At 42.2% G+C, this 230,414-nt stretch overlaps 3 protein-coding genes across 11 annotated transcripts; 1 reads left to right on the top strand and 2 right to left on the bottom strand.

Annotated features, from left to right (window-relative positions):
• Positions 1 to 12,252: 12,252 nt before the first annotated feature.
• Positions 12,253 to 134,670, bottom strand: POLR3B (RNA polymerase III subunit B). Of its 3 annotated transcripts, none has more exons than XM_073324277.1 (28): positions 134,463 to 134,669; positions 131,112 to 131,144; positions 122,972 to 123,028; positions 122,511 to 122,575; positions 121,844 to 121,919; positions 119,643 to 119,743; positions 115,980 to 116,071; positions 113,635 to 113,752; positions 111,858 to 111,966; positions 104,629 to 104,751; positions 102,906 to 103,022; positions 99,464 to 99,598; positions 88,554 to 88,715; positions 82,388 to 82,588; positions 79,622 to 79,784; positions 76,974 to 77,127; positions 73,150 to 73,224; positions 72,243 to 72,341; positions 62,497 to 62,624; positions 55,379 to 55,588; positions 53,481 to 53,639; positions 51,787 to 51,904; positions 48,572 to 48,714; positions 31,116 to 31,219; positions 29,166 to 29,332; positions 27,990 to 28,103; positions 21,157 to 21,330; positions 12,253 to 12,815 (listed from the first exon to the last, which is right to left on the bottom strand). In XM_073324277.1, the coding sequence occupies exons 1-28, from the start codon at positions 134,532 to 134,534 to the stop codon at positions 12,686 to 12,688; spliced, it is 3,399 nt and encodes a 1,132-aa protein (XP_073180378.1). In that variant the 5' UTR covers positions 134,535 to 134,669; the 3' UTR covers positions 12,253 to 12,685. The 3 variants fall into 3 exon arrangements, with proteins under 3 accessions (XP_073180378.1, XP_073180386.1, XP_073180395.1); XM_073324285.1 differs by lacking the exon at positions 12,253 to 12,815 and adding an exon at positions 27,192 to 27,261 and having other exon boundaries at positions 21,220 to 21,330; positions 134,463 to 134,670; XM_073324294.1 differs by lacking the exons at positions 12,253 to 12,815; positions 21,157 to 21,330; positions 27,990 to 28,103; positions 29,166 to 29,332; positions 31,116 to 31,219 and adding an exon at positions 44,088 to 44,505 and having other exon boundaries at positions 134,463 to 134,670.
• Positions 134,671 to 146,409: 11,739 nt separating this feature from the next.
• TCP11L2 (t-complex 11 like 2) lies at positions 146,410 to 172,725 on the bottom strand. 7 transcript variants are annotated; one of them, XM_073324366.1, is made up of 11 exons: positions 171,591 to 171,689; positions 163,787 to 163,956; positions 162,359 to 162,494; positions 161,280 to 161,403; positions 160,512 to 160,732; positions 159,354 to 159,490; positions 158,209 to 158,399; positions 155,318 to 155,499; positions 153,310 to 153,482; positions 152,522 to 152,616; positions 146,410 to 149,468 (listed from the first exon to the last, which is right to left on the bottom strand). In XM_073324366.1, exons 2-11 carry the CDS (start codon positions 163,920 to 163,922, stop codon positions 149,418 to 149,420), a joined length of 1,446 nt encoding a protein of 481 aa, XP_073180467.1. In that variant the 5' UTR covers positions 163,923 to 163,956; positions 171,591 to 171,689; the 3' UTR covers positions 146,410 to 149,417. The 7 variants fall into 7 exon arrangements, with proteins under 7 accessions (XP_073180467.1, XP_073180457.1, XP_073180429.1 ...); XM_073324328.1 differs by adding an exon at positions 165,567 to 165,714 and having other exon boundaries at positions 147,995 to 152,616; positions 171,591 to 171,671; XM_073324356.1 differs by having other exon boundaries at positions 147,994 to 152,616; positions 161,280 to 161,400.
• A 7,330-nt stretch (positions 172,726 to 180,055) lies between these two features.
• Positions 180,056 to 192,614, top strand: CKAP4 (cytoskeleton associated protein 4). Its single transcript, XM_073324265.1, has 2 exons — positions 180,056 to 180,600; positions 189,017 to 192,614. Exons 1-2 carry the CDS (start codon positions 180,268 to 180,270, stop codon positions 190,349 to 190,351), a joined length of 1,668 nt encoding a protein of 555 aa, XP_073180366.1. The 5' UTR covers positions 180,056 to 180,267; the 3' UTR covers positions 190,352 to 192,614.
• The last annotated feature ends 37,800 nt before the right edge of the window (positions 192,615 to 230,414 follow it).

Genomic DNA, 230,414 nt, shown 5'->3' with positions numbered 1-230,414 from the left:
TGCCTATATAAGACACAGACCCCAAATATCGGGACTATTCCCATAAAATCAAGACATCTGGTCACCCTAAGTGGGGATGTGCACGCGGGTGTATGAATAAATATTTGGAGCAGTGGTAACTGGAAGCCTGTGGTACTTCTGCAGGCTGGGGTGGGCGGTTAGTCAGCTTTAACTTAAAAATAGGAAGAGCTAAATGTAATGGAGCTTCCAGATCTGGGTGTCATGGAGGAGCTCCCAGAAACTGCTCCGTCAGAAATTACTCAGAGGCACAGGCCGCAGGAAGGCCAGATGTGTTGTCAAAGCATCAGGCAGTGGGGCTGAGTGAGGGCCAGTGAGCCTGTCTGGCCAGAGGTAGGCCTCCTAGTGTTGTAGCCTGGCACCCTGAGGGGAGAGACGCCTCCTGCTCATATCAAATCACAGGACAGGCAGAGGAGCCAATATACTATGGGGGCCTGATTTTCAGAAGTGCTGAACATCCAGAATGCCCGCTGAAGTCAGTGGGACCTACCTGGGCATAGCACCTCTGCACATCAGGCCCATGTGTTCTAACGCTTCACAGAACCATCCCTGTGATGTCCCAGCATTAAATCATTTGTTAGAGAGCAATACAGCAACTACTATGACCACGTTCCCTCTGTGCTGGTGAGATGGATGCAGTTCACAAGTGATTATGTGCAGGATGGGGTGGCCAAGAGACAACCCCCACAGAGCTGAATGCAGCCCAGGGCAGCCCTCTTCTTTAATTTAAACTAGAGGTTTGCCTCTGCAGAGATGACAAATCCCAGCAAGTGATGCTCCATGTGAACACTGTATACTTCCTCCTGCGGGCAGAACTTCCAGCTCAAAGACGAAGGTGACTGCTAAAAGGGAGCTGAACAGGTATTTGTTTTGGTTCAGTTCAGGTTTGCCTTCAGTTGCATTCAGTGTCTTTGGGTTCAGTTCCAGATCAAGCCACCCATAAACCCCCCAAACACAGTTCGGTTACCAGTGTGAACTGGTTCAAATCAAATTTCAGTCTTAGTGGAAGTAAATTCAAAAGAGAGAGTTGAAAAAAAATGAAACTTTTTTGATTTTTGACCATTTTTTAATTTTACATGAGTTTTCCTAATGTTTTAGTGTTATCAAACACAATTTTTTTTATGAACAATTTGTTTGAGTGAACTAAAAAAGCATCTAATATTTGGTCTGTCATATTGGACCTCTGTGACGAAAGGATACATTTGAAGCCTGAAAGTGTTCTTTCAAAAACTCACTTGTGTTCCTGCAACTGCCCATACAATTTTTGCCCGTTGATACAGCTCAAGCATGACATTTTTATGATGGATCCCCATCAGTTAATATGTTTTCTGTCTTACTGAGACCTGGCTCATCTTCAAATTAATCAAGAATTGGCCCAATCTTTTTTGGGCTTTCCTTCATCCCGATCTCACTATCTTTTCAGAGGTTTAATGAGTTTTATAAGACGTTCCGATTCATCATCTGATCTTTCAGTTTCAGACATTCATTCTGTGACATCATTATTTTAGACTGCTGCCTGAAGCATTTCCATTTGCATCCACGTTCGGGTTAAATGAGATTTTGCCTGGACTTCTGACATAAGGGGTTGATATCTAGGATCAAGGCATATACGCGAGAGAAAGATATTTTCAGAACAGACTTTTTTTCTCATTTATTCATTTAAGTCAGAAAAGCTTCTGTAAAAGGAGAAGAGAGTTTTGGTGTTTCCAGGTAGCATTTTAAGCAAACACCATAAAAAAGTCACCTGGGGTCAGTTTTTCATACTGAAGAATCTTTGTCGTCACTTTAGTAGGCTTCAGTGCAATTGCGATTCTTTCAATGGAGGTGGGTATCGGGCAGTGCCCCAGAGGGTGGGGTGCAGGGTAGGCCCTGGGGCTTGCTTCGGTGGGGAAGTGAGCTTGGGACATGGACCCTGCCTCAAGTGGGGCAATTGGAGGGAGGAGGTGCTCCAGGATTGCATATGGGTGGGAGGCATCCTGTCTAAGGGGGAGGAGGGCTGGGGAGCAGGGGGGAAATTCATCTATCTCCTATGTCCCCTTTGCACAGGTTACAGGGCTGTAAACTCCCTTTAGAGAATGATCCTGATGTAGGAGACCTCTCTGGAAGGTATAAAGCCAGCTCTGTCCCATCCCCCCCAGTGGAGGGGCTCCCTGCAGTGGAGCCAGAGTGTGCCTACATTCCAGCTATTCTGCGTTAGTACACTGGCTCCTAGAGGGCATTGCGTTAGGGATACAGGTCAGCGCCAGCCTCAGGGCTACTCTAACCTGTGAGGAAGGCCAAGCAAGCCCTCACCAGCCACAAGCTAGGGGAAGCATTCTCCTTGGGGTGGGGGGGAAGGGGCAGGGTGTCTCTGCACCAGTACAACAGCAATTTGGGCCTGGTTGATTTAGTTTCCCAGATGTAAAATCGGGATCATTCTTACACAACTGACTTACCAGGCGTGGTATGAGAGTGACTTGTGAAGCACTTTGAAGGTGCAAAGCACTGCTTATTAGTTTCTCATTTCTTCCCATCACTAACAAATGAAAAAACTGTTACTAACCTTCCATAAGTCTTGTTCTTCAAGATGTGTTGCTCACGTCCATTCCATGCCAGGTGTGTGCATGGCGCATGCACAGTTGCTGGAGATTTTTACCTCAGTGGTATCCATTGGGCCAGCTCGAGCACCCTCTGGCCATATGCGCCAGTGTAAAGGGCCCTGCCGACCCAGCACCCTCTTAGTTCCTTCTTGCCAGTAACTCTGACAGAGGGGTAGGAGAATGAGTCATGGAATGGACCAGAGCAACACATCTTGAAGAACTGCTACAGAAGGTTAGTAACTAAAGTTTTCTTCCTTGAGTGCTTGCTCATGTCTATTCCACGCTAGGTGACTCTCAGACAGGACCTTTGGAGGTGGGCGCAGAGTTCATGGACATGCTGACTGTAATACTGCTCTTCTGAAACCAGCGTCATCTCAAGCCTGTTGGGTGATGGCATAGCGGGACGTGAAGGTATGCACCGATGACCAGGTTGCGGCCCTGCAGATGTCCTGGATTGATACCTGCACAAGGAACGCTGCTGATGAACCCTGGGCTCTTGTGAAATGAGCAGTCACAGTGGCAGGACGTGGAACCTTTGCCTGCTTGTAACAAGTTTGAATACAGGCCGTTATCCAGGATGAGATTCTTTGGGATGACAAAAGGTAGCCCTCTCATCCTTTCCGCTACTGCTACAAAGAGCTGCGTGGACTTCTTGAAGGACTTCATTCCCTCAATATAAAAGGGAGGGCCCATCTAACATCCAACGTATGAAACAGATGTTCCTCAGTGGACTCGTGAGGTTTTGGGAAGAAGACAGGTAGAAAAATGTCCTGGTTGTTGTGGAATTGCGACACCACCTTTGGCAGGAAGCCCGGGTCAGGGCGCAGCTGGACCTTGTCCTTGAAGAACACCTTATAAGGGGGTTCCGACATCATGGCTTTGACCTCAGAGCCTCTTCTGGCCAAGGCGATTGCCACCAGGAAGGTAACCTTCCAAGAGAGAAGCAGCAGGCAGCATGACGCTAATGTCTCAAAGGGGGGGGGGGGGGCACGAGCCTCACCAGGACCAGGTTTAAGTCCCATGGGGGGATTGGATCATGAACCTGAGGATAGAGTCTTTCCAGCCTCTTCAGAAACCTTACTGTCATCTCACAGGAGAACACTGATCTGTCATTCAGTGGAGGGTGGAAGGCGGAGATGGCTGCCAAGTGAACCTTAATAGATGAGAGAGCCAGACCCTGATGCTTTAGATGGAGCAGATAGTCCAAGATAGACTGAAGAGAAGATCAGGATGGAGAGAGATTTCGTTTAGAGGCCCAACAAGTCAAGTGTTTCCACTTGGCCAGGTAGGTAGCCCTGGTAGAAGGCTTTCTACTATCTAGCAAGACCCGTCAAACCTGATCCAAGCAGGCCTGCTCTTCAGGGTTCAGCCACTCAGCAACCATGCAGTCAGGTGCAGGGAGGTGAGGTTAGGGTGAAGCAACTGGCTGTGGTCTTGTGAAATCAAGTCTGGGAGGAGTGGGAATGTGAGTCAAAGAGGTCTAGAAGCTTGCTGAACCAATGCTGGCATGGCCTTGCCAGTGCTATTGGGATAAACTTCACTTTGTCCCATTTGATTTTTAGAAGGACCTTGTGAACCAAGGGGGTCGGTGGGAAGGCAGACAGCAGGCTGTCTGCCCGTAAGAGCAGGAAGGCATCGGAGAGGGAGCCTATGTTGTGACTGTGCAGTGAACAGAACTTATGGCATTTCCTGGTCTGTCTGGTGGTGAACAGGTCCACCTGTGGAGGCCCCCACCTCTGGAAGATGACATGGATGACCTGTGGGTGAAGAGAACACTCGTGGAGAGAGGAAAAAGATCTGCTGAGATGATCTACCAATGTGTATTGGGCTCTGGGGAGATTTGATGCCTTGAGGTGAATGGCGTGTTTCACACAGAAATCCCACAGCTGAAGGGCCTCCTGGCCCAGGGCTGAAGATCGAGCCCCCCTGCTTGTTGATGTAAAACACTGATGCAAAATTTTGGTACAGTGTTGTCCGTCAGGACCTGCACCACTTTGTCTGAGATCTGGGGAAGAAACAACTGGCAAGCCAAGTGTACTGCCCTGAGCTCGCTGACATTTATATGCAGGGAGAGTTCTTCCTGGGACCAAAGGCCCTGGGTCCTGAGACTACTGAGGTGGGCTCTCCACCCCAGGTCTGACATGTCTGAGACTAGGGTTGTCAATAGCTGAAGGGTAGCAAAGGGTACCCCTTCCATTATGGATCCTGGGTCTCTCCAACAGGCCAGCAAAGTGAGAACTAGAGGTGGAATCATGAATATTGAGTCCAGGTGGTGTTTGCTTGGGGAGTAGACTGATGTCAGCCATATCTGGAGGGGTCTGAGGCATAGCCTTGTGTACTGCATCATGTAGGTACATGCTGCCATGTATCCCAGTAGTCTGAGGTAGACCCGAGCAGACCCGTGAATTGGGTGAATCGTGACCTTGGAAATCAGGTCCAATATAGCTTGGAATCAAGCTTCTGGCAGGGAGGCTTTGGCTGGGTCAAGTCGAGCACTGCCCTGATCAACTTTATTCTCTTAATGGGGACCAGGGTTGACTTCTGCTTGTTTATTAACAGACCCAGTGCCTGGAAGGTGGCCTGGATTGTACTGATGATGCACTGCACCTGAGCCTGCAACTGCCCTTTGATCTGCCAGTCGTAGAAGTATGGGTAGACTTCTACACCTCAACACCTGAGGAAGGCTGCTACCATGGCCATACACTTTGTGAAGACCTGTGGGGATGCCAATAGGCTGAAAGAAAGAGCAGTGAATTGTTAGTGGCATTGACCTACTACAAACTTGAGAAATCTTCTGTGTCTGTGGAAGACAGATGTAGAAATGAGCATCCTTTAAGTCGAAGGCAGCGTATCAGTCTCCTGGATCCAGGGAGGGAATGATGGAGTCCAGGGAGACCATACAGAATGTCAATTTCTTGAGATATTTGTTGAGGTGACACAGGTTCATGATGGGCCATTAGACCCCCCTCCCACTCCGCTTGGCCTTCTGGATTATGAAATATCAGGAGTAAAACCCTTTCCTTCTCAAGTCTTGAGGAATCTCCTCTACAGTCCCCACACGTAGGAGGGCTTGCACCTCCTGGACGAGAAGCTGCTCGTGAGAAGAGTCCCTGAAGAGGGATGGGGACGAGGGGTGGGATGGAGGCGTGGATGAAAATCGGAGGCTGTAACTGTTACCGTACTCAGTACCGAACAATCTGATGTTATATATGATCATATTCAGCTGAAGGGCAACAGGTGGTCCAATAACAAAAGGGAAGATGGATATGGAGTTAAGACTGGTATATTGCCCTCAGGCATACCTCCAAAAGGTCTGCCTCACCCAGCCGGGTTATCTGTGAGAACCCAACTGGAAGGCTGAGGTAGGAGGAAGGGGTTGGCGTAGCTTATAACCCTTCCCTTTTCTTTTGTAGGGCTCCTGCCCTGGGAGGCTGCTGGGACCTAAAGTACTTCCTGGAATCTGGGGGCACATAAAGGCCCAGGGAACAAAGCTTGGCCCTTGAATCCTTGAGGCTGTGAAGCTTCGAGTCAGTCTGTTCCGAGAGGGAGGTGCCCTCAAAGGGGAGGTCCTGGGTGGACTGCTGCACTTCATGAGGGAGGCCAGAGGATTGGAGCCATGAACAGCGCCTCATGGTGACTGCCAATGCCATAGTCCTGGCTGCTGAGTCGGCTGCATCCAGAGCCACCTGGAGGGAGGTCCTCGCCACAGTTTTGCCCTCCTCTAGGATAGCTGTGAACTTCTGCCTTGACTCCTGCAGAAAGGAGTCCTTAAATTTGGACAATGAGTCCCACAGATTAAAATTGTAGCTCCCCAGCAGTGCCTGCTGGTTGGAGATACGTAACTAGAGACTATCTGTCAAATAAACCTTACGTTCAAAAATGGGTCCAGTCTCTTGGCCTCTTTATATTTGGGGTTAGCACTCGACTGCCTCTGTCTGTCCTGCTCATTTGCCGCCGACACTACTAGGGACCCCAGGGTGTGGGTGCGAATAAAGGTACTCAAACCCATTGGCTGGGACATAGTATTTCTTCTCTGCCCTTTTTGAGGTGTGGGGGGGGGGGCAGAGAAGGAGTCTGCCACAGTGTTCTGACAGGGCCCATCACCACTTCGTTAACAGGCAAGGCCACTCTGGAGGGAGCAGCTGCAACTAGCATGTAGATTAGGCTGTCTTCTGACCCCTTAAGCTCCTCAACCTCCAGACTCAAGTTCACAGCAACCCTTTTCAGGAGCTCCTGGGGAGCGGGTTACTAGGGCCTGCGACTGCCTCGTCTGGGGATGAGGAGGAGGCCTGCGCCAGAGGCAGGGCTCCCTGCTCCTCATCTCCTTCCACCACGTCCATTGGGGCCACTTCCTGAACATCGGCACCGGGGTTGGTATCGGAGTCAGGTCTGTTGCCAGATAGGAAGAGACGGGAGCTCACCTTTCTGACACCACCGAGTATGAGAGGTGGGAAGGAGTGACCAGTACCGGGGGAAAACCCCAAGAATTCCAGTACTGCCACTGCATTGGCCAGGGACCAGAGGGCTGGCACCGAAGTCTGGTGTGTAGGCTGGGTACTGATAAGTTTTGGGTGGAGCGAAGGATTCCCCACCAGAGTCTGAAGTGGATTCTTCCTCTGGAGACCATAGTGGTGCAGTACCAGCTTCTGCCTCTGGGCAGTGCCGGGGAACTGCTGCCTCGGGATCATGGAGGGCTTGCCCCGGATGGTGCCGTGGTGTTCGGTGCCATGGTGGAGCTCGCTGCACCTTGCTCCTTTCTGTCCTCAGTCGCCTTGGCTGACGAGGGGCCTTGAGGATATGGAGAATATAGGATATTGGAGGATATTGCGGAATTGGGAGGGGCAGCGGGGCCTTTGCGGCTTGGAAAGCCTCCGGGATCGAAGGGGCCAGCAGACGCCTGACCCCATGGCTGCTCCCGAGAGACGGTGGCAGGTCCTGTACTGGACTCAGCATCTAGGCAGAGTCAATGGCGTCATCAGAGGCTCTGGGGAGGATGAGTGGCCTGATGCAGGTCTCACTATGCTAGTCGCTCCCCTCTTGTTCCTCCTCTGCATGGGAGAATGCCCTCTCTCAGTATGTTGTTTCTTATGCCTCTTCCTCAGCACCAGGGATGGGGAGCAGTGCTGGGAAGAGCACGGTGCCAGGGGAGCACTCTGCATGGTTGTCAACGTTGATTCTCAGCGTTGATTCGGAGGGGCTCAGCTCCGAGGCCAATCTGAGGGCCACCTCCATAAGAAAGGCCTTCAGCTGAATGTCACTATCCTTTCTCGTGCGGGATTTGATGTCTCTGCAGATCTGGCACTTCTCTTTAATGTGAGACTCCTCCAGCCACTTTAGGCAGCTAGCATGCAGGTCACTCACTGACATCAGCTTGCCGCATGAGGCACACAGCTTGAAGCCCAGGGACCAGGGCATACCCAGCCCTTGGGCGAAAAGTCTCTCGACGACAGGGACAATTACTAACAGTACCATATACACTAACTAACTCTATACACTGACTGCAATAACTATATAAAATATGAACAGAGAAAGTCCAAAACCATTGGGAAAGCAGCCTTGGTACAGCAAAAAGGGTCATTCCAGCAACCATCATGTGCGGTAAGAAGAAACTGAGAGGGCACAGGGCCAGCGGCACCCTTTATGCTGGTGCATTTGCCAAAGAAGAAAGTAAAACACGAGCCTTTTCCTTAGTCCTTAAAATAAGCATTACACTTTTAAACAGCTTTTTTTCTGTGAAAAGTGTCAAATTTTATCATTTCATTTTAAAATTAAGAAATGCAAGTAATTATTGAGGGCAGTTTTCAATTTCTCATCAGGCCAAGTGTGTGCGTGTGTGTGTGTGTGGTTCTCCTGGGCTTTTAAGCAGAAAAGAGTAACACCTATTCTGTGAGCACTGCTGCTATCGATTTGTATATCCCAACTATATGTTTAAAGGGGACTCTGGCATTGCCAAGGGTCTGTGGTGAATTCTCCATCATTGGACATTATAAAGTCAAAATTAAAGGTTTTTCTAATATATATTCTCTAGTTCAAAGAGGAATTAATTCAGAAGTTTTATGCCGGAGGTCAGACTAGATGATCACAATGGTTCCTTCTGGCCTTAAAATCTCTGAAGACAAATACATTGAAAACAAACCAGTTTTACCTAATATTATTACATTTAGATTATTTTAAAAGATGTTGAAAAAAATCTTTTCACTATGTATTTGCACAACATCCTGCATGAATGATGAAACAAGACTAGCCAGTTTCACTTTTGTTCATAGTTAATTTCACTTTCTGGTTACAAGGCACAAGCACAATGCTGGAGCGTTTGGGAAGGTTTACATGAAAACGTCACTGAAATTTTTTATAAAGGTGCTTTTAATGATCTGAATGGCTCAAAAATGAGGCTGTTTTTTTAAAGCCTGAACAAGTGATTAGCTAAACCCAGCTTCAATTACAGCTACAAGTTCTGGATTTTATGAATAAACTGCACCTAAACATCTTTCAGCACCCTTTTTAATTTTATTTCTCATAATTACACAGCATGATTAGACATTTATGGTATTTTTAAGGGACAGTTTCAAATTCATCCCTGTAGACCCAAACTTCATTTTGCAGTGGAATAATAGACTTAGTTTCCAGCCCAGACTTCTGTAATCAAGTTTAACAATTCTACATTTTTAATACCGTCAAATCCCTTGTATCCTCAAAATAAATGGGATGATTTAAAATGATTTATAGGGTAGGTATCCCAGCTAGCAGCAAAATACATGTTTGCTTGTGCTAGAAAGTGGACTGTGTTCAGCATTTCAGCTTGGAGTCATATTAGTGACCTTCATGTTGAATAGTACTTCTGGTAAAAAGCTTCTCCTGGACACCAAGTAGGAAGAAATAAAGAAGCTGGAATAGAATGAAAACTTTATGGCGCAGTTTCCTAACCACAGTACCCTGTATGAAAGCCCTGAGAGCAAGTATTTGTTTGGAACATTACATCTCCTTCAGTGATTAGACAAAAAGTCATTACATGGCTGTTTTGAGGAAGCCCAGTCATGGCATGGGAGTCATCAGCTGACATTAGAACGGTGTGTGACGGCATTTCACTTTACAAAGGGAAGATCAACTTGCAGAATGCGGCCAGATACAGCATTTCAAATGCCTTTCTGAAGACTGTGTGCGAGTTCCACAGAGCTGCAGGGAGGAGATTCTCAGTTAAAAGTAGGGTAGCAACTTGAGGGGCTTATTTCAAAGCAGAGTTCTTCTGAGGGCCATGGACGGGGATCCTCTGCCCCTGCACCTCTACCCTGAGAAGCATGTCCTAGGAGTTTGTCTATAAATGGTTCTTGAGTTATTTCCTATATTTGCTCTGCAGTGCTGATATCATACATAACACCATCTATCATTCCAAAGTGTCTTCCTAGATCAGTAAATGTAGGTGATCATTCTTAAAACACACGGTGTAAACATAGGTAGTAAAATATTGGATTCAACTGAATTCTACAATCTTATTACTCTCCCACTGTATGAGAGGCAGCTCTGGATGAAAGAAACCTGGATTTGACTTTACCTGGATCAGACGGTGGTAGGTGTTTATTGCTGGGGCACGGTTTTAGTTGAATTGGTGGAGGCAGCATCTATTCTATCTATTGAGATACACCTGCCTATTGCCACAGACTCTTTATAGTCTCTGCATTCTACTGGTTTCAGAGTAACAGCCATGTTAGTCTGTATTCACAAAAAGAAAAGGAGGACTTGTGCCACCTTAGAGACTAACCAATTTATTTGAGCATAAGCTTTCGTGCAATGCTAGCAATTCTCTGATAGCTACTGGGGTCTGTGCTGCCTTTTCTCCCTCATCTTTGGCTACCCATCTTTCCTACCTCTCTTTCCTCTCTAGCACAGGCCTCACAATCATTATCCCATGACTTTGCCGTCTCTAAGCTCAACTGCTGTACCATACTCTTAGGACTACCCTTCAATGTCACCAGAAGCCTGCTTTCTGAATGGGGTAAGCTATTATGAACACATTCCTTTGCTCCTGCTGGTCTCTGCTCTGGCTACCTGTTGATTTGCAGATACAATTTTAGATGTTGCTTACAACTTTCAGAGCCCTGAATGGCCTGTAATTCACCCCAGACCATCACAGCAATTAAGACAGGACTAGGCAGCATGAACACCTCAGTCAGACTATATTTTCCAGGACCCAGGCCAGAGCTCTCTGAGGGGAAGGCCCTAGCATTTGAAGCTCACTCCCTCTGGTGGTCCACCAGAGCCTCAATTTGGCAGTCTCTGGGAACAAGGTAGGTGCACTTATTTGGCCAGGGCTTTTCATTCATTTCCCACCCCCTTCTCACAGCCTGGCAGCAGAAAGGTAATTTGGGTAGAGCAGTGGCTCATAAGTTACCCTTTTTGGGGGGCATGTACAATTCTGTACATTCCTTAACTTTTTGTTAATAGCATCTTGTTGTTCAGGTCACAGGTGACTAAAAAACCCCCAACCTTTCCAGGTCCAAATGTTCTTCTCTGAATTATCCAGACTGTTATTACTCTGACTGCAAAGAAAAGAAGAGATCCACCCCCTCATTTGTGAGTCTGATTGCTCAGACTTGGTTCATTAATCAGGACACAAAGCTACTTCTCTAAATGTTTGGGATGCAGCTAAAAATAGCAAGCCAGTTCAGTAGCACCTCATCAGAAAATGTTCAGGACTTATCACTTGTCCCATTCCCCCCCAGAGGCAGAGCCATTTATGCAAGAAAATAAGGAAGACAAGTTTACTGAAATTTCTTGGCTATTTAGGAGGCTGATGGGTCTCTCAAGATCTCCACTATGCAGCTAATGTTACTTTCTTGCTTGTGATCCAGACTGCTCAGCTATTTCTCTCTGATGCACCTTGAAACCCTGATCCAACAATGGCATGCTTAATTTTGACTTCAGTGGGACTATTCGTGTGCTTAAAATTAAGATGTACTTATGTCTTTTGCTGAACCAGGGCCCAAGTGTCTTCAGAGTGTTAATTCCACCCACAGCTTTAGCTCTAGGCCCTGTATCTCATTAACAGAAACATAGCTCTTTTTCCTTCTCTAAATCTTCTTAGGTCACTCATGTCTATCTCTCTGCCAGCGGATGATTGTCCTTTACAGCATATTTTCTAAAGCTTGGTCACGTTTAATTTTAAAATCCCAATTTTTCTTTTAAACAAATCCTGGGAGACTCTCCATTATTAGCTATAGCACTTATATCCTGTTTTTTCAGGCCTTCAACCCTTGGAAGGCAAGCTATTATGTACTAAAATATTACACTCAATAAGAATCAAAATATTAATCTGTCTCTATAAACCAAATTCTGCCCTCGGATGCATGCAGGCAATCCACTCTCAAACTTCACTGGAAGTCGTGTATGCCTAGCTGAAGGCAGCATTTGACCTTATATTTGTATTACACCCCACACACATGCATCTTTTCTTTACTTGCTTTCGGAAAATATTGTTCAAAAAGGTTGTATGGAAGTTTTTCAGAAAATGTGTTTAGTCTCGCCAAACTGTTTAAAGATTGTAAATAAATGCTTCAGCGCAATAAATTTAGCAATTTTGACCCTTCAAAGTACTTACCATACCATCTTTTACAACATTAACACTGGGTCATGAAAGCAAAACACAGGCAATATACTTGAAAATGTTTTTATTAGTCTTTCATACACTGTCAGTCTGGAAAAATTAAACTAATACTTAAGCAATATGGATAAACTGCTGTAGTCAATAACCCCTAGGCCCTGATCCAGAGAAGCACTTGCATCCTGAATGCATGATTATCACATACTTAAAAGTTACATGCGTACAGTGCTTTGCTGGATCAGGGCCTTATTTCATAATTGCTATATATCTCATTCATCCAGGCTGCCTGAGTCCCCACCATTTGCTCTTGATGTTCTCTACAGCACAGTCTCCCAGTCAACTTAAAATAGCAAGGGGGGAAATAATAAGGAATTCATCAGCACTCCTCCCTCCCTCCCCCACTCAGTTTTAACAGTCACTCCTTTTCCCAGAAATTCCTTCCAGTTCTGCATACTTTATTTAAAATTTCTTCTTAAATCTTTGTTTTGCAGGCTCATTCATTGTACTTAGCCAATTTTAGCCTGGGTATAATGTTCATAGACTGAAGTTCTTGGAATAATAGTTTACAGGCATATGGAATCCGCAGGGATGAGACATGGCAAGACGACTTGCAGTAATGGCACCTAGGGAAACAACAAAAACAAATTCATTGCAGGTTTATACATAAAGCTCTGCTACAATTATCAAATGGTTCTTGTATCCCACTGCATGTAAAGAATACATTTTCTATGGCCTCCATCTCAGAATGTGCTGAGCACTCTGGCCCTGTTGCAATATGTAAGGATGTGCATATCTGTAAGTCCCTAAATAATCTCATTGAAGCCAACAGGATTACTCATGTGTTTAAAATTAAGCCTGTGCTTTACTGGATTGGGACTGGAGTGCTCAGCATCTTGCAGGACTGAGTGCTATATCCCCCTCACACGCAGGGAATAGGGCCACTCAAGAGACAGCATTACATAGACAGTGGTCAAGCGGATTCAAAATCTAAACATTTGGCTAGTTGTTCAGTTTCCATTCTACTCACTTTCAAAACGGATAGAGCACGGAGAAGGGGCCTTCAACCTTTGTTTTCTCACCTGAGATTTCTCCCATTACCAAAAAGTGTCCCAAATCCATTTATGCTCATTCTTACTAGGCTGAATATTTCTCTCTCCTCCAGCCTCCACAAACAAATAAGCAACCAAAGCAGCGCAGGTTGCAATTAAAATGGGAAATTAGTGAAGCAGCCTTTAAATGTTCCCGCTACTGGTCACTCAGGGTAATAGAATCTTATGATAATTTAGGGAGTTGGTTTTTTTGTTTGGTGTATAATTCTTTTCAGTACATGTGTGCAACTGGGCACTTCAAATAAATTAGAATGAAAATGCCCTGTGTTCAATAGCCTAATATCAGACTACCAAACATTCTACAGATTATCTTTATCTTACATGGAGATAAGAACCAGCAACATAAAATTTAGTATTTACTCCCTCTCCCTCTAACCTTACACATCATATGGAGAATTGGAAACTCTTCCGCAAATATCACATTGCTACTTTCCCATTTCTCATTCTTTGATTCATTTATTATCCATAATATTTTATAAAGTTTAGAAAACAAGCCACTGAGGAAATTCAATCATTCAGGAGTCTGGAATGGGCTATCAATCTTTTCAATCTCTAGATTGAGGTTCAAATCCTGTCTCAGATCATTAGGTCCTAAACTTCCTATTTGATGGCTGTTTGCTTGAAGCTCATTCCGGAAGTCAGTGGGAGTTTTGCCAATGTCCACAATGGTGAGAATCAATGTTTACTCAGTCACTTGATTCTGCTGTCCATGGGCCTGATCCAAAACCCACTGATGTCAATAGCATCAGGCCCAGTGAAGTCAACTGACACTTCATAAACAAACTCAATAGGAGATGGATATAGTCAAGAGGCAGATCGCGGGCCAAATCTGGACTGCCAGACACTTTTGAATGGACCCCAAAATCTCTATTTACTACTTATCACAATTATTGTTATTGTTTTTATTATTATTTTCTCTGGAGTCTGGACCTTGACTATACCTTAACCAAGAAATCTGGACCTTGACAAAAAAATAATTGGCTACCCGTAGACTTGATTTAAATTAAATTTAGTGATTTTGTATAAAACTACCAGGGTTCCACTCTTGTTGCTATTCAGCATACATTGATTATATATGAAAAAGCATATGAGTTGACCATAACACTAAACAACACAATGATAAATGGATGATAAAATGAACTAATTTGCTACAAGGCCCTCGATTCTGAGAGCCAACACCAAAGTCTGCTGTAGTTATTCCATCAGATCATGCCACTTCTTTCCTGTCCTGATCTATAATAAATAAGGCTACGTTTATGTCATGGAAGTCACAGAAGGTGCGACTTCCAGAGACCTGCTGTGACATTTTCTGCTTCAGCGCCAGGGACTGCAGGACTCTGGAGCTGACAGCCAGTGGGGCCTTGGCAGGATTCCGGGGACAGCAGTGACAAGCAACAGGGGGCCCTCCTCAGGGTTCCAGCGACAGGCGACAGCCACGCAATGTGGGGGGAAGGGGAACACCTCGGGCAAGCGGTTGGGGTGTCCCGTTTTCTCTTTGGGAAATATGGTCACCCTGCAGCTCCCACACTGTGGGCAGAGGGGGGACCCCACAGCTCCCAGCCACCATGGGTGGAGGGTGGACTCCCCTGCAGCTTCCGGCTGTCCTGGACAGAGGGGGAACCCCACAGCTCCCAGCCACCATGGTGCTGGGGGAAACCATGGAGCCGTAGCAGCGAAAGTCACAGACAGGTCACGGCTTCCATGAATTTTTGTTTATTGACCGTGACCTGTCCATGACTTTTAGTAAAAATAACCATGGCAAAATCTTAGCCTTAATAATAAATAATGCTGTTCAGGAGCTACTGGTTTTTCAAGAAATTCAGGGCTGCTCTGCCTCTACACGGTCCATATTTTGGAGTCCTTCATTACCAACTGATCTCTCAGCTAACGGTACAGCAGCATTGACTACAGTACTCCAGTTCAGAGTGAAGAATGGATTCCACTCCACATGATTTGTGAGTTGAACAAAAAGCAGGATTGGTACTTTCTTGACCTGACTGAAGGCAATAATAAGTTAGTTAAAGAGAACCAACTGTTTCCAGAGAATACCTGTTCCACGTGGGCATTATTGTTGCCCGAACCAATAGGCACCGTTATACAATTGGATTGTTGATGATATTTTAAAGAAAACAGAGCTCAATTTTTTTTGCAATAAATCTTTTCCTCATTGTCTGTTTATATTTGTGTGAGAGAAAGTTATGAGAAAAGTGACCATCTTCTGCGGTGGACATAGCAACAATTACAGAAAATGAAGGCAGTTACATGTGCAGCCCCGGAGCTCTCTATAGGGCATGACGTTTCTGCTTCTGGTCATACCCTTGTCCAGTCTGGGATCAGTGCGAGAGGCGGTACAGTGATTTAACAGGATCTTTCTTGGAACTACATGGAAAATGCACCTCATAGCTCAGTGGTGGGCGGGGCAAGTTGAGACTGGCAGACAGACATGATATTGTGGGGAGGAGTGTGGGGTATGTTCTGGCTGGTCACATGTCCTTATCTACCCCAGCATTGGTACAGTACAATCCCATACTGTCAGAGGTCTGCCTACAAAATCTAGATGGAGGGCGTGCATGTTTAGAGATGTGCAGTGCATAACTCAAGATATGTGCACTTAGAGGGCCAAATTCAGCCCTTGTGTAAACAGACAGCTATTCAGTGCAGTGTAAATTACACTCACACAAAGGCTGAATTTAAACCAGATTTAAATTTAAACATTTTCTGTATCCATAAATTTTCAAATACCCAAAATATTGCACCTGCACAATCTCCCAAAATATTTATGGTCTCCTATGTGTCATGAACATCTTCAGCATAAGAATCAAACCCCGTTTGCTGTATTCATCAGAGCACGGTCATTGAACTCATTGGGACTATGCACAAGAGTAAGGTGAGGAGGACCTGTATTAAATTGGTAACCCACAGTGAATTTTTTTAAAACCTTCACTGGGACACTCTCAGCTGCAGGGGTCCCTCCTCACCCACAGAGGAACCAATCCTGCCACTGAGGGCAGTATGTTGTTACTTCCCTCAGGAAAGTATAACCCAGATGTACCACCCTATATTGGATATACATGTTAGGGGGACATCTTATATGTAACCATTTTTTCCTGGCGACTAGTGCCCTTCCAGTCATCTACAGAACAATGCGTTGCTACAAGCTTTCCCAGAGCAGTGTCTCACTGATGCTTGAGTCTCTGACAAAGGCCAGTTGAGAGGTTCTGAGCTGCTCTAATTACCTAGTTTTTACTGTGTTGCTCATTAGAGGTCACTGACTGCAACTACGAATGGATACAGCTTATTTAGTAGCTGAAACCACCCATTATTGATTATGCTTCCCCACCAGGGAGCTTTTTACAGAATTAGATTGCTTTGAATGTCTGTTCCTCTCTCTGGGAGAAACTCCACCTACAGTTTACAAACTTTAAACTTTGCAACAAAGTTGAACAAAAAGGGTTTGATTAACAAACCCCTAATTTAAAGGGTTAAAAACTCATTTTTTCACCCTCACTGGTCGAAGGATCCATGAGTTATTTTATGGAGCCTTTCTGATTCCCTTCAGCTCTTCCAACACCTTCAAGGACCCATGTTGCAGACATTATCTTTGTTAAGACTGGCCACATCTGCATTGAAGCTGTACAAAGCAGGGCCTTACACAGGTGGAAGGAGTTGCTGTTGAGAAACATAAGGCATTCTCCTTCCACTCAGAAGCAGATTACACTCTCGTCCCATCCTTGCCGGTGGAGCGAGAGCCTGGCTTTGGAAAAAGAGCACTTATCACATGTTCATTAGTCTGGCCCAAATATATATTTTTGGTATCATGACAGAAGTTCAAAGAGTACGCTTGGCACTCACATGCAGAGTAATGCCTGTCTACACAGTTGCTTAACAGGAGAGATTTGAGTCACAAACAATGATTTAGTCTTCTCTCACAGGACTCGACATCAAACTAGAATTTAAACAATTATAAAGTACTAAACAATCCAAATACTGTCTTCTCCTAAGGCCTGACATCTTCAGTAGCCATTGGCTGAGTCATATGACAAAAGCACAACCAGGAATCCAAACAGTTTAAATAACATTAACGGTAAGAAAAGCAACAGGTGGTGTCCTGCTGCTGGGTAGTTCTGCTGTTATTTATAACACTTATATGTTACACGTTTTTTCCCCCACACACATGAATGGGTGCACACTCACGCACACTCGCTCTCTTTAAAAAAAAAAAAAAAAATCACTGATCATTGAGGGATGTTCAGAGCAGGCTTTATGCTCCTTTCAGGGAATATGGGTGTTTAACAACCTCAATCCTCCGACTATCCACCTAGACTTCAGTTATATGAGCACAAGAGTTGAGGAAAATTAAGAGGTACCCTCTTTTTGGGCATAACACATGTACATCAAATGATAAAAAGAAAGATATTCTGACACTGAGACCGAAAACAGCATCCCATCTCTTTCACATACAAAAGAGCAAGACTTACTTTCAGTCTACTTTCTTGCCCATAACATACGATGAAAAATAGGCAGACAAACTTCCATAGCTTCTAATAACAAAGATGTATTCCTGGCAACCTACTGTATAGCCTTATACCCAGTACACCAAAATCATAGTAGAAAATTAAGGCAACTGGGATCCAAATCCACAACATTAAAAGGTGTTGCATTCCAAACAGTTTTGGCCTCTAATTCCATGTTTTCAGTACTTGAGGAAAATGCAATTAGTCTGCACAGGATAAAGCTTGCACTAGGCTAGAATCCAGGACAACAGTGACAATATAATCTTACCTGCAGAGAAATTTTTTTTTTCCTAAGAAGGTGGCATTCGGTTAGAGGGAGACTGACAGAGGGTCACATTCCAATAAGGAAGCTCCATCCTTACTGGCTAGTCGCGCTCTGCCTTTCCCCAGCAATCAGTGCATCTTTCTAACATCACCAACAGGTGTACCTTGTCTTGTATTCCCACAGTGAAAGGAAGTACCTATCAGGTTGCTCTGTATAGGAGCCAGCGTGGGAAGGCAAAGCATAAATGGTGGCGATGTGGGAAATTCAGTAATCTGGGGGCGAATCCACAGCCAGAGAAGTACAACAAACAGAAGATGCAGATCATCACTCATCTCCCTATCCCTCTCTTCTGCACTGCAAGACTCACATGAAATTATGAAGGTTTGAGTCTGTGGCAAACCTGACCTCAACTATTCAGTAATTTATGGCTGGGATTCAGGGGTTGGGGGGTTCAAGGACATTGATACCGCTGATTCTCCCGTTTCGAAAAGGTAAATCACTCATTTATAATATAGATGATATGTGCAATCAGGTCTTTGTCTCTATTCCTGTATCCAGTGGAAGAGCTTTTTCTGTTTCTCTAAAGTTTAGACTTGGAGGGTGATTTTCTAGTAGGGGCTGGAAGTTCTCCAAAGAAAGTAATTTTCCTGTGCCAAGCATAGGGGAGAGTCCAATTCCCTTGTAAATGATTTCTGACCTGCAAAGAGGTAATCCATCAGCTTTACAGGCACCACAAAGACTCAAGGAAAAACCTGAGCCAGCAGGACTCATTAGATAGTCTGAGAACATTTGCTTTTTTAAAAAACAAAAAACAAACAAAACCATACATACAGATCTCTCTATTGTATTGAGATAAATCTCTGTAGTATTAGAACAGTAACGGACATGGTGCCTGATTTTTCCAATGCAGGATGCAAGTAACTCCCACTGTTTTAAATAAAAGAGTCGCTTTTATCCTAGGGCAGGAGAATAGAGCCCCTTGAATTTTACTACTAATGCATTCCTGTGTGCTCTTCATTGTTATTTCCTGTCCACCACTGCCCCTGGAATGGCCACAGGGGCAATCATTAAAACACCTGTACCCCTGGAGCTTACTCTGGTTCCAGAAGAAAATTTGGCCCAGAAACACCAGGAGAGTGGTAAACTTTGTTCTCTAGCAAGGACAAGCACATGGCAATGGGAGATTAAAGCAATACTAACATCTCCAAAAGATCTATGCTGTACTGAATTGCAACAGCATAGATCAGAGATTCAGAGTTGAGCTCAGGCTCTTCCTGGTCCTCCAACCCAAAAGAAAACATTCTCCACTTAGAACAAAACAAATATGCACCCATCTACCCCCGGTTGGTGTGTTAGGTGGAGAAATGGCTTTAGAGGAGAGAATCCTGCTGACTTTGCTCCTGTAAAAGGAAATCAGAAAGTCTATTGCTCATGAGAACAAACAGAAAGTATTAAGGGCTAAAGGGAACTGGAGTAGGTCAGAGAACATAAGTAGAATTACAGTACACACAAAAAACCCCCCCACAGTCTCAGCAACTAAGAACACCATCTACTAACGGTGCCCTTTGTGTGTAGTGTAACTTGCAGAAAAAAATCGTATGGTATTAAAGATTTTTTTTTCTATTCTGTAGTAAAATTAAGTATGAAAGGACACTACACGCTTCTGAAAATCTTACTGAAAAAGAATAGCAGTCCTTCAAAAATATTTATGACTGCATTAGAAATATGTGGTCCTATGTGTCTTTTTTGTAAAAATCTCATCACTCTCCCTTAATAAAGATAAAAGTTAATTGAAGCATGAAACGTGCTAGACTGATCACTTGGAGGACTGACGGCGGCCATTAATTTTCAAAGCTAGCTACAGAACAGGTGCAGTGAGCGGCAGTGCAAGCTTCCCGACAGGACTTAGAGCTTGTCCACTCAGTGAAGCAAAGTGCACCAGAGGGGTGTGATCTGTAGAGCGCTGACATGTTGTGGGTTTAACTGCCCCACGTAGACCCAGCTGGTGTGCTCTAAAAAGGTACCTAGTTCACACTCCTGTAGCTCCATTTCAAGCAGGATGACATTAATCTGAATTGGGTACCATTTAAAGAACTCCAGCTGGGTCTGCACAGGTTGGCTAGAGCACAACATGTTAGAGCGCTACAGATCACACCCTCCAGTTCACTTTGCCCTGCAGGGCAGACAAGCTCTCAGAGACCATTAATTAAGCCCTGGTCTACACTCAAAATTGCACCATTTTAACTAAAGGTGTGATTTTAAACCAATTTGGTTAAATCCATGCAACTGTGTGTGTGGACACTTAAATTAGTTTTAAGTGTCTTCAATTAATTTATCTTAAGCTGGTTTGTACATGACCTAAGCTAATGTGATTTAAGACACAAACCCATCGAAGAGCTTGTCCCCAGTAGGAGAGTTGCAACAACTGAATTAAGTTAGTTGAGTTAAATTGGCACACAAACTCTATGTAGACAAGCCCCTAGAGAATGAGTGAGAGGGCAGTACAGATTCCATGTTAATTCCAACCTTGTCCTGTCCCTCAGACTGCCAAAAGGTACCAACTGTAACTGAGTTTTGGGACATGGATATTTATTCCCACTTTGGGAGATGGACCACAAAGGCCAGATTTTGTTTTGACTTAAACCCTCTGAAACCTCAACTTCAGTTAGGACAGAATTTGGCCCAGAGACTACTTTGTGTGACAGCTGCACTACCAAGTCAGAAGGAACCAGTGCCTTAATAGTGAAAAGCTCTATATCCTGTTACCAATCCCATGACCATTCAGAGTGCATCCCCTTTACACTTACCTGGTCATTGATGTAGATTAATTAAAATGTATGGAAATGTTAACGAAGATTTGCAAAGCACTTTCAAGATAGAAAGCACTACACAAGTGTGAAGTATTATTCTGTAGATGTATTTACTGTGTTAATCAGTTTGCTTCACATAACTTAAAGATTCAATAGCTTTCTTTAAAGTGGACATACAGAACATAAGACTGCATGTGTAAAATAAAAGGAGAAGAGATCAGGATGTAAACCCACTAACAAGAAAACATTAAAATGAGTCAATTTACCAGCCAGAATATCCCAGCAAGCCACACTGTCCACAGACATCCACTTCAAAGGCATCACTTGAAATCATCAGTCTCTCCAGCAAAAGCATGCTGGCTCCATAACCTATTAAACAATCTCGTTCCATTTCTCCAAGACGTAAACCACCATCACGCGATCGACCTTCAGTGGGTTGCCTTTGAAATAAACAATTTAAAGAATATAATAAATATTTCTGGAACATATGTCCTCAAATTTTAGGAATGTATTCCCTAAGGAATAGTACCAATAGGCTTACATTAAAGGTCTACAACCACAGGGCAAATCCTGCAAGCCTTTATTCATGCAAGTAGTCCTTACTCATGCGCGAGTAATATGTAGTAGTTACATGAGTAAGGATTGCAAAATCTAGACCGTAATTCTTTATTTCACAGATTTAGTTGAATAAATGCAAAACACATGAATTTTCATTAGCCAAGAATCCAGTTATAACTACATACATGAATACAAAATTAGTAAACATTATATTTACAGAGCATTCAAAGTACTAAAGTTTTATTATCCAGCTAAATAAAACAGGAGCCAAAACAGATATTGTGTTTTCAATTGGACATATATTCTAGCTAATGGGATCTAGGAAAAAAAACAAAAACTTCACACCTCTGATAAAATTTTAAACAAGTCATTTGATACATGTAGAAATGAAAAAAAACCCTACTGGAAAAATGAGATGTTTGTTTTAATTTGACTTTTTTTTTTTTAAAAGTAAATGTCCTTTTACAAGGTTTTTTTTTTTTTTTTTTTAAATTTACTTTCACTTTAAAACGTACATTAAAAGGGAGCACCTATCCTTCAGGTGCCCCTTGACATATTTTAAAAACTGTGTTATACAAACAGCTGTTCCAGGAATCCCTTTTTGCCCAATCTTTAAAATAAGTCATAATACAACAGTTAGAAATATTATGATCTCCCACCAGTGTCCTCTTGGTCTCTGTCAGCTAGGTAAAATACAGGAGGCTTTGCAACAGGCCCAACAGTGTTTGCAAACAAACATCAATAAACTAGGACAATTTGGATCCAGGACAGCAAGTTCCAAAGCTGAAGGGCCCTGGAAGAACATCCAGCCTGCTGCTTCCTCTCTTTTTGTGTGTTCGTAAAAGATTATTAAACTGGAAATAATTTTAAAAAAGCCTTTTCTTAACGTTTATGCAGTTTGTCTAAGCAGAAATGCAAAACATACATAGATTTGTCAGGTCAGTGTTGCCAACTCATGATTTCATCACAAATTTCATGATATTTGGCATTTTACTTATACCCAGCTCCTGAAGACAAGTGATTATTGGAAAATCTCAGCCTTTGTTTGCAAAAATAGGAAGTTTCTGCCCCTTGTGGTTGTGGAGAAATGCTTGAAATGTGATTCCAGTGCACTCTAAAAGGCTCTGAAACCAGAATGCAAATCAAAATGCAAAACTGGCTTTAAAAAAAAAAAGTTGTTTTTTACATGAATCTCATGATTCTGGAATGTTTTAGGTTGGCAATACTGCAGACTTTGATTCTCACATACTAGCACACTGCACAGCAATACTTGGGTTGCAAACAGCAGTTGAATGACAAAAAAGCAACTTTTAAAAAAACATAATGGAGACATTTAAAAATATCACAATGTATTAAACAAAAGAATGTACATGCATTGCCTAAATTATTACAGTATACCTTTAAGTAATTAAAATATTGTCTATTTTGTCCTGGATAATTTGATAATCAGAAAGTGGTTGCCAGAATATGCCACATGAAATATTTAAAAGAAGATAAAAGGATTTTAAAGGTTTAGGGATGGATACAAAATGACCACTGAAGTCAATAGAAGTTTCTACTTCAATGAGCTATGGATCAAGCCCTTAAACACCAAGGGATAAGAAGAATTGTTTATGGTGGTCCTAAAGTACAGGTTTACCTGGGTGGTGGAGCTGGATATCTGGATCCTTTGCATCACTGGAGTGGCATAAAGCAGCCAGTGTGTACTAGCGAATCAGGCCTGCAACTTTTGTAATATACGTATTTTGTGTATAATAATTCAAATTATTTTATTTCCAGAGTAAAGTTGTAATTTTACAGTGAAAAATGGTTCCAAAAATAAATGGCCTCAATATCTAATTAACCTGCTTAATAACTACAAAAAGTTATCTTAGTTACTAGATTCAATGGATCTTGTCAAGGTTTAAATTGTATTTACTTTTCGAAGAAGTCTTTCCTTTTTTGTGTCACCACCTTGGGAACATAAAGCTAATCTGTTTGCAATTCAAATTTGTCCTTCCATTCATGTAACTGGTTTCATTTTCTTCCTTGTTGTGACAATAGGAGGAATCTGTTTACAGTTTAACATCCTAGTTCTCACACACACACACACACACACACACGGATGGTGGCATGTTCATTGCTCAGACACTGCTTTAATGACTGATCCTGGAGCTTATCCAGCAAGGCTGTGAGGGCCAGATTTTGAAAGGTATCTGAATAAAGATGCACCTCAAGATGCACATAGGCACCTAAGCGCTTTTGAAAATCTCACTAGGCACTTATCTGCATCTTTTATGTGCCTACCTACCTTTGAAAATCTGTCTCGGAGAACCTACGACTCCCCTTCCAGTCAATGAAATAATGAGATTCTGGAAAAGCTATGTGCACTCTTTCCTTTCTAGTCCTTAAAAAGCTGTAGTCTTTAAAGATACAGAGCAAAGCACCGAAGTCCCCCATTTTCAAAACTTGCACAGATGCCTACGTTTCACTGAAAGTCAATGGGACTTCGGTGCTTTAGAAAATTTTACCCAGAGAGTGGGGTTTTCAAAACCTCCTAAGTAAGCTAGCAGCACAAGGCGTACATGACGTCAATGGGACTTGTTCTCCTCACTCACTGAGGTGCTTTGAAATTTCCCCTCCCCTTTAAGCGTTATTTAATATTATAAAATATAATATTTATAAAGGGTTTGCGTGTTCTCTCTCTTTCACCCATCCAGCCACCCCGGCTGTTGTCCCTCCTTTCTGCATTCTAAACAGAGGTTCAAGAGACCCAAACATGGAAGCTTTAAAAACAGAAAACATTTCAAATGTCAAAAAACAAAAAGAGAAACACAAATAAAACCAGAAAGTACCAGGAGCACTGAAAGTAAAAGAACCACATCCTTAAACGAAAAAAGAAAAGGAGGACTTGTGGCTACAGCCATAGCTCATGAAAGCTTATGCTCAAATAAATGTGTTGGTCTCTAAGGTGCCACAAGTCCTCCTTTTCTTTTTGCGGATACAGACTAACACGGCTGCTACTCTGAAACCTATTCTTAAATGAAAAACTGGGGCCAGTTGATCCTGATATTGTTTATTTAACTATTACCGTTAGAACCAGAATAATCAAGCAGTTAACTCCAATGTTTATTTACTTAAAAAACTCAACCCAAATCAGCAATTTAATGGCACTATTCGGCATTATCCAGAAGACTGAGTTCAATTTCTTGCCCTGTTTCTTGCTTCCTAGGCCAGCAGAGGAAAAGGTACTTAACCCCTGGGGATGAAAGTATGTCTCACTCTGCTCAACAGTGATCCCCCTCATTCCTGTTAAACAACAGTGCTAGCTGGCTGAATCACTGGACCTCAAGGGTGGGTATGTTATCCAAAGGACCTTCATATCTCTGACAGGAAGAGAGGGGACACTGCTCCAAGGCCTTGGGGATTGGAGGGCAACATTGACCAGTATTACCAAATTATTTTCTTACAATGCACTATGAAACCGGCGTGTCTGATTATTTCAAAATGCAAGCAGGCAACAAGCCAGGACTGAGTTATACATTCTGATAATTGTGTGTGTGCGCGTGCGTACGCACAAGAGGAGAAAATAACCCACAGAGGAGCCAACACCGATTTCCTACATAGAACAGTAAATGTAGTTACGTATATACAGAGCTGACTGGGCAATAGAATTCTAGCTTCCTCTTTTATGCTGCCTGTGAGCTTTATTTGGGGCCTTTGGCACCCGTTTATGTCTCAGGGGTGGAGACCCAGGAACCCCAAACATTTGCCATAGAGCAGAGAGGACAGGATGAGGTTAAAATTAGGTACACTGCCTAACCCGCAAAGCCTTTATATTCATACACCAGCTGCTGTCAGGTCTCTCTCTTTGCAGTGACATTTTGCTGCCACAGACACAGCTTTCTGAAACGGACCAATTTAGTCTAACAGCGGAGAAAGGGTCTGATTCCGAGTCAACTTCGCTCCTCTGGCACAATGGAGCTTTCTATGATCAGGGTGAAGCTGACTTGTGCAGGAGACAGGGCTTTCTCAGGGGCCACTCAGACCGTCAAAAGAACTCCCTCAAGAACTAAGGGCCTCCCCACCTGCTGTTCTATCGGCAAGGTGCACTTCTGTAACCTTGCCTTCTCTATCAGAAACACATAGCTCTTTTGGTCTCTCTCGCTCTCTCTTTTTTTTTTAACCAAACAAACACTAAAACAAGACACTCCCCTGCACACACACCTCTCCCTGGGGAAAGGGCAAGAGGACAGATATCTGACAGATGTTAGTCATGTTGCTTAATGCTATACTGGAAGTCCCTCAGATACTACAATGATGGTGTAAAAACCTATACAGAACAGAATAGCAGATTAAATTCAGATGCAAGATGATACACATTAGAAGAAATAAATATTAGACTACCCATATATATATTGACAGGTTCTACCTTAACTGAATGCTCATGGAAAAAAATTCTAGATATCAAGGAGATAAATGAACACATCTGCTCAACGCATAGCAATAGTAAAAAAGCAAAAACTGATGTTTAAGGCAATGAGGCTGGACAGATGTCTGTGGACATCACTTAATCTGCTGAATCTTTAGTACTAGTGATGCTCAAGAACGAAAGAAGCCAGCTTTGAATCTCAGATCCCAGGTGGAGTTTTCCACAGTTGTAAAGAGATAGTTTTACAAAGCAAAACTAAGCACATTTGATATGGAAATGATTGAGACAATAACCAGTGAACCCCACAATGAAATGTCATCTTTATAAGAGTACTATTCAAAAGAGTCACATTTTAAGATACAGTTAGTCCACTTTGTCCTCTGTAAAATGCAATGGATGAAGAAACGAACACGAAAGTCTGGAACTTATTCTCTTAGTGGAGGTGATGGTAATAAGAAAGGATGAATTAGTGGAGAAAAACAGTTTTAAGACCGGTGGTCATGAGGCAGCTTAAATAGAACAATCCACTAGCTTCCTCAAAGGCAAGGGGAAAGCCAGATAAAAGCAGACAGGGACTATTATGCAGGTATGTGAGGGTAGGTTATAAAAGGGGACAGTGATCAATTGCTGTCATTCGTTAACAAGAACGGATCATAGGTAATGGTGCTAAGATTTAGATGGGGCATATAAGTACCAAGATAACACTAGTTAGGTAAATAGGGTTCCAGAAGAGATTTTGGAATCATCTGCACTAGTGATATTCAAGACTAGATTGGACAACCAACTGTCTCATGGGATTTAGGGATCATGCAAGCAATCCTGCTATGATGCAGAGGAATGGACAAAGTAATCCACCAGAGGTCACTTCCAAGCAAAGTGATTCAGTGATATAAGGTTTGATAAGCCAAAAGGATCCATCAACTTGAAGGCAGCATGAGCAGCCATATCGACTACAGCTGAAGGGGATGAGTCTTTGTTTGGCCTCAAGGGCAAGAAGCCAGATAAATCCAATGAAAGCAGAAGATTTCAGAGTCCTTGAGTGTGTAGATGGAGGTATTAAATCTCTGGAAGCATATCACATTACATACATGCTTTTTCAAGCACACCCTCTGACTCCTAAACTTGAAACTAAAGACACCAATATTGATCCTTTTTGCTCCTGATGTAGCGGGGTAGTGTAGGCTTGGCCATGTTTATTCAAGGGGAAAGCCAGATGAAAGCAAACATGACTGCAGACAAGAGAATTCATATTTAGTGCAATGATAACCACATCACGGGAACTGAGGAAGCTTTATCAGATCTTTAATGAAACAGCTGAAAATGGAGACTTACCATAGGTTTCTTTGTAAGTTCTGACACTGATGAATTGCAGGGTGTGCTGAAATTGCCAACAAGCACCATGCTGAATAAGAACAGAAAGGTCACTGATTGGTAAATGCCATCTTGGAGTGTATCTCTTTCTTGACCATACCACAGGGATTGAGGTTGGGTGGGAGGGGGAAGGAGACAGCATTGCAGATGCTGTATTTTGGGGATGTGTGTATACCATTTCAATGGGTGTTTTACATTCAATTGTAGCCAATCCATTCATTTCATATTAAAGGGCAAAAGTTAGTGTCACAATATTAATTGTACTATGTAAAAATCCCAGTGACTGCTGCAAGATCAAAGGAAGTTTTTTCTTCCATTCACACACTGTGTTGTGAGAACACTGCAGTTAAATCAAAAACAGAAGAAGAAAAAAGCTCTTTAAATGCCAGTGAGGACAAACAAAAAGGGACAGCAATGCTTTTAAATAACCCCATAGGTCTACGTATCTGTTATGTTAAAAACATCACCCAGTGATTCACAATGTCTACATTTCCCCAGATGCAACAGAATGAGTTAAGAACAGAGTAGAAGCCTCAACTTGAATTGTATGAAGCACTCTTTGGATCTGCAAACTAACTTCCTCCTATCACGGTTTCACAAGAGTTTTGTTATTTTCCCCAATTAATATTAAACAAGGAACATCAAATACGTTAAACACTAAGAGACAAAACACTTTAATCTTTTATCTGCTTAGGTTTAGTGAACCTAGCACATTTCTGATTACGCAGCAAGTACTCTGCACACATTCTTCAACAATACCTGGTAAGGACAGCTCTAGGGCCTCGAGCTCTGGCATGCATCTTATCCAACACCATATGCTTTAGTTTCTGGTAATACACAGGACCAAAATAGATATATGCTTCCAAGGGTTCTCTAAAGGAATAAAAACAATAAACATAATCTTCTTGGTCAGCTCATTTTTACCCTAAGATATGAAACAGTTTACTAGACAGGAAAAGCGGCAAAGCCATTTGAAATAACCCAGGAGCCATGAATTATTTAAAAAAAATGCATTTGGACTTTTAGGACAATCTGCAATGGAGTCATGAATAAAGTTCTAGAGAATAGTTTGGGAGTGCTTCCTCATAACAGTACAGTGTATTACTGTACATTCATGTGGAGAACAAGGCTCTGAATCTGCAACTGATAGCAGAGGGGCAGACTGCTGTGCCTGTGCAGAGCCCATCTGACTTCAGTGAGGCTGTATGGGTGCATTTCACCCAGGTGCTACCAGTTGCAAGCTAAGACTCACTGTCTGAGAGAAGTTGAACTGTGATTTAAGATATTATTTACATCACTTAATTTGTATCATTCATATAGCTTATGTTATCAACAGAAAGAAATGCATGCAGAATGTATACCTAATTTAGGGATCAAGGAGTAAACAGGGCACTTATATCTAGGTATCTCTTGCATGCATTTATATTCTAATTGCCTTGCCAACTACCTTATTCCATATGTTGATTATCCTTTCCATTGAATACATTTGATTTGTTTCTGGAGGAGTGGAGGGAGGTGGGGGAGACTTGGAGGAACAGTGAAAAAGCAAGAAAGTGGGATTAAGACACCTTTTTAAAAGGGCAAGCATGTTGGACCATATGGGTTTTTCCTGTTCCTAAACTATCTCATGTACTTTGAGCTCCTTGTCCCGGAAGACAGTCTTATCAACACAGCAGGAAGTTACAGAACAGACAACTATGTAAGATTGAATCACTGTATAATCAGCAAAAAAAGCACACAGATACAGCCCAAGGAACAGACACCTGCCTCCAATTCCATATTTTACAGTACTATTATAGTAAACGTGACATTGCAAATAAATACTCAAACAGCACATAAAATTGCTGTCCATTTTTTAAAAAAGAAAATTACTTAAAAATTGCTCTTTCCTCACTCCTACTCTGAAATGCCTAAAATTTTGCAGCAGATTCTTACCCAGTGATGCCAGATGTTACGTAGTCCTTCCCTAAGTAGTTATACCCATGGCGAATGAGATCTTCACACACATCCTTAACTTTACTACCTCCAAAAGCTGTTCCATAGTGAAATCTGCCATCTAGGACACCAGCTTTCCCTGCCAAGAGCTCAATTAATTTTCCCACCTGTGCAATGGAAAACATGAGAAGTTATAAAAGGAAGAGTACTTCCTTGATATACATGTTACACCTCTGAAACACCTCCTCAAGTTTTAAAATTTGGCATCTTAATGCAGGACTGACAATTCACTGGCATACGGAGGGCAAGACTTGCAAATTCACTGTCACCTGGCTCATCCTCCTCATCACATTTGGAAGGTGAACAGGACCGCTGATCTAGTCCCCACTACCAGAGAACCAAGGACGTTAAAGTGTCGGAGATCAGTAGCAGGAGTAGAGGAGAGAAAGACAGTGGTGAGAAAAAAAAGAAAACATAGAAGGTAAAAACCAACAAGGGAGAAAGGCTGAATAAAGGGCCAGATGATAGCCTGACTAGCATGGCAGTGCAAGGGCATAACAGGGTGCAAAGCACTCTCATATGTCTATGTACCAGCTACTTTCATCATGGACAGTACCACATATGGGGAAGTAGGCTCTGGAGAGCTTATACTTCCCCCACCCAGCTGGATGGAGTCTTGGCTCTGCCCCCAGTATGTTCAGTGACACAGCTATGCTGGCATGTTAGGGAAAATATGCTGTGCCTGGCATAGACTCAAAGGTTACATCCTGCCTGGAGCAGTAGGGAGACCGGACGTGAGATTGTGATTGGGAGCTCTCATGAGTCACAATCTCCCCCTCAGCTGTTCCTTATGCTGGGCAGATTGGAATGTCACAGTCTCGCTGAAAAGGATGAATGTCCTGAAGAAAAAGTATGTATTAGAGAAACAAACACTGAAAGTCAATGAAAAATATTTTGAAGATTAACAAGAGATGAAAAGGCACATGAGCTAGAAGAGATGCATCATGGTACTGAAGGGAAAGTGAACTGAATAGGAAGAGCGATAGAATAAAACAAGGGAGCAGTAAGATTATATTTTATAGGAAGCTGGCTTCCAATTCAGGATCTATTATTTCATGGTGGTTTAAGCAGTTTCTTGCCGAAAACAAATTTGGAATCTGAAGTTTTCCTTGGTTTCTTTTTCAAAAGTTGACCAATGCACCAATTTTTCTCCCATGCATTAACAGACACAAAATCTGAGCTTTAAAAAATGGGTATCTTATTTTCATTCCTTTTTGTTAAATAGTTCAATGAAAACCATTTATTTTACAGTTAGTCAAATACTTTATTAGGCCTCAATCCTATAAACACTTTAGCACCCAGTTAAACTTTACTGTGTGAACAGTCCCCAGTACATAAGTGTTTAGACTGGATTACAATGATTTGAATAAATCCAAGTTTACCAACCCATTAGTGACAGAGTCAGAACTATTAATGTTAACCTTGTGTTTCTCTCTCTCTCGATCTCTTTTGAAGCACACTGATGAAGGCCAGAAGAATAGATAGGTAAACTTCCCTTGGAATGAAGAAAGATGATGCATAGCTTGGACAGCACACGTTAAAACGGTGTTAAGGGAAGGATAGTATCCTCTCTCTCTCAAATGACTGAATCACTTGTATGGTGTTTTGCTTTCCTACAAATCTTAGGCACAGCACCTCATGTGTGGGATGTCCAGAAACTATATCACCGTTTATTTTATATATCATATTTAGATATCTTATGACATATACAAAGCAGCCCACTGAAGAATCCCTGGACAGACACCATGGGACATAATGAAGACTGGAAGAACATCTTAAATGCAATGCTGCATCTTGTTGTCCAACTGTCACACCTTGTTCACTGTGGTTAATCTACTTCACTCTCCTTTTCTGGGACAGTGTCTTTTTAATCAAAACATAATTACTAACCGTCATACGCGATGGGAAGCCATGAGGATTCATAATGATATCTGGACAGATTCCTGTATCACAAAATGGCATGTCCTCCTGAGGTACTATCAGCCCACACACCCCTAGAGAAGAGAAAATATTTCAATTCACAAAAAGTGAGACAACATCAGGACTGATATTACCAAGCTTTCTTACTATTCAGCCCCTCCGCTCTCTTTTTCTCACGGGTCAGTTTTTAGCAAGAATAAATTCCAAAACAACGACAGTCCACACCATCCAAAACAGTGAACTTAACATGCATACATAATAACTTCAGTGGTAATAATTTGCTCATTCACTCAAATAAGGCACTCAGATAAGAAAATATTGGTTACATTTTTCAAAAGTGACTAAAGATGTTGGGCACTTAACTTGTGACACCTTAAAAAGGACCTAATTTTCAGAGTGGCTGCTGCATGCTTTCTGAAAATCAGACCGCTTTAAGATGTCTTGCTGGGCTCCAAAAATCACTAGTCTTTTTTTTCTAAATCTTGGCCAACATGCATGAATAAACCTTTTGACTGAAGTCATGCCTTTGAGAAAACTGACCCAAAATAATGTGTTTTCTGTTGGTACTTATTTATTGAGCAAAAGACTGTGTACTTGGAACCTTCTGAAACCAAGGAAAACACGATCAAGTTCCAGACACCTAACAGTTTGTTAGACAGATATGGACCCCTCTGTGCATTAAAAAAAAAAGTTTCCAAAAATGTCAGTCATGATAGTTTAAAGATCATAGGTGGGGGTAAGCAGGTACAAATTCTAAAAGCTAGTCAGAAGTGTGAACCCCATTCAAATTGGTTTAAAATACTTTATAAACCTTTCCTCCCCAACTCTGAACGTTGTTCCCATACCTAATTTGACAGATTAAAAGACCACCACTTTACACGGCATACAGACTGATGTTGCATCTCAAATCAGGTGCTAAAATGCAAGCACTAAAAACCCTATTCCTTTGAAACAAGTCTAGTGTTTCAGTCAATCTTTTCCAGAAGCCCTCAGAGTGGAAAGAATCTGCAATCTATTTGAGATCAGCCTGGTGCAACTGCCAGAGCACACTTTGGTCGGAAAAGTCCTAGGCTGGAGGGGGCTGAGCAAAGACTGAGGGTGCTGGTTACATCCCTAAAAAGGCATCCCCCAACCAGCCAGTTCACAGAGGGATATTGGCGTCTGCTCAGGAGGGAGCTCCTCATCCACTGTCCAAACAAGACAGGGATAGGTGCATGGGACAGTAGTTAATAGAATGAGAATGGTAAGTAGGGGGGAGGGGGAAAAGGGGAAGACAACTGGAGCTTTTGTATTTTTATGTTTAGTTTGTAATCTAGTACAGACTAATTTTCACTATCTCTTTGCAACAAATCGTTAACAATCCTTTCCCCAGAAAGACGTGATCATTTGGTGAAAGCAGATTAGAACATAAGAGTTTTTATTAAATCTTCTGCATACTGCACATTCCCCCCCTCCCAAATATTTATGGATATATAAAATTGTGAGTTTTGCCAATTCCCTTTAACTTCTAATGTTTTCATAGATTGCATGTGGACTAAGGGCACCTGTAAGCCAAAAATTCAATTTTAGCTAACTTAAAATTACTTGAGGCTCTGAAAACCCTTTAATATGCCAAGACGGTTCCCATAGCAGACAGCCTCTGTGTTGTTTGTTTTGTGTGAAAGTAAATGATAAAAGATCCATGAAATCGACACAGAAAGGCAGAACAGCAGAAAGAACTGAGGGCTCTCCATCATAGCGGCTTCTACCCTCTGCTGACTTGTATAACAATAGAATCTACACATCCAACTGCAGATCTAACACAGCTGTGCATTTCATTAGATGAAGAGCACTAGTGACACAAGTAAATAATTAACTTATTCTGGTCCGCTGACTGTGCTTATGAGACCAGTCATAGCTGACAGATTTTAATACAAGTTAACACAAAGAGAGCATAATGAGCTTAGAAGTTAAAACAAAATATTTAGACAGAATCTGATGATCTGAAACTGAGTAGGCCATTTTTAAAGTCCCTATTTCAAAAAGAAGTTCTAAATCTTAATTCTAAATCCAGATTTTAATTTTTTTTTTAAAAAGTTACAACATTATAGATCGTGTACATCTATATTTGCCGAACACGACTGAAGATATTTTCCTACCCCAAATTTTAAGACCATCTCACACAAGATATTTTCATCTCTGGGAAATAATCCCTAGAAACTTTATCGATTTTTAAAAAATCTTGATGGTCTGTATATTGCATTAATTTAACAATGTTAATGATGTATTTAATTTCAAAAACAATATTCTCAGGACCTTGGAAAAGCACAGAACACAAAATTCATCATACAGAAAATATGTTGACATTAAACACACTATTTACAGGTTCATATTTTAAGCCCCAGATTCCATGCCCCAACTCAAACAGAATTCTTGACCCATTGTTTACAGCACAACATCTACTGGTGAAAAGCAAACACACATTGCAGGGTTAAAATCCGGGGGGGGGGGAGAGGGAAGAGGGGGACGGGACAGACAACAACCACACACCCAAACAGGCAAATTAGCTTTACCCAGTGTAGCCTTTCAGCAATGAAAAATAAAATGAAATCATCCTTCACAATAGCAACATCACTTTGAAATTGGATAATAGAGCATTGCCCCCAAAATGTAGAATATAAAACAACCTCAGGATTTGAAGAGCTTTCCCTGTCCAAGTATGAACTGAAATTCACTTTAACTACTGATTTTTTACCATGCCCATCTACAGAAGAAGAACACACACTCAAAACTAGGGTATAAACTTCCTCTGTGGCATTAAAAAAAGAAATAAAATAGTTTTTCCTGAATTCCCTATTCAACATACTTAGGGAGCTAATAGTTTTGCTCATCACCTCAAAACGTTTTTCTCCATCACATATATATTTTAATGTATACCTCAGAGTCTCATGTAATGTTACCTTCCCCCCCTTTAAATGCCCCATCTCTTGTGAGAGATGTAGTCAGACTGATTACTTAAAAATGCCATACTGTTATGGGCCACATTCTGCCCTCACCGACACATGTTTCAGTTCTCATATTGGGGACAGAGCTGAACATCTATAAATAGTTCAGGAAATAATTCTACATGTGTTCTTCTACATGGGGTGAAAGTTGTTTTTTGATTTAAAAAATGCGTGGACTTACGTTAGGCTCATATTCGTAAGCAGGCAGATTGCCAGATGCTTTCTAGGGCTCTGCCTATTCATTCAACTTAAAAAAACAAAAACAAAACCCCCTTTTAATTCTAGAACACACTTTTGCAAGGAATTTATTGTCAAGCTGACACATACTATAATTAATTTCTTTTAAAAAAAGATTACTGAAACCGTCTTTTTTCCAAATATTTCAATATAGATTTTATAAACTGAACCAATAGCATTTTAAAAAAATCCAGTTAATGAGAAGTACTCTAGTGCTTTGCAAAACAGCAGCCAAATCAATCAAATCTTTTCAAGCAACTTTTCTTCCGAACAGAAGATAACTAGGAGCTGTTCTTCAACTGGTGCCATACTGTGTTCAGATATGGGACAATTTCCTGACTACACATTGGCACCACCCTGCAAAGGGATCCATGTGGGCATAAATGTCAATCTGTATGGAATCCCACACTGTTCATGGAGTAGGGTCTGACAATGGGGATCTCTTTGCAAGATCTGGGTCTTGAAGACACCTTGATCTCTTCACTTTTTTTATTGAGAGATTTTACTTTTCCACCTGCAGAGACTCAAAACTCTAGAGTTTGTGTCCCTTACATGTTGCTGTCCTTGCTTGCTAGCAGGTGTGAATTTATCACTCTAAAACACACTGTTTAACAATCAAAAATATCCAGCAGTAGGCGTTAAGTCTCGTTCACAAGCCACCATACGGATACTTTCCATAACTAAAACACACACTCACAAATGAAAAAAGTCAAAACAACCTACTATGTAAAAGCCTAATTACTATCAACAGGTGGCACATTGGAGAGCAAAGGGGACTAACTTAAATGAACAGAAGTGGCAGCAGCATTACTACTAATTTCTGCTGGAGAGGTGAGAAGAAGCCCACTACTGGATGAACTTGTTTAGCTCCTTTACTCTTATGTGGTTAGAAAAATAACCTTAATTCCTTAATAGGTGCACTCCGGAGTTTTCAGTACTAGATGTGTCCAGTGACAGAGTACATACTGGAATTGAAGGGATTGGCTAAACTTCCAATAAGAAGGCTATTTTCAAATACAATTGCCGTTTTATAGTTACAAAGTATTTTGGGGGAGAACAGATTTATAGACAAATCTGCAAACCAATATATGTTTGGTATATTAGCAGGTATGTTTGCTTCAAATTTATCTAATTAGCCATCATGTTTATTACACAACTATATATACACACACAACTTCGGGGGGGCTGGGGGGAAGAGCGCTAAATCATATTAGCTTTCTTCAACAGCTGAATCGTTTACAGATCGATCATATCACTTGCTACATCCCATTTGACATAGGATAGAAAGAAGAACAGAATTAAAATTAACAGATAAATAATGCATAAGTAAACTTGATTAGCTCGCTTATTAAAAACATCACTCTAAATGAGAGGAGGCGCTAGAAGACAATACAGTTTGTACACGGCTTTCCCATGAGCTGCTGAATGGCTTGATGCGATAAATTTGCATAGTCTGAAGCACACAAAGAGCTGATTAATTGAAACCCTTACAATGCTTCTGGAAGCAGCTATTGTAAAACAATAACCATAGGAACTTTACAAAATACACATGGCTGAATGAGTCAAGAGCTTAATAAAATGTGTGTTCAGGATACACTATAGCGGAATAAGAGATTTTTATTTTGTGCCATAAAATGCGAAACCAGCCTAATTTCAAAGGTTCAGTTGGGGATTTACTGAAAAAGGTCAGAAGGTTACCTGTTTGCTGTAATTTAGTTCTTAAAACAGCAAGTTACGCTTAAACAATCAGGAGCTCTAACGGAAGTTCTATGGGATTTCATTTTCTTACACTTAACTTTTGAACATAAAAATATGGCAAAAAAAAAAAAATCCTCCCATTCCTAATTCCAAGCAAGTGATATCCATCTCAAATCTCTGGAGATGCATCTAACATTACATATCAGTAGCTATCAAGCCTGTTTTTAAAATAAAATTCTGTTTAATACCACTCCAAACACTGAATATGTATTAGAACAATAGATATGTTTATTAGATATAATGCCTAATGTTATGAAACGATGAACTATCAAATTAAGAGTTACATATGGGAAAATGCTACAAATTGCCACTTAAAGCTATAATATTTTATTTCACATGCTCCTCTTACACATACAGAACAAGTATTCTTTAACAGAACAGATAAGCAGCATATTTCTTTATTTTGTCCACATCAAAATATTTTGATAATTATCAGTTTACATGTGGACAAATATTGTGTCCACAGCAGCTGCTCAAATCAAGTCAGAATTCAATAAAGTAAACCCAAAACAAGACCACACTAACAGATATGTGGTATTGCAATAAAGTTTATATAGTTCACAATGCAGTGAATAGATTCTATTTTGACACTAAAGAACATTGTTCATTTAGGAAAACAAAGATGGTCTTTCATGAATTTAAACTCGTTTCCTTGTCTTTAGAGTAGTTTAAGTGTAGATACTTCAGAAAGGTTTAATCCTTTATCTTAGATCTTCAGCTCTTAAAAAGCTTCTGTTTGCCAGTTCAAAATCTCTTGCTTAAATACAGTTTTTCCACTCCTCAGGAAAACTGTTCAGTACTGCTGCTTAGTTCTGTGATCTAGAGGACCTTTGTTGGAGGTGTTAATCCTTTTTCACATGAGAGACTGAGAAATGTTCTTTCAGAGAAGTGATATATTGCTTTTTTTCACATCAAAGGAGTCTAACTTTTTTTCCTTATTGTGACTTGTAGAGAAGCAAGGGTAAATCTGGAAATATAATAATTTAGTTTTGTATGGAACGCAGATGAAGCTTGTTTAGTCGAGCGCTCTCTCACCCTTCTTTGCATCTAGAGATGATTGCACTTGAAGATTTTAAGATAAAAAGAGCAAGGTAGGAAGTTCTCTTACCCTTCTTGGAAATACACGAACAATCCTTCAGTTAAACCAAATGTCTCCTATAAATTTGACAGTAAACTCTCTCTGATGGCTATATATATACACAATTTGTTTACTAGCATTTGAAGTGTGCCAAGTACTTGGTAGGCAACCAAGGTATGTCCCAAACAACATACAGATGAAGGCTGGAGGTGGGATACAGCTGGTGCTATGTTAGTTTCCCATTTTGTTTTCATTTCTCTTTCCTCCTCGCTTTTATTTTGTTGATGTGTCTTGAAGAGAGGGCTGGGATTTACAGGCAGTTTAGGAGAAGCATGCTTAAAGGAAGGACTTGAAGGATGAAAGGACATGAGCAGACTGAGCAGATAGCGGTATCCCAGGCCAAATGGGCCTTGAAATGCGTGTGGGAGGACATGAAAAAGGCAGCAAAACAAAACTTGGTAGCATATATCTATGCTACCCAGAAAGCCTTCCATTAAGCTTGCCTAGTAGCCTCTTCTTGGAGCATACCTTTCGGAAGATGATTTGAGAGATTTTACTCCGCTTTTTCCTAGCTACAGTCCAATTTTCTTAAGCCTTTATTTTCTTGCATTTAAACTACAGATCTCATTCCACAAGAATATAGAAAATATGTGAAGTCACTTGAAAATGTGGCACTCCTGATCTCATTCTACTTATTTAGAGTTTAAAAGCTATCATTACACATGAGTTGCCTCGACTTATCTCCACCTACACTTCTTCAAAAGGTGAGAAGACTTCAGAGGAGAAATTGACAATGCAGAGCTTTAAACAACATCCTTCTCACTGAATCAAGAAAAACTGTTAATGTAAACAAAACAAAAAGTTAATTCACTTGCTGCATGTGATTTGGAAGATGGTCTGATTTTTGGAGGATCTTGGCAAAGCCTGCCTGTTGTCTTGTAGCAAGCTGAGTGTATGCTAATTTGTGAGGTAGGTAACTAGCTGTATTCAAAAAGGAAGTGGAGAGAACTGCAGTTAATTGTTATAAGCTAGTGACAAATTCACAGATGTCCAACTAGAGGTCTCTTATCTAAAAGCTTTACTATGGAAAATTTACTGGATTTTTGGTAACCTTAATTTCCATTGTAATGATTTTCTTCCACTCTGACTGCCCCACCCCTATTTTTGATGTCAGAGAATCATGATGCCAGCACTCTCCTCAGCATGCCCTTCTCCAATTACTGCTCAATCATTGTTTATGGCTTAACATTAATGTTGATGGCCAGTTATGCCTTTGCCTGCTTCAGCACACCAGCTTGCTGTGATGTCTTCCAATTTTTTCTTAGCTTTTATGTACCTAAAAATACATGTTCTCTCTCCTCCTCATACTCAAGTCTTCTCTTTTCCATCCTTTTACATTCTCTCTCCTTATTAATGATAATTTCTTATAGGTAGATGGAGTGAAGTTCAATGAATAACAGTAACTATATGTTTCCTAAAAGTTATCTTGATTCCTTCAAAACTGTGTTGAGACAACACCATGACAAAACACTGGTAAGAGATTTAGGGGGCACACAGAATGAGCACATTCTATAGAGACTCTGAATATTTGGAACAGACCAACAGAAATTGTTTCTAACAATTGTAATAATGTGTGTTGAAAGCTTCCAATACGATTTAAACAATCTGGGTGAAGGGGCAATTAGCATAAGTAAGTTTTAAACTTACCTTCTGTTTTATTACAAGCCCTGAAGTGCAGACATTCTGCGAATCACTGATTCCAATTGTGTGTGATGCCACAGCTATCAGTGGACAATTCTGGATGCTGCCTATAAAATGCAGGATAGCTTCTCCACTACTATGAGGTTTCCAAAAGGTTTTTAATTATTTTTTAACAGGAGAGATAAATGAATTACAAGTATTAAACACTTTAGAAAATTGCATAATACTTGAGGACACACAGTCAAACTCCTGTACTTAAGCATCATTCCCTAGTGATTTTCAAGAATGAGTGCAAAGTCACTAACAGCATATGAGCATGAGAGTCAATAAGAGGTCTGCACTTGGGACCTTAAAAAAAAGTGCTACAAACTAATGCATAACTTACTAAGCATTTAGCTTCCCTGCAAAGCAACTTGCTCTCTGAAGTCAGAGAATATAAGGCTTCTGGAGGCTGCAGCATGTAGAGGTAGAAGTGGTACAGGTTCTCTCTGCTTCTGTAGAATACCTTTATTTTTGATCTCTGGAGAGCAATGAAATCAGGTCCATTTAAATCAGATTAAAATAATGTTTTATTTCAGAATATGCACATCAATGGCTCATGTCAAAGTGTTACGATTTGCCAGAAGATAAATATTTTTACCTGTTGTAATCTTTTATGTAAGGTGCCCCAGGAGCATCTATGAAGGTTAGGCACCTAATGACGTTACTATTAGAATGTGCAGACTATATTTTTTATACGAACTAGGACATTTATCACACCAAATATTAATATTGTTATTTAATATTTATGTAGCTACAGCTCTCAGAGGTCTTGGATTGTGCTAAGTGCTGTACAAACAAAACACAACACTCAAAAACTGCACACACGAAGACATGGCCTCTGCCCTGAAAAGCTACCTTTTCTTTTTTTTTTTTTAATTAAAGTCTTGCACAACATCCTTAAATTTTGTGATACATCTGAACATAATTTGAAAGACTACACAGGAAGCTTCTTTGAAGGAGGCTCTATAGAAGGCATCTCAACTACTGAACTGCAGCTGTTTTTACACTAAATGGTGACACACTGAGTGCCCTGAAGTTTACCTTTGAAGCGAATGACCTCCCCTTCCATCATTAAAACTGTATTAATATGGCAACGGTCAAAAATAAAGTTGGAGACTAACCTGGAGTTTGCCCAAAGGAAAACCAAGGTTTATACTTGGCAGTACAATACAAATCTTCCTTGCTGGCTCTTCCGACTTTACTTTTCTAATGCTTGGAATGACTGTTTTTTTCCCAATAGTGCGAATGGAGTCATCATGGAAAGCTAACAAGGGAATCCAGAAGATTAAGATGCTTTCCACTTTGGGATTAAAAGCCATCTTGAAAATTAAGTCTACCAGGGCAAACTTCTCACTGCTAAGTAAAAGGTCATTAGAGCCATGCTAATAGGAATCCTTCTAGTCGGTTTAATTTAGGACATCTGCCTATACCACAAACTTTTGCCATCAAAAGTTACATCAGCATAAAGCTGCTGCAGTTAGGATATTGTTTGTACATGTGCACACTTGGCTCCTTGCGTGGGCACTGCCCGTATTTACCAGAAGTGCTTGTTTCAATGCACAGTGCTATGCACCATAGGTAGGTATCCTAGTGTGCAACCCGCTACCATCCAGTGCGCTGTCTTTTGGGAAGTTACTGGAATGCATGGTGGGGCAGAAATGAATTGCACAGGGGTGACTGGCAGCAAGGGGTCAACTTCTCAGCATGCAACTTTCTCCGCCCTAGAGCGTCACCCCATCCCAAAATTTTCAAGCTTATTTTGAAAATCCCATACGGGACCTGGCACTGTCCACCATTGCTGACAGAAGCACGGTGCTTGCACAGCCCTACCCTACTGTCATAAGCGTTGCAAGCACAGCATTCATGATCCTCCTGTATTTGCTGAGCCACAAGAAGAGCTGCAGAGAACATGACGATTTCCTGGAGGTCAGACTGCTTGGGACATAGCGAGAAGCAACTCGAGATTGTTGGTGTCCTTCATGGAGCAGCTGCAAGTCCATGGCTCCATGTCTAGTTGGCAGCCGGTATCAAGTGGAGTGCCCCAAGGGTCGGTCCTGGGGCCGGTTTTATTCAATATCTTCATAAATGATCTGGAGGATGGTGTGGATTGCACTCTCAGCAAATTTGCGGATGATACTAAACTGGGAGTAGTGGTAGATACCCTGGAGGGGAGGGATAGGATACAGAAGGACCTAGACCAATTGGGAGATTGGGCCAAAAGGAATCTGATGAGGTTCAATAAGGATAAGTGCAGGGTCCTGCACTTAGGACGGAAGAACCCAATGCACAGCTACAGACTAGGGACCGAATGGCTAGGCAGCAGTTCTGCGGAAAAGGACCTAGGGGTGACAGTGGACGAGAAGCTGGATATGAGTCAGCAGTGTGCCCTTGTTGCCAAGAAGGCCAATGGCATTTTGGGATGTATAAGTAGGGGCATAGCGAGCAGATCGAGGGACGTGATCGTTCCCCTCTATTCGACATTGGTGAGGCCTCATCTGGAGTACTGTGTCCAGTTTTGGGCCCCACACTTCAAGAAGGATGTGGATAAATTGGAGAGAGTCCAGCGAAGGGCAACAAAAATGATTAGGGGACTGGAACACATGAGTTATGAGGAGAGGCTGAGGGAGCTGGGATTGTTTAGCCTGCAGAAGAGAAGAATGAGGGGGGATTTGATAGTTGCTTTCAACTACCTGAAAGGGGGTTCCAAAGAGGATGGCTCTAGACTGTTCTCAATGGTAGCAGATGACAGAACGAGGAGTAATGGTCTCAAGTTGCAGTGGGGGAGGTTTAGATTGGATATTAGGAAAAACTTTTTCACTAAGAGGGTGGTGAAACACTGGAATGCGTTACCTAGGGAGGTGGTAGAATCTCCTTCCTTAGAGGTTTTTAAGGTCAGGCTTGACAAAGCCCTGGCTGGGATGATTTAACTGGGAATTGGTCCTGCTTTGAGCAGGGGGTTGGACTAGATGACCTTCTGGGGTCTCTTCCAACCCTGATATTCTATGATTCTATGATTCTTCTGGGCCTGAGAAACCATCACTGACTGTGAGATTGCACCCTAATGTCACCTTGGGCTGATGACCAGTGGTTACAGAACTTTTGGATGCGCAAGGCCACGTTCATGGATCTGTGTGCTGAGCCCACCCCAGCCCGCAGTGCAGGGACACTAGAATGAGACCTACACTCACACTGGGGAAGCACGTGGTGACTGCACTGTGGAAACTGGCAACACCGGATTGCTACCAGTCAGTGGAAAATAATTTTGGAGTTGGAAAATCCACCATGGGGGTTGATGGCATGCAACTGTGTAGGGCTATTAATCATCTTCTGTGTGATGGTGTCCACTCGCCACAGCGGTTCCTCCTGCTGGCCGTCACGGGGTTTAGCTCTGCCAGCCGGGCACCCTTTCTTGGTGGTGCCTTTCCCATTATCTTCTCCTCCCGCACACCCACCTAAGTCCAAGTACTGGGGAGTCCTCTTTGTAACTTGGCCCTCCAGCCATGTCACCATCTGCGTTTCCCCCTTCTGGGGGTAGGTATCACTGTCCACCAGTGGCGAACTGCGGGGACCCGGGCCCACCCACTATTCTGGGTTCCAACCCAGGGACCCTGTAGATAGCAGCCTCCTGCTGCGTCTCTAACTTCATTCAATGCTGCTTCAATTCCCTGGGCCACTTCCGTACAGCCCCAGCATCTCCTTTGCCCTTTCCTCAGGTCATTCACCCAGCAAGTCCCAGCAGCCAGCCAGGAGCTCTCTCTTGCTTCCCCAGTCCCTACCAGCAACTGCTCTGTCTAAGGTGCTACCCTTGCTGCAGCTTGCTAGGAACACAGTCCTCACTCCTTGAGCTCCCTACAGCAACTGACCCTGGTCTTCCCTGCAGCTCCTTTTGCACTAGTCCACTGGGCCCTGATTGGCTGCTTCTTATGCAGCCTCTCTAAGCTGCTGGGAAGACTCACCTCCTCTGCTCCTTTCAGGGATCGGGTATGGCAGGCCCATCAGACCTCCGTTAACCCCTTCAACTCCAGTGTGGGGTGAACACCTCATCACATACAGGACTGAGGCTCTCGGCAATGTGCAGGACATAATGGATGGAGTTGCAACAATGGGGTTCCCAAACTGTGGTGGGAACACACATCCCTATTTTGGTACCAGACCACCTTGTCACAGAGTACATCAACAGAAAGGGGTCCTTTTCTAGGGTTATGCAAGCATTGGTGGATCCCTAGGGACATTTCATCAACCTCAACGTTGGTTTGTCAGGGAAGGTGCCTGATGCTTGTATCTTTAAGAACACATGACTGTTCAGAAAGCTGCAAGCTGGGACCTTCTTTCCCAACCAGTGGATTACTACTGGCGATGTTGAAATGCCAGAAGTGATTCTGGGGGGATCCAGTCTATCCCTTACTCCCATGGCTCATAAAGTACACTGGCCCCATTGATGGCACCAAAGAAAGATTCAACTACGGATCAGCAGGTGCACAATGACCGTTGAATGTGTTTTGGTAGATTGAAGGGATGCTGGTGTTTACTCAAAATTGGATCTCACTGAGAAAAACATCTCAATGGTTATAGCTGCCTGTTGTGTCCTGTATAGGATCTGTGAAGCAAATGGGGGAAAGTTGCTGCTGGGGTGAAGGTGGATCAGCTGTCTGCTGAGTTTGAAGACCCAGTTACAAAACCATGAGAAGAACTCAGTGTGGAGCTATCCGGCTCAGGGAGGTTTTGAAAGAGCACTTTAACAGCGAGCCACAGTAATGTGTTGTGGTGTATTGTGCTCTAACTGGCCCTGCTTTTTGGCAGCTTGTTGGGACTGTGTAGTGTTTGGTGCACATCATTTTCCACCTGCTGAATCACTAGTTGAATCTTTCTTTGGTTCTTGGTGAACGAAACACTGACAATGCACCTATTAATTTTGTGGTGGTTGCTGTACATACGAGTTGTATCAAAGTGTATAATATCAAGTAAGTGGGTGCTTTCAACACCACCAGTCATTTTACAGCATATGTTGGGAACGAATAAAAGTGAATTATTTTCCAAACAATGGAGTTTTATTGAGTGACAAAAACTCTTCAAAAAAAAGTTCTATGCAACTTAAAAGCAAACACATTAAAACCTTAACAAATTTATGGAGCAGAGCTTAAAAAAAGGGAAGGAACATTCATATTTGTAACTCTGAACAAAACGTTATGTTTGTTCTTTCAAAAGTTTACAGCTGAACACTGACTTTATACATCTTTGAAACTATACTGTGCAGAAGAAAAATGCTGCTTTTAACCATCTGCTACTGCCTGATTCTGTACTTCCAGTTCCAAACGAGGCGTGTGGTTGACTGGTCAGTTCATAACTCTGGTATTCATAACTCTGAGATTCTACTGTACTTCCCGTCTACTCCAAGCCCAAGTGTGGCTGGAGTGCGTAGCCGGCACGGTCAGCTGGACAGTTGCACACAACAACGGAGAGCTGCTAGATGTGCTCACCAAGCTGGACAACCAGGAAAAGGCATTTCAAAAATGTGCAGGACTTTAAAGGAGGGTTGGGGGGCATGCCTTCTGTAAGACCCCTGAGCAGTGGAGTACACAATTGTGACCAGAGTGTCAGGCATTGTAGGATAGCTGCCAAAAGACTGTTCAGGTCAACATAGGTATTACAGTGTCTACACAGGCACTTTGTCGACCTCAATATATCGCTTATGTTAGTGTAAAAGATAGCTTACGTCACTGGGAGACAAATTTAAGTGTAGACACATGCACAATTAGGTTGATGAAAGGGGACTTCTGCTGACCTAACTGTAGCGTAAACCAGGCCTTAGAGATAGAAATAAATAAAACAGGATTTCTTCAGAATGTAACAGGTTTCATGCAAGTCAGTAACCAATGGTCTTTCAAAGCTTCTTACATCTTTACATGCAGCCAAAATTGCTAACCCACACAGAAACGTCACTGAGTTTCAGTTAAGTTTGTTAAGTTTCTCCACTTCATAAAAACAAGTGGAAAAGAAATTTGCAGTTTAAGATTTACTTGTACAGGAATTAGGGAATCCTCAGCTTATGAGCATTACTGATCATTTATTGACGAGGGATAAACAATTTTTAATTGTAAAATCATAGGACCAGGATTAAAACTGAGAAAAGTTAGTTGGTGTTGAAGGAATTCTGCACTGGTTTATTTATGTACTGATGTAACCCCTACCACCATAGAGTCTAGAAACTCCCATTTACTGCTACAGTATCTCTATTTTTAAATCCCTCTCTTGCTTCCTTCCCAGCCTATCAGAGAAAAAGATGAATTAATTTTGTGTCTGTGCAGGTCAGTGGGTAGGTATCTGAGGATATGGTGTAGACATATTATTGAGGGAAAGACAACTCAAAAGGACTGGAGTTCTGCCTTTACTCCTGTACTTAATGAGTCCCATGGTCATTCATCTCTTGTGAGAGGGAGTGTCAAAGCTTACATCCAGCTTCTGTGAAAACTCCATCTCCTGTGCTTTATAAGCCTAAGTGTGAGGGTTCTGATGGAATGCACCTGTCGAGAGGGGTCAGAGACACGGAGGAAGAGGTGATCTCTCAGGTAGCTATGCCTAATCCCACAAAGGGCTTTGAATAGGAAGAGAGCTTGTATTGGACTGTATTCAATGGAGAGCTAGTGCAGAGAGTGGAAGGACTAGGGTGATGTGATCATGGCAGCCTGCACTGCTAAGCAGACAGGCTGCTGCATTTCCAGTAGTCAAACCTGGAGGTCATAAGTGCGTGGATGACTGTGGCCAGATCCATGTCTGGTAGGATGGGGAGAAGTGTTCCATTTGGCCATAGATAGAAATGTGCATTTTTTTGCTGCCATGACTGGTTAGGTAATCCAGTATCACTGACTGTAGGGGCTCTGAGGAAAGAAGTCATCAGTAGTGTGAAATTTATACAGGAGACAAGTTCTTTGAAGTGTTTTCCTTTCTACTAACATCACCTCACTCTTGTCTGGGTTTAGCTTTAGCCAGCTACTCTTCATCCACTTGTTGATTCAGGTAGACACCGAGAAAGTGATACAACTGGATGTTGTGCTCATATTGCTGGCATTCAGCCCATCTCACTAGCTCTCCCAAGGCCTTTATACAGATGTAGAATAATGGGAGAGAGCGAGAGGACTCATACTGATGGGACTGCATACACGAGGGCATTAGAGCTAAGGAGAAACTCTTGTCCCTAACAGCCCTTTGGGTTCAGTCTGAGGACAAAGGTATGAGCCATTATAGTGAGTTTTGATTCACCTGAAGCCTCTTGAAGGTGGCAGAGGGTGATTTGATAATAATCAATAATATCAAATGCTGCAGAGGGGTCGGGCAGGAGGAGTATTAACATACTTCCCTTGTCTAAGGACAGCAGGAAGTCATCCATTGGAGCAAAAAGTGCTCTCTCTCTACCATATCGTGGCCTGAAGCCTGACTAAGAGGAGTCCAGAGTACAGGCAAAGATAGGGCTCAGATTGTGAGACACTGATCCTTAGTTCATGCAATAATTAGAACTGGTCACGTAACATTCACTGAAACTTGGACAAATGTATTTGAATGTGTCAGATTCAACAGTTTCCTCCATTATTCACCTAGCTGTAGCGATCACTATATTCCTCCCCACTCCATTTTGCTCTAGATGTGATTTTAGCAGACATGGACTCAAGTGCTGCTGGAGTGGAGAGATTAACGTTTTACATCATTTGAATGCTGGGGTTTCAATTTCTCAGATGTCAAGCAGCACTGAATTTTAGTTCTGGTGGTTCTTGAAATAGTAGCAGCTAAATTCACATAAAAAGTGAAAGGGGGTCTACATGATCAGTGATCAGAGTGTGATTTTAAGGTAAAATATCTTTAAAATTTGAAGCAAACTGGTCTGGTCAATTTGCTTCAAACTTTATAAAACACACACAGCCCCTCCTCTGGCATGAAATTGAGTAGGAATGTTCTCAGCCAAAATAAGATTAAAAAAATTAAACAAAGTTACAGGATGTCAGGACTCACAATACAGTAGTATTTGCAACCCTAACTACAGTAATACCCATGGCTATTTGAATAATCAATACAATTCTATTTTTGCAGCAGAATAGATTATATCTCAGTGTAAACATTTATTCCAAGCACACATTATCTCATTGGGGGGTCAAATGGGTTGAAATAGATTTTAAAAGTAGTTTACAGTTGATCATTCCCTCTTCCTTGAAACTCTGCTCCCCGAGCTTCAGAAACTGTACTCTCCTGAGGCCTGATTCAGCGCCAATAAGGGAACTTTTGCCATTGCTTTCAATGCACACAGGATCAAGCCCCTGGTTCTCATCCTATCCCTGACTACTCCTTTAAATGTCCAGTCCTGCATGTGGCTGAGCATCCCCCCTGAAGGTGTTGACTATCCTTAACAAAACATTAATTTTAAAAGGAGTTGAGGACACCCAGTGCTCTCCAGAGGTGCTCAGTCCCTTTCAGGATTAGGTCCTTAGTACATCCTGTGGGGGTACTTCTCCTCCCCCTTTCTGGTCTCTGTTGGTGCACCTCAGAACTCTATTCTTGGTCAACTTCTCCCTCTACATCCTGGCTTGGAGTGACCTCATCTGGTCACCTACATCCATGCTGATGATTCTCAGGCCTGGTCTACACTGCGGGGGAGGGAATCGATCTAAGATACGCAACTTCAGCTACAAAAATAGTGTAGCTGAAGTCAACGTATCTTAGATCGACTTAGAATCACTTACTTCGCGTCCTCATGGCACGGGATCGACAGCCGCCGCTCCCCCGTCGACTCTGCTTTCGCCTCTCGCCATGGAGGAATTCCAGAGTCGATGGCAGTATACTAGACGCGATAAATTGATCCCCGATAGATTGATCACTACCCGCCGGATCGGCAAGTAATGTAGATGTGGCCTTAGATATACCTCTCCATCTCTGACCCCATCTGTCCTTTCAGAATTTAATTTTTGATTTCCTCTCCAATATCTTTCTGGATAACCCATGACAAACTTAAAACATGACTAAAACCACAGGTCCTTAAAAGAGAACTCCCCATCCTCTTTTTCTTGGTCACGAATGGTGACTCCAATGTCCTTCAGGCTCATAACGTTGGTATGCTTACTTCCATCTACTTCCTTCCTCCCTCCTTTCCTCCCACACAGTTACTAAATTAGGCAAATTCAACAGACTATGTGATAATATATGTTTTTCTAGTAGTAACACCTGTACAACAGGCCTCACAAACTGACCTCATGAGAGCAGGAAACAGGAAACGTGCTGTAGGCTGAAAGCAAGCTCTTTTTTGATTAAGGGCAGGCCAACACTTAAAACACTGCAGCAATTGCACTGCTGTAGCGCTGCAGTGAAGACGCTACTGTGCTGATGGGAAATCATCTCCCCAAGTTAATTCACCTCCACGAGAGGTGGTCGCTATGTTGATGGGAGACAGTGCTGTCTGCACCGAGGATTAGGTCGGTATAACTGAGTAAGTATGTAAGTTTGTAGCGTAGACCTGACCTAAGTCAGTCTCAGTCCATAAAAATTCAACCCACAATTTATTGCACACTCATATCATTTGAGGAGAAATATAAAAGCGTCCATTACATCTAATTACCAATATACATTTTAATAAAAAAGACACTTACCTTTTTGTCCATGACGACTGCTAAATTTATCTCCAATTTCTGGACGTCTAGTTTGTCTCAACAACATTTTGATCAAAAAAGCATCCTCTGCATTTGAAGAGATCATTACTTTTTCAATATATGAATCAGTTGCACCTTTGTATCTAATAGAGAGACAAAAACGCTATTTAAATTTATATACACATAGAACCAAGTGGAAGTTATGAAGAGAAATTTATAGATCAGCAGGTTTCTGACTGTAAATGTAAATTTTGTGGGTGGTATGTATATGGAAGGCCACTGAAGCAGAATTGTAATACAGAGTTCAAGAGATGGATGTATTCCTGGAGAACAGAGGGATTAAAAAGGCATAGCAAAAGAGCAAGGTGGTGGGATTAAGGTCAATACAAAACAGCAAACATAGTCTGATGGCCTCTTCCTGATAAAGTCTCTTTATATATTGCTGGACTTTCCATAAGAATCAACAACTGCCCAAACCAAATTACAGGTTTACATTTATAATAAAGAAGTCAGGGAATAAACAGAGCAGAGAACAAAAATTATGTCACCAATATCTCTCACTCAAATGTCAACTATTTCAAATTGTGTTTGTTAAATAAATAATGAAGAACAATAGAATATTTCCATTATTCCCACACTATGCATAAGGACAGCTGTAGCAAATAATAGGTGCCAGTCGCAGTGGATACCAGTATGTGGTCAGAAATACTTCATGATATATACTCCTGAGAGCATTCTGCGCCAAAAAAATTAAAAATTCTGTGTCACAAAAATTAAAATTCTGTGCACAATATTTTAAAGTACTGCGAAATTCTGCAAGTTTTATTTATCATTAAATAAATGCAGAGGCTCCAGCATGGCAGTGGGGAGCACAGGCCACTGGCTGCATGAAGGTGGGAGATCACTCTGCAATCCCACTGCCCCTGGGACATGGACTCAGCGGTGAGGCCTGGGCCTGCCCCAGAAACATGCTAGGGCCCTGACCCTCTGCACCAGGCGTGGGGCAGGCATGCTCAACCAGGCAGGAGCCAAGTGTGGAGGGGCTCAGTGTTGGGAGGATTCAGGCGTGGGCTGAGAGGGTTCTGTATAGGACAATCCGGGTGCAGGCAGCTCAGTGGGGGGTCTCAGTGTGGGGAGATCTGGATGCACGGAGGCCCTTGTGGGGGGAAGTTCCAGGTGTAGGGGCAATGGGATTCTGCAGGGGCTTCCAGGTGAAGGTGGTTGGGGCTCAGTGGAAGGGTCTGGATGTGGGGGTCTCAGCAGGGGAGTCTGGGTGCTGGGGGAGTGGGACTTGGTGGGGTGGGGGTCTGGGTGCCTGCGTACAGCTAGTTAGGGGACAGTGGCATGGGGGTCCGGATGTGGGGGCTCAGGGTAGTACAGGGAGGTGGGTCTCGTCAGGGTGGGGGTTTGAGTGCAGGAAGCTCAGTGGGGGGTGGTCTGGGTGCAGGGGTGGGGGTCCAGAGGCAGGGGTTGAGGTTCAGTGGGGTGGGGTTTGGGTATGGAGGGCTGGGGGGGTACTGGGTGTACAGGTTGAGGTTTGGAGGGGGTGTCTGGGTATGGGAGGTCCGGATATACGAGAGTTGGGTGGATGGGGGAGCAGCTCCCCATACAGTGACCCCTCCCCCAACAACCGAGGAGCGATGAGGGCAGGAAGCAGGGGAGGATGCTCAGCTTCCTGCAGCTGGGGGAGGTTTCTGGGGGTGGGTTTGACACAGCCCCTGCTACTCCTTGCAGAGGAAGAGGAAGTCCCATCCTCTCCTTCCTCCAGCCCAGCCGGGACTAGCAGCTGATTCCAGCTCAGGGTAGGAGCCCTGGCTGGTGTTTCCCCAGCCCCACAGTGATTTACCTCTCCACTGGCTGCTCTGGGTGCCTGAAACGATGTACCTGGGCTGCTAGGGAATGGTGCATGACTGCTCTTGCAGCTTCCCTTTGCTTCCCTGTCAGAAAGTTATTTTTCTGCAGGGAAGCAAAGAAATCTGCAGAGGACACGAATTCTGCGCATGCGCAGTATTCCCCCAGGAGTAGATATATTTGTAAAATATGAGAGGTAGGGCATTATCATTGAAATGAATCAAGGAACAAACTGGTTTTGAGTTTGACTTTTTTTTTTTAAATAAAGAAACAAGAGTGAGGGTCCTTTGCATATAGTAACAGGGAAGCTGCTCCAGACATAAGGGGTAGTGGGGAAGAAAGAATCAAGGATATAGAGAGAATGGCAGGGAGTGTAGAAGAAGATGAATCAAAGATTTTACCAGGACATGAACTATCGATTGCTTTGATGGTGCAACTTAAAGTTTATGTGTAAGGAGAACGCAGAAAGCTATGAGAAAAGTAGTTTGACATGGTAGAGCAGAGAGAAAAGGAAAATTACTTTGGTGAAATACCAAATACCATCTGAATCATATAAGCTAACCTAAAAGGTCAACAGGACGTCTCAGCCATCTTGGGTATGAGGCTCTTCTCTTATGGTATACAGACATTCCAGCTGTGCCTATTTGACTGTAGACTACAGGTTTTCAGACCCTTCTATGGGGAAACTGGCTGTCCTTCCCCAGTCACTCACCTCCTGGGGGAGGACGACTAATTAAAGCTGCTACACAGGCTGCCTGACAGCTCACAATCAGTCTGTATAGCAGGCAGAGCACCGTCCCACACCGCCAACCTGGGTGAACAGAGGACTGAACACTAGTGAAGCACTCACTCCTTTGCTCTCAGAAGTGGCTGGAGAGCAGCTGCTTCCTGCTCACTCTGCAGCTACCCATGTGTGCCCTGCCCCTGCATGCACCTCTAACCTCCCACGCCAGTATCCTCATATTCCTCTGTCACCCCCATATCCACAACCTGTGACTCTGCCCACCCCCAAACACTGAACCCTTGGGGGCCCAACTCCTCCTCTTACGGTGTCATCTGGGAGAGGCCCTGATGACCTACCCACCTTCTGTCTGCAGGGAGTTTCTAGCTGCCACCCTAATTCCAATCTTCAGGGGGACAAAAATCAATAGGGGTTAAGTGTTTAGGTGCTTTTGAAAAATCCCACTGGGTGCCTATGTGCACCTTTAGGTACCTAAAAATCTATGAAAAGTCTGGCCCATGGTACTGAATCTAACTTCTAAGGAAAATTTATGCCTTTTACTTTTCCAGTACTGAGCATCTGCTACCTGTCCTTCCTTTCCTCACTTGTAGATTTTAAACTATGAGATTATAGTGTGACATACGTTACTGGTACATCTTTATACTGTGGCTGTTGAGGAACATTACTTCCTTCCAGAGGAGTCTGGGTCACAGTTGGCATGGACTTGTTCACAAGCACTTGTTTGTTTTCTACTTTTTCACCTAACAGAAAATAAATAAATATATAAATAAATACAAAAAACAAAAAATCCACAAGCATCATGCAAGTATTTTTGGCCCTCTACATACAGTCAGAAATAGATTTTATAACAATTAAAATGACAAGGACTCTGGGAAAGGATGAATTGACCAAGGTGCATGGGAAATGAGGTCTGTTATATTTGTAATGCATTGGCTTAAGAGACATATCATAAAAGAGGAATCAAACTAGGATCTACCAAAACAAACAAACTAATAAAAAAAACAAACCCTCAAGTTGATTTTAAGGTTGATATCCACTTAACTTGTCAGGGTACTAGAGACACAAGAAAATATCTCAGATGATCTAGGGGGAATTCTGCCATTAAAATACTGCAACTCCTCTACACCTGTATTTCTTTTTTATATTAGCAGGAGTAAAACTGATATGTTTTGGTAGCTGACCGCCATACTTTGGACACTTGCATAATTCTCTAAAGAAAATTACATAAGATACCACGGTTACCTTCTCCCCTCCCCCTCTGCCTTTACCTTGTTCCTCCTGTTCCTCCCACTCTTTCACTCACTTCATTTAAAAAGAACAACCAAGTTTGCAGCATGCCCATTGGCAGGCATCAATGTTTTAGCCCTCATATGCACAGAAGCTCAATTTATGTTTGTTGATCAGGCTAAATTAGTTTAAACTGGGTTTGGCTAGCCATTATAGACAAGGCTTTACATTTGGAGCCAGCTACAATCCTCTCTATCCCAATACTTTTAAGTTACTGGGGAAAGCAGGAACATTTTGAGAGCTTAAAAATATTCCAATGCCCTTAAAGAGCATAACTGGTACTTTATCAGAAAAAATTTTCTTCAGGGCTTCAGCGCTGAAATTAAATGTAGAGGCTTTTACAATTGTTCTACCACTGGATCCCGACAGACTAACTTTTAGACCACTTCCTAAGTAACATATTGGCAGGACCATTCTTATATAGGTATACGTATCTCCATATTAATTATAATGGTATATTTAAACTTTTCCCACTATGTCCTGCCAAAACATACTTTTAGGGAGTTAAAAAGTGTCTCTTTTCTCTTCCCAAGTATCCTTATTAATTGCTTGCAAATGTTGGTAGCTGTAGAGATGATACACACAAAAATTATAAAGGGATGCATTTTAAAGATGTAGATCTGATGACAGAAGAGAGACTTGAATAGGAAAAGTTCAATAATATTACAGATGTGAAGACTAGGAAAGTTAAGAGGAAGAAAACAAGTAGTGAGAGATGATTGTTTTAACAATATAGTTTCATCATTTGCTGAAGTGTTAAAATATAGACAGACATTTTTATTTAAATTTAGAGCTTCATTTTCATCCTGCATATTAAAAAAAAAAAAAAAATAGAGTCACAGGTACCAGATTATTTTCTTAACTGTAACTGTTTCTGCTTTCCAATGTCCACTAAAAAGATGCAGTGCTCTAAAAAATATAAAACAATAAAAGGTGCAAACATTTTAAAGCAACTCATGAGAACTGAATGCTAATTTCTCCTACCAAAGACAATTCAAATATCATTATTGATAGAAATGTTTTACATACCTGGAGAGCAAATACCATCAGCATCTAAAATTTCATGACGCCAAATTGGTTTACGTGTAGCTGCATCCAACATTGGACCCATCACTTTGTCGAATGTCTGATTTGTGTAGCGCTTCAGTGTACACTTGGCATTCTTATACACAAGACACCTTCCAAATCCTAAAATAGAACACAGAACCTCTTTCAAATTAATAATGTACAGAAGTTATTTTATAATCAAGCAGTTATCAAGAGAAAATTAAAAATGGTTAATTTAGCTAAAATACAGGAAAACAAATGCATAATAGCTAAAACCCAAAAAAGAATTATTTTTAGAGCACTTTCAGTATCTACAGCATTGTACAAAAATCTTTGGCCAGAAGAAGCTGAAAATTTAAAATCAGATCACACGCTATATTTTCAGATATATCAAAGGCATTTGACGATGATGGCCCAATTTTAAAGCTGTGCAGATTTAAAAGGAGAAGTTAGAAGAAGTTTGGCACATCTTTTCCTTTTCATGGTTCTCTGATAGCTAAAGATTTTACTGAAAAATTTCAGTGGTAACTGTTTGCTCAACAGGAAAGTGCCTATTTAGTGTTGTTTCATGTACTCCCCATGTTCCTTTTTGTTTGTTTGTTTTTACTTAAAAAAGAAGTTTGAATTATACATGTCTCCACAAAAATGTTTTTTAGATGAAGAACTGTGTGCTCTTTAGAAAACTTTTCCCAGGAGCAATAGCTGGCTTACAAATCTTGCCTGTCATTCTCATATTCAGAAATAGAGTCAGCTAGGAGCAATACCTTCCAGTAAACTTATATTTTATCTGAAGGATAGCTGTAGCCATTTACAGTACGTCTAGATCATTAGATTATGTCAAGTAACTTCTGACAAGCATCACATGGTCTTTAGATTTCCCTGTAAACGTTACCAGTCTACCAGAAAGGAAAACATTCAGTTTTAAATCATGCCTGTTGTTGTTTCAGAAAGAAAGGCATAAATTAAGTGCGGCAGACATTAATGCCAAAGATACATGTCTAAGAATACTATTATTGCTGCCTGGCAACAAGCAGGAGGCGTGTTAAGGAAGGGGTAAAAGGGAGACAGAATGAACTAATGGAAGAGTCTGGTTTTGGCCACCCGATACTGAAACTAACTCAATCAAAGTGAGAATTATTCTTGATTCTAAACAGTGCTGAAGAATATGTGCAGAACGAATGAAGTTTAAAAGCAGGCAGCAGTACAAATTTTACTTACGCACTAATTGAAAGGTAACTATGTTTTTCCACTTAAAATAGACTGAATTATGTAGATTTTAAAGAGGAAGTAGATATTTGTTTTTCCTCTATTTTGTTTGCTGGCATTATTTTCCTCTAGCATTAAGTTCATAATGACACAAACTACATACGGTCTCTTTCTTCTGCTGAATACATTCAAAAGTCTAATTTCATCTATCGCTTTCAATACAGGGGAAAATAATGAGACTTTTTTTCTCTCTCTATTAGGCTCAAACAAAGGCCCAGGTCACCATCTAAAAAGCAAGTCCCACACCAACAGATTATCTAACACATTAAACTTTATGCAAAACAAATATTTTTGAAAAAGGATAGCTTATCCTTTGTTATTCAAGGTCAAAAGTCAGTCATTTGTTTTCATCATATCTATACTCATAGTTAACACGCAACTTGTGTAATTTCACCACAGACACACCACGTTCAAGCACATATATATGTACGCACAGACACCCCCTCCATGGTTATAGAAAAAAAGCATTTTACGAAGTTGATTTCCTAATTTTAAAAGTTTTAATCTTCATAATTTAGGCAATATTAATTCTATAAGCATGCAATGCAATAAAACCATAGGTTACTGTGCTTGCTTTACACAGGTGACAAAGAATAGGCCCAGTTGCTTCTTACCTCTGTCCAAGGAGGCCTTGTTTAACACAAGAGCATCTTCAATATCATAACCACTGTAGCTCATCACAGCAACTGTGGCATTCTGTCCAGCTGGCAGTTTCTCAAACTCTATCAGTTCAATGGTTTTTGTTTTAACCATTGGCTTTTGTGGATATGCTAACAGATACATAAGAGTATCAATTCTGTTTCGTTGATTGTATCCAATGGTACCTGTATTTAAAAACAAAAGCAATACCATGAAAACTTCTATTTTACTACTTGAAATATTTTAGACGTAAATTACCAACATGTAAAATAACCAATGCGACATTTCACAAATGTAGATAACATATCTGGTAATGTTAGGTCTTCAGAAGAAACAGGAAAAAAACCAAAAACCTTACAATTCATATTAGAGATTGTGCTGAAATAACTTCAAATTTTTTTCAAAAAAGATTTAAAATGGCTTTAAGATTCTAACGTAAAGATCCTCAAGAAAATCCTGATAAATTAAAAACAAAAACAAAGCCCCAAAACCAAACCCCAAGGTAAGTGCCTGTGTCACTCTGAACTAGAGCAGGTTGGTAAACTTCTAGCCCCGAATAAGTCAACAAAAGCCAAGTTCATTTTCACTGTTTTCTGTTGATACTTAATAATTGCAGTTGTTGAAAGAGGCTGTGGGCTTGACTTAAAGCCCATCAAAATAAATGGAAAGACTCCCATTGACTTTGAAGGGGTTTTGGATCAGTCTCTGTGTCCTCCACATCATATTTACTTCCTTTTCTGGGTAATAATTAGTTCAACAGTCTGTGTTAGAATGTCGGAAAGCATGAATAAGGCATGCAGTTATCAGCAGCCAAGACAGATTTACTTTCTGAAGTTATCAGAGGAGTCACTGCTGGTAGGACTACAGTAGAAGTTCACCCTCCATCTATTTGTCTTTTTACATGAAATTACTTTTAAATTTACGGTTCAGAATTCAACACTTTGTATAGACCTCCCAGCTTGATACTGAGATTCTGGCCATTTCCCACCAAACTGCCAAAGTGTCTTCTGAAATCTGTGAAGAAAAAATAATTAATACCCAGCAGGGGAACATAAACTGTTGTGTAGCAGAACAATAGTGAAAGCACTCATATGTTACTACTGTTTGCTGTGTGAGGCCCTGTGCTATGTCTCTAGGTCATTAATAAATTATGATTTTAAAGAACTAAATACAAAGTATGTTTAAAAACATTTAGCAGTTATGCCCCATTTTCAAAATGTTTGCATTGCCTGCAGTTATTCCAAGAGGACTGGTTGCTACAGTTAAAAGAAATGCAACACGAAGATTTTGGGCTGCTAAACACCACACCAAAACACAGTTCTGCTATTAAGGTTATGACAAAAACATGCTTTATATACAAATACTTGCACTTTCCAGGCATTTGTATTTGAGAAAATACTAAAAAAAGCACCCATAAAACAAAGTATCTAAAACAGCAACTGTCATAGTCAACTCCTGAGATTTGCCCTCCCCTCGATGCTATATTGGCGGTCACAAAACACTTCCAACATAGTCCCCTTCCCAAGGCGGAGGGAGGGAGACAAATACTATAGCAGAAGATGGCAGCCTTCTCTGCTGGGTCCCACAAACTCTCCTCATTTCTTGCACTTTCCTGGAGTCTGCAAAGTGGCTATGAAGCTCTAGGGTGTCAGTACTGAAGAGCGTCCCAGAGTGCATGTGGGGCTTTGGCACAGGTGATAAATGGCTTCACTGGCATCTTACTGGTGACCAATTTACTTTCTTCTTCGGGAGAAGAGTGATTCACCATCTGTTGGGGGAAGTTTGGCAGAGGCTGTTCCTCCCTCCCTCAGTTTGCAATGGGAGGGGAGGGGAAGAACTGGATACTTCAGCCTCACTTGCATCTTGGGTACAGAATCAGGCCTGTCAGTTACCACCATGGAACAGTCCACCCACTGAAGTGCCTACCCACGGAGACAACTTTTCAGCCAACTGGGACAACTTCATCCTACTTTCCTACGCTTTGAAAAACTGAAGTTTCTCCTACTGCAGAGCGTGGGGATCATTTCCCCCAGTGAAAAACTCAAAACCCCCATATTAATTTCTACCACTATCTGAATAATCCCTTTTTTCTTGGGTGGGCTGAATCTGTGGAGCTTACTACTCAAACGAACTAAATTTTCAGGTGATCCTAAATGCAGTTCCCGATTCTTCAGTGGAAGTTGCTCCTGAATGAGAAATACACTTTTATCATGGCTGTGAAACACATACAGATCGTTCCTCAAGTCTACTTCTGAAGGGTTTTATGCTCTCTTGTTATGTTATGGGCTATATCTGCTACGTTCCAGTGGCCACCCAGGGAAAGCAAGAAAGAGGCCAAGGTTTATGGTGTTCAACCACAGCCCAACCACATAATTAACCTTATTAATGTTCAGAGAGAAAATGCCTTGTTTTCTAAAGTTGCGAGTGACACCTTTACAAAACTTCGGAAATTCTAGTGGAAATTTACTGGGCATGAATATTATGGCTTTCTTTCTGAATGGATATCCTTTATCTTTAAAGTTGGTATTTCATCACACCACAAGGTAGTTCTAACTAGATTATTTTTTTGTTTACATCACATTTGAATGGGCATGAATGACCAATGAAATGGCAGAATTTTTGAGCACCAATACATACTGTTAGCTTTCCCAGCCATGGATGCAATAGTACACACAATAAAAACAAAGAAACAGGAAAAAAGCACTAGGGGTGAGATGCGCAAGTAGGAATGTAATTGATTAGAGGAAGACTCACTCAAGCATAAAAGTGAAATGTAAGTATGCAATATATCAGCAGTAACCACCCTTAAAGGGTGCATCCTATACAAAAGGTAGCTGTCATTGAACTAGTGCAAATATTATTATATATATTACTGTAGCTGCAATAGCACAGGGAGTGACAGCATAGCTTACCTGTGTTGCATACAAACCTACCCGAACCCTATGGATACGTACTCACTGCAACTGTCTGTGCTACCGTGGCTACAGTACTATTTATTCTTGTGCTCTCTCTCACTGACCTAGTGCAATCATGTGTATGCAAGCTAGGAATCACACCCCTGGCTCACAGTCACAGAATGCCTTCTCTCCCCTGGCTGCCAAACCACTCGCATCCTCTGTTTATTTAAACCCCATCCCAAACTCACAGAGATAGGAGCTCTTTTTCCTCCCTGAGGTCTGCTGTGTTGCCACAAGGCCTTCATGCAGGTGTTGGAAAGAAGGGAGCCACTAACATTTATGTCTACTTTCTAAAGGAACAGAGGTTTTGTTTACTTCCCTCAAAAAGCCAAGCAAACTAAAGCACAATGAACTTCAACAACTGTACAAAAAATAAAACTATGTTTAAATATGAACCAAAGGGAGCATTTGTGTGGGTACCAAAAAAGGGATTGCTGGTACTTCTGTATTTCCGTTCACTTGACAGCAAACATTCCACTCCTTCCTTTCTGCAGGGGCATGGAGCTGATAGAATGGATAGAACACCTTTATGTAAAGGCTGCACTGAATCCTCGGGGCGGGGCAGATGACTGAGGTCATTGGGAATTTTACATGATAGGTGCTCCCTGGCTAGGATATTTACTATTTGAACCACAATCTGTTTGAGATTATGGGTATATTGGAACAGAGCATGAAAGCCTAGCTCAATTTAGGCACTTCTGTACCTCCATCCACAGAGCGAAGAGCTGGTAGAAGAGAACACACGGTATGCAGCACAAATGCTGTCCCTGGATGACTGGTGGCAGAACCCAAGAATAGGTTGTACAGACCAGTAATAGCCCACACTGGTTTTGCTTTTGTTTATATTTATATTCTTCCCACTTTGTCCCCCGCCAATAAACTGTCTGTACAAAATTTTGAGACACTTTACTTCTCAATACATTGAGAAATACATCACAGATGTTACCTAAAAACAAAACAACAACAAAAACAGCTCTATTCCCATAGTTGCAATCTCCTTCCTCAGCCCATTTGTGAGAATTGGTACTAAATTTGCCCTGTAATATACCAGTCATCAGGGACCTCTACAGTTCTCCAGGAGCAACTGACAATATATAGATAGCAACGGTTCTTAGTACTAGAAGACTTATCTCCAGACATCTAATTTGAAGTAATCTTTATCCACGTTTTTTTATTATAGCATTCATAGGGCAGACGGCAATAACCAGGGCTGTAAAATTGTTTCCATTACAACCCTCTATATTCTGACAAAACATTACATATCTTCAATGTGAGTAATAGCAGAATTATTAATATGCAGATCTTGCTTTCTATATCCAGAGACACAGAGAGAGAGAGAGAGACACACTAATTTTATATATTATATAAAAACGCAGTTGAATTAGTAGTAGAAAAAAGTGTTACATTTCCTAAGTTCTGTGTTTGTACAGCACCTAGCACAACAGGGTCCTAGTTCATGACTGGGACTCCTAGGTGCTACTGCACAATAAATAAATAATAATAGGTCTTATTCATCTCTATTTTCAGAGTCTCTGATCCTTTATAGCATTATCCTAGCCACATATGGAACATTAATAATGCAGGGTATTGAATTATAATCTTACATAGCACACCATTATCTTAAATTTGAAATTATTTCTGTACTGCAGTGTGCACATGCAATCAGAAGACCTTGCAACCACAACTGCACTTGCAAGCTAAGTACAGGTAACACCCCCATCCCTGCATTATGCTACATGCATCATACTCTATGTTCTCTGGACAAAGTGCGTCCCCACCACTTGATCGACGTCCGTCTTACCTACTATTGAATGCACCAGCACATTAACAAGAACACTCATTCCGGCCATAAAACATATTTTTCTGTACAGTACATTTAATAAGCATTATCCTGTAGAAATGTTGTCTGAGATTTTAATAATCTATACATTGCCGGTTATATTGCATTATTAATTTCATTCGTAAATTGAGGGGATCCTGTCAATTTATCCCTGCTTCACATCCCTTCTCACCCATGACATTACTGTGTTTCTGATTGAGGAGACTGAGGACTTCCTTCAAAGCCTGTCAGTACAGCTTCCTCAAATCAGCAGAGTGGTCCGTGTTGAGCAATCTAAGTCCCACCCTCCCTCTAGGAAGGTAACATGGTCTCTCAATACTCCCAGTACTTGACACCACAGGGAGTGAGTGGACATGGGCATGGGTCCTTCCATTTGGCTATGCAAAGCCAGTAGGGGAGAGAGAGAACTTTTTAAAGCACAAAACAAGCAACAGAAGTTTGAAGTAGTAGTCAGCATTTGTGTAAATACAAAAATATATGCAAACAAATGAAATAAATTACATGAATATCCTGTAGGTTTAATTTTATACAGCTAATCTACAAGCATATGTAACAATATTTTCTACAGCTAGATATCACCTCCACTTTAAAAAAAAACAAGTGTACACAAACTTTTCATAAAGACTCAGGGTGTTTGCTGATATTTCAGTGTACAAAGTAACATACAGCCAGGTCATGTGCCAACTTTTAAAATGTACTTTTATCTCACTGCTTATTCTTTGGAGTCAGGTGTTTTGTAATAACAAACCGAAACAAAGGCTTTTTTTTATTGCTAAAGATATTCAATGGCTTTTGTGTTCCTAGCGTCAGCAGTAACGTCAGAGGATTGTATCCAAGGAGCTAAATGTGCAAGACCTAGGGTCAAAGCAGCTGAATACACCAACCTCAGAAAACACAGACAATGAATTGCAAATGACACTCAAAACAAAACGAGAAAAAAAACCTTCACACAGAAAACTACAAAAGAACTCCACAGATACTGAATTGGCTTTCTGTACACACTGATCCTGCTTAACTGTGTGTGGTAACTAACCAAACGTTCTGAGACTAATAGTCATAAAATAGAGACTGTTGGGGGGGAGGGGGAACGGACTTGTAAAGGAAAAATATTACCTCTACCTTTTCTTTTTTAAGGTGGTAACACATCTCTTTCTAATTTAATTTACTAGTATTTTGACATATTAAAGTTGACCATTAGGTACAAGGCAGCTATTCTTCCATTAATTCTGCTAGAAGATTTTCACAAAAGGTGTACGGTTTCAATTTCGGAGTCACATTACAAAACAAATGATTTTGTAAACCTAATATAAGAGATAATTTTTTCATGACACATGGGGTTCTTTTACTGTAATCTCAACTTGTCACAAACACAAGACATAAAACTGACACGTATAGCTGAAGTCTGAACAGGGCAGACTGAACTGATGTGCTGCTGTTTTCATTGGGACTTGCTGTGGCTTGACAAAACAGTACATTAGTTAGGCACACAAGTTAACAAGAAAATGTTAATATGGTTTGGCTGCTTATCAAATGGCAAAACTAGAACTGTGATCTTAACTACCTAACATGACAAATTCATAAGATGACCGTTAAAGAAAACCATACCAACTATTAAATTAAAATTAGTTAAAAACTCATGCTTAGAAAATTAACTTCTTTTCTTGTTTCATTGAGATGACACCATAACTGCCCACTAGTGCTTCCTCTCCCAAAATAAAGCCAAAATATAAAATACTGTGAAGTGAGAGGTCACTGAGGAAGTACTGTCTTTTCTGGTAAGGGAGAGAAATTCTTAGTGCCATGGTATTGAGTGTTAATGAATATATATTAAAAAACGGCAGTACTCTTAACTATTCAGAGAAAATCACTTCTCCATGCTTTCACTCTCTTTGTGCAAACACTTTTTTTCTCTTTTTTGTTTGGAAACCCACAGCACACTGAAGTATAAAAAGAAAGAAAAAACACTCCCTGCCAATCTTCCAGCTATACTGAAAACTTGAAAGTAATGACTGTTACAAAAATAGGAATAATAGTGCTATGGTTTCTTCAAATTTTCTTTTAAAGTATGAAAACCCCAGAACATTGGACTCCATTTTGCTAAGCTATTTCTTAAATAAAAAAACAAACAAAAAACCAAAAGTCAATTTCTCCTGGCATCTACGCCATTGCTCATAAGAAATGTTAATTTCCTCTGAAACATTTTTAAATGATCTAGTAGACAAGAATATTTGTAGTATTTTACGCTGTCTGATGTTTAACATGACAACATTCCAATCTTGAAGCAGAAAAACCTTACCCATTGCTTGCTTCCCCATAGCACACTGGTAAGTGTTTCTTGGGGACTGGTTATGGTGAGGATATGGAATAAGCCCAGCACAGACGCCAAGAAGCGTGAAAGGTTCAATCTCCAAGTGTGTTGTAGCTCTTAAAAAGAAAAAAAACACATTCTGGTTATAATATACCTATAGACAGCAGAATGGCACGATTTCATTGAATTCATTTTAGTAAAGTCTGATAAATTATTTCAATTTAATTTGTTACCATTCAGAAAAATTTAAGTGAGTAAAACTAAAAGCCTCAACGACAAATTCCAATATATTTTTATTCAAAGTTTTAATTTGGGATTTCATTGGGTCCAAACACAGAGAGGTAGAAAGGACAGGAAGGGTACAAATTTACATGGACAAATAGAAGACAAAAACCGTAAGAGTAAACACACTGACCATAGTATCTAACAAGATATAAATAGATGTTATTTTATATACCTGTGGTGCTTAATATAAGCTACAAAATAAAAAGGGAGGTCACATACGAACGTCTGGAAAGAGAGCGTTTAAAAAATTCCAGAGAAATATATTTCTCACTTCTGATTACATGTCCCAACATGACAGCAATCTATTTCTGTTTTAGTTTACATGAAACCCATCCTTCCTGTATAGCAGGGGTTCTCAAACTGGGGGTCAGGACCCCTCAGGGGGTCGTGAGGTTATTACATGGGGGGTCGTGAGCGATCAGCCTCCACACCAAACTCTGCTTTTCCTCCAGCATTTAAAATGGTGTTAAATATATAAAAATGTGTTTTTAAATGATAAGGGGGGGGGGGTCGCACTCAGAGGCGTGCTATGTGAAAGGGATCACCAGTACAAAAGCTTGAGAACACTGCTGAATACGCTCCTCTTTACCTAAAAGGTTCCCCAGTTCCTAATAAACCTAAATTCCTCCTCCCAACACCATCATCTCATCCACACATTGAGACCTTGCAGGTGTTTATCTGTCTAATTGGCCCTGCATGTGGAACTGGAAGCATTTCAGAGAATGGAGGTCCTGGACTTTAATCTCTTACCTAGCAGGGCCATATTTGGCCTCCAGGACCCTCTTTCTTACCTTTCCCCATGTCATTGGTACCTACACGTACCACAACCAGCTCCTCCCCAGCACTGCACATAAATCTATCCCGGTGTCTCGAGAGGTCCACAACCTTCACTCCCGGCAGGCAATTCATCATGTGATTCTCCTGGTCATCTACATTTTTAACACTCAAATCCCAGTTACTGTTACCGGTCTCTTCCTAGTAGCTGGGGTCCCTTCCCCTGGTGGGGATCCTCAGTGCAAGAGGATACCATGACATCATCTGGGAGGAGGGTCACAGCTATGTCTAAACAAGACTATATGCCACAGCTGATAAAACACTGTACCACATTTTATAAAACTATATACGTTGTGCACCAAAACCCCTTAGAAAGCTGAATAGTGGGGGAAGAAATTAAGTAATATAGGCAAGGGATAAAAGGTACACTTTCAAAAGATTTTATAAGAGTTGGTGCATCAGAGAAAATTTGTTCTACATGGAAGGAGCTGCAGAGGAGAAAGCTCATGCACAATAGATAAATAGGCCATTTTATGTGGAGGGACAGAAGTGTCCAGCCCTAGATGAAGATTAGATACAAAGTCTGTAAGGCTGGAGCAAGTCTATGGTTTTTAAATCAAAGTGGGCAATTACGAAGCAGGGAATTCTGAAATAGGGCCAAACACTTTAAAAATAAATGTGTCCAAAGCACACATCTGTGGCAGTGCTCCAGAGTCATTAAATAAATAGTGTGTGGATTTCAGGTATACGCCATATGGTGGCTTCCCAATAAGAGCTGGGCACCCAATTTGAAAATCCCCCAATGCTCAGCCCTCTTTTCTTACCATGTGGGACATCTCATATGTTGGCTAAAATTGGTAACCTGAATTATGTGTTTTAAAATAGAAATTATGGCAATATCTTTTTAGTTGCAATATATTGCAAGGGATGGCAAAGCAGCACAACTGTGAGGTGGATGAAGAATCCCCAATATATACTAGCAGGGAATGCCTGAAGAGGAGGACTACCTGGAACATTACATCATAGCATTGTATGCTTTGCTGGGAAAATTAAAACCCTGATAAGTAGTTTAAGAAAACAAGCTCTTAGCCTCAGTCGTAGAATCATAGAAATAGAGGACTGGAAGGGACCTCAATAGGTCATCTGGGCCGGTCTCCTGCACTCCAGGCAGGACTAAGTAATAACTAGATCATTTCTGACAGGTTTTTGTCTAACCTGTTCTTAAAAACCTGCAAGGGTGGTGTCAGGGTTCCCTCCCCACTCTGAACTCTAGGGTACAGATGTGGGGACCTGCATAAAAGACCCCCTAAGCTTATTTCTACCAGCTTAGGTTAAAACTTCCCCAAGGCACAAAATTCTTTGCCCTTGGACGGTACGCTGCCACCACCAAGTGATTTAACAAAGAATCAGGGAAAGGACCATTTGGCGTTCCTATTCCCCCAAAATATCCCCCTAAGCCCTTACACCCCCTTTCCTGGGGAGGCGTGAGCATAATATCCTAACCAACTGGTTACAAAGTGATCACAGACACGAACCCCTGGGTCTTAGGACAATAGAGAAATCAGTCAGGTTCTTAAAAGAAGGATTTTATTATTTTTTTTAAAAGATAAAGATCATCTTTGTAAAATCAGGATGGAAATTAACTTTACAGGGTAACAAAAGATTCAAAAACACAGCAGAACTTCCTCTAGGCTTAGTTTCAAAGTTACAAATAACAGGAATAAACCTCCCTCCAGCAAAGGAAAAATTCACAAGCAAAACAAAAGATAATCTAACACGCCTTGCCTGGCTTTTACTTACAATTTTTGTAATATGATAGACTTTTAGGATGGTTTATAGGAGGAGGAGTTTTCTGACTTCATGCTTCTCTGCTTCCCAAGACAACACACAAAAACAAAGCCTCCCCCACCCCAGATTTGAAAGCATCTTCTTTCCCCATTGGTCCTTTTGGTCAGGTGCCAACCAGGTTATTTGAGCTTCTTAACCCCTTACAGGTAAGGAGGAATTCTAGGCTACCCTTAGCTATATGGTTATGACAGGTGGAGAGTCAACAACCTCTCTAGGCATTTTGTTCCAGTGCTTAACTACCCTGACAGAAGGTTTTCCTAATGTCCAACCAAAACCTCCCTTGCTGCAATTTAAGCCCATTGCTTCCTTGTCCTACCCTCAAGAGGTTAACCAGAGGTTACCCTTCTCCTTGTAACCATCTTTTATGTACCTGAAAACTGTTATAATTTCTCCCTCAGTCTTCTTTCCTCCAGACTAAACAAACCCAATTTTTTCAAACTTTCCTCATAGGTCATGTTTTCTAGACATTTGCACACTCTCACCAGTTTGTACTAACAGTAATAGTTCTGCTTATATTAATTTGAGTATCTTGAAAATTACTCACTGGCATATCAACAGATGCTACTGCTCTGCATCTGACGAAACAAACCATGTTCAGTGGAAAAAAGAAAAGGAGTACTTGTGGCACCTTAGAGACTAACCAATTTATTTGAGCATAAGCTTTCGTGAGCTACAGCTCACTTCATCGGATGCATCGATGCTCAAATAAATTGATTAGTCTCTAAGGTGCCACAAGTCCTCCTTTTCTTTTTGTGAATACAGACTAATACGGCTGCTACTCTGAAACCTATGTTCAATGGAGATCTGTCTTAGGAAATACGAGTATTAATGCATCACCTGCAGATGAGCAAATCCAGAAGGGCAGATGCCTGGTCATCAGAGCTATTAATAAATTTGAAGTACGGACACATGCAGCGTTACAGCAAGCATAGAACTGAAACGCTAAATGCCATGTAGGACAGTGAGATTCAGTCAGACTTGATGTGGTAGATTGCTACTTCTTGACTGCACACACAAAATCAGTTATTGCTATGATGAGCAAAGCTTTGAAAGATTACAAAGGGCTCAAAACACATGTAAACAGAGGCAGGACTAAGCAGAAGGTAGGCAGATTAGAGTGGTTACCTCAACACACTTCTCACTCCTTTAATTCTTTCAATTTTTCTTGTTACAATTCAGCAGAGCACCGTGTTACCAAGTGTGTGCAAGACACTTGGTTAAGAACATGATGTTGGTGATGAAACTCAGGTCCTTGTGTGTGTGCTCACATACAACGAGAGGGCCAAATCATCAGCTGGATGTAAATCAGCACAGCACTGACTCCACTGGAGCTACACTGATTATACCTGCTAAGGATCTGGTCCACAGTGTTTGTAACAGGAAGCCAACATTTTCAAACAAATCTAACTTCTACAAGTCAAAACGTCATGGCCAGAACTGGACCCGACACATGTAGGTTTTACAAAGAGATTATGAAGCGAAGAGACACCTTGACAGACACTTGAAGCTCAAAAGAAATAAATCCCCAATTGGAACGCAAAAGGTAAATAGCACAGATCACTATAGCTAAAAAGAGGTGACTGTGACATCAGACAGGAGGAATGGCGATGGGATACCTCATGGCTCTTGATCGGGTACTTTGATTATTCATCACACATTAAATTGTATTGGTTGTACCAATATAAAGGACATTCTTAGCTATGCAAAGAGATTTAGGGATAATTGCAAATAAATTGCATACTAGTTCCCAGTGTGATGCTAAAATTGACAGATTTACTTCATCATTTATATTCAGAAACAACTATTGTATGGCCAGGGTATTATAGCAAAATTACCAGATATATTTAGATCAAGTTTAGATGTGTTCATGGATAATGTAATAACCTTCCACACTTATAACAGGTAATTTGAACTAGATGACCAACTAGGGTCTCTTCCCATTATTATGCAAGAGTTATCTGTAATTCCATATAGATTGCCAGGGATGTTCCAGGCTGCAGTCTATTCAGGTGCCTTGCAGTTACTCTTGTCAGCTGCAGTATGATTTGAAGGCAATTAACTTTGCCATAAGTGGCAATTTGTTCCTTTTGTCCTGATCTTTGCTGATGCACTCAGGAAACCAGCCAAGAGCCCCCCAGATCAGCTTGTTAAAGTGAAAGGGCACAAGCAATATCAATGCAATTAATTGATGGAATGACTGTTTCATTTGGCAAAGGTGGACAACAACAGGGGTTTGGTCCAGCTCCACTGAAATCAATGTGAGTCTTTCCACTAACTTTAGTGGAGGTTGAATTGGGTCATAGGACTTTTGAGGTATGTCTACACTGCAATGAAAGCCCAGGCTCAAGGCTAACCCCCCTTGTGTCTACACTGCAGTTGCACTAACCCAGGGCTCAGACCGAGGGTCTCAGGGTCTGCAGGGCCAGAGGGTCCGAGCTCAAGTCAAGCCAGGACCCAGGGTCTGAGCCCTATTGCTATGCAGTGTAGACGCAGCCTTGCTTGACTCAGGTCCTGGGAGTCATCTGAAAGAATCCTACAATTCCTTGTGACAGCTTCCTTAGTTCTCTCTAACCCAACAATCTGCAATGCACTCTATTGAAAACAGAAGCCCCACCCCCAGCAAACGGCAGATGCTCAGGTCAGCATTAGCCCATTCTGTTCTGATCACTGCTCTGTAGGCACACTATCACAGAACCTCTTGGGTTTGCAACAAAGAGCAAACCACTCAAGCCTTTTGCAAAGCGAGCTGCTTCCTGGCAATGGGCAGGGCAAGCAGTAAAGTTTTCCCACAGTGCACCATGTTCCTAGGAGTAGAGCGGCCACATTTTGGGGGGATGTGTGTGTGATGATGTATAACTGAAGATGACCATTTATACCATTGTTGCTACCATGGTTATACAATTGCAAGAAATCTTATACAAAGTATGTCATGTAAGGTACAGCTGTTCTGTTGATAATCTGCTAAGTATGATAATCTTGTTTATATGCAGGTACCATCTTTGTATCTGACTTTATGAATATTTGCTATATATTTGTATCTCAAACATGTGTTTTGTTCTTGGTTGACACCCACAAGGTAGTTTTACATCCAGTCTAGCCAGCCCAGTGTTGATGAACCATTCAATTGTGGATGGACCATTCAGGTGGTGACAGGCCATTAAAGGAGATCAGCTTTTCAATGAGTCTTCCTGCAAATGCCTAAAACAGCAAGGAGCCAATGGTCACCCCTGTGATTTATCAAAACATGTAGGACATGTGATGTGGATATGTGATCTAGGACTCTAGGGAACTGGGGATGTTTAGTCTTCAGAAGAGAAGAATGAGGGGGGATTTGATAGCTGCTTTCAACTATCTGAAAGGGAGTTCCAAAGAGGATGGCTCTAGACTGTTCTCAGTGGTAGCAGATGACAGAACAAAGAGTAATGGTCTCAAGTTGCAGTGGGGAAGATTTAGGTTGGATATTAGGAAAAACTTTTTCACTATGAGGGTGGTGAAACGCTGGAATGCGTTACCTAGGGAGGTGGTGGAATCTCCTTCCCTAGAAGATTTTTAAGGTCAAGCTTGACAAAGACCTGGCTGGGATGATTTAGTTGGGGATCGGTCCTGCTTTGAGCAGGGGGTTGGACTAGATGACCTCCTGAGGTCCCTTCCAACCCTGATATTCTATGATTCTATGACTCCATCTTTGTCAGTAATTTTCCATACACAGGGGCTGTGGGCTTTGTTTGGAATAGTACATGTCTAAGCACATGGCAGAGGATATAAAAGACACCTGAGACATCTCCATTTCGGCTTTTTCCTGCTCCAAATCTCTGGACTGTGGTTTTACAAATAGAAGGAGTATTTTGAACTAAGAACTGAGGATCTCCCTTATCTCTCCTTTATCTTAGATAAAGAGGATCTAATCTTTTGGAAGTTACCAGAGCAACTTTTGAAAACTAGCAGTTTATTCCACCACTGCTACAAACCTGATATAAGGACTTTGCAATCACTTGTATGTATATATGATCTATTAACCATTTATAAACTATTCTTTTCTTTTATTAATAAATCTTTAGTTAGTTTACTATGGATTGGCTGACAGCGTGATATTTGGGTAAGATCTGAGATACATATTGACCTGATGGTAGGTGTCTGACTGATCCTTTGGGATGAGTAGAACCTCACATGTAGTGAATTGGATTTTCAATAACCTCTTTCTATATTAGACCTGATTGTTGGGATGGAAGCCAAGGGCTGGAATGCCTAGAGGGGACGGTGTTTGGTTAACCAGTGTGGTGCTGCAGAAGCTCTTTTGTTACTGGCATGGTGAATCTAATTGAAGAATAAACCACCAGTTATTGGGTACTGTCTGCCCTGTTTCTTGCAGTCTGTCGTGAGTGTGGCATTCTCAGTGTGATCCATTACAGGCCCCCCCGGTCACACTAGGGACTCTGCGACATGGTTACTTTGACTCAGGTCTGTGCAGTGCAGTGTGAATGCCAGAGCCCAAGGTTCAAGCATGTGTCAGAAAATTCTTAACCTCAGGTTAAAATACAACATAGATGCTCAAGCCCAAGGATCCCTAACAGGGGTCTGCTGACTAGAGTCCCACTAACCCTGGGCTTACATTGCAGTGTAGACATACCTTTGAAGAACTGTAAAAATCATGCAGCGTATATGACAAAGAGATGTGTCAGAGAAGTCACTTGGGATACATTAGACATGGCTTTTGAGTCAATAGGATATTCTCAGCTCAATAAAAGCCTCCGAAAGTGTGAATTAGTAGTCTGGAAAGAAGCTTTGTTTTAATTTTAGTGCTCTTTGATCACAAATAGGTAGTGACAGTCTAGAAACTTTGAAGTACAGAAACAAGATATCTGGCTTTAGATTCATAGATTCATAGATATTTAGGTCAGAAGGGACCATTATGATCATCTAGTCTGACCTCCTGCACAATGTAGGCCACAGAATTTCACCCACCACTCCTAAAAAAGACCTCACACCTATATCTGTGCTATTGAAGTCCTCAAATTGTAGTTTGAAGACCTCAAGGAGCAGAGAATCCTCCAGCAAGTGACCCGTGCCCCATGCTACAGAGGAAGGCGAAAAACCTCCAGGGCCTTCCAATCTGCCCTGGAGGAAAATTCCTTCCCGACCCCAAATATGGCGATCAGCTAAACCCTGAGCATATGGGCAAGATTCATCAGCCAGATACTACAGAAAATTCTTTCCCGGGTAACTTGGATCTTACCCCATCTAAAAACCCATCACAGTCCATTGGGCCTATTTACCATGAATATTTAATTACCAAAACCATGTTATCCCATCATACCATCTCCTCCATAAACTTATCGAGTTTAATCTTAAAGCAAGATAGATCTTTTGCCCCCACTACTTCCCTCGGAAGGCTATTCCAAAACTTCACTCCTCTGATGGTTAGAAACCTTCGTCTAATTTCTAATCTAAATTTCCTAGTGGCCAGTTTATATCCATTTGTTCTTGTGTCCACATTGGTACTGAGTTTAAATAATTCCTCTCCCTCTCTGGTATTTATCCCTCTGATATACTTATAGAGAGTAATCTATAAGAGTTTAGATGTGGATAGATTTAAAAAAAAAAAAAAAACTCTTAAAAGCTCTCTAAAGACATTCTAGAGTAGACTAGCATAACAGGATACATAATGGTGTGGTATAAAAGTTTTATAAGGAGCTGTTTGGCTGACCTGCATAACTCTCTAATGGTTTGGCCAATTATGAGTACAAGAGATCATGAAAAACTCACACTGATAAAAGTCACATATTCCATGTTTTTGTGGGTTAGAGTTTATAACCTCAATTCCTCACAAAAAAAAATCAAACACTAAATTCACTTATTTGTGACTATCCCATAGATGATTTAAGATTGGTGTAATCACAGATTGCTTCCTAAACTTCTATCATCTCCTTCTTGTACATTGTTATAAACATAAGCAAGAGCTTGGTGTGGAAACAGAAATGTTACAACACAGTTAGGGCCCTACCAAATTCATGGTTCATTGTGGTCAATTTCATGGTCATAGAATTTAAAAATAGTAAATTTCATGATTTCAGCTGTATCAATCTGAAATTTCACAGGGTTGTAATTGTAGAGGTCCTGGCCCAAAAAGGAGTTAGGTTATTGTGCAGTACTGCTATCCTTATATCTGCGCTGCTGCCTTCAGAGCTGAGGAGCCGCAGAGCAGCAGCTGCTGGCTGGGAGCCCAGCTCTGAAGGCAGAGCCACCGCCAGCAGCAGCATAGAAGTAAGGATGGCATGGTGTGGTACTGGCAACCTTACTTATGCACTGCTGCCTGCAGACCTGGGCCCTCAGTCAGTAGCTGCCACTCTCCAGCCTCTCAGCTCTGAAGGGAGCAGCGCAGAAGGAAGGGTGACATGGTATGGCATTGCCACGCTTACTTCTGTGCTGCTGCTGGTGGGGTGCTGCTTTTAGAGCTGGGTACCCTGCCAACAGTCGCTGCTCTCCGGTCACCGAGCTCTGAAAGCAGCGCAAAAGTAAGGGTGGCAATATCACAACCCTCCTAAAATAACCTTGTGACCCCCCTGCAATTCCCTTTTGGGCAGGACCCCCAATTTGAGAAACGCTGGTCTCCCCCGTGAAATCAGCATAGTATAGGGTAAAAGCACACAAGAGACCAGATTTCACGGGGGGAGACCAGATTTCACAGTCTGTGACGCGTTTTTCATGGCCGTGAATTTGGTAGGGCCCTAAACGTAGTTAATGAACTTACATTTCAGAGAACAGAAAGGAAGAAGGCTGTAATATGCATATTTTTACTGTGCCAGTATTTAGTCTGAATGTACACTTACTTAGTAATTGTATGTTCATACAGTGCAATGTTGCAGTCATTTTCCTCGTTCACGTCCAAATATTCAACTAGGCCTTCATGCAAAAAATCTTCAAAATTCCTGTAATTGCCAAAAAAGGTACACACTGAGAAACATTTTATTCATATGCAAAAATAAAGTTAAAGTTATTAAAAGGAACTGACTTTTGTAAGGAAAGCAAACTAAACAAGTGGTCCTCATCTGCACGGAGTTACACAGATCTGAGAGAATTCTCTCTAAATATTTGAAGCAGAAAAAACAATCTTACTTACCTGTTTGCTTCAGGGGGGATTTTTTTTTAAATAGCCTTAATATTTTCATCATATCATAAAGGTAAGTATATTTTGTGGATGGATGAACAAATTTCCATGATGATTTTGCAAGACTGATTAGAAACTGAACTGGAACGCTTATATATGTAAATATTATACATTCTCTCTCTCTCTCTCTCCTTCAAGAGTTACTAGTGATTCTTAATGCCTCAATTTCTGAGAGCTCAAGCCGTCACTCCTGATTAAAGGTGCCTGATTTTCAGAGGGCAGGTGCACAGCCTTTATCAAGAGGCTCTCTAAGGCATCTCAAATCAGGCATCAGAAGTCAGTAGCTGCTTTTAAAAATTTAGGTTATACATTTATTTTATATAACCACATATCACAATCTCAAATCAATAGCAGAATGAGAGTCATGACTTTTTTGTATTTGATTTAAAAAACAGAAAATATCTGCTATTCTGATTCTTCATTTACATGTGAGAGCAGACTTCTCCCGTAAACATTTAACCGACACTGCAATACCATAACAGAACTCTTAATTCAGTCAGGGCGTATTGTTATTACATTTACAGCTGGAGAGGAGTGGGGGACAGACATAGTCCTGTCGAGTAATTTACCTGTATCCCTGAGCAAGTTCTTCCATATGCTTGTCCGTAACTGCAGGTTTTTGCTTCTTTACAATTATGTAGGGTCTAAATTGGAAAAAGGAATGTTGCAGTAGATATACACGGAGTTAACATAAATATAAATTAAAGTAAGGTAACATCAATGCATAGGGTAGCTGGTTTGTAAATCCACTTTTGGAAACCAAGTGCAGCCGTAGAAGTACACATCTTCTTAAACAAGGTACTCATTTAAAATAAGTAGAAGCATAACTAGATTTATCTGCTATTTAGTTGATGTATTTATGCAGATATAATTAGCCAAGCCATTAACTTGGATTGTTTCAAATCTGAGTTTTATTTTACCAGTTCAAGAAATGTATGTATCACATACAATTTCACCCCAAAGTATAAACAAGTTATTTTTAAAAGATACATATGACATATTAAAATAAAGTTCAGAACTACATTTTAAGTGGATAAATGTAACCTACAAAATTATTAAGTTGGTTGCTTTGAAATATTTAAATTTTCTCAACAGTACGAGGCTACAAACTCCTTGAGACGGGGTGTTTACATGTCAGTATTTTGTTCAGTGCTGAGCACAGTCAAAGCTCAACAAATATATATTTAAGTTTGAATAGGACACATTTTGCTACTAATTGTTACCTAAAAGGATATAAAATATAAATAGAACTCACTACGTGCTGCAGTAGATTAATCTATCACTTTTAGCAGCACATGAATCTCTGGAAGCTTCACCACCACGAGGAAACACTGACACAAAGAATGGCATGCAAGATCAAAACGTCAAGGGCTGTTGCTATTTGGACAAGTTGCTCTTACAGAGTGCAGCAAATAAGTACAAGATACTTGTGTAGTCTGCTCTGAAGTCCAAATAACTGTTTGAGGGCTAATGAGCACTTTTAAATGGTTAAGAGGAGGAACTGAACAATTGCAAAGGAAAAAAACCTCACAGGAAAGTGAACTGGGTAAGTTTTCTTGGAAATCCACATTATTTCACTGATGTTGCCTTTTTTTAGTTGGAACACAGTTCAGATGTTTTGCCGGACCGCCAGATCTGAAGTTTGATTTGTACTAGCAGTGTTTGAATTGGAGAGTTAATTTCTCTGCCTTTGAGTTCATTCCTGTCTGTGGATTCTACTCAGCTATCCCTGCCAGGTCTGACTTATTGCTGGTTCACAAATATGCTGATGATAGAATGATTTTTAAGCCTTTGGAAAGCCTCAAATTGCATCAAACACCACGTTTGGCTTTTAAAAGAAAGTTAACACTACTAGACAAGGTAATTGCCACTTTTAGCCATGAGTACTACTGCTGATTGACTTACCTATGAACTGTGCACACAGTTAGCCTAAGCTAAACCATGCTTGTATTATTACCCCATCCTCTCTCCGCCCTCCCTTCTTATTTGTTCACCCCTCTGTTGTGCTTTGTCTTTTAGACCCTAAACTCTTTGGGGCTGGGAATATCTTTTATTATGTATGGAAGTACCTAGCACAAAGGGGCTCTGACGTGACTGGGGTCTCTAGGCACCAACGTTACATGAATAATATAGTAATTTTAGTTCAAATACATAGCTATTTACAGTCTCAAAACATAGTTACATTTTTGTAAGACGTTCTTGTCTGTGTCTTTCTGCCCCAGCTTCCTTTGGCAACCCACCTCATTCCCTTCCCTAGCATATTGTTGCGTTGAATTCAAGTGCTCTCTTTCAAATGTAAATTGTAAGCTTCTTGGGGCAGAAACGTTATTATTTTATGTTTGTCAAATGGGAACTACAGAAATAAGTCAAAATTGTGTGACATGTTTTCTTCTAATGAAAGCAAACAGCTACATCCCTTTGACACCTTTAGCTAGCTCAAAGGAGATTGATTTATTTCAAAAGAACTAGTTACAATTAGAGTAAAGCCCTGATCCTGCAATGTGATGCTGAAGACAACAGGGTGTCTTGTGGGTACTTATGCACATCTTGCTGCAGGACTGTAACCTATGTGTTTCTTATAAAAACACAAAATAAAAGAAAAAAAGAAAAGTAACAGTATTTCAAATATACTCATACCAAAGTTGCTAATGTTGTATTTCCTTGGGTGGTAGGAGGGACATTTTTACTTTGTTTTCACTTCTGTTCAGAGTCATCTATTCGAGCAGCAGCTTATTTTTTAAACTTCGTTTACTCAATTGCACATTTATCCTACAGTAAGGCGGAGATTTTGAGGACCTCTTGGCTCCATTGAAAGTCCACTGAAATGGAATGGGGATTGTTGCCTAAGGGGTTTTAGGCACCCTTTGAAAACCTGAGCCTAAAAGACGCACAATGTGTAATGGATAATTAAGTTAAGTTCTTTAGAAGGATTTTTGGTGAGAAGTTGTGAGAGTCAGGGTCCAAACACCTCAAGAGGAGAACAGAAGGTTTAAACCCCAAAAATCCCAGGGAGGAGGGGAGGGGGTATCAGCTCCTCTTATTGAGACAGCCCTCCAAATCAGCCAAAGGCAAGCAGTCTTTTTTAAAGAACAGGACACAGACCATTCCCTAGAGAGCATCAGGGAAGCAATTCATAGCAACGCCCCTACAGACAACTATATTGCTACTATTACTCATGTAATGGGGGAGGATTTTTATGGACGCGAGTACAATATACAGGGAAGCCCCAACAGGACAGAATAAGGGTTTGTGACAATCAGGGTCCAGATACCCCAAGGGGAGAACAAAAGGTTTAAACCCCCAAAATGAGCTGGTGAACCAAATGATTGCATACTGTATTATTGTAGTATAAAAGTATATGAGTAAGGTCTTGTGAAAGCTTGTAATGTTCTGAACTTGACAGTCATCGACAGATATGCATACAGAATGTGGTTATGAATTGATGTATTTATGAATATAGAAAACTGTGCTCATAATCTGTACTAAAACTGTCCTGCTGTAGTTGGAAGAAGCAGTGAATCAGGGAGGGGCTCTCCCCAAGCCAGGTGTTTACATGAAACTGGCTTCAAGTAATCATCCATTGTGCAATACAGTAAGAGACAATGATGGACCACCACAGTTAATGATAGCCAGGATGTCTCCATGTCGTCTCAAGACAAGAAAGAATTTTCCCACACTGAATAATCATGAGTCATCATGGGGGTGGGGGTGGGGAGGGTGTCTTTTTTAAACAAGCTGGGGACTGAAGTTTTTAATTCAGAATTTGGGGGGCAGTCTTGAGGCGGGAAGCTGTCCATGAAAACTGGATCCTTCCTATAGCTAGGGGGTATGCTGAGAAACAGTTAAGGCAATAGGCAATTTATATTAGAAAAGAGATTTTTGTCTAATATGGAAGCATAAAGCCTGACGTTGCATCTTTATGTTTATTTTCTGTGTTACTTGTACATGTTTGCTCTCCCTTATTAGTTGATCTTTGAATCTGGTTTTTCTATTAAATATTTTGTTGATTTTCACCCCAAGCAGGTCTCAGGTGTCCAAACGGTGTGGAATTTGTATGCCAAAGTAAGCTGGTATCCGGGGGGAGGGGCTCGTTTCACACCTTTGGGATTAACAAATTCGAGAGTAACAATTCAAGTGTCTGGTAATTAAGAACTATGGGAGGACGAATTTGGGGAGTCTTGTGACTGGAAGGACTGTTGGTGTCATCCTGCAAGGAGTAACTAGGCTGCTAAGGACCTAGGGGGTGAGACCTTATGCTGTGGGTAGGCTACTAGTTCAGAGACCTGAGCCATTGCTGCACAGCACAGAGACCCCCAAGATTACAGGGGCAGGGCAGGCAGTGACAGAATCCCTTATCAGTCTGGCTGGTCCCCCAATCATCACAGAAGTTTACCTGCACAATCTTCCTCCATCAGAGGAAATGTAGACACATCTGTCAGCAAGATTCGTGGAGATTGAAACAAATTCATTGATATAACCTGCTCGCCGCATTAGCCGAAACGTGTGAACTAGTTTTGGATGGTCGCGAATGACACCAAGGATGTTACCTGTTCAAGAAAACGATCATTTTATGATCTATGTTTTGCATGCTTCAAAATTCTCTTCAGTTCAGAGTCGAGCTCCTTCCCTTGTTAAAGGTGACAGGAAATACCTGTAAGGTGAGTCTACGCTGCAGCTGAGAATGAGCCTCCCAGGCTGGATAGAGAGAGACTCGAGTTAGCCTTGCTTGAGCTAGCGCACTAAAGATAGCAATATGGGCATTGCAGTAAGGGCAGTAGCTCTGGCTAGCTATTTAAACTTGGCTCTAAGAGGGAGGGGGGTTTGGACTCAGGCAGCTAGCCTGAACCACCACCCGGGCTGCAATGTCCACCCTGCTATCTTTAGTGTGCTACCTTGAGCAGAGCTAGTGAGAGTCTATCTAACTGGGCTTGGAGGCTCACTCCCCACTGCTCGGTAGACATGATGAAAAGCTTAAATTTTTCATCAAGAAGCCAAAACATTTTCAAAGTCAAAACCCCCAAAATATTTTGGTTTTGTCTGAAAGTTTTAGGTTTTTCCTCCAACCCCACGACCCGCCAATAAAAAAAGAAAACAGCAATTTTTTTCAAGGAACACAGACACCTTCCACAAAAATTTTTGTTTGTTCAAAAATCCACTTTTCCATTGAAAAAGTTTCATTCGAAAATTGTCCACCAACCCTACTAATAGCCTACATTTCTATCAATTTCTCCACAGCATCTTGAACAAAAATGATGTGCTCATTACAGTTTCATTTTAATGAATTGCTATTCAATATGCCTACAAAATTCACCATTGCATGTACAGGTAGGTAAAGCTTCTGAAGACGAACTCAAGAACTCTTTGGCAAGTGTATGGGGGAGGAACTAACCCAGAAATAGTTATGATGACTTATAAGAAAGTAACACCCCTCCACCCCCCTGATATTTACATTAAGGTAACTGCACACAATAGCACTAGAACGTCCTTTTTAAGACCCAATTCAGCAAATCATTCATATTTAGCAAAGCATTTTAGCATGCAAGTTAACTGCTTTGCTGAATAAGGATGGACTTAAGCATTTTATGTCATCTCTGCAGACAATAGAGTAAAAATTTACTTTTAAAGACCTAGCAGAACTGCGATCATCATAGAACATAAAAAGAAATGGTGCAGGTACTTGGAATTCAGAGTAGTTTATTTTTTTTTTAAATGAACAAACAATAGCTAGAGATTAGTAATGGGATAGGGACCCCTTTTTCTTTGTAGGTCACTGGTTCAAATCGAACACGTGTCAGTGGTCTGCAAGACAAATTTTTAAGTACTGAAAAGATCAAAATTGTAGATTTAATAGTGAAAGTCTTTTGCTTTCACTTAATGTTGTATTTTCTATTTTTAGGAATGTTACTCATCTCTGCAAAAGACATTGCAAACATATTCCACAGAACCAGTGAACTAGGAAAAGTAAAGGTTGAGTCAGCATTTCTATTATAAAACCCCATTTATAATCTGGGTGAAGTGTAACACATGCATGGTTCATTAGCCTTTAAAAAACAAACAAACAAAAAACCCTACTACTACAGAAAAGCAAAGGAAGTCATTTTACTTCTTGAGGAATCTTTTCTGGAGAGAGGGACAGGGTACGAAAAAGAAAAAAACCTTTTGTTTATCTCCATCTTCTAAACCCTGAATCCAAAATGTAAATGAGGCCTTTTTGCTACCAAAAGAGACCAAATACTGGATGTCTAAAAAGTGGTTACTGATGACAAAGAGCAATTTTATCTCATAACTTTTAATCTGTTAGTATCACAAACAGTGAGACTGATATGATATTAAATGAGGATTTAGACAACAGATTTCAAGTCAATAATGTTTATGTGCATAATATACACATTTTTTTGAAACATGTCTATCCAATAAGCAAAAAAGTAAGAAGCTGGCCTGTTCTCCGAGGTGAATTTTTGTAACTATCCATGATGGTGTGGGGAGTGGTGAGGGTGGTTGACTAGATGACCTCTTTAGGTCCCCCTTCCAGCCCTACATTTCTATGATTCTAGGATGGGAGTTCTCCCCAACAAAGATAAAAATATTTTTCAAGAGGATAGTAATGTTAACTCTACAAAAAAAATAAGAATTAGGAATTCAAACCCTGCATAGCATTACATTCCAGACAATATCACAATCTGTACGGAATTGAAAGTGTGTCCGTGTGCATGTTTCATACAGTACTGTTATGTACCATCTAAGAGCCCATACTTAAGGATGCCCTAACACAGCCTCCAATTTTGTACAAGAAATTCTGCAGCCACAATTAACTGTGGTCATAATTTTTGGGGCATAAACAACAACTATAGATGAGTAAATGTCATCATTTGGACTGTCAACTCTTTCTGTAGGAGCAGTCAAGATGTCAAAACATCTGCACCTGAAATAAAAAAGTGCATCTGCACTTGATTATGATGAAAAAAGATGCTGGACAGTTTTTAAAATTTGGCCCCCTCTATCTGTGTCAAGATGGAGCAAGATTGATGGAAAGTTGCATACCATTAAGGAAGACAAGGAACACATTTGGATATGAAAGTTCTTCTCCACATAGTAAGTTTACATCTTCTACTCCAAGGTTACTGGCTAATTTAATAATTGGGCCATCTTCCATATCAGTAGTAATGTGAGTCATCAGAGCTAGGTTTTTAACCAAACCACAAGCCTAAAAAACCAAATATGAACAAGTTATTCCAAAGTACATATTCTGATGTTACAAACTGCACTGTTTTTAATAAAAAGAAAAGGAGGACTTGTGGCACCTTAGAGACTAAAATTTATTTGAGCATAAGCTTTCGTGAGCTACAGCTCACTTCATTGGATGCATTCAGCCACTGAACGCATCCGATGAAGTGAGCTGTAGCTCACGAAAGCTTATGCTCAAATAAATTTGTTAGTCTCTAAGGTGCCACAAGTCCTCCTCTTTTTTTTTGCGAATACAGACTAACACGGCTGCTACTCTGAAACCTGTTTTAATATAATTCTGTAAGTATGTACAACGTGTATTACAGCATCAGTGATAGAAATGAGGTTGGATACAAAATAAGTCCCTCTAGGAAAAAATATCTTTCTTCTCAGATTCTTTTATAAGCCAGGAAGTACCTTCTAATCATCACACTGAAATTCCATGTTTTAGAATTCAAAATTGAAGATTTTAAATTTAAAAAATGTGACTGCAAAGCTGCAGCTATTTTTCAAACTATTATTATAGTGTAGTAGTGTTAAATTATGTAGAATACAAGATATGTGCAACTATTTTAATTCCTATTGAGATCAAATTTTATTTTTTAAAAAGGTTCTAAACTTGTAAGGTATAAAATAGATCTCATTTATCTCTCCATGTAAAAGTTACTCTGAAATAGAATAATGCATCATTTAAAGAAATACAATAGAAAAATGACTCCACATCATTAAAGAATTTGAAAATATGTAATATGTGCCTTTAGTAGGCTAGTCTCCAAGCTGAAAATCCATCCATTCTTTTATCTATATGTATGTAAGGCTATTTTTATGACTTAAGATTAGAGTTTCACTGGTAAAATTAGAATTAACCCATGTGACAATAACTTGTTAGGATGCCAAATGTATGTTTATATTATTCATTCTAATCAATACAAAAAAAAGTATGGCACTAAAATGGCAGCTTTTAAAGGAATCATAACAAAAGCGGTTTTGTCCATATGAAGGAATCAGCCATCCCATATGCCGTAAAGTAAGCTTTAAGAAAATAAACATATTGAATTATGTAACACTTGGACATTTCAGCAAATCACTTCACCCATTTAATGCAAATGGTTCATCTTGCTTATCTCCTAGTGCTGGAAAGTCCAGTGCTCCCATCAAGCATTGTATCAGAACAAATTCACTCCCAGTGTCAATTGTTCGGTGAGACAGTTTTATGATTTTGTTGCATTAAGAATTTGAAGAAAATTTTCTTCATTAACTACAGCAGTTTCTGTAATATTCACAAATTATTTACAATAACCTCTTCTCTGAAAGTCTAAGGCTCAGGCTGACATGGCAATCTCACAGTAGTAAGACACATTCATTTACAGTATAAAGGAATAAGAGTTTAAGACTCTTTGGACCCTTCAGCCCTGGCTGGTAGAGGGAGCAAGATGAGCTTCCAGAGAGAAGGCGGTGCCTTCCAGATGCAGATGAAGAGCAAATCCAGATGAAGAGCTCCATACAGAGTCCCATCCAGCTCACCTCAGCCAAAACGACGTCTGTCATAACAAGGAATGGGGAGTGCAATTAGAGAAGACTGGGTTGGGAATCAGACGGCAAATCCCCATGTACCTTAGCTCTTCACTTGAACTGGAGGGATAGACAATAGTGTCTCTGAACATGCCCCCTTCCACCATTTTTTTTTTTTTTAAATTATGACAGTGGTACTTAGAGGCAGCAGCCAAGATCCAGAGCTCCATTGTGCAATGTGCTATACACACATAGAAAGAAACAGTCCCTGCTCCACAGAGCTTAACATCTAAAGAGGTAAAACAAATAATTATTCCCATTTTACAGACTGGGAACCAACGCACAGAAACAGTCAATGACTTGCTCCAGGTCTCACAGAAAGTCCGCGGCATAGGTGAGGATTGGTGCTTACTTGCAGCTCCAACTTGTGTATTTTAAAAGGGAAAAAGTTACCAATCTCCCAGGGGTAGCCTGCCAAATCTAGGCTGTTAGGTAAGCAGGAAGCTGAGGCTTTGCAAGCTGGGAACTCAGTGTTCCCTTGCCCCCTGCAGCAGGAGCTGGGAGAGGGGCTCAGCTAAGCATGGAAAGCACTGGGAAAGGGGAAACTCAGCTATCTGTCCCCCACTCCAGAAGCAAAAGCACCAGCCCCTCCTCCACTGTGGGAAAGAAAGGGGATAGACCTTGGGGAACAGAAAGGGTGACAGTATTGGGAAGAAGGAAAGAATGGAGATGACTTTGTGGATGGGGAAGGAGCAGTATAGCAAGAATCTGAACGTCAAGCATCAGCCAAAGACTGCAAAAGATCCTAGAATAGGGCAAAGTAGATAAAACAATGAATTAAGTGCTGATCTCACAGGAGGGTTAAGAGAACTTGTGGTGCTATTGGGAGCTTCACGTGAGTTGTGGAGTCAGCCCTTCAGGGTAATGAAGGACAATTTCTCTTCCCTATAACATTGTTAGCAAAGCTGATCCTCTGATAAAGGACTGTCTGGTTCAAAAGAAACTATGCCTGCCACCCTAGGTTTTGGGGGTGAGTGGAAAAGTGAGGGAAATAAAACGCAAGTTCCTTACCTCTCCTTCAGGAGTGTCTGATGGGCAAAGCATACCCCACTGAGATGGCTGAAGAGATCGGGGGCCACTCACTTTTCTTGTCTTTTCAAACTGAGAAGAGATTCTTGTCATCATTCCCAGAGCCGATATATAAGACAAGCGGGACAATACCTGTGTCACACCTTGGCGGTCCATTTTGAACCTTTTCAGTGACCAATTTCCCTATAGAGCAAAGAAAACATGTACGCTGTCAAAATGCTACCATCATTTACCCCTTATCCTGACCACTCATATTTCTTTTAGGGTAGTGATACTCAGACCTCAGTGGTTCAGGAGCAAAATTAGCGATCAACATTATTCAAAAGAGCCACAGGAGTGGGAATTCATTGTTTTATTTACTATTTTTATGTATATATATTATTCTCACAGCAAAATAACTGACCCAGTATTATTATTTTATCAACTATAATTGGTTAATAACAGAGTAGAAGCACCCTGATTGGTTAATAATTAAAATCACACAGTGTTTTACCATCATGTGCTGCAAAGAGCCACTTGCAGCTCTTGAGCCTCCCTCTCAGTATCACTGTTTTAGAGTATTTCTGACAAACCAGTTGAGAATCTCTGCATTGAAGATGCTGTGCATTTTATAAACAACCTTCTACTTCCTTATTTGCATCTAAAAATATTCCCCAGGTTGGGTTCTAAATTGCATAGTATATCCCCACAGCTCCCATTGGCCGGGAACAGCGAACTGTGGCCACTGGGAGCTGCGGATGGACAATGTAAACAAACCGTCTCGCGGCCCGCCACCGGATTACCCTGATGGGTTGTGTGTGGTCTGCAGGGCACAGGTTGTTCACCAATGTCCTAGAGACTGTTCCAAAACTGGGGGCGTAGCACTGATCCTGTGGAACTGTGACATTGTACGAAACAGAATTTGTTCTGTGTTTACCAGGAACATTCCAGGAGAATGAACATTCAGTGTGATTGAGTGCTTGGATTGAAGAGGAAAGTCAAATGGGCGTAGACACCATCAAAGCTGTTCTTTTGTTCGACTGAATATTAAACCCTTGTTCCATGTCATATGATAAACTCATTCAGAACACTAAGATACTGGGAGGGGAGCGGGGGGCAGGAAAGAAATCCTCCACCTTGGCAAATATGCACATGTTGCTGTCAAGTCGGAAGCTGACAACAACATCAGGACATTTTTTTTTTTTTTAAAAAAGAAGCGTACTTTTTTCCTTTATAGGAGTCTTTTAAACACTTAAAAAAAGAAGGAAAAAAAAAAAAGAAACCCCAACCCAACACCACGGAAGCGTCTCAGTTTTTAATTTTGAGAATATGGTGACCTTTGCTAGAACTATGTAGAAAAAACACTGTACCACTAATTCAACTATGTGCAAGTTACTTTTGTCTGAAGAGACCAATGATCTAAATTTACAGCCTGAGCTAGCTCTGCCAAAAATTACCCCAGAATTAGGATAGGTCAGGACTACAAAACATGCAATCTCTCTCAGGTAAAACAGACCAATTTCTTAATCTCTGGCAAGAGTACCACTCGTAATACCTCAGAGAGGGATGTCGCTGGAAGCAAACATCAAATAGAGTTTGAGCTAGCCGATACACTTCCCTCTGGTTGTGACTACCACACTTAGATTGAACAGCTTGGGTCAGGTTGGCATCAGTGGCAACTGCTGTCCTGCATTGGGCTAACTGCTCTTTCCTGAATCACCACATACTTGTTGCATTTCCACTTCTTTTCAGTCTGTTAGGGTATGTCTACACAACAGCTGGGAGGTGAGAGTCTCAGCTTGGGTAGAGCTAGCACACTAAAAATAGTGTGTCCACAACAGCATGGACAGTGGCTTGGACTCACTGCCAGGGTACTATCCTGCCCAACCCCTGCCACACTGCTATTTATAGGCACTAGCTCGAGCTGAGCTAGCGTATGTATGTCTACCTGAGCTGGGAATTACATCTCCCAGTTGATGTGTAGTCATACCCTCAAGTAGGGAGAAATTCTTGTTCATGTTTGAGTGGGAAGGGACCCAGTGATCCAGCATGAATTTTTGCAATGGTGTCAAACAGGACTTGGAAAGATCTATGGGGACAAGACACCCACACTTCATAGTCTGAGCAGATTATGTACAGTTGATTCCTTTGTCATCTGTTTTTGACTCACTAGATCTCTTGGCCTCCAAGAATTCTTCCTAGGGAAGAAATGTGTTGTCTTTGTTGATGTATAACAGTACTTGCTGGTGAATTTTAACTGTGACCACATTTTCCTTGCAGCTGACTAAGAATCGGTGAATTAACAGAAGTTTTATCTTGGTCTCCATAATCAGCTCCAAGTCCCTCCTGCATTTGGCTTGATGAGAATGTTATCCCAGATAGGTCAAAATAGATACCAACGGCATAGAGGTCTACGCTTTCTTAAACCCTCTGCAGGCAGAAAAGAGTCCAATCAGACATGCCTTGTGTTGATATGTTCTGTCATAATAGAAGCAGAGGAATCTCAACTGTGATTTTCATATAGGCTTTGTCAAGTCTATCAACATCATGATATCCTCGGGATTACTGCAGCTATGGAATGGAATGTCTTTATGGAACTTCAAATACTTAATATTTTGCTAAGGAACTTCAAGCCCAATATTGCTCTGATTTCTTGGGGACAACAAAGATAGATTACCAAGAGCCTGCTTTGTTCCCCTGTTGGACAGACTCCAACATCTCTACTGACATTAGATATTCTGTGGCACAGAACAGATTGCAGCATTTCTGCAAGTTTATGGATTTGGGAGACTATATGAAACTGTTGTTAAATTCAACATAAGTTCCGGGACATAATCTCTGCGGGGAGTTTCCAGAATCCACTTGTTGGATATAGCATGTTCCATTCCATTTTGAAAAGAAAGATTCCGCCACTAATTAGGTAGGTCTGTTTACCCTGGCTGTCATCACGCAGTCTGCTATAGGACTAGCTGGTTGGAAATATGGCATACATATCCTTCTCTGCTGTATCTTCCTCAGGATTGCCCTCTGTTGAAACATGTGTCCTTTCTGGGGAACTCTTTCAGTAGATGCTAGCAAAAGAAATTCTTTACTTAGTTTAGGACCTAGTTCCCTGAAATCATTTCAGTGTGTGGTTTGTTGGGCTTCTTAAAGTTAGAGTTGTTACTATGTTATTCATTTTCTCACTGTCCAGCAGATTGAGCCAAACCTTGTGGCTACTTTGCCTACATATCTCCGAAGTGCAAAGCTATTGTCCTGGCTGTGATGAAGGACATGGTCAGGACACTTGGTGATCAGACAGTAGATTATTTTGTCTTTTGGGACCTTAGTTCAGTTCCTTAATTTAGGCAATGGCTGCCCTGGAGAAGCATGTGGAAACTGATGAAGCTTGAAGTGGGGCACAATCTTAAATCCATAAGGTCTTGTGGAGGAAATCCTCCTTCATCAGGAGTGAAGTTTTGGATGTGGGCCACCACTCCTACGTCTACTTTGAGTAGAAAAAAGGAGCAACATTTTCCTTCCGACGTGCACGGAACTTGCCGTATTGCTACTAGGCAATCCTTTTCTAGATGCTCCTAGTCTCTGAATGAGGTTTTCCAGAGAGACATGAATGGCATGGCATGGTACTTTGGGCAATACAGAAGCCACATTGTGGCTACAGGATTCAACTCCTCAATCTCAGTTTACCCTGTGTGTCACAGACTTGAACATCTCAGGCAGGAAGAAATACTCCTGTGTATCTTTAGCAGACTCTTATTCAGAAAACACCCTCTCCTCACCAAATGAGCTGTTTGAGGAGCAAAACCTTACTGAGGAAAGGGTGACTGCATATGTTCCACCTTTTGGCTTCCTTAAGCCTTTGGCCATTTAGAATGCATGCATTTCTTCCTCACTCTTTCTATGACAGAGAGGAAGAAGAGTCCCATTGACTCAACCTCAGATTCTGGTCACTCTGACTAATCCAGTCACTACTTCTTCTTCTCCAGGATCTCATCTTGATAGCCCACTCTGTGTATTCTTGCTCTTCATCCTCACCTGAGCTGGAGAAGAATAATTCTCTCGGCAGACACTTAGATGAAGGAGAAGCAGCCTAGTTTGAGGAGTCGCATGGACCTTTAGAAACTATGCAAACCTAACACTGTCCAGAAAAATGAGTGGCAGGTGAAAGTGTGTAAATGTAGATGAAACAGTACAGCAATAACATTCTTGTATCAAATAGGAAAAGTATGGTCTTTCAGAGTAAAGAGACTCCTGGTTAAGACATATTTTTTAATTGTCCCAACAGCTTGCAAACACAGACATAGAAATATGTTAAGCCTGTAAAATTATTGCATGTTCCACTTACTCCCCCACTCCCTCTTTTACTTTTGAGAAACAAAATATAAAGTCTGTAGTAAGCATCATTGAACACCACGTAGATGGCCTGAGCAGGAATGCTATGGCTTCTTCTACATGCTGTGGGTGTGATTACGAATCTGCTGAGCTATTCCATGTTCTCAGGGACTATCCTTAAAAACTTTCTGGTGAGATTTGTTATAGTAGAACACCAGTCTTGGAAACAGAACTTGTTTAGTTTCCTGAAGAGTATACATTGAGCATTATTCCTGGGAAATTATTTTCAATGGTTCAGAGCAGATGGCTTTTAATTGCTTGTGTGGTAGTGGAAAAAAAAAAGTCTTAAGACAATGGAAGGAGGAAGAATTTATAGTATATACTGAATAGTTGGCAGATTTATCTCTGTCAGCCCAAATGCAAAAACTGGCATCTGCTAGAAGAAGCCACTAGGATTTAGAAGACAGATCTGTGAGTCTTTTTTAGTTATTTGCATTATAAGATTTAACTATATTTGGTACACTCAAAATTAAATACAAGATGAGCTTTATAATTGGAATCTGCTAGTTACAGACTAAGATGTTTTTGCATGTGATTTGTAGTGCCAATTTTGTTTTTAAAACTGAAGAAAAACTCAACCTGATTCTAAGCAGAAAAAAAAGATCAAGACTTCCAAAGATTGTGCAATAGGTATTGAAATTTATTTTTTAATTGTTAACTGTGGACTACTTTGAGTTAATCTATTTTAAAAAACAGAATTAGTTAGTTCGAGAATTTCAAATGCTTCACTACAGTTAGCTAAACCTCAGTGTGTCTCATAGCAACCTCATTTTACAGTTGAGTAAACTGAGGTTCAGATCTGGAGTTGCATCATTATGCTTTGGCAAAAATAAAAAGTACCCACTTGGATTTTGTTGAGATGGAAAACAGCACGAAACTAGAGATCAAAACACCCTAAGAAGTTTATAAAATTGATCCTGTTACCAGCTTTCATCAGTTCTCCTATGCAACTCTAAACTGTTCAGAACTTCTGAGTTGTACATCTGAATAAGGTTCACCTCTGACCCCAGGTCCTTTTAGCCAACAGGAAACAGATACATGGGCTCCAGAGTAACCCACATGTACACACTGAAAATTAATTCTTTAGTTGTTGGACAAATAGTATTTTAAAAGCACCTAGTAGTTTGCCCAGTGTTACATGATAAGTCAATGTCAGACTGAAAGAGAACACAGAAGTCCTAGTCCCCTGGTACAACCAGTACACTGCATCATTACTCTTAATTGCAAACACCTGTGAACAAAAAGAAGCATGGTCCCTTTAAAAGATCCAGATCTATAGCTGATCCTCTGTTTTACTCAATTTACAAACTAGAGCTGGTTGAAAAGTTGAGTTTTTGAAACCGACTGACATTTTTTTGCAAAACAATGTCAAAGTTTTTTCTGCGTTTTTCAACCAGCTCCATCACAAATATTGCAGTTTGACATCAGATAAATCTAGGTGCCAAGTACTCACCATGAATCACTGATGTAAACAAAATATTTTTTGACAATTTAAAATGTCTTAGTTCTCACTGTTATTTCAGTAGGACTTCAAAGTAGTATACATTGATATAAATGTATTATGTTGATCATTATCTCCCTCTTAGTGAGTTCTTCGAGCTTTATTCATGAGAGTTTTATCACTTGAATCTATAAAGAATATTAATAGCTTTGTTTTCATGATCAAAGATACTGGCACCACCAGGACAAAAATAACTCACCCCATTCATCTCAGCCACCACCCCCCTTTCAGGCTGATGAGAAACCCCACCAAGCAGCAATAAAACATAGCACTTACAGTAGAGATGGCATTTACCATGCCATTGGTGATCTGATCTTGACGCATATGCTTCACTACATCAAACTGGGCTGCTCTCTGCTTTGGAATGACCTGATCAGCAATCTTCTTCATTTCAGAGTTAAATTTTTTGAACAAATCTTCAAAGAGAAGGGAAAGAAGCTGCAAACACAAAACAACTGGATTTAGAGTGAATAGTGGGTGACATTTCTTCTTTTGACAGACCAAAAGTGATGCATTTTAGGTCACCAATGCTTACTAATGTCATCTTACTAAAAGAAATAAAAACTGTATATTCAGTACCTAACTTTTTGGTGAGAATGCAAACAGAAGACCAGATTAGAAAGAATTTCAAATCTACAAATGGCCCAGAACACCTACTCTTTTTTTTATTTGTCTGAGGCTCTCTCCTTCACCATACTTCTCTTTTCAAAATTCTGAGGCTGCACTAGCCATTTATTAAAATCCTTTTTCAACCTGGTGACATTGTATCTCATTTGATCAACCACATTGTGTAGAGAGTTGTCACTTTGGATGGGCTATTACCAGCAGGAGAGTGAATTTGTGTGTAGGGGGGTGGAGGGTGAGAAAACCTGGATTTGTGCTGGAAATGGCCCAACTTGATGATCACTTTAGATAAGCTATTACCAGCAGGACAGTGGGGTGGGAGGAGGTATTGTTTCATATTCTGTGTGTGTATATAAAGTCTGCTGCAGTTTCCACGGTATGCATCCGATGAAGTGAGCTGTAGCTCACGAAAGCTCATGCTCAAATAAATTGGTTAGTCTCTAAGGTGCCACAAGTACTCCTTTTCTTTTCACCACTAAGGTGTGATTCTCCTGATCACCTGACAACTACTTTTCAAGATTTAAAACTATGGCTATACAGAAATTTGACTGCCTTAACATTCAGCCCCAGACTCCGCTGCACAAGCAGGCATCCTCAGAGAGGGTGGGGAAGAAAAAAAAAAGACCCTCTTAGGGATTCTACTTGTACAAACAGCAGGGCCTTTTTCCTCCCCTCTCCCTCCCTCCGAAGGATGCCTCGGGAGCAGGGAAGAACGATGCTGTTGCGTGGAGCACTTTTAGAAAGAACCCTAACAATATAGATTTTGGGGGTGGTGCATGGCTGGCATGGTCAGACTGAGGCAGGGAGGGGCAGCAGACAGTTACCACAACTATTGCAGAAAAGAGTTGGGACAAGCTCTTTCCTTTCAGTGACTCCAGGCCAGCTGCCAGGAACTGCCTGCTTCCCCTCCGGCTGCAGCTGAAACTCCTTTCCCCCATTTCTGACAGGGTAGATCTGAGATGATCAAGATTGGTACTCCGATGTACATCTAACCTCCTGTTATTCTGTAAGCTACCTAGCCTTGCAGCCATGGTCAACTGATCCGCAATTTATGCAAGTCTCCGTCTAATTTCATATTTATTGTCTATATTCAAGTAGCTCCTGCAATGTGCCAAACCCTGTCCACCCACAGAAAGATATAATCACTAAAATGAAGAGCCTACAGGTGGGTACACGAGTTACCTACAAAGGGGATTGGGATAAAATGCCATGGTATAAAAGTAACTATTCAACACTGCTGCTATTTATTGGTTCCAAAACCCCTCCTCTTCTTCATATATGCTCTCCACGTATTTTAACATTATACAGTGATTTCTTTTGCCTTTTGTCTGTTATGGAGATGCTCTAAAGGGTTTTTTTTTTTTTTTTTTGCTCTGCTATTTGATTGTTTTCACCGCTTTCCCAACCTCCTCCAGTAAACACTAGTGCTTTCCCAAAATACTTAAATTTGCATTAAATGATGCACTGTCAATGTTTACAATGATTAGTTTTTCAAACAAGCAGTATAAATTCTAAAACTTGACAATCCTATTCTGAGATTCTGTTTTACAGCAACTCGAATGTCAGAAAGACTAAAAATGCACTAGCTACTGAATGCCAAAAATGGTAGTTCCCAGCATACAAAGCATTGTAGTGTTGAATAAACTGGGTAATCAGCAAGCACAGCTAAGACATTCTGGAGTCTACTGCATAATTTAATTTCTGTGTGTGAAGAATGAAACTGAACTATAACGGTCACCTCTGAACTGCACATAATGTCACTGTCTCCTCCCTTGCAAGCACAGAGCCAGTCACTCACTTCTCTCCCAACAAGAAGGGCCACCCATTCTCATCTGCCATCTTTCCACCAACATGCTCCAGCTAGGCTGCCCAAAGCAAATGATCTCTGCACAGTCAAAAGCCTCTGGAAATCATAACATCTGAAATCAACATTGTCAGACCTCCATTTTGCTGACATCTTAGATGAATCACACACAAAAATAGAAGCATGAAAACTTCAGAAAGTCATTTGAATTCACAACTATGAGGTGGTCTAACTTACAGGTTATCATTTCAACGAGGAGTCCAAAGACTAGTAGCTTTCACAACAGCAGCCTGAGTGATTTGAATACGGCTGTGCTTCAGGAGTACCAGGACATTTAATAAAATCTCTCTCTCTTTGGAATCAATGTGAATTTTATTTATTTTTTTGTTTCCAATTAAAAGTGATTTTCTTGAAACAGCTGAGTTCTCCCAAAGCACAACTCAAGCAGCTGAGGACAAGCTTGTTACAAGTTTTAGGATCCTGTGAGATCCTAATGCTTAACCCTATGCCTTCTCCCATTGAAATACAGGGCAAGACTCCCACCAGGCTTTAAAGACAGCAGGATTGGGCACCCTAAACTAAACTCTTCAGGGCAGGGAGAACATTTTCTTATATCTATAAAGCATTATGTAAGCCAATACTACTAAATAAATAATTCTATATGTTAAATGCAAAATCACTTAGATTTAAACTTAGCACCTAAGGTCGAAAATTTAAACAACATGAAGTAGTAAATAAAGTTAAGGTTTCTACATCACCGTACAACTACATCTCTTAGCAGTCACTCTTTCCCCTTTACTACTGAGTTTCAATATACACATGTGAAGTATTTATTTAAACCTTCCTTTTGAATATCCAATTTCTCTATTTGATTGTGTGTTTCAGGGAAGAAGTCTTCCTCCCATCTTGGTCACCATATACAAAAGGTCTCAGAGGGTATGTCTACAACAGCAGTTCTCCAACTGTGGGTCGGGACCCTGTTTTAATGGGGTCGCCAAAGGCTGGTATTAGCCTTGCTGGGGCCCAGGGCCAAAGCCCGAGCCCTACCGTCCAAGGCTGAAGCCCAAGGGCTTCAGCACTGAGTGTGTGTGTGGGAGGGAGGGGCCCTCAGGTTACAGGACTGAAGCCCTTGGTTCCCCCACCCCCAAGAATGGTTGGGGCTCTGGCCCCCCTGCCTGGGGCGGCAGGGCTCAGACAGGCTCAGGATTCAGTCCTCCCTCTTGGGGCCATGTAGCAATATTGGTTGTCAGAAGGGGGTTGCGATGTAACGAAGTTTGAGAACCCCTGGTCTACACTGCAATCAAAGACCTGAGGCATGGCCACAGCTGGCTTGGGTCAGCTGACTCAGGCTTGCGGGGCTCAGGCAGCTGGGCTATACAACTAGTGCAGATTAGCAGGCTCAGGCTAGAGCCCGTGCTCTGAGATCCCACACGGTGAGGAGTCTTGAGCCTAGGTTCCAGCACGAGCATCTACACTGTAGTTTTACAGCCCTATAGCCAGAGGTCTGTGAGTCCAAGTCAGCTGACCTGGGCTTTGAGACTCGGTGCCATGGGTTTTTTACTGCAGTGCAGACTTACGCCTAGGGAGATAAATTCTGAACACCATAGGCTAAAGAAACATCTCTATGTCTTGCCCTGTAGACCCGGCAAGTGTGTTCTCTGCAGTGGAGGAATGCTTATGATATTACCTTCTGAAATCATCCAAACTACTTCATCTGCAGTCCTGAGAAAAACAGGGGTCTTGCTGGGATTTGTATCTCTTTTCTGTGTACTTGCTTACAGAGGGTCAGACATAGTCTGGAAAGGGTGTGGCTGAAAATTCTTATCCATGGAAAGGCGTGTTAACTTTTCCCAGTAATGCAATTTGTATAGGCACTACTCTTGTTTATGACATGATACCCTCTTACCAACAACATGCCTTTGTTACCATATGGCCCTATCAGGCCCTCCTAGCGGCACCCTGAGACGGGCCATCATCACTTGCAGCTTGTTCAAGCAACCCTGAGTACTACTTATTTATTTATACATTTAGAGAGGCTGGCAATGTGTACTCCCCGAGGGAAGCGCCGAACCTACCAGCAGTAGAGTCAGTTCTTCGCCATTGCCTTCCCCAGCCAGAAAGGGATACGGACAGGGCTGCTGACAGTTATTTGTCAAAACTGTTTTGATGCAAAATTGGGTCTTTCACTAAATGAAATTTTGTATGAGATGTGTCTTTCGGCTGGGAAAACATTCGGTTTTTCAATGAAAAGTCAAAATTTCCCACAGAAAACAAAAAGTGTTTTCTGATGAGCTTTAGAGAGGGATACAAAAAGGACCCCAACACCCCCAATATCTCAGCAAACATTTCTGGCCTAAACTCAAATCAGAGAAGACTGTTTTTGTTCACTCCACATCTTATCCTGCATCCAGAGAAGCAAACAACTCAGCTCAGATCCATCTGATGCATAAAAGTAATAAAAATTTCCTCACAATGGAAGGGGCATTATTCCACCTGAGCAAAGGCAGCTTGGATTAACTAAACTGGTGACGACTGCAAGCAAATTTGCTGACTGAGATTTTGTGGATGCTAGGGCCGAGACCAAAATTTGTGTATCCTGCACAGCCACCATATCACAGGTTTTAAAAAAAAAAAAAACAGAGTCATCGTGAGATTCTTGCCAAGAGTGCTTTAGCCACCTTCCCTCACACTTCATTCATTATGGGTCATCCGTAAATCAACATGACTTGTATGAAGACAAAGCCAGTAGACAGGGCATGGCCAACATGGAGCAGCTGTGCAGCATTCATAAAATTATGACATATGACCTAGCTATTGAGACAGAGAGTGGCACTACATTGGTTTAGCGTGGGGGTTCTCAAACTTCATTGCACCGCGACCCCTTCTGACAGCAAAAATTACTACACGACCCCAGGAGAGAGACAAATGCCCAAGCACGCCCGAGCCCCACCCCTGGGGTGGGCAGGCCAAAGCCCAAGCCCCACGGACCTGGGCGGGGTGGACCAAAGCTGAAGCCCAAGGGCTTCAGTTCCAGGCATGGGGCCTGTAACATGAGTCTTGATGCCCCGGGCTGAACCTGTCAGGCTTCAGCTTTAGCCCCGGGTGGTGGGGCTTGGGTTTCAACTTCAGCCCCAGCAAGTCTAAGCCAGCCCTGGTGACCCCATTAAAATGGGGTCCTGACCCACCGTTTGAGAACCACTGGTTTAGTGGAATGTTTATTATATACTTATATTGCTTTAACTGCATGAGGGCTGACACCAGGAAGAAGACAGTAGCTCCCAGATTAAAACATCCCAGCACACACTTGAAAGACAACAGGAAAGCTCTTAGTTAAAGGATCCTACCTCCTATATCCAATGAAGTTGCAAGACTTGTTCTGCCAGTGCTGGGAGTTAACAGATCAAAGGGCTATAAACAGGTAAAAATGACTTGGTCCCTGTAGGGACAAGGTGGGTGGCAATTAAAAACCTGAGCAGGATTTAGAGAGACACTTCCTGAAGCAAAGATGCTGAACTGGGTTATGAGATTAGGGAACAAACTGCCATCCAGACCCTAAAGGTCTTGGGATGTCTGTAACAAGTTTAGACCTACCAGTTTCCCCTTGTGGAAGGGGAAGAGACTTCTGGTAGGCTAGAGATGCATATAGCATGTTTATCGTTTTAAGATCTTTTTTCTCTGAAATGCTTTGGTTCTAAACAGACAATACCTTGTTTTAAGATGGCTGTCTGGTCACTGGACACCACTGGTCATAGCTCCCGGAAAGAAGAAAATTGCAGGTACTGAATCTAAATTGGACCTGCTGAGGTAATCACGGTTAGCACCAGGGGACTATAGCCCAACACCATCTGACAGTGTGAGAATCCTGTGATTCTACCTCGAGAAAGCAGACAGCTCAAGGCCTGAGATCAGGGGTGGGGGAGGTGGGCAGGGGCAGAAGGGATGCATTCAAAGAGACCAGGACAGGCCAGAGGTGCAATTAGCTTGGTAATTTACAGAAGGCAGCTAGATGTTATCCTATCAACAGCAGAGGATATATATATTAAAAAAAAAAGTAAAACCATACTAAACTCTTGACAAAGTGGTCTGCTGGATAAATATCTCTTAAACCCCTCTGGAGGCTTCTAAACAACCTTAACTCTGCGGGGAAATCAGGCAATAACCTAGATAAGGACATTTTAGTGTTTGTGGTTCCAGAACAGTTTAATTTTTAAAGTCATTAGGTTTTTTTCCTTCCTCTTCCCCTCTCCACTTCCACACAGTATCACTACAGAGGCTGTATGAAGCCTCTGCGTTATTCTGTTACGAGAACTGGGACCAAAAAAACCCATTTTGACACTGGGTGCAAAATTTCTTAAAGGGCTCACTTTTTATTTATTTTAACTAATTAACAGATTTACTTACAATTTCCCACAAAATTCATTCTATATCCAAAAGAATAAGTGCTATCATTTTGGGAAGGATACACTATATATTTTTTTAAATACATAAGAAAAAGTTTGAATCTCTGCTTTAAGGGCTTGTCCACACACTGTGGGGGCTACAGCAGCTTGGCAATGGCACCACAGCTATGCTCTTGTAACCCCATGGCATGCCACAGATAAACTCCTTCTGTTACTATCGTGAGTTTCTGTCACTGTAGTAACTCTGCCTCCCTGAGCTGCGGTAGCTAGGTGAATGGAAATATTCTTCCATTGACGAAGCTGCATCTACACCAGGGGTTTAAGGTTTGCATAGTTACAGCTCTCCGGGGTCGGAGTTTTTCATACCCTTGAGCGCCATAGGCACATTGACCTAAACCCCGGTGTAGACCAGGCTTTAGTGCAAAACTCACACCTTGACTATGGAGCCACAGCTGGTCCTTCCATAACAACAGTTCCTTTTTGGCTCAAAATCATTCTACTTAATTTTAAAAGTCATACAGACCATACACTCTTAGGGAGGAAAACTTAACTGGAGTCTTCAAAGTTATACCCCTTTACTGAGAATGAAGCGTGAGTGAGAGGGAAACAGTTTTGCAGTTTGTCCCCCTGACAATTCTAATGATCAAGGGGCTTGAGCCAGCGTCCACTGAAGTCAAGAGTATTTCCATTGATGTAAATTCGCTTTTGATCATACCTTAAAACGAATGTCCAGTAAAAACAGAATGTTTTAATTAGCCAACTAGAAAAATATTTTCTGCACTGAACCTGCTGATTTAAAAATAAACACTACAATTCCACTAAAATCTTCCAGTGCCAGGAACTGTAGTGAATATGAACACAAATCAAATCTCTTTTTCTTTGAGGTAAAAAGTTATATCCTAAGTACACCGACTTTACATTTTCCAGCCTGAAAGTCTTACACACTTTGCTAATTTTTGTACTTTCACAGCCTCTCTGTAAGAGCAGTGAATATCTGCAAAACAAAGTCTCACAATAAACCACATTATTTAGGTCAAGAGTAAGTGATTAAAAGAAAAGGGATGGAATGCCAGTGATAATATTCAATACATTTCAGAGCTAGTCCAAGGCCTTTTAGCCAGCTTAAGACAGGAGCACTAAAGAGCAAATTATATTTAAGAAAAAAATACTGACAGCTCATCAATTGATTGAAAATCCTAAGAAAAAAAATTAATAAAGAAGTTAAGCTGCTGAAATACAGTTTCACCAATTAGCTTAATGTCAGAGAATTCTAATTAGGCGCCTTGAGATTGTTATTTAGTGTTTAAGCCTTTAGAATGCCAAATTCTCCTTTTCACACAAACTGGTTGCAAAATTAAAGACATTAGGCAGCCTTAATTATATTATCAGAACAGCTGGGATTAGGCAATCTCTGAAGTCAAGGCGGTATTCTTTTGTCACAGGGTAGAAATCCCTTGCTTTCCAGGGTGCCGGATTTTGGTGCTGTTCCATATCTCACCCATACAAAGCTAGCTGCATTAGAAACAAAAAAAACTGAGGACAAAGAACAGAGTAATGCTCAGCAAATAATGAACACATTAAGGAAAGAGAAAAGGTAGGTGAAAAGATTAAGCCTGAAATCAGTAGGTTTTGCTAACACCTCTGCTGGCACCTGGCCTACCAAGCCTCTAGTGGCAGAAAGACGAAGAGAAAGCTCTGTAAACCAGCTTGGCTAGTGGATACAACTCTGTTATCTAAAGCTAAAGCACATTTCATACTCCCTTGTCCCATGGGGTGTGAAATTAGTAGCTATTGTTTTCACACATTTTTATAAACACAATGCCTTTTATGTCTTTACATTGTTTAGACCGCTATGTTTTCCTCTTCACACGGGAATGCTCTTTTTTAATTCAAATCTTTAAGCAACAGGATTTTTATTCCAGAAACACAAATTTAGCATTTTAAAAATCTCAGCCCGTTTAGTTACACAAACTTCTGCTAATTGTAAACATTTAAAAACATACTTAAAGAAAAAGTGAAATCTCATCCTATGCTTTATTTTAATTGTTTTAGTCCCCAAGTACAGGTAAATCAAGTTTATGCTGTTAACATGTGTTGGGGTGGGGGAAAGAGGAAAGGGGAGTCAAATGCTCAGCTTCCAAGGATCATTTAGGAAATCCCAAGGGAACTAGAACCATTAAATCAAATGGTACAAATATACGCAATCACTGCACAACTATCCATGATGAAATAAACTACTATACATTGCCTTTGTTGTAATGATCTTCTACAATTAAAAAAAACACTTCCCATTTAATTTAACCAACTTTTAGAGAGACAAGGTGGGAGAGGTAATATCTTTTATTGGACCAGCTTCTGTTGGTCCAGTGAAAGATACTACTTCACCCACCTTGTTTCTCTAATATCCTGGGACCAGCATGGCTACACCACCACTTTAACCAACTATGGCAGTTTTAACATTTGCAACCAGAATGCTTTTGTTTCAGATTGCAGAAAGGTTGCATTTATGTTTTCTGTGATTTGATTACACCAAGGCAAACAATCAACCTTCAATTTATTTAAGTAGGATGGCTATAGTGGCAAATTAATGATTACTTTTACTGGTTACAATACTACAGAACTATAGCAATAATGTTACAAGTTCAGGCTGCAGTGGTGCTTTAATTATAATCTTAAAACGTTTGGTCAATTATAATATTCCAGGGGGAAAAATTAGCTTTAGGCTGAAGTTGTTTCATGCTTGTGTAAAATCAGCAAGAATTCTGTTAGGGAGGAAAGTTAGGCAAAGTTTTGTTAGGTGTTTGAAAAAGGGACATTTTTTACACTAGTTAAAACTTTTTGTTGTTTTATTTGAGCTCTGATAACTTAAGAGAAGTTGTGTGAAAACTGTCTCAGATTCATAGATACTAAGGTCAGAAGGGACCATTATGATCATCTAATCTGACCTCCTGCACAACGCAGGCCACAGAATCTCACCCACCCACTCCTGCGAAAAGCCTCTCACCTATGTCTGAGCTCTTGAAGTCCTCAAATCGTGGTTTAAAGACTTCAAGGAGCAGAGATTACATTCATATGTATTTTGGAGACGAAGTTTTTCTATTTTAAAGCATCTTAACTTCAGTGCATTCTCCCAGGATGTCACTGTGGAAAGATACCATGAGATAACTTCTTGAACTGCCATAATAGCTGAGTGTGCTTCAGAAATGTTGTTTCTCTTTTTCTGGCAGATCTTAACTCTGCATTTCCTGGTTATCTCACATTTGTTGTTTGTGTTTTTACTCTAAAGCACTTGTAAGGGGTGAGGGTGGGTGGGGATAATGGTAACTTTGAATTTTTGAGGTCTGAGTGTCATGTTCTGGGTCGGCATAAAGAGCACAGGGCACTGCTGTGTGCCTAAAACCACAAATCCATAAGTGGATGCCGTGTGTGTGTGTGACACAATTTTTCCAGTTTGCCTCATTATGTACATCAGTCTAAATTCTTCATGTATGGTCTAAGAAGATACAGAGGTAGTACAACATAAAAACACGTGCAATCCTTAAATGCTATTATATATCTGAATACACAGTTTTAATTTGTACTGAGTCAAGCAATGAAGTCCAACCTCAATCTAAATTACTTCCTCATCATAACTAAATAATAAAATGTAAAATAATGTAAGTTATACTAGGGCCTTGGTAACTAAAGTGATCAGTGCCCTAAACTGACAGACATATAGACAACACACCCCTTTTATCAGGAGCATGCAAGGACATGCAGCACAGAGTTTGCAGCCCAGAGGGAGGGGAGCTAAGGTTGCTTTAAGCCATCTTTGCACCTTCCCAATCTGAGCTGCTCCTGGGGATGGAGAAACCCCCGGCATAACTCAGACAACCCAAGGGGCTGGTCTAAGTTACGGCAACCTGCTGGGGCAGTTCTAAGAGCTGCAGTACTGCCCCAAATCTCTGCAGGCCTGCAGCACATCCCTGATGTGCTCTCCTGCCTCCGGTCCCAACCCCTACACCACAGCTTGCCAGGGGATCCTCAGAAGACAGCCCTTACAGGGGTCTTCTGCAGTATGTGTACCAAGAGAGTTCTCCTACAGCCAGACCTGGGGCTATTAGGGCCCCCTTACACTGCTCCAACCCTATTCCCAGGTGTAAAGGGGCAGAGTGAGGGTGAGAATCTTACTTCAAATGTTTTCTATTGTTTAAGACCCAATTTAGGGAAAGCATATCTATACTTAAGCACATGTTTAAACTTTAGAAAAGTCAAGGAGGAGGAAATCAAACTCAACAGGTTCCCCCACATCTACATCTTTTTTTTAAGTAAAAAGAAAACACAAACAAAAATCACACAGCCCCAGAGTGGGGACCCACCTGTCCAGCCAATTCCAATCGCTTGTTTCCATAATAGTCTCTGTCATCTACTTTGTTTTCTCCTTGGGCCAGAATTACCCTGCGGACCATCACTGCTGTGTAGATGCACTTGGCACGGAAATGAAACTCTTTTACCTGTAATCGAAAAGGTTTGAGAAAAATGTTGATATCACAGGATCAAACATGCAGTTTTGACTCAAAGATCCCCACTTAAATCAGTGGGGAGTTGAGCCTGAGTGAGGACTGTAGAATGGGGCTTGTTTTACATTATGAAAGCCACCAAGAGAAATCTTAAATGTGTTAGGAACATTGAAAGAGAACTTAAAATGAAGTAGATTGGAATAAGTATGTATGTCAAATATGTTATGGCAATCCTTTGAATTGATATCGGACATTGTCTAGCTATGAAGAAAAAAGTTTGCAGGAAATGGAATAATTCAATACTGTGGCATTTTGTAAACATAAGCAACTATCACTAATGAAACTTATTTCAACTACACTGGAAATTAAGACACGTTGCCTGCCACACACACACACTCTCACACAGAGTGTGGCTCATAAAACAAGTTTCTGTCCCATATCCCACCAGTAAACTCAATCCTGAGTTAGGAATCATTATTTTCCACTCTGTTTCAGATCTGTTTCCCAAACAGAGATTTTCAATTGCATCAAGGAATAGCCTTCAAGACTTCACATTTCCATTTAGATTCAGCTTGAAAGTTATAGTGTGGGAGGTAATACCAAATCTGCATTTACACCCTTAGAATAGACAGCGAGACTTTATCTTCCAAAAATCACATATTCCCTACCCCCACAATTTGGATAAACTCTCCTTTGAGGTTCCTGCATAACAACTTTCCTGTGTGGAAGGCTGGATGGAGCTCCATTCACAATTTGAGAATGTTGCTCCTTGATCCCCCACTTGTAAGGTTTGAGGTTTTCTAAACTATCTCTCTCAATCCAACAGCCACAGAATCTAGCTATTATACTAGCCGACATCAATAGATTCCCAGAAGAAACGTACGTTTGAATGTTCCTGTGCCATTTTTTTAAAAGACGACTAGCAATAAAATAGTGTGTTTAGCAGCCCCCATTCCTCATAACTGTTCTAATATAGGAAGGGCTTTCACGTTCCTTGGTCACTTGTTTTTCTCTACAGAGGAGACCTTTCTCGCAAACACCACTTCACTTGAAAAAAAAATTGTTACGTTTGAATATGCACATTCAAATAGACAAATTCTAATTCAGCAACTACTGATTCACAATACAGTTCACCTCATCACACTATATTAATAAAGTTTAGGCTCTGGCACAGAGCGTGCTTCGAAAAAAAATCCCTGCAAAATCAAGACATGTTTGCTGGAAGACTGTTTATCTCCTCCACTATACTTACTCAACCTTTGCTGAAGTGAGAGGAAAGAGAAAGCTACGGAGACACAGTTTTATCTTTTACATAACGGAAAAGGATATGATTTCTTCAAACACCTATTTCGCTAGTGAGTTTCCTCCCCTTTAGAAATATATTGTGAATTTATTTATCTTAAAAGTGAATTTTTGTACTCAAATAATACCAGGCTAATAACACTTTCCCCACAGAGGAGCTACAGTGCACATAGATAACTCAAACCTCTCCTCTTGTACTTTAATACTTGCTAGGAATTCTACCTCTAGGGATAAGAGGTCCGTGTGTTCTACATTCTTGACTTTGCTCCCGATTGCAATGAGTGCTAATTATGGTGATGGACTATAAGGTTGGCTGCTATGAGGAGAGTATACATCCACTTTTCTGTTGAGAAGCCTAGAATGTGGGAACATGGTGACTAAGGTCTCAAAATGCAGACTTCTTTCCTTCTGTTTATCTCAGTAATTATACCACACTCATGAAAGTGGCCCTTGAACTGGCATCTAGGGCTGCAGCTTAAGGAAGCAGGACCTCCAGATGGAAAACCCAGTGCTAGGGAGTCCACAGAAAAAGTAATTAAAACAACACACAAACCAACCAGTTCAACATTAGGTTTTTCTAGCAGTTCTTTTCAGACAAACCTCTAAAGATTTATTCTGGGTTTTTTAGTGTAACCCACATACCTCCTGGGTGTGGTGTTCTGTCCCATCTAGTGGCACTGAGACCACTTAGAGAGACAGGCATATGTCTTTTAGCTCATGCACTAAGCTCCAAAGGTCCCAGGTTCGATCCCGCCCGCTGACGACTGGGGTCTGTTGGCGTTACAAGTGGGGGCTCTGGGATTTCAACTGGGAAGTTCCTGAAACTCGGGACGGGCTTCCTCAGCTAGGGGAAGTATGTAACCCACACACCTCCTGGGTATAGTGTTCTGTTCCATCTAGTGGCGGGCGGGCGAGAGATATTAATGAGTTTTCTCTACCGCCTTAGCTAAGAGCCACAGAGTCTGTCGGTATTACATTAGCTTGAATTTTTCCACTTTTGTTTTTGCAATACCTTCATTATGTCTTATATGAAACAGGAAAGTCAAATACTAACATTTTCTAGTCTATACTATTGAAAGTGGATCTCCAGAGACATTGCAGAGGGCATTATCACAAATACATGTAAGTACTCCTCCTTTGAATCCCTTCTCAATACCCACTTCGGCCATGACACCTACAAGGGCAACTAGGAAAAGTAGATATTTATATAATTACAAAAACTAATTTAAAAACATTACATTGTGTATAAAAATTGGAATTTGATAGTCTCGCTCCCCCTACTCTTTGTATGTTGCTCATGTTCTTCCATTGCAAACTCTTTGAGACAAGGATTGTGTCAATTTCTATTTGCCCAGCCTATCAGAGTTCTAATCCTAACTGGGGCCTTGGGGTCTTCTCTAACATAATTACACATATTTTTACAAAACTTGAAAATTGCATTCTTGGTGAGCATTCCTCCCAATGTTCAGACAATTTCCCTTCTTCACTTTTCATCATTCCACCTGTGTATTAGTTTGCACACTGTATTGGAAAGCAAACAGTAAAAAAAAATAAAAAAAAAATAAAAAAATCATTGTTTAAATAGATTGAGATCCTTCTGTTATACAAGCAGGATCTGTTGCAGATCAGGTTAGAGTTGTATATAGCAGTCTCTCTCCTAGAGCGTCTGCAAGCTTCAGAGGGCAAGTCATTAAATGAGTATGTCGTAAACAGAAGAGCACTACTTAGTGGGCTCTGAAAGTCTCTTTGGTCTCCCGGGCACTTCACTGTTCTTTTTAAGGTTTTACTGGTCTACTACTATGAGATTCATTCAGAACTCAGTCAAGTTCTAAAACAATTTCAGCAGGCTCTCTTTTGAATGGGAAAGTGCAACATGTTACTTAAAAATCTCAGCCATTGCATTAAAAGTCTTACTCTCTAATAGGATTCATACTAGTGGAAAACTTGTGTTTCACCCCCCAAAATAACATTTTTTCAAGTTAAGGGAAACACTACATACAGGAACATGTGTCAGGATGGTTGATGCTAGCAGCTCTCGTGCTTCCTCCATCTTCGTTTTCTTTGGGCCTCCCCACATCCTCTGCCTTCGTACCTTGTTTCCTATGTACTTTAATGCCTGTCAAGCAAGTACCAATGATGTGTTTAGTACTAAGAATGTCATCTATACATGTGTACACATTTTTCACAATCATTGCAGTTTAGTTAGTTGTCAGTGGCATAGCTACAAAGTCAAGTCACAGAAGTGAAAACCACCACATATTTTTAAATACCTTTCATTCATGAGCATCACAGAAAGCTTCGTAGGTGATCAACTTAATATACATAACTGACAAATAAATAACATACTGTACATTTCAATATTATACATAGGTAACATCTGTGGATGAATAGGGAATGGTGAAAGGGTATAAGTGCCACAATATAGGGAAAATAAACCATCATGGGGACGTGAGAAGCATGGCTCCACGTGCCAAAGACATGAATTCCTCCCAATTCACTTTTCATCTCCAACTCCTTCTTGTCTAGTCTGACAGTTTCATCCAGGTTAACATAGTAATTGCATGTATCCAGAGAAAATTACAAGTAAGATTTATTTCCTTTCCTGTAGTAACCACATCTATTTATGTATATATGGCTCTTATTACCATAGTAGAAACACACCTGCTAATCCATTCATGGATTTTATCCTCACACTGCCCCTGTAAGAAGGGAGCTATCACCCCCATTTTTACAGAACTTGGGCACAGGGCAGATTGAGTGATTTACTCAAGATCACACAAGGAGTCACGGGCAAAGCCAGGAATTGAACCCAGGTCTCAAACCCTGACCAGTGCACTATCCATTAGACCATCCTTCCTATGCTGTCCTTCACCTTCTTCCCCAGATTTCATCGCCTCTCTACTCAATTTATCTTTATTCTATTTGGTATTTCCTGCATGGAATGTTTTCTTAATAGGGTTTTGTTTTGCTCATGTCTCTACGTTCCCCCTGCAATCTCCCCTTGTACCGTTTTATTATTTCACGCTCTTACTTAAAAGGGCTTCTATGCCGATCCTAACTGTGACAAATCCAAAAGGATGAAAAATAGAAAACAAGAGATCCAGTTTAATAAACTCAAGATTAATTATGAAAAGGTTAGATCATTTTTATAATGAAATACCAGAGATAAACTAAGTTTTTGCAGCTTGGTTTTAACAGATCAGTAAGTACATGAAAAAACAGATACAGCAGTATGGCCTCTATTCCAGCTAATTAAGGCGTTCAGACTGAAGAGAATTATGACCCATCCTTCACTGGTGGCTATTATTACTGGCTTTTATGCAAAAGATTAGAATTTCAGTAGAGTTCATGCACAATGAAAGCACTCTCACACATGTGGAAGGTTCCTGTCTGTGGCGTGACCAACTCTAAAAAAAATTTGAGGCCCTCAACAAAAATCCAGCTCACTCAGATTATAGACTTCACTACCCACCACATACACTAAACATGGGCTACTTCATGTCTGAGTACAAATAGATGTGTCTTGGCTTCATTTTTTCTCCTCTCCTCAGACAATTAGAGCAGAAATTTTCTTGCGACATGTATGGCCCCAAGCCAAAAGTAAACAAAAATAACAAAAAACCGTGAAACTGTTGTGTCAACAACCCACGTACCAATGGCAAAATAAATAAATAGTCATCATCTTTAGATTTTATATCCTATGGCCATATGAAAAGACACACCTGCATCTGTGTAAAAATCTGAGCTTTCTGGCATTCTTCCAAACTGGGAGCAAATGCAGCCATCACGTGCTCTTCTGTACCAATCATCTGCACAATCTCTTGGTCACTCTCAACACCCATGGCCTAGGAAAGGAAGAAAAGACAGAAATAGTGCTGGCTTTATGTTAACTCACTGACATTTGCTTATGCTAATTTGGTATTGTTTGTCAGTATTACTTTGGAGCAAAAGCTACTTCTTCTCTCAGAAACCGTGCCATCTGGCATTGGCAGCCCATACTCAAGCTATGGAAGAACCTGAAATGGTAATCTTGATAAGCAGCAGGAAAGCAAATGCTCTAGAGTGCCTTTCGCTTGTGTGTGAGCTGTTCCTTATTTGCAGAAGTATACATTTAATATAATTTCTTAATAAAAATAAAAACTAACAGGAGCCTTCCAAACGATCAGAGAAAGCCTATTCAAGAGCTACAATAAGGGAGGGTGAAATTATCTAAGAGATCACACATAAGTCCCCTACTCCAAACAGTTCTGCAAACTTAATGTTACAGCATATTCTATTTGAGTAACTTTTGCAATGTACCATCTTTGCACCTATTTGCATTTAGAAGATGACTTCACTACAGAATCCCACTTGAAAGCCATTCTATCTATTCTTTCACTGATCCTTAGACACCTTGTTATACTTTATACTGTGGAAAAAGCTTAATAAACTAAGAAAGCGCTTAACAGGTTTAGAAAAATCTCTCTATAAATAAGTGTTTCAAGGTGGCAGCCAGCAGTGCAGGCCTTTGTGGATTCCAGATGGTGCTAAAGCTTTTCCCTTCACACATTTGTCTGGAATTCTGCCATATCAAGAAACTGGGAATAATCTCACTAAACCTCTTTTGGCGGAGTAATAACATGCTTCTCAGAAGTCGGGAGTAAAGTTACATTTTGCATTCATATTCTTCCTTAAGCTGTGCACAACAAAGATCATTGTAAATAATGGCCTACGAGGTATACCCTATGCACCAATTCTCAATAAAAATTGAGAATATACCAAAGAGTCATATTTTCTTTAAAATACATGAGTACCTTCCTTCAAATAGTCTTTGCTGGGTGTTATTCTGCTTTTAACATCCAACTAATGCCTTGCCTTCTGCAATACATTTGTCAGCCCCTTTATCAGGTGTTTGATACTGTTTTTAAAGGTACGAATGGTAGAAATCCTTAAAGTAAAAAAAAAAAATTAATAAAAATAACCCACCCATGTGTCTTGATGAGGTCTCAAAGCAACACATTTGTAATGGTGTAAGAATGCTCCAGTTTCAGTGTATATTGTAGGTTTGGTGTAGAGCACACATCACACTTCTGCAGTACCACCAGGATACTATTATAACAATCTACAAGTAAATCTATCCAGGCCTCTATAGATTCCCAATTAAGATCTTCATCCAAGTCTTTAATCATTAAATATAAAGAGTAGGTAAAATAATCATACTTTTGCACATCATGGATAAAGGCTTCTACATAAAAGATGGCAGAACAGGTTCTTGATGAATATTTATGCATCTTGCAATTTAAATTGTTGCTGGTTGCTTAATTGAGAAAGATTTAAAATGTGATTAAAATTGTTCAAACACTTGTAAAGCAAGGTAGACAGAATGTCTTAATGAAAAAAGTGAACTGTGAATTTCCTGCTAACTGGGCTAACAAAATTGAGGTTGACTGCTGTTGGAATAGTTTCATTAAATCAGTATCAAAATGTCATGACTTGTTAGTTCATACTATACATGGTGTTGCACAGTATAACGAGTTTAGCTATGCATATAAGCCAATATGAACGCAATACTGATAGGACATGCAAACGAAACATTTGTTTGTATTTTTATTTGGTGTGTTGAGCAGCTTGATCATTCAGGTCTACCTTAATACTCTTTTTTTAGTACTTTGGGCCCTAATGCTGCATCTGCCCATGCACAATGCACTGCAGAATCAGGGCGGTTAGCTTGTAACACAGCTGGGATCCAGAAGCCCCAAGACATCTCATTACTATTATTCATATTATAGTAACACTCAGAATGTACAGACCTATTGGAATGGTGTCCATGGTCTAAAAAGAAAGGCTAGGGGAAAGAAATATAAAAGCAAAGTGGTCAGGGAATAGATTTACATAGGTCGTCTTAGTTCTTTTTGGATGAAGTGCCACAGGGGCTTATATTATGGGACAGAGGTGGGGAAAGGGAAATCTCAGGAAGGGATATTTTAATATGGGCAGAGAAGTAAGGAGGAGGAAGGAAAGGAAGGCAGGTTGTTGAGGAGAGTGCCAGGCTGAGAGAGTGAGGTTGGGACCAATAGGACTTGGAGTTTAGTAGAAAGCTGGATTGAAGCAAACAAACACACAGAGTGTGAAGAATGTCTAGAGTTCATACTGTAGAATGCAGTCAGCCAACCCCACTGGTGTCCAGGGACTGTGGAAGTTGCTGCTGCCTAAAGAAGCATGTGTGTAAGAGTGCACCTCTGCTTCTGGAGGCTGGCCCCAGCCCTGGGAAGCCCAGCTCTTCCTCCCCCCGCCCACATCTTAATGATGATGTCTAGCGGTTGCCATGGCAGTTCCCTAGAATGCAGTTCTGTAATCTTTTAGGTTAAATTAGAGAATGGTAGGTGACTGGATTAAAAGATGTCAGAGAAAGTTAGAGGTTGACCCCATCACAGGTAGAATAAGTTTGTGGCTTTCACAGATCAGAGATGAGTGCTATGAAATTAGAGATGTGGGAATCCATAAATTCAGCAGACCCACAGTGAGGGAGATATTAATCTGCTTCTTTAAGATTTCATATCACAAACTTCAAGTTATTGCAAAGTTAAAACCACTTCTTAATGAGACAACGGGAACCGTGTTCAATTCTTTCTTTGCAGATCCCAGAGTGTGCTATTCATAGGCTTCAATACATGCAGAAATTAGAAAGGTTTCAGCGTAAAGATGTTTTACAAAACTATCTGGGTCCTAAAATCTGACTTTAAAGTTCCTTTACACCAATAGTTTTGGGACAGTGTATGATCTTCCATTATTTTAACTCCCAAGTCATTCACCCAGATCTATATCTGCTCATAGAGAATAATAGTCTCTAGGGGAAAAAACAAAAATACATACAAGATCATCTGCCAACTGATGTGTAACCAGCACACAAGTGAAATTTATTAAGCTAAAACAAGTGTTTTTTTGTTTGAAATCTCAACTAAGGAAATTTCTTAGAAGGCTGTTTTTAGTTATTACACACATCGTATACATATTGCTTTCAGATCTTTTACGTGGAGCCATTAGTGATACCTCTAGTTAAGGTTGCCCAACACTTTCCATTATAAAGCACTCTTCAGTTACTTATAACTGACAAATATTTACTGTTTTTTTCCCATGCCAGGTGTTGGCTTCAGGCTGCAAATAGATGTATTATCTTCATGAATGTTTCAGCAAACATGCCGCAGCCAAGAATGAAATTAGTCAAAAGTACCTATTTTTCCCTCTGTTTAAAAAAAAAGAAAAGAGAGGTTTTCCAATCGTTCATTGTAAGTGATCTATTGCCTCCATCTCATGGAGCAAAGACTTGACATTTGGTGATGGTGAAAGATGGGGAAAGGAGGATGACAATTGCTGTCACTGTCAAAAAACGACCAGCTAAGCTTTGGTCAAATTATAAACCCTAGGAAAATTAACATTCCCACATGCTCAGTACAGCCGGCTGCTAAAATGTTCAAATTGCACCAACTCCTACGAAACTCCCCGAATGGCTCCGTATGGTATGCAGGCAATGCAGCCCAAAAAACCTTTTGGCCTGAAAGTCTGGAAGATACCATGAGTTCTAGCCTCAGCTGACATGTGTCATGCTAGTTCCAGGTCTCTTATTTTAAATAAAAGATTTGTTTGCATAATAATACTTATCAAACTGCTGTGAGGCATTAGCATACTGGTCTTCCAGTTGGGGAAACTGAGGCAAAATAGTTCAATGACTTGCCCGAAGCATGCAATGGGTCAGTGGCAGAGCATAAAATCCAGGACTCCTGACTACAAGTACAACATTCTAACCTCTCAACACAACTCTCTGTTTTGAGGAATGATAGTGTAAATAAACGCACATTACATAGCATCCTCAACAACAAAATACACCCATGCATACTCCACCACTTTCATGGCACACTTAGCTCCTTGCTGAAAAGGATCTGCTAAGTAATAGCAAGACTGTTGGGCATATTTACATAATGTTAAATCAAATAATCCAACTATGGAAACAAAAAAGTTACGAGACACATGTTTCCATATGCTATATACCAGGGATCTCAAACTCAAATCACCACAAAGGCCACATGAGGACTAGTACATTGGCCAGAGGGCCGCATCACTGACACCTTTTCATACAAAGATACAAAAGTCCCTCTCTGCCTCCAGCCCCGCCCCCACTCCACCCCTTCCATGAGGCCCCGCTCCCATTCCAACCCCTTCCCTGCCCTAACTCCACCCCCTCCCTGCCCCTATTCCAACCCCTTCCCCAAATCCCTGCCCCAGCCCCACCTCTTCTCCGCCTCCTTCCCTGAGCATGCCCCGTCCCCGCTCCTCCCCCCTCCACTCCTAAGCACCACCAAACAGCAGGAAGTGCTAGGAGGTAGGCGGTGGAGCGGGGATGCGGCGCACTCAGGGGGGCCGAGGCGGAGGGACGGGGGGGGGGGGGGGGAGCTATGGCGGGCCACAGGAAATAACTAGTGTTTGAGACCCCGCTATATACTTTTCTCTCGTCCCTCAAGAGTTTTTCTAAGATTATAACCATAGATAAAGTGGCATCTTGAAAATGAGGAAATCTTTGCAGGCTGAAAACTATTGATGTTACTCTCCTCCAAAAGAACTAAATATTTTATATATTTGGTAGATGAACTTAACTGATTAGAAAGTTTTGATACAATCAGAGGTTGCTAGCTCAAGTGACTAAGTCAACAGACATCCTGGTTAGCCAGGAACAGTAAGTATTACAAAGGAAAATAGTTTGCTCTGAAACACAAAAACTAAGTGTTTTATTTTCTTACCTCCTATCCATATACTTAAAAGATATATAAACCAGAATATAGCTTACATAGTGCCATTCATACCCCGGATCTCCCAAATCATTTTACAAAGTAACAAATAAAATACTAGTAGGAAAACAGCACAGCCATTATGTACTCAGCAATAGCTCTCTCATATCGTGGGACAAAATTAATTGTTTTCAACAAGAGAAGGGAAAAGAGCTGATGCCCTGGCCAAGATCCCTTAATAAAGAGTCCCATGGGATCCTTAATTTCCACTTGTATCATCACCAGCTGTGGTGAGAAGGACCTTAATTTAATATTTCATAGAAAGGATATTACAAAAGTATGGAAAGCTCTATCACTGAGTAAGAGAACGAAGTTGCTACATTCAGGATTATTAAGTATACACGGATAATTGTTTACTTAGGCATATCAATAGAAATCTCTAAACTAGTTTACAAAATACACTGCTAACTGCACTGCAGAGAACAGCTGTGATCACCTGTCCTACTGCAACCCATTGGTGTAGAAAATGTTCATGTAAGATTTACAAGAAGAGTAGGCCGGGAGGGAAATCAGTGATACATTATGAGGAACGTTGCCAGGATATGATTGAGGTGTCATTACCACATTGTAAAAAAAAAAGGTTTTCTATGACTAACAGCAGAGTGTAGTTGAATACCTCTGTATCTGGATATTTGGACATACCACTGGGTGACAAGAAACTGACAGTTCAACTTTGTAAATAAAGACAGACTAACTTCTGACTGCTCAAGGAGTAAGATCAAGACCTGCATAGGCACAAATATTAATCTGATTTTCTAGAATAAAAGGAATTGTAAGCCCATTGCTTCTGACACTTTTACAATGCATTTCTACTCATCAATCATTTCTTAATCCCCTTTAACACTGGTTGCTAAAACAGATAATATTGCTCAAGTTTTTGAAGAGATCTGCATAATCAAAGATAAGAGATACTTCGGACTTGTTTCTCAAGACTTAATCTAAATATTAATCAGCTCTTTTCCATTTGCAGAAACAAATCCAATCAAACCGCTTCCCCACATATTACCAAAATTCTAAAGTTGCCTACTAAAATGGTCATATAGCAGCCACCTCAGAGGACTGTTCTTACGTTATGAGCAGGTGCTGCCCTCTTCTGGCAATTTATTTTTGATTTGTGTTAGTGATTTTTGTCATCGTTGTATCATTTACATTTTCACATTTCATAGGAGTGTCATATGTAAGACACGGGAGGTAACTGTCCTGCTCTACTCAGCAATGGTGAGGCCTCAGCTGGAGTACTGTGTCCAGTATGGGGCACCATAATTTAGGAAAGTTTTACACAAATTGGAGAGAGTCCAGTACAGAGCAACAATAACGGTAAGAAAATTTAAAAACCTGACCTATAAGGAAAGGTTAAAAAAACAAGCATATTTAGTCTTGAGAAAATAAGACTGAGGGGAGGACCTTATAAGTCCTCAAATATGTTAAAGACTGCTATTAAAGAGGATAGTGGTTAATTGTTCTCTATGTCCACTGAAGGTGGGACATGAAGCAATTGACTTAATCTGCAGCACAGAAGTTTTAGAAAGTTTTTCCCGATATCTAATCTAACTATAAAGATAGTTGAGTACTGGGATAGTTTCCAAGGGAGGTTGTGGAAGCCCCATCATTAGAGGTTTTTAAGAACAAGTTAGACAAACACTTCTCAGTGGTGGCCTAGGTATACTTGGTCCTGCCTCAGAGCAGGGGCATGGACCAGTTAACTCCTCAAGGTCCCTTCCAGCCCTACATTTCTAGGATTCTATGAAACATACATGGTTACTTTCACCATTACTGAGTCACTCTTTAGTTGTTCACCAGTTCTGATTCAGCAAATAAAAATGCCTTAAAGGTCTTTCAAAATACTTTGAGCAATCTACGTTTTGTAGTTCTATTTTGTATCTTGTACATACACTAACTTCAAAAGAAATATATCAAGGACAACTTTTGGCCTTTGCAGGAAGAATTAAAGGTTTGAACATTTCCGCCCGTATCTCTATATTTTACTCTACTCCCTCTAATAATATGCTGTAAACCCAGTTATTGTCAAACTGTTCGTGTCCAGAATTCCTTTACAGAACACATAACATCATGAGTGCTACTACAGAGCTTTGCTCTTGAACTAAAATTTTGTAGACTGACAGTTATATTACCTTAAATATAATAGCAATGGGAATATCTTCTGACAGAGTGTTATGCCTCAGGTAAAATCTTCCTTGTTTCACAATCATATTTGTTCTGCTCTTCTTCTCATGAGTGGAACTAAAGTTTAAAAAAAAAAAAAAAGTATTTTTTACTTAACTATTTTAAAGTGCTTTATAAAGAAGATTTCACTCACTCACACCAATAAATTCCAATGCCTTTTATTGATTTTAAACAACAGCTACAGATGCATAGACCAGAAATAAGAGAAGGTTACTCGTGATGGGGAACATCAGTACTTAAATTTAGTAGGATGAGGATTAATTGAAAATTGCAAAACATAAATGAGTAATACATAAACAGACACATGGATCCAATTAGCTCTTTCTATGTACAAGGACTGTTAGAGTTTCAGCAGTGAGATATAACCACACATCCTCTTGTTGTCTTTTTGGTCTCGCTTTGGTTGCTTGTGTAATAGTTCTCCAGTAGGAAGAGATAAGTGTTGGGGCATCTATTAATAAAGCGCATATGGTGGCTCGTAACACAGCAAAAGGTGCTTTAGGATGCACTGATTTTTGGTTGAAAATTAACACAAAAAGCTGAAACAGAAAATAAAGCTGGTTGGCTAAGAATAAGAGGCCCAACCCATAAGAATATATCTGCAGTCTTCAACAATTTGTGGAGTACAAAAAAACACCCTATAGATTTTTGATCCATACTAAGCTGATTTAGCCAAAGATTAAGTGGCCCCCCACCCCAACACCACTCCCAACAGATTAACTTTTTCCTTGACTGGAGCTTGCGTAAATAAGTCTTCTAATTAGCATGGCACCCATTTTCCCTACCCCACTGCAGAGATGCAACCATTAGGTAGCTCTAGATCAAGGGTCTTGTAAAGGACCGGCCATTTCATCACTAGTTAGTTGGTTCAAATCCACTTCAGATTTGTGTGACTGAATACTGCCATACTCTGATGGCCACTGAGTGGTCAAAGTAAATTGACTAGTACTGAAAAAGCAGGGAGCCACAACATAAAACATTACACCTCAACTGGTTGCTGGCAGCATCAGATGGGAGGTCTGAGTGGGTGTGGGAACCTAACTGCCCTCCTAGTCTTAGCGGAGGTAAGAGGTCAGGAAGCACATTGGTGAGGCGGTGAGGAAAGGCCTGAAAATGTCACTATGCATGCTGTACCTGGCATATGACTGAACATACGATTCAGGCTCCATGATGAGTCAGACTCTGACAACTCTCATGAGCACTAAACTAAAGAAGTTAAACTTCTAGAGCTTGAATAAGCCTCCTACACAGCCACATGTCGGTGAGAGGTCAGCGTGCTTATGCATCAAGGTTGGGTGGCAGGTTTCCAGTGTTTACTAGAAACCAAAAAGAGAGAAATCTTCTACTGACGTTACTTGGCGTTTGCCACTGATAACTGGAGCAAGATTGGGTCAAATACTATAAACTATAGGTAGCACTTGTTTTCTGTATTTTTACAGAAAACAAACAAAAAAAAAAGCGTCACAGCAAAATTTGCTCTATAACAAAAACTGGAACTCACTTCACTAACTTAGGGCCAAATCTGAAGTCTCCCATTGACTTTGATGGGAACTTTGGGCAAGTGGACTTCAGGATGGGGCTTTAAGTTATTGGAACTACGTTAGAAAGAGAGTGGTGCTAAAAGTGCTTTCAATATTTTTTGCACTAAACTGAAGTAAATGAAAGTTAACTTCCAAGTGATGACATAAACAAGACTCTTAAGAGATTGCAGTGCATTTGCCATACCTGGTAACAGAAGCTCCAACTGTCCCTTTTCTATCAGCTTCCACAATGATCCTGTTTTTGGATAACTGCTCTTGAATAAGAATGACTTTCTCTACACCTTTGACAATGAAGTAGCCACCTACCAAATGGAGAAGAAAAATGGGTTTGCACTTCATCTTCCTCAGCTATTATTCACCTCTTACGATATAGTTTCAAAAATGTTATAATGTATAAACATAAAAGTAAATTAAAAAATTAAACTACAAGAAATGCATAAAGAGAATTACATAATAGGAAAAGAGGGGGAATAAACACCATCTCACAAAATGTTATATATAATTCTAATCCAAGGGGAACCTCTTATAACTATGGAGAGAGAAAAGACTATTATATCTTGCTGGAATCTTGTTATGCTGATCTACTTGGGATCTTAAGATCTTGTTGGAAAGTGCTTATCTGCAACAATGATAGGTGCTAAAGAGAACCCTAAGGCAGACAGAAAATATTTATCAAAAGGATGTTGTTGAACTGTTGGTACTTCAAGTTAAACCACAAATAAAATTGTTTGCCAGAACAGCACCTGATTAAGACATCATGATTAAAAGGACTAACCACGTGAGGTGCTCAGCAAATTACCAACACAGGACCTCAAATTAATAAGCTTGGTTTCCATAATTACTTTCTCCAGTGAAGCATTAATTTAATATTAACCTTTTTCACTCATTTCAATTCTATTGTAGTAACTGAAGCAATGAAGAATCTATACTTCGTGTTATTGTATTCTAATCAGAAATCTGACTTGGAACAATCCTGAACTTGTATAGCATTTTACGCCAAGGTGTTTTGTGATCATAACAAATGAACACAGAGATAAAATGGAACAGGGAAATCATAAAGGCACTTCCTGAAAGCACTTTGATAAATGACAGGAAAGGTGGGAGGCGGGGAGAAGAGAGAGAAAAGTCAACACACTGATGAAAAACTACAACCAAAGCAAGTAAACTTTTTTAAAAAAATCTGTCTTTAATAAAAAATAATAAAAGTAGTATGGACAATTAAGAAATTATGAAGATCTTGACATCTGTTGCTAACAAGCAGAGATAGGTAGAGATAACATCTATATTTCCCCAGCTTTCTGGATTATATATATATCTATCTTTTGGTAGTTTCCCTATGAACCATTAACAATTTTTTTTTTTTTTAATCATGGTAAAGCCAGGTTACTGACATTAGTAACTCTAATTTAAAATCCCTACTTCTATAAGGGAAACATAGGAGATGCTGTACTGGATCAGAGCACTGGGCTTCTCCTTTAAGCAAAAAGAAAAGGAGTACTTGTGGCACCTTAGAGACTAACCAATTTATTTGAGCATAAGCTCTCACAAAAGCTTATGCTCAAATAAATTGGTTAGTCTCTAAGGTGCCACAAGTACTCCTTTTCTTTTTGCGAATACAGACTAACACGGCTGTTACTCTGAAACCTGTCCTTTAAGCAAAGTATATCTGGCCAATAATGCAACATTATATCAGTGAAGGAAAATTTCAATCCTACTCTAAGAAGTCAATTTATGTCTTGAAGTGTTAGATTTGTCTCTAGCTTATGCACTCTAGCTACAAATGTTAGTCATGCATATAAACATTCAAGAAACTTTTGAACAATTTGGTACAGTATTTTCCCTGAGCTGTGAATTCCACAGGTTAATTATACAATGTAAACAAGTATTTCCTCTCCTTTGAGAATTGCTTCTGTATATCCCACTCATGGAATATATGTATGCCCACACCAAGAAAGAACAGATCCGCAGAAGCAATATACTAGAAGAATAATAGATACTGGTAAGTAACCTTTCCCTTTTTTTAAGGTGCAAAATTTTAAAAAGCCACCCACTTTCAGTTTTACCTTTTTCCGCCTTGGTCTTGCTCTACAGAACAAGGGGAATAGAAGTACTTACTCTTTTTTAACCATACTGTAAATTTTTAAAATGTCCTTTTATCCTCTTAGCATTCCCAGTATTAATAAATTGAATATTTATTCTCCCCTCACAAATCAGCATTCTTACCTCAACCCTTTCAAAATGTTGGACTTCTGAGGCCAGGGGACCTGTCTGAGCATACTGTTTTCCATATTGTCAGAACTGTTTCTCATCCTTTATAAAATACACATGAAAGCTTATTTGCTTCTTTAACTACTAGTGTATTCAGTAGCTACCCATTATGATAATTAGACAGAGCCTGACTGATCTTCTTAGGAAAATAACTAGTACGTACAAGCAGATGAGATTATTTTTCTATCTCTAAAACTATCTTTTAGAGAGGAAAAAACCACTAAAGCCACAGAAGGAAAATTAATTAGATGAAGACAGTACCTGGATCTAAAGGGCATTCATTAAGTTTGGCAAACTCTGCTGGAGTTTTCCCAGTAAGAACACAATTGGAGCTGCGCAGCATTATAGGCATTCTGTAAGAAAACCACAGTTATCCTTGTACCGTAAATTAAGAAGAATGACAACATGAGATATCACAGACCTTACAACAGTCAGTGATGACAAACCTGGAGAAAATGTGTTGAACATTTACAACCCAGGGGACTTGCAAAAGTAGAGATCAGAAGTAAAGTACAAAAGCAAGGAAGCTGAGTTAAAGTTCCTCTCCTTTAACTCCCTCCCATTGTGTGTATCATCATCAAATATTCTGACAAAATGTGTAAAAAACTTAAGTGCTGTAATATGTGATCCAAACAAAAAGAGTGCGAGATCCCAGGAAAAGTTCATTCAACTGTTTCACTTTTGCCAATGTATGTCTGAGTTTTTGCTGTTGGTTAATAAGCAATTCTGGAGTTCTCAATGTAAAATCATCCACTTTTCTTATTGTAAAATGCTTTCTTAGTCAGATTCACAGGATACTTTTTCAAATCTTACATTTTTCATTGAAAAAGTCTATGAGAAGTGAGGGCACTTTATTTCAAAGGAAAAGAAACTGCGTTCTGGACGTGATAAAAAGTAATTTATTCACACACAGTATTTGCTTAAAAAACAGCCATGTGCCATGGTTCTTCCTACAGATGAGTGTAACTAATTCATCATTACAGTGAAATTTACTCCTTTGTAGAGGCCTGCGTAAGGCCCATGCTCCACATAAGTCCTCCAAATAGCGCTTATATGAGACTTCAGCAATGCTTAAGTTTTGCCCTGGCCCCCTTCGCTGGGATGAATTTCATCCTAATGTGTTTAAGAGCTCTTTGAGGCAGCTATGCAACTAAATATCCACTTCATCAAATGGGACTCCTGAAAACTTTAAATTCAGTCATCTCTCGCTAACTAAACTTTATTCCTTTCCTTTGGAGCTTTTCAATTTCATGGACTTCTTGGCCATTTTCATATACTTAAATCTAAAAATAAAAAGCGACTGACCTAGTTGTGTGTAAATTTCTGTATTTAATAAAGAAGAAGAATTGCTATCTTCTCACAGCAATGCATCTATGCAGATATCTTAATTGCTCCAGTAATGTCTTCTTGGGACAGTGTGTTCACTCGCTCACTAGAAATAAGTAGCTTTATATGCCAGTCATTATCCTAGATCACAAATGTGATTGGCCTAATTCCTTGGTTACTAATTTCAGGAATCATAACCAGTTGTTAGAGAGAACCAAAATGGGGTATGCAGATATCATGATGAAAACCCAATGGGAACAGGCTTCAACCCTCAATTTTTTGATGATGGAAAACATGTTACTTTGCAGCTTCCATGTCACAGTATAAGACGACAAATTTACTCATTTAAGGAAAAGGAGTCAGATTGATTTTTTTTTCCTCCCAAGCAAACAGCTTCAAATGTTTTGTTTTATTTTTTAAAAGAAAAGAAACAAAAAATGGGGAGAGGAATAATGAGCCAATGCACATTGAAAGTGCATACAGAAATACAAAAGGCAGGCAAACTAATTTGGAATGAAATAAAATGTTATAGGGTTTTTTTTTTTCTGTCCAAAGATTTCTCTCATACAACACAATAGAAGCCACTTTCCCCACCAAAACTTATAGCTACTCTATGTTCCCACTACAACAGCACAAGGAAGAAAAAAAAAAAACACCTTATGCGAACTTTCTGTTTCCAGCTGAACTGCAAATCAAACAAGAGAGTATGACATGTGCTCCCTTGGGACAAGCAAATTAACTTAAAGGTTTATGAAAAGATTAACACATTGTTCCAAAAGATTAACACATTATTCCCAGTCAGATATTACCTGTTTTAACATATTTAAAAATTTAAAAACACACTTTTTGGAATCTATACATTTAAAAACTTGTTTAGCTATCTAGAGTAGTATCACAGGACTGATGTGTTTAATGAAGTTCCCTCTCTTTTGTATATCATTGGCTGTTCTTTTATATAAAATGTTCATTGTTAACCAGTAGTTTTGGATATTGTTTTAAATGTAATATTTCTACTAAGTAAACCAAGCTGAAAGTTTGTTGTTATGACTCACCTTTCATCCAGACATGGAACTTGTTAGTCTATTGCATTTGGAATTAAAATCATAAATGCATAGGATCACTGGAGCCATTTTCAAATCACAAAATAGATTGGTACATCAGTGCTGTGCCAGAAGAATATTTTCTTTTTTCTTGCAGTAACGTTCCCACTTGACAGGAGAGGAGAAGGTATAGAAAACTGCTGGTTTTAGTGTACAGATATAGTGCACTAGGTCTGTGGAATACTTTGGTCTTTTTTGGCTTATTATACCACGATTGCTTTACAAATCCTCATTCCTTTCATTGTTTAAAAGTGTAGAAAAATCAAGAAAAAATGTTAAGTGAATTATGACAATCTAAGTGCTCACCCAGCTGCATTTCCCTCCTGTAGCCACAACAGATCACTATATCTGATGCAACGGTGTAGAAGTATCTTGATAAGTGATCGCTACATACAAGTTTTTGTGAAAATGTACTTTCACTTGATCACTTTTTTTTTTTTTAATTACATCTAAGTCACTGCATGGAATGATTATGAAGGCCTATTTGTACCCAGAAATTCTTTTAAACAATCTTTCAATCAAGTAAAGGCTCAGAAATAAGAAAAAACTTATTTGCATTTACGGTAAGTTTGGCTCTATACCTATACTTCTGTAATCCATGTTCTCTTGACAAATTCAATAGAAATTATTTTGCTTCGGGAATCAAGGTCAGGGACTAGAGAATGTTCGGAGCTTAATCTCTTCCTCCTGCTGCTTGCAGCCAGTATTCAGGCTGTGTTATTTTTCAGGTGATATATGAAATATTCTTTGTAGGCCACTGCCATTTTTAGCCACTTGTCTATAGAAGAGCCATTTTATCTAGTTTAAGGAGTTTTGGAATCCTGTCCTAGTGAAAACTATGGGGACTGGGTCCTCTGGCCCCTCTAGAATTCTCAGGGCTTCTTTTTTTTCCCCCTTTCAAGCATTCCATCCTCTTTTTTGAGGAATTAAGTGTTCTTAGCCATACTGACAACCACATCCTTGGTCTACTCAATTGGTATTCTTGCCTCTACACAGCCACATCTACTCAAAATATCACTTTGGTAGAATTTTAAAGGAGAATTTTATCAAGATTGGAATCCAGTGATGCTTGCATTTATTGCTTTTTGCCATCCATTTTCAGTAGCAGACCTCCCAAAATTCTCCAATTCAGGTAAAGAAGGCTGAGGTGTGAAGCTAATGTGCCTAATTTTTGCTTTAAAATAGCCCTGCTTGAGGCTGTAGTATTTGTCTCTTTATCTCTCTCTAGCTAGGCATAAATCAAGTTTTGGGGAAGAGATTCAAATTACAACTTCCAAAAGCTCTGGAAAAGACAAAAGAAATTTGCAAAGAGACCAACAGAAACATATCCTCTCAGCTGCTATTCACCAAGCTCCACTTGCAAGCTTATTTTTTATTTTAATTTTAAGGTGGAAAAAGAGCTTTCCCTAGTTTTTTTATATAGTGATTAAGTTTCACACCAATGAGATTGATGGCACACACAAAAACTGATACTGCTATCTTGATATTTGTATCTTACCTGCCAATGGGTAATGCATTGCGAATAATCCTCTGGCTACCTCTAGTGTACTCAATGTCCACTGTAATTGGGGCAGAGTAGGTCATATCTCTCAAGCGACACTTAAAAGGAAAGAGATAAATAGACATTTTTCACCCTTACTTCAGAGTGGAGATTCTCAAGATCTACTCAGAAGATCCCACTTTTGCCTGGCCTCCCACCTACAACCACGAAGGATGAAAGCAAAAGAGAGCTAGACTGAGTCTCTTCAGTGTCTGTCAAACAAAATCCAAGGAATTCCAAAGTCTCTTGTTTTAAAAAAAAAAAAAAAAAAAAGTTTCAAGACTTCAATAGCAGCCATGGTAACTGCTTCTTCATATGGAAACATTGTGGCCACATGAAGCCATTTAACTTTTAAAGCGATGGCACCTTCCTCAAATGCAGGTACCCCTAATCTGCAAAAACTGAGATCTGGATTTCAAGACCATCCCCACTCCCACCGGTGCTCAGATCTGGTGTTTTGGTTCAGGCATGTCTCCATGTACTGTACCTTAACATCAAACAGCATGCGGCAATTGAAAGCCTCGTAAGGCAGCCAATGTGTAAGATTAAAAAAGGACATTTAGCTAGCTTTTAAATACAATATGGACAATTACATGGTGCTTCTCTTACGAAAGAGGAGTTATAAAAGGTTGAAATCTTAAAATGTCACTTTCTCTCAATTCCCTAAATCCCCACATGCAAGTTCCTGATATCATCGATAGGAGCAGCACTCACAGAGCTAGGGCATAAAATAGACCAAGGCTCTGTCATTCTGAACATTCTTGATCTCACCAGTCTTCTCTCCCCAATCCAGTAATCCAATGTCAAACTAGTTTTGCATAAACATGCACGTCTGCAATGTTGATACAAGGTTCATTTGCATTACCAGAAGACTTCAAAGCTACATACTATATCTTATTCATGGCCTCAGCCTTTGAGTATGTTACCTTCATTTAGGCACATTCTCAGGATTCTGATACTCATTGAAGGTTTTGTACAGCTATGAATACAGAATTAACAGTATATGGAGTAAAATGCAGGTTTATGATGGAAGACAGTTTGCCCTGTGGGTGAGGACATGTCTATACACAAGATGGGCCCGAAGGATTACTGCATATTGCGTGTCTCTTTTTTCCCTGCTAAAGGCAAACAGTTTCTCCAGAAACAAAAATTAATTTACACCAGCAGTTCTCAAACTTGTTGGACACGTGGTGCCAGCTCTCCTCCTATTTTCCCGCTGCTAAATGGCAGTAAAAACACAACATTAAATAATTCTCTAGTATTACTTTTGTGTGCGAGCAATTGGGATAATTGTCACAGGAACGGTATGTGGTCATGAACTGAGAGGGAGGTGGTGATCCATGAGACAATTCCTTAAAAAAAGTAGCCCAGATCATGAAAGATGATTGAGAACACTCACCTATATTTTATCCCTTTTAGAAAATAAAATGAACACAAACTCCATGAAGAGCAGAGAAGTGGAACAGGAGCCAGACAGGTGCCTAAAATCTAAAGTCCATATGTAGGCTCTTACTTAAGTAAATGATCTGATTTTCAAGAGTGCGGAGGACCTACCAGCTCTCAAAGACAGGTGCTCAAAGACTACAAAGGTGCAAAAAAGACTACATTTAAAGAACATTAAGGATGTTGTGGTTAAGGCACTGGATGGGAACCCAGAAGCACCAGGTTCTGGGTTCTAGTCCTGGCTTTGTCTCAGACATCCAACATGATACAGGGAAAAACTATCATAATGCACGATGGACTAAATTAATATTACGCAGACAACTTTAATTCTGGCACTTCCTAACTTATGAGTGGTTGATTTTGCAAACAATGTTTTTTAAAAGCTTTTTTTCCATGAAATATGAATATATATATTCTCTCATACAATATTCACTTTGTTTTATCAGGAGAACCTGCTGCTTTAAACCGGAAGAAGAGTTTTTAAAAAGTGAACAATTAGTTATTCAGGTATTTAGTCATTTCACAACCACTGGAGTGATTTTCTTACAATTAGAATGTTAACTAATGATGCCTTCTTTTCCCAACTAGGAATACACCTGGCCATTATAAGAATCTTTCCTGACAGCAAAGAGATACTGGGCAGGAAAAGCTACACACAATATCAACCCACCCACCAGTAAACATGAAATGAAATCCACAGTTGAATTCACGATTACCTCATGAGGAGACACAGGTCTTGTTACATTAAAGCTTTCTTCAACATCTGGAATCCCCACATAGATATTGAGGTATCTGTAACACAAACATTGCTATTATCAACCACGAAGATATTTGTGTGGTAGAACTGAAGGAAGCAGAGTCCATTTTTCAACACAATTCATTTTGACAATCTCCCATTCTAATAATAAACAAATAGCAACTGTCTTCCCAGAAAAAAGAAGGCACCTTAGAGACTAACACATTTATTTGAGCATAAGCTTTCGTGAGCTACAGCTCACTTCATCGGATGCATTCCCAGAGTATCCCATAGCGCTTGATCTATGCTCTTTCTGGAATTTTGAAATAAGTCTTGGAATTCATGTACAAATATAAAAGCAAAGTTACCTTTGCAAATGAAGAGCTATATTGGCGCCTCAGCTATGAGAATTCACCAAACTACTGAAAACCATCACTACAATGTATTTTTACTGCATGGCTATCAATTCTGTTTAATGTGGTCACTCAAAGCTCTAAGAGATCTCTTATTTGGAGTGTGGTTTACCTCATCCTTCTCAAGTATATCACAATGTAACTACATGTACATTTTTATAGTCAATTACAAATTGTTATGCAAGATAATACTTATACTGCTACCACCAATACAGAAATCAACCTTATGCTTACTTCAAATACCACATTGGGTCAGCATCACTTGTGACTTTTTCATTGGCTTTCATGATTTTCTTTATCTGCAAAAAAAGAAAAAATTGAGTCACAAGACTTTTGTAAATTTAGGCCTATTCCAGGGGTAGGCAACCTATGGCACGCGTGCCAAAGGTGGCATGCGAGCTGATTTTCAGTGGCACTCACACTGCCCGGGTCCTGGCCACTGGTCCGGGGGGGCTCTGTATTTAATTTAATTGTAAATGAAGCTTCTTAAACATTTTAAAAACCTTATTTACTTTACATACAACAATAGTTTAGTTATATATTATAGACTTATAGAAAGAGACCTTCTAAAAACGTTAAAATGTATTACTGGTACGCGAAACCTTAAATTAGAGTGAATAAACGAAGACTCGGCCCACCGCTTCTGAAAGGTTGCCGACCCCTGGCCTTATTCCCTTTCCACCAAGGAAGCATACCTCCACATTGATGAAATAGTTGAATGAGTCTATGTGCTGCTTCACAAGTCCCTTCACCTAAAACAAAACAATGCATATACAGCAGAATTAGCCTTGGGAAAATTAGTCACGAAAGCAATGCAGAAATTAATATGTAGGAATTAGTTCTACTTATAATAGTTTCTGGATCAACTTTAAAGTTTTTTAGCTGACGAGTTTCTGGAAACCCACAGGGTGACCAGTCTAATTCTACACTACGTCTCCAGGTTTATACCAGCATAACTCCACTGATTTCAACAAAGTCTCATATGAAATTTACTAGTTTTATAGCACAAACTGTGCATATAACTCAATCTCATAAGTTTGCATGAATAATTGGGAAAGCCATTAACATTTTTTTTTGCCAGTTTACCATTATGGCAGATGCCTGGGATATTAATAATTTGTCAGATCTAAAGACAGAAGAACTGTGTGGGATAAAGGAAAAGGTCAAGGAGCAGACTCAGGTTACAGCTATAAGGTGGGTAAAAAAGAGGGAGAGGTCCAGCAAGATGTGAGAGACTGAATGAGAAAAGCCTCAGACAACCTGCCCTAGAGACACTAGAGTTGGGGGAGGAATGTAGATTCTGTCATGGATAGTTTTTAGTAAAAATCAGGGACAGGTTGTGGGCAATAAACAAAAATTCACAGAAGCCAGCAATCTGTCTCTGACTTTTACTAAAAATCCCCTGGGGGCGAGAACAAAACTAATAGAGTGCTGCCGCTTGCAGCTGCTTCAGCCCCACCCCTGGTGGCGGCTGCTACTCTGACAGCTGCTGCTCCGGCCCACCCCAGGGCTGGCTGTCGCTGGTGGCTTCTGCTCCAGCAGCACCCAGGCTGACTGCCCGCAGCTGCTCCAATCCCACTGCTGCTCCTGCGGGAAGGGGTGACTGCTGCTGCTCCAGCCCCAGGGGTGCTCACTCAACCTCAACTGCTGCTTCAGGCCTGCCCCAGAAGAAGTCATGGAAATCCTGGAAAGTCACAGAATCCGTGACCTCTGTGATAGAACCGTATCCTTAGTAATAAGCAAGTACCAGGAGACACAGTATGCCACAGACATGAAACTAGTAGCTTCTAGGCCTCTCCCGCAGGAGATACTTTAACAGCTCCAGATAGAGCCTCCTATTTGCTTGCAAAGCAGGAAGCATCATCCTACCAGCACTTACACCACCCATTGCTTCTTGATGGTTCAGAAGCAGGACCCACCAGATATCAACAAGTAGAAATCAATGCTGCAGATGTTCAGGATTAAGTTTAACCAATGCAAGCATTAGAAAGGTTGTACTGTATTAGAAAAAAAATGGAAGGTAAATATAATACACTGCATTTTTTTTTCATAGCATCTCTAAGGGACACTGGGTCTCAGTACTCCATGGAAATAATCAGCCACAAGCTGCAAAGAAAAGGAAGCTTTTATAGGGGAAGGTTGGTCCAGTGGTTAGAACCATATATACATAATGTAAGCAACTAGCAACATACATATAATTTTCACTTTATGAAGATGTGTGAAGGTTCCATTTAAAATTAATTGAAAGCAATAGCTAACTCAAGAGTTACCCAGCTGGCTCCACACCGATTAAAAAAGTCTAGAAAACATGACCTATAAAAAAAGATTGAAAAAATTGCATTTGTTTAGTTAGGGGAAGAGAAGATTGACGGGGGACATGATAGCAGCCTTCAAAAGTATGTAAAAAGGGTTTTTTTATAAAGAGAAGGGTGATCAATTGTTCTTCTCATCCATTGAGGACAGGGCAAGAAGTAATAGGCTTAAAATTGCAGCAAGGGAGATTTACTTTGGACATTAGGAAAAACAACCTAACTGTAAGGGTAGTTAAGCATTGGAATAAATTAACAAGGGAGGTTGTGAAATCTCTGTCCTTGTAGGATTTTAAGAACAGTTTAAACAAAACAACTGTCAGGGATGGTCTCGATCAGGGGTGGGCAAACTTTTTGGCCTGAGGGCCATATCGGGGTTGCAAAACGGTATGGAGGGCCAGGTAGGGAAGGCGGTGCCTCCCCAAACAGTCTTGCCCCTGCCCCCATCCACCCCTTGACTGCCCCCCTCAGAACCCCTGACTCATCCAACCTGCCCCGCTCCTTGTCCCCTGACTGCCCTCTCCCGGGACCCCTGCCCCTAACCGCCCCCCGGGACCCCACCCCCTATGTAACCCCCCTACTCCCAGTCCCCCCCACTCCTTGTCACCTGATCACCCCGACCCCTATCTACACCCCTGCCCCTGACAGGCCCCCCAAAACCCCTGACCCATTCAACCCCCCCCAAACACATACACACTCCTTGTCTCCTGACCTCCCCCTCCCAGGACCCCCGTCCCTATCCAACCCCCCCACTCTCTGTCTCCTGAGCGCCACCGCCCCGAACCTCCACCCCTCCAACTGCCCCGTCCCCTGACTGCCCTCCGGGACCTTATCCAACCCCCCCCACACCCCGCCCCCTTACCATGCTGCTTAGAGCAGCAGGACAGGCTTATTGGAAAGCCTGGGAGGTGGGCAGGCGCAAGCCGCGCTGCCCATATGGCAGCGTGGCTGCGGGAGGGGGGGGCAGCAGGGGAGGGGCCGGGGTACGCCTCCCTGGCCAAGAGTTCAGGGGCCAGGCAGGACGGTCCCGCGGGCCGTAGTTTGCCCACCTCTGGTCTAGATGATACTTAGTCCTGCTTCAGAAACAAGGAAATTAACCAAGACACCTAATGAGGTCCCTTTCAGTCCTACATTTCTACGACTCTATGAAGTCCCCATGGATTTAAGGAAAGCAATACAACAAAAAATGACTTCCAGACAAAATTATTTTGATATACAAAATTTTACAAAAACTCAGCATACGAATAATGAATGAAAATGTAATACGAAAAGCCAAAAAGGCGTTTGAAGAACAGCTAGCCAAAAACTCAAAAAGTAATAACAAAATGTTTTTTAAGTACATCAGAAGCGGGGAGCCTGCTAAACAACTAGTGGGGCCCTGGACGATTGAGATAAAAAGGAGCATTTAAAGTCGATAAAGTCATTGAGGAGTAACTAAGTGAATTCTTTGCTTCAGTCTTCATGGCTGAGGATGTTAGGAAGATTCCCAAACCTGAGCCATCTTTGTAGGTGACAAATCTGAGGAACTGTCACAGATTGAAGTGTCGTTAGAGGTGGTTTTGGAATTAATAGATAAACTTAACAGTAACAAGTCACTGGGACCAGATGGCATTCACCCAAGAGTTCTGCAAGAACTCAAATGTGAAATTGCGGAACTATTAACTATGGTTTGTAACCTGTCCTTTAAATCAGCTTCTGTACCCAATGACTGGAAGATAGCTAATGTAACGCTAATATTTAAAAAAGGCTCTCTCTAGAGGTGATCCCGGCAATTACAGACTGGTAAGTCTAACGTCAGTACCGGGCAAATTAGTTGAAACAACAGGAAAGAATAAAATGGTCAGACACATAGAAGAACATAAATTGTGGGCAAAAGTCAACATGGTTTCTGTAAAGGGAGATCATGTCTTACTAATCTATTAGAGTTCTTTGAGGGGGTCAACAAACATGTGTAGAAGGGGGATCCAGTGGACATAGTGTACTTAGATTTCCAGAAAGGCTTTGACAAGGTCCCTCACCAAAAGCTCTTACGTAAATTAAGTTGTCATGGGATCAGAGGGAAGATCCTTTCATGGACTGGGAACTGGTTAAAAGACAGGGAACAAAGGGTAGGAATAAATGGTAAATTGTCAGAATGGAGAAGGGTAACTAGTAGTGTTCCCCAAAGGTCAGTCCTCGGACCAATCCCATTCAACATTCATAAATGATCTGGAAAAAGGGGTAAACAGTGAGGTGGCAAAGTTTGCAGACGATACTAAACTGCTCAAGATAGTTAAGACCAAAGCAGACTGTGAAGAACTTCAAAAAGATGGACTACAAGCCATCAGGAACAGTATCCCCAACAATGTCACGGCAAACCTGGTGGCTGAACTTTGTGCCTTTGTCCTCACCCATAACTATTTCACATTTGGGGACAATGTATACCTTCAAATCAGCGGCACTGCTATGGGTACCCGCATGGCCCCACAGTATGCTAACATTTTTATGGCTGACTTAGAACAACACTTCCTCAGCTCTCCTCCCCTAATGCCCCTACTCTACTTGCGCTATATTGATGACATCTCCATCATCTGGACCCATGGAAAAGAAGCCCTTGAGGAATTCCACCATGATTTCAACAATTTCTATCCCACCATCAACCTCAGCCTGGACCAGTCCACACAAGAGATCCACTTCCTGGACACTACGGTGCTAATAAGCGATGGTCACATAAACACCACCTTATACTGGAAACCTACTGACCGCTATTCCTACCTACATGCCTCCAGCTTTCAGCCAGACCACACCACCCAATCCATTGTCGTCTGCAGCCAAGCTCTACGATACAACTGCATTTGCTCCAACCCCTCAGACAGAGACAAACACCTACAAGATCTCTATCAAGCATTCCTACAACTACAATACCCACCTGCTGAAATGAAGAAACAGATTGACAGAGCCAGAAGAGTACCCAGAAGTCACCTACTACAGGACAGGCCCAACAAAGAAAATAACAGAACGCCACTAGCCATCACCTTCAGCCCCCAACTAAAACCTCTCCAACGCATCATCAAGGATCTACAACCTATCCTGAAGGACGACCCATCACTCTCACAGATCTTGGGAGACAGGCCAATCCTTGCTTACAGACAGCCCCCCAACCTGAAGCATATACTCACCAGCAACCATACAACAGAACCACTAACCCAGGAATCTATCCTTACAACAAAGCCTGTTGCCAACTGTGTCCACATATCTATTCAGGGGACACCATTATAGGGCCTAATCGTATCAGCCACACTATCATAGGCTCGTTCACCTGCACATCTACCAATGTGATATATGCCATCATGTGCCAGCAATGCCCCTCTGCCCCGTACATTGATCAAACTGGACAGTCTCTACGTAAAAGAATAAATGGACACAAATCAGACGTCAAGAATTATAACATTCAAAAACCAGTCAGAGAACACTTCAATCTCTTTGGTCACTCGATTACAGACCTGAAAGTTGCAATTCTTCAACAAAAAAAAGTCAAAAACAGACTCCAACGAGAGACTGCTGAATTGGAATTAATTTGCAAACTGGATACAATTAACTTAGCCTTGAATAGAGACTGGGAATGGATGGGTCATTACACAAAGTAAAACTATTTCCCCATGTTTATTCCCCCACTCCACCCCCCACTGTTCCTCAGATGTTCTTGTCAACTGGAACTGGCCCACCTTGATTATCACTACAAAAGGTTTCTTCCCCCCGCTCTCCTGCTGGTAATAGCTCACCTTAAGTGATCACTCTCGTTACAGTGTGTATGGTAACACCCACTGTTTCATGTTCTCTATGTACATAAATCTCCCCACTGTTCCACTGAATGCATCCGATGAAGTGAGCTGTAGCTCACGAAAGCTTATGCTCAAATAAATTGGTTAGTCTCTAAGGTGCCAGAAGTACCCTTTTCTTTTTGTGAATACAGACTAACACGGCTGCTACTCTGAAACCTGTCACAAAACTAAGTGATTGGACAACAAAATGGCAAATGAAATTTAATGTGGATAAATGTAAAGTAATGCACATTGGAAAAAATAACCCCAACTATACATACAATATGACGGGGACTAATTTAGCTACAACTAATCAGGAAAGAGATCTTGGAGTCATCGTGGATAGTTCTCTGAAGACGTCCACGCAGTGGCAGTCAAAAAAGAAAACAGGGTGTTAGGAATCATTAAAAAAGGGACAGAGAATAAGATGGAGAATATCTTATTGCCCTTATATAAATCTTTGGTATACCCACATCTTGAATACTACATACAGATGTGGTCTCCTCATCTCAAAAAAGATATACTGGCATTAGAAAAGGTTCAGAGAAGGGCAACTAAAATGACTAGGGGTTTGGACCGGGTCCCATAAGAGGCGAGATTAAAGAGGCTAGGACTTTTCAGCTTGGAAAAGAGGAGGTGAAGGGGGGATATGATAGAGGTATATAAAATCATGAGTGGTGTGGAGAAAGTGAATAAGAAAAAGTTATTTACTTGTTCCCATAATATAAGAACTAGGGGCCATCAAATGAAATTAACAGGCAGCAGATTTAAAACAAATAAAAGGAAGTTCTTCACACAGTGCACAGTCAACCTGTGGAACGCCTTGCCTGAGGAGGTTGTGAAGGCTAGGACTATAATAGGGTTTAAAAGAGAACTAGATAAATTCATGGAGGTTAAGTCCATTAATGGCTATTAGCCCGGATGGGTAAGGAATGGTGTCCCTAGCCTCTGTTTGTCAGAGGACGGAGATGGATGGCAGGAGAAAGATCACTTGATCATTACCTGTTAGTTCACTCCCTCTGGGGCACCTGGCATTGACCACTGTCGGTAGACAGGATACTGGGCTGGATGGACCTTTGGTCTGACCCAGTATGGCCATTCTTATGTTCTTACATAAAAAATATGTGGTTCTATCACTATTTGTCTAACTTTTAAACTTTTCAGAAGAAATGAACAGAGATTTATCAAAAATTTGACTCCAACACAAAAATCACAATATGCAGCATTTGTATTGTATAGTGTTGGCACAAATACAATGCTATGTGACAAAAGGACACAGTGAAGGATGTAAACTTTTGATGTAAAGCATACAGCAAATTGCATCTCCTCCACCCATGCCTGCAGAACCAGGGCACTGGGACACATGGTCCCAACAGCCCTCCCCCAGTAAAAACATTCTTACAGCCTCAGGGATTCTAATGATGTCACTACTTCAAGCCTCTGCAAGTAGTTTGTGGGGGTGGCTGGGAGAGATGTAAGGAAGGAGTCGTAAATGAGATGGGTATTAGGCTGGCCCCAGGTACCATCACAGCCCTGGGCCAGAATGACAGTAAAGCGCATAAATGACTGCTGGACTTGTTCTCCTGCACCGGATATGTGCAGGGACACATCCTGCCCCCATACAGCAGCAGAGGTAGTGAGAGACTCCTGGTGGTTCCCACCTACTTATTATTACTCACTGTTTGTGAGTTACCTTTCATGAGGACCCAAATCTGCAAACACTTACATGAGAAGTCCCGAAGTTCAGCAGAGCTACTCACATGCACGAGTGAAGTAATGCATGCATGCATCTTTGCCGGCTCAGGATTTTAGATTGCAAGCTCTATGGGACAGAGACCATATCTGCCTAGTAAGTGTTTTACAGGCCCTAGACCAATGAGCTAGATTGGTTCCTTGGGTAACAGTGAAATAAAAAAAACAAAATCACTGCCTGTATTTCATAAACCACTGTTCCAAACTGGCTAAAAAAATTGGCCACCTCTAAAGAGAGACGGCCGCAAATTATTCCCTTTGAGATTCATCAATAAACTTTCATTTACATAATAGGCTTGCCTCTCATATTATGGGGGCAGGAACTGGATGACTGTAGAGAGAATGCAAACTCTAGATGGAAAGGGGACAGGTGGTCTGGGAAATAACAGAGGAAAAGACATAGAAGGAGGTTAAAAAAGAGGAAAGACAGAAAGAAGAAAAAATAATGGACTTGATAAAGAGAGAAAATGTTGTAGGAAATAATAAAATAAAAAAGCATAGAAAAAGCCCGAAACAAAATAGAGAACTTTTGAGGTTAATCAGAGAAACGGAAGCTTTCTGATGCTCTGGAGGGTGGACTGAGGAGCATACAGGATTGGAGGAAAGTCTGGCTGAACAAGGCATTAATGGATTCTGAGAGGTTGGGCAGCCATGAATTAGTGTTGGGAGAGGAGAAAGAGACTATTGGGGAGTACCTGCTTTTACAAGAAAGGAAACTAAATGTGAGAACTATGGGGTTTTGGTTGTGCTGAAGGACAAGGGCTGAAAATAAAAAGTTTAGAGAATCTGCAAACCATGCTGACATATGATTTTAAAATGAATGTATTAGGTTTTAAGATTAAAACACAGTTCTGACCATCTTTTATCTTGTCAAAACACTGCCTGTAGCAAGTCAGTCTTGCACTAGTTAAATTGTTTTCAGTTTCAGAGCTTGAACATTCATGTACAAGTGAAACGTATAAAGCAACACTAACCTTTAGAAAAGCTGGAAGAAGTCTCCATTTTTCCTAAAAACAAAAATAAAACACACAATTTGAAATAGCTGCAGGAGTGTATCTAACAAAAATCTAAAAAGCTTAATCACTATTCTTCTACCTAGGGTGGCCAGGTGTCCGGTTTTCGACCAGAAAGTCTGGTTGAAAAGGGGACTTGAGGGCGTCCAGTCATATCTACTGACCGGACACCCAAAGTCCGGTTACTGCAGACAGGGGAGGCGGGAAGGCGCCGAGTCATCACCCGCACCAGCCCCTATTCAGCCGGGGCCGCCTTCTACCTGGGTCTGGCAGTTGCAGCTCCCAGCCCCGGCTCTGCAGATGAGTCTCTCCTGACCCATGCGAGGGCTGGGGGTGGGGGTGGGGAATGCAGCAAGAGATGGATGGAGGGGGAAAGAGGAGCAAATGGGGGGTGGAGCCTCAGGAGAAATGGGTGGGGAGGGCCTCAGAGGAGGTTCTGCACTCCTGCTGGAGTCTCCAGTTTTTATACATTACAAAGTTGGCAATCCTACTTCTACCATTAAGACTATTTAAAGTCAAGTCAATGTAGAAAAGAGGGACTGTAACTAGTCAATCAAAATTACTAATATGAACAAGCAAATGACAATTCAAATCATACAATAATCCAGGTGTGCAATACAAACTATATTCAAGGCACAGACAGTCAAGGGATACAGTTTCAATTTAAAAACAAGCTAACAAAATACAAGTTTCTGAGAAAACACTACTTAAATACTATGTCCTGATTTATTTAAAAAAAGAAAAAGAGCCACTCCTTCGGAAAGTTTAAGTGTTTTATTTTCTTTTCTGCAAGAGAGAAAACTACGGTCCTAATCCTACACATGTTAATGCCCACAGCCAAACACAAAGTACTGTCAAAACTGAAAAAAATAAAGACTTATTCCTGTAACTTCTTTCAGCTGTACAGTAATCTCAGGTATTACTGTAGTTAAAAAGTAGATTCAAAACATTCAGACAAACATGACTTGCAGGTTAAGAGTATGTCTAACTTTATAGGTATCTAAAGATTCAAAGACATCTAAGATTCTGAACATTAAATAATATATTCAACTGGTCTGTGCAATTCTAAAATGAACTAAAAGTAAGTTAAAAAATTGTTATTGACATATCCTATATTGGAGTCCCAGATATTGTTTGTATCACTTGCTTTCAAAGACATGAAATTCAGTTGATTTTTATTCAGTCTTAGTCTAACTTTGTTTTTCATATTTCAACAGGAGAAAGGTAAAAAACATAAAATAAAGGGAACAGCCTAACGTTTACATTTCAAACCTAGGGAGGAAGAATTGAATGCAAATCAAGGTAAAATTTTTCCACCACTGTTTAAAAATAAATCTTGCTGTATCACAACAAACTATTTTGGTATGTAGTAGTATGCATAAACATGAGCATGGAGGAAAGTGGGTTCAATAAAGGGTTATAACTTTGCATGGTTTGCCCTGTAGGATAAACTCATGCGCATCACAAGTAAAACTGGGCCAAAATTAGTTTCAGGGCAGCTGCACAGATACAGGACCAACAGTGCAATTGGCAGCCTCAACCCTCTTGTGCCTACTATATGTGGGCTTGATTCCATGAAGCATCAGACACCCACAATTCATTGAACTCGGTGGAAACTAAGGTGGCTCAACACCTTGCAGGTAGAGTGACCACCCTTCCCTAATTGGATGGCACAGTCCCAAAATGTACATTTCAAGTCCTGGTCCCAGGCTGAATGACTCTGGGACAGCTTTTGTCCCAGATTCCCTGCGGTGCCAATCTGCACCTGCCCGAGGCTTAGGACAGCATCAGCCTCTTCGCAGTCACGGGGGCTGAGGTGGGCTGTAGTCCCTTCTCGCCACGAGGCCCTGCCCCCTGCTCCTCCTCTTCCCCGAGGTCAGAAGCCGGAGCCGGGAAATAGTAAGAGCTGCCCATGGAGCCCAGGCCGCTGTGAGGAGCCCTGGAGTCCCAGACCCTCCACCTGCCCTGGGTGGCACATCCTATGGGGCGGCTCACACGTGCCTCACTACTCTTGGGCACCCAAACCCCCCACCCAGGGCAGGTGGAGGGTCCGGGGCTCCCTGGGTGGCTCTTAGCACAGTCTGCTCCACCTGCCAACCTGGCCAAGGGATAGGGCCTCAGGGGGAAAGGAGGAGCAGGGGCAAGGCCACAGAAGGGGTGGGGTTCTTGCATGTGTCCTCTTTTTGCATTTTGAAAAAGTGGCCACCCCACTTGGAGGATGAGGTCCTAAGGGAGCACATAATGAGTTCACTTTGCAATGGAATACAGTACTGGGCTCTTTGCACTGTATGAGTAGCAGCTACTGATGCAGACATTATCAACACAGTGATACGTTTAAGAGATGGTAACACAGCGATGAGTCACTGGTTTCAAGGCTACATTTCTGACATCCCCCTTCTATCAACTAAACCCCTACCAAAAAAAGGGGGCGGGGGGATTAAAACATAAAAATATCAAAAACAAAGCCCCTAACCCATGCAGTGCTTTTACCCCAAAAAAGGAGAAGTGCCAGACACGCCACAAAGTCCAGGAGGAACATTGCTATTGCTATCCATTTTACGTGGAAGGGGTTCAAGTACTATGGTGATGGGCAGCAGCGTAAGGTAGATACAGGGCTGGATAGGCAAATTTCCCTAGGGGTAGGTAAGAGCCAGGCTCTTTGTGTGTCACCCTCTACAGGCGTTATCGAGACTGAAATCACACCGCATGAGAAACGCTGCTAACTGCCCTGTGTAGACAAGGCTGGCGCGTCTCCTGTCGTGTTAGGCAGCCTCATCGCGGGCGGCTCACACGTGCCTGCCCTTGCCCACACTGAGCGGGGTGCTCGCTGGCCTTGGGACATCCCGGGGCGGCCACGGTCCCCCGGGGAAAGGCTGGGCGCCCTCCACCAGCCGCTGGGCTCAATGGCACAGGAGGCTGCACAGCACCAGGCCGTGCCCCTTGCGAGCATCTCACTGGCTGCCCGGTCACTGGCACCAGGCCCGGGGGCTGCCAGGCCGAGCAGCCGCCTGGAGCTTGCGGGGAGGGACAGGCCAACGTGGACAGGGTGGCTTGATCCTGCGCATGCGCCACAGGTGACTCGGGACCCAGGTGCCTGGAGCCAGGAAAGCCTGCCGGAAAAGCGAACCTCGGGGCCTAGGCGCATGCGCAGTAGCGGATACTGCGGGAAGAGGGATGGCTGAAGCGGGAGCCTCTACGCAGGCGCAACAGGGGCCTCGGGGAGACAGCTGGCGGGGGCGCCGCCGCTCGCCGCCAAAGCGGAGCGTGCCCCTCCTCCTCCTCCGGCGCCTTTATCCGCGTCCCCTCGCTCACCTCCACCGTGTTCACGGGAGCCGCCGCCTGCTCCGGGGTCAGAGCCCCCAGCTCGGCCGCTAACGCGTCCATGGCGAGCGCGGCAGAGACACGAGCCGGGAGAGACTCGGCGGACGCTCCGCGCGAGGGACCCGCCGTGTGGCGGTGAAATCGGCCCCCGCGACACCGGAGGCGCGGCGGGAACGTTCCGCTTCTTTTAAAGAGCCGGCGGGGGTCTCGCCCGCCCGGAGCGAGCTGCTGGTCCTGGCCCAGAGGCTCGGAAGGTGGGGGAGGGGACACGTCCCCCCGCACAAACCTCGTTCCCCAGAGACCGACTCTGAGCCCGCCCCCAAACATAAGGGAGGGGTCTGGTGAGAGGCTTGGAGAACTGCCCTAAACCTGACGTGACATGACGGAGGGCAGCCGGTTCCCCTCTGAGAACAGCGGCCCCCCTCCACGCACCCCAGCCAGCCTGGGATGGGATTTCCGTGCCATGGAAAGTTACACTGTCTTCTACTGTGCAGCCACCAGGGGGCGCTGTGTATAAAGGCTCTTCAGCCGTGCTGGGCAGAGCATGAGAGGCTCTTCTTATGAACACACCTGGTACAAAGAAAGCTCTGTAGCCAGCAGCCCCTATCCCTGTATAAGTATGTGACAGTATTGCATGGGACAAGTCCCTTTTGTTATTATTTGAAGGGCACCATGGGAGAGTCGCTGTCACGTCATCTTCTGTAAAGTGGGGAAGTACAAGTGAGCCAAAGCTGGAATCAACACTAACATTTTTTTCCTCTTATCAGCTGGTTAGGATTCCCTGGGGTTGAGAACTAAAACAGACTCACAGATAATAGGCAAACCATCTGCAGATCAGCAACAAACTCTTCGATTTTGACTTTCGGCAAAGGGCAGTTTGAAAGTGCTGCTGCAGTCTCATTACCTTCTAGTTGGTCACAGAATGTCAATAGGTAACAGTCATTATGATATTTTTTCCAGTCTTAATGCTGTTTGCCTTATATGCACCATGCTCAAGAACAATGATATTTTATTTCTTTGACAGTTTTTCCCTGTCAGCACCTCACAGATATTAAATTTATATTCAAAATACTCTGGTGAGGCAGCAAATTACTATAATCTCCATTTTGCAAATGAGGAACAAGTAAAGAAATGTGATTTGCTCAAGGTCATATCTCCTGAATCCTACTCTGAAGCCTTAACCACAAAACCATCCACAGCACCGCAGAAAACTTTCCTTAAGTGGCACTTATTGTCAGGAATTGAAACTCCATGGGACTCCTTAGCTTTGGAGTTACCAGGCCTTCTATTGATTCAATATCTGAAATTGGGCAGGGGGGGAGGAATCTGAGCAGCCATACGTGTGGAGTCTTGAGATTGTCAACTGGGAACCACAGGAGACTTCACAAAAAATTGCTTTCCTATCTTTCTGTGGGAGGGGGACTTTCCAGTTGACTAAAATGACAGCTCACTGGAAGCATCAATATACACAGTAAAAGTCCCTGTGTTGATTGTGTTAAAAGTTGTGTATAATTTTTAGGCACCATTTAAAAGTAAAGGTCACACTAGAGACTTATTTTAAACAAATCGCTTTACTTTTTGTAATAAGAAGGAAGTCATACTTGAATAATAGTTTACACTTCTGTAGCACCCAAGGATATCTTTTTACTGTGCAAACAAGTAAGGAATATAGGAATTGCCATACCATTCCATGATTCTGGTATCATGTCTGGTGCCCATAAATGGCCAGTACCAGGTGGTCAGAAGAGAGCACACGGAATACCACAATGGAAAATTATGTAATAACCTGCCAAGGGTGGAAGAGTTTCTTCTTAACCTCAGTGGTTGGCTTATGCTCTAAAGGATGAGGGTGGAGGTCCTAAAACTTTTATCCTACCTTATATAAACTATGAATGTTCTCATCCACATAAAAGTGCAATCATCCTTTGAATCATAAGTACTTGTCCTCAGTGATATTTTGTTGGTAACGAGTTCCACACATAAATTATACATGGTGAAAAAATCAGTACATCTCTTTAAAGATGGATTCCACTGTCAGGTAAGCGTGTATTTTATTCCTTTTACAGATGGGTAAATTGAAGAAGAAAATGGCTAAGTAATTTTTACCATATCAGTCAGTGAATCAGAGGCAGAGTCAAGAATAGACCAAAGGAGTCCTCACTCCAGCTTTAACCCCTAAAACTCATCCCAGTTTTTAACCTCCTTGAATAGAGTTTAAACTTAAATAAGAGTATCATTACTGCTGTCATAAATATAAAGGGAAGGGTAAACACCTTTAAATCCCTCCTGGCCAGAGGAAAAACCCTTTCACCTGTAAAGGGTTAAGAAGCTAAGACAACCTCGCTGGCACCTGACCAAAAGGACCAATGAGGAGACAAGATACTTTCAAAGCTGGAGGCAGGCGGGGGAAACAAAGGGTTATCTCTGTGTGTGTTGTTTTTGCTGGGACCAGAACAGGAATGCAGGTCAGAACTCCTATAAAGGGTTAATAAGCAATCTAGTTAGATATGCGTTAGATTCTGTTTTGTTTAAATGGCTGATAAAATAAGTTGTGCTGAATGGAATGGATATTCCTGTTTTTGTGTCTTTTTGTAACTTAAGGTTTTGCCTAGAGGGATTCTCTATGTTCTGAATCTGATTACCCTGTGAGGTATTTACCATCCTGATTTTACAGAGGTGATTCTTTTACTTTTTCTTCAATTAAAATTCTTCTTTTAAGAACCTGATTCCTTTTCATTGTTCTTAAGATCCAAGTGTTTGGGTCTGTGTTCACCTATGCAAATTGGTGAGGATTTTTATCAAGCCTTCCCCAGGAAAGGGGGTGTAGGGCTTGGGGGGATTTGAGGGGGAAAGATGTTTCCAAGTGGGCTCTTTCCCGGTTATATTTGTTAGACGCTTGGTGGTGGCAGCAATAAGGTCCAGGGACAAAAGGTAAAATAGTTTGTACCTTGGGGAAGTTTTAACCTAAGCTGCTAAGAATAAGCTTAGGGGGTTTTTCATGCAGGTCCTCACATCTGTACTCTAGAGTTCAGAGTGCGGAAGGAACCTTGACATGGTGGCAGAGCGGTGGAATTAACTTGAAATCATTTTGAGATCAATTTGAGATTTTTTGAACCAGAAACACGGATGTTAAAAAAGGACATTTTTTTTTCCCTTTGGGCTGCTGGAAAGCAGTTTTAAGCTGAAAGCAGTTTGAGGTTTTTTTTGTTTCTGCTTGGGGGCCAGAGCAGAGACAAAAGGGAATTGTCTTTTGTGAGCTGGAGTTTTCTCTACCTAAAGGCAGGGTAGTTAACCTCCTGCAGGGAAATTCACAAGTCTTCACAGACCTGAAGAGGTGGTTGTTGTTGCTGTTTTTTTTTTTTTACCTAAGAGCAACTAAAGGGGTTTTCTGCCTATTTGCCTGGAGACAAAGGTGTTAGGTTTTTTTTGTTTGTTTTTTTGTTTGTTTTTTTTTAAAAGGATTTTTCTGTAGGCTGACAGTCACTATCAGAGAACATAGGTATCCGGTTACAGCACAACCTATTTATTTATTTATTTATTTTTTGACAAGCCAAATTTTGTTTTTGTTTGTTTGATTTCGAACTCTCGGATGTAAAGTTAGTTAAAAACAGAGAGGCAAACATGACAGAGCCCAAGGCAGAAACAGCCAAAGAGGCTGCCCACAGGAGAGAACTGGAGGCAGCAAGAGAGGCACAAAAAAACCAAGAGGCTGCTCACAGGAGAGCTATAGAGGCAGAAAAACACCAAGAGGCTGCTCACAGGAGAGCTATGGAGGCAAGGGAAAAAGAAATGGTGGAGAGGGAAAAAGAGAGGAAGCATGAACTGGAGTTGGAGAAGGTAAGGGCTGAGCGGAATCTACTGGAAAATCCTAATCATCCTTCCCCAACAATCCACAAATGGGAGCGACTATATCCACAGTATGATGAATCCAGTGATATTGCTGAATATTTTCTCACCTTTGAGAGACTCTGCACTCTCCATAAAATTCCTGAAGCTCACAAGATAACCACATTGGTCGCAAAATTAACTGGAAGAGCTCTGGACATATTCAATAAGATGCCTTTTGATGAGGCTTCTGACTATAATAAGTTCAATGATTTGGTTTTAAAGCAATTTCAAATTACATCTGAAACGTACAGAGTAAAATTTCGAACTCTTAAGAGAGGGTGTGGACTAAGTAATGTGGCTTGTCTAAATCAGATGAAGGATCTGTTAGATAAATGGGTCCAAGGAAGGGGAGTCACTAGCTTTGACTGACTGTGTGATTTGATAGCTCAGGAGCAATTCCTGAATATGTCCAAGGAGGAAATAAAACAGTGTTTATGGGATAAGGAAATGGACTCGGCAGAAAGTCTTGCTTCTTATGCTGATCGATACAAGCAGTCCCAGACCCCCAGAGAGGCGGGGCAAGCCAGAACAAAATGGGTGGAGGGAGGAGAGAACAACAACCCTGGTTGCAGTTGGAGCGGATACCAGAAGGGACACCCTCAGATCACACCCTACTACCGGGGGCAGCCCAAGGCCCCAACTACACACCAAGGAATAGTCCAGATACCGTATCGTCCTGCCACACCGTTCTCCAGAAACCCACCTCACCCCAGTGACCCGTCAGCTGGACGATGTTTTAAGTGTAACTAGCCAGGGTATGTGAAGGCCAACTGCCCCACGAACCCCAACAGATTACAGTTCATTGCACTGGAATCACACCAGAGGTCCTCAGGCCCAGATACCTCCCAGATACCCTCAGAGCGGAGGAAAACTGTTAGTGTGGGCGGGAAGAAGATCACCGCGTGGAGGGACACTGGAGCACAAGTGTCAGCTATCCATGCTTCCTTAGTGGACCCCAATTTAATAGACCCAGAGATCCAAGTGACAATTCAACCCTTCAAGTCCAACTCTTTCAATTTGCCTACAGCCAAGTTGCCTGTCCAGTACAAGGGCTGTTCAGGAACGTGGACTTTTGCAGTATATGATGATTATCCCATCCCCATGCTGTTGTGGGAAGACTTGGCCAATCGTGTGAACCTAGCCAAGAGGGTGGGAATGGTCACCCGCAGCCAGGCTAAGCAAGCCGTCACGCCTAGCTGTGTTCCGGAAACTTCTACCAGGACCTGGTCAGAGGTGATGGACTCAGACTCCATGCCAACATCTGCAACAGCAGTAATGGATCCAGTCCCAGAGACCCAGACAGAGCCAGTCCCAGAACCGGAACCGGCAGCAGCTGATAACCCTACACCGGAAGCTCAGCCGGAGCCTGAAACCCAACATAGTGCACCAGCGGAGAGCAGTTCACAGTCAATGGAAACAGCCCCATCCGCTTCCAGAGGGACCAAGCCTAGGTCCACAATCCAATGAGGAACTGATGTCTTCAGCATCAAGGGAGCAGTTCCAGACCGAACAGGAAGCAGATGAAAGCCTCCAGAGAGCTTGGACAGCAGCACGGAGCAACCCACCATCTCTCAGCTCTTCTAATCGATCCAGATTTGTTGGAGAAAGAGGACTTTTATAAAAGGAAACTCTTTCTGGTGGACACCAGGAAGACTGGCATCCTCAGAGACAGTTGGTAGTTCCAACTAAGTACCGGGTCAAGCTCTTGAGCTTAGCCCATGATCATCCTAGTGGCCATGCTGGGGTGAACAGGACCAAAGACTGTTTGGGGAGGTCCTTCCACTGGGAGGGAATGGGCAAGGATGTTTCTACCTATGTCCGGTCTTGTGAGGTGTGCCGAAGAGTGGGAAAACCCCAAGACCAGATCAGAGCCCCTCTCCAGCCACTCCCCAACATTGAAGTTCCATTTCAGCGAGTAGCTGTGGATATTCTGGGTCCTTTTCCGAAAAAGACACCCAGAGGAAAGCAGTACATACTGACTTTCATGAATTTTGCCACCCGATGGCCGGAAGCAGTAGCTCTAAGCAACACTAGAGCTAGAAGTGTGTGCCAGGCACTAGCAAACATTTTTGCCAGGGTAGGTTGGCCCTCAGATATCCTCACAGATGCAGGAACTAATTTCCTGGCAGGAACTATGGAAAGCCTTTGGGAAGCTCATGGGGTGAATCACTTGGTTGCCACCCCTTACCATCATCAAACAAATGGCCTGGGGGAGAAATTTAATGGGACTTTGGGGGCTATGATACGTAAATTCGTAAATGAGCACTCCAATTGGGACCTAGTGTTGCAGCAGTTGCTCTATGGGCTGTACCATATTCCAGTTTAGGGTTTTCACCATTTGAACTTGTATATGGCCGCGAGGTTAAGGGGCCATTACAGTTGGTGAAGCAGCAATAGGAGGGGTTTACACCTTCTCCAGGAACTAACATTCTGGACTTTGTAACGAACCTACAAAACACCCTCCAAACCTCTTTATCCCTTGCTAAAGAAAACCTAAAGGATGCTCAAAAAGAGCAAAAAGCCTGGTATGATAAACATGCCAGAGAGCGTTTCTTCAAAGTAGGGGACCAGGTCATGGTCTTAAAGGCGCTCCAGGCCCATAAAATGGAAGCATCATGGGAAGCGCCATCCACGATCCAGGAGTGTCTGGGAGCTGTTAATTATCTCATGGCCTTCCCCACCTCCAACCAAAAGCCTAAGGTGTACCATATTAATTATCTAAAGCCCTTTTATTCCAGAGAATTAAAGGTTTGTCAGTTTACAGCCCAGGGAGGAGATGATGCTGAGTGGCCTGAAGGTGTCTACTACTAAGGGAAAAGTGCTGGTGGCGTGGAAGAGGTGAACCTCTCCATGACCCTTGGGTGTATGCAGCGACAGCAGATCAAGGAGCTGTGCACTAGCTACGCGCCGACGTTCTCAGCCACCCCAGAACTGACTGAACGGGCATACCACTCCATTGACACAGGTAATGCTCACCCAATTAAAGTCCAACCTTACTGAGCATCTCCTCAAGCTAAAACTGCTATAGAATGGGAGATCCAGGATATGCTACAGATGGGTGTAATATGCCCCTCTGGCAGTGCATGGACATCTCCAGTGGTTCTAGTTCCCAAACCAGCTGGGGGGAGACGTTTTTCCATGGACTACCGTAAGCTAAATGCTGTAACTCGCCCAGACAACCATCCAATGCCATGCACATCTCTAATAGTTCACCCAATTAAGAGACACTGGGACGGGCCCAGTTCATCTCTACCTTGGACTTAACCAAGGGGTACTGGCAGGTACCGCTAGATGAATCCACCAAGGAAAGGTCAGCCTTCACCACACATGTCAGGCTGTATGAATTTAATGTACTCCCTTTCGGGCTGCGGAATGCACCCGCCACCTTCCAAAGACTTGTAGATGGTCTCCTAGCGGGATTGGGAGAATATGCAGTCGCCTACCTTGACGATGTGGCTATATTTTCGGATTCCTGGGCAGAACACCTGGAACATCTACAAAAAGGCTTCGAGCGCATAAGGGAGGCAGGACTAACTGTTAAGGCTAAGAAGTGTCAAATAGGCCTAAACAGAGTGACTTACCTTAGACACCACGTGGGTCAAGGAACTATCAACCCCCCCACAGGCCAAAGTGGATGCTATCCAAAAGTGGCCTGTCCCAAAGTCAAAGAAATAGGTCCAATCCTTCTTAGGCTTGGCCGGATATTACAGGCGATTTGTACCGCAATACAGCCAAATCGCCGCCCCACTGACAGACCTAACCAAAAAGAAACAGCCAAATGCCATTCAGTGGACCAAAGAGTGGCAGAAGGTCTTTAACCAGCTTAAAGCAACACTCATGTCTGACCCTGTGCTAAGGACCCCAGACTTTGACAAACCGTTCCTAGTAACCACAGATGTGTCCGAGCGTGGTGTGAGAGCAGTTTTAATGCAGGAAGGACCGGATCAAGAATTTCACCCTGTAGTGTTTCTCAACAAGAAGCTGTCTGAGAGGGAAAGCAACTGGTCAGTCAGTGGAAAAAAATGTTACGCCATTATCTACGCTCTGGAAAAGCTACGTCCATACGTTTGGGGACGGCGTTTCCACCTGCAAACCGACCATGCTGCGCTACCGTGGCTTCATATCGCCACGGGAAATAACAAAAAACTTATTCGGTGGAGTTTAGCTCTCCAAGATTTTGATTTCGACATCCAACACATCTCAGGAGCATCTAACAAAGTGGCTGATGCACTCTCCTGTGAAAGTTTCCCAGAATCAACTGGTTAAAATCATCCTTGAGATGTGAAAAATATTGTTAGTCTTTACATACTTGGTAGTATATTTAGAGGTGTATGTGTCTTATTAATTCTGTTTTCTCCTAGAGCTCCAGGAAGAAATCACAGCCAGCCTTTCACCCTATCTGTGATTTGCGGGGGGGGGCGGGGCGGGTGGTGTCATAATTATAAAGGGAAGGGTAAACACCTTTAAATCCCTCCTGGCCAGAGGAAAAACCCTTTCACCTGTAAAGAGTTAAGAAGCTAAGACAACCTCGCTGGCACCTGACCAAAAGGACCAATGAGGAGACAAGATATTTTCAAAGCTGGAGGAGGGCGGGGGAAACAAAGGGTTATCTCTGTGTGTGTTGTTTTTGCCGGGACTAGAGCAGGAATGCAGATCAGAACTCCTGTAAAGGGTTAATAAGCAATCTAGTTAGATATGCGTTAGATTCTGTTTTGTTTAAATGGCTGATAAAATAAGTTGTGCTGAATGGAATGGATATTCCTGTTTTTGTGTCTTTTTGTAACTTAAGGTTTTGCTTAGGGGGATTCTCTCTGTTTTGAATCCGATTACCATCCTGATTTTACAGAGGTGATTCTTTTACTTTTTCTTTAATTAAAATTCTTCTTTTAAGAACCGGATTGCTTTTTCATTGTTCTTAAGATCCAAGTGTTTGGGTCTGTGTTCACCTATGCAAATTGGTGAGGATTTTTATCAAGCCTTCCCCAGGAAAGGGGGTGTGGGGATTTGGGGGGGGAAAGACGTTTCCAAGTGGGCTCTTTCCCGGTTATATTTGTTAGACGCTTGATGGTGGCAGCAAGAAGGTCCAGGGACAAAAGGTAAAATAGTTTGTACCTTGGGGAAGTTTTAACCTAAGCTGCTAAGAATAAGTTTAGGGGGTTTTTCATGCAGGTCCCCACATCTGTACCCTAGAGTTCAGAGTGGGGAAGGAACCTTGACAACTGCATACTAGTTTTTTCTCATATAGGTGATGACCAAGTAGGATAGTTAAAGATGCAAGGCCAAGCAGGTTCCGGAGTTTGCAGTGAATGGTTTTGTTACTATTATAATTCTAAAGGCTGGGTAAGTCAATGGTGTTAACGCTCACTTATGCCAACAGTGAGTTTGGGCCAGGGTTATTTCTCTTTAAAATCTGATATGTTGCTAATTGGTTTTACAAGTGGTGGATGCTGCTTTATAATAAACATTTCTAAAAGTACTGTAAGTCAGGGACATCAAAGCCCTACACCCAACCTACAATATGAACAAAAACATTTAAAAGGGAAATAAGAGCCCATCACCAATAGTGTGGATTGATTTAATTCAGAAGCAGGAAACCTTGATTTAAATAATAAGTTTAAATCTTAATTTATATTTATACTTTTTAGTTATTTTCCCTCAAGTAAAGCTGGTTCACACTGTCTGGTAATCCCTGAAAATCAACAGTTTTTAACTAAATTTACCCTTTACACAAAATTTAAGCATTCTTTTGCTAACCAGGCCAATACACTATAGCTATACACATTTATTTAAACAATATACATTTATTCAGATACTTAATTTTTACATTAGAAAATAATGAATGATGCATTTCTTATTTACTAGGTGGTTAATTTTTTACTTGTGATTTGCGTCAAGCTCTATTTGGATGAAAATTGGAATTCAATTAGAAGTGAGTAAAACAGCTTTTAAAAATGTATTAGTTAAATAAAACTACCTTCAGTGTTCTGGAAACAAAAGCCAAATGTTTTGATAAGCTTGTTTTGCATTTAAAACTGATTTTTTAAACAACGGAAATATTGTTTGTTGTTAGTGAATTGAAGTGATTGTTTTGGTACCATATCCTTCAAGATTTTAGAACGGATCTTATCCTCTCACACCTAGTTTTTATTTACAGATTGGGAGAGGAAAACAAGTTTTCCTGCTTTATCAACTCCCAATCAGTTTCTCAACTTTGAATGAACTAGTGATTGAACTGAACTAGTTGACCACTCTGAAATGACGAAAATATTCTCTCTGCACTTGCAGAAGAGGCTACTGCTGTTAAAAGCTGGTTTAACACTTCAACAAACTCTGGTTGCTGGTGCTTAGTCATCAGTTCAGTGGTTTGACTTTCTTTAAAACTTGGACCACAAACAAGTACCGTTTAATATTTTTGAAAATTTATCTTAAATTATTTTAATAGATTATATCACGTTTAGGTCTCAACATAGGTTGTCATAATTCCAAATTTAATTTTAAATTGGTTTATCTTTAAAGACAAAAATGTAATTTAAATTATAAATCTCATTATTTAAATTACTTTTTTTTTTTAATCCATGCTGATCACCAAACCAAACAGTGTTCTTCCCTGCCCTCACCTTCCCCTGAAAAGGTGGGGGCAGGAGAAACCCAAGATTGCCTGGAAAGTAAAACCAGGTGCAGGCAGGGTGACACAGCTGGACTTCAGCATCTGCTTAAATGAACCATTTATTGATTTGCTGTTCAGATTCTTTCCACTGAGTGTCTCTTTGATGGCTTTTTAAAAATTATTTTTAGCACTCTGGCAGTTGGGAGCAAAAGGGCAAGGATTGCTGGGTTTTGGTGGCTTCAGGATGAAGATCAAAAATGATAGCTGTTGTCCATAACATTCTCTCTATGTACATAAAAGTGAAATAAAAGGACCACTAATGTATACTCAAGTTTGTCAAAATAGAGATAACTAATGCATCTAACAAATGCAGGTTGCATGTTTTGATGCTACTCTAACATAGGGTTCTAAAATAAGATATGCAGTCCCCAGGAAACCCTATGCTGTGCATTATTGAAGAAATACATTGAGGATAATATTAATGCCTGAAGATAAGATGCAAGAAACAGGCCTGTAAATTAAAAGCAGCCTTTAGCTGTGACTTTACTCCACCACCAATGATGTTAATTCCTGCTTCAAACAAACTGAAGATTTTTTGGTTTTGTTAGTTTGGAAGTTCTGTGCCCCTGTGTCTGAGAATGACCAACACCAGATGCTTCAGGTGAAGATGCTGCCCCTCTTCCCCGCACTCCCGGCCCCGAAAAAATATTGTTCACACAGCAGTTATAGAGTATCCTAACCACAAAGTAAAATTTTCCTCAATATATCTCAGTGAGAGCTCGTTTATATCCTGAAGCATGAGGGATTTATTACAGCTGTGTGGAGAAAGGTAATTCTCGTTCATGGAAGATTTTATTTCAGAATTTGGTTTTATTCAGATTAGGATCCCAACAGTCCTCCACCAAAGGGCAGACTGCCCTGAAACCATGGACTCCGAAAGCCCTCTCTGAGGCAAACCACCTGCAGCTCTGCTGAGGAGCTAGATGGGCAGGCTGCATGAAAGCATCTAATACAGGGGTGGCCAACCTGAGCCTGAGAAGGAGGCAGAATTTACCAATGTACATTGCCAAAGAGCCACAGTAATAGGTCAGCAGCCCCCCATCAGTCATCCCCCCTGCTCCCAGCACCTCCCACCCACCGGCAGCCCCACCAATCAGCGCCTCCCCCTCCCTCCCCACACCTCCTGATCAGCTGTTTTGTGGTGTGCAGGAGGCTCTGGAGGGAGGGGCGGAGGGCACAGCAGGCTCAGGAGGGGGCAGGAAGGGGTGGAGTGGGGGCAGGGCCTGTGGCAGAGCCAGGGGTTGAGCAGTGAGCACCCCCTGGCACACTGGAAAGTTGGTGTCTGTAGCTCCAGCCCCAGAGGTGGTGCCTGTACAAGGAGCCGCATGTTAACTTCTGAAGAGCCGCCTGTGGCTCCGGAGCCACAAGTTGGCCACTCCGATCTAATAGAAACAAAGCCTTCTACATTTTGCAACTTACCTGGGTTCCGTTGGAATTTTCAGGGATATTTCATGTTTTGAAAAATCAACAAATTCTGGCAAAATATCTTCTCAGAACTTTTTTGAACAGCTCTAGGTTTTAATCCCATCTAACTGTTTGGGTTTTTTGTTTGGTTGGTTGGTTTTAAAATTCTCTCTACATTTACTCTGGCTTGTTATCCATAGACGTTTGTGATCCCTTTTTTGAATCCAACTAGAATTTTAGCTCTCAAGACTAGCTTGTGGTAACAAGTTCCCCAGCTGGGTTCACTGAGAGTCCCCTTACTCATATAGCAGGAGGATGAACTGGCATACCTGTTGGATCATATTAAAGAAGTTCTGTATTAAAATCACAAATGAGTTTGATTCCCCATAGTTTAAATTCCAGGGTATTACTAATTAAGAGGTCTCTTGGGTTTTGGTACTGTTTCTCTCCCTCTATGTGTGAAACTTGCAAGCTGCTAATTGCATTAGTACATTCTAAGACAGAGTCTGTTCTGAAAGCAATTCACACAGAGAGACTCAAAGCAATACTCTGTAACAACAGAAACAGGACCCAGAGACTCCCCGCCCTTTTGTTGTATTAACTATTGTGATTAAAATAGAGATAGAGGATGTATGTGGATGGATGCTTGGTGTGGATAATAACTGAATGATCAGGGAGGTGCCAGCCTAAGAATCCAGTGTCCATCGGCTGAAGAAGGCATCAAGTGGAAATAACCAGAGGACCCCCCGGAGGGCAGACTGGAATCCACCCAACAGCCTCAAGAATGGGAGAACCAAAGAACAAGATAACATCTAGCAGCATGGAGCCGTCAGGAATGTGCTATCTGCTGATTGATTCAGCAACAGCATGATGAAGCAATTTCCATAGACTGGCATAGGAAGAAACTCCTATAAAAATGGACTCTAGAAAGTGAGAACCTTGGGGTCTGATTCTGCAAACCAACTTCCAGGAGCATCAGATGAGCATCTGACAAGGCCTTGCTCCCTCCTCATGTCCAGGCCACCTGGCCAGTGGCTTGGCATGAGCAACTCTAAGGCTGGTAACTATAACAACCTTGCAGAACCTGTGTGTGTGTATGAATGAATGTGTGAATAAATATGAGATTGAATGGAATGTTATAGCTATAACTAACTGCTTACTATGATTCTTTCTGTATTCACAATAAATGTGGTATTTTGCCTTTTTCCCTTTAATAAGGTCCTGCTGGTTTTTATTTTATTGGTATAACACACCCAATTTACCTGCTCTACACCATTTGTTATTGTACATACATACACACACACATCCACCATCTCTCACAAGAAGACAGCTGCAATCTTTTCAATCTCTTTTCTTGCAGAGTTTGGTGCTAGGAGTTACAAACTCATTCTGAGATTAGAAATCAAGCAGTGTTCCTTCCCACTCATACACCATCACCAGTAAGATTATACTGGCTAACTTCTACCATCCAACCTGGGCAATTAGTTGAGGTTGCATACGTATGAAAAAAACTGTCCTGCAATTGGAATGTGTATAACAATATTTTGGACAATGTGCAAAGGAGAAATAGAATTCAGTTTAATTGCTATAGCATTACAAAGCCAACATAGGAAGCAGCTGTAAAAAAAAATGTACGGCACTAATAGACAAAGGGATGCATGTGAGAATAAAATCCATTAAGTGTAAGGCAGTCAGGCCCAGATCCTCAAAAAGGTATTTTGACTCCTAACTTCTGTTGATTTCAATGGAAGTTAAGAGCCTAAATGCTTTTGAGGATCTGGGCCCCAGATATTACAGTAATGGATGGCTATGACTAACTCTATACATGTGACAGAAAATACCCATGTTCGCATCCTACACATTATTGTACAAAATGTATTACAAGGCAGGTCTTGTATTATTTGAAAATTCATAATTTGCAAGTCAGTATAATCCTGATAAAGTATGCATGGCAACATTGTATGTAATGTTATAAGATTTGCCTGTAATGTTATTAAGACATGTTCCATACCCCTGCCCAAACTGAGGTTGGTAGACTGGTCTGTCCTAAACAAAGGAATGTGGGCTTTGCCTAATTTGTATTTAAGCAGTAAACACAGTCATCCAGCAGGAAGGGAAGCAAAGAAAGCTCAAACAGGTGAGAAAAACCCAGCAGGGAACATCCTTCCACATAGCCTCTGTCTCCTATTGACTAGTTGGAAATGTTTTTCAAGAGAGGGACAAACTAGAAAAAGGAGGGACAAATGCCCCAAGGCCCCACTCTCTGCACCTGCCCATTGCATTTAGTGCATCTGAAGCAAAAAAGGAAGCATTTGTTGGACTCTAGAGTGCGGGTGGTCCTGACCTACAGGGGTTGATCAATATGATGGCTGAAAGCATGTGGTGAATCTGTTGTAGTTTATTAAGTTAGGTATTACTAAACATCTTATGTTTGTTTATTTTTCTTATAACCATTTCTGACTTTTATGCCTCATTACTCTTACTTGCTTAAAATCTCTTTGTAGTTAATACATTTTTTTGCAATTTTATCTAATCCAGGGTGTTTAAATTGAAGTGTCTGAATAACTATGAGATAAGAAAATGGCATATTATTCCCTTTAAAGAATAACAGATTTAAGATACTACATAATATCTAGGAGAGGGCTGGGCAGTACAGGACACATTTCTGGGGAGAAACCTGGGACTGGGGGTGTGTTGCGGTCACCCTGCCATATAAACTAAGGCTGGTGAGAGTCAGTGTGTAACTCAAGTCTCGCTGGCAGCCTGCAGTTACACAGACACATAGGGTGTGGCTTGTATGTTGGAAGGGTGTCTGAATGACCCTGATAGGAGCTACTTCAGCAAGGCATTGTAAGTCACCCAGGCTTGCAGGGCAGGAGTGATAAAGCTCCTCATTAGTCTGGAATGCACCTGGTATGTCACAATACATAATTAGAAAACAGATTTGAGTCAGAACGTGCTATTTTAAGCCACTTCTACAACTACATTTAAAACTGCTCTTCGATTTTATTTAAATAGGATACATTCCTGAAGGACTCCTTGAAAAAAGAGAAAAGTTACAGAAGTCATTTTGCAATAATGTATCAAAATAGCTGACTGCATTATATTTAAATTGAGAACCAGCTTGCATGAATGACTTATCTCCAAAGTTTTACTACAGACAGACTTTTAATGCATACAAAACCAAAACAACACAAATGCACACCACAAAAATTCATTTGTACTTTTTCTAATAAAGCTACTGCTACATAATTGTCTATTTTCAAGAAGCAAAATTTAGATGGGAGGTAAACATTTGATCCATGAGCATGCAACAGATGAAGTTAGAGGAAACATCTACATCCAAAGCACTATTAAAATATATCCTAATTGTGATGTTTAAGTGATCTCCAACCTATACCATGCTATAAAATGCCCTTCAAAAAAAAAAAAAAAAAAGTCACATCAATGCAAACAAACTATTGTGTTCTCATTTTCTAGTGGGAAGTTACAGTGAATTTCCCAGATGTTTTAGACCAGAGGTTTATAAACTATGCTCCAACTGATCTCACCAGAGTAAATTTTTCTGTTTTACACTAGAAAGTTTAGAAAGGTAAATTGCTATGATAAGAAAGTTACAATACAATTTTTTGTACATTTTCAACATAAAATCTTTTCTTTAGGCCCAAAGCACAAATTTAGAAAAGTTGGATTTCCCAAGGTTACGGAATTACTAACAGAACTTCCCTTTTCAGCTTTTGGGATATATTCTTCTCTTGATACATGTACTGAAGTCCCATATTCATGAAGACAAGAATGTACCACTTCCCTGGCACACTTGTTACACTGTAACAGCTCCTTTCAATTTTGAGTTTCTCAGACTAAAAACTGTACTCATCTATTTGGTGCAATATTTTTAACATGGCATAAAGAGGAAATGGGGTCAGAAGTCATTGAGAAGTGTTGCAATTTGAGACTTTTTAGCCTCCCTCCACCCCCACATGTACATTGATAGAATGTCAGTAGTAGCTTTTGACATGAATCCAGAAGAGTGTGCACTTAATACATGAGTCTGCTGTTGCTTAGTCCCACATGGAAACCATCCAAAAAGAAAGTTAAAAATAAGTCCTGCTTTGTTTTTCCTGGGACACCAGCCTCAGTTTGAGAAACTCTTGTTTAAAAAGTATGTTTTCCCTGCTAAACAAAACAAAAACACAACCTAATTCTGTAAAAAGGAGGTTGGACTATAAACCCAAAGTGCTTCTAATGCCCAGCTATTTTAAATTTTCATGGGAGATACACTAGTTGTGCTGTATATTGTGTGTGGCACATTAATCCCATATGGGCAAAGTTTATTTTTTAAATAAAAATATACTGTATATAAAACACTAGGAAGATATCTGGAAACTTGTACCAGCCAAAGTTTACATTTTTTGACATTTAAAAATAGGATTAATTCACTATTTAACAGTCACAAATACTATAATTATATATTTTGAGTATATTTGATTAACTCTGATCAAGATGGGAACATTTTACACTGAATATTTCAGCACTCATATCTAATAATGTGAGATATGCAAAATAATTTGTCTATATTGTGTAGATTTTTTGAAGTTTATTCCCATATCAAAGGTCCAATCCAACAATCTCTGCAAGGCTCCAATGACCCAATGGGCCTGCTCCAAAGCCCATTCATGACAGTGGGAGTCTTTCTATGGTCTCCAGCGGCTTTGCATCATGCCAGCTTCTAGGCTACAGCATTTGCCTAACGAGTATGGAATTAATAGCTTTTGGCTTAAATTTCCAAAAGTGATTAGTGACAGATTTTGGCTGCTGAACTTGAGACCCAAAAAATTGAAATATCCAGTAAGTGAACAAAATCACTACTCACATTCAAAATTTAGGCCCCAATCCAGTAAGATATTTAAATACATGCTTAATTTTAAGCACAAATTGTTCCCTTGAAGTCAATAAGGCTACTCTTGTGCTTAAATGCTTTCAAGATCAAAGGCTTAAAGTCCCAATTCAGAGGTGCCTAAGCATCTCTGAAGATCAAAGGCACAACCGCTACATGTATAAAAAGCAGATTAGGCCTCCAAATGTTTAAATTAAAGGACAATATGACCTCTATTAGAGAACTTTTAGAACCATTTGTTTGTGTAAGGAAATTGAATTCAGCACCCAAGTTAGTTTTCCATGAATAAAAGAATTGTTAGACTTATCTTTTATTGCTGGATTACATTTGACAAAATTCTGAAATGTTTCTATTTTGCAAGACGTATTCACTCTGTAACTGGTACACTTAACACCATTTATAGTAATGTTGGCATGCGCTAGTGAAAGATAGGTAAAATCCTGATATAGTTATTGGGATCAGAATTTGGCCTAATTTCATTCTTTACTTTGTTACAAGTTCAATTACACTATATTTTCCTCTCTAAGTCTTTCAAGAAGTGATCCATATTCAGTTATGTAGTGTCACCAATCGAGCACTGTAAGTTAAGTACATATGAACTAAAATTTCATCTTATGTCACTGCACCAGTATACATAATGTATTTAGTAATTTTTTTTAAGAAGAGTGCAAAGAGTTCCATTGATTAAATTGTAATGGTGGTAAAACCAAGAGGTACTTTTCCAAATCTACACTAAGTCAAAAATGCTTGCTTAGGAAGAAGACATTTACAGTGATCAGGTACAATGAGTGTTAAAATCCATTAAACAGATTTAGTTCATGAAAAAATATATATTAATTAGTTTCCTTCCAATGAATTTTGGAAGCTTTACCTGTACACACTTTATAGGGTCTATTTGCCTTTGGATACACCTCTGTTTGTCCCTGTCTCGGTAACAGTCATTGGAGTAAATTATGCACATTGAGGGAACAGAGTTCACAATATCTTTGTAATAAACACTGTGAAGGAAAAGGGCTGGATGCACAACCAGATCATTCTTTTTCCTCAATTAGTAGAATCACCAGTTTCTGTTTTCCCCATTGGTGCCTCACTAAAAAGCAGTTTTCGAAGAATATTTGCATAGAATGGTCCATACACTTGTTTATTAAAATTCACAATGCTTGCATACTGAGATCCAATAGACTCTATCTCTACCTGAATCACAGCAAGGCCTCCTGGAATCATAGGCATACATTTCTGAATGCCTGGAAGAGTAAGAAGGCTTTTCATATACAGCTGGATTCGTTTATCTGAAACGGAAAAGATAACTGAGTTCATGATAGAACAGACCATATAAATGTAAATCCAAAGCGTCAAGCCACAGTTGCCTTAGAAATACTTCACACACTGGCACATGGAAGAATCAAAATAAGCAGAGACACATCTTGAATGCTACCTTTCCCTACCTTCCTCCTTCAGTTTTAATTTAGAACAAAGTCAAATGTTTCCCATTGTAGAGGGACAGCCTTCAGACTGAGCAATAGGATTTATGTTGTGAAATAGATGCACGGCTATAATTAAGACTGAGTTAAACCTGGAGTTGTGGGAGATAGATCCTCCACTGGTGCACACAATCCACAGTTAGGTATAAATTAAATTCCCCTCTGAAATCCTGGTACTTCTAGGTTCACAGAGAACATCCCAGAATCACTGAGAGCATTCTGCTCATATTTGCGGACTCTTTCTAACTTTGTTGTCCCGCCCCGAACTAATCTTTCAGAAGACTGTCTTAATATAAACAATAGAAGCAGCACAGGTTTGCACACTTTATGACCCAATATTTACTGTAAGAAAGTTACTTTCATTTTAACTTTTTCACAATAATTAGGCAATCTTTAGCTCTAGCGAATTAATTTAATTTTTACAGTATGGATGGGCCATTAGCCTTCATTTATTTAAAAAAATTATGCATACAACCAGAGAACCACATAAATTATACTAACCAATCAGGGAGCTGATGGGATTTTCTTCTTCAACAATGCTACAGATCTGACCTACTAGGCTGTTTTGAATTTCCATATTGAGAGTGGGAAATCCTCTCTCAGACAGGGACCTGTTCACCTCACTGCAAATCTGAACACCTATAGTATTCAGAGCCTCCTTCAAATCAAATTTTCTGAAAAGAAAAAAGTTTGAGCATTTAACTCTAACAGTTCTTGTAACATCAGTTACATAGCTATTTTGACACACACCCCCTCCCTTTTCTTTTTAAATGAGTCATCTCCAATAAAATAAGAGAGCCAGGTGGATTTTTGCAAACTTTGTCCGCTTTCCAGATGTAAGACACAAATATTCCACCCCAGGATAAGAGTAGATCCCATTGGCAGGGATGTGAGGGAGGAGGAAGAGAAGACTGCTCATATGACTAAATTCTATTGGCTTCAATGAGACTAATACATGTGCTTAAAGTTAAACATGCACTTAAATACTGTGGTGCCAGTCCAGGAAAATACTTAAGTATACTTAGCTGAACCTGTCCACAGTACAAATTGCCCAAGTAATGACTGACAGAGTTGTTACAACCAAACAGCTGTTTGGTGGCATATGTGAACCACGTTTCTATTCTTAACATCAGTCCATATAGGGCAGTGTCCACAACACACACACACACACACACACACACAAAATCACCACAATTTGTAGCACTAGTGGCAGTTGCAGCAGAGGAGCCAGGGACTGAATGAATAATGTGAAAGGCTGGAGCAATTGGCAGAGCAACATGATGAAGCTTGCACTGCCAGTCTGTGCCGACCTGAATGGTGCATAAGTGGAGCAATTTCAACACTATACACTGAATTTGGTGTCAGATTTTCAGTACAAAAGTTTAAATTGTAAAAAAGAATTAAACTATATGGATGCACTAGGCCAGTGGTTCTCAAACTGTGGGTCGGGACCCCAAAGTGGGACACGACCAGTGTTCCCTCTAATTTTTTAGGTCCATGTGCGGAATTAATTTTGTTATGTGCACCAATATGGAGGTGATGTGTGGTGGGGGTGGGGCTGAGGGGTTTGGAGTGTGGGAGGGGGCTGTGGGCCAGGGCCGGCTCTAGGTTTTTTGCCACCCCAAGTTCCACGAGCGCAAAAAAACCCCAGAAAACCGGTGGCCAGAATGCCACCCCTGGAATTGTGCCACCCCAAGCACGTGCTTGCTTTGCTTGTGCCTAGAGCCAGTCCTGCTCAGGGCTGGGACAGAGAGTTGGTGTGTGGGGGATGAGGGCTCTGCGATGGCCAGGTGAGAGGCACTTCTCCCTGGCTGCGGCAGCTCCTGCGAGGCTGGGCTGGGGGAGGGACTCCTCTCTCCAGCCCCAGCACTTCTGATGGGCCTGGGCCTGGCACAGGGAGGGGCTCCTCTCCCCAGCAGCTCCAGTGGGCCTGGGCCGGGCTGGACCGGGGGAAAGGCACCTTGCTGCACAGCTTACAGGGAACTTAGGTAATGACCCCATTTTAATGGGGTCGCCAGGGCTGGCTTAAACTTGCTGGGGCTTGGGGCTGAAACCGAAGCCCAAGGGATTCAGCCCTGTGCAACAGGGCTCAGGTTACAGCACCCCTGGAGGGGACTGAAGCCGTTGGGCTTGGCTTTGACCCCTACCCGTCCAGGTCAGTGGGGCTTGGACTTTGGTTCTTTTATCCAGAGCAGTGGGAATCAGCTGGACTCAGGCTTTGGTCCCCTCTCCTGGGGACATGTAGTAATTTTTGTTGTCAGAAGGGGGTCGCAGGAGTTATCAAACTTCATTGCACTGCATCAGGCAACTGTTTTCACTAGTACACATGTAGGTCTAAGAGTGATACATAATAAATGGATTATTACTATCATGTCATGTCAGGAACAAGGTGCATAGGCTATACATGTTAACTATTTCTGTAAAAATAAATAAATAAACCAGTAAAGTTTGTTACGAGCCAACTGGCTTTTTTCTTTAAAATGGGAGGGGGGAGTGAGAAAGAACTTACTCCTTGTTCATCCCTTCCAGCAGAACAGCTGAAATCCTTTTTAATTTGTCAGCAAAATCAGGTAAGCCCACAATAGCTGGGCCTACCATATTGCTAGTTATAAGAGATACACAGGCTATAATCTGTAACTCATTCAGCTTCTCTTTCAACTTCTGAAGACGAACTTCATCTGTTATTAACGTCTAGAATTAGAACAACATTGATTACTGTAAGTGATATCAAGTTGAGACTTAAGCTAATGTCCTAACAAGTAATTTGAGGGGGGCAGAGGAGAAGCTACTTTCATGCAACATTGCAGCAGAAAATTTCAGTGCTCAAGAGTCAAGAAATTCACAGTAATTATAGCCAACCCCTTGCATATGTAGTATTATACAGTTCCTTTAAAAAAAAATTTTTTTAAATAACCAAGAAATAGAAAAATGTATGGATGAGTCCTACCCCAACTCTTGCCCTTTTACAAAAAGTAAGGAGGGCCATAGTGGCATAAGGAGCCCTAGAAGTCCTGAACACAGTTGAGGGAGAATTCCTTCAGTGTGCAAACTGCAGAAGACTGACCTAAGGTTGCCTTCAGAAGCCTCCCTTGTGAGCCCAAGTGTGTGGTGGGGGGGAAGGGGAGGAGGGGCTGCAGCTTGCTGCCCACAGGACAGTCCTAGGAGGTGGCCACTTAAGCCCCTGAAGCAGCCCAGGATCAGGATGATGCTAATCATTTTCAGACTAAACAAATTCACCCACACTAAGCAGAAGAGCATATCCAATGTATACAGAACTGGGTTTCAAAAAAGAAGACTTAATAGTTTCAGGTGCATTGTGTCGTTAAAAATTCAAAATATTTTGACCAGCTCCAAGTAGTAACAGTAACTAGTCATAACACATCTGTTGTATATGAACAATTTAATGTTCGTAACAGGACACTTTGGTGGATTTTAAGGTGTATCTACTCTTTCAGCAGTTTGCAATGGAAAAATAACTCCTAGAGTATCACAATGAGACTGTTCATCTAGCTTCTTATATGGAGCCCTATCACTGTGACATCAAAGTGATTCTCCAAAAATTAAGGCCCCGATTCTGAAAAATATCTAAGCACAGAGTTATCCTTAGCATGCTTGTAGTCCCATTTACTTCATGGGGACTACTCAGACTATTTAAATACTTTGCTGGACTGGGGCCTACATGTTCTGATATATTTCTCTTCCCTCCAGTCAAGAGAGACTGGATTTCTCCCACACTCCTACCCCTTTCCTTAAAGATAGTTATAGTGCATTGTTATGGGATGGCTAAGTCACAGTAGTGAGTTGGCCATTTTCTCCGAAAGTTCTGAGGTTCTTAGCAGCATTCTGATCTCTTGCGGAGAATTCCAGGTTAACGGGCCACTTATATCCAAACAGTTATCTGTTGCATAGAGATTTCACTATTGAGGAGGTCAGTGCCATTGTTGCAGTGGAATGGAGCTGTCACAAGAGATGGTGCTCAAACAGGCCGAGGTGGTCATTCAGGGAACTTGGGCCAATGCCATACAGGGGTCTAAAGCCTTGACTGTAACCCAGTATGGAACAGGGAGCCAGTCACAGAGAACACTGGGTTCATGTGCTCTTTGCATCCAATTATTCATCGGTGCAAGGCTACAGTGTTCCACACTAAAGTTTTGTTTTCAAAAACCTAGTCTACAGTTTTCGTTCATAGGAAGAGAATTAAGATCATCAAGCCTAGAGCGCACATATGCATGCAACTCGATAGAGAAGTACAAATCTGACAGGAACATGAGCAGTCTTCTTGCCAACTTTAGATGGAAGAGTTTTACACAGCTCGAAAGCTTGTCTGTCTCACCAACAAAAATTGGTTCAGTAAAAGATATTTCCTCATCCACCTTGTCTTTCAGATAGAAGAGGGCATGTTTTACTGCTCTGGGCATAAAGGCATTCAGAGGTTGTAAACAGTTCAGGTGAATATGAATGCTGCAAAATCTTCACATTCTAACACTACATGTCCTTCAAAGTGAGGTTACTGAGTTGGTAAATGCTCCTTTCTCCCCACCAGCATCACTTCAGTCTTTCTGGGTTTAACTGCTGCCAACTGGTCTTCATTCATTGTTATTCTCAGCCAAGTACTTAGACAGCTAGCAGATAGATTAAACACACCACTAATCGTACAGGTAACTGAGCTAGGCATCATTTGCCTATTGCTACCATTTAAGTCATGCTGCTTTACCATTTTCCTCTCGTGGGTTCATACAGTTCAACAGGATTGATCCCTGGAGGAGTCTCCAGATGGCAAAGCAGGTGCCAATCATGATTCTATATATGGCCCAAGGGGAATGACCAACTCTTATTAGCAGGAACCTGCTAATACTTGCTATTTCTGGCAGGACAGCAGGATTCCATGGTCAAATGTCTTAAATGCTACAGGGAAGTCCAGTAATATCAGAACGGATGCACTGCCTTTGTCCATGGCAAGAAGATCATTCATAATGTGAACTGAAACTGCTGTCCTATTAATTCACTCTTGGAGAAAATTCTCTAGCCATTAACATTAGTTTGCTCTTCTCACAGTTAAGGTAACTAGTAAGGCTGTTGCTTACTTTGTTGGAGGAGAGAGCATGCACACAAGTGCATACACACACATATAGTATCGTCAGCACTAAGACATTGTAATGCAGGGAACAACAAGCAACTGATACTTACCAGGAACGTGCTCCTTGATTATGGAGCATGCTACTATGAAACTACGAAATTTGTGGAATTATTTGGCAAGAGAAGTCCTCCAGGAGAGTTCCACGACATCTAGCATCATGAACAGCGTAACTGCTGTACCAGTACTTTCATGCAATTAGAATTAAGAGTACATTTTGAGGCACTGGGATAATTTAAGAAGAGTCATGAGAATTCACTTCTTACCTCTGGAATTGCTTTTTTCTGATAATCCCACTGTAACAGTTTCAAGTAGCCATTGTTTAGCACCAGAGTAGGACTGAGATTTGGTTTAGAGCTACCATCAGCACCAGGGAATGAAGAGGTTTCACAAGAAACAGACAACAATTCATCTTTTATTGACTCCTTTATCCACTCTGTTGTTAGATCCAGAGCACCTAAAGAAGAACAAAATTTTGCACAGGTTTATTGTATAACTTTCCATGCAAGTGTACAGCATATTGACAAATAATGAAGGTGAACAAGACAACTCCATTTCCGATCTCTAAATATACTGCAGTGAACTGTTAGTCTGCTCAAGTCAGTTTTCCCCCCAAGCTTTTTTCACCTAGCCAACACAGGTGACCAGCTGAAGCTTCTAGACAGGTTATAAAAACCCCATAGCAGACTCGTGGCACTGGAGCCATAAACAAGATTTAAATACAGATATCTGAACCTTCAGAAGTCTAGTGCATTAGCCATCAATGTCACCAGTTTCCCTTCCTCTTCCAAAATTTCTTAACAATGGTTTAGCTATATTGTCTTTACAGTGCAACAAGACTCACTTTTGCCTTTACAACATCTAAACTAAACTAAACATTTATTTTCACTAGAGAATAGGTTTTGTTGTTCTATGCTTCATTATGGACTTAATCCTGCCTCTGCCTACTACCAATTACATAGCATGTAATGGCACGTATTCTGGAAAAGCCAGCTACGCATGGGCACATGAGCAGAAGCAGATTTTCAGATACACAAGAGAGTGGTTCCATATATTGCAAGATAAAACTGAGCCCTGTGTATGCAGAACTGTTTTAATCAGATCTCAGATGCTTTGATTGCAGGAACAAGTTCTTCACAAACTGTATCATTTTGACAGGTTTCAGAGTAGCAGCCATGTTAGTCTGTATTTGCAAAAAGAAAAGGAGTACTTGTGGTGTTGTCTAATGAATTTGCAACAGCAGTACCAATAAAGTCAGCATTTCACAATTATTAGTTATCATATAAAGGTATGATATGGTCACATTTGCCCCCAGGTGCCTTGCTCAACAGATATCTATAGTAACAGAGAGAAAGGTTGGTTTTAATGGTTTCCACTGTATCTGATTAACTGAAAACATCGTAATACGTACTTGGTGTTTCTTCAAGAATTTCTTGGAATTTTGTTCTTTCATAGTCCACCAAGTTACGCTGAAGCTGTGGTCTAATATTTTGAATGGTATAATTAACCATATCCATTTTCATAAGGTCCAGAACATGGAATATTTGTCTGAAAGCAAAGACAAAATTACAGTGCAACATCACAGAAGAAATTAGGTTGAAGTTTCAAGATGAACTCATATGCTCTTGAACAGCCTGATGTACACCTACATACTTGACTTGTTTTGTAGTCCTTCCACCTTAGAGAACAGGCTCCAAGTACTGAAGAGAAAGTACTAGCACATGGTAGTTTATATACCAAAGCATTTTGGAGAATTAAATAATGTATTGAGATATTTGGTGTAAGTTACAAAAAGTAGGGCAAAGATGTTGCATGATCAAGACACTGGTGCCATAGGCCAATAACAGAAAGGTTTTGAAGCAATATGGAGTCAAAGCAAACTGAAATTTAAAAAATTTTAGCAACTCTGATTATGCCAAAATAAAAACAAAACACCTCATTCCCTCCTACTCAACCACTTTGCTCCCTGTGGGTATACCTAAGTGATAGCAAAAACATAATACAGCAAGAAACTATTTTTAATATTACAGAGCTAATACATCTGAGGCTCATGAAGATTTGTGAATCAAACCTTAAGAGTGAAGTCTTTAATAAAGGGAATGGTACAGATAGAAAGAACTGAGCTTCACTTTCATGTTCCAGATGGAGTGTACATTCGCCCCCCGCCCCCCGCCAGTTCTAAAAAAGAACACTCACCTTTTAACTTGTAAGAATAAGTAAGTTTGATATGGAAGCATGCACAAAACACATGGAACTGCATGACGTTTTTGTTTTTAAAAATGGTGACACTTTTCAGGGTATGGCAACACTAACATACACCATTGAAAAAATATGCTTGTGAAAAACCCAAAACAATTAGAACTCTTAAATGAAGTACCATGTTACTAAACTCTAAACCAACACCTCTTTCAAATGAAAGCATTTCGGCAGTTTCTTAGCTTAGCCCGCTATTCCAGTTTAATGTTAGTTTTGAGTTCCTTTCTTCTCCACCCAAACACCTTGTCTGTCAAATTGATATTTTCTAAATAAACAAACAAAAATATGATATGAAAAGTAGCCAAACACCAACCTGAACAATTCTACAATATTGACAGTTGCTTTTAACTGTTTTATATCATCATCTCTTATTGGAGCACATAATTTCCCCATAGTGTTGATGACATAGTTAGCTAGCCCAAGAATGTCAACAGCATCATGCTCAGCCTGCTGTCTTATAAGATCTGCATCCAGAACTTCACAGATTTGGTTTCGAATCCTGTTCGCTCCAGGAGTTAAAAAGGAAAGAAGAGTCTGAAGTGAAAAACAAAACCAAAAAGCCATAAGACATGTCAATAAGTGCAGCAACACGAGACCAGCAAGCCCTTAATAACGGTGATGAAATGAAAGCAGCTTTTTGAAGACATCAAGGGTACACTGTAGAGCCTGACTGCAAATCCCGAATCTGGAAAGGCTATTTTATTTAGCAGGATGGGAGAAAGCAGCCAAAGGGAATAGAATACAGATACAGAAGCTGGTGAAGACAAGTTTACTGGCTTACTGGTTGAGACCTTTGCAACCTTTCAGAAACACCCTTAGGTCTTTACTAAAAAGTTAATGAATTGGTACCAGGATTTCCAGTAATAAGGGAAGATCTTGATCCTATTTGAAAAGTTGATGTCTGACTTTGTATTCTAGGCATACTATAGTACTGTATCACATCCCCATCCTGCAACTAACACGTAGAAGTATCCCACTGACTACAGTGGGGGTCCACCCACATGGAATCATTTGCAGGATGGGGCCTAAGATGTCAACACAATGCTGGGGGTGTGAAGGGGGGAAATAAAAACTAACTTGCCTCCTTAATTTCTTCAAAGAGCTTGATAGCATGATGATATTCTGGAGGATCTTCATTCAGTTCTGACTCCAAATGATCCCAGAATGCCTTATGTACAATTTGTTTCACTCTACCCTCCAAACTGCTGGAAAATCAATTTGCACAAAAAGATTTAAAGAAGTAAACAGAGTTTAAAAACAAAAACAACCAGCACACACAATCTTAAACCAGTCCAATGATTCGGTAGAGAACCATCATCACATCTGCTAATTCGAAGATCTATATCTGCAACCAGATCACCCCCCAAAACTAAGCAGGATTAAGCATTAAAATGAGAGGTTTCCCAAGAAAATCCTGATATTGCAGAAAGTGGTGTTGGAAATTCAGTATTTGGGTATAAAAGGTATCCCAACTCTATATTAAACAAATTCCACTACCTTGTTGCTATTGAGTAATATGTTTTGGGGGAAGCATTTTTTGGCATATTATATACAAATAAAAGAACAACCCTAACTTATCAATAATAATCCCATTGTATTTTTTGTAAAAATTGGCTCAATAGCATGGCCAGATTCCATTTTAAATGATAATCTCTCAACATTCCCACTGTAGTCTAAACTGGGTATGTAAGTTATTCCTTTCTTCCTCCAACTTCCCAGAAGTGTTTTAGTCTGCAGAGCAGCATGAGTACTGTGTTCATTACTGAGATGAGTATATAGATTATACACAGCATTTGAGCTATTAAGTAAGCTGTACAGATAAAAGCCATACACACGGCAGTACTACAACTTTAGCCCCCCACCCCTTCACAGAGATCTTAGATTGGCAAGAAACATTAAAGGTGGACTCCAAAAGTAGAGTGCATACCACATTGCTTACATATCTCCCCTTGCAGATAAGGCAGAGCATCATTTGCTCCAGGAGAAGAAAATGTGTTAAACCTACCAAATTGTACCACTTATGCCACAATGTTGCAGCCTTGACAGTTCCCCATTAAGTGTGGAACACCTTTGCAGGCTGTGTACCTTCAGACCCATTTCCCTTGCGTGCACACACACACCCCATATCAGTTTCTGCAAAATTTATAAAGGGTAACTTACCTGCTCTGTGGGAGGTCTACATGTTCCATGTGAAAGTTTTCATTTACAGCAATTTCATGAGCTAGAGTCAAATTTGACAAGTTTCTTGCAGCAGCCATCAATTCATCAAATGTAACAGTTTTTGGAGGGCTTGTTGCTGTAATGAAGGAAAGGAAATGAGAGCCACAAGTCAGTTGTAGGTAAGTTCAATTTTAAAAGATGGATTGGACTGCAAAAACCAAACATGGAATTAGTTAGGCATGATATTTTATTTCCTGTTAACTGGACACTAATTTATGAGAAACTAGCTAGACTGAGAGTTCTTTGCATCTCCTTAAAATGATCTGGTAAATGAATGACCCTCCCAGCTCATCTTTGGAAGGTAGAAGACTCTCATGGCATGTTTTGAAGAGCAGTAGTTTAGTCTGATATCTTGGCCAATGTACCCCTCTCACACTAAACACAGGACCCATTAAATAACCCAGAGTTTTGGACAGGCAGGTTTTACATAAGAGTCAAAATAAGCAAGCACGCATACAGGCTGCATGTTATTACTGAGCAAATGGATGCATTTCTCTCCACAATCATTGTAACCACAGTCTAAACTCATTACTTTGAGATATGCAGCTTCTGTTCCATAGCATATGCTACAGTGTCTTTGCCCCACTAATCAAGTCTCTGATTGAAGAGTTTATGTTGCGAAGGACATAACGCACTCTTACTTGAAAGAAGGAGTGATTGCTCACAAAGTTTCTAAAATAAACTTCTGTAGTTTATTTTTCACATTTGGAAACTGTACTTTTGAGAAGAGTGATACAGGACAGGGAACATACCAAATACAAACTTTCAGTTCCATTAACAAGTTTACTTTTAAACAGACAAATGTATACATACGAAAAAGATTTGTTAGCATCAGTGAAGTGCTCTACAATTAAGTGCTTTTTATGTACAGTAGTATTTATTCTCAAAAGTCATTCAAAATAACTTGCTTCACCTATTTTATGTTTTGACTTCTTACTGTTCAATGAAAAAAAGTCACAACACTATTGATTTGATTTCATAATTCTGAAGTTTAAAGACAAAATGGAGGCATCCTGTCCTTTGTTTATGAAGCAACATTTGGTGGATGGACAGAATGGTACTATTTTGTAACCTATAAGCCAAAGCCAGAATAACCCAAGACAAGAATGTCCTGCCAGGCAAACTTTGGTTACTCTTTCAGAAGGAAGTAGTAACAACTGTTGCATGTATACGAAGGATCTGCTTGTGCTTCATGGTGGCAGACTGTACCCCTTGGAGATGTGGTGATCTAAACAAGAAGCTGTGCCTTTCTCCTAACACTCTCTGAAGTACCAACTATAAATCCCAAGTCCCACTACATGCGTGGGACACCCAAGAAAATACACAAATATAGCCTAGATCTCTATTTTACAGGTTAAATCTGCTTACAAGCTGGGGAGCTGGGTTTGCTTGAAGAGTCACTAGTAAAACTCTGCCTTGAATATTCAGAGTCACTGGAAGAAGCTGTGCTTTCAGATAGCCTTGAAGAATCAAAATCACTGTTCTGGTCATCATTGAGGGGCATTTTGAGTCACTTCACTTGGTACAGTACACAGAACCTAGAAAGAAATAATTTTACAAGATCAACATTTTCTAGCACTTCATATTTTCCAAAGATTTCTTTACAAAAAGCAGCAATATTTCAATAGTTACTGTTATGAGCACTGAATATTACATTGCAAAATAGGGATAAATGCTTGCCTACTTTATAAGGGTGTTATGAAGTTTAGTGGATTTGTGAAGTTAACTGCTTAATTTGTAACACTTATAGGATTGTACAAATCCTAAGAATTAAACTTTCGATTCTGCAAGAAGTTAAATGAAAATTAAAGATTAACGTCAGCAGCAGCAACCTCTAATCTACTCTTTACGCAGAAGGTATTGTGCTGTCAGGAGCATCAGAAGCAGAGCTCTCAAACTCTTTAAAAGGTACTCCTTAAAGCACTCCCCCTACTGATGAATTTAGGTGTAGAGCAGCACTCTAAAGGCACCTTAGTTTCTGCACTTGGTCATAGCAACCCCTTTCTCCCACAAAGTTACTGCAGTTACAGGGGCAGAAGCCGGAGCTATGTTTAAAGGGAGGGAGGGAATTAATACATCTTGTCAAAGACATTCAATTTCTTCATGGATCTTGAAATGTGAAAGGATTCACCTAAAAAGAGCAAGCCACAGAATCAGACTAATAATTGTGTTGAACTGGAAAGGTTTTCTCCAGGGATGAGATGAGGAACAAAACAAAAACAAACAAAATAAAAAATAAAGTTACTATTAATAACAAATTAATGTTACATTTGTTGTGGAAAACGAGTCACACCATCTGTTCGGTTCAAACAGTTTGAGGTTTTTTTATTTGAATACAAGCATGCAGGGAGAAGGAGACAGAGATGGCCACAAGCAGGTGCTTCTCTGGTCTTTCTCTGTTCTGCCCCTATAATACCAGTCTTATACAGTTTTTTACATTTAAGTTAAATGATACATTTTCTTAATTTTTTTATTACTTAAGCATTGTTAATAAAGCCTTATAAGGAGCCAAAGTAAACAGTTTTATAATTAGCACTGTGCTGACGCACTTTGTTATTATTAAGATCTGCAGTTTGCTTGTGGCATCGTTTTGTCTCAGGGCTTTTGCAGGTTTGGGGGGCGGGAGTTGCATATAATGGACAGCTAGGGACTTGAGCTAGGCTAGAGGTTGGCCTACTTTGTTATCTGGGTCAAAATACCACGGCCCAGCATATGCAAATGCTCTTAGCTTAAGCGAAGTCTTACAGGATGCAGGCCTGTAGGCCTCTTGCGTTACCGCTCTTGCCTATGCTGCATATAGTGCATAGGTCTTGTCACAGAGTGGGATGGGGTCAGGTTCAACACCAAGGTTAACAGCAATTTCCCCCACAATTCCCCCATTTTGTGCTTTTAGCACAACTATTAGTTTTAAACCTTTATTTTTATTAAAACCTTGTATTTTTTTATTTTAAATTAAATGCTTCGCCTTTGGGGTTTCAGTTGAATGCAACGACAATGCATGGTTAGGATGAATATGGAAGGTGCTAGTTTTATTACATTTTTTACAATAACGATAACATAATTTTAAACTAAACAACAACACTGAAAGCATTTTTGTATAAATGTTAGTTCTCAATTTAATAGCAAGAGCTGTGTTATAAACCTGTACCATCTTATCACTTGCCAGAAGCTGGGACTGGCCAACAGGGGATGGATCACTCGGTAATTGCCTTGTTTGGTTTCTTCCCTCTGATGCATCTGGCACCAGCCACTGTCAGAAGACAGGATACTGGACTAGATGAACCATTCTTTTATCCCTGTGTAGACATATCCACAGAAACGTAAGACCCGCAGCATGGCTGCAGCTGGCCCAGGTTAGCTGACTTGGGTTCCTGGGTCTAAAAATTGCTGTGTAGACATTTGGGCTCAGGCTGGGACCCAAGCTCTGGGAACTTCCACCCTCACAGGGTCCCAGAGTTTGGGCTCCAGCCTGAGCCTGAATGTCTACACAGCGATTTTTCAGCCCCAGAGCCTGAGCCCGAGTTAGCTGACCTGAGCAAGCCACAGGTTTTTTAATCCTTGTGTAGACATATCCTACGTGCCCCTTGAAGAGGTAAACCAGAAGGCTCACTCCTTCACATGGAGTTCTGGAAAAGGTGGTATTTAAGTTATTGGGCTAGTAGGGGAGGAAGTCTAAGGAGCCAGCACTAGTTCCAGGGACTCTGGGCCACATGCTCTGAGCTCTCAGAAGTGGGTGCCAGATAGCCCTGCCCCCCAAACTGGCGGCAGCAACTGGATTCTGTTCAGACTGGAGGCTTAAAACACACAAGATCTAGCAGCTCAGTTCCCTCACAGCAGTCTGGTGACTGGCCATGAGGAGGTGCTTGACTAGACCTCTGACACATGGCATTATATTGCATGCTTTAAAAAAAAATTCTTCCTCACTATGTAGAATATTCACTACAGGCATTAACTCTCACATGTGAGTGTATTAAGCTGTTATGAATAGGTGCCTGGCAAACCTGCAGATTGAGGATGCCTGTCCCCAGAAAAAGAGACTGAACAGATTGTGAGGAAAGCTTGCAATGCCACTACATGCTTCAACAGTGAGTGGGAAGGTCCACATTCATGGAACAAGCAGTGAATCCACTTTCTATGCCCATTCAAAAGACTTTGACTCTGCTGATATTAACAGCCAAGGGTCTTGATAGTGATGCACACACCTGTGTACCACCAAGTGACTCAAGACTAACACCTGTTCCTGTAGCAGAGGCATGTGTATGCATGAAACAGAGGAAACCTATTCATTTTGTTAATGTAGTTGTTCACAAGCTTTTAATTATAAACCAGAGCACCCCAACACAAGATGACACAGGGAAAGAGTATCATGACCTTTGCTAGCAAAGACTTATTTCTTAGAGAAGTTCTCTGGGGTATTGGGGGAAGGGCTAAGGAAATGCATTCTGCACAGATCTTAATACTGTGGATCTGGACATTACTCGCATGTTGTTACTGTAACAGATGCACCAAACAATAAGCACACACCCACACCCCATATTTTCTGTGCATAACAAGCAGAAACTGGAAATATTAATTCAGAACGTTAAAAAAAAATTAGCTCATCCAACAGGTGTTTGTCAGAGGTAAGTACAAACTGCTCAGGTGAGGGATTCACATTTTCTAAATGTACATAATATATACACCCTGCATCCATAAACATTAGTGGGCATTCTTGATGCAGATGTAGGTTGCTATATAGTGCGATCATTTCTCTGCAATGTAATCTCCTTTCTTCCAAGTTGTGCACTCAGTTTTTCCTCCCTGATTTTTTATATAAAATGTTTATTATCCCTGATAAATCCAGGAAATCTCTTGTACTCCCTCCTATTTTGGAGATTGGAAAAAGAAAGCCATCTGTCTAAAGTTTCTCTTCTTGATTTAGAGTGTGTTTTGTATCCCCCCATTTGTGGCCACCAATTGGGTAGCTGGCAAGAATCAAACTTAGCTTTTTACATTCAGTGTAGTGAGGTAGTCTGCCCACATGATAGAGTATTGAAGATCACTGGACAGAACTATCTTGTTTTTTATTTGTTCTTCCCAGTGACTTATGTGTTGGTCCAATATCTTGAGTATATATGTGATATGGGGTGGTACGGATCATGTTACTTGTCAGGGTGTTATAGTTGTTCAGCAACAATATTTGGGAGTGGATCTGGTTTTCATTTGGATTTATGGTGGGTTTTTTTTTTTTTTAATACCTTCCAGAAGCTTGAGATGGAAAGAAAATTGGCTCAGTTGGTTGAGATGGCACTAGAAGGAGGAAAGCAATAGCTCTGCTCTGCAGTCATTGTTCGGGGTGCAGTGTGTGGAGGAGGGGGAAAATGTACATATATTAGTTTGCAGATGTTTTACCGAGTTTGTCCCAAAAAGTGTAATTAACTGCTAAAATTGGGCTCCAGATTGCATTTCTACTTAATAGACTGGGTTGAATTATCGTATTACGTTTCCACAGTAGTTATACTGGAGGGTTAATCTAGTAGTCTGTGTGAACTGGAATAGCTTTTTTTGCAATGCTTTTATAGCCAGTCTAAGCTCCCTGAAATTTATTTTGGATGGCCAAGTACAAATATAATTTAGCACTTGTTCAGTTTCCTTATCTCTTTTACAGCATTTTAGTTTGTTTTCAGACTTTTAAATGTATTGGTTTTCCAGTTTCACTTACTGGGTCCTATGAGCTGCCATCTCATCTAGATGATAGTACAACTACATAGATGGGATTCCCACTATACAACTGAGAGAAAAACTGAGGGCAGATCTACACTACTGCTTCAATTGATCTAACTTATGTCACTCGGGGTGTGAAAAAATGACACTCACCCACCCGAGCAACAGAAGTTAGTGTGTCTCCTTAGGTCGCTCTCCCATCAACCTACCTTCTGCCTCTCATGAAGGTGGAGTAATTATGTTGACGGGAGAGCACTCTCCTGTTGGCATAGAGTGTCTTCACCAGACTCACCGCAGCTGCATTGGTGCAGCTGTGCCAATGTAGTGCTTCTAGTGTAGACCTTCCCTAAGTTTGAGGATTGTTCCAAGGCTGATAAGTCACTAGCATGTAAGAAGGTTCAACCTGAAGTTACATCCTATTTTACTCCCCTTTTTACATGAAGGCCTTTGGTGGCATGCTTATTTGGGTGGATTGCACATGAATTTTACTTAGGTTACGTGGTTTTCTGCCAATTCTATTGTGCAGCAATTTAAGGTTCATTCCTGGATGCTAGACTGAATCAACAACTATTTTTAAATCTACAAAGCACACAAATCTTCTCCCCTGGCTTTTTACAGGTTTGTTATGAGGACACAGGATACCCAAAACACTGTTAAAAGTTCGGGGACAGAGAGCATGGTCAACAACTTCATTCCTTTGGCACAGTTGAACTTGCTGCAAAAAAAGTAAAGCTGGTCTGTGTGGAAGACAACCTTCTCTGGGGGAGGTCTGAGAACATGGAACGAACTCCACCAGTAAGTAAGCACTATCACAAACAGCACCACTATCTACTACAAGTGCAAGGCACATTTCTTTGACCTTGCCTTCTCTAATACAAACATACATACAGATATATTTAACAAGACAATCCATTTGTTTCTCCCTCTGGGGAAGAAATGAGAGAACAAACAACGAATGACAGATGTGTAGCCATATTGCTTAACATACTATTGGAAGGTTCTCAGAGACTATGGTGATAAACACAGTACAAAAACCTATATTGAACAGGTAAGGTAAAGATGGGGTCAGTTTCTCAGGAAGAATCCAGTTTGACTTTCACAGATTAAAAGAATACAAAATTTGACTAACAATGTAAAGGAACATACTACAGAATATTTTGCTGCTGACATAGATACCTCTATAGTTGCTTGGGCTAAGGGAATCTTGCTTTTATATATTGAGATAATTAGTCCATACTACTAGGGTGACCCGATGTCCCAATTTTGGTTTTTTTTTGTTTTTTTTTTAAATATAGGCTCCTATTACCCCCCCCCCCAACCCCGTCCCGATTTTTCACACTTGCTGTCTGGTCTCCCTACACATGACATATATCAGGGAAATATCTAGATTGCAGGATCAGGTAAAACAATTTTAGAATGGCTGCCTGGGTATATTAGGTTTCTTCTTTGACATTATCTGGGCCATGTGATTTCCCCCTAGTTTAAGTTTCCTGAAGGTTTTCCTTTAGTTCATGGTAATATACAAGGTATCTTGAGGGAGGACTGTCAGTTTACTTTAATAGAGCCTTTAAGCGCATTTTTTAAAAATAATGCTGTTTTGTTCAAGTAAGATTTCCACGCTGGCTCCCTTTGTGTAGGCCTTGGAAGTGTTCTGCCCAACATTTACTAGTCTGGATTGATTAGTCTGGTTTCTTTTCACTTGGTTTAAGTTCTTTTTACCTTTGCCAGAACAAGCCAGCGCCTACTGCATCTTCAGTTTGTGCTACTTCCCCCCCCACCCCGCATCAGGTGCTGACACTTCTGCTGTAGCATTGATATGTACTTGTACAGTATGTCGGGGCTAGTGGAAGCTCTGTTTTAACAGAGAATTCCCTCACTTTCCTTCTTAGTCTACGGTAGTTTGTAACAAGCTATTAGTCTTGTTTGGTTTGAACCACCAGTCCTTTTTTGATTGTTAGGAAGCGTTTTGCTGAGAGATCTACACAAGTTTTTGTGTGTGATATCTTATCTTTTTTCTACAGCAAGGGAAACATTTGTTTAGAAACATCAATTAGTTTTCTTGATTGGGGTCTTCAGGGATTCCTCAGTTTTCTTTCAAACCTTTATTCCCACATATATTTCTTCAGATCTGGTGTGTTTATTGTTAGTTGATTAACTTTACATAGATGACCAGTTAGCTATGGGCTGCTAAGTACGATGATGATTAACGTACAAGCACATTTATGTCACTAAAGTTTACACCTACTACAGTACCCTGTTGTCCTTTGCTAGTATACAGAAAAACCTCTGTCTAGAGCCCACTCTTGCTTTTCTATCGAGAATATATAGACAAGTTTTTTTGCTGTTTTTTTTTTAAACTCAAGACACATTCTTAGTTCTCACAGAACCATCAACACAAGCAGTGAGAACGATGCCAGTTTCAGCAAAGCTAGGGCAGTGATTTTCAACCTTTTCTCATGTGCGGATCAACAAAAATTTTCAAACGGAGATGCAGATGCCTTTGGAAATCTTAGGCATAGTCTGCAGACACCCTCCCCAAGGGTTCACAGACCACAGGTTGAAAACCACTGCGCTAGGGTACCTTGTTTTCAAAGGTGGGTGTGCTCCTCGCTCTCTGAAGGGGTGGATGGTGCTTCTCTGCCAGCCTAGGTGAGCACTAACGCCTCCAGAGGTAACAAATCTTCCTACTGCTTAACAGCTGCTAGTTTCCGAAATCAGGCGGGTCAGGCGCGGGGCAAAGTGGGCTGTCACGCCAAGGAGCCGCCCTCAGAGGGCGGCAGGGGGGGATGCTCCGTCCCGCGGGCACGCTGCCCTTTCCGCAGCGGGGCGGTTGCCAGCCCTTGGGGCCGATCGCAGAGTCCCACGGGCGCCGCGCAGGAGCAGCTCGGCCCCGCTCCCCCGCCTCACACACCAGCACCCGGCCGGCGGCTCTACTCCCCCTCCCCCGCCAGCCGCCGCCGCCGCCGCACCCCGGGGCCCCCCTGCCGCCCGCCTCGCCCCGGCGGCTCCGCCCCGCCTGGCCAGGGCTCCTCCCCCAGCCGCGCTTTGGGCAGCGCCTCGAGGCAGGAGCTTTGGCACCAGCCCAGCAAAACAAACAGCGCTTCCAAGGGAACCGGGGCCGGCCGCCCCCCGGCTCTGCCCGCGCCCCAACGGGGGGGGGGGGGGGAGACAGTCCCCAAGGGGCAAGCGGGGTTTGTTTACAAACGGGGGGGGGGAATCAGCGACCCCCCCCCCGGCACCGCCGCCGGAGGGGCTCAGCTGCCTCCTTGGTGCAGTGGGGGAACGTCTGCCCAGAACGTGACACCCCCAAAACCCAGCCGCCCCCCGCCCGCCCGCCCATTTGGGGGGAGGGGGGGCACAGCCAGTCCCCACCCCCCGCAGGGACCCGGCCGCTCCCGCGGACCCGCGTTCATCCAGCCCTGGGCGGGCAGCTGCCTGGGCAGTCCCGGGATGGGGGGAGGGGGCTCACCCTGCGACCCCGGCTGCCTCTCGCGCTGCCGCTCAGCTGTCCGCGCGGTCGGGGCTTTAAACCCCCGCGGGGCACTTAGCCAAGACTATTAGTAGCTCCTTGGGCGCTTCCATCCCGCCGAGAGGCTGGGGGGGGTTAACCCTTTGTGGGTCGCTCAGCTCGGCCACGCAGATGGAGGCTTGGGGGGGGGGCAATAATCAGAGAGAGGCAGGATCCCCCTCCCGCTCCGCCAGTCCGCGGTTCCGGGTTTAGTTCTGTTCGGGGGGGTAGGAGCCCCCCTTTCCCGACAGAATGGAACCGTCCAGGCGGGAGGGGGAAGGGCTGGATGGTGTTTACGGAAGGGCCATGTCCTCAGTGCGCCCTCCCCGGATCGTGCCTCCCTTCGCGGGCGGCCCCGGCTCAAGAGGCGCCCAAGGGGGCGGGGAAGAAAGGGATCACCCTGCTGCTCCCCTCGATACCCTCCCCCATCCTCACCCCCCCCGCGGCAGGGAATCCTCCCATCTGCCACCCCACCATTGCCCCGCTCCCCCCACCTCCGATGCACTCCCCTCTCCTCCCCCCCCGTATTCCCCATCCGTCTCCCCTCTCCACGCGCTGCCTCCCACCCTCGATATCCTCCCTCATTCCCCCCAGTCTCCCCATCCCTTCCACTGCTCCGCTTCCCCCACCTCTGATACCCTCCCCCATCCGCTCGCCCGCACGAATCCCCCCCTTCCATCCGCTGCCCCGACCCCTTATACCCCCTATCCAGGGGTGCTGGAATTCGGGGTCCTGTGGGTGCAGCAGCACCCCGTGGCTTGAAGTGGTTTCCAGCATATGTAGAGTTTACAGTTTTGCTGAACAGTTTTGAGTACCCACACAACAACAATTGTTCTAAATGCCTCTACCCCCATCCTTCCCCCAGGCACTGAATCCTCCCCCACACCCCAGTCCATCCTCCCCAACATCCACTGCCCCGTTTCCCGCAGGGGGAAAGGCGGGTTCGCAAAACCTTTCCCGCTGCACCAAGAAGAATAGGAACATAGTCCTTACCTTTACTTGCAAACTGTGTTGGGTGCTGCTGTGGGCGCAGCTCCTCCGCAGGTCAACCACCAGGGACCTTGTCAGCCTGATCTCCGGGAGCGAAGCTCCATGAGATACACAGAGGCACAGCTTCACTTTGTACACTGCCAAGGAAAGTGATGGCTGTAAAAGACCTGTCTCTAACACGCCAAACTGTTGTTAGGAAGGATGTTCGGATTTAAAGAGACGCTTTTTAAAAACTTGTCCTTGTACTTTACATTGCGTAACAAGCCGGAGAACACGTGCACACCAAGGTTTTGTTTGCACATCTGCCATTTTCTTGTTTTGTAGCCCTAGCACACTCACAGCCTCTCTGCCTCAGTTTACTCATGCGTCTAGCTCACTGCTATGGCGTTGTAGGGCTTGCTCAGTCCTTTAAGCCCTGCCAATGGAATGTGCTAAGGAAATGCAGACTGTCATTATTGTAGCTATTCTTACAGCTGTACTGACTTCATCAGTGAAGCCCAAGCACTGTAAGATTTGATTATTTACTAGTAACAGTGTATGATATAGTCGTCTTGCTTCGTGCTAAAAATTCCTGAGCCATGTGCAATGTGATCTCCTACCAGGAAGCAAAATGCTAGCAGTCATCTTACTGCACTAAGTAGCTCTTGGTAATAAATCATATCTTGCTTGTCCTTGTTATACATAGCTCTTCCTCCCTCCTTGTGAAATAATGCCATTAGCATAAGCACACCTGACAAGTAGTATATGTGATGAAGGTTGTATTATCTTCTATTAAATTGTAAACTCTTTGAGGACAGGACTGTCTTTTTGTTCTGTGTTTGTACGGCTCTCAGAACACTGGAGTCCTGGTGCATGTTGGGGCTCCCAAGCACTACCATAATGCAAATAATAAATAAAAATAAGAATGGTGATGCTTGCAGTACCTCCTCATTAACACAAGCTCTGCTAAAGAAAACTGATGAGTAAGAGCTGAAAGTGTGGGAAGGAGATCATGCATGCTGTGATTCCTAGCCCCCTGGTTGAATAAGTGATTATTTTTCCAAGAGATGCATCCCACCAGTCAATCTTGCCTTTGGTGTCCATCACTTGGAGACATTAGAAGGGATTACATTCAATGGTCTAATCCGATTACTTCCACAAGGAAGAATACATTTCTAATGCATGCTTATTTACCGTGCCCTAGTTTGCATCTCTTTGGGATACAAGAACCTCAGGGAAGGTCTCTTTTCATGAAAAAAGCCAGGAAGAAGTCCATTTGTAATGCCAAGCCATTTGAGAACTCATAGTTTCACCTCCCAGGGATATCATTCACTCCTTTTAAATTAGCTTTAGTTAAAATTATTTGTTTACCCATTTTTGTAGAGTATTAAAAACAAACAAACACTAAACAACATATCTTACAAGAAAATTAAAACGTCCCATGCCTATAGAGACTTGATAGGCTCAGCTGAAATTTATTATTTGTACTGTGAGAGCGCAACAGGTACCAGTCAACAATGAGGGCCCCACTAGGCTAGACACGATATAACGAAAGATAGTGCTTTCCCTAAAGACCGTATAGTTTAAATCTGGAGCATGGACTCTGCTGCAGAAAAGACAGAGGAATTAGGACCGGACATAACTCAAATATTACATATATTGAATTTTGGTTTAGATTTCAGAGTTTGACAGCTGAATAATCTTTATTCTTGCTAAATTGGTTCAGCTGCAAGGGAGAACAGAGACTGTTAGAAGTCAGACATAAGGGTGGAATCAAAAAGGTACTTAGGCACCTAATCCGCTGACCTAGGCACCTAAATCCCAGTTTTAGGCTCCACTGTGATCTATTCTGGTGGGGGGGCTCCCTCAATTTCCCCTCTTAAGGCTATGCCACTGTGGATAAATAATGAAAGAGTGATTGGAGCAGGGGGACTAGATCCTGGTCTCCCATGTGGATGCCCTAACCACTGGACTACCGAGTCACTCTCTCTCTGATCCAACGACTGTCTGCTGTGGATAAATACTTAAATAGTCTTTGGGTCAGACAGACAGAGAGCCAGACAGAAAAATCATCTCCTCCTCCCCTCCCCACCCACCATGTCTCCTCTGAATAATGTCAACTCCTTCTAGGACCATTTGAGGATTCAGAAATAGATTGGTTACCTTTTAAATGTCTTACACACACCAAAGCATCCAGCATTAGAGAGAGAAATTTTAAAAACAACTTTAAAATTAATCCCAAATGAGGACATCTTCCATCCAATTTTTGGACAGCTCTGCAGCGTAAAGGTCTCTATCTGTATATATTTCATAAAAAATCCCTACTTTACAAGAACAATAAGGTTGCAAAGTCAAACACTCAATAGTTAGGAAGTACCAGAATTCAGGTTGCCAGTGCAACCTTAATTATGCCTCCCTTTGTGTATTCATTATGATACATAATCACATATTATTTCGCCCAACTTCATTCTTGGAAATGACATTTAACAAAAAATTCAGCCTGAAGCAGCCACCCAGCAGAGAAAGTTTCAGCCCAAATGGTTAAAGATTGGCAAAGTTATAAGCAACTGAAAACTGCAGTGTTGTCTTGCCAGTCTTGCCCACGGAAAAGCTCTCTCTGATTGGCGGCTCTTGCCCAGGAGGTGAGGAAATGGGGAAGGCAGACAAACAGGGCTCCTGCAGGAGACAAGTTGCTATCTCTCCCCTCAGGAGCCCAGAGGAGTTTTGGGGTAGGGGAGGGGGAGAGGAAGGAGCAGATAGTCCCCAGCAGCTCAGAGAGATCTGGTCCCTCTTCCCCGCTTGTGAAAAAAAGTGATCAGTCTGCTCTGTGCTCCTCCCCCTTCCCTCTCCATCTTGCAACACGAAGCCTGGGAAGGGGAAAGGAGGTGAAGAACCCCTGGAGCTGCCTCCCATCTCCCCAGCCTGGGAAGGGGGAGAAAGGGATGTGCTGGATCTGCCCTCGCAGACCTGGAGTCTGGGGGAAGAACCCTTAGAACTGCAAGAGGAGCAAAGGGCAGATTGGACGTGGACTGGGGGTTGAGGAGTGTGGCAAGCAGCATTCATTCATTATATTTTTTGTGGCTTAGGAGAAGCTGGCAGCTCTGCATCATCTGGCAGCCAACCGAGAGCACTTGTGGGGTGGGGGGCGGCACAATCATCTTATTGTTAGGAGAGTTGGCAACACTGCAGCTGTCCCAAATGCTTTGGGGCTGGGCAGGAAGAGTTCAGAAAATCAAAAGCCACATGCGAAAAAAAAAAACCAATGTAATTTATCATTATTTTCATTTTCTTGACTTTGGGGCAGGTCTGACTTTTGGGGCTGGCAAGGCTGGTAGGGTTGCCAGTTTTGGTAGGACATATTCCTGGAGGTTACATCACATGACATAATCTTTCATGAAAGATGAATCTTTAATTCCTGGAGACTCCAGAACAATCCTGGAGGCTTGGCAACCCTGGAGGTGGGTGGATTTTTCACATCCCATGAGCGAGGTAGTTATACTGAAGTAAATGCGTAGTGTAGACCTGGCCTGAACAAGCGACTTGTAATGTGAAGCGTTGGGCAGCCTTAAGGGCATGTCTACACTGGCAGAGTTACAGCACTGCTCAGAGAGCACTGAAGGGAAAACACTGTTGTGTGTTCACACTGACAGCTGCCTGCGCAATACCATGTTCACACTTGCGGCACTTGCAGCGGTATTCGGAGCAGTGCACTCTGGGGAGCTATCCCACAGAGCATCTCTTCCTCTTCTGCTGCTAAGAGTTGTAGGAAGACAGAGGGGGGTTGCGGGGCACCCTGGCTCCTGTCCCAATGCCCAGTGATACATTGCTTTGCATCCCAGCAATCCCTGTGCTTCTGTCCGCATTTGGCGCCATCTTTCAATGGTTTGTGTACTGCGCACCCTGCCTCTTCAGGCTGCAGGAATGGATCCTGAACTGTTGACTAGTATGCTGCTCGCTCTGACTAACACATCACGAGTGGCAGTGGAGTTATTCCTTAAACTACAAAGGCAAAAAGAGCGTGACATTGATCTTGCCACGCATACTAGCTACGACATGAGATTGCTTGTGGCATTCATGGAGGTGCTGACCACAGTGGAACGCTGCTTTGGGGCTTGGGAAACAAGTACAGAGTGGTGGGATCACATCATGAAGCACGTATGGGATGACAAGCAGTGGCTGCAGAACTTTCAGATGAGGAAAGCCACATTCATGGGACTGTGTGATGAGCTCGCCCCAGCCCTGCAGCACAAGGGCCCAAGAATGAGAGCTGCCCTGCCGTTGGAGAAGCGCGTGATGATTGCACTGTGAAAGCTGGCTATTCCAGAATGCTACTGATTGGTTGAAAGAAAAGGAGTACTTGTGGCACCTTAGAGACTAACCAATTTATCTGAGCATGAGCTTTCGTGAGCTACAGCTCACTTCATCGGATGCATACCGTGGAAACTGCCGATGAAGTGAGCTGTAGCTCACGAAAGCTCATGCTCAAATAAATTGGTTAGTCTCTAAGGTGCCACAAGTACTCCTTTTCTTTTTGCGAATACAGACTAACACGGCTGTTACTCTGAAAACTGATTGGTTGCTAACCAGTTCGAAGTGGGAAAGTTGACTGCTGGACTCGTGTTGATGGAAGTGTGCAGGGCCATTAATCGCATCCTGCTCCAAAAGACTGTGACTCTGGGCAATGTGCACAACATTGTGGATGGCTTTGAACAAATGGGCTTCCCTAACTGCGGAGGGATGATAGATGGCACGCATATTCCAATTCTGGCACCTAGCCACTGAGTACATTAATTGCAAGGGGTATTTCTCAATGGTTCTCCAGGCGCTTGTGGATCACCGTGGGCGTTTCACGGTCATTAACGCAGGCTGGTCCGGAAAGGTGCATGACGCACACATCTTTCAGAACACTGGCCTGTTCAGGAAGCTGCAAGCAGGGACTTTCTTCCCAGACCAGAAGATCACCATAGGGGAAGTCGAACTGCCCAGTGTGATCCTGGGAGACCCTGCCTACCCCTTTATACTGTGGCTTATGAAGCCATACACAGGGCATCTTGAAAGCAGCAAGGAGCAGTTCAAGAACAGGCTGAGCAAGTGCAGAAATACTGTTGAGTGTGCTTTTGGACATTTAAAGGCCCACTGGTGCTGCCTCTATGGGAAGCTGGACCTGGCCGATGACAATATTCCTATGCTTATAGCCGTGTGCTGTACACTCCACAGTATTTGTGAAGGGAAGGGTGAAAGCTTCTCTCAGGGCTGAACCACAGAGGCTCAATGCCTGGAGGCTGAGTGTGAACAGCCAGAGACCAGGGCTATTAGAGGGGGGGCAGCACAGGACCATAAGGATCAGGGATGCCTTGAAGCAGCAATTTGAAGCTGAAAGCCACTAATATTTGTTGCTATGCTTGGAGTGCTTGCAATGCTAGGAGATGATTGTGATTGGTGCAGACGATGCAATATGAAATTTTAACATAATTGGCTGTTGCTTTGCAGAGCTCTGTTTGCTTTCAATTAAGAGAATAGAGATTGCTTTCAAATCAACGCAATTCTTTTATTAAAAAACGACAACCGGAGGAGAGAGTCAAAAAAACCCCATCAGCAGTGAGGGGGATGGGGGAAGGGAAGGTCCCAGGAGGAGGTGGGGTCCCGGGGCGGCTAAAGATTCATGTATGTCCAGAGATCATATCCAACCTTCTCCTTTGGAGTACAATGCAGCAGGTACTATACTTCAGCAGGGCCAACCTGCAGAGGCATGGGTGTTGATTGTAGTGGGAGTCCTCCCCCCATCGAGCACGCCACATCCCTGCTCCTCTGCCTACCTCCCAGCGCTTCCCCCTGGCTGCCATCAAACAGCTGTTTGGCGGTGTGCTGGGAGGGAAGGGGAAGAGTGGGAACATGGCGCGCTCAGGGGAGGAGGTGGGGAAGTACAGGGCCGGGGCGGGGATTTGGGGAAGGAGTCAGAATAGGGGCAGGGAAGGGGTGGAATTGGGGTGGGGACTTTGGGGAAGGGGTTGGAATGGGGGTGGGGAAGAGCTGGGGCCAGGGGCAGAGTGTGTGTGTGGGGGGGGGGAGGGGTTGAGCACCCAGGGGAAAGCGGGGAAGTCTGCACCTATGCCTTCTGCACCCAACAACTCTCTTCAGCGATTCCCAAAATCAAATCCACTTACCAGAGGCCTCCTCTCCTGTTTGTGCTTCACCAACATCCAACAGCTGTGACTGGCTAGCCTCCTCTGGGGTAGAAAAGAGCCCCTAGCTGCATGCATCTCTGAGCTCCGAGCTGTCCTTTGCCTCTGGGTCCCCCTCCACATTCTCGTCCAAGATTTCCTCCTCCTGGCTCAGTCCACTCTTGAGTGGCATGCGAGCCATTGAAGTATTCACAGTGGCCTTCGCAGTGGAGGTGGGGTCGCCACCAAGTATTGCATCCAGCTCTTTGTAGACCCAGCAGCTCGGGGGTGCAGCTCCAGAGCGGCAGTTTGCCTCCCGTGCCTTGTGCTAGGCGTTCCGCAGCTCCTTCACTTTGACCCTGCACTACTGTGTGTTCCGGTCATGGCCCCTTTCTGTCATGCATCGTGAAATCTGCCATAGGTATCATAATTCCTATAGCTGGAGCGCAGCTGGGACTGGACAGTCTCCTCTCCCCAAATGCTGATGAGGTCCAGCAGCTCGCATTGCTCCAAGTGGGAGATCGCCTGGTGCGTGGAACAGGCATGGCCACCTGAAAAGATGCGCTGGGACCACTGAACGCATCACCAAGCAAACAGGAAGGGGACTTTCAAATTTGCAAATGAATGTACAGGGTGGGGATGACGGTTGGTCACCTGAGGCCAGGGCAGCAGAGTTCAAAGCAATGACCAGAGAGGTGAGAACAGGCATTGCGGGATACCTCCAGTAAGCCAGTCGCAGCGCTGTAATCGACCAGGGTGTCTACACTGGCACGGTGGCGTTGTACCCCCGGCGCAGAAAGCCGTACGCCTCTTGTCTGGGTGGTTTTTTTAAAGCGCTGCAACTGTGCAGTTTCTGTGCACTAAGTGGCTTGGCAGTGTGTACACCTGGGGAGTTACAATGCAGAAAGCCGGTTTACTGCACAGAACCTTGTCAGTGTGGACAGGGCCTTAACTGTAGGTGTGGCTCCCTTGCCTATAGTTTGGTTAGTAGACTTCAAACAGAAAATGCCACAGAGGCAAGGGCTGCTAGTCTCTCCTCTCCGCAGCACTGCATGTAGTTTGACCGGATATCCCAAGTTCATAAGTACAGTCCCGGTATTTGGGAGGTTTTCTTATATAGGCGCCGATTACCCCCCCCCCCCCACTCGGTCCCAATTTTTCATCTTTGCTCTCTGGTCACCCTAACTGCATGGCTCCCCCCTAAGGGCTCGCTGGGGAATGGAGCTGGGTTGCTTCCTCCCGGTGTGCGTGGCAGCTCCCCCTTCTCGCCGGGCTGGGGAGGCGGCGCTGGGTGTGCAGCGGGGCGGGGAAGCCCCGGCTCCTGTGGCTGGAGCCTCCCCACCCTCCTACCCCACAGCCTCTGCCCGGACTGAATGGGGAGCGAGAGCGGCTCGGTCCCGCAGCGCTGAGCCCTTCCCGCGGAGCCCGCGCTGATTAACCCGCCTGAAGCGCCGCCGGCCTCTTTCGCTGGGCAGCAGCGGCGCCGCCCGCCCTCCCTCCCAGCCGGCATGTCCGCCGCCAGACAGCGCAGCAGCAAGGGCAGCGGCTCGGAGAAGGGAACCCAGTCCCACTCCGGCGGCGCGGATGACGTGGCAAAGAAGCAGCAGCAGGCGGCGGCTCCCGCCAAGGGGAGCAAAGCGGCGGGAGGCCGCCCGTCCGCCTGCAGCCTGGGCAGGGCTTTGAACCTCCTCTTCTCCCTGGCTCTGGTGGCAGCCGCCGCCTTCTCGGGCTGGGGCGTGCAGCACCTCCGCGGGCAGCTCGGCCAGCTCAGCCTGCGCCACGAGGGCTCGGCGCGGCAGCGGGAGGAGCTGGCCCGCGCCCTGGAGGGGGTCGCGCAGAAGGTAAGGGCAAGGAGGTGGGTGGTTTCTCTCTGTCCACCCGCCAGCCCCTCAACTGGCGGGCAGGGGGCGGGGGGGGGGCGCTCGCAAAGTTTGCCAGGGCTCCCCAAACTCTGGCGACTCCATTGCTGTGAAGGCAGAGGGAGGCCGAGCCTGGAGGCGAGGCGGTGCCGGCGCTCGGCAGGAGCAGACAAAGGGCTAGTCCCCAGGAGAAGGGCTGCGTCCGGTGAAGACGCCCTTGGGGAGCGCTCTCCTGGCGAAGGGCTTCTCTACCCTGGCTCGCTACAGCGCTGCAACGCTCTTGTTCACGGGTGCGAAAAAACACCCCCCCCCCCAGCACAGCAAGTTTAAGCGCCCCTAAAGCGCCAGTGTGGACGGTGCACCAGCGCTGGGAGCGTTGCCCCTCATGGGGGTGGGGGTTTTTTTTTAGAGCGCTGGGAGAGCTCTCTCCCAGCGCTGAGCACCGCCACCACACAAGCCACATTAAAGCGCTGCTGTGGCAGTTTTTTAGCATTGCCAGTGTAGACTAGCCCTAATAAATCCACCCCCCCCCCCCAGGCAGTAGCTGTGTCGGGAGCAGAGCAGCTCTCCTGCCAACCTAGCCTTGTCTACACTGGCACTCAGGTTAGTGTAACCTATGTTGCTCAGGAGGGTGGCTTATTCACACCCCTGAGTTATATCGAAGTAATCTTGGCTATTCCTACACCATAGATAGCAGCAGAGCATGTTTTGCTTTCACCCTGTCACTGTTTTTGACTATGCATCGCCCTTATTTTCCTGCAGTTTTCAGTGGCAGTCGAATTTGCTGCACACTATGAAAAGCAAAAATCCCACTTGTTTTAAAAAGCAATAGCGGTAGCACCAGAACTGCTGATTGGCTGCACCCTCACTGCTTACAGTGTCTGCCAAATTCCTACATTATCTCCAGCCAAGAGGATGAGACCAGCAACTTCTGTTGCAACTGATTTCCACAGGAGTGTAATGAAGTAGTCAGTGAAGTGTGTGGCCCAATTGATCAGAGAGGTACCCTTTTCCTTGAAACTGGAGGATGCTATTTTTGCTCAAACGGAATCCACTTCTAGGCTAGGGCTTCAGGCATGGCAGTGCAATGCACTTCCCATACCTTTCAGGATGGCTTAAAATATTTCACTTTTTAAAAAAATGTTAGAAATACTGTCAACTTAAAATAAAAATCACACTTCTGTTAGGAAGTGTTACATACAGTAACACCTGAGATTATTATAACTGAAATGGATCAGAGAAAAAATGTCTGTTTTTTTCAGTTTGTGGGTTTTGTACATCTGAGAGCACCCTGTGTATAGTCATTCAGTTTCACTGTTTTCCCTGTGTGATCAGTAGGGCATCGAACTGTAAGCTGATCCATGGGGATCAGGTGTTTCCATGTAGGTGAAGAATCTGCCCACAGTGGGTCAGTGTGCAGGATAGGGGGTTTAGTTGGTCAGTTTCTTGTTTGTTTGTGTGGGTCTTTTACACAGCAACAGGGGAAAGAAAAACACCTACAATGCATATGTGATTGTAGAACTCATTTTTTCATGCTGGCTGGATTTCAAGTTCACATGGTACTGACGAACGTGACAGGCACAACATTTTAATTTGCCTAATATTTGTTTAAAGATATATGGGGGAAGGGAGATACTGGGATCAAAAGCTTGGCATGTATGACATAGGAATATAATACATAGCCTCAGTATAAGAACTTAGGTAGTTATATAATTATTTATTGTATTTTCTATGGCACTCATCACTTCAGTATCTGAGCAACTCACAGACTCTAGTGAATCAGATTTGCAGCATCCTTGTGAAGAAGGAAAGTATTGTTTTCTCCATTTCACAGATTGGATGCTGTGGCTCAGCCAGATTATGTGATTTGGCCAAGATCTCACAGATAGCCTATGGCAGAGCCAAGAACAGAAGCCAGATCTCTTGAGTCCCAGTCCAGTGCCATCACCACAAGCCTATTTGTCCTCTAATAGCTGACAAGGGATTTAAACTAAGAGGAGTCCTGATCTGTGAAATTCGTAGGCACACAATTCATATCAATTTCTGTCCTCTACTTACTCAACAGGCAGGAGCTGGCTGCTGTGAGTGTGTTCTGTGTGAGCCCAAAAGAGAGCGAGCCAAGACAGTGCAACACTGAAGTTTTAGTTTTCCTTCCACACATACCATCCCTCTCTCATCAAGCACTCACTGAAAGTAGAGTTCTTTATATCTACACTAGACATAAATAAAGTGCAGTGGTGTCACTGTAGCTTAAACTCTATAGGGATGGAAAGGGTTCTTCCGTCAACCTAGTGGTGTGTACAGCGGGCCTTAGGTTGGGTTAACTACACTGCATAAGGTGTGAAATTTTTCACAGCCTGAGCAATGTAGTAAAGCTGTCTGCAGGGCATGTCTTTACTAGCCACGTTAAAGCGCTGCCACGGCAGCGCTTTAATGTGGCTGTGTAGTCACGGCACCAGCGCTGGGAGAGAGCTCTCCCAGCGCTATTAAAAAACAACAACAAAAAACAGCACCTCCATGAGGGGAGTAGCTACCAGTGCTGGGAGTGTGGCTCCCAGTGCCAATGCACTATCTACATTGGCACTTTACAGTGCTGAAACTTGCAGCGCTCAGGGGTGTGTTTTTTCACACCCCTGAGCAAGACAGTTGCAGCGCTGTAAAGTGGCAATGTAGACACGGACTAACTTTATAGTGTAGATCACGCCTAAGTTCCTAGATGTAATCATACTATCATTTCTCTCTTGAGCAGCCTGTTACAGCCATCATTTCCCAGGGCTAATATTTTGTTCTATAGCAACAAGACATTTTTAAGGAGAGCTTTTTCTGAAAGAGAGCAATTCGAATTCAGGTGCTGTAACACCAGGCAGTGTCTCTTTTATTCTTCCCTTGCTTATCAAAGGGAAGGCTGAGGTTATTGGAAATATCAGCATCACTCTACTAGTTTCAATATTTAGATTGGGATTTTCAAAATCTATGGGATTTGGGTTTCTAGTTCCCTTAGGTCCCTTTGAAAATCCCAGCCTTAATTTGTCTTGAGGCCTTACAAGCATAGGGATATGTAAAATGTGCTCCTTTCATCTCTGGATTGCTGTGGCCAAAATCACAAGTTAATACCAGGCTCTGAGAGAGAGGCGCACAAATGATGTTTTAAATAATTAGCTATCCAAGGTGTGCCTACACCTTGTATACTGTGTCCAGTTGTGGTTTCCCCATCTCAAAAAGGATATAGTGGAACTGGAAAAGATTCAAAGGAGGGTAACAAACATGATCGAGGGTTTGGAACATACAAGGAGAGAAGATTAGGGCTGCTCAGTTTAGAAAAGAGGTGACTAAGGGGTGATCTGATAAAACTCTAAAAAATCATGAATGCTGAGGAAAAAGTGAATAAAGAAGTGTTATTTACCCTTTCCCACACTACAAAAACTAGGGGTCACCTGATGAAATTAATTGGAGCAGGTTTAATACAAGAGGAAGTACTTTTTTCACACAGCTAACCTGTGGGACTCATTGCCTTGGGATGCTCTGATGGTGAAAAGTATAACTGGGTTAAAAAAAGAACTGGGTACATTCATAGAGGATAGGTCCATCAATGGCTATTAGCCAAGATGGTCAGGGACGCAACCATGCTCAGAGTGACCCTAAACCTGACTACCAGAAGTCAGGAGTGGAAGACAGGAATGGATCACTCCAAAATTGCCCTGTTCTGTACGCTCTCTCTGAAGCTCTGGTACAGGCCACTGTTGGAGACAGGATACTGGGCAAGATGGACCATGGTCTGACCCAGTTTGGCAGCTCTTATATCTATGTTCTAGTTCCAAAGGGAGATAAAACTCCACCTACCTGTGTGTCAAGGATGGCTAACATTAGGCATGCATTTCTAATGTAAGGATGAAAGGCAGAGGGAGGAGATCAATTCATGGCCTAATATCACTGTAGGATACTGTGCTATACCTATATAGCACTGCCAGTTTAGGCTGCTTTGAGGGAACTCCATCCTCCACCCTCTTTGGTCTTTTGCCATACAGAGGCATTGTCAGAAGTAAGAGTTATATAAGCTCATCTGCTATTCACATCAGCTGTAGGAAGGGAAAGGAAATTATGTGGAAAGTTGTAGTTAGTCTTTGTAGTATAGCACAATTGACAGAGGAGCAAAGATTATTTTAGCACAATTTACAGAGGAACTAAGATTATTTGACATGTTAACATGACTTTTTAAAGGAGAAAACTGGTTGTCAGTAGAAGAATATTTTTCTGTCTTGTATATGATATTAAGCCTTTCAAAGACTGTGATTGAAATCCATGCCTTTGGGGGCACAGCTAGACACACACCTCTTGATTCACTTTTTCCACAGCATTCATGATAGACATATATGGACATTTATGATATCCCCCCTTAGTCATCTCTCTTCTAAACTGAACAGCCCTAATCTTTTTAGTCTCTTCTTAAATGGAAGCCATTCCAAACCCTTGTTTTATAATGAATGTGAACTGTTATTTTGAAGTTAGGGTTTTATCCCTTTCTTGCAAAGGGCTCATGTAGGGGTCAGCAAGCCATTTAGAGTAAATAGGCTGAGTACAAGATTATTAAGATTAATTAAATTAGAAATTGGTCTATCTTGACTATATTGGGCTTGATTCTATTTTACATTAGAGCTCTGATCCTCAACCACGTGGCCCTGTAGTAAGTTAAAGGTGCAGGGGAACGGCTTCAACCTACATCACTTGGCATATGGTCCATCAGGGTCATTACAAGAGGAGAATGAGGCATAGTAGAGCTCCATTCTACCATGCCCCAACAAACACCCTTCTCCCTATGTCAGGAAAGAGGGTGGGGATCTGTCTCATAGACTCACAGACTTTAAGGCCAGAAGGGTCCATAATGATCATCTAGTCTGACCTCCTGCACACTGCAGGTCACAGAACCTCACCCACCCACTCCTGTAATAGACCCATAACGTCTGACTGAGTTACCAAAGTCCTCAAATCATGTTTTAAAGACTTTCAGTTACAGAGAATCCTCCACTGGCCACATCTGGCACTTTAGGCCTGACCTGGCACATTGTGACATTAGAGAGCCAGATTCTCTGGTCCGATAACAGTAACATTTGGAGACAGGTTAGTTAATAGGATGAACTTAGCACATTAGTTTAATTTTACAGCTGTGTCTGCAGGAGGAGATAGGTGAGCAATAGTTTCCCTGCACTATGTAAGGCTTATAAACACCTGATGTGTGACATGACAACTTTAAAGAGATACAGAAAAAAGTTCTGTAGTGAAAAACTCTGTATATGGTAAAATCAGACTGAAAGACCACTGGGCGGTAACTACTGATAGAACCACATTATCAATTTAATAACCATTGCCACATAGCAATTTGAGTAACATTATTATTCACATTTTCCCATTTAATTTCTTTCTAGTCTCATGTAAGACCTTCAGGGTACAAACTGCTTAAAATGTAATCATCTTTCCTTTAAGTTTTAAAGGTGGCCTGCAAAGGAAAGGATTCTTTCCCCCTCTTCCCCCCCTCCCCCCCATGCCCTTTTTGGTTCTTTCTGATATATGAAGGCGGCCTGGGACTTTTTTTTGAGGCGAGAAGGGTAAGGAGCAGATATGCCAAACCCTCAAAAAAGCTGCAGAAATTGGGCTTGTTTTTGGCTTAATTGGCTTGTGAGTTGCTTGTTGGCCAGCTTTTAGCTTGTTGCTTCTTTTTTTGATTGGCTCCCGGCAAGCAGGGGCAAGTGGGGGAGAGAGTCAGAGGTACACAGCAGGCCCACCACGGTCCCAGACTGCAGGCCAGGGGGATCTAGTCACATAGAGTATTGGGGTTCTTAGGGATTGGCTTGTTTTGGCTTAGTTTTGAAATGGGATTAGCTTGATTTTTGGCTTATTGTGAAAGTTGGGGTGCTTATTTACCGCATGAAAGTTGGCAACTGTGGTAAGGAGTTAGGGCATGGACAAGGTAGGATTCAAGAGTGGGTTTTTTCCTGCTTATTTTTCTATTAGAAATATCAGGTCTTATCTACTCTGTTTTTCCTGAACAACTGGAGAAGCAGTGAGATTATAACATAATCAAATTAGATTGAAACTTGAGCAATTGAGAGGGAATTTGATTTTTGAACAAACTATTTAAAACTTTGCTTTTTGTTAACACCCATTTACCTCAGACACCTGACAAATGTTTGGGAGAAAGACTGTCTTTGTTAAAGATTCAAATACTCTTATCCCTTCAACAGAAGGCTGAGAAAACTCCCTTTGGTGCTCCAGCAAAACAAGAAATAGCTATGATACTATACGGTGTTTCTTAGGGCTTGTCTACACTACTGCTTAAGTTGATGTAACTTACATCGCTCGGGTGTGAAAAAACCACCCCCGAGTGACGTAAGTTACATCGACTTAGCGCGATGTACACAATGCTTTATATCAGTGGGAGATGCTCTCCCACCGACATAGCTTCCGCCTCTCGCTGAGGTGGAGTAATTACATCTGCGGGAGAGCACTCTCCTGTCAACGTAGCATGTCTTCACCAGACGTGCTACATTGGCGCAGCACAGTAGTGAAGACAAGCCCTAAGGAATAAATTTAGTAGACTTTGAAAAAAATTGGAGGATGGGGAGAAATCTTTTACCCCTTCTCTATACATCCTGAAGAAAAAAAGGATAGTAAAACCGTGCTTCCTTTGCAGGTCACCTGTAAAGTTTGGGGATTACTTGGACCTATCAACAGTATATCACTTAATGTTTGCATTTAAAACAAAATTAAAAGACTTTTGGCCAAATCCTGCAGTCCTTACTCAGCTCAGACTCCCACTGAAACCAAGGGAGGTTCAACCTGAGCATCCAAACCTGCAGACATGTATCTGAATAACTTACTTATTCATTAGTAACTAAATTAATGAGCTAACTCATGTGGGAAATGTTTGTAGGCTTGGGAGCTGAATGAAGACCTCATGACTTGGCCTTTTATAATTAAAAATAAGATATTTTCTTTTAAGTGCATTCATTTAATAATGTTATTTACAAAATGAAACCAGGTCTGAAGCTGCTTATCTAATCAATAAACCTGACAGACCGCATGGCAGTACTGATTAATGCACACTCCACATGTGTAGCAGGGAATGAGCCAAGACAGCATCTCCAGGATTCCTGTAGCATGCATTATTCACCACTGCCACACAGCCAAAACCTGTAAGAGTTCTTTTGTGCAGGATCCCCACTGAAGTCGGTGTGAGTTTTTAAAATCACTTGGGGTTTTTTAAATTGTGTGAATTTAGTGCTTATGGAACGTGCCACTTTCATAGACCCAAAGCCTGAAATTCTGTTTATCCGCAGAACGGGTCCAGCCAGGCAATGGTCGTGCAAGCTTTCCCATTCATATGCCTAGATCCTTATTCTAGGTGGGAGAGGTAGTTCAGTCTTCATGCCCAGTGATGCCTTGGCCTCTGAGCTGAGACTGTCAATAAATGTGCCAGTCAGTGCCAACTGTGGAGGTAATTTCTGTGATTTGGACAGGGAGCTGGACTGAAACCATCAGCTCATACCAAATAGGCAAAGCCCTTCATGTTCTCAGAAGAATTTCTGAGTTTTGAAAAAGCCACTATTTGGGTTTTACAGACTTCACTTCAATTTTGGCTTTTTCAGGACCTGGGAATTTTTCAGAGAAGCTCCCCTGCTGACCCTGGCCCATCAGCACAGCCCCAGGGCACGGAGCCCCATCTGCACCCCTTCCTGAGAGAGTCTGTGCAGGACAAGTTCTCCTCCTGACCCCAACCCTTTTTCAGTACCAGTCTGTCCACTTTCCCTGCACAGACTCTGTCTGAACTGATGGGCCGGGGTCAGGAGGGGAGCAGAAGGCTGCACCCCATGAGCGCTGGTCCCTCTATTGGACACTGGCTCTTCAGTGCGGCCCCTGGGCATAGGGCTCCATCTGCATCCCCTGCTGGGCATATCTGTGCTGGCATAGCCCCCTAGCATAGATGCAGCCTATACCAACGGAAGGAGTTATTCTGCCAGTGTAGGAACACCACCACCCTGAACAACGGTAGCCACTTGGCTGGAAGTATTCTTCTGTTAAGATACCTGCATCTATACTGGGGGTTTTGTCAGCCGTAACTATGTCGGTCAGGGGTGTGTTTTTTCACACCTCTCTCCAACTCCTCTATGCCGGTATAACTTTCCAGTGTAGCCCAAGCTTTTGTTTCTTTGTGCCTCAGTTTCCTATTTGATAATAGTACTTCCCAGCATCACCAGAATGCTTGAGGGAGGGAACAGTAAAGATTCTGAGGTGCTCAGATACTACAATAGTGGGGGTTATACGTAAATTAGGTAGATAGCGACATCCTCATCAACTAACATAAGATGAAAATTTAAGTTGAAAATATGTGGATTTCTGTTTTTAGGTGCATTCTCTTCAAGCCACATTTGGAGGTTTTGAATCCATGATGAAAAGTGCTCAGCATAAACAAGAAGTTACTGAGAAGAGTGTTAAACAAGGGGAGAGTGAAATAAATCGAATCAGTGAGGTTCTTCAAAAACTACAAAATGAAATCCTGAAAGACCTGTCTGATGGCATCCATGTGGTAAAGGATGCAAGAGAACGAGACTTCATGTCACTTGAAAACACTGTGGAAGAAAGATTAACAGAGTTGACCAGGTCTATCAACGATAACATTGCCATATTCACTGAAGTCCAGAAAAGGAGCCAAAATGAAATCAATGATATGAAAGCAAAGGTGGCTTCACTGGGAGAAACAGATGTGTATAAACATGAATTAAAGGCTCTGAAAGATGCTGTTGATGAGATGCAAACATCCATGAAAACCAAAGAGAAGGCCATAGAGTCTCTGAAAAGTACAATAGAGTCCATGGAATCGGATGTTTATACTGAAATCAAAGCATTAGTCAATCTCAAACAGGAACTTGAGACGTTCAAAGAGACTGCAGACACAGAACACCTTTCATTGAAAGCTTTTCAAGAGAAAGTTCTTAAAGCTGAAGAATCCATTATGCAGCTCCCTGATGAGATTAAAAGACTGGATGAAGATTTACAGCAAATTAAAGCCAACCTTAACAAACAGGAAGAAAATGTACTCTCCAAAAATGTGTTAGAAACCCTTGAAAAGAACAGGGAAGGCTTTGAATTCAGATTCAGAGGTGTAGAAGACAATTTTCAGTCTCTAAGTTCTACTGATGCTCAACAGACTGAAAAGATGGAATCACTTCTTTCTAAGCACGAAGCGTATGAAAGAAAGCTAGCAACTCTAGAGGAAGCCATTGCATCTCTGCGTAGTACCTCAGATGGTGATGTACGTTCAATAACAGACACTGTGCAAAGTCTTAGTGAATCTCAGCTCTCATTATACCATGATGTTGATGAACTGAGAAGAAGTGTGAGTGACCTACCAGACTCTGCTGATGCACTTCATAACATCCAGAAACAAGTTAGTGCTTTGCTGGATCAAGAAAAGCCTCAGATGGGCCAAGCACAATCTCAAGACTATCTTGAAAAACTGTCTTCTGTAGAAGGCTCTGTAGACACATTAAGATCTTCTGTCAATCAAGTTGAATCTGACTTGAAAATGATAAGAACTGCAGTAGATAGTTTAGTTGCTTACTCAGTGAAAATAGAAACAAATGAGAACAATGTGGAGTCTGTGAGGAGTTTGGTAGATGACCTAAGGAATGATCTGGATAGATTGTTTATGAAAGTAGAAAAGATACATGAAAAAGTTTAAGTGAACAGTGCTAACTGTGCAGTTATCGAATTTAAAAGAATAGCTTTTGTATACCCAGTGTTTTGACACCTCCAAAGAAAACAAGGACACATAATTAGAGACAGTTCTGCTTAGTTCCTGGATCTCTCTTCTGTTTAGTTTCATTTTTAAAAGTTTTGTGAGTTCGGATGGATAGGTGGGTGAGTACGGTAAATTACTAAGGCCTAGTCAACACTAGAAAGTTGTACTGCTTTAAGTATACTGGTATAGTTACAGCAGCACAATCTCCCTACTGTAGACATTGGCCTGGTCTACACTTAAAATTAGATAGACCTACCTTGATTGCTCAGGGCTGTGAAAAATGTGCCCTGTGCAACATAATTAGGTTGACCTAACTCCCTGGGTAGATGCAGCTAGGTCAAAGGAAAAATTCTTCTGGTGACCTCACTACCGCCTCTTGTAGTTAATCCGTCTCTCCATCGACTGAAAAACTCCTTCTATCGATGTAGAAAACATCTATGCTATGATGCTAAGGTGGCACAGCTACAATGCATAGCTGTGCCACTGTAGTGGCTGTAGTGTAGACAGACCCATAGATATATTGATATAAAGGTGCTTTATACTGGGTTAGCTATTCCTCTAGTGGAAGGGGAGTAGCTATATTGGCATAAGGTACCTTATACTGCTGTAACTGCATCCACACTAGGGCTTTTAGTGGTATTACGGTTTTAAAACCAAACAAACACACCCTTAATCAAAATATTCATGCTGGTAAAACTAATACATGTAGACTAGGCCTGAGGCAACTCATCTGTTTCTTCAGCTTATTCCACCGTGTAGGGAAAGAAGCAAGTTCTGACTGCCATGCATACATAGCCGCACACAGGAAAACTCATGGAGTGGGGAGAAGTATAGGGCACCTACAGACTCTAGTTCTCCAAAAAACGTGAGACGAGAGCTGCTGAGGGGTGTTCCATGGCACTGCTAAAGAGCAGAAATATTTGTGCCCATATGCCCCTTTCCCCAGCACCTCCAAACCCCCATGTACAGATTAGCATGGCTGGGAAGAGGAATGTGAATTGAAGGATGTGATTCATTGCCAGAGGGCTCAATAACGTTTTGCCGTGTTATTTTGGGATTATTTACATTGTCAGAATCTCTCCCTTGAAGTCGTAATTCCTTTTCGTGGTATCACGGTTAGTTGCTGTGGAGATGATCAGGGCTTTGAGTGAGGAAGACTGAGGAGAGGAACTAAAAACACCACTGCCTATGCCGGCACAGCACCCTAGTGTAGTTGCAACGTACAAGGACACAGGAGTTGTTCTGCCAGTGTAAGAACACCACCTCCTCCAGTGACTTTAGCTATGCCAATAGAACCCCTCTCCTATAAGCGCACAAACTGGGGTTTTTTGTCAGCATACCTAGGTTGCTGCATGGGGGAGGGGCGACACACCCCTGACTGACGTATGTTTTAGCTGTAGACCAGGCCTAAGCCTGCTAATAATACCACAGGAGGAGGAAGAGAAGATTCAGAATGATACCAACAGAATTGTTTCTAAATAAAATACCTTTCAAGATTGCCTCTGAGGTGATAGTGACTTTAATTAGTATTACTGTATTCTGTACAACTGGAGTCGGTGGGAGTGTGTCATTGACTTCAATGGAGTACGAGCAAGCCTCAGGTTGGCTGAGAATCAGAATGACTGTCAAATATTAAAGAATTTCAAGCATTCTAAGAACCTCTCCAACATGGAACTTTTTGGGGGGTTGTACCCTAGAAAAGGATTTCTGATTTCTTTCTGAGGTTTACTTTTCAAAGGTTGTTTTTCAAAGGTACTTATGCCTTGGTGCAGACTGCTCTGTAAATGGGGATATCTGCTAGCCCACATTACAGAGAGTGTAATGCATGCCCTATTTTAACCAACTCTTTGGCTGCATTAGAAAATGATTCATAGAACTAGCACCTCCAACAAATGGTAATTTCTGGGAACAGCAGAGGTAAAGAGGGAGTTCCCTTCGATATTTAAGAATAAAATACCCAGCTATTTGTAATGCTGTTCCCACTGTACATAGTGAGAAGTTGCTAATAAGTCAAGTAAGTCTTAATAAGTGAGGCGGATGCACTGCATTGAGATAAATTTTGTTGTTACTTTTTGAACTGCACTGTTCTTTGTTGACTTTTCTTTTCAAGTTTCTAACAGTTGTTTAGGTTACTGTGAAGTGAACTGTATGGCTTATTTACAGTATTTTTAATACATAATAAACACTTGGAATTGTGTTTTGATTTTTTTTTTCATGTTGCTTATTGTGAAAGGTACTTAATTTAGCATTTTGCAGAATATTCCCACTGAGGTTCAGGAGCTAGCTGGGAGTGGAGTGGAAAAGCCTCTAACTTGTTCATCAGAGCCTCAGCTTTAATTTCAAAACCAAAAAGTAACAATAGCAGCTGTTATGATTGTAACGAAAACCTTGACAATGTGGCCTGAGCATAAGTGATGCAACAATGTTCATCTGAGTTTGCAAAGAGCCTGAAACAATAGCTCTGGGTTGTGAACTGTCCCATTTATTTCAATGAATGCTAATTCAGACCCCAACAATATTTTAAAATGCCAGTTAACTGTTTCACTGCTCAAAGCATGTAAAACAGAAATATTTGTCAGTTCAGGACAACTGTACTGTATTCCCCCTCCGTGGTCTAGCCAGGATAGCCAGTTCAGGCTCCTCAGCCATCACCTCTCTGGCGTGGATACCCACATCTCTTTTCCTTCTGACCAGGGTATTTCCAGGCTGACCAGTTCCCTGCTACCACTGTGTTTTTTCCCATTAAAGAGTACCCTAAGCAGGCCAGCTTCGCTTCTCCCTTCAGATGATATGCAATATAATTGCCACAATTTTAAGTTACCACACAGTTCTTTCTAAGCAAGCAGATTTTATTTTTAAGGTAAAAGCATCACAGAGAGAACCTATTAAAAACAATAAAGAACCTACACGCATGCTGATAAACTTACCAGAGATCACCCCAACCCTGATGTGGGCTCTGAAAGGTGAGCAGCCCTTTTCCTATGGTTTCAAATTCATAACATGCTTTGCTTAGAACAGATACTCCTATGAATCTGTGAGTCAGTCCTTTATCCAGTTTGAGGTCTTTGAAGAGACTGGAAATAGGTAATCAGCCAGACAAGGTGTCCCCTCTCCAGGGCAAAGCTTCAAATAGATGAGATCTTTGCCTAACCAGAGGGGTTATATTAGCATACCCCCCAGCAGAGTTTTCCTGAGAAATCCACTTAATTTTACAAGTTCACATTGTTTCAAAAAAATCATTTGAAGTTCCTAATATTTCCCAAGGTTTACATTAGTCACATCTAGAGGAGTTATATGCACTTGCACAATAACACATAAACAATTGCCTTTTAAATACGATGGACCCCAAAAGTATAAAACAAACCTTCAGATTTATCCAGGAGATTGTCCTACACTGCAATTAGATATCTGTGGCTGGCCAGTGCCGTCTGACACACCCTGAGCCCCGTGACCCCCAGGGGCTGGTTAATTGTGGCTGAAGCCAAAGCTCTGGGACCTTCCTACCTCGCAAGGTCCTAGAGCATGGACTCCAGCTCAAGACCAAATGTCTACCATACAATTAAACAGCCCCTTAGCTGGAGCCCCACAAGCCTATGTCAGCTGGCATAGGCTAGCTGTGGGGTTTTAATTGCAGTGTAGACATACCCAGTATCATATTATGTAGATCTACACAATTTAAAGGCAGCAGAAGCTTGCTTTGAATGGGGGTAGTGGGGGTGGTTGCTCAGCTCAGGGGTGGGGAGCCAGCTCCAGGCTGAGAAAGGGGGTCCTGGCAGTTGGCATCTGTTGACAGGGGTAGTTGCTCCTGGGCCTGACCCAATCAAATTCCTACCCACTTCCTAGCCTGAGCCCAGAGCCTGCAGTGGCCATTCCATTTCATCCCATCCAGTCCCACTCTCACCTCTGTGCCCCGCCCCCCAACACATGTCCAGTTTACAAGGAACACTGGTTCCCAGAATATAGCAGAACAATCCATGGGCGGGCAGAAATGTAGTCACCCCCAGTTTTTCCACTGTGGAGGTGCTAGCCCCTACTGCTCCCCTGATTCTGCTGTCCCAAACACAATCTGCCTGGAGTGACTGCTCATGTAGGCTAGACCTTTAACACTAGTTGTAAGGGGTGCTATTGGTTTCATTTACATGAAACTCAGCTTTGAAAAAAGGAGTACTTGTGGCACCTTAGAGACTAACAAATTTATTTGAGCATGAGCTTTCGTGAGCTACAGTTCACTTCATCGGATGCATCCGATGAAGTGAGCTGTAGCTCACGAAAGCTCATGCTCAAATAAATTTGTTAGTCTCTAAGGTGCCACAAGTACTCCTTTTCTTTTTGCGAATACAGATTAACAAGGCTGCTACTCTGAAACCTGTCAGCTTTGAAAAGTTTGGGAAATGCTGATTTAATTTCGATTTTTTCCTCATGAAAAAATTAAGCATAAGATGGGCCCAAAACAAACTTGTAGCACAAGTTCCCTCTGAATTTGAGTGAGTCGAGCCCAAGCTAGAATTTCATAGCTGACCCCAGTCTCAGAATGAGCAGAACAAAACCAAACCCCTGCAGATTTGAACACCCACTATCTTCAGGGGTTCAAAATCCAGGCCAGAATTTTGCAGTTTAGGCCCACCAAAGGGAAGAGCAAAAGAAGAAATGATTTGGTGTTGAGAGCATTCTAGTGGTGCTTTCCAGAAGTCATTATTGACAATCTCAGTTCGGCCCAGCTCCAGAAAGGTATCTAGGCCTAAGTACCTTTGTGGATCTGTGTCTTCATCTTATTTACAGCAAGACTTTTTGGGTTTGGTAGAAGATCTCACCAGCAGAATTGTTGCTGTTAAGAGGATGACAATTCCACTGCTCTCAGACTTGCTGTGTTCTGTCCCAGACTGATACCAATAATACCATGTTGGCAAAGGATTAGTGATCATCTTAAGGTCTGATATCTCAAGAGTCGTCAGATGTAGAAATACCTGATTTCTACCAGAAAGACAATAGGATTTACAGGATATACTTTATTTATTTTCAAAGTATATACAGGGTGCTACAGGTTTCAGATCCTGACTCCCATTCTGGCTGCTTGTGCAACTCATCATGGCCATAAAGTTGGTGGCTCAACACCCTGAGAATTCACCCTGCATGGGAGAATTCCTTGGTAGCACGGAGCTCCTGTACCCTTGGCATGATTCTGGGAAAAGGAACTGGGGCATCCTTACATCCTGGTCATACCTGGCTGTGGTCAGCTGACCACGAGTTAGAACGGCCCTGAGGTTGCTGTAACATTCACTAAATACAAGCCCGCAGAAAAACTGTGGATGTATGCTGCACCAAACTAGGTCCTTGCTGCCATAGCTATGCAGACATAGGCTATGTCTACACTACAGAACTTAAGTCACCAATCTTCTCTGACATTGGCAGTCATTTGTTAATACTTTGCACTACTATAACACATTTCAGCTAGAGCTCTCCAGCTGTTTTACAAGCATTAAAGCACTCCTCAAAATACCCCTGAAATGGGCAAGCCTTTTCATTTTCATTCTACAGATGGGGAAACGGAGACACAGAGCAGTTAAGTGACATAATCAAGGTTACACAATAAGTCAGTAACACTATCAGGAACTGAACCTAGGTGTCCTGACTCCCAGTGCCTTTCTCTAAGCCAGTGGTTCCCAAACTTGTTCCGCCACTTGTGCAGGGAAAGCCCCTGGTGGGCCGGGCCGGTTTGTTTACCTGCCGCGTCCGCAGGTTCAGCCGATCATGGCTCCCACTGGCCACGGTTCGCTGCTCCAGGTCAATGAGAGCTGCTGGAAGTGACGCGGGCCGAGGGACATACTGGCCGCCGCTTCCAGCAGCTCCCATTGGCCTGGAGCAGCGAACTGCGGCCACTGGGAGCCGCGATTGGCCGAATCTGCAGGCGTGGCAGGTAAACGAACCGGCCCGGTCCACCAGGGGCTTTCTCTGAACAAGTGGCGGAACAAGTTTGGGAACCACTGCTCTAAGCTCTAGGTCACATTGCTCCTTTCACTAGAGCCAAAAAATTCATTTTCTGAGATACCATAGATCAGAGGTTCTCAAACTGGGGCTCAGGACCCCTCAGGGGATCGTGAGGGTAATTACATGGGGAGTTGCGAGCTGTCAGCCTCCACCTCAAACCCCGCTATGCCTCCAGCATTTATAATGGTGTTAAAGGTATAAACAACTGTTTTTAATGTATGGGGGTGGGGGGTCACACTCAGAGGCTGACTATGTGAAAGGGGTCACCAGTACAAAAGTTTGAGAACCACTGCTATAGGTCAAAGCAGAATCAAAGAATAGTTCAAATAACTGTGGGCCTCCATACACATGTATAGTTCCATAACATTGCACTGTACACCTGAAGGGATAGAGACTGGCTAGGATATTACAGATTTTTGGATAACAAGTTCTTTCCTGTGCAAGAGCAAAAGAAAGAACTTCCATAGATTTTACTTTGGTTTTTCCCCTAAATGTGTTTGTTGGTTTGGAGATTTACATGTAAACAGTTGTTTGAACCTTCAGACTTAGAAATGTACAAGCCAAAACTGTTTTTTTTTTTTTTTTGCCTCCAGCCTTCCCTACACTGCAATGGTCAGAGGAAAAAAAGCTTGCAGTGAAACCCCAGTGGTTTGCTCCACCCCAGCAGCAATTTCTGTGCAGTTACAGAGCATGAAGGGGACCGCACAGCTGCTGACAGCAACCCAGTCTCTGTGCTGACTCCCCCAGTAACATCAGAGTCACACCACAGACCTCTGCCACTGCTTCTCGGCAGACTTCCTCTTCGGGGTGAGGCATGATACTAAATTAACTACCAGAGAATGACAACAAAGAATAACTACCAGAAGAAGAGGCAAAGAATATCGAGAATGACAACTACCAGATTCGAAGTAGGAAAAGTGGCAATAGGCACAGCATTATGATCTCTGGCTCAGAAAGCTAGCCTCTTTCCAGTAAGCAAAGCTCATGCAAGAATTTGGGTGTCTGTCATCTTTGCCCCTCTCCCCTTCCTAACCAGGTTAAAGCTGGCCTAACAAGGACTAACATTTTTGAACCCAGGTGGTTGGAATCCCGTTTGCTAAGGGGAGACCAACGAGTCTCTGATCACAGAAGGCTTTAAACACTCCATGAATTCCAAACCCTCCCCTCGCTGGACTATAGACACGTCCATCAGTTGGATTCAGATATTTGTCTTTACTTTTTCCCACTCTAACTTGACTCTGGAAGGATCTCCAATCTTCTGGCACTAACCCAGTCTCCAGCTCTTTTCTCCTGTTCTTAAGGTCATCTTTGATTCTATTGAATTTCCCATGCCTCCTCATCAATTGCACACGGATTAGAATAAGTGGCAAGTCCCAGCTTTCTTTGCCTCCTAAAGTTTGTGAATCCTGGGTTCTCTTCCTACTGCCCATACTGACATGCCATGACAAGTCACTTAACCACAATGCCTCAGTTTCATCATCATCATCATCCCCCCTCCCATAACCGCATTGGTCGTTGGGTCACCATCACTGAAGAGCAATCAACCAATTGTCTCCACCACTGATGGTTGTGTGTCAGTGCTTGAATCTCTGCGAAGTCCATTCCTGTCCACTCTTTTATGTTGTCAATCCATCTCTTCTTCTGTCTACCTCTTCTTCTCTTCCCCTGTACTGTCCCTTGGGGGATGATCTTGGATAGGCCAGATGATCTTGTTACATGGCCATACCACTTCAGCTTGCGCTTCTTCATGGTCATCAGGAGGTCTTCATATGACCCAGTGCACTGGGTGATGATACTGTGGACCTCTTCATTAGTGACGTGGATGAAGTAAGAGATGCCCAGGATTTTATGGAAGTATCTCATTTCTACTACCCATATTTTTCTGCTCAAGTTCTGCCGTAAGGGTCAAAGTCTCGCACGCATACAGAAAAATGGAGGTGACCAATGCGTGCAGCAGTTTTAGTTTGCATTCCAGAGAGATGTTCTTAGTACTCCAAATTTTCTGGCTTTAGCTTTGCCACTGCTGCTGTTGTTTGCGCAGTTCTTGCCCAAATTTCTGCCTTGGATCCTTCATCAGTGATGATTGCCTCCAAATACTTGAACTGTTTCACTGTCCCCAGCTCTTGTCCACTGACAATGATATGTGAGCTGATCCCGTCACGTTTGTTTGTCATCAGCTTGGTTTTCTCTGCACTGATTTCCATGCTGTATTTTGCTGAGGTTTCATCCAATCATTTCACAAGGTTGGCAAGTTCATCTTCGCTGCCTGCCAGGCTGTCAATGTCATCAGCGATCTGAAGATTTGAGATTGTTCACCCCCCAGTGCCTACTGTGCATATGTGATCTTCTAGGGCATCAATCATTATGTGCTCCAAGTAGATGTTTACTCAACTGTAAAGTGGGGATGGAAATAGCTGTCTACTTTTCAGGGGTGTTGTGTGGTTTAATTCAGTGGGATCTTCAGCTGTGAAGCAGTGGGATTGTCAGCTGTGAAGGTGTTATCAGACAGTAAGGCATGAATATTGTAATGGTGTTACTGTATCATACTCAAACCCAATATTCGTCGGGTTACTGTACTTAAAGCAGGGCAGGGGTGTAGTCTCACTGCAATGCACAGGGCGGTGCTTATGTAAACGCATCGCTGCATGGGGATGGCTCTGAGTAGAGTTAGAGCACGCCCTCCTCACACTGCCCCTTTTGGCCCAATACAGCTGGCCAAGTCTCCAGCTCCTCTGTTCGCTGCTCTCTCCTCTTTCCAATCAGCCTCTCCTCCTCATGCTCTCTGACCAGTCAGCAAGCAACTCCTTCCCTGCAGTCAGCACACACGACCAGCTCAAGGGGTCTGACCCACCAGGTATGCATCTGCCAGGCTCCCAGCCCAGCCCCAACCTGCTTACTTGGCAGCTGCTCCCCCTGCTTATCAGCCTGTGTCTCCTACTTCTCCCCTTCTTGGCCATGTCTTCAGCAGCTGCTCTTTCAACCTACTTCACCACCCATTTGCCTCCCTCTTGCCTTTCCCCCATTGATCTTGCTTCTCCTTGCCTTCCTTTCTGGTTTCCTGTAACATCTCCTTCCTCCACCTGCCCCTCCTGACCACACTGGCTCTGATTGTCTTCCCCTTGCTGTCACTCATCTGACATCTCCTTTAAGATCAAACCTCCAGCTGGCTTCCAACATTAAAAAGAATTCCAGGGCGAAGGAGCTGAGATGAGAATGTACATGACTGAGTGTCAGAGTATTTTCCCTATGCAGTGTAGCACAAGCTTGACCTGCTGGAGGTAATCTGCTGATCAAACAGTTGAAACCTGCCATCTCGTGGCAATAGTTTGCAATAGCAACACTTTAAAAATGTGTTTTTAAACACTGGGCCTTTGCTAAGTACTCATTTAGCACTTATATAACGTTTGTCATCCATCCATAGCTCTTAAAGTGCTTGACAAAGGGAGGTAAGCATTATTCCCAGCAGTGCCTGCAAAAATGTGGATATTCCCTCGACTATTAGGACCAGATTTTTCAAGAGCTCAGCAGCTATAAATTGGGCCAGATTTTCAAAAGAATTCAGTTCCCACGAACGTACTTGAACAGGGACCAAATTTTTCAAAAGGGCCCTGCACCCTTCTAAAAATTTGGGCCTTGCTTAGATGCTCTTGAAGATTATCTTTAGGAGACAAGACACTAATAGTTATTCACTTTTTTTATTTAAATTTAACATTTATTTTAAAAATAAAAGTAAAAAAGCTGCAGCATGTGTGGGGAATCCAGATAATTGCACATCAGTGGCTGATGCCTCACAATGGACACTAATGTGGAGGTATTTGGCCTAATCTCTTATTTTGACACTGGACTGGGGATCAGGAAACCTGGGTTCTAGTTCCATCTCTGCCACATACTAGCTGAGGGACTTTGAGAAAGTCACTTCATGTCTTTGCATCTCTGTTTATCCATATATATAATGGAGATCAAGTGCCACTTCCAGCTGCTACCTTAGAAATGTATTAGGGTTCTGCGACCAGCCCCCAGGCATGTGAAATGCACATCTGGTTGCTGGAAATGGACAAGGTCATTTGTAAGCACAGAGTTATCTCTGTGCAAATTAAGATGCAGGAGGGGGGCCTCAGACAGACTTCCATAATCCAGGCAGGACATTTGGGGAGATAGGCAGGGCTTATTAGCAGGGAAAGGGGAGTGACACTTATTACTGGGGGAGCACTGATTCCCTATATTCATCTTTCAAAATAGAGTGGCATAGTGCACCCGGAAGTGGGGAAGGCTTTAATGGAAAGTTGAGGTGGAGTTGACAGACAGTGGGCACCATCTACCTATACATTGACACAGGCCTAGGGGCCACCCTGGGCACACAAACTAATTAGCTCCATCCTGTCCCCTCACACTTTATTGAATAAGTATTAAAAAGGACCTAGAAGTGACCGCAGTGGGCATTTCCTGCCTGCAGAGAGGTTCCATTCCCCATGGAGTACAGAATAGCCTCTTCATCTACAGAGCCTAGGAAGCCTCCCTAGATACTCTGAGCCTCACAGCTGTGCAGGCTCCTTTTGCCTGGCTTATGGCCTTTTGTCGCCTCTTTCTTATGTGACGAGATCCTTTTGAAAAAACTGCCTTTATTTCTGACCACAGCATTCTCTTCTTTACCTGGAAAAGGGCCTGTCTTGGCCCTGCTCCTGCAATCAGCTCCATGCAGGTGGATCCCTATGCTTGTATTAAGTCCCATTGACTTCCTAGCAGGGTCATGGGTTTAGAAACTACCTGTAGTGCATGGAAACAACCCCAGATAAATCCCAGCTCTGGTGCTAAAGCTACATATAGAAACGACTGCTACTTATTATTCCAAATACAGTCGTTGCCTGGTGCCTGCCCTGTTTGCTGTCTCTCATCATATTCTCAGGTTGTCAGCTGTTTGAGTCAGGGGCTGTCCTTTTTCATTTCATGTGTGTACAGTGTTTAACATAATGGGACCCAGGTTCTTGGCTGGACCCCTTTGTCCTACACCAGTGCCTCATTCTGACATCAGCGTCACTGTGTGCTGACCAGGAGCAGGTGTCCAGGTGTCCTTCCCTATGGAGGAGAAATCAGTGACACAGAGCCTGGGTATCCTTTCTTTGTAACTTCCTTTATTTACACCCAGAATGAGTGCTGACATGATATAGTCAAACAGCATGCCGGGCAATCTCTTCCTCCAGGAATCTCAGCCCAATATCAATGTGCAGTTCCCATGGAGCAACTCTGCCTCAAAAGTTGAATCTAATCAGAGCCCAAGGCAGAAAGCAAACCCTCCTGCTACTCACACAGCTCCTTCTCTCTAGAATCTGCCACTGTACAAAATTCAAGAGTAGTTCAAATAACTGTAGAACCCCATACACACATATAGTTCCATAACATTGCACCAGGCACCTGAAAGGATGGATGCATAAACCCAACATGGCATATCTTTCCAACAGTCAAAACTTGGTCGCAGGCTAAGAAAAGAACTTGGAGGTCTATATGTAACAATGCTACCTGGTGATACCTACCATAACAATACAAACACATAAATAACAATATAATTATGTACATGGCAATTTATCAGGTGTAGTCTATTATACTAAGACAAAAAAAATCCCTTGCCCCTCATCTCTTTTTATTGATTGAGACTGTGGGGCAGTTTTCATTTGGCAAGTATGCACATTTCGATACTTGATCCAGAAATCCTTGCTGAGCCAGTGCTCTCAACAGTTCTATTTATGGGAACATTTATTCATGAAAGAGTCTAGCTTTGCTATGAAAGAAATGAACCCGCAAAGAAACACTTTTCTATTTTACTACGCATCGCTTCGGAAAAATGATTTCGAACAAAACATCAGCTGTCTCCTTCCTTTCGTACCTTCCACCCACAACTCCAGAGGAAGAAGCTAACCGAAATGGGCCGGGCCTTACTCTGCTCAGAAGGGTTTTCCCCTTGGCACTATCCAGACATAAAGAGACTAAACCCTGTGGAGAAGACTTTCTTGTCACTCCTGGTTGGGTCGGGGTAGAGATGAAATCCTACAGTTACGAGTAAGGAGGGAAAGCATAACAAGCAGACCGAGAATCAGAACTTCCTGGGACCTCTTCTGGGCCTCTGAAGTTTTGTTTTGAGATTCGTGAGTTCAGAATGAAGTTTTTTATAAGGTTTTGCTGCAAACAGTCCCTTTCCTCATTTGGTAAAACATCCACATATATGTATGTGGTTTGAGGGAGGGATAAAAGCTATATTTATGATGTGTATTACAACAGTGCCCAGAGGTCACCACCAAGATTAGGGCCCCATTGTGCTAGGCCCTGTACAAACACATGCTTAGGGACAGTACCTGTAAAAGGCTTTACAATCGAAATAGACAAGACAGACAAAAGGTGGCGGATTCTTTAGAGTAGTGCAGAGAAAGGTAATTCCATTCCATGGCGGATTTGGCTATCCCAAAACATGGCTTTGTTCTGAATGAAAACCAGAAATGCTCTGCAAAGGAAAGCTCTGGCTCAGAGGCAGTTAGTCAGCTGGGCTGCCTTGGAGCCACAGAATCTGGAAGTCCTGGCGTCCCTGGCTCTTGAGCAATCCGCATGGAGGTGAGGGGTATTCTGGGGCTCACAGATCCTGGCAGCCCACCCGTCCGGCTGCTGAGGAGCCATGTGGGTGAACTGTCTGGAAACCAGCCTCGCAAGAGGGTTTCAAAACCTGCCTGTGTTCTTTCAGAACATTGGGGAAATCAGTCAATCGCCACACAACTTGTCAAGTCTGCAAATTCCAATGAAACATTGTTTTTTCAGAATTTTTCCAACCAGTTCTATTATCATCCCCATTTTACAGATGGGGAACTGAGATACACAGATTATGGGCCTGATCCAGTTCCCACTGAAGTCAATGGCCAACTCCCATCAACATCACTGGTACAAGAGCGAACTGAAGCCAAATGGCCCTCTTTACCCAATCTTTACCCTTCCTCTCATTACAGTAAGTTAGAGCCATTGGTAAGCATCTAGAAGCTGTTATCTTCCCCACTTTGCAAACCCTATGCAGGGACTGGCTACAACTGCAGCCCCTGTACTTCTCCGCATGGAAGGTGGTGTCCCACAGCCTTTCCACCAGAAGTGGGGCAGAGGCAAGACCATGCCTCCCCTCCAGGGATTGGCCAGTACAGCTGGCTGGCAACAGAGGAGAATATATGCTGCACCCTCCTAAGGGGTGATGCTATGCTGCTGAGCACCCACTGGGGTCAACCCCTGCTCCGGACTGTGTCTTAATGGCATCCTCTGTCATTAAGGGCCAAATCCTGGTACCATTGAAGCCAGAATTTGACCATGAAATACATGCCTTAGGGGTATTTAATGCTCAAATCAGCTATGTATGTTAGGAAGGGCAGCCTTGTATTGAGAGTCTGGTATCCACATCCCTTGATCAGCTATTGACCATATCTCAAAATGCAATCTTAGGGCTCCTTTCATGGTAACTAGTGCCCAGAGCATGAAGCTATTCTTGCTAAACCAGCCTTGGCCAGAAAAGCTTCTTTTGGCTTCTTTTTAGTGGCTTTCAACACAGAGCCAAAAGGGGGTGGAAAATGACTAATACATCCCTCTTCAGCAGCCCTTCACCTAGCTCCACCAAACTTACATTATTTTCCCAAAGGAGCAGTTCTAAACTATTTAAAGTTGATCTATCCCAGAGCGCATGCCCAACTACAAGCATGAAGTCTCAATGTTTTTGCTAATCAACACTATGTATTGTGTGGCAAACTGGCCTTACATTTTGCAGGAATCTGTGGCATTGGGGTGCGGTCAACTGAAAAATTCGGGGGCAGCTTCATTTAAATGGAAAACCCAAGGTTTTTTTAAAAGAAGTATGGAAATGAACAATGCAATCACTATAGTATTCAATTGATTTTGTGCTGTTCCCACACTTCCAATAAATCACAGATTTTTGCACTGACTGTGCATCACTACATCCTGGACATTGTCAAGGGGAGAAGTTGAGGGCTTTACCAACTGGATAAGTGACAACTGGGGATTTTGGCACCTGAGGAGGTAGTTTGCAACTGTGGACTACGCATATTAGCTGGAAGTTTCTATCAAATGATCAGTAGTGAAACAGTTAACACAGACATTTAAATGAGCATCATTAGACTCCAGAGTTAACACCCAAGTGGGATTAAACAGGATTGTTCACACTTCTCAGAGTTACTGTTTCAAGATATCTGGAAACTTTGGCAGACAATACTGCATCACTTTAAATTCAGCTCATGCTATCAAAGTTTTCTGCACAACCACAGGAGCTAGAAACACAAATGATACTGACTAGTCTATTTCCATTGTCCTATGTGAATGAAGTTACTGCTATCGCTTCTTTTGTTTAGTGTTGTAGTGCTCAGAGGCCCCAACCCCACCGTGCTAGGCACTGAACAGATACAAGACAAAAACAACGAGGAGTCCTTGTGGCACCTTAGAGACTAACACATTTATTTGGGCAAAAGCTTTCGTGGGCTAAAACCCACTTCATCAGATGCATGGAGTGAAAAATACAGTAAGCAGTATATATATCACAGCACATGAAAAGATGGGAGTTGCCTTACCAAGTGGGGGGTCAGTGCTAACGAGGCCAATTCAATTAAGGTAGAAGTTGCCTATTCTCATCAGTTGACAAGAAGGTATGAGTATCAGCAGAGGGAAAATTACTTTTTGTAGTGATCCAGCCACTCCCAGTCTTTATTCAGGCCTAATTTGATGGTGTCCAGTTTGCAAATTAATTCCAGTTCTGCAGTTTCTCGCTGAAGTCTGTTTTTGAAGTTTTTTTGTTGAAGAATTGCCACTTTTAAGTCTGTTATTGAGTGTCCAGGGAGATTGAAGTGTTCTCCAACTGTTTTTTGAATGTTATAATTCTTGATGTCTGATTTGTGTCCATTTATTCTTTTGCATAGAGACTGTCTGGTTTGGCCAATGTACATGGCAGACGGGCATTGCTGGCACGTGATGGCTTATATCACATTGGTAGATGTGCAGGTGAATGAGCCCCTGATGGTGTGGCTGATGTGGTTAGGTCCTATGATGGTGTCCCTTGAATAGATATGCGGACAGAGTTGGCAACGGGGTTTGTTGCAGGGATTGGTTCCTGGGTTACTGTTTTTGTTATGTGGTATGTAGTTGCTGTGAGTATTTGCTTCAGGTTGTGGGGCTGTCTGTAAGCGAGACTGGCCTGTGTCCCAAGGTCTGTAAGAGTGAGGGATCGTCCTTCAGGATAGGTTGTAGATCCTTGATGATGCGCTGGAGAGGTTTTAGTAGGGAGCTGTGGGTAATTCTGTAGGGGGCTGTAGGTGACGGCTAGTGGCGTTCTGTTACTTTCTTTGTTGGGCCTGTCTTGTACTAGGTGACTTCTGGGTACCCTTCCGGATCTGTCAATCTATTTCTTCATTTCACCAGGTGGGTACTGTAGTTTTAAGAATGCCAGAGATCCTATAGGTGTTTGTCTCTGTCTGAGGGATTGGAACAAATGCGGTTGTATCTTATTTTTCACTCCATGCATCTGATGAAGTGGGTTTTAGCCCAAATAAATTTGTTAGTTTCTAAGGTGCCACAAGGACTCCTCATTGTTTTTGCTGATACAGACTAACATGGCTACCACTCTGAAACCTGTCACAAGACAAAAAGACAGACCCTGCCCCAAAGGGCTCACAGTCTAAGGATAAAAAATAAACAAGAGGAACAAATGGTGGAAAGTGAATGACATTTTAAAAAAATTATTTAAATTTTGATAATGAACTCTGTTTTCAGTAATGCAGGGACTGCCGCGTGGGGCTTTTCATATGATTTTTAATCCAATAGCATTTCTTTGAGCTGTAGTCAACTACACACTCATTCATTCCAATCCTGCAAACAGGCATGTAAGTATCTTTACTCATGTGCATCCTATCATTAGCGTTAATGGGGCTATTATTTGTAGTAGCTCCTAGAAGTCCCAACCAGCTCCATAGTGCTAAGCACTGGACGAACATCTACTAAGAAAAGCTGTCCTGAAAAGCTAACAATCCAAATAGGCAGGCAGACAAAGGTTGGGATTCACAAAGAGGTGAACTGCCATGCCCACAATCATGCACCACATCACTGGCAGAATCTGGAACAAACCCCAGCTGTCCTAGCTCCTAACTGACTGCCTCTTTCCTTACAGGAGTACAGTTACCTACATGTGTAAGTGTTTGCAGCAGCTGGCCCCTAGCGATGAAACATATACATATGGTTAGAAATCAAAATCATGTTAATGACAGGATGTTAAAATGACAAATTTTAAAAAGCCTAAAACATGTATTCTATCATCATGTTGTGACAGACAGTAATTCCTGCTTTATCCCAGTTAAATCGTATTGACTTAAGTGTAAGTATTTTAGGAGTGCATTGAATTAAAAATGCAAATGTTGACTTGTTATTGTGGGATTGTATATAACTTCTTTAAGGAGAAGACATGGCTAATGTAAACCCAAGGACGTGTTATGCACTTCAAAGGACTCTTTGAAAGAATGTGCGAGACGGAGAGGGGGGATTCCTAGGAAATACTTGGGAGGAGAGGAATGCAAAATAAGCCACCTCCAGATCCATCCTTTTGAAGCTGCCCCTCAAGCAGAAACCCATTATCTGGCCGATTAACTATTTGCGGTCTCTTCAAAGACTCAAACTGGATAAAGGAGGGACTCACAAGTGTGCTAGTTCTGAGCAAGAGCCATGATGAACTTGTGACCACAGGAGAAAACCCCGTGTGAGATTTGTTCGCTGGCCAGAGTCCTTGCTGGAGTTGGGGTGATTTCTGGTAAGCTTTTATCTTTTATTGTTTTTAATATGTTTTTTCTGTGATGCTTTTACCTTAAGAATAAATGGGCTTGCTTAGAAAGAGCTGTGTGGTAACTATAACTGTGGCAATTCACTGTTTACCATCTCCAAGGAGACAAGAAAAGCAGGCCTGCTGCGGCAGTCTGATTTCCTGAGGCGGTCACAGTACAGGCAGGGATCTATGCAGTCTGGAAACATCCTGGTCAGGAGAGAGAAACAGGCCTCAGACCAAGAGAGGTGATGGCTGAGGAGCTGGGAGTCTAGAGCGGGTGCCCTTACTGGACCACAGAGGGAGAATACAGATGCATTTGCTCTGAACTATGACATGTTATTTTGTTCTGTCCCTTTAAAGTTTTCTACATAGTGCTCCTTAGTAAGGTAGATCCACTAATGAAATGCTTGTGAGAAAGAAACTTTTGCTGCTGACAAAGACAGAAGGTCAGTCAAAATGTCCAGGGCTGTTTTAATAAAGTCATCATTTTTTTGAATTCTAAATTTATGCTTCAGAGCTCCACTGAAGTTAACAGAGCTAAGCTGGTTTATTCCATCTGCGGACCTGGTCCTCTGCATTTCACCTCTTATGTGGGATAAGTGGATGAACAATCAAATTCAATTTAATGGTCACTTTGAATCTGGGACATTGTCCAGACAGCATCAAGCTCTGAAGCTTTATGTTTTGACTGCATTCTTGCGCACACCTGTAAGGTCTGAAGCCTTTTTCTGCAGCCATATTCGGAGAACAGCAGTCACTAGCCAAGAAGCCACATCCTCACATTCCATCTAAATTGCATCAAACCAATATAATATCGGGCTGGTAAGAAGGTGCTCCTGTCCTCATAGAACCCACCATCACCGGATAAAGAAACAGATCTTAAGATGTCTAAAGAAAACTTTGTTTGATAACATTCTGTCTGGCAAGGAACCACTTATCAACAGTTGTGGGTGTGAAATCCTGACTTCGTTATTGTTTTGCTTTTATGGTCCCCACTTCTCTATTGTTTATCTGTACAGTCTCTGTCTGGTTCTTTGATTGTTTCTGTCTGTTGCATAATTAATTTTACAAGATTTAAATCAACTAAGGTGGTGGGGTATGATGAGTGAGTAAAGAATTATTACACAATATGTTAGGATTGGTTAAAGAATTATTTTGTAACATTTTAGTAAAATGATTGGTTTAGGGATAGCTAAGCAGGACTCAAGTTTCACTATATAAACTGAGGTCCAAGAAGGAGACCTGCTGGGAAGGAAAAAGAATGGAAAAGGGAAAAGAAGAAGAATAAGAAGGAAAAACCTGGAAGAAGAAGAAGAACTCACTCTCCCAAGACACAGCCTAAAATCAGAGCTGCTAAGAATCCTCTGCACGACCGTGACATGCAGCAACCAGAATCCAGACGAGACTGACCTTGCCTGGACAACAGGGATAGTCCACCTGTATGATCAGGATTGGTAAGCATGTCATTGTATGCTTAGCATGTGTATTTTGCTTGGTAATTGTTAATAAATAGTGGATAAGGATATTACTGTGTAAGGTTCTTTCACTGGTAAAAAGATCCTACAAACCTGCAGAGAAGTATGTCCTGAGCCCTAGGAACTGGGTAAGGTGGGGGTTCCTAAATTGACTGGGTTATGCCTTGAGCCCTAGGAATTGAGTAAAGGTGGGTGCACTAGAGTGTGTGGGTAACACACACAGTCATTCTAACGTTACATACAAATATGCAATAGACATCACCATTTAGGGAGAAATTCACAGCTAAAATACACAGCTCTTATTTTTCTCATTTGTTAATTGAAGGGAAAGAACACTGTAAATAAGTTTAATATATAGGAAATTTTGCATACATGTGGATCTCGGTACGAACTAAGCACCAGGCTGTGTTTGAACACTGAAGTCTTCATGTTCAGTTTTGTATTGATGTTTTCATGGACATGCCTGTCACTGTTCAGGATAACTGCACCTGTAATTCCGCCTTGTGATCCAGCCAGGGCATCCACTCTTAGGCTTCCATCTCCCCAGCCACCAACTTTCTTGGGTGAAGACCTGCATCTCTCCCTCTCCTGACCTGGGTTTCCAAATTGCACAGTTTCCTGCCTACACTGTGAATTCCCCTGCCACACAGACTGCCTCAGCAGGCCAGCTTTGCTTTCTCTTCAGAGGCTGTGAACAGTTACCATACATCTGTTTCTAAGCAACCACATTTATACTTACATAAAAGCATTACAGAGACATATTAGAAACAATAAAAGAACCTACAAGCATGCTGATAACCTTACCAGAGATCACCCCCCAAATCCAACAAGGGCTCTGGCAGGTGAATAGTCCTTCAAACCCACACTGGGGTTTTCTTGTGGTTACAAGTTCATAATTTTTTCCTCAGAAGAAGAACCCCCGTGACAGTCTGTACCCTTATGTTCACCCCTTTTACAAGACTGTGATAAATTTTGTACAAAGTATGCCTTGTGAGGTATCATTTGAAGACTCATAATTTGCTGATCATTATTCTCCTGGCAAAATATGTGTGGCAACATTGTATGTAAAGTTTTAAGATTCTACTGTATAATGTTATTAAGACATTCCAACTGGGGAAGCAGCCACAAACCAGTTTCTCAGAGACAAAAGGCAAACTGACACCTCAGCCAGGTGTCAATGAAATCAAATGGACCATCACCTGGTTAAGTGGCCATTCTTTGGCAGGAAAAGGGGTGTCAGTGAGACATTTACATCTTGGCAAAGGAACAGCGGGAGGCTCCCATCCCCACAGACTTCCTGTCTCCTGAGCCCTAGCTGGAGATGATTCTCAAAGAAGAGGAAAAGGTATAAGAATGGGGAACAGATGCCCCAAAATATTCTCTCCCTTTATCTCTACTCACGGCATCGACAACACTTGAAGGACAGAGGAAGCATCATTGGACTGGGGAAGGATCCTGGCTGAAATGAATTCAGCTAGTAAGACTGCCAGCATATGTGGTGAGAGAGACCTTTTGTTTTGAATTCACTTAGCTTGTTAAATTAGGTATTAGTTGTGTTTTACCTTTTATGTCTTTGTAACCAGTTCTGACTTGTATGCCTCATTACGTGTAATCACTTAAGATCCATCTTTCTGTATTAATAAACTTGTTTTATTGATTTACCTAAACCAGTGTGTTTGGACTGAAGTGTTTAGGAAACTCCATTTGAGATAACAGGACTTGCGCATATTATTTTCTATGAATAAAATGACAGACTTTGTCTGAGCTTGTGTTGTCCAGGAGATGGCTGGGCAGTACAAGACGCACATTTCTGGGGAAAAGCCTGGGACTGGGAGTTTGCTGGTGTTGCTCTGCAGTGTAATTCAAGAGTGGCTGGCCATAGCGCTCATACAGTATAGCTGGGAGTGATTTACGTGCTGGAGGCTGTGTGTGAGCAGGCCAGGAGTCATTGCTTTCACAGCAAAGCTGTGTAAAAGGCTGGAGAATTGAGGGGATACAGCTATTCAACAGTCCAGATTGTACCCTGAGTCATGTCACACTCCTATGAATCTGTGAGTTACTCCTTTATGCTCTTTGGGGCTTTGGATCCTGGGATTAGGTAATTTGTAGACAAAGGTCCCCTCCCTAGGGCAAAGCTTCAAAGGATCAGGTCTGGTGGTGGACATTTGCATTCCCCTCCTCCCACATATTTCCTAGGAAACCTACTCAACTAATAGTTCATTCTTGTCTTAGCCCATTGGTTTAGCCTGTTGTGTAAAAAAGTCCTTTGAAACTCATAACACCTCCCAAGGTTTATGTTAGTCATGTCTCCTAGACGAGTTACATACAATGCCACACCTGAACACCTCACAATCTTCTAATGTATTTATCATCACAACACCCCCATGAGGTAAAGAAGTGCTATTATCTCCATTATACAGATGGAGAACTAAAGCACAGAGGAGTTAGGCTCCCAAATACCATTGGGGATCTGGGCCTAAGTTACTTGCCCATGGTCATACACCCCATATCTGGTGAAGTAGGGAACTGAACCTGAGTCTCCCAGGTCCATTGGCCCATCTTTCCTCTCGTTACATTTGGGGAACATTAAGGGAACCCTTTTATAGTTTATTTAGCACTAGTACATTTTCATCAATGCTAAGCAAAGACTCTGTAGCATGATTCCAAAAGCATCAGGCCAAAATTTCCAAAACTAGATGCATAAAGTCAGGGCCCTAAATACAGGTTTGGCCTCCTGCTGCATTTTCAAAAGTGTTGAGCCCTCCCATTAGGGCATGTTTTTATACACTTAAATATGGACTCATGAGCCTAACTTTAGGCATCCAGTTTTGATAATCTTGGCTTTTGCCTTATACAGCTCTTCTAATGGTTGAACATTCAAATCTTGTTCAGCTTTTACGTTTATTAACATGTCTATAAACTATTTATCAAGGCTATTTACATTCCTATAACTTTTCTGTACCCCACAGGAAAAGAAATTATATTATTTCTACTGTGTTGAATGTTTTAAAACAAGCCAGGCTAGATAAAAAAACAGTTCAACCCTACAAAAAGGAGAAATTTATAAAACCAGCCTTGTTAGGCTTTTGTGAACATGAGATTGGTGAAAGGATAATTAATGGTTTCTACGGAATCTAGGATCTGAATCTTTATAGTTAATTAATAGAGGTGATAATAACAGTGTTCAGATCCTGGGATACTATCTCTGTACTTTACTCAAATGCTGTATTAATTTTTTACATTAATTTTTAATCAAACAACTTTACAGCATTCCAGAAGAACTAGTGGGGCTCCAGTGATTGCAGGTTGCATAGTAGGATTTTAAAGAGAATTGTATATATGTCACATATTTATTATTTTATTATTGTAGCAGAACAATACCCAGAGGCCTCACTCAGAATCAGGGCCCTATAATGCTAGGTATCATATATACACATAGCAACAGACAGTCTCTGCTCTGAGTAGCTTACAATCTAAATAGACAAGGCAGATGAAGGTTGAGGGTAAATGGATGATGCAGGCAAAAAAATGCACCGATCAAGGTGATAGCTGGCAGACATCATGCCAGTCAAATTTTTTTTAAATGTTGTTTTTAAGGGTTTCTGTCCCTCTCCCACTTTCTATCAGTCTGTTATGAGGCATGATCCAAAACTCTTTCAAGTCAGTGAGCCCTCTTCCATTGGTTTCAAGGGGGTTTGGAGCAGCTCCATAGGGAACAGGCTGATGCGACGGTGGAGGGGATGAGTTAGTTACATAGCACAGAGAGTGGGCGGAGCCAAAGTGCTAGCCATTCCCCCTCCACCCCAGCCCAAAACTATGGCCCCAATTCTGTAAACCACTTAAGCACATGCTTTAGCCATGGGTACATTTAAATTGAAAGTTAAGCTCGTGCTTAAGTACTTTGCTGATACCACCGGGATAGGCTTGATGTAAGGTGCTGAATGTAACAGACGGAACTTGACCTTTTTGAATGAGAACAGAGGAGCCTCAGTGGAGCGTAATCAACATATCCTTAGGACAAAATTATCATTGAAAAGGGGACAATAAATGCTATACAGACTGGGATTTTTAGTCTGCAGAGGAAGAACATTGTTCCTTGAGTTGAAAAATGACTTCCACTGAGCAATAAATGATGCAGGCCTCAACCTATGGCTTTGGGCATATCAGCCCACTGTTGGTCATTTTCCCATAAAATCTTGCAGTTCTTTACTTTTCTTTTCTTACATTTTGCTGCCTCTTTACACATGTTTGTAATTAGCTTTTTTAAAAAAATGTTTCCTTATTACAGCCTACCCTGTTCCATGCTGTCAGCTATGTGTTTTGCCATCTCTAAGGTAGTAACCATTCCTCACCAATATACCCTCTTATGTTTTTACTAAGGGAGACCTCCCCTTTCTCCAAATTGTTTCCACTAAATTAAATGCCTAGCAAGTCTTCTACATTTAAGGAAAATTCTCCCCTGGGAGTGGCCCAAGGTATGGTTGAGGACTTTAGATTGCTGATTAACCTGCTTCCAATAATAACAGTGACATTTAGAAAACGGTTGAAGTTCTCATTTTAAATGTTGATCTTAGTAATTACATGCACCCTTCTGATGATGAAAATATCCTAGTGACAGTATTTCTGATACTCCTCTGTAGCTGGTCAAAGAGAAATGTCTGGTGTTACAACAGTTCTCTTGCAAAACTCATCAGAAATCCAAGCAGTCTATTTTTAGCTATTTTATTAACTAATTGTGGAATCTTGAGGCACACCATGCTTTCCATGCTGACAGTGAAATACTGCTGACCTTAGTTGGCACTAACCATCAATAATTAACTGCAGGAGACTGGCTACTCTTATCCTGAGCATGCATCATCTTATTACTTGCATTAGAAGTACCTGTTTTGGGAATTGGGCTCTTTTGCAAAGACAAAAATAAATGTTAAGACAGAGCAGCAGCCCTTGAGAGGGCTGCCAAAAGGATGAAGGTACCACTTTGTCCCAAGATCTTGTCAGATCTTTAAAGCTGAGCAGATATGGTAGCTGGGGGAGAGACCTGCAGGGAACACATAGGCTGTGCAGGCATTGGTGATTTACATGTAATTCAGTTTGTGCATGGAGATCCTCTTATAGCCTCTAATTCATCTTTTCTACACAGCAGTAATTCAGTGGTGTGGGAGCAGCAGTGCATCCTAGCTCATGCAAGTGACAGAATTCAGCTTTGGGCTGGGAATTTTCAAAGGAGCCTAAGGGGAGGTAGGTATTCAAACTTTTTTGCAGTTCAGTGGGGAAACGGGTACCAACCTCCCTTAGGCTCCCTTGAAAGTCCCAGCATAGGTCTCCATACACTTCTGTAAGTGCACTGAACCCTCTGCTAGATGTGATTAGTGCAGCTGGGTTGGCACCACTCTCATAGGAGGCCACTTGCCCTTGACTGCCCCGAATAGCTTCATGGTGATAGATGTGACGGAAGAGGGAGACGAGCTTTTCACGAAACACATCAGACAAGAAAGAGAAAGAAATAGAAAAAAAGGAGGAAGTCTGCTAAGGCCCCCCACCCCCACTCCCCCCGCCAGTCCTTAGTCGCAGCCTTGGGAAACCTGAGCTAGTGGCAGAGAGTAGAAGGGAGAGCCATCAATAGAATATTTGAGAATACGAACTTGACAAGATTTAGACAGTGGTAACATGATGAATGCAAAGCTTTTGAGATACAGATTTTGAATCCCTGTGCCAAATTCTGCCTCAGCCACGCCAGTTTATGTCTGGATTAACTTGGTTTAGGTCAGTGGTATACCTCCTGATTTTCATTATGAGCAGAGCAGAACTGCAGCTCATAGTTTCACTGACCACCAGGTTCTCATTAATGTCCTTAAGTCTGTGTCTCAATTAAAAAATATGGTTTTATAACCTGGCACTAGGAAAGGCCATGAAGCACAAATCCCAAACCTAGCACCTGCTGCATATATTTTATAAGGTAAGGAGTTGATTGCCTCTACAGAGGGTTTGGGAATAAAACACATCTAATAGTCTCAGAGGGGATTTAATATTAGTTTTACGTCTTTTTTACTTCAAAGCCCAGGCCCGCGCAACTTGTATGTGCTGCTTGCCACTGTTTCTTTTTTATATATATCAATCATTCTTCTCCTTTAGATGCAGTGCCAGATTCTGCTCTCGCTTACACCCATGTAAATGCAGAATAACTCTTTTGAAGCTAGTGAAGTTATCCCAGGTTCACACTGGTGTAGCTAAGAACAGAATTTGTCCCTTACTGGCTCAGATTCATCCCTGATGTAACACCACTGAAGCCAAAGGAGCTATAGTAAGACTGCATCTGGCCCAACTTCTGAGTGACCCTAGTGTTTCCTTCAGGTTGTAAGCAGCGTAAGTTAGAGGAAAGTGTGGATAGATAGCAGAAGGCATATGCTATGTGCTAGAAACCTCTAATAAGAGTTCCGTAGTTGTACTGGGCCAATGGGTCTACACTGACTCACACCAGCTGAAGATCTGGCTCAAATTAGGCATTTACAAATGGCAAAAATATATACGCAGTGCAATGACAGCCTTCTAAACCTGTAACTGGGAGCAACGAACAGCAGCCAGAGTTCCTTACTTAGATCCCTTATCGGAATTCCATGATAATAACCCCCTGGGGGAGAAAGCCTTTTCTGGGCAGCTGCGAGGTTCGTTTTGTTCTTTGTTTAACCAAACCAGCTAAGAGCTCTAAAGGCGTGGATTTATATACAATAGAACTGGGAGGCACTGAAGCATGGAGAGGAGGCGGAGCACCAGGTGTCTATGAATGAGCTAACGAGCAACCAGTTTCTGCCTCTGTATCGTTCCTCTGCCCTATCCTCAGAATATAACACACAGCAACACAATGAGTCAGTATTAGCCCAGGCACAGCTGCAGAAGGTCAGGCACTGCCCTTTTCTATGGGGTGTCTTTAATTTAGGGTCCTCGGGGACTCATCTTTCAACCTGTTAGAATGCTGAAACTATGGCTATGAAGGGGAAATGACATCAGTTGGCGAGAGGACAGTCGTCTGAGAAAAGCAGTTCTTATTTTAACCTTTTACACCACGCCCTCCAGCGTGACACTCAGGTAGCCTATCCCGCTGTGGTTTTGTTTTAAGAGCACATAAAAAGCCAAACATGAACCCGGCTCCCTAAAGAGAGAAAAATGGCTTTCGGAGGAATGTGTTGCATGTTAAAATCTAGTAGGGGAAGAATAATAATAAAGGAGGCAAAGATGAATGTGTGTTTACATTTGCCAGCGGTATTGTACATAGAGATAAGATTATCTTCACGCCACTCTACGCTCAGGCCCATAGAGCCTTACATCTTTTTGACTTGCTCTGACAAGCCACAATGCTGCCTTTTCGTCTGGACTATTATTTCCACCTACTTATATTGACTTGGCCTGTGCAGTCTGGTTTGGCAGTGAACATTAGATTGCACAACCAGCCCCTGCGGGTGAAGTCAGTGCCTTGCAGAGGGTTAACCCCCCCACCCCACCCCATCTTCCACTTTTGAACAATTAACAAGTGGCTTTAATGGTCTATTGAAGGGAGTCCCCATTTAGTGCTTCTCAGCTGGAATGGTGGCTGTCATTGTTGGCAGCTGGAGCTGCGGGGACTGAGCCCCTCTGAAAACCAGCCCCATCATGTTTGGCTGTTGTATGTTTGCTCCTGAGGGGTGATGGGCTGCTGGCATTTTTTTTTTTAAATCAAATATAGCACCTATCAATTATTTTTTGGTAAAGAAATCCCACCTCAGATGCTGTCACTTTGTATGTGTAGCGGCACCTCGTTGTCCATGGGACTCCGCACCACAGGAACACATTGCAGCATATCGCCGTCCAGCAACCACAGCATCTGCAGCTGCTGTTTTGGAAACACTAATCCCCAAAGCTTCACCTTTGCTTCAAAGGGCCTCTTTGAGCCTTGCCTTTTATGCTGAAAACGTCCTATCAAACACGTGTTGCTGTCATAGCGGCTCCTAGGTCTCCTGCTGCATTTCTAAATGGCAAGTCACTTCAGGCTTCTTACACTTCGTTTCAGACGCACTTCTGTATGTGGGCAAACAGAGCAGCCAGTCAGCACCTGCTTTATTAAGCAGGGGAAGGTGGTCAGGACACAGGGAGCTGTCCTTTATACTTTCCAGGGATTCTTCAACCTGGTCAGCCACCTGTGATGGGCAGAAAGTCCTTTGATTTTACATGTCGCTGGAAGCAGAGCGTGTTTAACAATGCAGTGGCAAGGGGTAACTGTCAACATTGGCCATGATGAATGCAAGTTCTGGTGGCCAATTTAACCCTATGATCTTCTGACCAAGAGCCAAACTGCCATCAACTGAGCCGTAATGATATTTACAATTGGTTAATGTAGAGATTTCAGGCGACGTGTAGTAGCTGAGCGACATGGTACATCAGAGGTGCTGCCTCTGTGGGTGCACCGGGACTTATGCACACACTAAAAAAATAGCGGGTACTCAGCACCCACAGGGCCGGATTAATCTTTTGTGGGCCCTAGTGCCTGGACCATGGCCCCGCCCCACCCATGCTTTGCCCCAAAGCCCTGCCCCTGCTTGGCCCCTGCCCCCAATGCCCCAGCCTCGCTCAGCTTCTTCCCCCCGCAAGGCCCTGCCTGCTGCTCCTCCCAAGGCCCCGTCCTTGCTCGGCCTCTTCCCCCTGAGGCCCCGCCCACCACTCACATGGGGTGGAGGGGCAGAGAGGAGCACTCACTGGCAAAAAAAAAAAAAAGTCAGCACCTGTGTGTTACATAATAAGCTTGAATGGATTTTTGAAGGTTTAAATGTTGTTAAAAGCTTGAGGACTTTGGCCCTGGTTCTGAGCTCACTTACACTAGTTTTCTACTGGTGAAATTCCATGGTCTGATCCATAGTAATAAATTTTATGCTCTTTTGGGGGCAGATTTTTTGGTTTGACTAAGATGCTCTTAGCACAAGAGCAAGGGGGACAAAGGCTGCTCTACATCATGTTAGAAAATGTTGATCTTGTAAAATTATTTCTTTCCAGGTTCTGCACCAAGTGAAGTGACTCAGGATGCCCCTCAATGATGACCAGAACAGTGATTTTGATTCTTCAAGCCTATCTGAAAGCACAGGTTCTTCCAGTGACTCTCAATATTCAAGGCAGAGTTTTGCTACTGAGCACAGTGGGATCCTGCTCCACGAGTGGGGCTCCTAGGGGCCACCACAATAATCATTTGGGTTTTATTATCTCCTTTCTTGACTCTAATAGCTGTTTTCTTTGAACTCAACATGCTTGAGTCTTCTCTCACTTACAGTGGTATAACTCAGTTGGCTTTAGTGGAGTTACTCATAATTTACACCCGTGGCAGTGATATAAGGATCAGGCTTGATGCTTTAAAATGCTGAGAAGGGTTAAGAAGGGTTGCTGTAAAAAGATCCTGTATGTGTGTGCTTTGAATCCTATACTTTCATACACAGATACTCCACCAGTTGGTGGTGCTACTGCAAGGTACATTTCTTTTTCCAGTGTGAAGAATATGCAGATACCAAACCAGGTAACACTGTGGCAGTGAACAAGGTTACTCCAGTCTCATTTCTAAACCTTATACAGCCTTCTCTATGGGAGGGTTAAAGATTCAGAAATCCATCTGAACTTTTTTGCTTGCAAATGTACTTAAAGTTATAACCTCTGCTAAATCATTTCCCATATAACAAATAATACCTAGCTCTTATATAGCGTTTTGCATCCATAGATCTCAAAGTGCTTTACAGCAGAGGGCAGTATCATTGTATCATTTTACAAATGGGGAAACTGAGACAAAGGGAAAGTAAGTGACTTGCTATTCAATTTATGCGTTTGTAATAGACGTGGGAGAACACTGGAAAGTGTCCCACAAGCATTTACTTGAATTTAAAAATGCATTTGTTTCATGCCCCCTTTTGTGTTTACTTTCCACAGACATTCAAGCCACCCCTTTTTTCTTGCACCAGAACTAGCAGGAAATGAATTCTCAGCTTGCACACACAGGTATTAACACTGGAAGTGGGAGTTGGGCACCTAACTATGCAAAATACCAGCCACATTTTATTTGGGATAGGATGGCACTTGACAGGCTGGGGAGGGAGTGGGGCATGGGGGGGAGGGGGATGCAGGTAGGTTCCAAAGCCCCTCCTTCACATCGAAGCCTTGGCACAGAGGCGGTTAAGGTCCTGAGTCAGCAAGCACTTAAGTCTTGGATCTAGGTGTGAAGGTAGAAATGAGTGCTGCATACCTTACTTCTTCTTCCTGGAACAGGTGGGTGAAGAGGGAATGAGCAGACCAACCAGTGGACCGGAGGCAGCATAGGTGGGTGGTGGAGGTTAGTAATTTGCAGTGGCCTTGTGGCACAGTCTAGCCTATTCTGAAAAGGCTAACTGGTGTCATGTGTGTGTAGGCATACAGTCACTTTAAGTTGACAAAGGGACCAATCCTGCAGGCTTCCTTCTCACAGATCTCCAACTGAAATCAGGAGATGCAGGACTAAAATGAGCAGGATTTTGCCTCATTCTGCCCGAAACCAGGCAAAAAGAAAAACAGCCTATAGATGACATTGCTCTTCTTATTAGCATTGAATACTTTCGTTTAAACAGACCTTCAAACACGTTCTCTTTAGACACTAGTGTCTAAACAGTAAATCTATTTAATTACTGTAACACAACTAGTGTCAGCTAAGCATTCTGCAGGTCTGACAAGGCTTTATTTTTGTTTAATTCTTGTGAGGCAAGATAGACTATTCCAGTTCTGTAAGAGTGATAAGGAAAGCCAAATTTAAAGGCAGTTTTAGATCCTGGCTTAGTTTCTCTGCTTCACCAGATTTACACAGGCATGCATGGCTCCGTAATTCTCTGCCAGTGCAGGTTACAGACACCTAGATTAGGTTAGAGACACTTATATACTCCAACTGGCAACAATTCTCTAGAAATTGCCCATCAGCTAAGCATAGCTGGAACACAGCATGCCCCCATCACTTCTTCTTGTCCCTGACATACATCACCCCATTCCTGATATTCTCCTTGCATGGGCACTCCAGAGATGGTGGTGTCTGAGCCAGTGACATTGGCTCTATGCCTGCTGGGTACACCCCCACACTGGGGGTATCCCCAGCAATGGGGATTCATCTGGTGTCCACTCCCTTTGTACCACATTAGCAGCACACAGGGAGGGTAAGAGAATCTATCTCATTGCATTTACCCAGTCAATGAAATGCAATTGTTATGCATAATGACTCTTTGATCCTTTTTGTCATTTATTAAAATTGCCATTGATTAAAGAGTTAACTCAGTTAAGCAAAATGCATAAAGGATGACATTTGAGTAAGATCTGAATGGAAGATTGCATTTGATTCTTGTGCATCAATACATAAACAGATTAATTTACCATTTAATTTTTTTTCCAGCTCACTGCCTGAGATTTTTAAGAAATGTGTGCACTCTCTCTTCGGGATTTCTCTGTCTCTTTCGCCCTATCTCATTGGTACATACCCCAAAGCCATAATATCCTATTTGCCTCGCTGTAATCATGTCCCATAAAATGATTATGTTGCTATTAACAGATTTTATGACTTTATCTGATTTACAAGTTGTAGGCAGCCACAGCTTTTAAAGCAGGAAATGGCTACAGACAGATGAAAAGTAAATGGAATTAAGTTAAATAAAGCAGGCAGCCTTTGCTCTGACTGATCATGAAAGTATTTTCTAATTTAGCTTTGTTTTGACCTTGACAAACTAATTTTCAAAGATGAAATCATGCAGACAAAATTACAGCTATGCAAAGAAGCCATGATGCACATTGTGTTAACTTCTAAGGTTCCCAGGTTCCAAGTATCTTTAGTAAGAATTTGGGGTGGGAAAAGGTTGAGGGAGGATTTCATAGGGCTGGACTGTCGCCCTAGGACATAGCCCATAATAAAAGGTGGCACTTTGCTAGACTACCCCATGAGCATCCTAAGGAATTGATTGTGATTCGGGATGCCACTAGTCCCTCCCTGCTCACTGAGGGGAATTCATTTGCAGTTGGCCAACCTGCTATGTGTGTGTGGAGAGGAAGAGGGAGTATGGGCCAAGGCTCCACTTCTTTCCCACCCGCATGCTCCATAAAAGGAGTAAGCAGGTGTGCGATGTCCCTTACTCATAAGAGTCCAGTGTCCAGGTGGCTCACATTGAGGTGGGGGGGGCGGGGCGGGGAGTTGCTTATATGACCACATAATTATAGGGAATGCTGGAATTTCTCCATATATGGTCACAGTGGACATTACATTCCATGTTTTACATGGTTGCTTTTTCAGTATCCATGCAAAACATGCTGATGGTCTCAAATAGACCAAAATATGCTGGATGGCTCAGTGGATAGACAACTGGTTCCATTAGGAAGTACAAGCTAGGTCAGGTGTCAGGGCCAGCCTTAGGGAAACTGGCAACCTGGTGGTGTAGCTAGGCGGGGAGCGGGACCTTCACCGACACAGCTTCCTGGGTGAACTTTCTTTGGCGCCCTTTACCTACTGCTCCCTGAGCCGCGGGCAGCCACTCAGCAGGCAGAGCAGCAATGGGTGGAGCCACTGCAGGGGAGGGCAGAGAGGGGACGTGTGTGAGTGCCAGATTCCCGCCTCGCAGCCCCCTTTATCTTCTCCCCCAACTTACCAGGTGGGCATGGCTTTTCTGCAGCCTCTTGACCCCAGGTGTCCCCCCAAATGTGATGCCTTGGGCAGTTGTCCATGTCACCCACCAGTAAGGATGGCCCTGCCCATTGTGTCCAAAATCTATTATCATCCAATGGCTGTGCCATATGTGAAGAGAATTTTAGGGCTAGATTCTGTGCTCACCTCTAAAAAAATACATAATTAAAAAAGATGGAAAAGGCTGCAAACATGCCTTTTCTACACCAAAGTCGCTCCTTTTTCTAGACCTACAATTGAATTTTAAAAGAAAATTGGCTATACATATCATTACTGGAATCCTGTCGTGGAAGAATTATTCAACCTGACAAAAGTCCACAGGCAAATCAACCTTTCCAAAACAAAGTTTGAGTAAAATTTACATTTTAGTTTCTCCATCAGAGGCATCAGTGCAAAGTATCTTTAGTAAAAATTTGGGGTGGGCAAAGGTTGAGGGAGGATTTCATAGGGCTGGACTGTTGCCCTAGGGATAGCCCATAATAAAAGGTGGCACTTTGCTAGACTACCCCACGAGCATCCCAGGGAATGGACTGTGCGCAATGTTTGAGTCACAAATGAATCTGGACCATAGATTCTTCAGGGATCCACCCAGTGGATATGACATCATGATTACATCAGGCTGACCAGGAAATCCCAGATTGTCTGCTTCATCTCATTTATGAGTCATCAGGATGCATGGGTCAAAATGACAAAAATTCACTCTTCCTCATTATATTTCCATACAAAAGTAGTTTGCTGACTTTGTGTTAAGGTTATTAGACTACACACCCCACCAAAACAAAGCAGAAAAGAGCAAGGAAATAAGCAATTATGGCATTGGACACCTCAGCTGCACTATTTCCCTTTCTGAGCTCAGCTATCTGCTTTCCACAACCCATAGGCCACATTATCTTCACCCTTATGGGGAACAACCCACAGGCACCCTTGAACTCTGCCTGGTTTTACTGGTTATATGATCATGAGTTACAGGATTGGTATGGTTTCCATTAGTCTCACCATATATAGCATTGTATTGTCAGCAGGCAAGGTACAACATCAGATTTTAAATGGTGACTGTAAAATAAATTTATCCGTAATGTTTAGGAACAATTTTGTGCACAGGTGATTTCTGTTGTTAGTGATTGTTCTAAATTTGGTATGCAAATCTAGGCAGAATGTAAAGGTTTGAAGTCTGTGCACATGCACTAGGCAGAATGTAAAAACATGACAAACTGAGTGTGCTGGTGTACTATATTGGTGGTTGAAGGTAAAGCAGCCTGTTGTTCCGGATAAGGGTAGAACTGTGGAGGTGATGGAAGGGAGGTAATAGAGGATGAGAAAGGGAAGCGATGAGTGGAGTGTGAATGGGGTGCTGAGTGACTTAACTGCTTATTTCCTTGCTTTGTACATTTGTGTATTGATGGGATGTTGCAGTCTAGCAACCTGAACTCAAGGCTAATGACGATGAAAGATGAAATGTTGGTTTTCTGTTACAACCTGCTGATATATATGACTTTAACACTGAGGATTAATACTCCTTTGGATTGTTTTATGCTTTGTACTGTATATCTTATTTCCACTGTAAAAATAGTATTTAAATAAAGTAATAATCCCCTGTGTCGTCATAGAGATTTATAGGTATTGAAAGAACACTTAAACTGAGAGGAGTGGGAGAAGGTGGCAGTCCCACTGACTTCCGCTGGAGTTGGGTGGGCTCAGCACTTCTGAAAATTAGGTTCTGTGCATCTTCATAGGGCACCTAAAACCAGATGCACCCACAATTAGGGAATGTTTTTGAAAATTGGGGGGCCTTAACCTCTCTATACCTTAGTTTTCCCATCTATAAAATGGGGATAAAAATCCCTTTCTTCACAGGGCTGTTGTGAGGCTAACTTCATGAATGGTTGTGAGGTGCCCAGATACTACACTGATACAACTATAAATAAGTATATACTGAGGCATGGGATCCTTCCAAATCCAGCTGATGACTGGCTTCTCCCATGCAGAACCTGTGACAAAAATAGTAACAAACAATTACTCGTCAGAATCAATGATAATATATTCATATTTTAATCCCCCATTTCAACCTGATGGAGCAGACTGAGACTAGACCTTTCAAAGAGGTCTCATGGAGTTAGGCTCCATCTTCTGTGGGCACCATTATACACCTATGGAAGTCACGGCCTAAATAGCCAAGAGACCTCCCTGCCTCCCAGCAACCTCTTCCCATAACCACTCCTCCTCAGCATCAGTGGTCTTTCACGGCCCATAAATCTCTGTGATCAGGCATTTATTATTTCACTGAAATATTACTTTATTGGTGAAATAAGATACACAGTACAAATACAAAACATTCCAGTTGAGACATAGCTGAAAGCAGCACTGTGTAAGGGACCCAGGTGGAGGCTGTCTTGCCAAGCAGTCACAGCTGGGCTGGTGTCCAAAAGTCATAGAGAGCCAGAAGGCTACAGTCAGCAACAGGGATCAGAATAATTGCTAGAGCTGGGATCAATAGGCAAGAGTCAGGGTCAGAGACCAGAGATAGTTACCAGGCTGGAATCAGGAGGCAAGAGTCAGGCTGGGGTCAGAGACTGGCAATCAGACAGCAAGGTGAGGTGTGTGGCATCATAGAAAACCAGGTATCTGCATGGTTACCAGCCAACTTCCAGGGCCACCCTCCAGGGTTAAATAGTGGCCCAATCAGAAGGTCACAGGGTGCTAGTGCTCTGGTTCCTTTGGGTGGTATGGTCTGTGGTATCTCAGCTCTACAGAGCTCCTAGGCTAAAAACGTGACTTAGCCTGCAGATAGTGGTGTGGGAATAGGTAGTGTCCCAGGCGTGAGAGAGCTGGGTTCTAAGCCCATAGATCCTTACGCTATATATATATAGACACACATTGTTATTAAGAATATTGACATTACATCCTTCATCTTGAATCTCATCATTTTTATGAAGTATTTATATAAAGAACTTAAGTGCAGGATAGGATATGACCTGTCAGGGCAGATAATACACAGTAATTTGCAGCAAGTGACAGATGCCAACTACCTCTGCTTCCAAGAGATATTCTGTTACTTTAGTGTAACAGGTTTCCCTGTTTTCATTTCATCCTACCAAAAATCCATTTATTAGAATGCATTTAAATGGAGGATGAAGGTGTGTTGCTAGGTTTCCCTATTAAGAATATTCATGTTGGCATACATGTAACTCTTTAGGGGCTTGATCCCGCTTGGTGGTGAGCTCTAGCCTGAACCAGCAAAAATAATATAGTGGTATTTTAGTCTAATCCAGGTTATTTGCCTATATGTAGAAGTAAGTGAGTGGGGTTTAGCAGCCTGTTATGTACAGGCAGGCAGATTGGCTGATGTAGTGTTCCCTTCTGGCCTTAAACTCTATGATTCATGAGCATGTGCTTAACTTTAAGCATATGAATGGTCTCATTAATTTTAATCACATGGCTAAGTGTTTTTGTGGATCAGGACCACAGTGCTCAGCATCTTGTAGGATTGAACGGTAGAAGACCAGCCCATCAGTTCTGGTATACACACATCCTTGTCTAACATTGTATTGTATCCATGAGTTCCCGTAATAATAATACCTACCGCTTCATAAACATTAACTGTGATTGTGGCCAGACAAGTGATTATGTATAAATTACACCTACTTACTTAACAGGTCTGCAAGGTACATAATGTACATAATTGGAAAACACTTGGTGTTGAAAAGAAGAATTTGTAGGAAATTGCTTTGAGTTCTGATGTTTATTTCCTCCCACAGAAATACATGAGAGGAATTAAACATCAAAATCTATGCCTCTGATGTATAATTCCACCCACATGCTGTATTTTTATGAGAGGATTTAAACATTAGGTTGAAAGCCATTAGGCCAACATTTTCAAACTTGAGTGTCTAAAGTTAGGTACTAAAATAAGTGGGATGATTTTCAGAGGTATTGAGCATCCACAACTACCACTGATATGTCCTTGTATCATTAGTGTCCATTGGCCATTCTGGAAGGGTAAGTTAACATGCAGAATGGTAGAATAGGAGTAATATGCCCATTGGGTAAGATCTCCCTATTTTCTAATAAATAAATAAATTAAATAAAATCCAACACTTTTATTTTTAATAGTATGCGTATCCTTATGTTGCTCCGGAAGTTTGGATCTTGTCTAGGCTGTGTCTTCCTGTAAGCTCCTAGGGTCTGTTAGAAGACTTCAGACCCACAGTGTTGATGCTGAATGTGGCTGCCTGCCTTCTTTATGGTTAGGCTGCCGTGAGCACATCAGGCCCATGCCCAAGTCCTTCCACTGGGTCCCAGTCAGCTTTCAATGCTAGTGTAATGCTTTGGTCATAACGTTCAAAGCAAGTGATGGACCCCACCCCAGCTGCATCAAAGACTGAATTTCAATTAATGAACCGTTGTGGCACTGCGATCCTCTAGGAACTGCGCTCCTCTAGGACAATGCTGATCACAAAGCCCAGGATGAGATGTGTGAGACCTGGGCACAAAGCATGTTTGATCCAGGGGATCTGGCTACAGAAGAAAATCCCAGAGGAGATCAGCCAAATCCAGAGTCTAACCATCTTTAGGAAATGCTGCAAAACCTTCCTCTTTGAAAAGGCCTTCCCACCATAAGAATGAAACAACACTGACACCCCTTTCTACCCAGTAAACCCCAACACACCAAAACCAAAGGAAATTAACAGTCTAAAACACCAAATACACACCTCCCACACCTCAAAAAAATGCACCCCCAAGTAGTGTCTCTACTTTACTATTGCTTTTGATTTTACATAGAAGGCTCTCAGATACTGCAATGATGGGTGGCAGTCTAAAACCCTTAGATAGATCTGGGGCCAAATTCTGCTCTCACACCAGTGTAAATGTGGAGTAACTCCACTTAAGTCTTCCATTAAGAGCAGAAGTTGGTCCATTAGCATTACAGAATTACCAAATCCTCTCCTGGATGAATGCCAGGAATCAGTGACTGCAGCAGAGCTAGTCTTCAAGCATCCTCATCAGCACAGCTAGCCTGCAGCAGGCTGCCTGATTGGCCACACCACCTGATTGGCTGGAGGGACCAGCACGCCAGCTCTTAAGCCAGCAGCAGCTTACGGGCTGCTCAATGCTCATGTTCACCACTGTGACTGCTCCTGTGTTACCTTGTTCTTGCTGCCTCTACTTGCTCCAGTTCCTGATCTCTGGCTTGACTCTGGTAGCCAGTTCCTGCCTTCTAGTTTGACCCTTGGCTCCAAAACCTGACTACTGACGCCAAACCTAGTCCTTGGTGCCCGATGCCTTGCTCCAACAACTAGCTCTGATGCCTGCTCTACCACTAGGCTAGACTGTTCTTGTCCCACATGGCTGACAGTATAAAGGAATTTCTCTCCTTACATTTCCTCTTTTCCCATTATAGGTCTTAAATGCTAATCTCTTTAATTTTATAAGGCACTAAAGAATATTCGTTTTGTATGGAAGCTTTTATGGGTGTTGTCTATTGTTTTCTTGCAAATTTGGGCCCTGATCCTACTCCCTTTGAAGTTAATGGCAAGATCTCCTTTGGTGTGAAGGTGAGGACTGGGCCATTTGAGAATAAGGAGATGGTACATAACAGAATATCAAATGTGGAAAAACTCCCTCTTGGTTTCTGTAGATACAGAAGGCCAAAATCATGCAGAATCATATTTGACTCAGAATCATAATTATTTGAATAATCAGGAATGTCTAAAGTGTCTAAAACAGGCATTAATTTCAGATTATCTTCTACACCCATTTTATTGCTTTCCTTTCTCAGTATCTATAACAACCTAAAGGCCTAGAAGCAGGGTCTGGGGCAACCGTTTCCTCATTACTACCAAGGACCCAGGTAAGGTTGCCTCTGAGAAATACTGAGAAGCTAAGCCCTGCAGGAAGTCATGCCCTAAAGGGGATGAGTGACAGCTCTCTGTGATACTGGCTGGCACAGTCCATATAAATCAGAAAGCCCTTTCTGGGGTTTGTCTAGCAATGCCTCAGATCCCACTTGTTGTAACTCACCTGAATCCCAGACTCCCAACTTTGGCCTTGTTCCTGACCCTGACCTTGGTATAACATCTTTGGTGTAGGACCATTGCTGACCATGCTGCAAGATCCTGGTCCGGCTTGACCTGGATTCTCGCCTCACACTCTCAATTTGGTAATGGACTCTGACTCTGTGGTTTTGAGATGAGCTGCCACAGACTGATCTTTGTCTGTGCAACCCAGATACTAAGCAGCTCACCGCATGCCCACAGGCTGCCTGTGACCTGGCTCTGGCAGTATCTTCACACCAGCTGCTGCTGCTGAACAGTGATTTGCTGTTGCTTCATTACTTTCAATTTTGACAATGACATAAATGTAAAATTGACCATAAAGCTGACAATACTTCCACAACAGAAAGGAAATATTGTCATATTGTGATATTCTTCATCTTTTATGGGTACCTTCGTGTCTCTCATGCTATATATTTATTCCATAATAGAAAGGCATATTCTCTATCGTCATTGCTATTACATGTGGATAGATCCAGTACACCACATCTTAGCTGTAATTTACATATCTGATTTGTTCAATGCCCCTCTAGCTTTTTGTTCAATAGGGTGGAAATTTAAAGCAGAGAATAGTATTTATGATTGTATATACTGCATCTAATTACGCCATTAAGAAAAGACATTTTTTAATTTGGAGTTTTAGTTTGGAGCATTATTACATTTTATATCTGTCCATTCAGAATAACTAACAATTATTGATGACATATGAAGTCATATAAGTGTGATTATGGTGTATACTTATGGGAAGGTCAAAGAGAACATTTTCTTGTGAAGATTAATAACCCTCCAGGAGCAAAACGCAATGGGCAGATTCTCTCCCCTGGAATTGGCCTATCTGTGCTGCTCAAGATGTGTAAAGGCTCTGGATACTGCCCTGAATCTGGTTAGCTAAGAATTCACCCAGTCAGTCTGAGACTGGCATAGCTAGTTCCTATGCCAGCCTGCCCTCCTGGCCCTAAGAAGCATGCCAGTGGTGGGAGGAAGTATGCCTGGAGTGCTTCTTGCCTGCCTCCAGCAATTTTCAGCTGGCAGACAAGCCCTAGACTGCGGTAACTTTTAGCAGAGCCAGGGCTGGCGCTGCACAGGGAAGAACAGTCAGAGAGTTGTAATTGCTCCCTAATAGCCTGCCCTCTCTCCTGCACTCAGCAAAGTTTGATGCAGGAGAGAACCTGACCCAATTTTTTTAAACTTTGTTATTAACTTATTTTCCTCCAAACTATGCCAGAAATACATATCTTGGTCCATTCCGCTTCAAATGAGGTTGCACCAAGTTGGCCAAGAATTTTGGGGCAGGCATGCAAAACAATTTTTTACTTCTTCCCACACCTTCTCAAACATAATCAGCTCATGTCCAGGCCACTATGCATAGCCCCAAAAATAGGATTTGCTGGAAGTTCTTCTCCGACTTAGCTAACTTATTTTACTTAAAAGTTTGTGTGAGAGGAACCTGTACACTGATAGATTTTAAAGCCAGAAGAGACCATTATGGTCTGATCCAAATAACACAGGCCATTGAATTTTCATCCTCCTAGGGATTCCAGTTAGGAACATAGCTCCTCCTTCTCTGCTCAAGGAAGAGGGTGAGTTCCCATTCCCTTTCTTTTCGTCTCCTGATCTTGTGGGAGCTCAGCCATCCCCTTCCTCTTGATTCCTCACTGGCAAATGAAGTGAGGACTCAGCATGTTGGAGAATTTGAAGTTGGAGAAGCAGGAGGAGCTGGTGGCTGGTGAGGGAATTTGTGAAGCTTTTACTGCCTATGTGTAGTAGAGCACCAACATGACAAATGATGGGATGAATTGTTTCCTGCTGGGAGTCAGTCCCCTACCTGTTTCCTTATTTCTACAGGCAAATCTCTGCCCCTGTTGGCCAGGGGGCAGAGCAGGAAAAAGAGAGAGTCTACAGCCTCCTTCTCTCCCTCCTCCTGCCTCCAGAGGAAAAGGGAGACTGTGTCACTTGCCTCCCCATTCCCATAGAAAGAATCTAGGGTAATGGTCCTGTCAGTTTCCTCTCCTCTCCTGACACTCCATAGTAGGGCATCCAGGCAGGGTATCCAGGGTGGATTGGAGCACAAGGGTTCCCTTGCACAGAGCCACATTTGGCATGTGCACATTCACATTTATTTGGTTGGCTAAGGGCCTGCTCGGAGATATGGACTCCAGTCAGATACTTTTATTTATTTTGCCCCCGTTCTCTTCACCATGTCCCATTACACTAGATGATGTAATGTCACTATTCCACATGATGTCAATACTCAAAACATACCATCACCACAACTTTGAGCTTCCTCTGCTATACTGATCTTCTTTAACCATTGGTGTTGAGCTAGTGATCTCACAGAGATCTGTGCGTTCACATCTGCCCGGTTTGTTAAAGTCAGTGAGCTAGTGACCTCACAGAGGGCTCAGCCTTATCATCAGCCAAGAAAGCTAGAGGTCCTAAGCCAGTGAGCTCACAAGTCCTTTTACTTGATACTAGCCAAGCAATGTGAAGTGTTGAGCCAGTAACCTCAAAAAGGCCTGTTCTTTACCATCAGCCTTCTGCACTAGATAGGGTTAAAAGAATGTTGACAAGAATGATCTAGGGTATAGAAAAACTCTCTTATGAAGAGAGATTGAAAAGATTGGAATTGTTCACCTTAGAAAGGAGAGAAATAAGAGGAGACATGATAAAATCCATAAAATGACTCATCTACAGGAGGTAGATTAGGGGTTCTGTTCTCCCTGTCTCATAGCACAGGACAACGGGCTGTTCAATTAAATAAAAGGTGGGAAATTAAAAAAAATGATAAAAGGAAATACATGTTGTGTAATGTGTGATTACCACCCGAAGTTGATGAGGCCAAGAATTTAAGATTCCAAAAGGGACCCGGCATTTATATGGATATCAAGAACATACTATTATTGTTGTTAATGATAAATTTTGTGGAAGGGATATTAAATCTCAAGTATCAGGGCTTAAACCAGTCTCTAACCATTAGAGA

Source organism: Lepidochelys kempii, chromosome 1 (assembly GCF_965140265.1).
Source record: "Lepidochelys kempii isolate rLepKem1 chromosome 1, rLepKem1.hap2, whole genome shotgun sequence".
In the NCBI taxonomy this organism is placed as follows: domain Eukaryota; kingdom Metazoa; phylum Chordata; order Testudines; family Cheloniidae; genus Lepidochelys; species Lepidochelys kempii.
The sequence above is the reverse complement of the archived record's forward strand: the minus strand, read 5'-3'. Positions and strand labels throughout refer to the sequence as shown.

Coding starts and splice junctions, on each gene's coding strand:
- POLR3B (XM_073324277.1), bottom strand. CDS start 134,534: ATGGACGCGTTAGCGGCCGAGCTGGGGGCTCTGACCCCGGAGCAGGCG. Junction 119,744..121,843: donor GACCTGTGTCTCCTCATGAG/GTAATCGTGAAT, acceptor TTTCCTTTTAAG/TGTCGCTTGAGAGATATGAC. Junction 103,023..104,628: donor AGATTTTTACACAGATGCAG/GTGTGTCTTTTC, acceptor CTTGCTTGACAG/GCATTAAAGTACATAGGAAA.
- TCP11L2 (XM_073324337.1), bottom strand. CDS start 163,922: ATGCCCCTCAATGATGACCAGAACAGTGATTTTGATTCTTCAAGGCTA. Junction 161,404..162,358: donor GTAGACCTCCCACAGAGCAG/GTAAGTTACCCT, acceptor TTGATTTTCCAG/CAGTTTGGAGGGTAGAGTGA. Junction 158,400..159,353: donor AATTCTTGAAGAAACACCAA/GTACGTATTACG, acceptor GTTCTTCTTTAG/GTGCTCTGGATCTAACAACA.
- CKAP4 (XM_073324265.1), top strand. CDS start 180,268: ATGTCCGCCGCCAGACAGCGCAGCAGCAAGGGCAGCGGCTCGGAGAAG. Junction 180,601..189,016: donor TGGAGGGGGTCGCGCAGAAG/GTAAGGGCAAGG, acceptor TTCTGTTTTTAG/GTGCATTCTCTTCAAGCCAC.